The sequence below is a fragment of the Balaenoptera musculus genome, chromosome 3 (assembly GCF_009873245.2).
Source record: "Balaenoptera musculus isolate JJ_BM4_2016_0621 chromosome 3, mBalMus1.pri.v3, whole genome shotgun sequence".
Taxonomy (NCBI): Eukaryota; Metazoa; Chordata; class Mammalia; order Artiodactyla; family Balaenopteridae; genus Balaenoptera; species Balaenoptera musculus.
Window position 1 is genome coordinate 109442208 of NC_045787.1, and position 288358 is coordinate 109730565.

The 288358-nt window shown below is 39.7% G+C and overlaps 6 protein-coding genes, 2 non-coding genes and 1 pseudogene across 15 annotated transcripts; 4 read left to right on the top strand and 5 right to left on the bottom strand.

Annotated features, from left to right (window-relative positions):
• Window positions 1–12938: 12938 nt before the first annotated feature.
• GDF9 (growth differentiation factor 9) lies at window positions 12939–16182 on the bottom strand. Its single transcript, XM_036847515.1, has 2 exons — window positions 15444–16182; window positions 12939–14305 (listed from the first exon to the last, which is right to left on the bottom strand). The coding sequence occupies exons 1-2, from the start codon at window positions 15838–15840 to the stop codon at window positions 13344–13346; spliced, it is 1359 nt and encodes a 452-aa protein (XP_036703410.1). The 5' UTR covers window positions 15841–16182; the 3' UTR covers window positions 12939–13343.
• A 1952-nt stretch (window positions 16183–18134) lies between these two features.
• LOC118891728 (cytochrome b-c1 complex subunit 8) lies at window positions 18135–19690 on the top strand. Of its 2 annotated transcripts, none has more exons than XM_036845390.1 (3): window positions 18135–18238; window positions 18405–18572; window positions 19212–19690. In XM_036845390.1, exons 2-3 carry the CDS (start codon window positions 18419–18421, stop codon window positions 19304–19306), a joined length of 249 nt encoding a protein of 82 aa, XP_036701285.1. In that variant the 5' UTR covers window positions 18135–18238; window positions 18405–18418; the 3' UTR covers window positions 19307–19690. The 2 variants fall into 2 exon arrangements, with proteins under 2 accessions (XP_036701285.1, XP_036701286.1); XM_036845391.1 differs by having other exon boundaries at window positions 18140–18247.
• A 4520-nt stretch (window positions 19691–24210) lies between these two features.
• Window positions 24211–25534, top strand: LEAP2 (liver enriched antimicrobial peptide 2). The gene is made up of 3 exons (XM_036847670.1): window positions 24211–24589; window positions 24799–24938; window positions 25247–25534. The coding sequence occupies exons 1-3, from the start codon at window positions 24533–24535 to the stop codon at window positions 25281–25283; spliced, it is 234 nt and encodes a 77-aa protein (XP_036703565.1). The 5' UTR covers window positions 24211–24532; the 3' UTR covers window positions 25284–25534.
• Window positions 25535–26124: 590 nt separating this feature from the next.
• AFF4 (AF4/FMR2 family member 4) lies at window positions 26125–123763 on the bottom strand. Of its 6 annotated transcripts, XM_036848448.1 has the most exons (23): window positions 122739–123763; window positions 108465–108518; window positions 91089–91180; window positions 90493–90619; window positions 87547–88341; window positions 85466–85510; window positions 81296–81382; window positions 62651–62687; window positions 60937–60985; window positions 58647–58701; window positions 58155–58192; window positions 57570–57732; window positions 55998–56915; window positions 52894–52982; window positions 52048–52288; window positions 47425–47519; window positions 46747–46810; window positions 46497–46633; window positions 45434–45505; window positions 37028–37121; window positions 36125–36168; window positions 34680–34900; window positions 26125–31963 (listed from the first exon to the last, which is right to left on the bottom strand). In XM_036848448.1, exons 4-23 carry the CDS (start codon window positions 90613–90615, stop codon window positions 31836–31838), a joined length of 3495 nt encoding a protein of 1164 aa, XP_036704343.1. In that variant the 5' UTR covers window positions 90616–90619; window positions 91089–91180; window positions 108465–108518; window positions 122739–123763; the 3' UTR covers window positions 26125–31835. The 6 variants fall into 6 exon arrangements, with proteins under 6 accessions (XP_036704343.1, XP_036704340.1, XP_036704342.1 ...); XM_036848445.1 differs by lacking the exon at window positions 108465–108518; XM_036848447.1 differs by lacking the exon at window positions 108465–108518 and having other exon boundaries at window positions 90493–90638.
• TRNAK-UUU lies at window positions 54224–54295 on the top strand. The gene has a single exon. It is a non-coding gene; the product is annotated as a tRNA-Lys (tRNA).
• Window positions 123764–142779: 19016 nt separating the features above from the next.
• Window positions 142780–162057, bottom strand: ZCCHC10 (zinc finger CCHC-type containing 10). 2 transcript variants are annotated; one of them, XM_036848403.1, is made up of 4 exons: window positions 161977–162057; window positions 148785–148946; window positions 145097–145138; window positions 142780–144441 (listed from the first exon to the last, which is right to left on the bottom strand). In XM_036848403.1, exons 1-4 carry the CDS (start codon window positions 162015–162017, stop codon window positions 144174–144176), a joined length of 513 nt encoding a protein of 170 aa, XP_036704298.1. In that variant the 5' UTR covers window positions 162018–162057; the 3' UTR covers window positions 142780–144173. The 2 variants fall into 2 exon arrangements, with proteins under 2 accessions (XP_036704298.1, XP_036704299.1); XM_036848404.1 differs by lacking the exon at window positions 145097–145138 and having other exon boundaries at window positions 161977–162039.
• Window positions 162058–175349: 13292 nt separating this feature from the next.
• On the bottom strand, window positions 175350–175422 carry TRNAW-CCA. The gene has a single exon. It is a non-coding gene; the product is annotated as a tRNA-Trp (tRNA).
• Window positions 175423–183689: 8267 nt separating this feature from the next.
• On the top strand, window positions 183690–226022 carry HSPA4 (heat shock protein family A (Hsp70) member 4). Its single transcript, XM_036846292.1, has 19 exons — window positions 183690–184037; window positions 194403–194460; window positions 196326–196466; window positions 198329–198451; window positions 203494–203593; window positions 204253–204386; window positions 207065–207309; window positions 211330–211406; window positions 212899–213050; window positions 213547–213653; window positions 214070–214203; window positions 215436–215617; window positions 216655–216744; window positions 218730–218882; window positions 219769–219894; window positions 220690–220797; window positions 222274–222393; window positions 223470–223631; window positions 223820–226022. Exons 1-19 carry the CDS (start codon window positions 183931–183933, stop codon window positions 224021–224023), a joined length of 2523 nt encoding a protein of 840 aa, XP_036702187.1. The 5' UTR covers window positions 183690–183930; the 3' UTR covers window positions 224024–226022.
• On the bottom strand, window positions 201569–203170 carry LOC118891940 (annotated as a pseudogene).
• Window positions 226023–288358: the final 62336 nt, after the last annotated feature.

Below are 288358 nucleotides of genomic sequence, written 5' to 3' on the forward strand. Positions count from 1 at the left end.
CACATGCTGCAACTAAAGATCTCATGTGCCACAACTAAGACCCAGGGCAGCCAAATTAAAAACACAAAAAACCATTAAAAACCATTAAAAAATGTCTAGAAGAGGCAAATCCATAGAGACAGAAAACAGATTGGTGGCTGCTAGAGGAGGAGTGGGTGTGGGGAGTGTGTATTAATTGGTATGAAGTTCTGTTTGGGGACCATGAAAATATTCTGGAATTATTATAGATATCAGTGATAGTTGCGCCACCTTGTGAGTATACTAAAAATCACTAAAGTGTACGCTTTGAAGTGATAAATTTTAGGGTATGTGAATTTTTCTCTCTGTATGTGTATGTACTACGGCTGCACAGTGCACGCATAGAGTTAACAGTTGTTGCTGACATTGGCCCATTCTTGCTCAAGATCTTCATATATAAGCAAGAAATGGTCTTTACTAAGGGCTGTAACCTCTCTGACATTTTAAGTGTGTGTCCCTAAATGCAGAAAGAAAGCTCGTGTATTCTTGCACTAATTTACCCACTAGCTCAGAGCACCATCTGCTCACAGACCTAAAACCATCTTGCATGCCAGGAGATCTCGGGTTTATCTGTGGGCCACAAGTCTCAATATTCACATGCATGGATGTCATATGACTTAAATTACTATTGAGGATGAATTAAAGTCTGCTAGTTATTTTTTTAAAAAAAGAGTCTTTAGCAGCAATACAAAAGGAGTCTGATCAAAAGTATATAGCCTAGGGACTTCCCTGGTGGTCCAGTGGGTAAGACTCCATGCTCCCAATGCAGGGGGCCCAGGTTCAATCCCTAGTCGGGGAACTAGATCCCTCATACCTCAACTAAGAGTTTGCATGCTGCAGCTAAGAAGTCCACATGTCGAAGCTAAAGATCCCACATGCCGCAACTAAGACCCGGGGCAGCCAAAATAAATAAATAAATATTTTTAAAAAAAAGTATATAGCCTAGTGCTACCTGTTAACAAATTTTGATCTGACGTGAAAATATAATCAGAATACCTAAATTATTGTCAGGACCTATTAAGTGAAGGCATATTCCAATCCTGACACCATATGTGTATCTACATGGTAGTTCTCAGCTTCACACATGTGGTTTCTTCGAAGAAAAAGAACGTCAGCAGAACTAGGTCCAGGGTCTTTCTGGTGGACAGAGTTTATCAGTTCCTCTGACTTGGATGGGGCAGATAATCAGACAGCCCCTGAGAACTATACTCCAAAGGTAGCTACAGAAAATTAATGCAAGCTTCCATACATATTAATCTGTGCCTCTCTCAAGTTGTTGTCACTGTTCTCATCAGTGAGAGCTGTGACTCATCTTTTACCAACAGTGATTCTACCAGGCTTGGGCAGTTCCATAGTGGGAAAGAAGTACATTCGAGTATCATTGGTCGAAAGACAGCTAGGAGGAGTAACTGTATCAGATTAAGTGATAAATATATAGTCGTCCCTTGGTATCGAGGGGATTGGTTCCAGGACCCCCTGCAGATACCAAACTCCATGATGTTCAAGTCCCTTATATAAAGCAGTGTAGTACAGTCAGCCCTCCCTATCCACAGTTTGCACGTCCTGAGGTGGGTTGAATCCAGGTGCAGAACGCCGTCCATACTAAGGGTTGACTGAATAATGTGTGTATAAGTGTCAGGAACTCTACCTTGGGGTGGGGGCAATAGCAGGGTGGAGTTTAGAGTGAAATCACATGAGGAAGAGGCTGTTGTGAAGTCCAAGAGAAATAGAATGAGCCACAAACGTAGTCTTAAGTTATCTAATAGCCACATGAAAAAGTAAAAGAGAAACAGGTAAAATAAATGTTAATATATATTAAATATATATATATACATATTTAATATATGCAAATATATTCAACATGTAACTAATATAACAAAATTAGGTGTTTTACATTTTTTCATACTAAGTCTTTGAGATCTGGTGTGTATTTTACCTTCACAGCTCACCTCAGTTTTGATAAGCCACATTTTAAATGCTCAATAGCCACACGTAGCAAGGGACTACTGTATTGGACAGCACAGCTTCGGAGCATCTTAGTTATGGTGGTATTAATAAAAGCAGCACTTAGTGAGAATCTATTTGCATGACATTGTTCTAAGCCCTTTAGATGTATTAACTTAGTTAATCCACACGACAACCCTATGAAATAGGTACTATTTTTTCCCTGTTTTACAAATGAGGAAACTGGGTTCACAGAGGTTAACTCACTTGCCTGAAGTTACAGCCAGGGTGGTTCCAGAACTCATGCTTTTAGTTACTCTGTTCCCTGGGGCGTGCCTACTATGCTCTCTGGAATATGATCTGATGAGTAGTAATAAACCAAGTACTGCTCTCTTGGGGATTCTTTTTACCTCATCTGCCTATAGTTTTGATGGAGAAGGAGCTGGATAAGATGAAGCCATGAATTCCAGGAAGTGCTCAATGTGTGACATCAACTCAGAAAATCCCCCGGATTCCTTAATCTCCACAACCCTGCTTTAGCCCTTTACAAATATTTCACAAACTGGTAATGGTCAAGGGTATGAACACAACGAAAACTTATGATCCTGATTACTTTCTTCTCCAATCATGCAATGATTTGCAAGGTTTGAAGTACAAATTTTCCTGGCAAATGATGCAATGGAAGCTAGGCACATTCACCTTTATTTCAACTTTATTAAACTCTTAAGCTTGTTTTTCCGTTTTCTACAGGTACAATTGAACTCAGTTTTCCTACGTTTAGACAAAACTTCAGATTATTTATTGGCAGGCAGTTAATACTAGTCCTGCTAGTCAATAGTATCTAATGAAGTACTTTTTATGTTAAACATGGTATGCATCCCAAATATTGGATGTTCTCCTGTTTAAGACATACTTCCACTTTCCTTAACCAAAACTGACTAGACCAGGATTAGATGGTGAAGTTTACAGAAACCACCAAATAGAGAACATGTGGAAAGTTCTTTTCAGGTCACAAAGGGATTACAATTTGCAATAGACTTTTTCTTACCCACTTTCTCTAAGCAGAGGTTTGAACAAGGACTTTACATGCTGCTTAAAGATGTACCCATTTTTGATTTGGAGAGCTGAGCACATGCACTGGTCTCTAGTCCCTCCCACTAACATTAGAAGTGATTATCAAATATACCCATAGGGCAAAGAACAGGTAAGGAGAGCACAGCAGGTGTGTGAAAAAAGTTTTGGAATGAAAATTGTCTGGAAGAGTGAGCAGAACTAATTAAAAAAGAAACCTAAACCTGCAGGGGGTGGGGATGTCATTGAGAAGCTAGGTGAGCCACAGCAGAGAATGCTGGGAAGCTCAGGAAATGAAGATGCCATGGGCTATGGAAGGCAGCCGTGCCAGATACAACTAAGTGGGTATTGCCCGAGTCTGTAGATGGAACAGTTGGACCCAGTGTGTACTCTCCCACCCCAAGCAGCTAGGGGATCACCTGCCACCAGCGAGGAGACTAGTGGTTTACTTTGTGGAAGAGTTTGAATCAAAGATGCTCCATACAGAAGAGTTGAAGCAAAGAGGCATGGTGGAGGTTGGGGGAAGAGATGCAATATTGGGATAAAAAGGGATTAGGTAAAATCGTATAGCCCTTTGCACTGCTGGGCTCTAAGAAGACCAGCAGCTAAGTGTACATCTTTGCCCCATCTTCCTCCCACAAGAAGACTGGATTATTCTTTTGTGGAAAAACTTAAAGAAACAGAGGAGCCTCAAACTAAAGAGCCCATTAATTAACACATCCCACCCTCTCATACAGAGCTTCCAACAGCTTTCTAAAGCCTTACACTTATAAATGGACAACAAAAGACACTTGAGAAAAGCCTCCAACATGAAAGGCAAAGACTGAAACAAACAGAAACAAAACAAAACTCAAGAAATAATGCAAGAACAAACAGAACAAAGAAAAACTATAATTAAGAGGCAGCTCATGTGGATGGGAATATGAAGCCAGGGAATGGGATAAGTTTTATCCTCTGATTTCACCATAAGATCCTAAGTGTCTTCTCTTAGTAGAAGGTTGCCATCCTACAACCTTAGAGAAATAGGCCAAGCAACAAACGGAGAAGCCACAAAAATAAATTCCAAGTTTCTTCACGTCTCTGCATCCCCATCTCCACTGCCATACTCCAAGGCAGCATAATCTCTCCCCTGGACCATGATAATAGCCCCCTAAAACCCAGAAGTTCTCTCTGCTTCAGACTCATCTCTGCCAAACAACACATAGAACACTGAGATGATATTAAAAAAAATGAATCTAACCATTTCAGGTCCCCAATTAAACACTCTCAAGGGCTTCCTATTGAACCTAGCATAAAAATCCAATCCCCTTGTGCTGGCCAACAAGGTCTTGTATCATCTGGTCTGTCTGCTTCTTCAGTCTCATCTCCTCCCACTCCACTTGCCCTTCCACCCATTCTTTCTCCTTTCCCACTTGCAGTCACGCGCAGTTCTTCCTGTTCTTTGAACACAAGTTTCTTCTCACATCCATTTGCTCTGCCTAGAAGTTCCTGTATATGGCTACTTGTGTTGTTTAATTGTTTTGTCTGTCTCTTCCCCACTGTAATAGACGCTCCATGAGATCAAGTGCCACGACTATATTGTTTACCACTCTCATATCAGCATCTAGAAGAGTCCCTTACATGTAGTATATGCCCAATAAATATTGAATAAGTAAAATTGTAGTTTAAAATTCTCCAAGTTTCTGATGAATATAGACACAAAAATCTTCAACAAAATATTAGCAAACCAAATCCAACAATACATTAAAAGGATCAAACATCATGATCAAGTGGGATCTATCCAGGGATGCAAGGATTTTTCAGTACCTGCAAATCAATGTGATACACCACATTAACAAATTGAATAAAAACCATGTGATCGATTCTATACATAGAGTATCCTAAAGATGCTACCAGAAAACTACTAGAGCTAATCAATGAATTTGGTAAAGTAGCAGGGTACAAAATTAATACACAGGAATCTCTTGCATTCCTATACACTAATGATGAAAAATCTGAAAGAGAAATTAAGGAAACACTCCCATTTACCATTGCAACAAAAAGAATAAAATACCTAGGAATAAACCTGGCTAAGGAGGCAAAAAACTTGTACTCAGAAAACTATAAAACACTGATGTAAGAAATCAAAGATGACATAAACAGATGCAGAAAATATAACCATGTTCTTGGATTGGAAGATCAATATTGTGAAAATGATTTATACTACCCAAAGCAATCTACAGATTCAGTGCAGGTCCTTATCAAACTACCAATGGCATTCTTCACAGAATTAGAACAAAAAAATCTTACAATTCCTATGGAAACACAAAAGACCCTGAATAGCCAAAGCAATCTTGAGAAAGAAAAACGGAGTTGGAGGAATCAAGCTCCACCGACTTCAAACTATACCATAAAGCTAACAGTAATCAAGATAGTACGGAACTGGCACAAAAAACAGAAGTATAGATCAATGGTACAGGACAGAAAGCCCAGAGATAAACCCATGCACATATGGTCACCTAATTTACGACAAAGGAGGCAAGAACATATAATGGAGAAAAGACAAGCCTCTTCAATAAGTGGTGCTGGGAAAAACTGTACAGGCTACATGTAAAAGAATGAAATTAGAACCCTCCCTAACACCATACACAAAAATAAACTCAAAACGGATTAAAGACCTAAATGTAAGGCCAGACACTATAAAACTCTTAGAGGAAAACATAGGCAGAACACTCTATGACATAAATCACAGTCAGATCTTTTTTGACACATCTCCTAGAGAAATGGAAATAAAATAAACAAATGGACCTAATGAAACTTAAATACTTTTGCACAGCAAAGGAAACCATAAACAAGATGAAAGACAACCCTCAGAATGGGAGAAAGTATTTGCAAATGAAGCAACTGACAAAGGATTAATCTTCAAAATTTACAAGCAGCTCATGCAGCTCAATATCAAAAAAAACAAACAACCCAATCCAAAAATGGGCAGAAGACCTAAATAGACATTTCTCCAAAGAAGATATACAGATTGCCAACAAACACATGAAAGGATGGCTCAACATCACTAATCATTAGAGAATTGCAAATCAAAACTACAATGAGGTATCACCTCACACCAGTCAGAATGGCCATCATCAAAAAATCTACAAACAAAAAATGCTGGAGAGGGTATGGAGAAAAGGGAACCCTCTTGCACTGTTGGTGGGAATGTAAATTGATACAGCCACTATGGAGAATAGTATGGAGGTTCCTTAAAAAACTGAAAATTGAACTACCATACGACCCAGCAATCCCACTACTGGGCATATACCCTGAGAGAACCATAATTCAAAAAGAGTCATGTACCACAATGTTCACTGCAGCTCTATTTACAATAGCCAGGACATGGAAGCAACCTAAGTGTCCATCGACAGATGAATGGATAAAGAAGATGTGGCACATATATACAATGGAATATTACTCAGCCATAAAAAGAAATGAAATTGAGTTGTCTGTAGTGAGGTGGATGGACCTAGAGTCTGTCATACAGAGTGAAGTAAGTCAGAAAGAGAAAAACAAATACCATATGCTAACACATATATATGGAATCTAAAAAAAAAAAATCGTTCTGAAGAACCTAGGGGCAGGACAGGAATAAAGATGCAGACGTAGAGAATGGACTTGAGGACATGGGGAGTGGGAAGGGTAAGCTGAGACGAAGTGAGAGAGTGGCATTGACATATATACGCTACCAAATGTAAAATAGATAGCTAGTGGGAAGCAGCTGCATAGCACAGGGAGATCAGCTTGGTGCTTTGTGACCACCTAGAAGGGTGGGACAGGGAGGGTGGGAGGGAGATGCAAGAGGGAGGGGATATAGGGATATATGTATGCGTATAGCTGATTCACTTTGTTATACAGCAGAAACTAACATAACAATGTAAAGCAATTATACCTCAATAAAGATGTTTTAAAAAAAAAAAACCCATATGATCATCTCATTAAATGCAGGAAAAGCTTTTGACAAAACTCAGTATCCATTTATGATAAATAAAAAAAGCTCTCTAGAAAGTAGGTATAGAGAAACATACCTCAAAATATAATAAAGGCCATATATGACAAACCCAAAGCTACCATCATTCTCAACAGTGAAAAGCTGAAAGCATTTCCACTAAGATCAGGAACAAGACAAGGATGTCCAATCTCGCCACTCTTATTGAACATAGTTTTGGAAGTCCTAGCCACAGCAATCAGAGAAGAAAAAGAAATAAAAGGAATCCAAATTGGAATGGAAGAAGTAAAACTGTCACTGTTTGCAGATGACATACATAGAAAATATACATACTATACATGGAAAGTAAACATACGATACATAGGAAATCCTAAAGATGCCACCAGAAAACTACTAGAGCTCATCCAAGAATTCAGTAAAGTTGCAGGACACAAAATTAATGCACAGAAATCCCTTGCATTCCTATACACTAACAACGAAAGATCAGAAAAGGAAATTAAGGGAACAATCCCATTTACTATTGCATCAAAAAGAGTAAAATACCTAGGAATAAACTTACCTAAGGAGGTAAAACATCTGTACTCAGAAAACCGTAAGACACAGATGAAAGAAATTGAAGACAACATAAACAGATGGAAATATGTACCATGTTCTTGGATTGGAAGAATTAATATTATTAAGATGACCATACTACCCAAGGCAATCTACAGATTTACTGCAATCCCTATTAAACTACCAATGGCATTTTTCACAGAACTAGAACAAATAATTTTAAAATTTGTGTGGAAACACAAAAGACCATGAATAGCCAATACAACCTTGATAAAGAAGAACAGAGCTGGAGCAATCACACTTCTTGACTTCAAACTATACTACAAACCTACAGTAATCAAAGCTTTGGAACAGAACAGGGAGCCCATAAATGAAACCACACATGTATAGTCAATTAACCTATGACAAAGGAGGCAAGCATATACAATGGAGAGAAAACAGTCTCCTCAAAAAGTGGTGCTGGGAAAACTGGACAGCTACATGTAAAAGAATGAAATTAGAACATTCTCTAACACCATATACAAAAGTAAACTCAAAATGGATTAAAGACCTAAATGTAAGACCAGATACCATAAAATTCCAAGAGGCAAACATAGGCAGAACACTCTTTGCCATAAATCTTTGTAATATTTTTTTGGATCTGTCTCCTAAAGCAAAGGAAATAAAAGCAAAAATAAACAAATGGGACCTGATTAAACTTAAAAGCTTCTGCAGAGCAAAGGAAATCATTGAGAAAATAAAAAGACAACCTATGGAATGGGAAAAAATAATTGCAAATGATATGGCCAATAAGGAGTTAATATCCAAAACATATAAAGAGCTCATACAACTCAAAGAAACAAACTCAATTAAAAAATGGGCAGAAGACTTGACTAGACATTTTTCAAAAGAGGACACGCAGATGGCCAACTGGTACATGAAAAGATGCTCAACATCGCTAATCATCAGGGAAATGCAAATTAAAACCACAATGAGGTATCACCTCACACCTGTCAGAATGGCTATCATCAAAAAGAACACAAATAACAAATGTTGAGGATGTGGAGAAAAGAGAACCCTCATACACTGTTGGCGGGAATGTAAACTGGTGCAGCCACTGTGGAAAACAGTATGGAGGTTTTAAAAAAAACTAAACATAGAATTACCATATGACCCAATGATTCTGCTCCTGGGTATATATCCACAAGAAACAAAAACACTAATTTGAAAAGATAAATGCACCCCAGTGTTCATAGCAGCATTATTTACAATTGCCAAGAAAGTAAAGTAAGTGCCCATCAACAGATGAGTGGATAAAGAAAATGTGGCATATATATATATATACGTATATATACATACACACATGCATATATACACACACATACACACACAATGGAATACTACTCAGTCATAAAAAAGAATGAAATTTTGCCATTTGCCATAACATGGATGAGCTTGGAGGGTATTATGCTAAGTGAAATAAGTCAGACAAAGACAAATACTGTATATCATTCACATGTGGAATCAAAAATGCAACAAACTAGTGAATAAAAAAAAAAAAAAGAAACAGACTCACAGTTATAGAGAATAAACTAGTGGTTACCAGTGGGGAGAGGGAAATGGGGAGGGGCAAGATAGGGGTAGGGGATTAAGAGGTACAAAAAATTATGTATAAAATAAGCTACAAGGATGTACTGTACAACACAGAATATAGCCAATATTTTATAGTAACTAGAAATGGAGTATAACTTAAAAACTGTAACCTACTATATTGTACACCTGTAACTTACATAATATTGTACATCAACTATACTTCAATTAAAAAAAGCTCAAAGTTTCAAAGGTAGATATGAAATGGTGTAAGACAAAAAAATATCGAACCATTATTTCCACCCAGAGATATCAAACTTTCCTGATGTTAGGGTCAACATTTCTCTTGACCAAAGTAGGTTTCAACGTGTGAAAAATTCTAACCTATTGTATCAGTGTCAATATCCCGGTTGTGACATTGTTACAGTTTTGCAAGATGTTATTGAGGGGAACTGGATAAAGGATACATGTGATCTCTCTATTATTTCTTACAATAACATGTGAATCTATAATTATCTTTAAAAAGTTTAATTAAAAAATTCTAAAGGTAAGTTAATTTAGTATTCATTCAGCCTGCTTAGGTAGTACCACCCCAAAATGTATTCCTCCACAGAACGTTCTGTGGTGCTGAACGCTCACTGATGGAACTTAGGGTAATAAAGGAAGTCTCCATTTCTGGTAGGTGATATATTTTTCCCGGAGCTGAGGACATCAGACTCTGTTCTTAAGCACACACAGCACCTGCCCATAGTCAGTGTTCAATAAATATTTATTCAATGAGCTAATTATTTCTGAGAATGCCAAAATGACATCCAGGCACAGGCTATGAACTCCTAACACTGCCTGTCACAGCACTTCAATGTGGAAAGACACCAGCACCACAGACAAGTCTGTAAATGACTCAGAACTGTTCACAAAGCACTTATTCTTAATAAGATGTCCAAAATGTACAGCTGACTCTTATCCACATTTATCTAGTTACTCAATTCTTCCATACAAGTTGTATTACGTAGTAAGGTAGAACGAAGAAATTACTGTCAGGCCATCTATAAAATCCTGTTCTTTAAATGGATATTGAAATAGTCCTAGTCTTACTGACAAATCAAGGCCCTTTCCAAAAATTGACTAGTATAAATGGAGTTTGGGAAGGACATCTCCATCAGGAAGTAATTAACCACATGAAGAGAACCTACTTGGCTTGTCAATTCTGGTAAAGGATGAAGTGTCTAAATCTCCAGGTTGTGTTTATTTTTCCATCTATTTAGAGAACAGTTAATGTATAAAATAGCATACTTTTCTACTCTATCATAATCCATTCAGCCAATCTCTATACTTAAGAAATGTTTTGGGGACTTACATCCTCTAAATATTCTAAAGAGTATTTTAAGTGTTTTCATTTCAATTATCATTTTATAAGTTACAATCTCTCCAAAGTTGCAAATTGAAATCAACTACTTAAAATTGATATAAACCAAGTTCTTCTGAGCATTTTTCTTTTATCTCTTATATAGTCAGGAATACTTCCTCCTTTACCTCGTGAAAGAGCAACTTAATTTTTCCCACAGGCTGTCTAAATTGAGTTCTAAACCAACTCGAGCAGCTGCTGCTCCTGAAGCTGATTAGTAAAACAAAGTATTCAGCGTAACACAGGAGTTGATTTATACTGATAAAGAACAGGAAACTCAGAGCTGAAGGAGAGCCCAGCTCCTGACATGGCCCATTGTTCCTTGGTACACTAAGGCACTCATCATGTTAGGTGACCCCGTATCTCATCTGGACTAAATACCAAAGCTGAATGCACCTATTTAAGGCAGATGAAGCCTCATCCTTGAATTTCCAGATCTAAATCACTGTGGTCCTTTCTTATTTATTTTCTAAATTGGCTGCTTTTATAAGAGTAACTGAAGAAACACAGGTTTCGAACGGAGGCGGCAGTTGGGAGACTAGTGTATCCTCCTCGATTGTGTAGAAGAGAATCTTTGAAGTTTAAATTTAGCAGATATAGAAGCCCTGCATATTAACGCTGTCCTCTGAATGAAAGAGACTAGATTTACAAATAAAGCCTAAAGGGATGGGGGAAGCCAAGCTTACGGTTTTCAAGCTATCGTTACACAGCTATAGCATCAAAACACTGTGCAAAAGTGTTTTAAGTCAGTCAATTTTAGAACTTACCTAGACGGGTGAACTATAATATTTACCTACTCCTAATTTTGGCATTGACCCTAATACTTAACTTCCATCAAAACTACCCCACCATTTTCTTCTTTTCAAAACCTCTGATTGCAGACCATATTCCATACTCAGCCACAGAACTAGGCCATGAAAAAAAAAAACCACCCCAAAACAATAAAGCAAAACAAATTCCCCTTTTTAAGGGAAAAAAATGTCAGTTTAGGCATTTGGGGAACTATGAGGAATCCTTAAAGTTGATGTAAATTTCATGTGGTCCATTTGAAAACAGCCATATTTAAGGGAGATTTACCTTTAAATAAGCTCAGTTGTACCTTGCCACCATCACTAGTGCCCTGGCCATTCCAAGTATTTTTTTACTCCTAAGAATGACAGAGAATGATACAAAACCCTGAAACACCATTTATCTCTTATATTTGCAGCTTCATTTACCCAAGAGTAATGGTACAAGTTACACAACAAGATGGCAAAGTTATTTGGAAACTAGGCCACCTAAAACTTTTCAGTCCTATTTTTTGGAAAAAATGTTTTTTAGAGGGAAAAAAATCATGAGCAGATAAATAGAGCATTTAGGACAGTGTGTGCAGGTTTGTAAGGTGTATGCAAGACAGCACCAGGAAACAATTCAAAAATAAAGCTAAGAAAACAATTTAATTCCCAACAGCATCAAAAGAGAATACTTAGAAATAAATTTAACAATGTAAAGTGCAAAACATACTCAAAAACTACAAAATATTTTCTAAAGAAATGAAAGATCTAAATAAATGGAAAAACTTCTCACACCTGTGGATTGGAAGACTTAACGTTAAGATGGCGGTACACCCCAAACTAATCTATAGATTCAACACAATCCCTATCAAAATCCCAGCTGACTTCTTTAGACACTAAGCACCAAGCAAAAATCATTTAAAGAATGAGAAGTACTTGCACCTTGGAGTTACTTTTGGTTTGCAGGTGAGGGTTTTACAAACTCTGAAACAAAAAATCACTGCATCAGCCCCGGACTCTGCGCCTCCAGGGCTTTCTCAAGGTAGGTTTACTGAAAACCCACATAAAAGCCCTCATATGCAAACAAGGCCTGCGCTGTAATATAACCTAGTCACTGCCAGCTTAATTTAGTGCAAACAGTGCTATATCCACCTGGGAAAAAAACCTGTGCGGGTGGAGTGATAGGAGCTGAGGGAAAGCAGCAAAAACAAACCAACCAGTCAAGAAAAAACGCTTCTTGACCTCCTTGCAACAGGTCAGAGTTTTAAAATATATAAAGGAGAAAATACGTTTTAAAAACCTTGAACTCTGCATTTTCTTGGGAGAATTTGCAAGGCTATTTCCTTTAAATAAATGGGACAAATGTTATTGTTTGACATGAGTCAACCAATCTACACAAGCCATCTAAGGAGCAGAGTTAGTACCAATCACTAATACAACAGAAATGGGTTATATTGCATACTCTCTAGTGTAATGACTCTCACTTCGTCAGGATATGGAGAAGTTAGTCTCTCTCACTCCGAAAAAGGGATAGTAAGTGGAGCTGAGACTACCTTTTAGACACATTTCCCTCTCCCTCTCAAATGACCATTTAAAAGCAAATCTTTAATTAAAACCACACACAGAAAATTTATGCCACTCACAGCAATTTATTGTTCCATTAAATAAGACTACAGCAATCTGAATTGCCTATTTAGAGCTGCAGTTCCATCCAAGATTTATGCTAATTAAGCTTTTTTTCTTACATCAAAAACAAGACTCCTGCAAAAGAAAAAAAATAATCACTCAGGGGAAAAAAATGTAAAGCTTTCCAAAAGAAGTACATTTCATTTACATTTGGCAATGAGAAAGGCAGCTGTTATCCCTTTACCGTGATAGATGCCACAGAATGTGCTCATCTACCCAGGCTCCTCCTCACACAACACACTGCATTACATTTAGAGACTTGATACATGAAACTTTCTCCCAAAGGCACAGACAGGCGCACGGCATTTACTTTGGCCAGGAGACTCACGGTTTTACTTGAGAGGAGCCTATGTTAACGACAGGTGCACTTAGTGGCTATCATATCTTCATATTCTTTGTAAGCGATTGAGCCATCAGGCTCAATTGCCAAAACACTCAGAGGGCTGTACTTGGCAGGTACACAGGATGGTCTCGGCACTGAGGAATCGAGCTTCTCATGGATGATGTTCTGCACCATGGTGTGAACCGGAGAGCCATACCGATGTCCGAGCGCCCTGGGACAGTCCCCTTTACAGTATCGAGGGTTGTATTTGCGTGGAGCCACAATCCAGTTGTCCCACTTCAGCTGACTAAAGCTAAGTCTAAAGTCATGGAGCTCACACTCATTTTGGGGAAAAAGAAACTGTTTGAAGTATTCACTCAGATTGAATGAAGCTGGAACCAGAGGCTTCTTCAATTCAGAGCCGACAGTTTCCTGATCTCTCCGGTGACGGGACACACCCTCAGCAGCCTCTTCTCCCATGGGATAGGCAGACAGCTCTCTCTTCTGGTCAGGACCCTGTGAAGGCCTCGTTTTATAGTGGAGGGAATACCACCTGTGATAAGCCTGAGCACTTGTGTCATTCAGATATAAAAGCAGTGAGGGGGCTGCCAGAAGAGTCACGTTAAGTGGACTGTCCTGCACTGAAGGATGCTGCAGCTGGTCTTTCACACACGTGACGCTTACAGACATGTGAATACTCCTCTTGTTGGAGGCCACTAGAGGCTGAAGGAGAGCCGTCACATCAATCTCAATCCATCTGTATTTCTTTCTAAGTTCAAACTGTGAGTGAAAGGTAAATGAGTATGGAACTCTTGGGAGAGTCTTGCTAGAAAACTCTGGCTCTTTTATCACCAGGTTGCATACACATTTAACAGGAGAGGGAAAAGAAACGGAGTTGTTGAAAGTGTATAGCAAGACTGACTTGAGTAAATGTTCAACAGCAGTAACACGATCCAGGTTAAACAGCAGGTCCACTGATGATGGAAGGGTACCTGAGGAGAAAAACAAGCCACCAGTAATGCTCAATACAAATCGAAAGCAACGTAAAGTCAGATCAAGGAATTAGTACCTCAGGATGTGCTTCCACCCTTCTTTTCCCACTTTCTCAAGTCTCAAAACAGAAGTTGGGGTGGGATGCGGGTTATAAAAAAAAAAAAAGCAGGTAACCAGTACCATGACTAAGTCCCAGCACTTACAGCTGGATACTTAATCACCAGCAATTCAGAACAGCTCTGGTGGTGAATTAAAACGGGGAATCACTACATTCTGAAGTTTCAGAATCTTAATAACTTGCTTCAAACATAGAGGAAGCTAAGAAGGAGAGCAGTATTTTTCTCTTGAAGAGTCTCTAAGGGGAAAAATATAATAACGACACTTGCCAGGCTTGTTAAGAAAACATTCAAGTCCTTATGGACAGACTCAATAAAGAAAACATAATTGTCTAAGTTAATTTGGAACACTTGAGACCGACAGCAAATGGAGGCTCTAAACCCACTATAAACAAAACAGGACATCAAGGAAGGAGGAAAGGTTTTAAATAGCCACAAAGGACCTGCTGAGTTAGAAGGGTTTTCTGTAAGTTATGAGCTAGTGAATATAGATTCTGTTAATAGTGCTGCTTTCCTTCTCTCACACACACAAGATTGTTGACTAATGCTTTAGTTCTTATAAGGATCTACTGTTCCACATAGGTACTTAAGCTTTCCTCTCACAGAAAGCAACAAACATGGGGAAATATCCTGTTTAATAAAACACACCAACAGCTGAAAGAGATTCTTTAGGCACATATCCAGGCCAGAATTGGTAGCATGAGAAGAATATGCAACTGGAAGTCAAAATACCTCTTTTCCAGTCTTGATTTTGTGACCTTGGACAAGACGCTAACTTCCAGCAGCACTTTCCCAGCCTTTAGGGCCATTAAGTCTCTTCTATCATACCAGGCCAGCTTAACCCATGAGGGCATTAGGAAGAAACAATAAGATCAAGTACCAGATTTGTTTGGAATTTGATATTGAGTATCATGCAAAGTAAAATGTAAGTCAAGGAGCAAGGGCCAGATCCTTTCGGTAACTGAAATGCAGAAGGTCTATCTTCTTCCCTCCACCCATTAACCAGTCTGCTCCTACACACCTGTCACCTGGTCCCCAGAAGCCTGCTTGTGCTGGGCACAGGGGGCGAAGAGCCGAACAGTGTTGTAGAGGTGACTTCTGTTGGATTTCGGGATCCCCTCCTTGGTAGCACAGGCCTTATAGAGCCTCTTCATGTAGTGCAAAGCTCTGTCATCTGGCTGCAGCCTGGGGGCCTCCGTTTGCCCATCGTACAGAACCTTAAAGAGAGGAGAAAGGAGGCCAGGTCTGTGTCTCCCATCTAGAGGCTGCAGAAAGGACCGAGGCTCAGCCTCAGATTCCAGTGGAGCACTAGCTGCAATCTGAGCTTCTCCCCTAGAAGCCTGAGAACCAAGGCTAATAGGAAAACAGAGCCAGGCAAAGCAGCAAAAACAAAGGAAGAATTTGCTGGGAAGTGCCATAGCTTGGAAGAATTACCAAGAAACACGTTTCCCCATACCAGTCTTCTTCCTAAAAGCCAGGAAGAGCCTCTGTTGGTCTCTTAAATAAATTTTAGGTGTGTGCGTGGGCTAGGTTCACTTCCGTAATCAGACATCAAGGATACCTAGCTGAAGGTAATTTTTATCAGCTGTATGTCAAACAGCTGATAACACCCTATTTATCCAATTTCTCCTAATTAGATACAGATTTACTTGGTTATGTAGCTTTCCTTTTCCTTTTCCCTGGCATTTATTTAAAATCTCTTAAGTTAATGGACTAGCTATGTAGCTGAAAGGCTAAGAGGAATTGAGGAATGATCTTAAAACAAAACCACCCATTTTTTGAGAGAGATTAGTATTCTTAAAGTGTTCCTTAGGTGCTTGCTGAAACTTCCAAGGGACATGGAAAGGCTAACTAATTATTCATGATGATACACAGATCTGTTGGTATGCAACTTACGGTATTCGGTTTACTCCCCCTCTCCATCCTCATCACATCTCCCACTTCCAGGTGCTTAGAATATTTATTTACTGCATGTTGATTTGGAGGGTGAGAGAAAGTCACAATTGGCATTGAAATTCCAGAGAGCAGAGAACTATTAAGTTGCCTAGTTCTCTCAGGTAGCTTAGTAAGGATATGTACTTGGAATACTGCAATATGCTTTTAAAAAGGGGGACATCGCCTTTAATCCTGACTCATTTTTAAATATAATTATCTTGATGCCTTTACTTTGGTCTGCACATTCATCTATACATACTTTAGTTGAAAGGTTTAGAGATGTTTTCAGGTGCTAGAAAATAAACGAAAGTTTTATTTTTTATTAATCACTCAAATGGTGGTAGAATTTGCTAGGATATTTTTGTTCTTAACTGTTATAAGTATTTATGTTCTTGCCTCTGAGCTAAAATCAGGTTAGAGATGATGTGTTAGAAAAAATGAGACGGGTGCACAATGAAGAGCTGAATATACTCATGGTATAAGATACAGACCAGTCTATGCAGTACCCAGGCTGATAAAACCGAGGTATATTTGTAAATATTTTTAAAATAAATTTATTTATTTATTGTTTATTTTTGGCTGCATTGGGTCTTCATTGCTGCACGCGAGCTTTCTCTAGTTGCTGCGAGCGGGGGCTGCTTTTCCTTGTGGTGCACTGGCTTCTCTTGTTACAGAGCACGGGCTCTAGGCGTGCTGGCTTCAGTAGTTGTGGCACGTGGGGTCAGTAGTTGTGGCTCGCGGGCTCTAGAGCGCAGGCTCAGTAGTTGTGGCACATGAGCTTAGTTGCTCTGTGGCATGTGGGATCTTCCTGGACCAGGGCTCGAACCCGTGTCCCCTGCATTGGCAGGTGGATTCTTAGCCACTGCGCCACCAGGGAGGTCCCTATTTGTAAATTTTAAGTTCATTGTCGGCCAAGCCTCCCTGGCCCGTGGCTGGTAAGCAGGGTTATAAAACACAGCCAAACTGTTGAACGAGAACTTAGTCCTAGATTACACATGGCCAGCAATTCCATGAACAAAACATTTACAGACATGCTGCATCAAGTGGAAAAGTCAGTCAGCTGTACAGGACAGCGGCATCCTTAAGCAGACAGCACTTTTCCGAAAATGGAATCGCCTCCCTCCTGGGAAGTGGAGTGAACTGTGGGCAACGTGACATCCCGCCCCAGGCAGAACCCCGTCCGAGGGAAGCCGGCTGCTGTGGAGGTCGCCTCTTTCTTCCCTCCTACCACCACTAACAGCTGTTCATCAGTTGCTGGACTATTACTTGAGGACTCCTGTGGCTAAATTTGAGGAAACATTTTTATTCTCTCTTGGGAAAGTCTACACCCTGCCAGTGGATTCTAATCCGGTGGGTGCCAAGAGAAGTCCCAGATCCGTGTCCCTGATTCGGGGTCTGGGGTCGCTGAGGGCTTGAACATAACCGATTCCTGTTCCAGCTACTGGACAAGACCCTACAAAACCTCGCGTCGGCTGCCGGGCGCCGGCCTCAGGGGCGCTCTCCACCGCGGGAGAACACCCGACCCTAAGCGCGCGGCCAGCGCGGCCCTCGAGGTCGGCGGGCCCCTGGCTCTTCAACTCTTAGTCCGTGCGGCTCCCGGGAAAGGCGGGAACCGAGGAGAAGCCTGAGAGGCTCGCGGGGAAGCCGCCGTGCCCCAACGCCCACTCAGTCGCGCTTGGCCCGACCCCCAAGCAGGCACCGCCCACCTTACGTCACTCGACCGGGGCGCTCCTCCCCGGCCCAGGGGAGGATGGCGCCTTCCCCCGGAGACAGCCGGGAACTGATCCTCCCGGAAGTGACCTCACTGCCTCCTAGCGCGGCATCCGATCCTACCGGAAGTGGCGGACGGAGGCCGGTGGATTCTGCGCTGCGGAGGGCGAGGTGACCTCGGTGCGGGAGTGGGGTCCGGTAGTGCGGTCTCGGTGGCCCCGGGGGGGTGGGGGCGCCGTCTAGGCTGGAAGGAGTGAGGAGCGCCGGGGAGAGCCTCGGGTTGGGGGCGGCATGTACGAGGCCTGAGCCCAGCGCCTTTCCACCCTCCGTCCTGCAGGCGCCGCCGCGACCATGGGCCGCGAGTTTGGGCATCTGATGCGGATGCGGCATGTGATCACCTACAGCTTGTCACCCTTCGAGCAGCGCGCCTTCCCGCACTACTTCAGCAAGGGCATCCCCAACATGCTGCGCCGCACTCGGGCGCGCATCCTTCGCGTCGCGCCGCGTGAGTGCTCTGGCCGGGCGGGGGGCTGGACTCCCATCCACAGTGGGCACTGCGGGTCCCTCACTGAGCACTCCACAGCTCGCCATACACACGTTTTCTCATTGAATAGTCCTGAATGCCGTTGAACTGGTCATATCCTCCCCATCTTATAGATGAGGGAGGTGAGTCACAGCTTAAATGACTGGCCCAAGGTCAGTTGTGTGACTCCAGCGTCTCCCTCTGAGGTCATCTTTACCCACTTCTTAGCGATGAACTGTTTTGTGTTAAAGGTGCAGCAGATAGTGATGATAGTTGCACAACATTGTGACTTTGCTAAAACCCACGGAAGTGTACGTTTCAAAATGGTTAAATGATGAAGCTTATGTGAATTTGATCTCAGTTATCTCATTAAAATACTTTAAAATGTGCAACAGGGGAGCAATAGGGAAGAGTTGGTCACAAATTTTCCTGGGTAAACCCCTTTCTTTTACACACCTGTAAAAATGGGTTTGTAATGTAACCTTTCTTGATCGTCTCGTTTAAGAGTGGTTTCTTAAAATCTAGAGACAGGAAGGCAGAATATGTTGAGTCAGAAAAGAGGACTGAGATCCATGTGTCTTGTAAGTGCTCACTGCTTATTTTCATTTATTATTTTTATAGCATTCGTAGTGTTTTATCTTGTCTACACATGGGGAACACAGGAGTTTGAGAAATCCAAGAGGAAGAATCCAGCTGCGTATGAAAATGACAAATGAGCAACTCATCTGGATAATAGTTTCTTGTCTCTGAAAGACCCTTCTCTGGGAGAGGAGTCTACATTTAGTGTCTTGAAGACACAATAAACTTATTATAGGCTGCACTGTTGTGATTTTGCGTTTTGTGTGAGCAGAGTCCTTGGATGTGACTGCTACTTTTCAAGTTCATGAATTCCCCTTCCCAGCATGAGTCCTGAACCGTTTTGGCTAGTTTGAGTTTGGTGAAGGATTGTAGCTCGCTCCTTGTTCTATAACCTACAAGAATGTAGCTGCAGCTACTCCTGTAGTTGAACAGTTGTGGATGGCGTCGACTGTGGGTAATGTTGGCTCCCTGCTTCCATGCTTCCACTGCTTCCATACTGACAATAAAATCTAGTAATTACAGTGTGTCAGGTACTCTTCTTAGCCCTTTACACAAATAAGTTCTTTTAAACCTCACAACTACCTTTGGTTTTTCGGGGTTTTTTCCTTCAAAACTACCTTTGAAGTATCACCATTACACTCATTTTGCAGATGAGGACACAGGCACAGAGAGGTCAAGTAATTTGCCTCAAATTATACAGCTAGTGAGTGGTAGAGCACTAAAGTTTGTGCTCTTAAAGCTGTGCTGTACCACATGATAGGAAGTCAGCTATGAAAGGAAAGAGTGAGGTGACCCCTTTGCCTCTAGAGCTGGGGTCAGCAAGCTGGCTGTGTTTGTACCAGGTTGCTAACAGTGCTTTTTAGCCGTGTGTGGCCCATAAAGCCTAAAATATTTACTCTCTGACCCTTTATAGAAAATGTTTACCCCTGTCTTAGAGCCTCTGAATTATCTTTCTAGTGGAAAAGACCCTTTTCCCTTCACCAGGAGATGGTGCAGGTAGGTGTTGGCAGTTTTATGCTTCTGGTTCCCCTGCTCCATTTCTAGAAACTTCCTCTCTTCTAAGGAGATTTCCTGCTGGTCCAGAGCAGCAACTTTCACAGGGCAGCTCAGCATCTGGCCCAGGATGTGTCTTTCCTTCTTATTCTAATGATTGTTCCTGCCTTTCAGGAACCAAAACTACCTTAAAGCAAAACAAAAATCAGTAAGATGGCACTGATTGTGAGGCAGGAGAAGGAGGTACAGCTGAGACTGACAGACTTGGGCCCATATCCTTTAACTCTTGCTTCCTCAATGTGTGATAAAGGCAAGAAACCCTCATTCCTTAGCTGTGAGCTTCGCATCCGTAAAATAGATGTATTAAGACAAAGCCATAGGCCTGAGGTAACAGTGAAATGAGTGGCATGTAAGAGTCTGGCAGGGTGGTACAGGCTTAACAAAGGACAGCGGTGTGATGAAAACTCTTGTCTCACCAAACATAGTCTAATTTTCCTGTTTGGCTTTTTGTCCAAGTTTATTCCCAGAGCTTGCTGCCTGATCTGCAACGTATATGGGTTATAGATTCCTTTGAGAATCTGGTGAAAGCTGTGGACCTGAAGAAGGTGTAAATGCATCCTTAACCTTCCATAGTTTGAACAGGTTCACCTGCCAGGGGAGGATCGATCACTGCCTTGACAGGCCATTGATATCTGTTTTTTTTTCCCTCCACTTTTAGCCCCAAGCTTCCTAGGGACTATGGCCACCCTTCCTTGTCCCATATCTTGGCTTCATTTTACCCTTAGACTTTTATTCTGGTTCTTTTGAGTCCTTTGGAGATACCAGCCCGAAATCAAACCGGACCCCTCTTAGCCCAGACCAGGCACTGAGCCTCTTGGTCTGAAACCTTTTATCCCAGGAGTGCTCTACTGAGAAGACTGTCCTATAAGCCCTTGCACGTGCTAAGCTTCTGCTTTTGGATAAAACTGTTAAAGGCTGCTTTAAGCCTGTCCCTCACCAAGGGGCTCCCCTCTCTACGCTTGGAGACCCAGAGCTCTGTGTAGCAGGGTCCTGTGGGGGGGTGGCGTGGGGCTGGTGGATGGTGTGGAATGTGAGTTATAGCTCAGTGCTCCTATACATGATATGGGATCTGGGATCATTTTATGGTTTATCTGTAGAAATCCATAAAGAAAAGGAAAATGGGTGAAGTCTCTTAAGAGGGATCACTGTTGTGGGCCTCTATGCCTATAACCCACCCACCTGGAGCCTCCAGCCAGGGTGTGGCTCCTTCACCTGCTGCTGGGGCACAATCACGTGTTCATTTGGCCCTTCTTTTTCCCAGCAGTGCACCTGCTCCCACAAGGACTTTTATCTCTGGTCTGCAGAATGCAGCAAAGGGGATTCTTCCGTCGGCCAATACAGTCCCAGAGATGCAGGCCCAGAAGTCCGTGCCAGTTCTAGCCAGCGATTGAGCAAATACACTTTGACCCTTCGTTGAAGTTTTACCTGGAAAAGTCTTTCCATTTCAGAGACTTTCATTTTTCATTAGGCATCTCCTGCTCAGGGACGGCAAAAAAGTTTCCAATTACTGTCAAGCCCATCATGATCTCCCCTCTACCTGTTTCAAATAGCTGCTCATGTAGCTACACACTCTGTCTCCCATTTCACCCTAGGCACTTACCTCAGAAACAGAAAATCCCTCAGAGTTGTATTCAGAGTTTCCAAGCTGTAAGCTATCAAACATGCTTCAGTCTCACTTTCTTCTTCTAAATTAATTATTTGAACCCCCAAATGTCAGTGCCTGAGGGGCCTCAGAGATATGCTCCCATCTCATTGACAGAACAAGAAACTAAAGCCCAAAGAGGGGCAGGGCTGGCATCTGGTCAGCTACCCTACCTGGGCCCCCGGCTCCTGCCTCCCAGCCAAGCATTTCTCCTTATGGCCGCCTAGACCTTTCTGCTGGAGGAAGGAACATGTACTTTGGGTTGACTCATTCAGCAAAATACTTGATTGTAGAGAGCCCCTGGACTTTTACAATTTTTATTTTTTAATGTTAGGAATAGGCCTTCACAGCTACTCAAGGGATGTGGGATGGCTGTGGGCAACTTCTGTCACTTCAGTTTAATGCTGTTTGGATGCTGCTTGCTTTTAAAGTTTGATTTTGCTCCATATTTAAACAAAAACAACTACAGAGTTTGTAGACACATGAAATACTCTCCCTCACAGTGATTCCTTCCACAGGCAGTAACTAATGGATCTTTTCTTTTGGGAGGAGGGATGGCATACAAGATAGAGGCTTAAGGGACTTCCCGGACGGTCCAGTCGTTGAGACTCTGCGCTTCCACCGCAGGGGGCGCGAGTTCCATCCCTGGTGGAGGAACTAAGATCCTGCAAACCTTGCGGTGAGGCCAAAAAAAAAAAGAGAGAGAGGCTTGAGCTACAAAGGCTTCTGCAGTGTTGTCACACCCATGACGATGAATAGTCCTTCTTCTCCCCATGCACAGAGAGGGCCCAGAGCCTCAGGCCCTTATCCTTGGCTGTGGTATTGGCTTTATAAGTTAATACAAAAGGCTACTTTGATTTTCCTTGAAATACAGGAAGGCAGAAATGGAGGATTAGGAGAAAGTATCCATCTTTGGAATCAGCACTTTCCAAATCCCATTTGGCACATCAGTCTAGGCTCATTAACGGGAGGCTGGCACTCAGTCCACAGACCCAACTGGCTCTAGGATATCATGCTGTTCAGTCTTTCACTTATGTAATCAGATTTGTGTTCTAACCCAGTGTTCACTAGGTCACCACACAGCCTCTTCCCCACCCCACAAAAGTTCTAGTTAAGCCCCTACTTGGGGTCATTCTGTATCAAAGCTCAGGAGTAAAGGCAAGGAACAGCTAACTAGTCTCAAAATTGCAGGATTGCTTAGGTGAGTTTGGCATAGTTCTGCTTCTCCATGTTCCTTAAGTGCAAGCAGTGGTATCTCCCTCCAGGCCTTGCCTGGTCCTGAGAGGACTGGAACCAGGCAGACACATGTGTGGAGTCACACCCCGCCCAATCCCAGCTCTGAGGCCCACCATACCACCCTCTTCTCCCTTGGCAAGAGGATTCGTGACTGTCCTGTCCCACCTTCAGCTGTGCCACATCTCCTCCACTTTTCCTTGGGGAACAGGCAGGCCCTCACCACATATCCAACCTGTGAAGATGAGAAGGGCTTTGGGAAGAGGTATCAGCCAGGTGTTCAGGGAGACACAAGGCAGAAAAAAAAATCTTGTTGCATTTGTCTTCTTGGCTTTTCCTTCCAGGTTATAGGAAAATCTGAAGTCCTATATATCTCCTTACTCAGAATTCACACCTTTCCCCACAAATTTATTAAAATGTCTATGTCATTATGAGTACCCATAACTACTCATGGTTTAGGTACATGCTCTTTCTTGGTCTAGAAACTTGTGTTGGTTCCTACTTAAGGTGACAATGTTTTGGGCTTTGGAGAGATCTCAGCCCTGTGCCTGCTTCCCTGAGGCTGCTGGAAGGATGTGCTCTGTAAAAGGCCCAGTCAGCTACTGGCAAGAAAGCTAGTAATTCAAGGTTGACAATGTTTATCACCACCATCAAGCTCTCTCACTGATTTAGGGGCCCCTGCTATCTCCTCATTCACATTTTAAAAAAGGAAACAAAGTCAACCTATACTTATTCATTCAATTCACCCATGACTGAAACACCACCAGTCAGTCCTGATCGCCCTTCCCCTGGGAGATGGCAGGTAGGCCAGACTTTGAACTTCCTGCAGCTGGGTTTCCATTCTTTACAGAGATGATGTGGAACAAATAATTAGGGTGATAGTCCATCTATACAAATGGGGATCTGGGGCACTTGTAGACCATGCTTGCTGAAGTATCCTCCCACAGAAGGGAGATAAGGGCCTTATCCAAGTGCCTGTAACAAAATAGATCAGTGCTTCTTTCCTAGACAAGGCTGAAAGGGGTCAACACTATTTCTGAAGACCTCATTATTAGAATTCTGTTTTGACTAGAGTGATCTCACTGAGCTATTTTGGAATCAAAACGTGGCCAGATGCCTGGTCTCCCTCAATGGCTTCACGTGGCTATTCAAAGGGGAGGAGGTAGTGCTGACTTTTGGCAAAATGGGTGAAAAGGTCCATGCCAGCAACACGATCACTCAAAGTCCAGATGAGGGATCAGTAAATACTACGTGCCTGAAAGGCAGGCCTTGAGCACATTCCTCTCTGGTAGACATTAACTTATTAAATTGACCCTGACTGCAAATATAAACTTTGCCCCCATCTCACTTGGCAACCATAGAAGAGGCAGATCTATCTATAAAAGGAAGTGGGAACTGTCCCCAGCCTTCAGGATCCAATATCCCATCTACTGAGATGTGGCACCTCAAACTCTTTGCAGTACTCCTGGTCTGCCTGTTTCTGTTAGGCCAGGTAAGAAGAGAAGGATACATACGCGGGTAGCTGGGGATGGTAGTGGTGGTGGAAGAACTGTAAGCAGACCTTGAGCACCAGCCTCAGTCCTGAGGAATGGGCCCTCTGCTCTGAGTCTACAGCATCTGGGGGAGGTGATCATTATTCCAAGTTGTACAGCAAGGTTTCAACTCTTCCGTACCTGAGGTGAATCTGTCTTTGTCCTACAGGTACATGACTCCCCAGTACCAGAACTGAGTTCAGCAAAGAGAAGGCTGAGGAGAATGACCCCATTTTGGAGAGGGGTTTCCCTCAGGCCCATTGGAGCCTCCTGTCGGGATGATTCTGAATGTATCACAAGGCTATGCAGGTACTCCACAAACCTGGGCCCAAGAGGCCTGGGAAGCTGCGCAAAGGAGATATCAGCACATACACAGACCTGAAAATAAAATTGGGGTGGAAGAGTGCCTGGGTTGAGGTGGGAGCTCCACGGGGGAGAATCCCTCAAGAGTTAAGAGCCAAGAACGGCTCCACACAGGTACCATGAAAAGAGTAGTGCCTTTCCTTTCTTTGCTCTACCCTGAGACTGGATATCAAGCAGAGGAAGGAAATGCAGTAGAGGTGGCTCTGGGCACTGCTAGACCTCTGTCTTAAAAATCACCTTTTCTTTTCCCTTAGAAAAAGACGCTGTTCCCTAAGTGTGGCCCAGGAATGATGTATACACCAGGGGAAAAGAGGACAGCACTTACCTACAACAATGCTCCGTTCTATGGAATATTGATTAACTGCATTTGGTTGGAGGCACTTAAGTGAAGCAATGTTGTGTTTTTAAATGTTTAAAGACAGGTGTATGCTTTAAATTGGTCTCCGTTTCTTCTTGGAATGTTGATATGCAGATAAGCATAACTAAACTTGTCAACTTAAGAGTTTATTTTTCTATGTATACTATTAAATGTCTCAAACTGAGATTCTGGCAGCCTGGAATTCATGCTTTTGAGGGGAAGAAGGATTTATTTTGTATACTATAGAAAACCCAGCATTGCCTAATAATAACGTGTTAACTTCTCAATCCGGAAAGCGCAGTGAGAGTTAACATTTCTTGAAGAAATAACACAATGGCAGGCTAAAGGCAAAAGTTTACTAATAGCTAGTGATTAACCTCGGCAAGTTCATAAACTATGGCCCTGGATCCTAACCCTTCACTCCATGTAAAGAACATTTCAGTGAGGTGTCAAAAGATAGGCGATATTGGCACTCAGTACCTGACGATGTGCCCTAGTTTGTCTATGAACAGAGAACTGGAAGAAAATGAAACGATAAAAGCCCAAGCCACCAAGAATAACAAAAAGGATGTGTATGAGATTTCTGCTGGAGCAGGGTGAATTCTGATCTATGCAGAAGGACCCATGGCCAGCCAGTTCAGAATTTCTATAATCAGAAATTAAGACCTGGACTGATGGGACCAGACTTTTAAAGAAGAGTAGCACTGGACCCTAAAATACAAAACAGAAATTACACGAAAAGGGCAAAGTAGGAGTTGAAGAAGTGTAGAGAGCAGTGTTTATAAACTTTAATACAGAAAATCTATTTGATATTTATTAAACTTCGTTTCTCCAGCTATGGTTTGGCATTATACAAAGCATCTTAATGACACAGTAGAGTTAAAAAGATCTTTACAAATTGAAATGTGATACCCTTGTCTCCAAATATTTTAATTGCCATAAATTTGTTTAAAAATACACATTAAACGCATGTTTGACACTCTAAACTTTCTATAATCTCAATACCACAAAATACATATAATATACTATACAGATGTGGAAAAATCTAGTTAGTATATAATACTTTGCTCACCATTAACAGCTTTGTTATGTGAAATGCACATACTGACTTAGAAATCCTAGCTTTTGAGCCCCAAAGTACCTCTGAAATTTTATTACAACAAATAAAAATCACAGTATATAATTGAAATTTTGGTTGAAAATGTCAGATGCCTAAATTATTTTGGATAAAAGAAATGTAAAACAAAGATTTGGATCATGTACAAAACAAAGGCATTCTATCAGACACTAACAGTACCTTTCTGCAGAATCAACAAGGCTTTTATCAGCGGCATTACCTCCCCTCCAAAACCCTCCCCAAATATCAAACCATTATTCACCAAATAATTTTAATTTCAAATAAAAGAATTTTCAATAAATATATAAGTATTTCCATCCTCCATATACAAAATTTCCTAAAACCATTCAAAACGGAGGCTAGATAGAAATTTTCATAACTGTGCTTACCAACCCTACATCTGGTCTTCAAGGGTGATGCCTTTTTAGGCACTACCACCTGGGCCAGCTCTGTTGGTGAGCCCCGTCCCGCCCCACCCCGCCCCGACCCCAGTACTGCTGAATGCTCATGTCAATGATTTGCCAGGTGTGTGCATAAAGTTGTAAAATGGGGACACTTCTTGAACAGCAACAACAAACTCAACAGTATGGATAATCATGGCATTGATTTGAAAGGCAGCATTTCCAAATAGATATTTTCCAGAGAGGAACACAGCAGGTAGAAAATTCCAATGGATAAAAGCTGAAAAGAAACCCTATGTGGAAGCAGTAAGAGGTCAAAACTGAATATTACTAGAATTTCTGGGTGAGAGCTTTTTTCCCCATGCTCATTTAGAGAGCTTTTTAGCTGTTTCTTTTTAAAAATGGGAATTTATGCTTAGCTGAGCAATGGTGGCAAGGAGAGGTCCAAGCTGACATTCCTGAAAGTCAACTTCATTATATGACAATTACTTAGGTTGCTATTTTAGGTTGCTTAAAGATTATAAGACTTGGTTTAGACTTAACTCTAATGCCTTATTCTGTGACCAAATTCTATCAAACAGAAGAGACTGAGATATTCTTTCTATTCGCTTTTGTGGAGACTGTAAGTTCTTTTTAATTAACCATATGGTTCGAGTAAATAGAATCTGTATCTGCTTTACCAACTGTTAATAACTTACTTCCTATCACTTGCCGGCTTAGTTACAGGGTCTAGGGGTCTAAAATGAATTTCTCTATTAGTAAATATGTGAAAGATATGCTCACAAACATGAACAATTTGGCCTCTTGTCACTACATATTCTAAGTCATTCAATACTTTTCTATTTATTTTACTGAAGAGCAACCTTAGATGTGCAATATTATTTATTATTGGAAAAAAGTCTGCCTCTCCAACACATAGATACATGAAATTGAAATGAAATCTGTGTTCCACATAATTAGGGAATATGAGTTATAGGAATCTACATGGATTTGAAATGTTTTGCTTCCCAATTTATTTAGGAAAAATAAAAAATCATCACAATCTGCCTAAAACATCATTCCCAGTAGATGTTCGTGGGACCCAGAGGCAAACTTCTATAATTCAAAATACATTATGAGGCCCTTTTGTTCAATTAGCAACTGGAAAATTAAAATCCTTCCCACCCTGTAAGAGCCCTACTATACTACGGAAGGGCTCAAATATATTTTAAAAGTTAATTTACTACAAATCATAGTAATTAAGCTTTAACAATCTAAAAGGAATATACATTGCACCCTTGAACATTAATATTCAAGGTGTCAACAAGAAAGTGTCTTAGATCAATTTAATAAATAATGTGGAAATAGTTGCACTAAGCTAAAATACTAAACACACACATTTTTGACAAACTAACTTCATGTTTTCATACATACATACATACATATATATAAAGTGTGTATGTGTACATAATTTTAAAATCCAAAGTCGCATACCCTCACACTTACAAGAGTGCACAGCGTACCTCTCCCCTGCACAACTAGGCATCACTGGCTGGAGCGATCACGGGCTGTGCTGAAACTCCGCAGAGTGCTGCTGGCCTCCAGAGCCAGAAATTTCACTTAGAACAGGTGTGTTTTGCAGGCTCTTGCTTCACAATGCAAGCTTATTCAATAAGGTAATTTCTCGAGGTTACTGTCATTAAATATAAAAACGGTGCTGTCTGATCTAGCTGATTAAACCTTTCTTTAATGAAAAGAAACAAACAATTAAAAAACAACAACAGCAGCGAACCTAATAAAGCCATAAGTGTGTCGTTCAAAGTGCAACCCAGATGCCTGTGGATCCACCAGCGTGAGAGCCCCACAGAGCACAGGCATGTGTGGGCACGTGCACACGTTACTCTAGACAGCTTTTACACTGGAGAGTTACACTAGTGATGCTCAACCTTCTCTACTCTTCAGCAACTACAGCTGTAAATTTATCTGAAGTACTCGTTGCTTATAAAGTCAATTCTTAACTACTTGCCTAGAAAAAGGTGGCACTGAGGCAAGAAATGGGCTGAATGCTCCCCAGCCAGACTGGACCTAGGCTGGACTGAGGAAGCTTGAATCACCTGGAGGGGAGTGCTCCCCACAGCCCAGCCTAGGCCGGGCAAGACTATACCATGTGACAACTTCATCCACCGTAATATGTTCGTTGGTTGCCTGTAAAGAGTCCAGTGGGGTAGGCTGCTGCCTCCTGGCATACAAGTGTGGTCTTAGAGCAGTCAACAGAGTAATTTTTAAAATGGCTGCTATTTTTATAATTAACTATATTAAATATAAGTCTCAGACTAAGTAAGTTTTTAGCTATTTGTCAAAATCAGTTGTAAATAGTTAGAGAACACTGAAGACACCTACTGAGGAAGAAGGAATGGTCGCCTGTGAAGGAGTGCAAAGTATGTGCTGGAACAGATGAAGACAGACAGAACTTCTGAGGAGATGGACACAGAGGAGAGGGAGTGGTGTTTCCAGAGACTATTACACTGAAAATTCAATTATTTAGAAAAGGATTTTGATCCACTGCCCATTACCACCTGGTGGGAAAAACCCTCAACAATGAAAAGCTTGTAAAAATTCATTTTCCAAGAATTAACACAGTTTTAGAGAGAGAGTACTTTAGCACAGCACCAAAAAACATGCAGGAAATTCTGCTTTAACAAATTATCACTGTGATCTGGGAAGTGCTCCTGCTACCTCTCAGGACCCACAAGAGACTAGAACACACTGGAACTCAGAAGTGCCCCACTGGCTGCTGTTGCTGGAAGTCTAAAAGCTCAGAGGATCCTTTATCCATTTCTAAGAAATCACGGAAAATTAAGGAATCAGAGTCAGAGAAATCAGAGAAGAACAGGACAAACATCTACTTGATTAACTGTGGCAAGTTTCTTACTGAATAACGATCACTGAAAAGCTGTCCTCTTAACGAAAACTGTTCCTAAAACACACTAAGATTAAGTTAGCAAGGTATCAGAGGCAATTTCTCCAAGGGAAAATTGTTAAATTCAGCATAATTTGGAGATCTGAATCTTCAGTGATATGCAAAAACAACTTGAGGTACAAAACCATTAAGAAGCTCTATATGAGGCCACAGGACAATGAAAGTTCACTAGCTTCATAAATAAGTGTAGACTCAGACACAGAGGAGTCATTATACCACTGGGCTTGGAGATTTTCTATCCCTTCTTTCCCATTTCAAGCCTTAGCAATCATCTATAAATAGCAGGGCAATCCTTTTTTCTGATTGGATGGATTCATTTTTGGAACTGGGAGAAGGACAAACTATTTTTTGAAGCAGCATTACCCAATAGGTTAGACTAAGTCATGTACCAAAGCATTAGCTTTTCTGAAAGAATTAATCTTTATGTGACCCTAAAGGACGATTGAAAAGGAAAGAGAATTTAACATTATTACTACAGAATACCAACCATATGGGTGAGCTGCAACTAGTGTAAAACTTCATCTGTAAACAATCCATAGACTCTTCATTTAAAGGTAAGATTTAAGGCACACCAGACATAATAGGGGCACTAAAAACAAAAGATAGAAGGTATATTTCTCACTTTTGACTCCTATATGCACCTTATAGGGAAAGGTACTTTGATATACAACTCTTACAGAGCTGGCTTCTCAAGCTCTACCGCTGCTTCCCTCCCCTTCCCAAGAGAACTCATACTGAACCAAGTTAGGTACTTTTCTAGTGTGAATTTTCTGATCCCATCAGAAACATACATCATTGATGAGGGCCTTCATAATACAAAGGTAGTAAACACAAGACAGGTTTAAAAGGAGAAATTGACCATCTCTACATCAGGCATTAGAACTCTTAAGTTGTATAGCAAGAGCACACACACCAAAGCTCCAGCCCATTCCTACATCAGTCACTGAATGCTCCTATCAGAGCATCACAATCTAGTGTGGGAAAAAAGTTTTAAGTTAGAATTCTGAAGAGAGATTTTACCCTACAAACATCATCAATGCAAGAGATATAGGCAGCAACGCTCAGGAGTTAGATCATCCTTTGTTCAACAGTAACTTATTCTGTTTCAGTTAAGTGTCAAATTATTAGTAACAAAAAACCCCAAAAAACAAAAAACATGGTTTTAATAAAATCCATAAGGTTCAAGATTGTCCTTTTATGAAACCCTTCACATGATATGCTTCTCCTAGAAAGTTTGCCTGCCCTCTTTTGTAATGCATTAAATGCAAGTTATAGTCACCTTGTGATTGCTATAGTGTTATTAACACATGTTCACAGTTCTTGAAATAATGCATACCAAATCAGACACATTTCATTTTACATCCATGTAGAACGCCATCTTCTCATAGTTAAGTGATTTTTCATGTGTAGAAGAATATCCTTAATACTAAGTATAAATTCTGCAATAATAAAATTGTACTTAAGATCTGAAGTAATATCAGGTAGTAGGTGTAGGAAGAACATGTCCACATTCTAGATGAACCAACTCTTACTCTTAGAAGAGTTACCACAAAAAGACATTATTTTTAGGTAACAAAGCTCCCAAAGTATATAAATAAAAATGCCTACATTAAATTTACACAAAATATTCAACAGAGTAAATTTATAGGCAGAAATAACTAAGTTTTAAACTAGCCCCAATCTGGGCACTTAAAAAAATTAAAATAAATAGAATTTCAACTGATTAGTTATGAATTGCAACCGAAATTTCAATCTTATTACAGATCATTGAAACCAGCTTATCATCGTGCTGCAGATTTAAAAGAATTTAAATAATTTTTCATATTGGGAATATTGAAGGGGTCAAACTACATGATGGCTTTGGGTTATAAAAAACAACACATGAACTAGGGAGGAGAAAACCATTCCTCATTCTTAGTGTCGACTAGGTGGTATGTTATGGCAGTTTTCCTTCGTGATGTGACACAGTGTTGTGGAGAAAATCAGAGGCAACAAGAATGTGTTCAGTTCAGGATATCAACTTGGCATCCTGGCGAAGCCAGTGCAGTCCCTGCCGGGTATAACGAACTAGGTCTGTCATGATGCTTGCGTTAAAGATGAGAGGACCCATTACTTTATCCAGTTCAGCAAAGAATTCTAGAAAACCAAAAACACTTATTAAATGATGCACACTCTTTTGAATCAGTGCTTTATAAAGTTTTTAGTCTAGACTGTAAAATACTATTCATATAAAGTAAAAAGCACTCCCTGCTGCACTAAAATAACTCTTCGTGTTTTAAAACAAATCATCCCATAGTCTCTCAAGTTATATTTTTTCCCTAAGTCACGAAACATTTTTAAAAGACCATATGGTCAGGAATTAAGAGTTATACATATAAACAAAATGTCACTGATGGAAATTGCTAGTATGCAGCAAACACTATTAAAATGGAGACCTAATTCTACAATGTACTATTACTCAAAACATTCTCTGTGTACTGTTTTTGTATAAGAAGCAAGTGGTACAAAAAAGGAGGATGTTATCTGCATGTTTCCCCATAAGAGCCACTGTGAGGTTAGACAACCCTTCTGCTATAATCACGTCATGCAACTTTGATACATTAAATCTCATGTTTTAGACAGTAGTTTAAAAATGTAAGAGACAGAAATGAAAGGATTCTTCCTATGTGAACAAATACAGACTGATGTGCATGTAAGGCAGGGTACAGAGAGGAGGAAGGAATGATAATATCCTGACATTTGAACCCAAAGCAATTTTGGAAGAAGACGGATGTAGGACTCAGTAAGGAGAGTTTTTACATGTGCAGTGATGACAAAGACCTCAGTATACTTAAACAAGATAAGAAGTAATCAAATAGTTGAGGAGAAAAGAATCTTCTTTATAGAATTCCAGTTAATAAATTCCTGATGAATTTTCTGTTTCCTAATGGAATAGCACATGTAGGTGATGACCATCAATGGATGCTAAAAGCCTAAGTTAAAGTTTAATAGGGAATCTTACATCAAACTGAGACAGGCCGACACCATCTGAATGAATCAATGGTCAAATCTTACTGACACTAAAAAAGGGATAACCATTAACATGCCTCGTAATATGATGTAATAGGAAATACAGAGTAACACCTATGAAAAGTTCTTATCTAAAATAATGAACTTGAATCTAATCAAGTCTCAAGATATAACTATCAGCATGAATGAAATGAGGGGGACAGAAGAGCAAGCTAAATGTACAATGAAGAAGTAATGAGCCGAATCTAGACTATGACACATTCTATGCTGCAGTTTCTCCTTGACATCAATGGCATGCCTGCCCCCCCACCCCCCAAAAAAAAAGAGGAGGAGAGGGAGATACTTGAGGCTGATTAATGAATGTTTGGATCCTGTTTGAAACAAACCCAACTGTTAAAAAAAAAAAAAAAAAAGGCATATTTGAGACAATAGGGAAATCTGATGGGAGACTATGTCTTAGATGACATAAAGAAGTTACTGTTAATTTTGGTGGCTGTGATAAAGGCATGGCGGTCATGTTTTTGAAAACTCCTTATCACCTAAGGATGCATACCAAAGTATGTTCAGGTGAAACGTCGTTATCTGATACATGCTTTAAAATACACCAGGTAAAGAAAAGTGGGACGAGGGGCGGTGGGGGGCAGTCGGGGGGAAAGATAAAACAGGATTAGCAAAACATGTTGTTGAAGCTGAACTTGAGTAAAAGGTACATGGGGTTCATTATACCATTCTCTTTCCTTTAGTCAATGTTTGCAAACTGCCATACAATAGGTAGGTAGGCAGGCAGGCAGGCAGGCAAGTAAGTGTGTAAGTAAGGAGCTGGGGAGAGAAGAAAGGAAGTGAGGGGGGAAGGGATGGAGGGAGGGAGGGAAAGGAAAGGAAGAATGATGCTAGAAAACTGGCATCAGGGAGAAGAATGTAAAGTAGGGATGACTTAAGAAGAATTCCAGCCTTGTAACCTTTCCTGAGTAGCACTGACAATATTTAAAATTTTAGAAACAAATTAGGTTTTCAAAAACACAACTTTTTATTGCATGTTGGGGTTCCCCTTCTACATTTCTCCCACCATTATCCCTCTTTAGGGATAGGAGTTTTTCATTTTCATCTGATTACCTGTTCATGCTATAAGTATTTAAATATACTCTGTGACAAAAGGACACTTGACTGATTGGCTACTTCAAGTGTTTCTCTACAAAGGAACTGCCTGAATAGATGCTACACACACATATTTACTAAAAGCATCTATTAAAATAAGATGGTGTTTATCTTGTACTTTTCCCAAGATCTTAATACTTTCTAATTCTCAGTGTTCTTAGTTTTGGAGATAACAAACAGGGTGCAAGGCCTCAAATGACCTAATATTAAAGAATGCTATAAGTCTATTCATTTTGTAGTCTCTTTTATCATATAAGTTTCTTCCAATATACCTAAAAATCCAATATGAACACGCTTTCTTATATATTAAACATCTCACATGTACAAGATGTCTGGATGTAATCCTATGCCCATAGCCAAATTTACTGTTAACCATCCCAGAGTAGAATATACATTTTATTACTTTTACAGTATAAGCTGTAATTAAATTTGCCTGAACAAAGGCATATTTTGTCTTAGACCAAAAACTATTTTTTGTTTAGTTTGTGTCCTCACTATAGTGCAAGGTATATTTTGACTGAATTCAGTATATTCACATGATTGATAAGCAATGGCAATCAGCAAACTGATTGTCATTAACTCTAGACTAGATAATAAACTAAATGCATACCAGAGACTTACTTAACTATATCATAAAAGCTCTTTTTAACAATTCCATCATTCAGAGTCTCTTCAGAGACCTCCCTACCTTTTTGCTCTTTGGAAAGCTGTTCAGCTTGGTCCCAAATTTCGGTGGCATAGAGGAAGTTGGATGTAACCTGAACATAGCTGGCTGCCATGTGGTGGATCCTCTGTGGAATGGTCACTGAAGAACCACTTGCTGAAGCACTACTGGCCCCAGAAGAATAATTTCCCGAATTGCCTGGTGACAGCTTTGGAGAAACAGGGGAAGGCATCCCAGCAGCTTTGCTACACACAGAGAAACAGGAAGTTTATTCATATGAATATGGTGAATGTGAGGAAATCGATGTACTACTGGCTCTTCCTACATGAAGACTTTTAAAATTTAAAGATTCTTTTAAACTAGAAGAGTTTCCAGAGAAGTACAATTTCTTTTAAATAAATACTTAGCTCACTGAAGACCACTGTGAATTATCATTTTATCTAGACTCTTTCCTTTAACAAACGGGAACAGAACAAAAGATGGGAAAGAAGTGAGGAAGTCATACACCTTAGTAGTAGCGGTTCCAAGACCTAGAAGCTACATCATCTCACTCCCAGCTCAACACACTTTCCACCTATTTGGGCAAATAATTAGGTACTTTCCAACTGTTTCATAGAAAGCTGGGTGTATTAACAATTAACACACAAAAAATGTGGTAGTAGATGGAAACATCTTATTTTGAACTCCATAATTTCTGGTACTTTCCTAGTTTAACCAACTTATTCAGAGCTGACAAAGAAGAACAGCTTTCTCAATCAACTGCAATCATCTCAAGCTTCCTGTCAATTAAGCATTTCCTAGAAAACACATGTTGAAATCTGGCAGGTTCATTTCAGCAGTACTAAAATTTCTGAAAAAGCCCAAGACCATAAAAAAAGGAAAATCAAACAGTAGTTGAGGGGAGAAAAGCTATTTGTTAAGAATATTTTTATCTGCACTTTTAGCACTTTAAATGTGCTTAAGAAAATACATAAAGGCAAAAGGCAGACTGTCGATTAGCATAAACACAATAATTGAACAAATAAACTTAGAAAAAAAAAGATTTCATGGTGTTTTTCCTCCTTTTTGTGGGTGGGTGGGCTGGGAGTGATGTGGGAATGGAGGAGAAACCATAATCATGCCACTGTTGTTAGATTTGTGTCAAAACATGAGTAAAGATAAGCTCAAGGTGATAAAAACCCAGCTAGCCATAGAAATCAAACTGTGAGAAGGGTTGAGGTGCTGTAAAAAACTTAGACTTCTGCAGGTGAAATGTCCCCTCTTTAATCTAAGATCATGTTCATGATATTTTCAACTTAAAAAAAAAAACCAGAAAAAAATACTTTAAAAAATACATTATTAGACATGGCCTTAATTTTTTTTTAAAGTTGTCATCTTTCCATTTTTGGAAAGTGGCCAAACCCATTCCACTTTTACATAAAAATAAATAAACTTGTCATATAATATTTTATAGAATAAAATTTACCCACCTTCCCAAGCCTGGTGATGGTGCTTGAGAATTATTATAAGAATTCTGTGGAGAAAAGAGAATGTACTTAATAAAAAACAAAAACAAAAACAAAAAACAAAAATACACTACTTATGAAGTACTAAATATATTCAAAAGCATTGGGCTAGTACTGATCTTAAGAAAGTTTACAAACTTAAGAAACCAAAACGTGTGTGTGTGTGTAAATGTGCAACAGAAGGAAGTTATTTAGATGGGAGCTGGGGTGTTCTGGAAGACTGAAAAGGAGAGACAAAGAATGAGTAACATTCAGATGGATAAAGAACAGGGGAGAAGGCAAAGAGAGGTAAGTCATACTATGTACAAAGGCTGCAGAAAAGAGAATGTATATGACCCATATAGTTTATCTACCGCAAAGGTTTAGAAAAGGAACGAGAGAACGACACAGAGAGAGAGAGAGATCTTGAGGGCCTTGCAGGTCAGGGTAAGAATCTTTGACTTGACTTGACCCTGCAGGGAATGATAAGCTACGAAAGGTTTCCAAGTCATAATCAGGGCAGAATTTTAGGAAGACTTATGTAGTGCTATCATGAAAAAACGTAAGAAGATATTTTAGGAAACTAAGAGAATAGTTTAAGGATGGATGGTAGTGAAAACAAAAGACCATTTAAAAAGTATAAATTAGGTTTTGTGATAAAAATAGGCTACATCTACTGAAATATTATTAAGAGTTACTGAATATGGCTACATAGGTTCTACAATCAGATAGGGGTGCAGTTTAAACATCAAACTATTTGAAAGTTCCCAAATAGTAGCTTCTCCCCTGCTCTGGTAGGGAAAACACGAGGGCACTTCTGGGGTGGAGATAGGAGACTTTATAAATTTTGTCCCCTGGGAAACAGATACTCCTCTTTTGCACACTTACCTTCAGGTGCTCTGTTAATGTCTTTGAATACTTCAGAGCAGTTTCTTTCTTCAGTTTGAATAGCCTCAGGTACAGCAAAGACTGGCATCGCAGGCTAGCCAATGGAAAAGGGCAGCTTATTTACCACCAGGACAACAGACTCTGGCCACATCTGTATAGACAACCTTTGCGTCGTGCCAGACTACATGACTGGCTCATGGAAGCAGAACATGGCATAAGGACAACAACACTAACTCTTAGGCAAAACCAAAAGATGTGATCTTCTTATGGTACATATGGTACCCTAGGGAGAGGAAGGAAGGGGAAGAGACCTAGGACTAGCCTCCTATTTGTTGACGTTCAAAAATCAAAACCTCACCCACAGGACACCAACATGTCATTATAACATATGGACTAAAAAAATCCCTGTGGGGGAATTGCCTGGCAGCCCAGTGGTTAGGACTCAGTGCTTTCACGGCCACGGTCTGGGTTCAATCCCTGGTCAGGAAACTAAGATCACGCAGGCCACATGGCGTGGCAAAAAAAAAAAAAAAAAAAAAAAAAAAATCTCTTCAGGGCAGAATCTCTACATCAAATTACAATATAAATAATGTAAAACAGTAAAACTAGGGACTCAACTATGAATATCACAATTCTTTCTTTTTTATACATCTTTATTGGAGTATAATTGCTTCATAATGATGTGTTAGCTTCTGTCGTACAACAAAGTGAATCAGCCATATGCATACACATGTCCCCGTATCCCCTCCCTCTTGAGCTTCCCTCCCACCCTCCCTATCCCACCCCTCTAGGTCGTCACAAAGCATCGAGCTGATCTCCCTGTGCTATGCAGCTGCTTCCCACTAGCTAAATATTTTATTCGGTACTGTATATATGGCAATGCTACTCTCACTTTGCCTCAGCTTCCCCTCTCCCCCGCCCCATGTCCTCAAGTCCATTCTCTATGTCTGCCTCTTTATTCCTGCCCTGCCACTAGGCTCATCAGTACCATTTTTTTTAGATTCCATATATATGCATTAGCATACAGTGTTTGTTTTTCTCTGACTTACTTCACTCTGTATGACAGACTCTAGGTCCATCCACCTCACTACAGATAACTCAATTTCATTTATTTTTATGGCGGAGTAATATTCCATTGTATATATGTGCCACATCTTTTTTATCCATTCACCTGTCGATGGACATTTAGGTTCCTTCCATGTCCTGGCTATTGTAAATAGTGCTGCAGTGAACATTGGGATACATGTCTCTTTTTGAATTATGCTTTCCTCAGTGTACATGCCCAGTGGTCGGATTGCTGGGTCATATGGTAGTACTATTTTTAGTTTTTAAAGGAACCTCCATACTGTTCTCCATAGTGGCTGTATCAATTTACATTCCCACCACCAGTGCAGGAGGGTTCCCTCTTCACCACACCCTCTCCAGCATTTACTGCTTCTAGATTTTTTGACAATGGTCATTCTGACCGGTGAGAGGTGATACATCATTGTAGTTTTGATTTACATTTCTCTAATAATTAGTGATGTTGAGCATCTTTTTATGTGCCTCTTGGCCATCCATCTTCTTTGGTAAAATGTCTGTTTAGGTCTTCTGCCCATTTTTTAATTGGGTTGTTTGTTCTTTTAATATTGGGCTACATGAGCTGTTTGTACATTTTGGAGATTAATCCTTTGTCCATTGTTTCATTTGCAAATATTTTCTCCCATTCTGAGGGTTGTCTTTTCGTCTTGTTTATGGTTTCCTTTGGTGTGCAAAAGCTTTTAAGTTTAATTAGGTCCCATTTGTTTATTTTTGTTTTTATTTTCATTACTATAGGAGGTGGGTCAAAAAAGATCTGTGGTTTATGTCAAAGAGTGTTTTTGCTATAAGAGTTTTATAGTGCCTGGTCTTTCATTTAGGTCTTTAATCCATCTGGAGTTTATTTTTGTGTATGGTGTTAGGGAGAGTTCTAATTTCATCCTTTTACATGTAGCTGTCCAGTTTTCCCAGCACCACTTATTGAAGAGGCTGTCTTTTCTCCATTATACGTTCTTGCCTCCTTTGTCGTAAATTAGGTGACCATATGTGCATGGGTTTATCTCTGGGCTTTCTGTCCTGTACCATTGATCTATACTTCTGTTTTTGTGCCAGTACCATACTGTCTTGATTACTGTAGCTTTATGGTATAGTTTGAAGTCGGGGAGCCTGATTCCTCCAGCTCCGTTTTTCTTTCTCAAGACTGCTTTGGCTATTCAGGGTCTTTTGTGTTTCCATAGGGATTGTAAGATTTTTTGTTCTAATTCTGTGAAGAATGCCATTGGTAGTTTGATAGGGACTGCACTGAATCTGTAGATTGCTTTGGGTAGTATAATCATTTTCACAATATTGATTCTTCCAATCCAAGAACATGGTATATTCCTGCATCTGCTTATGTCATCTTTGATATCTTACATCAGTGTTTTATAGTTTTCTGAGTACAAGTCTTTTGCCTCCTTAGCCAGGTTTATTCCTAGGTATTTTATTCTTTTTGTTGCAATGGTAAATGGGAGTGTTTCCTTAATTTCTCTGATTTTTCGTTGTTGGTGTATAGGAATGCCAGAGATTTCTGTGCATTAATTTTGTATCCTGCAACCTTACCAAATTCACTGAATAGTTCTAGTAGTTTTCTGGTGGCATCTTTAGGATTTTCTATGTATAGTATCTGCAAACAGTGACAGTTTTACTTCGTTTCCAATTTGTATTCTTTTTATTTCTTTTTCTTCTGATTGCCGTGGCTAGAACTTCCAAAACTATATTGAATAAGAGTGGCGAGAGTGGACATCCTTGTCTTCTTCCTGATCTTAGTGGAAATGCTTTCAGTTTTTCACCATTGAGTATGATGTTTGCTATGGGTTTGTCATATATGGCCTTTATTATGTTGAGGTAGGTTCCCTCTATGCCCACTTTCAGGAGAGTTTTTATCATAAATGGGCGTTGAATTTTGTCAAAAGCTTTTTCTGCATCTATTGAGATGATCATATGGTTTTTATTCTTCAGTTTGTTAATATGGTGTATCACATTGATTGATTTGCGTATATTGAAGAATCCTTGCATTCCTGGGATACATCCCACTTGATCATGGTGTATGATCCTTTTAATATGTTGTTGGATTCTGTTTGCTAGTATTTTGTTCAGGGTTTTTGTATCTATGTTCATCAGTGATATTGGTCTATCATTTTCTTTTCTTGTGATATCTTTTTCTGGTTTTGGTATCAGGGTGATGGTGGCTTCATAGAACGAATTTGGGAGTGTTCCTCCCTCTGCAATTTTTTGGAAGAGTTTGAGAAGGATCGACGTTAGCTCTTCTCTAAATGTTTGATACAACTCGCCTGTGAAGTCATCTGGTCCTGGACTTTTTTTGTTTGTTGGAAGATTTTTAATTACAGTTTCAATTTCATTACTTGTGATAGGTCTGTTTATATTTTCTAATTCTTCCTAGTTCAGTCTTGGAAAATAGTACCTTTCCAAGAATTTGTCCATTTCTTCGTGGTTGTCCATTTTTATTGGCATATAGTTGTTTGTAGTAGTCTCTTATAATCCTTTGTATTTCTGCAGTGTCAGTTGTGACTTCTTTCTCATTTCTAATTTTATTGATTTGCATCCTCTCCCTTTTTTTCTTGATGAGTCTGGCTAAGGGTTTATCAATTTTGTTTATATTCTCAAAGAACCAACTTTTAAGTTTTGTTTATTTGTTTATTTATTTATGGGCTGCATTGGGTCTTTGTTGCTGTGTGCAGGCTTTCTTTAGTTGTGGTGAGCGGGGGCTACTCTTCATTGTGGTATGTGGACTTCTCATCGTGGTGGCTTCTCCTGTTGCGGAGCATGGGCTCTAGGTGCGTGGGCTCTGTAGTTGTAGCTCGCAGGCTCTAGAGCATAGGCTCAGTAGTTGTGGCGCACAGGGCTTAGTTGCTCCGCAGCACATGGGATCTTCCTGGATCAGGGATCGAACCCATGTCTCCTGCATTGGCAGGCGGATTCTTAACCACCGCGCCACCAGGGAAGTCCCCAACTTTTAGTTTTACTGATCTTTGCTACTGTTTTCTTCATTTCTATTTCACTTATTTCTGCTCTGATCTTTATGATTTCTTTCCTTCTACTGACTTTGGGTTTTCTTTGTTCTTCTTTCTCCAGTTGCTTTAGGTATAGAGTTAGATTGTTTATTTGAGATTCTTCTTGTTACTTGAGGTGAGACTGAATTGCTATAAACTTCCCTCTTAGAACTGCTTTTGCTGAGTCCCATAGGTTTTGGGTTGTCACGTTTTCATTGTTATTTGTTTCCATGTATTTTTTTATTTCTTATTTGATTTCTTCAGTGATCTCTTGGTTACTGAGTAGCACACTGTTTACCCTCCATGTATTTGTGTTTTTTACAGTTTTTTTTCCTGTAACTGACTTCCAATCTCATAGCATTGTGGTCAGAAAAATGCTTGATATGATTGCAATTTTCTTAAATTTTCCCAGGCTTGATTTGTGACCCAAGATGTGATCTATCCTGGAGAATGTTCCATATCCACTTGAGAAGAAAGTGTATTCTGCCACTTTAGGGTGGAATGTTCTATAAATATCAATCAAACCTATCTGGTCTATTGTGTCATTTAAATCTTGTGTTTCCTTATTTATTTTCTGTTTCCTTATTTATTTTCTGTTTGGATGAGCTGTCCATTGATGTAAGTGGGGTGTTAAAGTCCCCTACAATTATTGTGTTACTGTTGATTTCCCCTTTCATGGTTGTTAGCATTTGCCTTATGTATTGAGGTGCTCCTATGTTGGGTACATAAACATTTATAATTGTTGTATCTTCTTCTTGGATTGATCCCTTGATCATCATGTAGTGTCCTTCCTTATCTCTTGTAATAGTCTTTATTTTAAAGTCTATTTTATCTGATATGAGTATTGCTACTCCAGCTTTCATTTGATTTCCATTTGCATGGAATATCTTTTTCCATCCCTTCACTTTGTCTGTATGTGTCCCTAGGTCTGAAGTGGGTCTCTTGTAGACAGCATACATACGGGTCTTGTTTTTGTATCCATTCAGCCAGTCTGTGTCTTTTGGTTGGAGCATTTAATCCATTTACATTCAAGGTTATTATTGATATGTATGTTCCTATTACCATTTTCTTAATTGTTTTGGGTTTGTTTTTGTGGGTCTTTTTCTTCTCTGTGTTTCCCACTTAGAGAAGTTCCTTTACCATTTGTTGTAAAGCTGGTTTGGTGGTGCTGAATTCTCTTAGCTTTTGCTTGTCTGAAAAGCTTTTGATTTCTCCGTTGAATCTGAATGAGACCCTTGGTAGGTAGAGTAATCTTGGTTGTAAGTTATTCTCTTTCATCACTTAAGTATATCCTGCCACTCCCTTCTGGCCTGCAGAGTTTCTGCTGAAAAATCAGCTGATAACCTTATGGGGATTCCTTTGTATGTTATTTTTTGCTTTTCCATTGCTGTTTTTAGTATTTTTTCTTTGAATTTAATTTTTCTTAGTTTGATTAATATGTGTCTTGGTGTGTTTCTCCTAGGGTCTATCCTGTATGGGACTCTCTGTGCTCCCTGAACTTGGGTTACTATTTCCTTTCCCATGTTAGGGAAGTTTTCCACTATAATCTCTTCAAATATTTTCTCAGACTCTTTCTATTTCTCTTCTGCTTCTGGGATCCCTATAATTCAAATGTTGGTGCATTTAGTGTTGTCCCAGAGGTCTCTGAGATTGTCTTCAATTCTTTTCATTCTTTTTTCTTTATTCTGCTCCTTGGCAGTTACTTTCACCATTCTGTCTTCCAGCTCACTTATTTGTTCTTCTGCCTCAACTATTCTGTTATTGATTCTGTATTTTTCATTTCAGTTATTGTGGTGTTCATCTCTGTTTGTTTGTTCTTTAGGTCTTCTAGATCTTTGTTGAACATTTCTTGTATTTTCTCAATCCGTGCCTCCATTCTATTTCCGAGATTCTGGATCATCTTTACCATCATTACTCTGAATTCTTTTTCAGGTAGATTGCCTATTTCCTCTTCATTTATTTGGTCTTGTAGGTTTTTACCTTGCTCCTTCATCTGTGACATATTTTTTTTGCTGTCTCTCTCTTTTTTTTTTTCTTTTGATGGTTGGGATTGTTTTCCTGTCTACTGGTTGTTTGGCCTGAGGCTTCCAGCACTGGAGTTTGTAGGCTGTTGGGTAGATCTGGGTCTTGGTGCTGAGACGAGGACCTTTGGGAGACCTCACTCTGATGAATATTCCCTGGGGTCTGAGGTTCTCTGTTAGTCCAGTGGTTTGGACTCGGAGCTCCCACAGTAGGAGCTTTGGCCCAATCCCCAGCTCGTGAACCAAGATCCTACAAGCCGTGCAGGGTGGCAAAAAAAGAAAAAGAAAAAGAGGGCTTCCCTGGTGGCGCAGTGGTTGAGAATCTGCCTGCTAATGCAGGGGACACGGGTTCGAGCCCTGGTCTGGGAAGATCCCACATGCCACGGAGCAGCTGGGCCCGTGAGCCACAACTACTGAGCCTGCGCGTCTGGAGCCTGTGCCCCGCAACGGGAGGGGCCGCGATAGTGAAAGGCCCGCGCACCGCGATGAAGAGCGGTCCCCGCACCGCGATGAAGAGTGGCCCCCACTTGCCGTTAACTAGAGAAAGCCCTCGCACGAACCGAAGACCCAACACAGCCAAAAATAAATAAATAAATAAATAAAGTAGCTAAAAAAAAAAAAAGAAAAAGAAAAAGAAAAAAATAGCAGAGCAATAACAAAGAGTGAAAAATAAAATTAGACTAGGAAACTAACAGATATGTTAGAAAGAATATAAAAATAAAAATATAGATGAAACAACAATTGGAAAGTAAAACAGAACCACAATAGTAAAAAAGAGAAGGGGGAAAAAAAAAAGGAGAAAAGGCCTTGGCTGTGTGGGTGGGGCTTAGGCAGGGGTGGGGTTTTTAGGCTGTGGGCAGGGCCTATGTTTAGGACCCACAGGGCTGGAAAAGGCCCTGGGGGGCGGGGGTCAGGCCTAGGCTCAACAAAACAGAAGGGGCCCAGGCGTGCCTCTGGTTTGCCCCGAGTGGGCGGGGCAAATGCCCTCCTCACCTCTCCTGCTCCTCAGGTCCTGGAAGGTCCCTCCCACTTGCCTCTCCTGTTCTCCCCCACCCTCCCTCCTACGCCCCCAGGACCAACACAGCCCGGAGCGGGCCTCTGAGGGCATAGGACCTGGCCTGAGAGCTGGGCAGGCTTCCTGGGCCAACTGGGCAGGGGAAACGCTAGGTGCACTCCCCCCGATCCGAGCCCCCGAGGGTCCCTCCGGGCGTGGGAACCCCTCCCCCATCCCAGCCACCCCTCAGCGGCACCGTCCTGTCCTGCCTCCACTTCTGCTCTCCCCTCAGTCCCCCCACGTCCTACCCGGTCGCTTGGGGGTTCCTCCCGTCTCCTTGGGTGTCAAGGTCTCCCACCAGCGTCCGGCAGGCGCCCTAGTTGTGGGGAGACGCTAACTCCGCGTCTTCCCATGCCGCCATCTTGACTCCTGGCTCTGAATATTACAATTCTGATGTAACATATATAAACCCAAAGCGGCTTACAAAGGCCCTGCATGATCATCACTGCCTACCTCTCCAGTTACTTTCACTTACTTCTCCCTGTCTTTTAGTTCCTTGACAGAAAGTTTCCAGTTTCTTTCCACTATCCAGCTGTGTACATGTTTCCTCTACCTAAGGATTAAGTATACCTACATTTTACCCTTATAGTTACATAAACTTTTCCTTCAAAGTACTTAATTCATATACTTGTGTGGTTATTTGATTAATTTCCGTTTTTTCACACTAGACACTAGACTCCATGACAAATAGGACCATGTCAGTTTTTCCCAAGACTGCACTCCCAGTTGTTAAACATGTGCCAGGTAAAGTATATACCCACAACAAATAAACTATCTCTCTGGGAACAAGCAAACAAACCATATTCTTTATCCTGAGCAAGCTAGATGTTTGCTCCCTAAGGTAAGGTATATGTATATGTAAATGGAGAGAGAGGCTACCAAAAGAAGAGCCTGGATTTTTTATAGTGTCCACCTTTACTTCAATACACAACAGAAGTCTGAGAGTAATAAAAATAAACTATAGTTAAATATTAAAAAAACCCCAAAAAACCAGAGCCTGAAAAAGTGACCACTTAAGACAACAGAAAGTTCTAATATCAGTCCCCCTCTACCAAGGCTTTTGCCAAGAGGGCAATGGATCAGACTCACAACAACTTAAATATTTCTGTAGGAATTCTGAGTTATTTTCTACTTTACCCATCAAGAACAGATTTATGACTGAGTTATGGAAGGAAGATTCAAGGATAACTTTCAGAAGAACATAGCACAATTCATTATGAAACTGCTTTGTCATCTAGCAGAGGCTAAAACACACAACACTTACCAAAGTACTGTGAGTCTTTTATCTGCAGCTGTAGCATCTGGTGCCAAGTAATTCTTTAGCTTCATGGTGTATCTGTGAGATAATATAAGAAACAAATGACACAAAATATAATACTTCATCTGTCTTATGACCTCTTTAGTCCTCTAAACATTAGAATCAAACCTAAATAAAGGCAAAAATACCCACTAAAGCAGAGGTCCCCAACCCCCGGGCCATGGACTGGTACTGATCTGTGGCCTGTTAGGAACTGGGCAGCACAGCAGGAGGTGAGCAGTGGGCGAGCGAGCGAAGCTTCATCTGTATTTACAGCTGCTCCCCATAATTCGCATTACCACCTGAGCTCCTCCTCCTGTCAGATCAGCAGCGGCATTAGATTCTCATAGGATCATGAACCCTACTGTGAACTACGCATATGCGGGATCTAGGTTGTGTGCTCCTTATGAGAATCTAATGCCTAATGATCTGAGGTAGAGCTGAGGTGGTGATGCTAGTGCTGGGGAGTGGCTGGAAATACAGATTATCATTAGCAGAGAGGTTTGACTGCACAGAGACCATAATAAATCAATTGCTTGCATACTCATATCAAAACCCTATCAGTGACTGGCAAGTGACAATTAAGCTGTATCTTACAGAGTAGACTGGACATAAGCAACACACTTTGGGTGTCACTGTCTCCCATCACCCCCAGATGGGACCATCTAGTTGCAGGAAAACAAGCTCAGGGCTCCCACTGATTCTGCATTATGATGAGTTCCATAATTATTTCATTATATATTACAATGTAATAATAATAGAAATAAAGTACACAATAAATGTAATGCGCTTGAATCATCCCAAAACCATCTCCCACCCCCGGTCTGTGGAAAAATTGTCTTCCACAAAACCAGTCCTTGGTGCCAAAAAGGTTGGAGACTGCTGCACTGAAGTGTCTAGTTCTCCTTATCCAAGGACAATAAAGGACTAAGGATCCTCTTTAGCTTTACTGTATATAATTATATTAGTCTTTTCCTAGAAGGACCAGAGAAATATTATTGCCAGTGATGTGGCAAGTCTTCCCACTTACTTGATGAGCTCCACCGTCTCTGAATACATAAGGAATGGGGATTTGGATTCCTGAGCATTTTTCTCTAATGCATTCCCACATTCAATGAAAGATACCACAGCATCAAGATAGTATACAGCTTTCTCAAACCTATCAGACTGAAGAAAGGAGAATAAAGGTAAATGAGAGCCACACTGATGTACTATGAGAACAAATGAAGATTTACGTTAATTTGATTAAATATATAAATGTGAGAAGAATATTTACATACCAATGCATCTGCATTGTGCTTTAGCTTTTTTGCTTCTTGTAAATAATGGTCTGCTGAATAATTTCTGCAATGTAAATTTTTATTATAAGTAAAATGGTAAATATTTTCATAATACTAGTTCACTTTAGTCTCTAATATTCCTCAGTTTTCATGTCCTCAAGTAAAGAAAATGAACTATTACTAAACATTCAATTCAGTTTTTTCTGATGAATGTTTATATTGGGTTAAGAGCATAAATCATTTTGGCCAACTTGGCAAATTTTCTACTAGGAAAACAGAAATCAAACTCCCTAGTATTAAATGCTAACTTACCCAAGTTGTTTGAAAGATTGAGAGTAAACAAAATGTGGGTATGAAAAATAACCTTTTATCAAAATGGAGGGGAAAAAAACCAACATTGCTCTTACTTATTTAAGAAAGCCCTTATTTTAAACAGTAAAGTCAGCAGCAGTAAGATTCTACTGGAAGGTACATTATTCACATTCCCCATGAGAATCATGGAGTTAATAAGTTAAAGGAGCAATACTTGGACTACTAGGTGCCTTTCAAATTAAAATCTGAATATTCTGTGATCACAACACAATCAATTCTTCTGGTTACTGACAGAAATTAAAATGAGTTTTTTATATGCTGACTGGAATGATTTCTTGAATGCATAAAAAATCATATTTATCTCACCTGTCATCAAAGGCAAGCTTCGTTCTCCGAGGCTTAGAAGCATCAGGAGTTGGTGTAGATGGAGGACAGTTAGAAGAGCTATTTGGAGCCTTTTCCTGACCAAAAAAATATATATAACTATGTTGAAAATTGTGAGATTAAAATTAAACTAAAAGTATTTGAGCCAGTGGTTAAAAAGCAAACAAAATTCCATTGTCTTTGGTAATTAATTTCCTTGTTATAAAATATTAAAATTTCAGAATGTAAATGTCCTTTTTATGGAATGAGCCCATTTTATTTTTATTTATTTATTTATTTTTGGCTGTGCTGGGTCTTCGGTTCGTGCGAGGGCTTTCTCTAGTTGCGGCAAGTGGGGGCCACTCTTCATCGCGGTGCGGGGACCGCTCTTCATCGCGGTGCGCGGGCCTTTCACTATCGCGGCCCCTCCCGTTGCGGGGCACAGGCTCCAGACGCGCAGGCTCAGTAGTTGTGGCTCACGGGCCCAGCCGCTCCGCGGCATGTGGGATCTTCCCAGACCAGGGCTCGAACCCGTGTCCCCTGCATTAGCAGGCAGATTCTCAACCACTGCGCCACCAGGGAAGCCCGAGCCCATTTTATATAACCAAAAATATTCTTTCTAATATCAGGGGTCTACTATGTGCCAGGCACTGACCCTGGCACTTGTAAAAACATAAGGAAGACACAAACCTATTATCAATATAGCAGTACTACTTAAGACAAAATTTACTGGTAATAACTGGTCGATGAAAACAACAATAATATCTAACATCTACTATGTGCCTACTACTTACTAGGCACTCAGTTAACCAAGTACTTAGCACAATCTTTAATCCTTCAACAACCCTATGAAATAGGTACTGCTATTAGGATAGAATAAAAAGTAGTCTCAAGGAGGCTGAGTAACTAGTCCAAGTTCAAACAGCTTTCAAGCAGTATTCCTGGAAATTGGGCTTTAAGTCCAGATCTGTCAGATTTCAAAAGCCTGGACAGGGACTTCCCTGGTGGTCCAGTGGCTAAGACTCCATGCTCCCAATGCAGGGGGCCTGGGTTTGATCCCTGGTCAGGGAACTAAGATCCCACATTCTGCAACTACTGAGCTCGAGTGCTGCAACGAAGACCCAGCACAGCCAAAAAAAGAGCCTGGACACTTTCTTAAATTTTATTCTGCCTCCTATCAACATGTCCATCCTGTCTCCTATCAACACAGACCTCTATGCAATGGCTATGACCCTGTCCTCCCAACTGCTTCCCCATCCAGCCCTATGACACAGTAATATATATTTTATTACTTCTGCTTAAAATCTATTTTAAAAAAACCATGTAACCACTTTTTTTTTCTTTTCTTGTAAAAGAGTCCTTCAGTTCCACCCATTACAGCTTCCTTCATCGGATGAATGGATAAAGAAGATGTGGCACATATATACAATGGAATATTACTCAGCCATAAAAAGAAATGAAATGGAGGTATTTGTAGTGAGGTGGATGGAGTTAGAGTCTGTCATACAGAGTGAAGTAAGTCAGAAAGAGAAAAACAAATACCGTATGCTAACACATATATATGGAATCTAAGGGAAAATAAAGGTCATGAAGAACCTAGTGGCAAGACGGGAATAAAGACACAGACCTACTAGAGAATGGACTTGAGGATATGGGGAGGGGGAGGGGTAAGATGTGACAGGGTGAGAGAGTGGCATAGACATATATACACTACCAAATGTAAAATAGATAGCTAGTGGGAAGCAGCCGCATAGCACAGGGAGATCAGCTCGGTGCTTTGTGACCACCTAGAGGGGTGGGATAGGGAGGGTGGGAGGGAGACGCAAGAGGGAGGAGATATGGGGATATATGTATATGTATAGCTGATTCAGTTTGTTATAAAGCAGAAACAAACACACCATTGTAAAGCAATTATACTCCAATAAAGATGTTTAAAAAAAAAAAAAAAAAGATGTTTAAAAAAAAAAAAAAGAATGAAAATAAAAGCCCTGAGATTTGAGAAAATGCTAAGCTCTTTACGCAGTCTGCATGTTTATGAAATGGCTTCCTAAATACTGTTGCAATCTAACATTACTTGGACAGCTTTCCCTCTGTGTTTTATAAACAGATCTACAAGTGCCTAAGTTTAAGTTTATTGATGGAAAACTGAAGTTTCTGAAAATAAAAAAAAATTACCACGTGTGGTAAGAGATGCTAACTAGTCTTACTGCGGTGATTGTTTTGCAATATATACATATACGTAATCATCATGTTGTACACCTGAAACTAATATAATGTTATATATCAACTATATCTCAATTTAAAAAAAACTGGAAGAACTTCTCTCAGTGAGCAATAGGACAAACTGACAAAATATCAGTCAGCATACAGAAGGTGTGAAAACATGATTAATCTAACTGAATTATATAGCTCCCTGTCCCCAATTCATGTGGAAGACACAGTCTTTTCAAACAAATATAGAACATTACAAAAATCTACCATATACTATGCTCTTTTATAAAGCAACTCTTAACAAATATCAAAAGATTGCTACACGGAGATCACTTTCCAGCCCCACTGCAACTAAGGTAGAAGTACTAACCAAAAGACAACTAGAAAATCTCTCTGTTTGGAAAGTGAGTAACACGTTTAAATAACTCTTGGATCCAAGATGAAATCAGAAAGGAAATTAAAATCACTTTTAAACTGAGTTATAAAAATATTATATACCAAATCTTGAAGATGCAGCTAAAGCAGTATTTAGAGGAAAATATATAGTCTAACTGCTTATATTAGAATATTAGAGAAAAAGGACTTAAAATTAATTTAAAAAAACTTGAGCTAGGTATCAATCTTTAAAAGTTAATAAACAGAGCAGCAAAACAAAAAGAAATTAAAAGGAAATTATAAAGCGTGTAAGTTAATGAAACAGAAAACAAAAATAAACTACAGAGAATAAAGACAAAGACAGGTTGTTTTTTTGAAAAGGCAAGTAAAAGTGATAAGGCTCTAATGAGACTGATCAAGGAAAAGAGAAAGATGGCACAGAAAACTAATACTAAAAATGAAAGAGGATCATAAGTAGCAATATTATAGATATTAAAAACATAAAAGACTATAATGAACAAAATTTATGCCAACATATTTCAAAAATTTGATATCAGCAAATATCTAGAAAAATCGAAAATAAAAATTATATGTAATTTTGGTTTTTCACGTTATCTAATTTTTCTTTAGTTGATATGGGAAAGAGCATATTTTCTAAGTTAGTTATAGAATTTTCTTTAATAAACCCATATATAATTGCCTAAACTGGAACTGCCAAGACTAACATTAACAATTTTAACAACTGTTAAGTGCCACAAGATCTTGAAATCAAAGGGGTCAGGGCCAATACATTTTATATTTTGTTGATAACAACAAAATACCAAATAACTACATCTGATCCAAATGTTTCCTCATTATCCAGTAAGTTAAGCACTGGATAAAACACAAAACAAGTAAGATACAAATCCCTGCTTTCAAGAACCTGACAAACCAATAAGGAAGAGACACAGAGAGTGTTACCTATGAGCTAACAGAAGCCAAATGAACAGGTGAGCTCACTTAATGAATGCACTTAAAGAGAGAGAGAGAGAGAGAGACAGAGAGAGAGAGAGAGAGAGAAGAGATTTAAAGAAAGAAGCACACAGTCCTGAAATCCTACAGTTCCAGGATGGGAAATGGAGAAAGAGCCAGTCAGGAGGTGGACAGAGAACTGGGACAGTGAAAGAGGCCAACAGAACAGGTTCCTCGAGGGCACTAGGACTAACTCTCGGGGGTCCAGCAGGAGAAAAAGTCTTCTGTATATCTCAACTGAGATGTTCACAATTTAAATTACCTCAAAATTTAAAAGATTTAATTACCACATTTAATAAGCACAACTAACTGCCTTTAACAGTCAATTTTTTTCAACTCTGAAGTCTTTGTTTATTTAAGTCACAAATAATTCAGTAAATTATATACTTAAAAATCTAGGTATTTTCTTAATTTTGTCAGGTAGTTTGCTCCTGATCAGAACACTTTAGAAAGCAATACAAATAACCTGGTAAACAAATTCAGGGTGAGAGCCTAAAGTATAGCCTTGAAAAAGCTTCTTTGATCTAACTACATACCCACAAACATTAACAGTATTCCCCTACATTATGATCATGCTCTAGAAATAATTCCAGTGGTAGCTCAGCTAAAGAAATATTTTCTTCTTCATGAAGCCAAATGGTTGCTTTATCACTTTATAAGTAGTATAACTTGCTTGTAAAAGCTAGTTCTAAAAAATCCAAAGTCCATTTAAAACCATAGATAAGAACCCAATCAGAACAACTGGAGCTATTTATAAATTTGATCATAATCAATTGTTTTTCCATAACCAACTTTTCCAATTATGGGTTTCTGTCCTAACTAATATGCATCTGGCCAGATGACTTCATTCCATTCATGGTCTCAGATCACTGCACAAGTTTATTAACAAGATTATGACATTTTGAGAGTAAAAATGCACAGGTCTATAAAATTAAGATGTTTACAAAATTTTCAAAGCACAGTGTCACCTTGGAGAAGTCACATGGCAAGGAGATTTTTTTCAAAAGGCTCAAGCCCCCGGTGCCTTACCTTGACCTCCTTAGAGCTACTGGAAGTCTTCCCTTCAGTCCTCTTCTGCTTTGACATGGAGGAACTGTTTTTGCTGCTGCTGCTATTTTCCTTGTTGCTATTATTACTTGACTTTAAGGAAGAAGACTGACTAATAGTCCTCTTCCGAGAGCCATGCTCTGTTTTTGGATCTTTTGAAGGAACAGGCCCAGCAGGAGAAGGCAACAAATCTTTTTCTTTAGCAGCACTCTGTTTAGATGACCTGCCAAACCAAACAAATGCCCTCATTTCTCCACACGGTCATACAGGAGTGATGGATTTTTTCCACTTGACTTTGCCTGCTTTCAAGACAAATTTGTTTTTCCCTATTTGATTACTAGAACACATGATTTCTGCAAAACAAAATAAAACTGTAAATTTCATGAGGGCAGACATCTTGTCTGGTGTTTCCCCCCATCATGGTTGTATACCCAGTGCCTAAACCTTGGCCTGCCACACAAGTATTCAATAAATAGTGGTTGAATAAATTAACAAAAAGATGAATGGTGAATGATGATATTAATGCTCATAAGCATCCTGCAAGTTATACCTAAGCTTGTCACCGAGCCTGAAAGTGGTAAAGCTTTACTTTCTTATCCTATAAATACCTCCTATTCCACTAAAAAAAGGAGAGAGGAAGATGTGACTGAATCTTAATTGCTTTTCATCCCAATTAGCTAAAAGCAAAACCTCCCACTATTTGGTATATGACTGTGTATAGATGTGTATGACATACACTTACTAAAAGGAACATTCTAAGAGCATGTTAGAAAGTACCCAATAGCAAATAACAGATTGACACACATGTAACATGTTTTGCAAACGTACTCTTTGTTGCTGGATGGCTTGTGGCCTGCCGAATTCTTGTCTTCCGTTTTGGGTTTCTTGCTCTCATTGGCTCTGTTATCATCTTCATTCTGCATGAAAAATAGAAAAAAAGCAGCTAGGTTTGATTTCTATTCATCAAATTTCAGTTTCCAGTACTAGTTACCCTCAAACAGTTTATCTCTGATAAACTTCAGAAAGAAGATAAATGTGAAGTGAAAGAATTCATTTAAACGATGCTCAATAAATTAGGTTTTAAGTCTGAGAAGGAGCCTCCTATTTTAGATAAGAAGAGCTGAAATGCTCCAACAGTCTTTTAGTGGCATCTTGCTAATGATTTGGGGAGGGCTGGGGATGAGATTATAATTAAGATATAATTCACATACCATAAAATTCCCTTTAGAAGTATGCAATTCAATGGCTTTTAGCATATTCACAAAGTTGTACAACCATCACCACAATCAATTTTACGATATTTTCATTATCTCAAAAAGCACCCTGTTCTCCATTGGCAGTCACTCCCCATTCCCTCCACCCCCAGATCTGGCAATCACTCATCTACACATTTTGTCTTTATGGATTTGCCTATTCTACACATTTCATAAAGTGTAATCATACAATATGTGTGGCCTTTGTGTCTGGCTCCCTTCACTTAGCATAATATTTTTAAGGTTCATCTACGTTGTAAGATTTGTCAGTACTTTATTTCTTTTTATGGCTGAATATATGGTGGTATGCATATACCACATTTTATTTATCCATTCATCAACTGAGTTGTTGCTACTTTTCAAGTACAGGTTTTTGTATGGACATGTTTTCACTGTTCTTTGGTATATACCTATGAGTGCAATTGCTGGGTCATAAGGTAATACTACATATTTACTTTGTGAGGAACTGCTAAGCTATGTTCCAAAGTTGCTACATCATTTTACATTCCCACCAGCACTGCAGTTCTCCGTATCTTCATCAATACTCGTTACTGTCCATCTTTTCGCTTATAGTCAAGCCTAATGATTTTTGAAAAACTTTTTTGGTGAAACAAAAGCTATGGGCCTGTCTATAATCCCCAAGCTACTTGCTTGATGAATTTAAGATTTCCTATTGACTTAAATATCAGGGCACGAATATTGCAAACTTTCTGCCATAACAAAAGAATTTGTTCCCATACACAAATGATTAAAGTTGGACATGTGAAAACATGAGAAAAAGGAACCCACATTCTTCATTATCCTTGGCTGGGTCTCTTCTCAGTACTATCTGCTTTACCTTCAGGAACTGCCCCTGACACTTAATTTTACCAAAGCAGCAAATCTCAAAAATCATCACTGGGAATTCCCTGGCAGTCTAGTGGTTAGGACTCGGCGCTTTTACTGCCGGGGCCCGGGTTCAATCCCTGGTCAGGGAACTAAGATCCCACAAGATGCGGGATCATCACCCAGTTTCCTGGTGATATACATACATTTTATAAAATCAAAATTTGACTTATAGTTATTAATATAAAAAACCCGTGAGGAATATATGCCAGTGAGATGGGGAGGGAAGGAGATATGGGCCACTTCTTTTAGAGGAAGGGGATTTTTTATTGTAAGTTATATATATTGTAAAATTTTAAACAAAAGAGTAAAAAAGACTCACTTTCTATATTATATTTTAAATGTTTGAAAATTTTACAAGAACATGTAGTATCTTTTAAAGACAAAAGGACCATTTTTTTTATTCCATAAGAAACACCTTAGTTTTTTAAAGAGCAGAACTATCATATACAAGCTCTTATTCATGTAATTCTATTAATTAAATCCCATAACCAAGTCCAGCAATCTGAGGCTGCGGGCTCTAGAGTCTAGCAGCTCTAAACAGCTTACTAGTTGAATAAAACATCCCTTTACTAAAATAATGGAAGCTCATTAGCTATAGCACTGAAAGTAGTAAGCTTCAGTTTTCTAGAAATTCAAATTTTAAAAAATCTTCAACTTCTGAAGGTGCAAATAAAAAAGAAGTATTATTCTCGTTTGTCCAAATACACATCAGCAGCAGCACACAGTACTGTGGTTTTAAGAAAAAAAGAGAGGACAAACCTCTGGCTCACTTCATTTTAAGAAAATGCTATATTCTTCCTATCCTCCTACATGAGATTCTCAAGGTCAACTGGGATTGGAGTTTTGTTCTGAGTCCACCTGGCACAGCCATTCTGGTATCTATTCTGTCCACCTGCTCATGTTTTCAGTCTTCTACAATCATATTCACACATATTTATCAGGGGAAATTATATTATTCTTCAATACAGATTATTAAAATATACTCTCCTGTAAACATGTCTCACTAGAGCTGAAAGATCAAGCTGTTTTTTCCAAAGAATCTCTATCTATATAGGTAAGTTTTTCAGCTCTTTTCATTATGTGTCTATTATCCTCCAATCACAGATATCCATGAGTTTTCACATTTCCTGGGTCTAAAAAAAGCTGACCTTAAAATATATACCAAGCTTTGTCTCTAAACCCAAATTATCTTGGAAGCATTTAGGGATGAGAGCTGGCAATGTGTCAGCAGATGTTTTTAGTTCTGAACTTGCAGAAATGGGCGTTTGAAAGGTAAAAAAGCTACGGCATAGCTATGTACAATGGATTGGTGAAATTCTTAAGGACATGTTAAAATTGGTGAGTCAATTCACTAGCTGGAATTAGTAATTTAAAAAGTGTGACTTGGTCTGGGTATACGAGAGAAAAAAGTGTTCGGGACTGTGACGACCTGAAGAGTAAATAATCCCAACTAAAGACATTGAAAACCAAAATTTGAAGAATGTTGTGAAGGCCAGTTTGCAATCTCTGCTTCACTCTCACCTCTATACTGGCCAGCACACATCATGAACAGAAGCACTGGCTCATTTCTTATTTGATTAGAAACTATAATTCTTTACTAAAGGAGACAGGAAGAGGCACAGTGGTCTTCAAGAGACTCTTGTGTCTGTAGCTTCTTTGAGGCTTTAGGCTCATCTCTATTTTCCCTCATAGCTGACTCAACTAGCTATTTTTTGGCTTACTGAGATTTCCATTGCATTCTAGATGCTGATGTTCAAAAAACAACAACAACAAAAAAAACCCTTTACAAACCTTATGTTTCCTTTTGCCTTTGTTGGAAACTTTTTCTGAGGCTTGTTTCTGAGCCTCTCTTGTGTGCTTTTCTGGAACATTTTTCTTTTCCCCCTTGGGTGTCTCTGTTTCTTTGTAAGGCTTTCCTGGTATTCTAGTCAAGAGATTCAGGTCAATCTTCACAATAAGTGGATACCTGTCATCAGGCTCACTGAGGGGTGAAAGAAGTTCCTTCTCTTCCATAGGAGAGAACATTCGTTGCCGAAAAAAGCTATCTTCTTCCTCCACTGAGGAGGGCTTAACGGGAGTCCTATTACTCTCAGGGTACTTAGGAGTTTGTGAGGAAGGAGGAAGGCTCTCGCTTTCATCCGAGTCTGAGGATGAGGTATCTGTTTCTATGATTTCCCTTGATTTCTGGGAAGATTTACTTGTTGACTTGTATTTCTTTTTCTCTGCTGAAGGTCGAGGGGAAGATTTGGACTCCTTTTTTATATTGGGTTTCCTTGAGCCTTTGGTAGCTGCTTTGTGTCTGCTGGAGGGCATGCTGGTAGCCATGTCTACAGGGGTTTCACTCTCTATCTTCAGGCCTCCGCGGGGCTCTTCAGCAGCTGCCTTCTCAGTCTTTTTGGGTTGTTTTTTGCCTACAGTTCTCCTCTGTGCTGTGCTGTCACTCTGTGCAGGAGACTTCTGCCTCCCACGCCCACTCTCTGATCCCTTTTGGACAGTTTTGGAGTCTCGTCCAGGAGTAGCAGAACTTGTTTCTTTAGGACCACCTGGATCAGTATAGCTATTCCCTGTGCCCTGTTCTCGGCCTTCCTTTTTATAGCCTTGAGATGATGGGATATTACTGTCCACAGAAGAAGCTGGTGACACTTTATGTGGGTTCACTTTATTCAGCCAATTATCAAGTTGCCATTTGTTTGTGGGAGGTGGTTCAGGCTGAAAAACAGAGAAAGAAGTATGCTTTTTCAGTACTGAAACTTTCTCCTTCCTTTAAAATCTCAAGGAAGAGGGAAAAACATAATGCCTAATGCCACAAAGGCATTTGTTTTTCATTGTTCTGACTGAACCAAAGCAAAAGGCTAAAAATACTAATAGCTTTAATCACTTGAATGAGAAGATAAGCTTAATGTTATATATAGCCTTTAATTACTGAATATCCCTGTCAGGAATCCAAATGACCACACAGTACATTTAATTCCAGAAAGTAAACAAATGATGTAGGTACCACAGAGATTTTTAACAACATTTTATCAACCTACAGTGAATTTATACTATTTAAGACTTTTTTTTCACCATAACTAAATAACATGAATTACCAGGTTGAAACAAAAATAAAACCCAAAGTAAATAAATCCAATATTTTAGTGATCTGAAATGTGACTGCAAATGTTCCCTAATCTAGACCAAATATGTTCCCATAACAAGGACACTGAAGTATCTAAATTTCCTCCAATATACACAGTTCAGTTTCTTTTTGTCAGAATATGTAATCTTCTTTTCTTCAGTTTTATATTTGAAACTAGTCTTAACTGGCCATCACCAGGGGCCTTCAGAGGGCCTATGGAAGGCATCCCCTTGCCCCCTTCTCACCTCAGGAGATGCACTCTGGGATGGCTCATTTGCCTCACTGTCACTGGAACTACTTTCACTCTCTGAGTCAGATCCAGAGCTGCTTTCAGATCCACTGTGGCTGCTAGAATCATCCCTGGAGTTATCTGCCCCTTCACTATTATGGTGTGAAGGTTCAGAGTTACTAAAAGAGATAAAACATATAAATGACCAAAAGCTTTTTTTTTTAAGAGGGACAACAGGTAAGCATTCAAATCTGACAATGAACTTTATTTAAAATGTTTACTATTTGTTAAGCTCTTACAATTCTATGAATCTAGAACTTCATTATAAATGAAATAAATACTTCCTTAAAAAATATCTGAAATGCGGCTCAGCCATTAGTACTTACCTTTAAAAACCAGTTTTACTGTGGTGTAAATTACACACCATAAAATTCACCCATTTTAAGTATACAATCCAATGATTTTTAGTTAATTTACAGAGTTGTAAAACCACCATCACAATCGATAATATTTACTTTATAAGGTCAATTACTCTATCACTACACTGTTATCAGATTGACCCTTCCACTCTAAATAAAACAAGAAATAAAAGGATGCCTACCTTCCAGGTGTACTCCTTGGCATTGTCTTATCACAATCCTAAAATTAAAACATGAGAGGAAATCTGTGAATGAATAAATAGTACTCTATCTGCTTGATGTGAACAATATCTGAAATCTTAATAGAAAAACTGGCTTCTCTAATGTATGCATCAATGGTCACTTAACACTTACAAAAATACTGTTTTTTACCTAAAGAATAATTGCCAGGATAAGATTAAAAGCTGTGTTACTAGTTCTTCTTGTCAACAATCTCATGCTTCACGAGTATATTCTGATATATGATAAGTATTAAGAAAAAGCCAGTTTTTTTAAATAAGAAAAAAATGGAGGTTTAAAAACAAAGCGGAAAACTATAACATTCTAGTGTCAGACAGCAGGAAGGAACTTATTTTAAATAACTGAATCATAAATGTATTATTCAATTATAATTCTTATAAAATACAATGAAAACACTGTATGAAACTGGCAAAATTATATAGTAGTAGACATACCTGTTCCCCATCACTGTCTTCACTGCTGCTTAGTTTTAAGTCATCTTTTAACATACTAAAAGGAAAAGGCAGAAAGGATTATTATTTTTGGAACTTCATCATGGCATACCAGAGTATTAAATATCTACCAATAATTCTAGGAATAATCACTGTGGTAGCCAAAGATTTACTTGAAAAATAAAGAAAACAACAAGTAAGTCTTACTCTATCTGGTTTGGTGCACATCTAGAGTAAAAAATTAAGAAAGGTGGAATTTAACAGTTTTGGAAGCTCACTTTTCCATAAGTACAATATTCATCTTTCTTTTCTAATTAAACAAAAGCTACCTTCCACAAACTCTTATACTCACTTCTGTTATCTCTAGCTTTTCTCTAATTGCATACACACAAACTCTTTCATTATTAAAACAAATGACCATACGCATACCCAACAGTCCACTAGAGAAATATAACTCCTAAAAGGAAGGAAGATAAAATGAAAGCATCAGCAATTCTCTTTCACTGTCCCCAGTGTTTCATGAAGAGATATGTACACTTGGGCGATTGTGAAAACCAGAACACACAGTCAAAGTTCTAGTTCATAAATGCCTTGCTATGAAAGACGACTGATCCTTGCAGATGTAACAATTTTGGGTAAGAACCTTGGTTATACAAGAGAAATAACCATGTATAAATTAAAAATAAACTCCAGTCTCCAAATCTTCCTTGATCAAAAAAACACAAATAAATACTATAAGTTGACAGTTCCTGGAATTAGTGTTTGAAAGTAAAATTACAGATTTAAATTTTCCTTAAGGCCATAAAATCAAAATCAAAATTAAAAACTGAGTAATGAACCACAAAACACTCCTTGCCTTTTTACAAGAAAGGAAAAATTAATACAAAGCTTAGGAAGAACTACAACTAGAAAATGTTTAATTTCTCATTACCACTAGCTCCATTTACCTTTCTTCTTAAAATTTCACAACAGTCTCCAATCAGTGGAAAGGAAATCTTCTTTCACTCCAACAACTACTTATACTCTCCCTTCAAAGCTTACCCTGAGTTTCTAAATCTGATCCCAAATTCAGAGTATCACATAAAAGATCACCTTGAAACAAAGTAACCACATGATTACACGAAAAGTGTTCTAAGGATGACCAATTAAGTGGGACAGAGAAAAAGAGTTTTTTCTTTTGGAAAAGGGCTTACTGCATCTTTATGACTGATTTCCTGTAAAGAAATGTACTTACTCTGAATTCTCTCAGCCCTTACGCTTTAATAATGGCAGCTCAATGAACCTGTTTACACATGTGAATATGTCAAAGCTTTTACCAGACCGCTCAAGGTCCTTCATGCTTTTTTTCTGTCAGCAACCAAAGTGATATGCACATACATGGTAAGCTCCCATCAGTTTTCTGCCCATGAATAAATATGATAAATAGGAATTTACATAATTTGAATTCTTCAGCAGTGAGGCTAAACTCCTTGCATTCATATATTTTCATTCTCAGTTCCCACTATGTTTAGCTGAAGAGGCTGAGGTTATCAGTATAGACTGTGGTTATGGTATAAAGCTAGCACTGTGGCCAGTTTCTTTAGAATTTTGTTTTAATCACTGGGTTAACTTGTGGTCTCAGGAATTCAGTAGTTAGTTCATTCTTTAAGCTCGGAATTTATTATCATCCAATATACCACCCTATCATATTTTGATTTATTGGGTTGGCCAAAAAGTTCATTCAGGTTTTTCATAAGATGTTATGGAAAAACCCGAATGAACTTTTTGGCCAACCCAATATATTCCTGGGTCTACCTACAAAATAAAAGTAGGAAAACTTAGACAGTATGAACTATGTTGCTTTCATATTCTACACTTAGTGGTCAAATGGAGGGCTCACTAAGAAGAATCCTATATTTTTTCATGTGTTTTTTTTTTTTTTTAAAAACGAACTATCAACACACACACTTCTGAAAGATGAGAAAAAAGTGTAATTGCAGAGCAGGGGTAGGCAAACTATGGTCCACAAGCGAAATCTAGACCTATTTTGTAAAGAAAGTTTTACTGGAACATAGCCACACCCATAGTCTATGGCTGCTTTCATGCTACAACTGCAGAACTGAGTAGTTGAGACAGAAACCATTTGGCCCCTAAAGCCTAAACTATTTCACTATCTGGCCCTTTACATAAAAGTTTGCCTACCCCGCCTTAAAAGATTAAGTACATATTTCTAAGTGTTGTTCTAAATATCGATACCACAGTTAGACTTTTAGCAAAAAAGACAAACATTAAACTTACTAAGCAATAAACTTACGATTTAGACTGGTGCCCATTGGAAGTTTTAGAAGAAGGATTATATCTTTCTGGAACAAAAAGGAATGCAGAAATCAGCAACTATAGTATGGCTACTTATATTTTAAAATATCTATCAATATAACCTCAAAGAAATATAAATCAAAAAATTGGGATAATTCTTCATCCATCAAGTTGGTAACACCTTAAAATGCAATAATATGAAATACTGGTGGAAATAGGCATATTCATATGTTATTTGTAGGGCTATAAACTCATACAATCTTTCTGGAGGGCAATCTGATAATATTATCTTACCAATACTGTAAATGCACATATCCACTGACCTAGCAATTATAAGGAAAGGAATTTACCTTACAGGTGTATCTAGAGGAATACATAAACACACAGACACACACACAGTTTATTATAGTATGGTTTGCAACAGCAAAAACTGGAAACCAGTGTCCATCTACAGGGGACTAGATAAACAAATTACGATACTTTCAACAATATAACACAGTTTTGTTTTTAAAAATAATGAACTAGAGCTTTATACTGATATAAAAACAGTTCTAAAATAAATTAAGTGAAAAATACAGGTAATAAAGAGTAGGTGCAGCTTATGAGCCTGGTTGCCAATAGGGAGCTTTGGGGAGGGAGAATGGGGGAAGGGGAGAAGTAAGGATGAGACATTCTTAAAAGATTTTAAGAGAAAATGTAAACTTTCTGGCCTACAGCTAGCTATTTACTGCATATCAACAATGTTGGGTCCTTTTTTTCCTGTAACTGCAGCTTTAAGGCAGAACGAAGAAATAGATACATAAAAAGTTTGTTAACCTTAAAATGGATATTCTTCTAGTTTTGTCTCTGCTTTAAGATCACTAAAGACAACTAAGGATTAAAATGCTCCACATATTAATCTCCCAAAATAGCTTATTACCAGAGTAAATCTATCTGAAAAGTTAATGCTCTTGGCAAAAGAACATTTGTTTTGTTAGACAGCTATATGGTGAAGCCCAGATATTTGCAAGGTTCCTGACCTTACCACTACCAATTCACACAGCCATCAACTCTTTAAATCACACTTGAATTCCCCAAGGCTATCTTCCCCTCAAGTTCTTTTGAGAGGCCAAGAGAGTGGAGGTGGAGGAGGGTTGTGTAGCAGACAGCAGACTTTCTTCCCAGCCAAAAACACCCAGGAAGAATAGATATAGATACAGGAAGAGAAGAGCCATGGTAAGCTACAATGACCCCTTCTTGCCTGGAGTTTTACCATAATAGAACCCAGTATCTTCATGAAGGAGATGGAAAGACAGAAGTATGGCTCTTGGGGTTATGAGGTGCCCATCAAATTGAATTCATGAACTCTGAACTACTAGTTCAAATACTTAGTAAAAATCGTTAATTTTCATCTCCAATGATCTTTAATTCTTCATCTTTCAAGCCAAGATTCAGTTCAATCCATTACTGATCATCAGATCATAAATATTGGGATACGGGACTTCCCTGGTGGTCCAGTGATTAAGACTCCACGCTCCCACTTCAGGGGATGCAGGTTCAATCACTGGTCGGGGAACTAAGATCCTACATGCCATGCGGTGTGGCCAAAAAAATTTTTTAAATTGAGATAAGACATACAAAAGAATTATTAAAGAAATACATGATGTGACCATGAGAAATGAATGCGCAACAAACAGCTTAATTTGAAAACCAAGAAGAAAAGAAATACTCACTTTGTTCTCCAGGGCCAAAATTGGACTGCTGAGACTCCTAAGAAAAAGGGACATAAAATTATATAGTGACATTAAGAGAAAAAGGTTCATTAGAGAAAAATGCTTCAAATTAAACTATTCAATTCCAGCTAATTCAATGAAAGATCCTGTTGAGTTCCTAAGAATGCATAAAAGAAAAAAACACCAAAAGAATTTAATGATTCCATCTGATCAGCCTCAGCAATTTTGTGGTCAGTAACAGAGTTTCCCAGAGCTTAATACAAAAAGCATCAAGCTATGTAAGTCTTTCTTTATCATTCATTTCTATTCAGCAGCATCCATGGTACTCATATCCTAATTTAATTCTTGGTCTTAAGAAAATGTTATTTTTAAAAAAGTAATACTAATAACCATATACTAGAGTGAAAATAGCTGTACAAATTATATAGACTCAAAATATACCACTTTTATGAACTAGCAACTCCTACTATGTTATTCCCATGTCATTTTACTTCCTCTCCCTGCTCCCAATATCTTACAGTTAGCAAACTGAGGAAGAGATTTTCCATACTCGTTTTATATACTTCTTTGTAAGCCCTATACTAGCACAGTGCCTGGCATTCAGGAAGCATCCGTAAAAAGAAAGCCAAAAAGAAAAGAAAAGAAAACCAAAATGTCACGGTCCATGAAAGAAACATGACTTTCCAAACTCAACTTTCAAGATCAGAACAGCTGTTTCACAAGTGCAAATTGTGCATTTTCCTAGGTTAAGTCTGTGGTACACAATGTAGTACTAAGATTACACAAACATCCCTAACATCCTTAACAGCTTACTTAAAAATAAGCACCATCTTCCTTTCATGACAGAATTATCTGTGAAAGAGAAATCCAAACAGTAGCTAAGCTAAAATATAGTTTTGGTGTTAAAAAAAACTGTAAACCTACATCAATTGTCAACTGATTTTCAACAAGGGTGTGAAGACCATCCAACAGGGAAAGAATTCTCTTTTCAACAAAAGGTTCTGGGACAAGTGAACAGCCATATGCAAAAGAATGAAGTCGGATGCTTACCACAGACAATATTAAAAAAAATTAACTTGAAATGGATCAAAGACCTAAATGTAAGAGATAAGAGATAAAACTACAAAACACTTAGAAGAAAATGTAGTGCCCAAATCTTAATGACCCTGGATTTGGCAAAGAATTCTTACATGACACCAAAAGCACAACACACAAAAGAAACAAACAGGTAAATTGGATTTCATCAATATTAAGAACTTTTGTGCTTCAAAGGACACCATCAAGAAAGTGAAAAGACACTACCATAAAATAATAATAATGCCAATAAAAACAAAAATATTCTAAGAAAAAAAAGTGAAAAGACAACACACAAATTGGGAGAAAATATTTGCAAATCATATATCTGATAAGAGACTGGTATCTACAATATATAAAGAGCTCCTACAACTCAATGATAAAAGTCAAGTAAACCAATGAAAAAGTGGGCAAAGGATCTGACTATACATTTCTCCAAGAAAGATATACAAATGGCCAGAAAGCACATGAAAAGATGATCAACATCATTTGTCACTGGGGGGAAATACAAATCAAACCCACAATGAGATAACCACTTCACACTCACTAGGATGACTAGAATCAAAAAGACAGATAATCACAAGCGTTGACAAGAATGTGGAGGAATTGAAAGCCTAATGGGAAATACAAAATGGTGTGGCTAGCTGCTTTGGAAAACATTCTGGCAGTTCCTCAGATGATTAAACATAGAGTTACCATATGACCCAGCAATTCTGCCCCCAGGTGTATAACTGAGTGAGACAAAAACATATGTCCACACAAAAACTTGCGTACAAAGGTTTACAGAAGTATTATTCATAGTAGCCAAAAGCTCAAAACAATCCAAATGTCCATCAGCTGATGAATTCAGAAACAAAATGATATACATCTATACAATGGAATATTATTTGGCCATAAAAAAGAATGAAGGAACTGATACATACTACAACTTGGAAGAACCTTGAACATTATGCCAAGTGAAAGAATCCAGTTGTAAAAGACCATATATGATATGATTCCATTTACATGAAATGTCCAGAAAAGGGAAATCTATAGAGAGAACAGATTAGTGGTTGGGTAGCACTGGGAGGGGAACAGAGGGGAAAAGGTTGATAGCTAAACAGTAGGGAGTTTCCTTTTGAGGTGATAATGTTCTAAAAAATTATTTATTTATTTGTTTGTTTATTTTTGGCTGTGTCATGAAGCTTGTGGGATCTTAGTTCCCCGACCAGGGACTGAACCCAAGCCCTTGGCAGTGAAAGCGCAGAGTCCTAACCACTGGACCACCACGAATTTCCCAAAATGTTCTAAAACTGACTGTTGTAATGGTTGCATATGTCTATAAATATACTCAAAACCATTTAATTGTACACTCTGAATGGATAATTTGCATGGTATGCGAATTATATCTCAATAAAGCTATTCTAAAAAACTCTTTAAATATAGCAGTGGCCAAGAGGTCACTCCTGTGATTCTTATTAAAAATGAAAAGAATTCTCCACCCCCCCTTGAAAGGCTAATTGTCTTATACTCATTTACCTAGTAAATGGCCTAAAAGTTGAATAGCCCAAGCTTTTAAGTAATCTCTGACTCCGTCCCCTCACCTCTGACAATAGTCAGTCAGCTAGTTACCAATGTGACTGGATTCTGTCTCCAGACCATCTACTACATGCAACACCTTCTCCTCTCCATCTACACTGCAAAGACTTTAGGTCCTTACCTTTCTTCATCTACGATGGCCATCTAATGGATCTTCCTGGCTCTAGTCTCTCTCTCCTTCACTCCGCTATAGCCTCTAGTTGACCTTTCTAAAGCCCAAGTCTTAGTATATGTCATCATTACTCTTATTTTTCACAGAGCCTCCAATGGCTCTTTGTTTTTCCTAGGGATGAAACCCAAACTCCTTGATAAAACATTCATTCACATATCTAAGTACTGGAAAAACAGAATTAAGCAAAAACTGACATGGGCCTTGTCCTCATGGAGCTTAATGTCAATGAATATCTTTGCAACTACTCATGCAAATCAAGGTAAAATAGCAATTGTGTTAAGTACAATGAAGGGCAAATGCTTACACAGCATTATAAAAGAGCTTACAATTGTGTGTGTGTGTGCACGTGAAACAGACACATACAGATACATACATACACGCACAAACACAAACACAAACACACACACACACACACCCCTGATCGGGAAAATGAACAAAGGCTTCCCTGAGTAGGTACTGTTCAGTATGAAATTTGACGGTTATGTAGGAAGTAAACTGGGAAATGAAGGGAAAGGTAAGTGTTTAGGGTAGAGAGAAAAGCATGTGTAAAGGCAAGAAAGAACAGGAGCACAGCTAGTATAAAGCACTTAAAGGCAGCCCATGGGAGGAAAAAGTACAGAAGGAAGAGGGTTAAGAAATTAGACTCAGGACCAGAGAGGCTAGATCACATAGTTTATAGACTTTATAGACCATATTAAAGATTTGTGTGTGTGTGCAATTTACTAAGCAGAAGAATTATAAAAGCACATCTGCATATTGTGATGATTACCTTGGCTATTAAGTAGAGAACAGCTTTGAGAAATCTAGAATGGAAGTAAAGATATTTGTTAGGAGATAACTGCAGTGGTACAAATAGGAGATGACAACAGCTTAAACAAACTGGTCGCCACGCTTTTTTGATCATGTACCCCCCCACCACTAAGAAATTTTTGCATTTGTATCTCCCAAATACGTATATTGTATGCATTATTATTTAACTAGTATATATTATGTAAAACCAAAATATTGAAATTTTAAAGGGCTCAGATAAAATAATATTCTAGAGTAATTTAAAAATTATATTTATCAATGACAACAACACTTTTCTTACACACACAAAAAAATATATAGTGCTTCAAAGGTCTGACACTAAAACTGGCTTGATATTTGGTTTCATTGGACATCACAAAGACACAGCTATCCAAATGGAAGTGCTATACTTACTAAATCATGATACCAAAATTTCAATCTTATACCTTAATTATGCAAAGGTTTCTGTTGAAATTGAGCTAATAGATTTCCAATGTTCAATGATACAAAACAGGTTTTCAAGAAAATAAATTAAAAGGTTGTGGTTTAATATTTTTAGGAAATAGGTTCAAAACCCACTGAAGTTAGAAAATTCTGTTTCTAAGTCTTTAAAGTTTGCACATATGACAATCATCATAGTTTCTGTCAACAATAAAAAATACATAGTAATGACATTATTTTTAAAATCTTGTTTTCCTAGCTTGAGGCAGTTACTTTTTCATTCATTAAGACATCACTTTTATTCTAAGAAGAGGGTTTAATTTATTATTATTATTTTAAATATGTTATGAAAAGATCTAATGTATTTGGGACTTGTGTGTGAAAGAGAGGGGAGAGGGGAGAGGGAGAAAGGAGTGAGGGAGGGAGGGAGGGAGGAGAGAAGAGGGAGGGAGAGAAAGGAAGGGAAGGAGGTGTCTAATTCATTTTTTTTTTAGCTTGAATTATGCATTTATATAATTCAAGATAGAGAGGTACAGATACTACATTTATTTTTGATGTGATTATTTTAAAATACTAACATTGTAGTGGTTTGGGGGACTAGGTCAGAGCCAGATAATTCTTCAGAATCATTATGGATTAAGCACTGCCTTTCGATGAATTATTTTCTTTTTTTTTTTTTTAATAAGTGAGCTAACTTCTTATGTCATTAAACAAATAATCAGTGAGCTTCTGCGTTAGTATAAAAGGTATATGGGAGTGCCACACAGGTTCTCCATGAAGGAAGGAGGAGGAAAAATTATTTATACTTTAGGATTTAACTTCTGTTATATCTTTCTTTGAGTGGTACACACACAAAAAATTGCTTTTCAAGTATTTTATAACTGAAAAAGAATCTAACAATATCTTAAACTGATACTACCAGAAGCACCTGCACTTTCATCAATCTATATATAGCTAACTTTGTGCAATACACGATTTATTCTAATATTTGTTTCCTGAATCTTTAGCTTTGCTTTCTAAGCCTGTTTCAATAGTGTTTCCTGACAAAGGAATGCATTTTAGTATGTTTTCTCTGTGTTCTCTCTGTACTGGATTTCAGTCATTTTCATTGGAGTAAAAAGACCGAGTTTTTAAACAAAGGTTATAGAACACTGGGAGAAACATCAAAAGAAGTTTTTAATAAAATTTTATTAGGCCTGATTTATGTTTAAGGACTGAACTGAATACCACATAATTCAAAATATCACTAAGTACAAATTATGATGCTTTCAGTTTCATCAGTTACTATCTCAAGGCACTTGCTATATACACTAAAAGCAAGGTTAATGATAAACATGCATGCTCAAACTACTGTTGATAATCTGGACTTTTTTTTTCTTTTTTCTGCTTATGGCATCTTTGTTTCTACTTTGTAGTGGCAGATGAAGAGCTCATAATACGAGAAGGACAATCTCAACTCTGCCATTTTCTTGTTTGGTCAGAAATGCATTTTAGTGTTATTTTCATTCAGTAGTTTCACTGCAGGTATGTCTTTTAAGCCATTTGTGCATTAGTGAAGATTAGTTGAATTAAAACCAGTTAATACAATCTGTAAATCATCTTAACCAAGCACACATAAAACTGTAATATGACACAGCTAGGAAGAACAAATGAATGAAAACAACTCTATCAATTTTCCATATTGAAAAGACCTAAACTTCTCTTGGGATACCTCACATACCAGACATAAAATGTGACCATCTGCCATTCGGGTCAAGAGACAGCAAAATGTACATATTTGATTTTTCTTTTAAAATTAAAAAGCAAATAAATTGGGATTTTTAGAACTAAAAAATAAGAATAAACTTTTCACCCCCCCCCCCCCCATTCTCCAATGCACACAACACTGGGGTATATGTTCTCCACTCTGGAGACCACTGACTTACCACAGCAGTAACAATAAAGATGGAGAAAAATGAATGAAATTGAAATGCATTAAAGGAATTAAAATCATTAGGACTTGGTGACAGTCTATGAGGTGTGATGAAGAGGAAAGTGCCAAACATAACTCCTATAAGGTTTTCTAGCTTCACTAAGATATGGAACAGTAGAAGAGAACCATGCTTGTTTTTCTCTTTGCTTTTTGATTGGGAGAATCATGACTTCTCCTCATGTTTAACTGTGCATCCAATTAAACACTAACATGTAATTCTTTTTTCTTTCTTTTGTATTATTTCATTTCTACAACCAAATGTTTGACACACTGGCAGAACACATTTCTTCTTTTGTATTCTCTTATAGTACTCAACACAATGCCCAGAAAACTTACTTTTAATGGTAGAGGGAGAGATAGAAGAGAAAAATGAGCAACTGAAGAAACAAAGTAAATCTGGATGAGCAGTGTATAGTGGGAGACAAGGAAGAAATAGGTTAAACAACATTCAGTGCTCATGAGAAGCTCAATGAAGATAGAAAATGAAAAACATTAATTGGAGTTGCCAAAATGGGCCCCTGGTGATCTTAATGGTTTTGGTGAGACACTGAGAGTGAAAGCAAGATCAGCTTGGACTGAGGATTAAATGGAGGAAAGTATACAGACAGCAAATATGAACCACTCTTGAATAAGATTAACTCTGAAGTGGAGGAGTAGCTGGAGAACAACATGGAACAGACTGGATTTTTTTGTTGTTGTTGTGTTGTTTTTAAATGGGACAGATAAAGAATGGTTAAGCAAATGATAGTGATTCACTAATAAACTAGCTCTCCAAATATGTTCTTAAACTCAACTTCTCACCCATGACTATGAACTGCTCTTTCAGATCTGTTAATGGGTAGGAAATCCTCTCTGTTGTGCTCCTCATCTTCCCACGTGCTTCTGGCACTCCTATACGTCCCCTTCTAATCCCGGTTGTCGTCATCTTCTCTAGGATGCCATCTCCAAACTCCCTGAGTATCAAAACTTTGTCCCTTCTCTGTCCGCTCATTAGACTTAGTCCATATGGTTAGTGCACAAGGAGAATAAATACCTATTAAAGCTTCATATAAAGCTTTAAGCTACATTATACGTGAAGCTGTATTCACTGAAAATTCACAGCATGAGACAAGCTATAAAAAGCAAAACCCTGTAAAAGCAACCCAACCAAAGCAATAATCATTAAGCAGCTAACTGAGCGGTTTCATAAATATCAAAAATCTAAACACAGTTACCTGAGTATATATACCCAAATTCAGTCAATAAACATTTACTGAATAGCTATTATGTGCCAGGAACTATTCTACACATTGACACCATCTAAATGGTTCAGTGCTGTATATACAGCACCTAGAACACTGCCAGGGATTGTTCAGAACATACAGTGAATCTGAGTAAAGGCAGTCAAAAGCTTTAGTTTGCTTGAAACTATCACTGGAAAATCTACCAACCTATCTCTAACTACACCCATTCACTCTGCTTTCCCTCCTGTGAAAAAGAATGACCTAATTGTGCTCTATTCTAAGGCCAATCTTCTCTACTTGGGCATGAATGTCAATCCCTCTTGTGGAGATTTCCTAAGGTTACCTTCTCTCTTTCCCATATATCACTTGTTTTTCCCTTTTTACAAAATCATTTTCATCAGCATATAAATACGATAAAATGTCCTCATCTTATAAAAAATACCCCCCTGGGGCTTCCCTGGTGGCGCAGTGGTTGAGAATCTGCCTGCCAATGCAGGGGATGCGGGTTCGAGCCCTGGTCTGGGAAGATCCCACATGCCGCGGAGCAACTCGGCCCGTGAGCCACAATTACTGAGCCTGCGCGTCTGGAGCCTGTGCTTGGCAATGAGAGGCCCGCGCACCGCGATGAAGAGTGGCCCCCGCACCGCTATGAAGAGTGGCCCCCGCTTGCCACAACTAGAGAAAGCCCTCGCACAGAAACGAAGACCCAACACAGCCATACATACATACATACATACATACATTAAAAAAAAAAAAAAAAAAAAAAAACCCTGATAATATCACCATACCCTTTTGGCACCACCACATTTCTCTGCTCCCTTTTACAGACAATGCCTCAAAAGAAAATCTCCATTTATATAATCATTGTCTCCAATACTTTTTGAGCCCACTGCAATCATTCTTTTGCCCTTACCATTCTAACTAAAAGTGTCACCAATAAAGAATACATTGTCAGGGACTTGCTGGTGGTCCAGTGGTTAAAAATCTGCCTTCCACTGCAGGGGATGCAGGTTCGATCCCAGGTTGGGGAACTAAGATCCTACATGCCGCGGAGCAACTAAGCCTACGTGCCACAACTACTGAGCCCTTGCGCTCTAGAGCCCGTGTGCCACAACTAGAGAGAAGCCTGTGTGCCACAACAAAGAGTCCGCACATCACAATGAAAGATCCCACATGCCACAGCTAAGACCCAATGTAGCCAAATAAATAAATAAATATTTTTTAAAAAAGAATACACTGTCAAATACCATATGATATCACTTGTATATGGAATCTAAAATATGACAAAAATGAACTTACCTATGAAACAGAAACAGACTCACAGACATAAAGAACAGCCTTGTGGTTGCCAAGGAGGAGGGGGTGGGAGAGGGATGGATTGGGAGTTTGGGATTAGCAGATGTAAACTATTATATACAGAATGGATAAACAACAAGGTCCTACTGTACAGCACAGGGAACTATATTCAATATCCCATGATAAACCATAATGGGAAAGAATATGAAAAAGAATGTATATGTATGTATAACTGAATCACTGCTATACAGCAGAAATTAACACAACATTGTAAATCAATTATACTTCAATAAAATTAAAAAAAATTTTTTTTAAAGCTGGAAAGAAAGAAAAAGCATTGCAATAAAAAATACATTCTTGGGAATTCCCTGGTCATCCAAGTGGTTAGGACTCCACACTCTCACTGCAGAGGGCTCAGGTTCAGTCCCTGGTCTTGGAAATAAGATCCCACTAGCCCTATAGTGTGACCAAAAAGACTGTAAATGAATAAAAATTTTTAAAAAATACATTGTCAAATTTAGTATCTGAAACATAGTAAGAACTTAGTATCTGTTTGATAAAACACATAAACATATCAGGTTTACAGAGATGAAAACTAAAATATCTGAGATTAAAAATATGTCAAACTGGATTAATAGCAAACTAGACAATGCAGAACAAAAGTTTACTGAACCTGAAGATACAGCAATAGAAACAACTCAAAATGAAACAACAAAAGATAAAAGATTGAGAAAAATGAAGAGCACATTACTACACTATTGAACAACTTCAAGAGGCCCACTGTACATGTAATTGGAGTCTCTAAAGAAGAGGGAAAAGGAAATAAGTGAGTACAGAAAAATATTTTGAGGTAGTAATAGCAAAATTTTCCCAAATATGATGAAAACTATGAACCCAAAGTTCCAAGAAGCTAAAAACAAACAAACCCAAGCACAAGAAAGATGAAGAGAATCACACCAAGACACATCATAAATGAACAACTTAAAATCAGTTGCAACCAGAATACTCTTAAAAGCAGCCAGAAAAAAAAAAAGACACATTATACACAGGTGAAGAAAGAACAACAATAAATTACTTATCAGAAACAATGCAAGCCAGAAGACAATGGATCAACATCTTCAACCTAGAGATCTATATTTAGTGACTGTATCTTAAAAACAAAAAAGAAAAGGTGAAATAAAAATTTATTTCAGACATACAAAAGCTAAAAGCATTTATCACCAGCAAATAAGCACTATAAAGAAAAGTTAAAGAAGTCCTCCAGGTAGGAGGAAAATGATACCAGAGAGGAATCTGGATTAACACAAAGGAAGAAAGAGCAAATGAAATGGTAACTATATGGGGAAATACAAAAGCCTTTTTTTCCTATTATTTAAATCTCTTTAAAAAATAATAGACTTTTGGGGCTTCCCTGGTGGTGCAGTGGTTGAGAATCTGCCTGCCAATGCAGGGGACACGGGTTCGAGCCCTGGTCTGGGAGGATCCCACATGCCGCGGAGCAACTGGGCCCGTGAGCCACAACTACTGAGCCTGCGCGTCTGGAGCCTGTGCTCCGCAACAGGAGAGGCCGTGATAGTGAGAGGCCTGCGCACCACGATGAAGAGTGGCCCCCGCTCGCCACAACTAGAGAAAGCCCTCGCACAGAAACGAAGACCCAACACAGCCAAAAATAAATAAATTAATTAATTAATTAAAAAAAATAGACTTTTAAAATGATTAACAATTTTGTGGGGTTTATAACTTACATGAAAAGTAAATGTATGCAACAACAGGATACGGAGAAGTGAAAAATGCAAGCATGATGTTGAGAAATTTTTATATAATAGAAAAGAATGGCTTAGTATTACTTGAGATAGATTTCAGTAAGTTAAAGATACATTCTACAAACCCTGAAGTAAACATTCAATGACCCAAGAATTACAGCTAATAAGCCAAAAATGAAATGTAATAATAAAAAATACTCAATCCAAAAAGAAGGCAAAAAAGACCAGATGGGGCAGGTAGATATCAAAAAGCAAGATGGCAGAGATAAACCCACCCATGTCAATAATCACATTAAATATAAATGGACTAAATACCCCCCCAAAAGAGGAGAGTGTCAGACTGAATACAAAAAAGCTCTAGATAAAATTATGCTACCTATAAGAAATGCATTTTAAATGTAAGAACACAGGTTAAATGTAAAGGATGGAAAAAGGTATACAACTTAACATTAATCAAAAGAAAGCTAAGTGGTTTTATTAATATCAGGCAAAGTAAATTTTATAGCAAAGAATAATATCAGGATTAAAGGGAGGTCATTTCATAACAATAAGGGGCCAATTCATCTAGAGCTAATAACAATCCCAAATGTTCAAGCACCTAAAAGCAGAACTTGAAAAAGTAGGAATGAATAAGTAAGGACAAAGAGACAAATTCAAAGTATAGTTGGAGATTAACTATAAATTAATAATTGGTAGAACAAGAATTAAAAAGAATAAAAACACAGAAAACTTGAATAACACCATAACTAACTTGATCTAATTGACATTTACAGGACACTCCACTTGACAACGGTACACTCTTTTCAAGGGTACACAAAACATTTACCAGAAGAGACAATATTCTGGGCCATAAAATAGTCTTAACAAATGTAAAAGGATTCAAGTCACACAAAATATGTTCTCTGACCACAACGGCATTAAACCACAAATCAATAACAGAAGATATATGAAAAAAATCTCCAAATATTTGGAAACTAAATGACACTTCAGAATAACCCACAGAACAAAGAAGAAATCAAAGAAATCAGAAGTTTATGTTGAGGGAATTCCCTGGCAGTCCAGTGGTTAGGACTCCGTGCTTCCACTGCAGGGGGCACAAGTTGGATCCCTAGTCAGGGAACTAAGATCCTGCATGCCATGCATGATGTGGCCAAAACAAAACAAAACACAACAACAACAACAAAAAAGTTATGTTGAACTGAATAAAAATGAAAACATAAAATATCAAAATCTCTGGGATGTAAATGAAACATTACTTAGAGGGTAATTTATAGCATTAAAATCCTATATTAGAAAGTGAGAAAGATCTCAAATCAACAACCTTAGCTTCCAGTTTAAGAATTTTTTTAAAAGAAGAGCAAAATAAAGCAAAACAAAGCAGAACAAAAAAGTAATAAAGATCAGTGTAGAAATCAATGCAACAAAATTGAAAACAATGGAGAGAGGGAAAAAAAGCAGTTTTTTAAAAATAAGATCAATAAAACTTACAAACCTCTAGACAGATGAAAAAGAGAGAGAAGAAACACATTACCAATAATAGGAATAAGAGAAGTGGCATCACAACAGATTTTTAAAAGTATAATAAAAGAAAATTATCAAAAACTTTACATCAATAAATTTGACAACATTTGATAATGAGTAGGTAAAATGGACAAATCCCTTGAAAGACACAACTGCCAAAGCAGACACAAGGAGAAATAGATAACATGATTATATAAATTCAATTTTTACAAAACTGTCCTACAAAGGAAACTCAATACTCACAGGGCTTCACTGGTTAATTCTAGCTAACATTTAGGAAGAAATAATACCAATTCTACACAAACTATTCCAGAAAATGGAGAAGAAGGAATTATGTGCCAACTCATTCTATGAGGTCAGCATTACTCTGATACCAAAGCCAGACAAAGACAGACAACAAGAAAAGAAAATTACAGACCAGTATCCCTCAGAAACACAGGTGCAAAAATTCTGAAAAAAAATATTTTTGAAAATCAAATTCAACACTATATAAAGCAGATAATACATAATGACTAAGTGGAGTTTTTACCAGGAAATGTAATGCTGATTTAAAAATTTAAAATTAACCAATGTAGTCACCATTTTACAGACAAAAAAAAGGAAAATCCTCTGACTATATCAATAAGTTGAAAGAACACATTCAAAAAATCCAAAATTCATTCCTGATAAGAACTCTCAGGTAAATAAAAATAGAAGGGAACTTCCTCAACTTAATAAATGACAGCAGGTTTCCCTGGTGGCGCAGTGGTTAATGCAGGGGACAGGGGTTCGATCCCTGGAATCTGCCTGCCAATGCAGGGGACACGGGTTCGATCCCTGGTCTGGGAAGATCCCACATGCTGCTGAGCAACTAAGCCCGTACACCACAACTACTGAGCCTGCGCTCTAGAGCCCGCGAGCCACAACTACTGAGCCTGCATGCCACAACTACCAGAGCCCACGTGTGTAGAGCCCATGCTCCGCAACAAGAGAAGCCACCGCAATGAGAAGCCTGCGCATCGCAACGAAGAGCAGCTCCCGCTTGCCGCAACCAGAGAAAGCCTGTGTGCAGGAACGAAGACCCGACGCAGCCAAAAAAACAAAAAACAAGAAGATCCAGTCACAAAAGACCACATGTTGCATGACTCTATTTATATGAAATGTCCAGAATAGGCAAATCTACAGAGATATAATGTAAGATCAGTGGTTGCCTAGAGGCTGGGGGGTGGGGAGTGGGGTTGGAGGAAATGGGAAGGTGACTGCTAAAGGGTACAAGGTTTCTTTCTGGGGTGATGAAAATGTTCTAAAATAATTGCGGTGATGGTTACACAACTCTAAATATACTAAAACCCAGTGAATTGTACATTTTAAATGGATGAACTGTATGGTATGTATATTACATCTCAATGAAATAGTTACCAAAAAAAAGGAAAAGTAGCTATTAGCCAGAATTATGAACTTATATCCAAAGTCTTCGGATAAACTCAAGCTTTAACTTACAATTAAAAAAGAGGTATACCTATTAAATAAGAGACAGAATACTAAAAAATAATTATTTAACCCAAAAGGATCTCAAGAAAGGGAACAAAGAAAGAAAGAGCTGATGGGACAAATAGAAAACAAGTAGCAAATGGAACACTTAAACCCTACAACACTAATGATTACATTAAAGGGAAATCTTTTGAATGTGCCAAGATTACACACTACATGGGCAGAGTAAATAAAAAATCAAGACCCAATTATATGCCACCTATAAGAAATTCACTTTAAATATAAAGGCACAAAAAGATTAAAAATAAAAGAATAGAAAATGTTAAACCATGTTAACCATAAATTCTTAAAAAGCTGGAGTGGCTTTTATATGAATATCAGAAAAAGGAGAGTTGATTGTCAAACGAAATAGTACAGCAAAAGGAACCATAAACAAAATGAAAAGACAACCTACAGAATGGGAGAAAATATTGCAAACAATGCGACCAACAAGGGCTTAATTTCCAAAATATACAAACAGCTCATATAACTCAATAACAAAAAAAAACAACCCAATCAAAACATGGACAGAAGACCTAAATAGGCATTTCTCCAAAGAAGACATACAGATGGCCAACAGGCACATGAAAAGATGCTCAACATTGCTAATTATTAGAGAAATGCAAATCAAAACTACAATGAGGTACCACCACACCCTGGTCAAAATGGCCATCATTAAACAGTCTACAAGTAGGGACTTCCCTGGTGGCACACTGGTTAAGAATCTGCCTGCCAATGCAGGGGACACGGGGTTGAGCCCTGGTCTTGGGAAGATCCCACATGCCGCGGAGCAACTAAGCCCGTGCGCCACAACTACTGAGCCTGTGCTCTAGAGCCCGTGAGCCACATCTACTGAGCCCGCATGCCACAACTACTGCAGCCCGTGTGCCTAGAGCCTGTGCTCTGCAACAAAGAGAAGTCACCGCAATGAGAAGCCCGCACACCACAACAAAGAGTAGCCCCCCCTTGCCGCAACCAGAGAAAGCCCATGCACAGCAACGAAGACGCAACACAGCCAAAAAATAAATAAATAAATTAATTAATTAATTTTTAAAAAGTCTGCAAATAACAAATGCTGTAGAGGGTGGGGAGAAAAGGGAACCCTCCTATACTGTTGGTGGGAATGTAAGTTGGTACAGCCACTATGAAAAACAGTGTGGAGGTTACTCAGAAAACTAAAAATAGAATTATCATATGATCAAACAAAATAAACTTCAGAACAAGCATTAATACCAGATACATAGAGGGAAATCTTATAATGAAAAAAAAGAGATCAATTCATCAGAAAGACACAGAAATCCTAAATGTATATGTACCTAAGGACAAAGCTCCAAAATACATGAGCCCAAAATGGACAAAACTGAAAGGAAACATACAGAACCACGAATACAGATGCAGGTGTCAACACTCTCCTTTCAGTAACTGAGAGGACAAGTTGATAGAAAGTCAGTAAAAATATAGATGACTTAAACACTCTCAACCAACCATATCTAATTGACACATATAGAACATATTGTGTCTGGTGCACATGGAAGAGTCACCAAGAGAGATCATTTACTAGGCCTGAAAACATTTGAATAAATTTAAAAGGACTGAAATTCTACAGCATATATTCTCTGACAAGAATATAAATAAATTAGAAATCAGTAATAGAATAATATCTGGAAAATCTTCAAATACTTGAAAATAAAACTACATACTTCTAAATAAAACAAAGAAGTCACACAGGGAATTAGGAAATATTCTACACAGAATGATAATAAAAACACAATATATCACCATTTGTGAGGTACATTTAAAACAGGGCTTAGAGGGAAATTGATAGTTTTATATACTTAAAACAAGAAATGTTTACAATCTATGATCTAAGCTTCCAACTTAAGAAATCAGGAGAAAAGCAAATGAAACCCAAAGTAAGTAGAAAGGGACTTCCCTGGTGGCACAGTGGTTAAGAATCTGCCTGCCAAGGCAGGGGACACGGGTTCGAGCCCTGGTCCGGGAAGATCCCACATGCCGCGGAGCAACTAAGCCTGTGCGCCCCAACTACTGAGCCTGCGCTCTAGAGCCCGCGAGCCACAACTACTGAGCCCATGCACGTAGAGCCTGTGCTCCGCAACAAAAGAAGCCACTGCAATGAGAAGCCCACGCACTGCAGTGAAGAGTACCCCCGGTCACTACAACTAGAGAAAGCCCACGTGCAGCAACAAAGACCCAATGCAGCCAAAAATAAATAAATAAATAAAAATTAAAAAAAAAAGAATCTTCAAAATAAGTAGAAAGAAGAAGACAATCACAGTAAAAGCAAAAAGCAAAGAAACAGAAAACTGAAAAAAACTAAAAGATGGTTCTTGGAAATGACCAACAAAACTGATAAACGTCTAGCTAGACAAATCAAGGAAAACAAAAAGAGACTACAAATCACCAATAGCAGGGAAAAAAGGACTTCACTATAGATCTTACAGACATTAAAGAGTAAGTATAGATTATAAATAACTGTGCCAATAAATTTGACTGAAACGAACAAAATTACTAAAACTGACATAAGAAGAAATAGAAAATCTGAATAGCTCTATATTTAATAAAGAAATTTAATCTGTAATTTAAAACCTTCCAATATAGAATACTAGGGGTACAGATAGCTTCACTGATGAATTATATTAAACATACAGGGAAGAATTAATACTAATATTTCACAAACTATTTCAGAAAATAGAGATGAAGGGAACATTTCTTTGCTCCTTTTAAGAAGCTAGCACTATCCTGATATCAAACCAAAGACATTATTAGAAAAAAACAAAACAAAACTACAATCATCACCCACCCAACTCTGGCATCACCACCACAACACACACACACACGACAAAGGCCAAAGTTTGAACTGATATTTCAAAGAGAAGGCAAAGGCAAATATTTGAACTGATATTTCAAAGAGAAGAATGGCCAATAAGCTCATAAAGAGGTTCAACATCATTAGTCATAAGGGAAATACAAATTAAAATCAATATGAGATACCTCTACATGCCCACTAAAATGGCTAAAACTAAACAGAATGACAATAGAAAATGTAGGCAAGGATGTAGAACAAATGAAACTATCATACACTACTGGGAAATGGGAGTGGGATAAGGTAGGAGTGTGATACAATCAATTTAACACACACTTAACACATGACCCAGCAATTCTACTTTTTTCCATATGACTCAGTATTTACCCATAAGAAAAGAAAATATAAACACACAAATGACTGTTAGTGAATGTTTATAAATACTTAATTCTTAATAGCCCAAATCTAGAAACAACCCAAATGTTCATCAACAGGTGAATGGATAAATAAATTTTGGTATTTTCATCCAACAGAAATAAAAATGAACTATGAATAAAAAGGAAAAAATTACTGATATATTCAAGAACATGGAAGAATTCCAGAAGTATATACTGAGCAAAAGAATGCAAATATATATGCCAAAAAAGTATACACTGTATGGAGTACATTTATATGAAATTCTAGAAAAAGCAAAACTTACCTATAGTAACATAAAACAGGTCAGCAATTGTGTGGGGCCAGTGGTGGGGGTGAGGGGGACTGGAAAGGAACTTGAGGGAACTTTGTGGGGTGACAGAAATGTTCTAATTCTTGATTAACGTGGTGGTTACACAGGTGCATATGTCTATCAAAACTGAGGCTGTACATTAAATATATGTGCATTTTTAATGTGTAAACAAAGTTGACTTAAAAAAGTAAAAGAGTGGTATGGCACACATACAGGCAGATGTGAGTGATATACCTCACATCACTCACAAAAATAAACTGGGCTAAATATAAACAAAGAAAACAAAACTGCAATCACACTAAACGAAAAATAAGAAGATATGTTTATGATCCTGGAGAAGGAAAAGCTTTCTTTAACAAGACATTAAAAAGCAAAAGCTTTATAGAAGAAAAAGATAAATTTATTCATCAAAATTAAAATCTTCTAGACCATAAAACTTAAAAGGGCTCTAACTGGGAGAAACATTTGCAGTATGTGGAATAAATAAATTACTTGAATCCAGAATTCAAACAACACAAAACAAAAAAAGAAATTCTCTCCTGAAACTTATTCAGTGAAAGATGTAGCCCAAAAGGCAGAGGAAATAGGCCAATTCATCCACATAGAAGTTAAATGGACTAAAGATGATGAACCTTACTAGCAATCTAGGAAATGGAATGCCATTTCCCACTCAAAAGACTGGTACTTAAAATAACAAATAGTGGTGTGCATGTAAGGAATAATAGAGAATACAAGTGGGAGTACTGACTAGTACAATCACTATGGAGGGGATTTGAGAGAATATATTAACTATATACTCTCAATATCCAACAATTATACTTCTTGCTCTTTACACAAAAGAAACTCATATGCACACAAGAAGGCATGAACAAAGTTATCCACTATAGCAATGTTTACAATTTAACTTGGCAACAAGTTAAATACCAACGGGAAATGGCTAAATAAAGTAAGATATACTTATAAAATGGATGCAGTTAAAAGAACTGAAATACCTCTATATGTAATATATTATCTATATATAATCTCTCTCTCTATATATATATATATAAAATAACATGAAAAAGTCTCTAAGATCTATTGCTGACTGATGAAAAATACAGTAGAATGTATCTGTACAGAAATTAAACATATGAGAAAATGCATGTATGTAACAATTACATTACATGTGTATGTAAATGCATATGAAAAGACTTGTAAACGTATGTATGAAGTAGCTCTGGTGAGATGTAGGAGACAGAATATGGGGAAGACTATTATTAGGGGTCCTGCCCAAACTTTCACAAGGAGAATATATTTTTGCATTATTTGTATAAGTATAAATTGATGTAAAAAAACCAAATCTGCTGATTTTAGACGAGCTTGGAACTGTTGTCTGAGGAACCTTTACCATATGACATAAGTATGGTTGTTGTGTCCTCTGGAAGGAGTTCCTCATACAAACGTTTGGGAAGCCCTTATCATCTGTGGCCTAGACTATCATAATAGTTTGCAACAAACATTGATGACTTCTAAGTCTCTTTCCCATGTTGCCTTCAAAGATTTTCCAAGTATCTCTCAATCCAAGTTAATCTCGATTCTATGTTCTAGTTTTATTTTCTTCATAGTAATATCACTATCCAAACTTACCTATTTATTCACTTATTTATTATCTATCTCCCACTAGAATGGGAATGGCAAGATAATTCTGAATTCACATGATTTTAGTCAAGCCATTTAGAGTTTTCTTACAGTATAAAGACACACTTCATTTACTTACCTTAGTTGGAAAAGGAAATTTGGAAGGTTCGGTTTTGCATGGTGTATGAATAGCCGTTAGAGGGGGAGGCCATGAATGCGTCATCTCCTGAAATGTAATTATTACAGTTTGTTTTCAAGCAGGTCAAGGATAAAAATTACACAGCTAAAACCAGATTCGTATATAAATGCTGGTTTCATGATTGCTCCTCCAAAAGTATACATATTTAATCAATCAATATTAATTAAGCACAGTGCGTGCAAGGCACTATGGGGTAGGTAATAGGAAGATAAATAGTTTACACTCTCTGGCTTCAAGGAGCTTAGAGTTAAGATGGTAAGACCTGTGAACAGTTACAGAAATCAGCCTGTAATCAAATACAAGGCTAGTAAAATGCTACTGAGGAAGAGCTTGCTGTGGGAGTGGGAGGAAGGGAATAACAGTAAGAAAAGCAGCCAGCATTTACTGCGTACCTTTAATGGGCCAGATACTGTTATTTTACATGTTTGTTACTCAACTGGTCGTCATAATGACATTATGAAGTAGATACCGTTATTATCCTGACTCTATGTAGGACAAAACTGAAGCACAGAGATTAAGTTATTTACTCCAGGTCACACACTTAGTAAGTAATGGACACAGAATTTGATCCTAGGTAGTCTGGCTACAGAGCCCATTCACTGATAGGAAATTTTGGTCAGGTGGAGGAAATAAGAAGAGAGCTATCAAAAGCACACAAGGAGGAAGACAGACAAGAAAGGCCATAGGTCTGATTTCATTCAATGCCTTCTGTCTAATCATATGCCAAGTATGTCCAAGTAGAGGTTTGGATACAATCACAATGTATATGTTAGAGAAGCAGGAGAGAGAGAGGTATCAGAATAAGGAGGGAGTGTTTTATCTCTGGCATTTAGTTCAAAGTAAGTCATCAAGTAGTCTGAGAAAATACAATAAATTAAAGGTGATATAACTTTTAGGAATTTACCCTATAGGTATACCCACACAGTTATGTAAAGATACATATTCAAGGGGTTCACGCTTTTAAAAATGAGAACAACCTAAATATCCAACAACAAAGGATCAGATTACCAGACATTCATACAATGGAACACCAAGCAGACAGAAAAATGAGAAAGTTACCTACTGAAATAAAATGATATCCACAGTTACTGTTAAGTGGCAAATACAAATCATAGTGTATATCCTCGTAAATGCTTATCGGTGAAAAAATCTCTGGAAGACATTTAACAATGGCTACCTCTGGACAACAGAATGACTGAAGGAGGAAGAGACAAGGGCACTTGATGCAGCTTCTCCCACTTGAATCTCCTGAAACAGCCACCTGCACTAAACTTGCTCTTTATCCTCTTACAAGGCTTTATTTTTTAATAGCATTTCACTTTCTGAAGTAATTGTATATAAGTGATTATTTCCTACATCCTGCTCGAGAATGTCAGCTCAAAGGGTGCAACACTATCACTATTATCACCACTATGTCCCTAGTGCTTGACACACAGTAGGTACTCAGTTAGCAAGCTTTGAATTAATACATCATTTTTTACAATAAACATATACTACTTTTAGATTAAAAAAACTTCTTTTCCTTTAAGTTCGTGATGGGGTTCCCAGAAACAATATGACTACAAATATCAAGAAAACACGAAGGGGGATTTCCCTGGTGGCACAGTGGTTAAGAATCCACCTGTCAATGCAGGGGACACGGGTTTGATCCCTGGTCTGGGAAGATCCCACATGCCGCGGAGCAACTAAGCCCGTGCACCACAACTACTGAGCCTGCGCTCTAGAGCCCATGCACTCTAGGGCCTGCGTGCTGCAACTACTGAAGCCTGAGCACCTAGAGCCTGTGCTCCGCAACAAGAGAAGCCACCACAATGAAAAGCCCGTGCACCACAACGAAGAGTAGCCCCTGCTCGCCAACTAGAGAACAGCCTGCGTACAGCAACAAGACCCAACACAGCCAAAAAAAAAAAGAAAGAAAAAAAAAGAAAACACGAAGGGAATGTGAACCTGAACTTCCTTGCACGCTGTACATAGGGAAGGGAAAAGAAACAGAACTCATATTGCCCCAGGTTTCAATGTTGGCATTTTTACACCTCAAATACCAAAATACTCTCAATAGAAAATCTATTTAACTCCCTACCATCCAAATGACTGAGCACCTATTACAACCCAAGGCTATGTGCCAAGTCCTGCATATACATAAAATGTAGAATAAATGGTCAGTAACATCAAGATACAATTAAATATAAGAAAATCTAAGATTTCTTCCAGGTATTAAGTGCCATGGCGTTTTTGAGGATTTAGGAGTAAAGATATATGCTCCCTTAAACTTGTACATGGCAACTGAAAAATGAATGCAGTATGAGTTATCACTGTGGTCTGATGGCCTGACACAGGGGGAATAAGGATTTCAGTGGGATTCTAAGAAAAAACAGAATCTATGTATAACTGAAGAGGAAGGAGAAACACATTCCATGAAAGTTTACTTTACAAAGATGAAAGAGCAAGAAAGTGTATGGCTTAGGGGAACCAGTTTGGCAAAAGTGGTCAATCAATAGTGTGAGAGGGTGAAACTGGCTTGTGGACAGCCTAACATTTAAAATGTTAAATTTGCACACTATTCTTTCTAGGGGCCTTAGAGAGCCACTGAAAACTTCTAAGAAGGATATCACTTTATGAAGACAAAGGATTAAAGCAAAGAATCTGGCAGCAATACAGAAGACAGATGAGCAGGGAGACTCTGGAGACAGAAAGGTAGAGTGAGGACTGTATATTACAATTACTGAAGCTCAAAGCGGCAGAAATGGAAATAAAGGAATGAACATTTTCAAGGAATTTTCAAAGTCTACATGAAGTTTTTGTGATTAAATAAAACATGAGAGAAAGAAGTGGAAAATAACTAGGATTCTACACTTATAAGCAAGGGAGAATGGTGATACTACTAACAGAAGTTAACTCTGATAAATACGGCTTTAGACATGTTGGGTCTGAAGAAGCAGGGAGAAATCCAAATGGAGACCCGGCTAAGAAGCAATTAAGAGACACAAAGCAAAACCCAAAGGAGGCCAAAGCAGGAAAGACTGAATAGTTGTCTAACAGATAAATCCCAAAGGATGGAGGAAAATCACATCAAAGAGGAGAAAGAAAAGAGGAGAGGCTAGACAATGCACCCGTATTTAAGAGATAAGAGAAGACACAAGTGTTGCCAAAGGACAGAGAATGTGAGACAAGAAAGGTGTGCGGAAAATAAAAACAGTGAAGCATAACAACAGTCAAGGAAGAAAGAATGATGTTTTCCGAAGAAAAAAATAAAAATTCTTTAAAACAGCAGAAAGAACTCAAATGAAGCCTCTGATGACATGGAAGATAATGACCTTGGAGAAACAAGTTCAGCAGAATGTAGAAGTAAAAGATTTTAGCAGGCTAAAGGAAGGAAGGAGAAAATAAAGTGGAAGGCAGCCAATGCAAGTAGTCTTTCAAAAGTATCCATAGTGAAATACAAGTACAGGACACAAAAATTCAAGAGTGTACACAAAAATACAATTAATATGTGACTGATGGTTTTTGTCTATTGAGCCAAAAGCAGTCGTTTGTCACTCACTTCACTGGACTTTCTCTTTTTCCAAAGGACAACGTTTTCTTTTCCCACAGAAGAATGTACTCTTTGGTCATGTGTCAAGTTTAAACATATTCCATTAAACACTCAAAATGTGTAGTATTCAGAGAAGATCTTTCATCGTAGGATTTGACCAGTATATACAGATGAACTACAAAGCAAGCTATTTCAACACAATGGTCTGACTGATAACTACTGAGATTTTTAGTACTTCAAATTATTACCGATAAACCTAAGAAGGTACAGTTATATTTGGTTTCTTCCTCTTTTCAAAGCAAGCTGTTAAGACTAGAGTTTGTTTTTACTTATAAAACAAAAAACAACAAAAAAAACCCAGCTTTTTGAGGGCAAATAGTAAACAAACCAAGTGATTTAGAATTTAAGTATGAATATAAGTAGAACAGAGTCAGTTATTTTGATGGCCATAATCAGGTTACGCATGTAAGCAATCTGCTGCAGTTTCAGATACTTTGTGAAACACAAGGGGAAGGAGGGTAAGAGGGTAGCAAAGCATCATAATTCAAGAGACTAAAACTATTTTTTAAAAAACTTACTTTAAGAATTTCATCCACACAGCTCACATCACCAGAAGCAGATGCCTAAAGAAAGAGGAAAAGAAACACACATTAGATCTGGAGTCATTTCTTATTAGATTTTTATCATTTGTTGCATGGCTTTAACATTATTAGAAATGAGATTAAAATTAAAGGCATATTTAGTATCCCACTACTATAAGTCAGAACACTAATTGGAATCTTTGGACTAATTTCCTTAAATATAGATTTTCAAGCACTAAAAAAATTTTAATCACCAAGCTGTACATGACTGGAAGAACTTTATATTTAAAAAAATTTTTTTTAATTAATTAATTTATCTTTGGCTGTGTTGGGTCTTCGCTGCTGAGCGCAGGCTTTCTCTAGTTGCGGCGAGCGGGGGCTGCTCTTCATTGCGGTGTGCAGGCTTCTCATTGTCGTGGCTTCTCTTGTTGCAGAGCACGGGCTTGAGGCACGCAGGCTTCAGTAGTTGTGGCAGGTGGGCTCAGTAGCTGTGGCACACGTGCTCTAGAGCGCAGGCTCAATAGTTGTGGCGCACGGGCTTAGTTGCTCCGCGGCATGTGGGATCTTCCCAAGACCAGGGCTCGACCCGTGTCCCCTGCATTGGCAGGCGGATTCTTAACCATTGCGCCACCAGGAAAGTCCCAAGATAAGATTTCTTAAAAAAAAATTTTAAGGACTTCCCTGGTGGCGCAGTGGTTAAGAGTCCGCCTGACAATGCAGGGGACATGGGTTCGAGCCCTGGTCCGGGAAGATCCCACATGCCGCAGAGCAACTAAGCCCGTGCGCCACAACTATTGAGCCTGCGCTCTAGAGCCCGTGTGCCACAACTACTGAGTCTACACGCCTAGAGCTCACGCTCCAAAACAAGAGAAGCCACCACAATGAGAAGCCCGTGCACCGCAACGAAGAGTAGTCCCGGCTTGCAGCAACAAAGACCCAACGCAGCCAAAAAAAGAAAAAGAAATCGTATCTTTCATACACTTGGATTAGAAATAATTTTTAAAATGTACTTTTTTCAGGTGAACAATTTGTCAAAAATTTAAAAGTTGGTTTATATACAAAATATACCATGGTGCTGAGATCATCATTTTACATAAATAACAAACAGAATAAAACCAGTATTATTGAAAGATTAGTTGTCTAGAACATGCTGGACATTTTACATAGTATTTCTTAAATCTCGAAAGTTAATTTTATTCTGAAGTACAAACAGGAACTGGAGAGCTACAGTGAAGTCTAACTCTAAGGATCATGTTATATAGTTTGAAGAAAGAACAAAGTTACCACTTTACTGTTCCCTTGAGAGGAGTAATTAGACGACAAATGCTACAAACAATGAGTTTCCCAAGGCCACAAGAAAGATTTTAAAATGTCCTTAAGACAGCATTTTGCCTGTTCCTGATCCCTTCCCCCACCGTTTTAAGCTATGATTTTCAGCTACTGATATTACTTAAAATATTTTTTATTGCAAAAACTAGATTAAAAGATAAAATTTCAGCTATTTCACAACAAATGCTCACTTCTTTGGTTATTCTGAATAGCATGTTTTGGTACATAGTTATAAATACTGTAAATTTCAAACCACCACTATGCCTGGAGCAGCTGCCTCAAACCTTTAAGTGTAACCAGAGATAAGGATCGTGGCATCCAAACCATAAAACATTACCATCTTCACGTACCCAAAAAAGTTCCAACATTCACCGCAACGAACCATGCCCACATCTCATTGATGAGTATCACAATGAGAACAGAAGTAATTTTTTTAAAACAAAAGAACACAAGATGTATTATTCCATAAAATCAAAACGAGGAAACCTAAGGTATTGATAGACCATGTTTTAATTCTATAACTGACTTGTCATTTTAATATTTGAGAACAATGAATGACATTTTCTCTACTGCTCAAGAGGGGTAGCTAAGAGCTCTATGGATACACCTGGGAGTCAATCACAAGTCTTTCCTTAAACTTTTACATTCCTTACTATTAAGACAAAGAGACAGTTCAACTTCAAACATAATTTCAGGGTGAATTGCTTCATATAGTTACAATGTTAAAAAGCTCTAAATGTGTGACTTACATCCAATGGTTGGGAAGGTATTTTCAGCTTGGTGAGATGAGCTTTGCTGCTGGGCTTTAGTTCAGTCATACTGTTGCCATGAGATTGGCTGCTGTAGTGTTCAGAGGACAGTTTTGGTTCCATGGATTCCTGTCCATCCATAGGCCGCACATAGGCAGTGGGTTTCTGTAACATTGAACTGGACTTTGACATCAATGAAGGTGGGAAAGACTGATTTGAGTGCTGCCCACTTGAAAACGGTACACGGGAAGGAGAATCCCAGTTTGCATCAGGGTCCCGAGGTGATTTGGAACGCTGATGTTCCTTGCTATGATGATCATTCCCATGAGACCTGGAATGACTGGAGCTTAATGAAGAAACAGCCTGGGGTTTTCCAGGGCTGGAAGAGCGTGATTTGGAGTGTTCTGATCCATGCTGGCCTTTTTTCCGGCTACTGCTCCCACCACTGCTGTATGAGTCACGGTCATGCCTCTGGCCACTGCTATTAGCGCCACTACTGGCACCTGCACTGGCCCGCTGGCTACTGTGTCCACTCTGTAAGCCTGAGGACCGTTTCTGAGACTGAGAAGTGCTGGGTGCAGGTCCTACTGGAGTCCATTTGCTACTCTGATGAGAGCTCCCATGTCTCTGTTCAAAGAAATTTGGGTTAGATTTTTCATCTGCTGTCGGCGGTACTGTAGGCTTGGGAATTGCAACAAGCTTTGGTATAGATCTGTCTCCTATGAAATCCTTCATTTCATCGTAGTTTCCAAGCATACTCTGAATACGACTTGAGAGCTTATCTTCTTTGCTAGTCTACAAAAAAAATTGTAAAATAAAATTATAAAATTAGCAAAACTAGAAATAAAAGATGCTTCTAAACTAACTTTACAAACTTCAAATGAAACGGGACTTTTCAAAAGGAAGTCTCATCTCATATTATAAGGTTAAAATCTCAAAACAAACTCCAAATATATATATTTTTTATAGTGAAAAAAATGAACTGAAAGTGAAAAACCTTCATGTTAAAACACAAATATCCTAGAGGACACTGAGGAATATACACAATAGACTACAGGAGATTTTTTAAAAATCCAAATTTCACCAATAAATATATTGGAACAGTAGTAAAATCTTTTGAACAGCAGGAAAATTATGCCTTTATGTAATTAAGTTCCAAGTCACAGATTAGTCAATATGCATATTTTGGTAGTCTAGGAAAACATCATATTCCTTATAATTCAATGTTATAGTTAGAGGCAGAAATAAAAACTTAGTTAAACAAGTTATACGCAAATGACTTTTTAGAATTCCTTCTGTTACTGTGACTCAACAAGTTAATAAAAATCAACAACAAATTAAGCATGGAAAATCCAGTAATAAAGTTTTAAATCTTGGCTATTAATTCTGACCATCAAATGCTCCAACTTTTGAAGTCAATAATACATACTTTAAGTTTCAAGAATTATTCTTGAATAATCAGGTCCAAGATGTCTACAAGCTTTAGGACTCTTGTATTCATATACATGAAAGAAAAAAAGTTGACTGATTACATTAAAAGGGAAATCAAGACTTTGAAACAAACAGAAAAGCCTGAACCACCACTATTTATTTTGAGGTGGGCAGGAATCAGTAATGACTTTAGATTATTTGAAAATCAGTCTGAGAGGTAAATCTACAGCAATTTATTGACAACATCAAGATCAGAAATCATATCCAATTCATTACAATGTAATTACAAAATAAATTGTAGTATGATTCAAAGATTCTGGACCAAACTCGTTATTTTTCAAAATGTCTTTAATCCCAAAGTTTTGTGTTACACTCATAAATGATGTCAGTGTAACTGCCCTTCATTGGACAATCCTTAAAAGCTCTGAATAAATGGTTTTTTATAGAGCTTCCAAACGGTTTCTACAAACACCAAATGTTATAAGGGTAAACCCAGGATATGTCGTTACATTCGTATTTCATCAGAAAAAAGTCTAACACACTCTCAATCTCATACTATAAAGCCAACAATGGTCACTAGTGCTGCAATACATAGTATTACAACTATTATACACAGTACAAGCCTTTAAATTATAATAATACTTCCAATGAAATCCAAAGCCAAATCAAGTATTAGAGAGACATTTGTGGCCACTACAGCTACAATAGAGTCATCAGATTCAGTGTTTTATGTAATCCCAAATCAAGTACAATGATAGTTAAAAAAAAAAAAAAAAAAAAGCAATTAGTTTAATTTATTGAACAGTCCGATAACATGCTTTAATCTCAATTTGATATTGTTAATTAAGCATTAAACATATAGAAAATCAGAGAATTTAGTACATGATAACAGAAAAAGAATCAGATTGATGCTGAGGACACATTTATTCAAACTTACTAATAATCACTGAAACTTAGTAAACTAAGTAAGCAAATGGCAAGAAATAGGGAGAAACAAAAGAATCTATGAAATATTTGTCTTTGATGTTATACCCAAATAGCCAAGGAAACAGCAGACAGTGCATAGTGATTCACAAACTTTTAATTTAATTCAAGGCTCAGAAAGGTGAAATGCCTGCTCAGGGTTAGCGGTAGAGCCAGGAATACAGATATGAATGTTTGAGCTACTCCAGACCATATTTCAAGAGTAGAGGGTAGCAATGGGGGTGGGGGGTTGTGAGGATGACTTTAGGGCACTAGTAATGCTGTAGTTCTTGATTTGGGTACTAATTATGTGAGGTTGCTCATGTGGTGAAAATTCTTTCATTTGTAACACTTACTTTGTGTACTTTTCTATATGTATGTTATACTGCAATGAAAAGTTTACACCAAAAAAGTATATTCTATTATAAGAAAAGGAAAAACTGTTAAAAGATGTAACATAATAACTCTTTCTAATATAAAAACTCAAGTTTAAAAATTTTAAAAGCAAAAAATGTTATGTTATGGGGAAAAAACATTCAACGGACAACTTACAACTTTGTATGGCTCAGCAAAGAGAGGAGAGCTAGGTGGGAAGGCGTCGTCCCCCTGCTGAATTTCTTGATTCCGCCTTTCCCGTTCTTTCATACGCAGCACATTCCGGTCTTCACGGTTCATGTTGCTATGAAGAGAAACACAACCTTTACATCACAAAAAGAAAAGGAAAAATTAAATGTTCTGTACTCATTTTGTCAGTTTAACGCTTCAATCGGAGATTCCCTTTCAACTTTCAAGTAACAACAGGCATTAGTACTGAAGTTGGGTTTTGGCAACGGTTTTATCAACTAAACCGACAGTGTCTTCCACAACTATCCAGACAGGAAACACTAGCCCAGAATATTAGGATCCACCCCACTGAAATACTTAACCTTATGAATTTTTAAGTGTTCTGCTAGCTAAAAGTCAACTGAAACTTCTATATTCAGAGGGAAAGTAGTACTTAAACCCATAATTCTTAATATTTCCTATAAGCCTTCTGTGGTTTCCTCTTCAGAAATCTAGCTATTCTTTGCCATTAGAGGCATACAACCCACTCCCACCTACCACCCTCTCCCCCCAGGGTCCAGTGCTTTTCTCTACTTTGCATCTACCTTATCTTGATTTCTTTTTGTCCCAAACACAGCTTCCTTGGTGTCCATCCTTATGGCAGTTTGACCTCAGCTTTGCTGTTGCTCTAGATTCCCTAAAAAACGACATTTCTGCTCTAAATACATTAATATTTCAATTAGCACCTCAATAAATGGCAAAACTGAGGCTTTCAGCAATAGAATCTAAAATTAACTTGGGTTAGTAACAGTAGTCGAAATTGTATGGAAAAAGAAAAAGTCTTTTGGGAGAAAGGGTAAATGAGGGTGTCATTTCTATAATCATGACAGTATGTTGTCATACTGTTGTCACTAAGAACAAACCAAGGAAAATAGTTTATTTATAGCAGCGGGAATTTTGGTTAAATAGATAATGAAAAATGTTGTCAACACACTCTTCCCAGGAGATAGATTTAATCATCTGTCCTGGTTATGTTTTGTTTTGTTTTGAAAGTCCTGTTGGAGGCCAAAGGGAAAAACCAGGTTATACTGTAGAGTACTTCCAGCCTTATGATTCATAAATCAAATCAAATCAGAAAATTAAAGTCAATCAAGACTGGGGGAAACTATAATCATAAAATGAGAATGGACAGCAAAACCAATATATTCTTGAGGACTTTTATAAGTACAAATAAACATTCAAAGATAAAACATCCTGATTTGCACAGTTTAATATCATACAAATAAAGCAATTTAGTGTTTAAAAAAATGTTCTAAGTGTCCAAATGTGTATTCAAGTTCTTTCTTATATGCACAATTTTCTAATAAATTTATAAAAGAATATAAACTATTTTGAGGTTATGGAAATAGTGTGTGCTTGCTTTGGTCTCCCATCAGAACCACAAAAAGTATTTGATTCTTTCTTTAATAAATACCATAAAACATCTACACTTTGGTACTCAAAAATAAAAACAAAGAACATTTATTATCCTCCAGCACACCTGAACCAACTAATAACTGTATATCACCAACAATCAAGTTTCAAATAGACCTCTAGAGCTATGGTGCTGCAACATACAAACTTATCTGTATCTGTTAGGGTCTATGTTAATGACCAATTTCCTTATGTTTCCCTAAATTTAATTCTTGAAAGATCAGAAAACAACAGAAATGCCTTATTTAAACTACGATTTAATTTTATGTATTCAACAGCACTAAAATAATCATGCAAGAAACACGTGAACATTTACTTCAAAAACAGATGATTCCCACAATAAAATTCCTCCTATAATTCAGTGATAAAAAATCTTTTCTTAAACAATAAGTCATCACACTGAATATTTCCTCTTTTAAACAAGGCTGCCAAGAAGCTCATAATGAAATTAAATGATTGCTTATAAGAACTAATATTCCAGTTGTAGCTCTTATTCTCTAATTTTTTTCTGATTTGACTTATTTTCACATCTAATACGTCAGTTCTATTTTTTTCTCCTGTGTCTTTCAACATCAGTATCTCTGCCTAAAATAAAGTTTTCCCCAAAGCAGTAATTCCAGTAATTCCACTTGAGCTGCCCTAAAATTATTATGAAATTTAAGTATGACTCAATTTGAAGTATATCTCTGTTTGTAGAGGCAAAACTATATTCCTCAGGACAACTGCAACTGTACTGAAACAGGACTCAGTAAAAACTAACAAATTGCTCTATCACAACAAAATCTGACTACTAGATAAAATAATTTCTAAAAGAAAATTAGCAAGTAGAAAGGAGGTTCTCCATCTAAGATTTTTAATTACTTAAGGTAAATTGTTTAAGTACCCATCCGGTACTTATTTTAAGTTGATATATTAATAACAAACAAATTTTTTCTTCCAGTTTTACTGAGATATAATTAATACACAGCACTGTACAAGTTTAAGGTGTACAGTATAATAATTTGATACGTCATGAAGTGATCATAACAGTAAGTTTAGTGAACATCCATCATCTCATATAGATACAGAATTAAAGAAATAGAAAAAATTATTTTTCTTGTGATAACTAATGATTTACTCTCAACTTTCATATAAAACATACAGCACTGTTAATTTTATTAATAATGTTGTACAGTACCTCCCTAGTACTTATTTATAACTGGAAGTTTGTACCTTTTGACTGCCTTCATCCAATTCCCCGGACCCCGACCCCAACCCCCCCAATCTCTGGTAACCACAAATCAGATCTCTTTTTCTGAGTTTGTTTTTGAAGTATAATTGACCTACAACACTATGCTAGTTCCTGTTACACAACATAGTGATTTGATATTTCTATACATTTGAAACTGATCACCACAATGAATCTATCTAAGATATGTCACCATACAAAGATATTACATAGTTATGATCATATTCTCCACACTGTATATTTCAAACCCTTGACTCATTTACTTTGCAGCTGGAGTTTGTACCTCTTAATCTCCCTCACCTGTTTCTTTCCTTCCCCCCCCCAATCCCTTCCCTCTGGCAACCACCTGTTTGTTCTCCGTATCTAAAACTCTGTTTCTGTTTTGTTGTTTAAGATTCCACATATAAGTGAAATCATACAGTATTTGTCTTTCTCTAATTTATTTCACTTAGCATAATACCTTCTAGGTCCATCCATTATTGTTGCAAATGGCACAATTTCATTCTTTGTTATGGCTGAGTAATTTTCCACTATAAATATTTATAGATCACATCTTCTTTATCCATTCATCTACTGATGGGAACTTCAGTTGCTTCCATATCTTGGCTATTGTAAATAATGCTGCAATGAACATAAGGGTGCACATATCTCAAGTGTTTTTGTTTTCTTCAGGTAAATACCCAGGAATGGAATTGCTGGATCATATGGTCGTTCTATTTTTAATTTTTTGAGGAATCTCCATATTGTTTTCCTTAGTGGCTGCACCAATTTACAATGCCACCAACAGTGCACAAGGGTTCTCTTTCCTCTACATTCTCCCCAACACTTTTTATTTGTTGTCTTTTGATAATGGCTATTATGTGTGAGGTGACATCTCATTGTGGTTTTGATGTGCATTTCCCTGATGATTAACGATGCTGAGCATCTCTCCTGTGCCTCTTGGCCATCTATATGTCTTCCTTGGAAAAATGTCTACAGATCCTCTGGCCATTTTTCAATTGGGCTGTTTGTGTTTTTTATGTTGAGCTGTATGAGTTCTTTTACATTTTGGATATTAACCACTTATCTGACAGAGCATTTGGAAATATCTTCTCCCACTCAGTAGGCGGCCTTTTCATTTTGTTGATCATTTCCTTCACTGTGCAAAAGCTTTCTAGTTTGACACAGTCCCATTCGTTTATTTTTGCTTTTGTTTCCCTTGCCTGAGGGAATATATCAAAAAATATTACTAAGACCAATGTCAAAGAGCATACTATGGGGCTTCCCTGGTGGCGCAGTGGTTGAGAATCTGCCTGCTAATGCAGGGGACACGGGTTTGAGCCCTGGTCTGGGAAGATCCCACATGCCACGGAGCAACTGGGCCCGTGAGCCACAACTACTGAGCCTGTGCGTCTGGAGCCTGTGCTCCGCAACAAGAGAGGCCGCGATAGTGAGAGGCCCGCGCACCGCGATGAAGAGTGGTCCCCGCTTGCCGCAACTAGAGGAAGTCCTCGCACAGAAACGAAGACCCAACACAGCCAAAATAAATAAATAAATAATAATTTTAAAAAAAAAAAGAGCATACTATGTTTTCTTCTAGGAGTTTTATGGTTTCAGGTCTTACATTTAAGTCTTTAATTCATTTTGAATTTATTTTTGTACATGGTGTTAGAGAGTAGTACAGTTTGACTCTTTTGCATATAGCTGTCCAGTTTTCTCAACACCATTTACTGAAGAGGCTGTATTTCCCTCATTGTATATTCTTGTCTCCTTTGTCATAGATCAATTGCTCATGTACGTATGAGTTCATTTCTGAGCTCTCTGTTCTGTTCCACTGATCTACGTGTCTGTTTTTGTGCCAGTACCATACTGTTTTGATAGCTGTAGATTTACAGTATGGTTTGAAATCGGGGGACATGATACCTACAGCTTTGTTCTTCTTTCTCAAGACTGTTTTGGCCATTCAAGGTCTTTTCTATTTCCATACAAATTTTAAAATTATTTGTTCTAGTTCTGTGAAAAGTGCCACTTGTATTTTGATAGAGATTGCATTGAATCTGTACATTGCCTTGGGTGGTATGGTCATTTTAATAACATTCTTTAATTCATGAACACGTTATCTCTTTCCATCTATTTGTATCATCTTCAATTTCTTTCATCAGTGTCTTATAGTTTTCCAAATACAGATCCTTTACCTCCTTAGTTTACACCTAGGTATTTTATTCTTTTCGATGCAATTGTAAATAGGATTATTTTCATAGTTCATTGTTAGTGTATAGAAATGCAACAGATTTCTGTATAATAATTTTTTATCCTGCACCTTTACCGAATTCACTGATGAGCTCTAGTAGTTTTTTGGTGATGTCTTTAGAATTTTCTATTTATAGTATCATGTCACCTGCAAACAGTGACAGTTTTTACTTCTTCTTTTCCAATTTGGATTCATTTCTTTTTCTTACCTGTTTGCTGTGGCTAGAACTTCCAATACTATGATGAATAAAAATGGCAAAAGTAGACATCCTTATCTTGTTCCTGATCTTAGAGGAAATGCTTTCAGCTTTTCACCATTATGTTGTTAGCTGCAGGCTTATCATATACGGCCTTTATTATGTTGAGGTATGTTCCCTCTAAACCCACTTTGTGGAGAGCTTTTTATCATAAATGGACATTGAATTCTGTCTGAGGCTTTTTCTACATCTATTGAAATGATCATATAATTTTTATTCTTCAATTTGTTAATGTGTATAACACTGATTGATTTGCAGATGTGGAACCACCCCCTTGAACCTCTGATATAAATCCCACTTGATCATGGTGTATTATTCTTTTAATGTATTCTTGAATTCAGTTTGCTAACATTTTGTTGAAGATTTTTGTATCTACATTCATCAGTGATACTGGTCTGTAATTTTCTTTTTTTGTGTTGTCTGTGTCTGTATCAAGGTAATGCTGGCCTCAAAGAATGAGTTTGGAAACACTCCTTCCTTTGCAATCTTTTGGAAAGGTTTGAGAATGATAGGTGTTAACTCTTCTCTAAATGTTTGGTAGGATTCTCCTGTGAAGCCATTTGGTCCTACACTTTTGTTCGTTGGGACTTTTTAAATTATTGATACAACTTCATTACTGGTAATCGGTCTGCTCATATTTTCTATTTCTTCCCAATTCAGTAAAATTCAGAACAGTTTTAAATGAAATCCTAGGGACAAAAAGAAATGCAAAGAAATATCTGCAACTTTAGTTAGGTTGGTTGCTGGTAAAGATAATGGTGTAGCAATTTTATTGCTACAAGACTGAACAAATAAGTAAATGTAAACATCCTGAAACTTTTAGGGAACCAAGGATCTTACTATGAGAAAACAGATACAAATATAGAGTGGAATAAGGAGAAAAAGAAACTTTGGGGATTAGGAAGTAGTACTATGAACTCATACTTATATTAAAAATAAAATAAATTATATCTAAGTATACATACACACATATACATATATACACACACACACACATATGGTGTCTCTAGCTCCATCCACTGAAAGAGTCTAGAAGCAGTGACAATCTGGTAGAAAGAAGCACCCTCAGCAACCAAATTTTGTTTTCTAATATCATTCCCTGCTAAAATGGAACAGGACTTCTTGGGGAAATAGCTAATTCCAGAGCTATAGCAAGGAAGGTAAAAAGTGAGCCTAAAATATCTTGTTGTAACAGTAAGAAAATGCTCAAAAACAGATGGAGATATATCAAAAGGACACGAGAACCAGCTTGAAGGGGCTCTCACTGGTCAAATTTTAAAACATGAGCTTCACAATGAACAAGCAATGGAATATAACAAATTGAATAAAAAAAGAATCCCTGAGAACTATACCCAATATCTTGTAAAAACCTATAATGGAATATAATCCTCAAAAAAGCCAGAATCACTATGCTGTACACCTGAAACTAACACAATATTGTAAATCAACTATACTTAAAAACAAAAGAAAAATCCCTGAATCCGCAGCAATAATAGCAAAGAATAAAATTAAAAGACAACTACCAAATGTAAAATAGATAACTAGTGGGAAGCAGCCGCATAGCACAGGGAGATCAGCTCAGTGCTTTGTGACCACCTAGAGGGGTGGGATGGGGAGGGTGGGAGGGAGGGAGATGCAAGAGGGAAGAGAAATGGGAACATATTGTATATGTATAACTGATTCACTTTGTTATAAAGCAGAAGCTAACACACCATTGTAAGGCAATTATACTTCAATAAAGATGTTTAAAAAAAAAAAATTAAAAGACAAATAAATCAGGGAGCAAATGTACTTCTTCATAGAAGAATGCCAACTAATAAATATAGAAGAAATGAAAGAATTAAAAAATCGCTTTTCTGCAGCCACTAAAGTAATAATTGAGGCAAAAAACATCAATGGATGCTAAAACCATTGGGTAAAAATTTGGGAGGCAATGGAATATTCAGTATCACCCCCACAGAATATCAAGTATAAAGAAAAAAATCTTTGAAGTAGAGAAGTAAACACTACCCATAATCAAGTGATCAGACTTAACATATCAATAATGGGGCAAACTGACATCATGTGCCTTCCAATGTGATGCCCGAAAGACATATCACCACCTCAGTATTCCACCTGCTAAAAATATTTAACCTGAATCTAATCACAAGTAAGCATACAAACCTAAACTGAGAAACATTCTTCAAAACTGGCCTGGACTCTTCAAACAATGTCAGAGAACAAAAGGAGAGACAAACAGACAGGGGCAGGCACTGGAGATTATGTCTATATTCTACATTCAAGATGACACAACAGGACTTCCCTGGTGGCACAGTGCTTAAGAATCCGCCTGCCAATGCAGCGACACGGGTTCAATTCCTGGTCCAAGAAGATCCCACATGCCGTGGAGCAACTAAGCCCATGAGCCACAACTACTGAGCCCACGTGCCACAACTACTGAAGCCTGTGCACCTAGAGCCCGTGCTCTGCAACAAGAGAAGCCACCGCAATGAGAAGCCTACACACTGCAACAAAGAGTAGCCCCCGCTCACCACAACTAGAGAAAGCCCGCACGCAGCAACGAAGACCCAACGCAGCCATAAATAAATAAATAAATAAGAAAGAAAGAAAGAGGACACAACTAAATGCAATGCATGATCCTTCATACCCCAGACCCTGGATCTGAGGAGGAAAAAATGGTTGTGAAGGTCATTAATGGGAAACTTGGGAAAATTTCCACATGAATGGTATTTCAGATAATCATAGCAATGTGATAACTGTATTTGTTTATGCAGGAGAAAATCTTTGATTCTTACTTAGGACATACACAACACACAGGCAAAATGTCATCATATTTGCCAACTCTCAAATGGTTCAATGACCACTGGAATATATATTTATTATGTATAGATAGCATGTATATAGATAGTATGTGTGCGGAGGGTGGGAGAGACAGAGAGACAGAGAGAGAGAGAGGGATGGATAAAGGAAGGAGGGAAAGACAGAGGGTGAGGGAGGGAAAGAGTCAGGAAGAGGAGAAGGAAGAGTAGCAGCAGCAGCAATTAAATGTTCGCAGTAAAAATGTTAACAATCTAGGTGAAGGATACACAGATGTATATTATACTTTTCTTATAGGTGTGAGATTTTTCAAAATAAAAGATGGAAGGATTGGGACTTCCCTGGTGGCACAGTGGTTAAGAATCCGCCTGCCAATGCAGGGGACACGGGTTTGAGCCCTGGTCTGGGAAGATCCCATATGCCATGGCGCAACTAAGTCTGTGTGCCACAACTACTGAGCCTGTGCTCTACAGCCCGCAAGCCACAACTACTGAGCCTGCGTGCCACAACTACTGAAGCCCGCGTGTCTAGAGCCCGTGCTCCCCAACAAGAGAAGCCACCGCAATGAGAAGCCTGCGCACTGCAACGAAGAGCAGCCCCCGCTCGCCACAACTAGAGAAAGCCTGTGTGCAGCAATGAAGACCCAATGCAGCCAAAAATAAATAAATTAATTTAAAAAAAATTGACCAAACTGTTGTATACCAAATATATAGAACATTGCACTCAACAACTACACACAGAACATTTACCAAAATTGACCTATGCTGAGCTATAAAGAATTTCAACAAATTTCAAATGAATTAAATCCTACAGAATACGGTTTATGACCATAACAGTATTAAACTATTAATTAAAAGCTTAAAAAAAAAGAGATAAAAATAGAAAATTAAAAAAAAAAAAGATGGAAGGATAAGAGTGATAAAATTTACACATTAGAGCACTATGGGCACTTTCCAACATTTTTCAGCCTTGGGATTTACCATCAAACTGTCTCTCCTCTAGGGCTTAAAGTATTTCTCTCATGACTAAGGTGCACCCCTGTCTCCAAATTCACTCCGATATCCAATTCTCCTCAACTCTTCCTCTGTGTTACAATTTATTACATGTCAGAAAGAAATTACATTTATTACACTGCTAGGAGGGGACAACATCCACATGCCAAGCTCAGCTCCCTAAAGTAAATGGGCATCCAAACTTTATCTAAAGCAAGATTTAATGTTTATTATTAAGTGTACTATTAACTTAATATGCAACAAGCATCTATTAAATATTTAGCATTGGGGAGAGAACAAGAAGAATTGGCCACACTAGATTAAAACTTACTATAAGCCATCACCATTATCAAAATAGCACGGTAGTGCACAGAAATGAACAAACTGATCAGTAAAACAGAGGGACGAAATAAACCCAAAGATATATGGGATTTTAATAGTTAACAAACCCAATTCAGTAATAAAATGTTTTGGGACTTCCCTGGTGGTCCAGTGGGTAAGACTCCTCGCTCCCAATGCAGGGGGTCAGGGTTCAATCCCTGGTCAGAGAACTAGATCCCACATAAATGCCGCAACTAAGAGCCAGCATGCTGCAACTAAAAGATCCTGCATGCCACAACTAAGACCCGGCCCAGCCTAAATAAATAAATAAATAATTTTAAATAAATAAATAAATAAAAATTTTAAATAAATGTTTTATTTAATAACAACAGTTAAAAACCACGTACTTTTCTAAGATGACAGTTATAAAATGGTGAAGACATTTCAAACTCAGCCAGAAAAAAGACAAATCCTTCAGCCCAGTAACCTCACTCGTGGGACTACATTCCACAGAATTAAAAGCACAGCCATAAGCTATGAAGATGTTTACTGCAGCACTGTTTTTAGTGGTAAAACAATTTAAAATAACTGAATGCCCAAGAACAAAGAAATGCTTAAATAAACCATTGTTTATTAAAACAAATGAGGTAGATCACTGCCAGTTACCTTGGAGGAATTTCCATAAATGCTGTGTTGTGAGGAAAAGTAGATGCAACACAATGTATGCCATATGACTGATGACCTCATTATTTCTTTAGGGTAAACTCAGAAGTAGAATTGTTAGGTGTTGAGTATACAGAAAGAATGAGATACAACTAACTCAACTAATAGCAAAATATGCCAACTACTATTCTCATAAGCTAAACACAAGAAAACTGAAATCTGAATATCCAGTTTTCACACATAATATGAAGGATGTCTCTCTATTTAGGTAAATCTTCTTTCTTGTCCCTAGTAAATATTTTGGCTGTTCCTGTAAATGTTAATAAGGAACAGTCTTCCTCTCCTTTTTTATTTTCCAACAGAGATAAACCTTTCTAAAAAAATTTTTTATTGAAATATAGTTATTTACAACATTGTGTTAGTTTCAGGTATACAGCAAAGGGATTCAGTTATACACATATATATGTATATATTCAGATTCCTTTCCATTATGGGTTACTACAAGATACTGAGTATACTTCCCTGTGCTATACAGTGGGTCCTTGCTGGTTACCTATTTTATATTATAGTAGTGTGTATATTTTAAACCCAAACTCCTAATTTATCCCTCCCCCCTTTCCCCTCTGTTAACCACAAGTTTGTTTCTATGTCTGTGAGTCTATTTCTGTTTTGTAAATAAATTCATTTGCATCATTTTTTTTTAATTTATTTATTTTTGGCTGTGTTGGGTCTTCGTTTCTGTGTGAGGGCTTTCTCTAGTTGCGGCGAGCGGGGACCACTCTTCATTGCGGTGCGCGGGCCTCTATCGCAGCCTCTCTTGTTGCAGAGCACAGGCTCCAGACGCGCAGGCTCAGTAGTTGTGGCTCACGGGCCTAGTTGCTCCGTGGCATGTGGGATCTTCCCAGACCAGGGCTCAAACCCGTGTCCCCTGCATTGGCAGGCAGATTCTCAACCACTGCGCCACCAGGGAAGCCCTGCATCATTTTTTTACATTCCACATATAAGCAATATCATATGGTATTTGTCTTTCTCTGATGACTTACTTTACTTAGTATGATAATCTCTAGGTCCATCCATGTTGCTGCAAATGGCATTATTTCATTCTTTCTGATGGCTGAGTAATAATTTCATTGTGTATATATACCACATCATCTTTATCCATTCATCTGTTGATGGACACTTAGGTTGCTTTCATGTCCTGGCTATTGTAAATAGCGCTGCTGTGAACACTGGGGTGTATGTATCTTTTTGAATTATAATTTTCTGCAGATATATGCCTAGGAGTGGGATCGCTGGATCATATAGTAACTCTATTTTTAGTTTTTTTAAGGAAACTCCATACTGTTCTTCATAGTGGCTACACCAATTTACATTCCCACCAACAGTGTAGAGGGTTCCTTTTTCAAAAGAGATAAACCTTGATGGGTCTGTTTTTCCAATTACACAAGTAATACTCGCTCTTTGCTCAAAAACTCTAATATGATTAACATAAAGTAGAAAGTAGAAGTCACCAATAGTTTCAGGGAAGTGAAACTTCCCTTTAATATTGCAAAGAGTCACACATTAGTCGTGTAGAAAACTGTTACACATACAGTTCTTATTTCATTTAATAAGTAATGAACATAGTTCCATACCAATACATACGAATTTTCATTCTTTGATTGACTGCATAGTATTCATTTAACCAGAAAGCCCCTGATAGTTAGGTTGTATCCGGAATTTAGTATGATAAACATTATAATGATTGTGTGTGTGTATGCACGTGCGCGCCCGCATACTATTTCAGTTTCAGATAAATTTCTCCACGTGAAATTGCTGAGTCAAAGGATATATGCTATACCATTTTAGCGTATATCACTAAACTGCTTTTCGAAAAGATTGTGCTAATTGACAGCGCCCCAATGGAGTATGAAACTGCCCTTTAACCATGCCATTTTCAATCCCAGGCATCATGAGTCTTTTTTAATCGTGCCACCAATCTAAGAAGTAAAAAAAAAATTATTCCAACGTTGTTTATTTCATTCATTCAACAAATACATGAGCCTGTCTACTATTTCTAGGTACTGTCCTAGGAACCAGAGATAAAACGGAGAATGACTCACGGTCTTTGACCTTATAAAGCTCATAGTCAACTGCTTTCTAGTCAATTTCTCCGATAGTTAAACCACATATCTTTTTCATGTCCTACTTAGCCATTCATATTTCTTCTCTTCTGAACTGCCTATTTACATCTTTTGCCCATTTTTCTATTAAAGTGATAGTCTTTTGATTATGTAATAACTATGCTTTCCCAACCTGCCCTATATCTTAGCTGAGGAATATAAGGTTAGGATTAAATCTTACGCTAAACTGCATCCTAATTCTACTGACCACCTCCTTCAAGTCGTCTGCCTCCTCTTTCAGGACCACTCCCAAACTACGGGAAGGCCATGCCTAAACTCTCCTCAATCTAAGATGCAAACTTCACACGTGGTTTTCAATACTCTCAAAGTTTGTCAATACTCTCTCCAAGTCTCTTGATTCGTTTCTGGCTGGTTTTTTTTTGTTTTTTTTTTAAATTTGTTTGGCTACACCTGGGTCTTAGTTGCGGCATGCGGGATGTTCAGTTGTGGTATGTGGGATCTAGTTCCCTGACCAGGGATCAAACTCAGGCCCCCTGCATTGAGACCATGGAGTCTTAGCCACTGGACCACGAGGGAAGTCCCTTTGGCTGCCTTTTTGACTTTCACCTTGATCTGCATCTGTTTAGCCTCTCTGGAGTCTTCCATTCTTTATTTCTGTGGTGTAACTAAAATCAATCTAAATAAATAACTTTAAATGTCTATACTACAGATAATGTGCTATCTGTATCTTTACTTCTCAGTTACCTAGTATCTGAAGAGACTAAAGTGAATTATACTATGGACTACATGGGATTGAGGTACTAAAGGAAGGAAAGGGCTGGCTTTGATAGGCAGCCTCTGCTACCGATTGCAGTTATTCTAAGTCTTATCCACCCACTACTAGCAACTCTGTCCAAGTGAAACTGCATTTATAGCGGAACTGGACAAATTTGAAAGAGGTTATTTCTCAGTCATTTATTTTTCTCTGAAGATCCTTAGGACCTCCTGGGGAGAAAACAGAAGGAAATGAGAGAGAGGTTAAGAATACCAATCTCAGGGAATTCCCTGGCAGTCCAGTGGTTAGCACTCGGCACTTTCACTGCCGGGGTCCAGGCTCAATCCCTGATCCGGGAAGACCCCACAAGCCGTGTGGCGAAGCCAAAAAAGAAAAGAAAAAAAGAGAATAGCAATCTCAGAAGAGCATCAAAAATACCTCAGAGCATATGGTACATGTGCAGTAATTATCTACTGGAAGAATATTTGGGGGAAAAAGGGATGTCCTCCCTTATTTCTCCATAATCAATATCAAAAAGGCTAAGGTATTAATTCGCAAGATGACCCTCTATTTCCTAATACACAGTTCTTCAAATCGTAGTGATTCAGGTGGTTTAGTTATAAGCAAAGACGATTGGATAATCTTGATGTAGAGTGGTATTCTTGCTAATAAAAACTCTCAAACATAAAACATCTAGTAACCAAAAACCAATACAGACAATTACCTCTTTATTAACTTCTTAAATACCTTAACAAAGTAACGTAACTTCCAGACTTCAATTGAGCTGTAAACAGCTGAGGCACCATGATTTTATAAATGGGACAATTAGGGATACCTGATGTTTAGTTGTGATTATATAACATACTAGACATATGACTTAGGCAAATAATCTCCCTAAACCTCAGTTTTGTCTTTTATAAAATGTCCATACTAATCTGATGGTAAGGATTAGATGAGAGAACTATTTGAATGTACTTGAGTATTTAACACTATACAAGAAAAAAGGGGGAACCTTCCCTGGTGGCACAGTGGTTAAGAATCTGCCTGCCAATGCAGGGGACACGGGTTCGATCCCTGGTCCAGGAAGATCCCACATGCCACAGAACAAATAAATGAAATGAAATGAAATAAAATAAAATGAATAAAGGGGCGGTCCAGGGCTTAGGACTTGGCGCTCTCACTGCCGGGGCCCCAGGTTCGATCCTTGGTCAGGGAACAAAGATCCCACAAGCCACGTGGTGCACCCACCCCTGCCGCCATAAAAAGAGTAAAGGGTAAAACAAAGAATGAAGAGTGACTGTAAATGGACACAACAGATCTTTTTAGGGTGATGAAAATGTTCTGCAAATACATTGTGGTGATAGTTGCACACTCATAAACTGATTAAAAATCAATGAATTGTACACTTAAAAACAAGTGAATTTTATGGAATGCAAATTATTCCTCAATAAAGCTGTTTTCGAAAAGAGAATAAAGAAACCTTATCTTTGTCAACTTTTCCTTTATCTTCATGACCTTATTAATGGGCTTCAGACTAGTGCATTCCTTTAAATAATTCAGGCTCCCAACCTTCTGCTTAAACTGCCTGTATCCCTATCAGAAACGACTGAGGTCTCATATCATTAAAACAATCTGGTGTTATTCAAGAGATAAAGGATATGAGTAGAACAAATATTACAGTCTCTCAGGTTTTGATACACTAAATTGAACAACACTGTAATAATTCAACTAGATCTAACAGATACAGAACACTCAACAAAAGCAGAATACACATTCTTCTCAAGTGCACACGGAACATTCTCCAGGATAGATTGTATGTAAGGCCGTAAAACAAGTCTAAATAAACCTAAAAGGACTGAAATCACACCAAGTATGTTTTTGGATCATAACGGGATGAAATTAGAAATCAAGAACAGAAGGAAAACTGAGAAATTCACAAATATATAGAAGTTAAACAATACACTCCTAAATAACCAGTTGGTCAAAGAAGGAATCACAAGAGGAAGGAAACCCTTTAAGATAATAAAAACAAAATCCCATACCAAAACTTATGAGATGCAGCTAAAGCTGTGCTTAAAGGGAAATGTATAACTACAAACACTGTTATTAAGCAAGGAGAAAGATCTCAAATCAGTCTTAAGAAACTAAAAAAATTAAAAGTCAACTAAACCAAATGCGAGCAGAAGGGAGGAAATAAATGAAGATTAGAGTAGAAATAAAATAGAAAAATAATACAGAAAACTAGCAAAGCCAAAAATTGGTTCTTTGAAAAGATTAAGAAAATTGAAAAACCTTTAGTTACAATGACAAAAAAAAAAAAAAAAGAGAGAGAGAGAACTCAAATTACTAAAAGCAGGAATGAAGAGGGAACAATATTACCAACCTTACAGAAATAAAACGGATTATAAGGGAATATGATGAAAAACTGTATGCAAAGTAGATAACCTAGATGGAATGGACAAAATTCCTAAAAAAACACCAAATTACATAATTCAAGAAGTAACAGGGGGACTTCCCTGGTGGCGCAGTGGTTAAGAATCCGCCAGCAGGGGACACGGGTTCAAACCCCGGTCCGGGAAGATCCCACACGCCGCGGAGCAACTAAGCCCATGTGCCACAACTACCGAAGCCTGCGTGCCTAGAGCCTATGCTTCGCAACAAGAGAAGCCACCACAATGAGAAGCCCGTGCACTGCAACAAAGAACAGCCCCTGCTCACCGCAACTAGAGAGAGCCCATGCGCAGCAACGAAGACCCAATCCAGCCATAAATAAATAAATAAATAATAAATTTATTTAGGGAAAAAAGAAAGAAGTAACAGGAAGCCTGAATAGACCCATAACAAGTGAAGAGACTGAATTAGTAGTCCAAAAACTGCCTATAAATAAAAGCTCAGAACTGCATGGCTTCATTGCTGAATTCTAACAAACGTTTAAAGAAGAATTAACACTAATCCTTCACAAACTCTTCCCAAACAATGGAAAGGAGGAAACTCCTTCCAATTCATTTTGTAAGGGCAATAGTACCCTGATATGAAAACCAGACAGACATTACAAGAAAAAAACCTACAGATCAATAAAAAACTTATTATATATACATAAATATCCTCAACAAAATATTAACAAACCAAATCCAGCAATATTACAAAGGATTATACACCATGACTAAGTGAGGAATGCAGGATTGGCTTAACATCCAAAAATCAATTAAAGTAATACACCATAACAATAGAATATAGGACAAAAACCAAATGACCATCTCAACGGACGGAGAAAATGCATCTGACAAGTTGCGACATCCCTTCTTGACAAAACACTCAGCAAACTATGAATAAAAGAGAAGGGAATTTCCTCAAGCTAATAAAGTGAATCTACAAGGAAAACACAGCTATCATATTTAATGGTGAGAGATTGAATACTTTTCCCCTAAGATCAAGAACAAGACAAGGATGTCCTTTCACCACTTCTATTCAATACTGTATGGAGGTTCTAGTCAGTCAATTAGGCAAGAAATAGAAATAAAAGGCATCTGAGCAGGAAAGGAAAAGTAAAATGATGATGTTGTACATAGAAAACCATGAAGAATCCACTGAAAATCTGTTAGAGCTAATAAACGAGTTCAACAAGGTTGCAGGATACAAGATCGATACACACACAAAAAAGGATTGTATTTCTGTACAGTAGCAATAAACAAACCAAAAATGAAATTAAGAAAACAATTCCATTTACGATATCTTCAAAAGGAATAAAATACTTAGAAAAAAATTTAACAGAAGAACAGCAAAACTTACACTCTGAAAACTACAAAACATTACTGAAAGAAATTAAAGACCTAAATAAATGGAAACAATCCTATTCATGGAATGGAAAATTTATTAAGATGAAAATACTCCCTTAATTGATCTACAGTTTCTACAGAATCCCTAACAATATCCCAGCTGACTTCTTCACAGAAATTGACAAATTGATACTAAACTTCACATGGAAATTCAAAGGATCCAGAACAGTCAAAACAACCTTGCAAAAGAACAAAGCTGGAAGACACACACTTCCCAATTTCAAAATTTACGACAAACCTATAGATCAAGAAAAGAGAACTGGGAATCCGGAAATATACCTCACTTTTTTTTTTTTTTCTGGCCACATCACGCCTCATGCGGCATTGTAGTTCCCTGACCAGGGGTCGAACCCACGCCCCCTGCAGTGGAAGCAGAGTCTTAACCACTAGACCACCAGGGAAGTCCCTATACCTCACATTTGTAACAGATTTTCCACAAGAATACCAAGACAAACAACTCAGTCAAAAAATGGGAAAAGGATTTGAATAAGTTTTTCTCCAAGGAAAATATACAAATGGCCGATAAACACATGAAAAGATGCTCAACATCATTAGTCATTAGGGAAATGCAAATCAAAACTAAGAGATACAACATCACATCCATCAGGATGGCTATTATCAACAAATTAAAATTTAAAAAAACAAACAAAAAACAAGTGTTGGCAAGAATATAGAGAAATTAGAACTCTTGTGCAGTGCTGGTAAAAATGTAAAATGGTGCAGCTGCTGTGGAAAACAGTTTGATGGTCACTCTAAGAGTATAACATAGAATTACCATATGATCCAGCTATTATACTCTTATGTATATATGACCAATGAAAGCAGGAACTCAAACAGGTAGTTGTACACACCATGTTCACAGCACCATTATCCACAACAGTCAAGAGGTGGAAGCAACTCAAGTGTTCACCAACAGATGAACGGACAAACAAAATGTGGTATACACATAAAAGAAATATAATTCAGCCTTTAAAAGGAATGAAATTCTGACACATGCTACCATGGATGAAGCAGTCACTTACAAGAGGTATGCAGAAAAGGCAAATTGACAGAGATAGAAAGTAGAATGGTGGTTGCAAGGGTCTGGGCATAAGAGGGAATAGGGAATTATCGTTTAATGGGTATGGTACTTCTGTTTAGGATGATGAAAAAGTTCCGGAAATAGACAATGGTGATGGTGGCACAACACTGTGAATGTAAATAATGCCACTGAACTGTACATTTAAAATGACTGAAATGATAAATTTTGTTATGCATATATTACAATAAAAAAAATTACAGTACTCACAGTTCAAAAAAAAGTGTGCATTCCCAATGAACCAGAAATTCATCTCCTATAATCCTTTTAATAAAAACATGTATTAGTTTTATAACCTTTTAAAATTTAAAACTTCAAAAATAGTTTAAAGAGTAAAATGTGACCTTTAACTTGCCCCTTTCAAGTGTTCAGAACCTGTTACAATGGTTTTTTTTCAGTTAGTATCTTAGAACTATCCTACTGAAAAATGAAGCCATTCAGCTACCAGATTATTAAATGATTTACACTCCAAAAGTCAAAATGAGACTTAAGCTAAGATTTCAATTATTTTAGAATCCAGTTTATTACAACTGCTATTAAACTGTAACTTTAAAATACACTATTTTAAAGCAAAAAGCCTTATAGGTAGAGAAATCTCTCTTGCCCTCATTTGGCAGGATTTCTCTACCCATGAGAGTCTGAAGAGGTCAGTTCCTACAAGGTAGGCAAACAGAGGTTGTACACCTGGAGATCAAAGCCAACAATAACAAAACATCAGGTCCCAAAATGGTACTTTGCATAAAAGGACCTTTCACCCAAAGTTAGTCATGAGATTTCTATAGCCTTCAGGTTTAAAATAACATAGTAAAGGGATTTCCCTGGCAGTCCAGCGGTTAGGGCTCTGTGCTTCCAGTGGCGGGGGTGGGGGGGGGGGGGTTGTGTGATCCCGGTTGGGGAACTAAGATCCCACGTGCTGTGTTGCGTGACCAAGAAAAAAAAAGGTAGTAAAAAACATGAAAACAAAGATAATTCCCTACCGTTTTTGCTATCTTCATCATATCTTTATACATTATCTAATTTCTCATAATCATGTTTCATGAATCACTTTCAACTAGGCCCTCAAAGTTTCCCAGAAATTTACTATCCTTCTCTGACGAATGCTCTTTCCTATTTCCTCACAATTATTTTCATGGAGTTCTATGACTCTTCCTCCTAGCTTCCATTCCACAAACGACCTTATCTTACTGGACAAAGATTACAAAGATTAAAGACCAGAGAGAAATCAACTATCAACTTTCAAACTACTAACATTGCATCCATTCTCTTCTTTCCTCTGGCTAAAAAAGAAAAAGCATCTCTCTATCAAAGAACAATTATGCCCATTTTGCTATCTTCTCCTAGACCTTTATCAGTTACTGCCTTCTCTCCAGCAACTTTAACTTTTCTCTCTTTAATGAATCCCTCCCATCATCATTCAAACATATTCTTCTTTAAAAGAAAAAAAGTCTTCCCTGATCCCATAGATCTCTCCAGCTATCACTCTATCTCTCCTCTATTCTCCTTCACAGCCAAAAGGACTCTTGGTGATTCCCCACTTTCTCTGCAACCATTTGTTTGATAAAGTGACCCAAAAAGGTGTAAGGAGCAATATAGTAAACACTTGTGTTACCCATGAACTGCCTTGGGAAATAAAGCATTGCCAATATAGTGGAAGGCTACTGTGTACCCCTCCTGGATCACATCTCCTGTGCTCCCTTCCCCTACAAGAGATAGCCACTATTCTGATTTTGGTGTTAATCATTCTCATAAATTTCTTTATACTTTTACTATATATGTATGTATCCCTAAATAAGACATTGAATTGTTCCGCATATTTTTCAACCTTTAAAAAGGGTACACTTTAAAGACTGTGAGCCTTTTAAATTCTCAGCATTATGTTGAGGTTAATCCATCATGATACATGTTGCTGTAGTTCATTTATTTTCACTACTGTGTATCCACACAATTTACTTATCCACTCTCCAGATGATGGATATTTAGGTAGTTTCCCCTTTCTCTGCCATTACAAACAATGCTGTAATGATTTTTTTTAATAAATTTATTTATTTATTTATTTAATTTACTTATGGCTGCACTGGGTCTTCGTTGCTGTGCGCGGGCTTTCTCTAGTTGTGGAGAGCGGGGGCTACTCTTTGTTGCAGTGCACGGGCTTCTCATCATGGTGGCTTCTCTTGTTGCAGAGCATGGACTCTAGGCATGTGGGCTTCAGTAGTTGTGGCACATGGGCTCAGTAGTTGTGGCTTCTGGGCTCTAGAGCGCAGACTCAGTAGTTGTGGTGCACGGGCTTAGTTGCTCCGCAGCATGTGGGATCTTCCCCGACCAGGGCTCGAACCCGTGTCCCCTGCATTGGCAGGCGGATTCTTAACCACTACGCCACCAGGGAAGTCCCTGTAATGATCATTTTCATACACTTCTCTTTGTACCAGTGAGTGAGAGTTTTCCTGGAAGAGACACCTACAAGCGGAATTGCTAGGTTGCAGGGAATGAGCATCTTCAATTTTAATTGATATACACAAACTGCTTTCCAAAATATATCCAATCACTATTCCACATTGTTTCCAACCTTCCAACATTGTTTCCAACCTTCCAACATTGTTTCCAACTTCCCACACTCCACTCCTTTGCCAAGATCACACTGATTTGCAAGTTGCTAAATTCAACAGACACTATCATTTTAGTTGACCTACTGTTCAACATATTTAGCCACTAATGGCTCCTTAATATACTTTTGGCTTCTATAACCCCAGCCCTCCCAGTTTTCCTAGCACCTCTGGCTTCTCCCATTCTATCTACCAGACTTCTTAAAAACTGGTGCTCCTCTGGACTCAGCTGTGGGTCTTATTCAGACTCCGATTAAGTCTTTATTCAGACTCTGATTAAGTCTACATTCTTCCCCTACATTCTCATGGCTTAAAATACCATCTATATGTCTATACTACAAATACCAAAATATACTCCACATCAAGCCTGTTTGATGTCCTTTGACTGAGGAATATCAATCTTAATACATCCAAAATTGATTTCTTGATCTCTTTTCCCTACCGCCAACAACTTCTGCTCCAGTGATCCTCATCCTACCAACCACCTGCTCCTGCTGAACCCTCCCTTCAACCTCTCTCCACATCCACTCCATAACCATGGCCTCTAAAATATATTTTGAATTTATCAGTTCACTTCCTTCTCCACTGCCACTGTTCAAAACAAGCCGTCATTTTACCTCAGACTTGGACAAATGCTACAGCCTTCGAATTGGGACTCCTAGTCCCCCTCATCTCTCTCTAATCCATATTTCATACAGCAGCTAAAGTGATCTTTTTTTAAAAAAATTAATTTATTTTATTTATTTATTTATTTTTGGCTGCGTTGGGTCTTCGTTGCTGCGCGTGGGCTTTCTCTAGTTGTGGCAAGCGGGGGCTACTCTTCGTTGTGGTGCGCAGGCTTCTCACTGCGGTGGCTTCTCTGGTTGCAGAGCACGGGCTCTAGGCGCATGGGCTTCAGTAGTTGTGGCGCACGGGCTTAGTTGCTCCGCGGCATGTGGGATCTTCCCAGATCAGGGCTCGAACCCGTGTCCCCTGCATTGGCAGGCGGATTCTTAACCACTACACCACCAGGGAAGCCCTAAAGTGATTTTTTTTTTAAGTGATCTTTTTAAAACACAAACCAGATCATTTCACTCAACCCCTGCTTTAAAAATTTTAGTAAGCTTTCCACTTGCCTTAGGATAAACTTTAAGGTACTTAACATGGCCTACAAAGCCAGGATTTGACTTTCTACTGATGTGACTCCTGCCTATCTCATTAGATTCATTTTTATCTCACTGCCCTCCCCTCCCAGCTCCCACCAAGGGCCTTTTTTAGGCTTCTTGAACTGTGGCGCTCTTTCCAGCTTAAGAAAATTCATGTAGACAATTCCTGTTTCCTTCAGAGTACCTGATCACAATTAAGTATATACTTATTTTGATGTTCATTAATATTTCCTCTCCCACTAGACAATAATCAGGGAATGTGCTTGTTTTTCAGCATTGCATACCTAGAACATAACCTAGTAGACAATCACTTAAGTAAACTAATGAACTTCACAACTTGGTTAGAAAGTAGAGGGTCTCTCATTTACTAGGGGTTATCTCATTTACTATCTCATTTCCTGCATTCAATATATTATCAACCCAATAAAGCATTAATATGGATACTAAATGAATTCGGTTGTTTTTAAAGCAATTTCTCTAAAAGAGTTTATCTAAAAGAAAAAAAACAACATATGTACAAGAAAAAAAAAACACTTGTACAGAAATGATCAATTTCTATTTTTACTTAAAACCTACACTCTCAAATGTTCACCAAATACAAGTGCTAGACTGTAAAATCTCATAATCATACTTGGCAAACTGAGATGGTATAAAAACTGAGTGTTTCAGTAACAACACCCAGAAAGAAATGATCTGTTCAAAAGAGTACTGCAAGACTGCTTTCATTTATAGTACCTGAGGAAGCCAAGAGAAAATAACACACGTCAAAAAGGCAAAATAAAGGCAATTTTATTACTTAAAAATGCATATAGCAAATTAAACAAAAGTTAAAAAGCATTACTCAGCAAAGGTTCTTTAGAGTTTACACTAAAAAGGAATTATTTCTGATTAATTTCATCTTCATCTGCATATGTGGAAGACAAGTGATAATAAAGTATCTGGGTTTCCTAAAATATATTTAGTGTCTTAGAATATTACAAAAAAGGTTAAGAGAGAAAACGCTAACGTACTAAAAGAAGAAGGCATATACTCAAGGCTTGTGAACTTAAATCAGCCCCTATCCTAATTACCCTAACTTCTTATTAATAAGGTCCTATTAAAATGTAAATAAGAATATTGCTTTAAAAGGTAGTTAAGGTCATTTAAGGCTATTGCTCTTTAATCACGGAATACAAATTTATATATTAAATGAGTTATTATGGCAGAGAGAATATTTACTTTGAAAAATCAATTTATAAAGTGATAAGAGTAAACCTATTGTCAAAATATTTTCTACTTCAGACTTGTAACATATTTAAACAGAACTCAGAAGGAATTCTGAAGGCTTTATAACTCTGATTTTAAAATCTGTCTCTTCAATATAGACCAATATTATATATACGGTACAACATTAATACTGTAGTTAACCAGGGCATATGTTGTGTCACACACTGCACTAAGGCTAAGGATATAAAAATAAAAATTACCCATCATCTCCAAGATTTGGTTGCAGCTAGACCAACTACAGAAAGGTGGCAGGAGGATAGGAGGAGGGAAGGCAAGGAAGAAGAGGAAGGGAGGGAAGTTAGTTCTGAGCAGAAAGAATACCATGTGGAACAGCCCTGAAGAGAGAACATAGCATACACCCAGAGGGAATAGAGATAGATCAAGAGTAGTTGGAAAATAGGGTTGGGGAAGTACAAAATGAAAGGTAAGGCTGGAGAAATACATGGGATCAGACTAGACCTGTGGGTTTGTTTCTGAAATCTGAAAGACATAAGGATACCTTTTCAGAGAAAATTAATATCTCCCAGATCTTGAGTGATGACTTCTTAAAAATTATATTAAGAATCTGGTACGGATATAAAATTAGGTATGAACTCATTACGTTATATAGCTCTTATGTAACCATAACACTAAAACAACTTTAAAAATTAAATACAAAACAAAAATTTAAATAACACTAATGTGGGACTTCCCTGGCGGTCCAGTGGTTGAGACTCCATGCTTCCACTGCAGGGGGCACGGGTTCGATCCCTGGTCAGGGAACTAGGATCCTGCATTCCACGCAGTGCAGCCAAAAAAAAAAAAAAAAAAAAAAAAAATGCTAATGTAATAGATTATGTTGTTTTACATAAACTATACCAATGATGTATTCAATCCTGGAAATATGTAGCCTTAGGTCTAGTTTTTTTTTTTTTTCTTTTTTTTTTTAGGTCTAGTTTTATACACACACACACTTTTTTTTTTCAGCTGTGCCACATGGCTTGTGGGATCTTAGTTCATCGACAAGGGATTGAACTCGGGCCCTTGTCAGTGAGAGCGCAGAGTCCTAACCACTGGACCACCAGGGAATTCTCATAGTTCTATATTTTTAAACCACTTCTGTAATTTGACTTCAATAACACTACTGCATAAAATGCTTATAAATATGTAAAACTAAACAGATTTAATAACTGCAAGTGTTTATTTGCTAATTTAGGGAAATACAACCTTATATATACTACCATACCAGCTAGTGGTCCTTAAATGTCAGTTTTTTTTTGTTTTTTTTTTTTAAAAGCACTTTTCTTTTTTATAGCTACTTTATTTATTTATTTTATTTTATTTTTGGCTGTGTTGGGTCTTCGGTTCATGCGAGGGCTTTCTCTAGTTGAGGCAAGTGGGGGCCACTCTTCATCGCGGTGCGGGGACCGCTCTTCATCGCGGTGCGCGGGCCTTTCACTATCGCAGCCCCTCCCGTTGCGGGGCACAGGCTCCAGACGCGCAGGCTCAGTAGTTGTGGCTCACGGGCCCAGCTGCTCCGCGGCATGTGGGATCTTCCCAGACCAGGGCTCGAACCCGTGTCCCCTGCATTAGCAGGCAGATTCCCAACCACTGCGCCACCAGGGAAGCCCTAAATGTCAGTTTTAAAGAGGCCCACTTGTTAATTCTGGCAATCTTTCTTGTTCATTTGTGGTTCAGTACCTTAATGAAAACTACATTAAATGTGTATCTAGTATAATCACTGCTGAAGTTTGGAATAAAACACTCACACTGCAAACAAACTGTTTCACGTTGATTAATTACAAGATGGGATCTACCAGATACATCTCACAGTGAAAATATGATACTAACTACTAAGCCGGGGTTTGGCCTGCCTATACTAACATATACCATGACACGATCCAATTTAACTCACCATCTTTCCCTGTCTGAGCATCATCAGTACAATGCTTTATAACTTGGCACAAACACAATAATAAACAAAATCTAAACACAGCAACAAACTCCCAAGGGATTACTTGGCTATAAAGCAGTCCTTTAGAAGTTACATAAAACTCATTAATGTACAAGAATGCCCAGTTAGAAAAATAATACAGAAAATACAACATTACTAAGGAGTTCTAAGAGAAATGAATTCACAGTTTAGAGGGAAAAAAAAATCACTTTGGTACAGGATGAAGTAGATTATAAGGAAACAAATGAGATAACTGTTGCAGTAACCCAGGTAAGAAATGAAAGCCTGGATTAAGGCAGTAATAGTAGGAGTGTTGATAATGTAGATAAAGGGTTTGGATTCAAAGATGTTAAGGAGGTAGAATCTTGGGGCCAGACAGATGTGAGATGTAAAATGGAGGAATCAAGGACAACTTGCAGGTTTCTAGGAAAAACAATGATAGTGATACATCCTCCAAGGCAAGGAAAATAGCAGAATTTAGGGGTGAGGGGATTGAGAAGTAGTAGAATAGTTAATTTGAACATGATCAACACTTATAGGGACTATCTGATCAGCTTCTAGGTTCACCTCACTCACCCCCAGCTTTTCTCAAAATTCTCTCCCCCATTCACATAGCTGTACTAAGAGCAACCATGTTACAATGTAACCTATAGTGTGATCCTACCTCCAGGGTACAGTTGACAGATAAAGTCTGAATCCTTAACTAAAGCTAGGCCAATATGCAGACCCCACCTGTTTTATTTGTATCTCTATATGTATATGTAAATGGGTATCTACACACACACATATGTATATACACATATATGTATACCCACATTTATACATACATACACACAGATATATATATATATACATATACATATATACACACACACACACACACACACACACACACACACACACACACACACACACACATACAATCAAACAAAAAATCCCCTAACAACCACCACAGTAAATAGGACCTTGTAACTAACTGCTCAACCCTAAGGCAATCCTCAGACTCAAATATCCACTAAGGGCCATTTGATCTGCTAAGACAAAAGTTGACAAACTTTTTTAAAGCCACACAGTAAATATTTTAGGCTTCACAGGCCATAAAGTTAGGACTACTCCACTCTGCCACTGTATCAGCAAAAGCACCTACATACAATACATAAACAAATGGGTGTGTTGTCTGTGCTCCAATAAAACTTTATTCATGGACACTGAATTTTGAGCTTCCTATAATTCTCACATACCACAAAATATTCTTTTGACTTCTTCCCACCATTTAAAAAAAATGTAAAAACCATTCTTAGCTCTCAGGCCATACAAAAGCAGGCAGTATTGGGCCTACTAACCGTAGTGTGTCAACCCTTGTGCTAAGGCAACACAGAACTGCCCTCTCCTATTTCAAATGTCCTCTAAGTGTCAGAAAAGCAAAATCTTTCTAGTGGACAGAATTGAAAATCTTCATTTGGCTGCCAAAGAACTCACTCCATTTGCAAGGAAGTAAGTCAACAAATGAAGGCCCATGCAATTTGCCGGTTCTATCATTTACCTTCTACTGTACCTGTCCAGCAAGATACCGTGTTAAGTTTCGGAACAATGATACCTTCCTCTCCCCTCCCCTCATGAGAGTTTTAGCTATTTTTTTTTTTCTACCACTGTGTATCAGTTATGCTGGGGATGGTTAAATTCAGTATTTAGTCCACAATTTTCAAACATGTGACAAAGTATATCTAGGCCTGATTAACAAAGAGTATCACCTTTAGAATCTGGACTCAGAGAACAATGACCTCTGGATGTGGTAAGTAGATATGAATTTGGGTTGTTTCCACAGAAGAGATGAGAGTGTTTGCTGGTATATAGAGATAGTGAGATTATGTTAAAGAAAATATTTAATATATATAAGAAAAGTAGGACTCTGTGTGTGTGTGCTAAATAGCCATGGAATGAATGAACTGGACAACTATGTTTTAGAGTGTCCTTTACTCCTCTTCTCTCTGGGATGTAGCCCACTAGCCACAGCTGTGGTCCAGAGCTGGACATATAACCTAACAAGTCCCTTTCCTGAGATTTGAGACTGAGAATCAGGTCAGTCTCTCTGATGGCAGAAGCTATAAGATTTAAAACTCAAAAGATATTAGTAAGTGTTAAAAACTGACCTGCAGCAAGAAAGAACTAACTGAACACACAAAGAGTATCTTGTGTGAAAAAAAAAAAAAAAAGAGTATCTTGTGAGACATAAAGAGATACTCCTGACCACATATGGAGCCCCTGGATCTAGCTGTTCCTGAGTTCTAGTTGTCCTCCTATGGATTGATTGCCTTTCTGAGAATTCATGGATACCCATATGTTTCCAAAAAATTCTTCTTTTTGCTTCAGTTAGGTATGTGTCACTCTCCTAACTAAAACAAAGTACCTATTGGACAATCTAAACAGGGATATTCAGTTGGATCAAAGAGTTCTGGTGAGTTTAAAACACTTAAAGATGGTAGCTACAACAACAAAAATGGAAAAAATCACCAGGAAGAGTGAAAAGAGAAGGTCAAGGTGGAAATTCATAAATATCAATATGATTAGCAGAGAATTAAGAGTCTGCAAAGAATCAGCTAGTAGTAAGAAAGGCAGGAAAGGGACAGAGTCATAAAAGTCAAGGAAAAAAAAAACAGTATCAAGGAGACAATGGTTAACAATGTCAAGTATAGAAAGAGGTAAAGGAGTAAGCAATGATTATACAATTTGTCAATGTAGAAGTCACAGGTGGCCCTGATAAGAGCAATTTCACTGGCATGCTAGGATGAGAAGCCAGGCTGAGGGTTTAAGAATACATAGGAAGTACACAACTCTACCTATGAAGTATTCTTCCCATTGAAAAAAAAAAAAAAATCCAAGCCTGAATCGGAGCAAGCTTCTAGATGTAATTACCAATTTACAGGAAAAACAGTGGACAGAAGAACATATTACATGAAACCACAGGGATGCAATCAGCAAAATCCAGACTGTGAGAAATCTCATAGGGCAAAGGCTTGGTTTCTTTAACAAACCAATTGTATAGGAACAAGAACAAAAAGACAGAAAGAAAAGAGGGTTGAGACACACATCAACACAATATAATGTATGAACCTTATTTGGATCCTAATTCAGACAAACTGTTAAAACAAAACAAAAACTGTAATTGGGGAAATTTCAACACCGAGTAGAATATGTGATGATATTAAGGAATTACTGTTAATTTTTTTAGTAAAATCTTAAATTGGATTATTGTTTTATTTCTTAGAGATATACAATAAAATAGTATAACACAGTCTTTATTCTACTAGTGAGTCTTCACTGATTGTCCTCAAAGTCATCCAGCCTGCTATAGTCCCATAGTTAGCTGCATAACAAATATTAAGAGAGATACAAAGCGATACAGGGATTCAAAGGAGATAAGTCACTACTGGGGTAGGGAATCAAGCAAAACTTAAGGCAATGGTATTTGCATTGTGCCTTAAAAGATGACGAAATGTTAAGAGATAGGGAACAAGACTGGAAAAGTGATATTCCAGATAGAAGAAATGATAGCAATTGGAAAGAGGTGGGAAGGCCTATCTATGAAGAGTATTGACTCTACTCACCTTTCCATTAAACTGTCCCTACCCTAGTGATGACAAGAAAAGGAAAAGTCAAAGTGAAATGTCATAACCCACTAGGCAGCTCCAAGCTGACAAAATCATGGGAGACCCATTCAGGCCCAAAGCAGACCGAGGAAGCCCAGTCCCAGGACAGATCACGACAGTATCTGGGTAGCCAAACCATACTGGCTTTCCAGAGCAATCCATTCATGTCAATCTCTGGGTGTGGGGCGTTACTGCAAGTAGGGGTGCTCTCCTTAAACCAAAGGGAAAAGTAGCAAGGTAACAGGTCAGGTTAGCTTTAAGCAATTTTTAGTCACTGACTACACCTTATTTCACAATTAACTGAGACTGGCAAACACCCTCCCAGAAATCAATATAATTGTTCCAACTTTTCAGAGGAAATAAAAAAGGAAATAGGAAAACCATAATGAAGACTGGGGGTTCAAAAGCTGGAAATCCTTTACATTATACAGGACAGTTTTTATAGTAACTTATCCGTAGAATAGAGCTGGAAATCCTTTACATTATACAGGAAAGTTTTTATAGTAAGTTATCTGTAGAATAGAGCTGAAATAAAAAATAAAATCTACCATATGACCCAGCAATCCCACTCTTGGGCATATATACGGACAAAACTATAATTCAAAAAGATACATGCACCCCCTATGTTCATAGCAGCACTATTCACAATAGCCAAGACATGGAAACAATCTAAATGTCCACTGACAGATGAATGGATAAAGAAGATGTGGTACATATATACAATGGAATACTACTCAGCCATAAAAAAGAACAAAATAATGCCGTTTGCAGCAACATGGATGCAACTAGAGATTATCATTCTAAGTAAGTCAGAAGGAGAAAGGCAAATACCATATGATATCACTTATATATGGAATCTAAAACATGGCACAAATGAACCTATCTACAAAACAGAAACAGACTCAAAAGACATAGAGAACAGACATGGGGGCAGGGGATGGACTGGGAGTTTGGGGTTAGTAGATGCAAACTATTACATACAGAATGGATAAACAACAAGGTCCCACTGCATAGCACAGGGAACTATATTCAATATCCTGGGATAAACCATAATGGAAAAGAATATAAAAAAGAATGCATATATGTATATAACTGAGTCGCTTTGTTATACAGCAGAAATTAACACAACACTGTAAATCAACTATCCTTCAATAAAAAATAAATTTAAAAAATAGTAAAATAAAATCAAATCTAAGTTATCCATTTTTATAATACACACTGCACTTCTGGGTCACTGTCCAGGTGTGCCTTCAATATTTAAGACTACTTCTTTGGGGACTTCCCTGGTGGCGCAGTGGTTAAGAATCTGCCTGCCAATGCAGGGGACACGGGTTCGAGCCCTGGCCCAGGACTATCCCACATGCCGTGAAGCAACTAAGCCCGTGCGCCACAACTACTGAGCCTGCGCTCTAGAGCCCACGAGCCACAGCTACTGAGCCCGTGTGCCACAACTACTGAAACCTGCGCGCCTAGAGCTGCAAGAGAAGCCACGGCAATGAGAAGCCTGGTACCACAACAAAGGGTAGCCCCCGCTAGCAGCAACTAGAGAAAGCCCACACACAGCAACGAAGACCCAACACAGACATACATACATACATAAATAAATAAATAAATAAATTTATATTAAAAAAAAGACTACTTCTTTGATTTTTATGAAAAATACTATGAAGAGAAGGCCTCATACATTTTGGACTCCATTCTAAACCAGTAGATGGCCACAAAAGAAGAAATACCTGTTTTCTTTGTTCCTCTCAGGTACACATAAAACCATGACATTTACCTTAACTCTTAAAAAAATGTAAGATACGTAATTTTAGAAGGCTTCACCTTCTGTCATCTTCTGTAGCTGATAGCTACTTTTTCCCCTACAAATAAATACTGATCACTTGCTCATACAGCTTTTTTTTTTTAAGAGTACCCTTTTGTGAAATCTTGGGTTGGATATCACATTCAAATTCAACCTAGTAATTGTATAAAATATTGGGGAGGACACAAAGAGGTATAAATATAGTTCTTGCTCTAAAGACATGACAGATCTATAAAAAAATTACAATACAAGCAGAATGCATCAACTGTCACAAAGGGGGTACAGTATCTCAAGAGCACAGAGAAGGGAATGTACATCATCTGACAAGCAGAAACTGAATCTGAATGAAAATATGCTATCTTTAAGAATGCTTAATTACACAGCTTCAAAGCACTGTAGAATCACCTTTACACCTCAAAACTGTAGACCATTTTCCAATAATCACAGCTAAGCTCTTTTTTTTAAAATCAAACAGTAAAAGTTTGGTCACTCACAAACATCCTATCTTGCCTCCACTTGACACAGAATTTTATTGAAAGCAAAATCTGCCTACTGTTCCTGTAGAGCTAACAAAAACCAAAGCCATCAGCCTGCAAGCCACCACAAACTGAATGAAAATGCTGGTGTTAAAAAAAAAAATTTCTTTTTATTGCCTCAGGTAAGTTAACGCTAAAAGATAATTTAAAATAACTTCTTAAGATTTTTTTTTAATGTTTGGAGACTGAAGGAGGCATTGATGAATAAGTAAAATAAACCTGAGCAATTTAAAGAAGCCAGCTTTGTTAAAAACCAGATGGCCACTTGCCAACACTTCTTCATGCACGTAAAACCAAAGATGATTCTAGGCAAGATTCACAGGCCACAGAGGCTCTTTATTAAATGTCAAATTAAGAAAGTTCTCATATTTCAATTTTGATAAGTTAAAGGACAGTTAAATAAAAGGAGCACTTCACAAAGCTTTGCAGAATCAATATGGAAACAAAGCTTTGCGCTTTTAACATTTGAACCCTCAAAAACAAGACATTTTAAACGTCACATTTACAAACATCCTATTCACAAGGAACTATAGCCTAGATTCTGTAAGGAAAAACAGTGGTAACTGGAAAAGGGACTGGCCTTAGTTTAAAATCTCCAACAGGCCAGCAGAAAAGAAATCGCACAATTCTTAATTGCAAGTGACTATGAGAACCCTAAATCGAACTCTTCGTCTTAGTTTAACTCCGTACAAAAGCATTTCAGATTTGTATCTTTGTACAAATTTGCACCTTTGTATCATTCCTACAAATGATACCGTTTGTGAAAGAAAAGGCAATAAGGATACTCCTCAAACTCCTATATCCCATGATCCATCCTCAAAGAGTGGAAGGAACAGCAAAGTGGAAGGAACAAAGCACTGACGTCAATTACGAGATTAACCCCGGGCACAGGCAGCTGGAGGAAAGGCCTACACATCAATATCCAAATGCAAGCTATCGGGGTAACTAGCTAACCGATTCAGAAGTTATGGGGGGGTATTCAAGTATTACACCCCCACATTCCCATTTTTAGTCAGCCCCCTTCGCCAGTCGAAGGCGGAAATTTTTTTTCCTTTTTTTTTTTTTGCGGGGGGGGGGGGGGAGGAGGAGGAGGAGGGGGGGGGAGGAGGAGGAGGAGGAGGTGGAGGAGGTGGAGGAGGACGTACGCAGGATCGCGAGAAGGAAAGCGAGAACTAGTTGGGTAATGATAGCCAGAACCTAGGCCTATTTTCTCTTTAACTAGAAATAACTTGAAATTGAGAAGGGTATTAAAAAGTAACAGATCAGTCGATGGAATTTCTGAGGGAAGGAATGGATTAATGGACGAAAGGGGAAAGGAGAAACAGTGAAAAGATTGATTTCTGGGAATTTTTGTTAGGACTGGGTTAGCCTTTTTAATTAATTTATATTTTTGAGGGTCGGGGGTGGAACGCGAAGACGAGGGAAGCCGGATCGAGCAGCCCTAGCCCGGAGGGTCTCTCCGAGCCCCCAAACGGACCCTGTCCTCCCCTCCCCCCAGCCCCTCCCCGCGGCCGGGCCCGGCCCTCAGTCCGTCTGTCTGCTCTTCTCACCTCCAGTCCCGGCTCCGCTAGGCCCGAACCATTTCCCGGCTGCGGCAGAGGCGGCGCCGGGCCTGCACCTTCACCGGACGCGCATTCGAACCCGCTCGGGGGGCGGCGACAGACTGCCAAGGGCGAGGAGCTCCGGGCGGCGGCGGGGGTTCGGCAGGTCTCGAAAAGCGCAGGCGGCGGCGGTGGCGACGCACCTCACACAGCACAGGCGGAGGTTCCGCCCCGCTCCATGACTGTCGAGCCCAGATCGGGACGACTGGCTGAGGAGGCAGGGGCGGGCTGACGAGGACCTGGCACCGGGATCCCCCGCCCCATCCGCTGGCGGCGGCAGCGACGGCGCTCGACTCCCGCAACCAGGACAGTGACTGACGCAGCGGCCGCGCCACCCATGTGACCAGGGCAGGGCGGGGACGAGGCGTCACGTGGCGACGCCGCGCCCCTCCCCGTCAGAAAAGCGGAGGCTGCGGATCCTACAGCGCCGGGAGGTGACGCTGGAGGTGGTGACGTGCGCGGCGGTCGGGTCCGACGACGACGAGCTGGCCGGGTACTGGCCCAGGTGGCCTAGGTCCGAGCCCCTGAGCCCGGCGGCCGCGTCTGACAGGGCGGGACAGGCAGGATCGGGCCTCCACACTTCGCGCGCGCACACTTCGGCGCGCACACCATCCAGCGCGTAGCCGCTAGCGAGGTTCAGAAGGGCGGGGTCGGGTGGAGCCGGATCTACTGGTTCTGGGGCTCAGGAGGTCAGGCAGTCCGCCCCTCCTGAGGGTGTGGCCGAAGCCCCCAGGCCCGTGGTGCGGAGCTGCTGTCGAAGCCCGGAGCCGGTGGGGCGGCCCTCGACAGGTCCGGCCGGAAAAGGAAGTCTGCTGGGAATTTCTCTGCAGGAGGCCGTCTAGAACCTCGCTTGAACTTCTCAGACGAAGCCAAGCCAGCCCTTTTTCTTGGTCATCTAAACAGCTTCTGCTGTTAATACTTTTTTTCAAGATATCATTCCGAACACTTTTCTTCAGTTCTTAACATCCTGCCAGTCAGGGCAAGCTATAATTTAATTGAGAGTAAAGCCATAGTTATAGATTAGACAGGATTTTCAAAGGGTCTCATAGAACCCAGTACGGTAACTGTCCAGAGAAACTACTTTGGGTTCATTATTTTGGAAAACACTTTATAATTTCCTGCTTCTTATCTGTTTTCTTTCCATGAAGGAGCCTCATGAAGGTGTTTTTTTCACTCTCTACTAATTTTGAAGCAAGCATTTTAAAGATTTTTTAAAATAAAATTCAAGGATTTTGAGGAGCTTTATGATAAACTATAAAGAGTGTGCATATGAAAATGTTTTTATTAGGCTTAAAAGCTGGTAATTCATCAGCAATAGTAGTATAATGTTTTTCTTTTTAAAATTCTGAAGTGACCACATATTCTTTTAAGCTAAACTCTTTATATAGATTTTATCTATCTATATAAATTAGGAAATGATTTCATGCAAAACTCAAAATGAACTGTGACAAAATATAGTGAAAAATAATTGGCAGTCCCATCCCTGCCCTTCAACTACTCCAGTTCCGGAGGCAATCACTTAGCATTTTCTAATGTAGCCTTCCCAAGATATGTTGTAAATATATATTAAAATACACTTATATGTACCTCTTTTATGCAAAAGATAACGTACTATATACACTGTTAAGTTCCTTCCTTTTTTCACTTAAAATATCCTGGATATCTTTCCATATCACTGTGTAAAGAAGTGTCTCATTCTTCCTAGGAGCAGTGTAATATTCCACTGTATGCAAATATCAATTTATTTTAACTAATCTCCTACAGGTGGACATTTAGGTTGTTGCCAAGCCATTACTAAATTACAAACTAAGCTGCAACTAATAGTCTCATAAAATGGATAATTATACCAATAACTCATTAGACCGCAATCTTTAAATCAAAAGGTATTTTCAGTTTGGATAGAGATTGCCAAATTGTCCTCCATAGATGTAGTGCCAATTTCACGTGTTTTCTTTTGTATTCTGCCTTGGAAGATTTACAAGCCTGTATAGGAAGGGAGTGAAGATGGAGACTGACAACAAGAAAGATCATCATTTTACACAATTAAAGAAGTATTAAAACATTGAATATATGTCATAAACTTTACAAGAAGATTACTTATTTTGGTGTAAATGTTACTTGGCTAACCAAAAGATAATATGCTTTTTGTTCCATAAATTATCACGATAATTTTTCAATATAAATGAGACCTTACGTAAAAACCAAAAGAGGGGACTTCCCTGGTGGCACAGTGGTTAAAAATCCGCCTGCCAGTGCAGGGGACACGGGTTCGATCCCTGGTCTGGGAAAATCCCACATGCAGAGCAAATAAGCCCGTGTGCCACAACTCCTGAGCCTGCGCTCTAGAGCCCACGAGCCACAACTACTAAAGCCCGTGCGCCTAGAGCCTGTGCTCCACGGCTAGAGAAGCCACCGCATTGAGAAGCCCGCGCACCGCAACTACTGAGTGCCTGTGCGCATCAACAAAGACCCAACACAGACAAAAAAAACCAAAAAACAAACAAAAGGGGGGCTGGGGTGGAAAAAATAGACTTTCCTTTGGAATTATTCTGCAAATCGGAATTTCTTTCCCTTTTAACAATGAGAGAAAAAATTCCTAATTATATATTTCTCAACTCGTAACATTTTAATACTCTGTCATTTTATTTAATCAGATGCATCCATTTTAACAAAGTGAATTTTCTGTCTCTAACTTCATGTTCTAGAACAATGTAAGTCAACTGCACGGTTTGGTGTAATATCAGAAAATACCAACCATAGAACTTTAAGAGAAAAAAAATCTCAAAGAAAAATATGACTTTTATTAACAGGCAATATTTGAACAAAGTATTCAGTATATATTGTTACAGCAGCAATTCTCAGTAGAGTTCTGGGGTGGTTTTTTTTGTTTGTTTTAAAAATTTTTACTTATTTATTTATTTATTTATTTATTTATGGCTGTGCTGGGTCTTCGTTTCTGTGAGAGGGCTTTCTCTAGTTGCAGCAAGTGGGGGCCACTCTTCATCGCGGTGCGCGGGCCTCTCATTATCGCGGCCTCTCTTGTTGCGGAGCACAGGCTCCAGACGCGCAGGCTCAGTAATTGTGGCTCACGGACTTAAGTCGCTCCGCGGCATGTGGGATCTTCCCAGACCAGGGCTCGAACCCGTGCCCCCTGCATTGGCAGGCAGAGTCTCAACCACTGCGCCACCAGGGAAGCCCCTGGGGTGTTTTTAAGTCAGATTTTTGTGGAGGTATAATTTACATACAGAGAATATATATATATATATATATATATATATATATATATATATATAAAACTGAGTCACTTTGCTGTACACCAGAAACTAACACAACATTGTAAATCCACTATAGTTCAAAAAAAAAAAAATTAAAAAGTAATAAAATTTACATACAGTAAAATTTATCCTTTTCAATGTATGGTTCTATGAGTTCTGACAAATGCATACAGCTATGTGACCACCACCCCAATCAAAATATAGAACATTTCCTTTACCCCCAAACATTCCCTCTTGCTCCTTTGTAATGAATGCCTCACCTCAACCCCAGTTCTTGGCAACCACTGATGTGCTTTCTGTCCCTATACTTTTACCTTTTCCAGAATATCACATGAATAGAATCATACAGTACGTAACCTTTTAAGTCTGCCTTTATTCACTTAGCATAATGCCTTTGAGATCCATCTATCGTTGTTGCATGTCTCAGTAATTTATCTCTTCTTATTGCTGAGTAGTATTCTATTACTATAACATAGCCTGTTTAGGCATTCATCAGTTGAAGGACATTTGGGTTGCTTCCAGTTTTTAATGATTATGAATAAAACATATAAACATCCACGTACAAGGTTTCACTCAGGCTTTAAAATGATTTTCTGAAAGTCACTTCTAGACATAGGAATTACTAAGTCATAAATATATCTACATAAATATTATTCCGTGTTATTTTAGAAACTCAGATAATTTATTCATTATGTATCAAATGTTTATTAAACATCTACTATATAGCAGGTACTGTTCTAGGCATATGGATAAAACAATGGTCAAATGCTGGCACCAAAAAAAATAGCACCAAAATGGTGTGTTGATAAGGCAAAGCTGAGTTTATTACTTACTGATAAAAGAGACCGGTGCCTTGATGTTTTCAGTAGCATTTCCAAGGGGAAATTGGAACACTTATAAGGTTTTGGGGTCTGTTCTAAGGGGGTTTTTCAGTTTAGGGGGCTTGATTAGGATTGGATAAGAATCATGGTATAATAGGTTAGGATTAGCACACACAGCAAGGTAAAGGTTTTAAAGCGTCTTGAGAGTGTATTAGTTTTTATTGCCGCTTTAACAAATTACCACAAACTTAGAGGCCTAAAATAACACAAATTTATCATCTTACAACTTTATAAATCAGAAGTCTGACGCAGGTCTCCCTATGTTAATATCAGAGTGTTGGCAAGACTGCTCCTTTCCGGAGGTTCTTTACCAGGGGCTCTTTTCCATCTTCTAGAGGCTGCCCACATTCCTTGGCTTGTGACCCCTTCATCCATCTTCACAGTCAGCAAGGGCTGGTTGACTCCTTCTTAAATCACATCACTCTGACCTTCTGTTCTGCTTTCCTCTTCTACTTTTGAGAGCCCTTGTGATTACTGTGAACCAACTCAAATAATTTAGGATAATCTCTCTATATTAAGGTCAGCTGAATTAGTAACCTTAATTCCATCTGCCACCTTAATTCCATTTTGCATGTAACATAGCATATTCAAAGGTTCCAGGGATTAGTACATAAACACCTTTGAAGGACCATTATTCTGCCCACCACACAGTGTAAACTGTCATTTAAAGTCATCTATTGAATGGGGAAGGGATGGGTTGGGAGTTTGGGGTTAGCAGATGCAAACTGTTGTCTATAGAATGGATAAACAACAAGGTCCTACTATATAGCACAGGGAGCTATATTCAGTGTCGCACAATAAACCATAATGGAAAAGAATATGAAAAAGAACATATACAAGTATATAAATATAACTGAATCATTTTGCTGTGCAGGAGAAACTACACAACAATGTAAATCAACTATACCTCAATAAAAATAAATAAATAGGGAATTCCCTGGCAGTCCAGTGGTTAGGACTCTGGTCTCCCACTGCAGGAGACCGGGGGTTCGATCCCTGGTTAGTTGGGGAACTAAGATTGTGCAAGCTGCGTGGTGCAGCCAAATAAATAAGTAAAATTAAGTCATCTATTGAAAAGTGGAGTAGTTTTGTGTTCATTTAAATGAGACTTTGAGAAGTTTCTGAAATGAAAAGTTGCAATTTTTCTGTTCCTGGTCAAATGTTCCTGGAATAGTAGTAATGTTGAAGATGACAATGAAATAATAAAATTATGTTAATGTTGACAGTAATCCATGTAGATATTTAATGTTGACAGTAATCCATGTGGATATAGACAGTTTCAATTCTCAGTGTCTGACTTTGCAGCCATTTTTCAGCATGAGTTGGAGAACATTAACATCTAGAGCCATGATCAGTCCAAATCTTCACTGTTACGTGAGGTGTCATGATTATGAATCAAATTTCTGGGGGATGGTTGTTTCAAATTGCACAAGTACCAGGTCTTCCCATTCGTAATCCTTCTGGGGAACACTGGAGAACACATATCTCAGTTACCACATCTGAGGGGCAAGGAAGCTGGAGTATTTTTTTAATTATTATTTATTTACTTATTCATTTATTTGTCTGCACTGGGTCTTAGCTGCAGCACGCGGGATCTTCCTTGCCGTGTGAGGGATCTTCCTTGCCATGTGCAGCATCTTCGTTGAGGCACGCGGGATCTTTTAGTTGCTGCATGCGGGCTCTTAGTTGCGGTATGCGGGATCTAGTTCCCTGACCAGGGGTTGAACCCGGACCCCCTGCACTGGGACTCCGGAGTCTTAACCACTGGACCACCAGGGAAGTCCCTGGAGTATTTATATAACTACTCCTGTTGATCACTGTTGAGGGCTTTCTAGCAACTCTGGCCTGTTGCATGTAAGCAGAGCAAACTACAGCAGCCAGAGACGTTTTTCAGGCAAATAAAATCAGGAACATCTGCATAATTCAAAGTTACACTGATATTCCTAAAATGGTAGAGGTGAGGGACATGGGCGAGCAACATCCATGTCTGCTTCAATGATAATTACTGTACATACTATGTGCCAGGCACAAAGCTAAACATTTTCAGGTGCATTATTTAATTTTTTAAACCTTTTCCTCTCTATCTTTTCCGCTACCACCATGCCACTGAAACTACTCACCAAGATCACCATCAGTTCCCACACTGTCAAATCCAAAAGTTGAGTCTTTGTATTTACCTTACTAATGTTTAACACAGTTAACCATTTTCTCTTGTTTGAGACACTTTCTTCTCTTGGTTTTTGAGATGCCACACTCTCCAAATTTCCCTCCTGGCTGCTGCTTTTCAGTCTCATTTGCAGGAGATCCTTTACCTTTCCCTGACTTCTGAATAGAGGTGTCTCAAGATTTGATCTTTAGCTCTTTTCTCTCTCTTTCTTTCTGGGATTGGCACTTTTTCTGTAAAGGCCAGATAGTAAATATTTTAGGCTTTACAGGCCAAGTGGCAAAAATCAAGGATTTCGTGTAGGTACATAATAGATTAAAATTTTTTTCTGTCAATTTTTCATTAAATTCAAAATGTAGTAATTAAGCTTTGTAATTCAAGTCTACTAATGAGAATAATAATTTTTCTTTTAATTTTACTTGGGATTCAAAGTTAATATTTCCTATCATCAAATGTGATTTCAGATATTCTTCTGTTAATGCTTATCTGTTGTAAAGTTTTATGTATTTCATTTTGAAAACATCTTTTCACACAGATAGGTACTGCCAAATACTGATATCAATCCACTGGCATGTGATATTAGTTAAGAATATTCATTGCTGGGAATTCCCTGGTGGTCCAGTGGTTAGGACTCCATGCTTTCACTGCCGCAAAGTCCAGAAACCTCCATAGGCACTGTAGTTCAAGCTTAGAAAAGATATATGCTGCAAATCTGTATGGTAATAGACATTTTACTTGTAACTTTGGACAGCACAGGAAGTATACAAAACAACTTGATATTGTGATTCAAAAAAAGTTGTTGCTGAAATGACTTGTCTGCAGTAAAATTTCACATATAAACAGTTTGCCTTGTAACTTAGGTTGAACTTGTTAATAAGCATTATTGAGTCTTCAGTTAAAGCTAATTTCCAAGCCATATAGTGTTCAACAGTGGTTGAGGGCACTTATTCACAAAAACTTCCATCTGACAACATTATTCCCAATAGCCAAAAGGTGGAAGCAACCCAAGTGTCCATTGATGGATGAATGAATAAGCAAAATGTGGTATATTCATTAACAAAATATTCTTCAACCTTTAAAAAGGAAGAAAAATTTGCACATGCTACAACATGAATGAACCTTGAGGATATTATGCTAGGTGAAATAAGCCAGTCACAAAAAGACAAACACTGTATGATTCCACTTATAAGAGATACCAAGAGTAGTTAAATTCATAGAGACAGATAGGAGAATGCAGTTGTCAGGGGCTGGGGTGGAGGAAATGCGGAATTATTGTTTAATGGGTATAGAGTTTCAGTTTTGCAAGATGAAACAAGTTTTGGAGATGGATAGTGGTGATGGTTGCACAATAATGTGCATGTGCTTAATACCACTGAACTGTACATTAAAAATTGGTTAAGACGTTAAATTTTATGTTATATGTATTCTACCACAATTTTAAAAATTTCTATCTCAGTCCAGAGCTCAAATAATCACAATAATACTTTACCATTACTAAGCATCAAACTGCTGTGTGGTACAGCAAGTCAGATATTCAGGTTTATTTCTAAAAAAATTCCTGGAACACATGGTGGTTACGTCCAGAAGAGCAAATGAAATTCACTGTTGATACTGTTGGTTTGATGACAGACACATGATAAATTCAAATATTGCAACAGGCTTTAACACCTTACATTTTCAAAAGCTTTGTAAATCTGTCCAACTAAGCTTTTTCTCCTCCACACTTATTGGTACCACCATCAATTATAACACATCTTATTCAGCTCAACTGCAGGTTATAATGAATTAGGGTTTCCTCAACTTCTTTGAAAATATTCTCATGTGTAGTTGTCCCACACAGACTACTCTTAGTGGTAATTCTTCAAACTCAACATTGATCCTTGAATAAACAACTGACTGGTATCAGTAACTTCTGTGTACTCATCAAGAGTCAAGTACATATATATGAATAGAATAGGATTGAAAGTCTAGACGTAAGTCCTCATATTTATGGTCAGCTGATTTTCAACAAGGATTCTAAGACAATTCAATGGGCAAACAATAGTCTTTTCAACAAATCGTGCTGGGACAACTGGATACCCATATGCAAAAGAATGACATTGGACTCCTACTTCACAACATACAAAAATCAGCTCAAAATGAATCCAAGCCCTAATTGTAAAAGCTAAAACTATAAAACTCTTAAAAGAAAACATAGGCATAAATCTTCAATGGTTTATTACATTAGATATGACACCAAAAGTACAAGCAACAAAAGAAAAACATAAACTGGACTTCAACAAAATTAAAAAGTTTTGTGCTTCAAAGGACAGCATCAATAAAGTGGAAAGACAAACACCCGGTTTTTGAAAAATGCACAGAGGTTTTGTTTTGTGTTTTTTTGGCTTTCCTCAAAAGGTTAAGCATAAAATTACCATATAACCCAGAGTCTTAAGAATACACCCAAGAGAATTTTAAAAAGTCCTCAGAAAACTTGCACATGAATGTCCATGGCAACATTATTCATAATAGCCAAAAGATGGAAAACAACGTCAATGTCCAACTAATGAATGGATAAACAACGTGGCATGTCCATACAATAGAATATTATTTGGCAATAAAAAGAAATGAAATACTGATATATGCTACACTATGATAAACCTTGAAAACTTTATGCTGACTGAAAGAAGTCAGCACAAAGGACAATACACAGTATGCTTCCATTTATATGAAATGTTCATAATAGGCAAATCTACAGAGACGAAACAGGTTAGTGTTACTAAGGCTGGGTGCTTGGGGGCGAAATGGGTAACGAGCTAATGGGTTACAAGGTCTCTTTTGAGGGTGATAAACATGTTCAACAATTGATTCTGGTGTGGTTGTACAACTCTGAATTGTATACTTTCCATGGGTGAATTGTATGGCATGTTCTTTCTATTTCAAGAAGCTATCACAAAAAAGTTACAGAGTCAAGGAAAACCAGTCGATATGACTACCTTGTGTCTTAATTGACTATTGATGTTGCTCTCAATGTCTTCAGCTCTGAGTAACTGTTCTCACGAAAGGCTAATAATCTTCAACAAGTTTATTTTCTCTGGATATATTTCTTTGGCTGCTACAATCAAACAGGATTTTTAATGCACCTGCCATCAGTAAATGGCTTTCCTTGCTTGCATAATGAGTCACTCAGAAACTTTGTTAAAGCTCTTTTCATTTTTTAAATTGTTTGAAGAAATCAGTTGTAATGAGATATTCCAGTTAAAATTTCCAAGTCTTTTATGATCAGAAGTCCCTTCATTTTGCAATATTCTATTGTTGCACAAGTCAGCCTATCCAGTGTGAGAGGGGACTGTACAAGGACATGAATACCAGGACTCAGAAGTCATTGGGAGCCATTTTAGAGGCTACCTACCACAATGCCTTGTTAAGAAAAGGGAATCAACAAAAAATGTTGCTGTAAAAATGATCCTAATGCAAACATTAAGAAAAGTAGTTAGTACAAATTCACACATAGCTCATAGTCTCTATACATATCTGCATCCTCGAAATAAAATCCAAGTATACTATTAAGGCAAATGAGAATATTAATGATTTTGTTATTATTAATTTATTCATTCTTTCAACAATTATTGGTAGAGTGCCTATGATATACCAGGTAGCATTCTAAGCACTCTCGGTCTTAGGGGCAGTAGTGAACAAATAGTCCTTGTTCTCATGGGGCTTCCATTTTAGTGGAGAAGAAAGACACACACACACACACACACCTCTAAATTTCTGGGTATAAATGTAAAGAAGAAAAAGCAGAGCAAAGGGATAGAATGAGTTCAGGTGTTATTTCAGCTAGGTTGTCTAGGAAAAACTTCTCAAAGGAGATGAGCAGAAGCTTGAATGTGGTCTTTGAATAAATGTTTACTTTAAAACATATGAGCATTAGGTTTTTAAAATTATTGCATAACAAATTGCTCAAAACTTAGTGGCTTAACACAACAATAACCATTTATTATCTCTCACAATTTCTGTGGGTCAGGAATTCAGGTGTGGCTTTGCTAGACAGTTCTGGCTTGGGTCTCTTAAGAGGTTGTAGTCATATGAAGACTTAACTCCGGATGGAGGACCTCCTTCCCAGGTGGCTCCTGGATGTGACTGGCAGGTTGCTGCTGGTTGTTGCTTAGAGGACTCAGTTCCTCTCCATACGGGTCTTTCTACAAGGTTGCTTGAGTATCCTCATACCACAGAGGCTGGTTCATCCTAGAGTGAATGTTTCAAGAGACAAGGCAGAAACTGTAATGCCTTTTATGACCTAGCCTCTGAAGTCACACACTGTCACTTTTGTACTGTTCTACTGGTCACAGAGGTTAGCCCTTACTCTTTTTTTTTTTTGGTTAGCCTTTATTCGGTGGGGGAAGGGACAATACAAGGGCATAAACAACAGGAAATAGGATCTTTGGGAACCATCTAGAAGGGTAGTTATACCAATCCAAACCATAGTTTTCCTTCATATGATTTCAAGCAATTTACACAGGAAAAAAAACTCACTAATGAACAGTAAAGTCTACATTTTTTTTATATTGGTTCAATTTCATTTCCAGTCCTTATCCACATGCATAACCTGTGTACATTAACACTTACAGAAGGACTCCACCCAACATAGCAGAATATACATTCTTTTCATAGTGCACTCAGAACATTTACTAAAGTGTATTTACTAAGGTAGTCCATATTCCAGATCGTAAAACAAGTCTCAATAAAGGTAAAGGATTCAAGTCATACAAGATATTTCCAGGTATTGTAGCTGACCACAGTGGAATTAAACTAGAAATCAATACAGAAACATCTCTAGAAAATCCCCCAATATATGGAAACTGAATAATACACTCTATATACCTATGGGTCAAGAAGAATTCCAAAGGAAAAATTAGACAATCTTTTCTATTTCATTTATAAATTTAAATGTTTATAAAAGTACAAAATCACATTTTGAAAATGTGAGTCTCTTTGTGGGAAGATTTTAACTAAAAATTCAATTCCTTTATAAATACAAGTAAATACAAGTATTTAGGTCATCTGCTTATTCTTGAGTGAACTTGTTAGTTCGGGTTTCAAGGAACTTTTCCATTTTACCTAATTTATTAAATGAGTAAAGTCTTACTATTCCCTTAGGTTCTTTTCAATATATGTGGAATCTGTAGTGATAGCATCTCCCTCATTTCTGATATTGGTAATTTGCCTCTTCTCTCTTTTTGTTCTGAGCTGTCTGGCTAGAGATTTATTGATTTATTAATCTTCTCTTAGAACTACCTTTTCTTTTCTTTATTTCATTTCATTTTATTTATTTGTTATTTATTTTATTTATTGGCCACACCGAGGGGCTTGTGGGATCTTATTTCCTGACTAGGGATCGAACCCAGGCCCTCGGCAGTGAGAGCGAGGAGTCCTACCACTGGACTGCCAGGGAATTCCCATAGAACTACTTTTAGATTCATTGACTTTCTCTATAGTTTGTTTTCTATTTCATTGATCTCTGCTCTTGATCTTTATTATTTCCTTTCTTCTGTTTGTTTCGGGATTTATTTGCTCTTCTTTTTCTAGTTTCTTAAGGTGCAAGCTGAAGTCGTTGTTTTGAGAACTTTCTTTTTCTCTAATATTTAGTGCTATTAATTTTCCCTAAGTATGCATCAGAAGCATCCCACAAATGTTCTGCTTTCATCTTTGGTTAGTTAAAAGTATTTTGTGGGAAAAAAAAGTATTTGGGGGACTTCCCTGGTGGTCCAGTGGTTAAGACTCTGTGCTTTCACTGCTGAGGTCCCAGGTTCGATCACTGGATGGGGAACTAGTATCTCACAAGCTGTGCGGTGTGGCCAAAAAATATATATATATATTTTGTAATATTCCTTTTGAGTTCATGAGTTCATTTTTTTTAATTAATTAATTTATTATTTATTTTTGGTTGCATTGGGTCTTCGTTGCTGCACACGGACTTTCTCTAGTTGCGGCGAGCGGGGGCTGCTCTTCATTGCGGTGCATTGGGTTAATTGCGGCGCGCGGGCTTCTCTTTGTGGTACGCAGGCTTCTCATTGCGGTGGCTTCTCTTGTGGCGGAGCACGGGCTCTAGGCACTTGGGCTTCAGTAGTTGCGGCACGAGGGCTCAGTAGTCGTGGCTTGTGGGCTCTAGAGCACAGGCTTAGTAGCTGTGGCGCACGGGCTTAGCTGCTCGGCAGCATGTGGGATCTTCCCAGACCAGGGGTCGAACCAGTCTGCCCTGCATTGGCAGGCAGATTCTTAACCACTGTGCCACCAGGGAAGTACGAATGAGTTCATTTTTGATCCGTGAGTTATATAGAAGTGTTGTTATTCAGTTTCCATATATTGGGGAATTTTCCAGAGATGTTTCTGATATTGATTTCTAGTTTAATTCCACTGTGGTCAGATATACCTTGCTGTACTGTAAACAAAGAAAAACAAAAGAGCATTTTTGCTCACCACCCAATTCTACAGGGATTAACCTGCTGCAGACACTCACAGACAGTGCAGTCCGTGCTTCAGACAGAGGAAATGACGATATCAGGATGCTCTGCGCTTTTGACAAGGAGGCCCCTTAGATGTTATCTCAGGAAGAATTTTAATGAACTCAGATTCTTGCATCTTCCCACACATAGGAAAGCACTAAAATCATATAGATATCATGAGATATCTATTCTTTGTGACTAGCAGTAATCTTTTACCAAGATGTATACTTGAGTGCCAAAAATATCACATATAAACTGGCTTCTCTCCCACCTCTTCGGAGCAGTTTACTCAGAGCTACTGGGCTATAGTCTGCTGGGCTATAGTCCTCAGTAAGACCTTGAATAACACTCACAACTCTGACTCACTTTGCTGTACAGCAGAAACTAACACAACATTGTAAATCAACTATACCCCAATAAAAGTTAATTAAAAAAAATTTCTTTCAGGGACCTCCCTGGTGGTCCAGGGGTTAAGAATCCACCTTCCAATGCAGGGAACGTGGGTTCGATCTCTTGTCAGGGAACTAGGATCCCACATGCCGTGGGGCAACTAAGCTCAAGAGCTCTAGAGAGCAGCAACTGGAGAGCCCTCATACCGCAACGAAAGATCCCACATGCCACAGCAAAGATGCCGCGTGCTGCAACTAAGACCCGACGCAGCCAAATAAATAAATATTCAAAAAAAATTCTTTCAGTTGACTTGAATCCTTTTAGCTTTATTGAGACTTGTTTTACTATCTGGAATATGGGCTACCTTGGTAAATATACCTTAGTAAATATTCTGGATGCACTTTCAAAAGAATGTGTATTCTGCTATTGTTGGGTGGAGTGTTCTATAAATGTTAATTATGTCAAACTGGTTGGTTGAATTGCTCAAGTCTTCTATACCCTTAGTGATTTTCTGTCTACTTGTTCTGCCAGTTACTGAGTATGGGTATTGAAATCTTTGACTATACTTGTGGATTTGTCTATTTCTCATTTTATTATTTCCATCAGTTTTACTTCACATATTTTAAAAATCTGTTATTATGTATAAATGTTTAGGATCATTATGTCCTCCTGATGAATTGACCACATTGTCATACACAGTGACTTTCTTTGGCCCTGGTAATATTCTTTCTTCTGAAATCTACTGGTCTGATATTAATATAGTCTCTCTAGTTTTCCTTTTATTAGTGTTAGTATACCTATGTGTGTGTTTATATTTAAGGTGCATTTCTGGTTGGCAGCGTGTCTTGCTCTTTTATCCAATCCGATAATCCCTAACTTTTAATTGGAGTGCTTAGATCATTTATATATAATGCGATTACAGACATGATTAGGTTTAAATCTGTCATGTTGATATTTATTGTCTATTTGTCCCATTTGAGTTTTTCTTTTCCTCTTTTACTTTCTTTTTTTTTGAATTCCATTTATTTCCTTTGTTGGGTTTTTAGCTATAGTGCTTCCTTTTGTTATTTTATTGGTTTATAGGGTTCAGAGTATATTTAATCATTCGCCACTAGGACTTTCCCCGAGAGAAATGAAAGCATATATCCACACAAAGACTTATACATGAATGTTCATAGCAGCTTTATTTGTAATAGCCAAAAACTGGAAACAGTCTAAATGTCCATCAATACATGAATGGATAAACAAATTTGGTATATCCATACAGTGGAATACTACTATCAATAAAAAGGAATGAACTGTTGACAGCCATAAGAACAAGAATGATTCCCAAAATAATTATGCTGAGAGAAAGAAGGCAGACCAAAAAAGTACATACTATATAATTCTATTTATATAAATACAAAAAATGCAAACTATTCTATAGTTAAATAAACTATATTTGTAGTTGTCTGGGGATCAGTGGGGGATAGGGTAAGCAAAGAGGAATGGGTGGGAAGGATTCCAAAAAGGCACATGGACGCTTTGTGGGGCAAGGTTTAATTATCTCGCTTGTGGTGATGATTTCATGAGTGTATACATATGTCAAAATCCATCAAATTATACACTTTACAATATGTGCAGATTATTGTAGGTCAAGTGCATCTCATAAAGTTTTAAAAAGAAATTGGAGGGAATTCTTCCCTGGCGGTCCAGTGGGTTTAGGACTCGTCACTGTTCACTGCCATGGCCAGGGTTCAGTCCCTCTTGGGGATCTGCAAGCACAAGGGCAGAAAAAGAATAGAGAAGGCAGGAAAGAAAGACGAAAGAAATAAATAAAGAAAAGAAACGAGAAAAATAAAGGAAAGAAAGAAAAGAAAGAAAGAAAGGAAGGACGGAATGAAGTACGGAGACTGAAGGACTGCATGAAGGAAGGGAAGTAAGGACAGTCAAGAGAAGGAAGGAAGGAAGGAAATAAAAAAGAGAAATTGGAAGTAAGGAAATAAAAAGTGTATTTATAATCTTACCACCCAAATATGATAACTATTAGCAATTTGGTCACTATCAAACTCTATAGACACATTTTCAGATACCCAAGTGGTATCTGAAAATTTTCACAAACTGTAGTATTCCATTATGTTAAAAATAGTTTGACATTTCTCCCATTGCTAGCGTCAGTTTATATTTGCCAAGGTAGTAGTTGCTATTATTGTTATAATTATACTGAAATGAATACTTTTATTACCCAGTCATCCAAACAACAGATCTTGAAACCTTCCTAGGTATACCTCTCTTACCACCAAAATCAACCGATCACTAAATTCTGTCATTTCTACCTTCTCAATAGCTCTCATATCTGTCACCTCCTTTGCACTCTCATCTTTAATGTGTTAAGTTAGTATAATTGTGTTGGGCTTGCATAAATTACAAACAAGAACACAAAAATCATACAACAGAGACTCTACTGTAAGGGGATGTGTTCCCTCTGGCCTTGCAGAGAGTGATGGGGATGAGTAGCTGTATCAAGGCTCTGAGGACCAACGTCCCCAGGAGTGACCCTCATTTTTCTTCTGAAAAATTGAAATAATATCTCTCATTCTTTTATCTTAATGCTAAAGATATTAAACCAATAAATCTAGTAAAATGTGAAAAAAAATTTTTCTTGGACATTTAAATGTTGATTACAAGCTGATCAATTAATTAAATAACTATATTTTATATATCTGAGTATTAATCACACATATATATTTGCATGGGCTCAACAACTCTTTCTCAGCCAAATACACCTCCCTTGAAAGGCTTTACCAAACTCTCCCTGCAATTGTCTACTCTAAGCTCTCTAGTGACTTAAGCTTGCACCACTTAAGACACGTCTATAAGTGTTTATTAATAGCCTATGAATCCTCAGAGGACAAAGACAGGTACTTAATACTAGCTGTTAAATTTTATGTGAATGAGTGTTTCCTCCTTTGTCCACATACTCACTGATTCCCCTCAAGGCAGCTAACTAGTTAGGAATGATTTTCTTTGTGCAAGTATCTAGTTGTATTGGCTTATATGTTTAGTGATCCTATGGATTTGCCTAGTACAGAACCAATCTTTTCAGAGTACCCTCAGGACTTCTTAAGGAAGGGAATTGTTTTATCAAGTGTATACCACAATGTCCATGTAAAAATGTTACCCAATAGTTCCATGGTATTTCATTCTTGATTTTGTCCAGAATTTTGGGGAGAGTAAGATCCAGTCCTGGGGATTTATCAATGAGGTTTAATAGCATTTATTATCTATAACCCAAGTGGCTTGTAGCATATGGCAACTTGTATAAATTAACATAGTATTCATTAATCATAGCAGGTTGAACCCAGGTGTATACTACTGTTAACTCACAATATGTCACATTCAAGTAATAAAAAATAATAATAATAAAAATAAACCCACTGAAACAGCACAAACAGGAGAGGAGTACACAGGGGCGCAGTTTCTTACATAAACTTAGCACCACTCTTTCTGTCTTCGAGCCCTCCCTGCACCTTGGCTGACGAGTGTATGGTACCATCAAGTTTGGAGCCTTTGCAAAGTTCTGTGGCACAAATTGGTTTGCTTCCTGTTGACTTTCCATCACTGTAGACTTATAATTTGCCCTTGTTTCGTTGTTTAAGTTGGCATTCAGGATTCTATCAACTTTCCAGCTTCCAAAAGAGTTGCAATTTCTCATGTTTCATCTCCTCTCCTTTTCTCTTTGCCTTATGGGTTTATGCTCTTTGTTTCTTTTCTACCATTTTAGTTAGGTGTGGGGAGGAATGGTAATAAACATGGGTTCAATTTGCTATGTTTCAGTGAAAGTCTTCTTTCCATTGTTCTCAATGTTTTTGTGTGTGTATCCCCAACGGATAGTGAACTCCAAGGAAATCACTGTTGAAGTGTTATTTATACATCATGGTACAGTACCTTCCAAATAGGAGTTATACTACTGTTTGTGTTTATTACTGATTACCTTGAATAGCATGCACAAGTGCCTTTGGGGGTACACAAAAGACTTTTCAAGGACATTGGCAATTTCCAGGTCCTCAACTTCCATCTGTAACCTCTCCTAAAATTCATCTGAGAATGTCTGCAACCCAGGTATTGTACTGGCTTTCCTTTCTCTCTTCCTCTCTCACACTGCCTTTCTCCCTCTTTCACACACACCACCACCACCACCAAGACCACCCCTACATCTTTTTATTTATTTATTTATGGCTGCCTTGGGTTTTCGCTGCTGCGCGCAGGCTTTCTCCACTTGCGGAGAGTGGGGGCTACTCTTCGTTGCTGTGCGCGGGTTTCTCATTGAAATGGCTTCTCCTGTTGCGGAGCACGGGCTCTAGATGCGTGGGCTTCAGTAGTTGTGGCACGTGGGCTCAGTAGTTGTGGCTCGCGGGCTCTAGAGTGCGGGCTCAGTAGTTGTGGCGCATGGGCTTAGTTGCTCCGCGGCACGTGGGAATCTTCCCAGACCAGGGATCAAACCCGTGTCCCCTGCACTGGCATGCGGATTCTTAACCACTACGCCACCAGGGAAGTCCCCACACCTAAATCTTTTTATGGCACAATTTTCCCAGGATGTATAAACCCACAGGACAGCATATAAAAATACAATTTGAAATATTGCTTTGGGCCAATTTCTTTCAATTAAGGCACCATAACCCAAGGTCTGAATATGGCATATATTTGGCCTGTGTCCTCACTTTAGATATACTGTAGCGTGGGGGATGGGAGGAAGTAATGACACTTTTTTTTTTTTTTTTTTGACTGCACGGCGCAGCATGTGGGATTTTAGTTCCCCGACCAGGGATCGAAACCTCGTCCTCTGTCCTCTGCATTGGTACCACGGAGTCTTAACCACTGGACCACCAGGGAAGTCTCTAATGGCAATTTTTAATTAAAGACTTTGTCTCTTCCACCTGTTGTCAAAGAGCTTTGCTGCTGAGGAAGAGTTCTGTGAAAGTAAAAAAAGCTAAGCTGAGAAATGTTGAATTAACTAATTTCTTCCTGCTAATGGCAGGTCTCCATGTCTTAACTACCTACCTTAGAACACTATTATACAAAATGTATAAGAAACCTACTAAGACAGCACCCAGATCATGGATTCTAAACACCATTCTCCAATTAAAATCAGGGTAGGCCCCTTGGAGAAGTGGTTGCTTCCAAAGATGGGGCAAGGAGTCACAAGATGAACCCGGAACATCTTGTGGTCCCAGAAAGTAAGGAAGTCCTAACAAAAAGATGAGGATTTGTTGAAAGAACGAAGGAGCCTACCTGAAGGAACTCTTCTAATAATAGCCAAAGGTGGAAGAATTTGAGCAACAAAGCAACACTATTATTGAATTTTAACCCACAGAACAAAATAAACATCCAGGAGTCCACAGTACCATTTATTAAATGAATGGGGGAGAAGAGGCAGCTCTTCCTTAAGAGTATAATTCCAATTAGTGTAGAAGTAAAGAAGGAAATGGAAAATCACCATTTGCAAAACATCACAGTAATAATTGTTTGAGACAAGATCCACTAAAAGTAGTGGCTGACTGTAAGGACAAACAATTTGCAAAGTCTCAAAGTATCTCCTCCAAGATATCTATCAACTAAAACGGGAAAAACAGTAACTTTGCAATGGAGAAACCTGATGAAGCCACCTTCACCAAGTAATCAAGGTCAACATCACCAATAATAAATGACTTATCGACATTGGGAATTCTTCATTTCTGTGATATTCTTCCAAAAAGCATAACATCAGTTCAGTCATGAGAAAACACTAGGCAAACCCAAATTGAGGGACATTAGACAAAATAACTGATCAATACTCTTCAAAAGTTACAAGGGCATGAAAGACAAGGAAAGACTAAGGAACTTAGCCTCAGACTTAGAAGTAACTAAATGTACTTTCTGGGTAATGTAATGGAACAGAAATAGAACATTACTGGGAAGGCTGATGAAATATGAGTAAGGCTTTTGATTTAATTAACAGTAGTTTATCAAATATTAATTTCTTGGTTCTGATCATTGTACTATGGTTATATAAGATGCTAACATTAGGGGACGCTAGGTGAGGTATACACGGAAATTGTAATATTTTTATAAATTTTCTGTAAATCTACAGTCAGTTCAAAATAGCAAGTTAAAAAAGTAAATAAAACCATGACTATAAAGTACACCTTCTCTGTACTTTTTTCCATTTCCAGTGCTAACTTGGCCTCATGCCGTATTTTGATACCAAGACAAATTTACTATATTATATAGTCATACTAACAAATGTTTGTGGAGTGAAAACCTATGATCTAATTATGTCTCCTTTTGATATGTTTGTGGTTGTGGTTGAGAAATAATACATTTATTACATTTGCCAGGGATTCAACATCCAGAGTTCTGCTTTTAGGCAGGATGGGGAGAAACTCTTTGGAAGTGACTCTCCACTTTGCCATTGATTCTGCTTTTTTGAGTAAACTGTGACTAGAATAAATTTCCTGTCCTCTGTACTTTTCCAGGTATACCTTTTAACATGTGTAATAGTAAAAATAATTAGAATTTAAATGCTCTTACCATGTAAATGGATAAGAAATGGCATTAAGTAAAACAGCAAAGAGATAAAAGCAGCTTATTAATAAGCTCGTCAGCACAAACTGAGCTTTATTTAATTGCAAGTGATGTAACCTATGTACACATTTGTTTCTCTTCCAAGTTTAACTGCTAAAATTGCCCTTACAGAGATTACATTGTAAATTGTATTTCATTAGTAATTTATTAAATTTGCCTGTCAATTGACACATTCTGTATGGAGCCTTAAAATGATGTTTTGAGAGTTTATTTACAATCATTGAAAACCAACGGTTCTGTAAAACAGGTAATACATCTTTAAACTCACAACATACATATATTTAAACATTTAAATAGAAGTCCATTCCTTCAAAAGTAATTTTCTACTGCTTTTTCATAAAAATATAAAAAAGACAACATCTGTAGTTTTAAAAACCTATATTTAACCCAAATCAAGATTTTTCTACAAATGATACCTCTTTCCAAAAAGTTTAAAAGACATCACAAAATAATGTGATGTTAAACCAAATAATTTCACCATGGCCTGGTACTTTACTTTTAAGAAATACTGTGCAGTATTTCTTTTTAAACTTTCATGCTAGATTTCAACTGTGTATATGCTATGTCAACACACCAGATTAATCCAAGTCATTCATATTTATGCAGTAGACTGTCATATACGACCAGATACCATATAAACTGTCATACCACAATTGCAAAATGGTAAAAGGCAATCTTTATGAAAACTTAAGAATATTTTAGTAAAAGGCAACCAACATCACTCTAATTTTCTAAAAATTACCTCTCTTCCTCTACCTTTTTCCCCCTTTGAATGGTACCTTTTATAGCATATCAACACACAAAGGTATTTATATCACTTTTACTTAAGTTAGCTTTTTAAATGACTGTTTTCTTTTCTGATACACTGAATTTCTCAAAAGGCACCAAGATTAGAGTCCTATGTAGTTTCAGAATTTTGTTCCTTTTTAAGTTCCTCTAGAATAATTTTTGTCATAAAAGGGTAACTCTAAGAACCAGAAGAAAATGAATGATACAACACAGTAACTTGAAACTTGTACCATCCAAAAGGTATAAATTTATTAACAGATTCCTTGAACTTTTCACTTAGGACAAGAAGTCAGAACAACTTTCTGAACATAAACATAAAAATAGAGCACACTTATTAACAGTAGGAAAACTCTAAGCTTATAGAGGTATTAAATCTTACATAATAACATACAGCCAAAAGCATTAGAAATTCACTGCCAGACAGATATTCTGATGCATTATCCTGAAAACATGTCTGATACATAGCACTAACATATAACAAAGTATGGCATTTATGTCACAGGGAGAAAAGATAGGTTTCATCACAAAAAGATTTACTAGATTTCAGCTTTGATTAATTTTAGAGATATATTTTAAAGGTAAAAAAAAAACAAGATTCACCCCTAAAATAAAAAAGTCTTTATATATATAATCCATTATTAATACTCTTTATGCTCTTACAATGTAAAACATTTAGAAACTTTTGAACTCTAAAAATTTTGATCAGTTAACCTATTTGGTCTTAACACATTCTAAATTCTCTTCTGAGAATCGCATTAATGTTTTTAGTCCATCAGTCCAACATGGATGGAACAATGCTATTTCTTTTTCTTCTTCTTTGGTGGTTCATCCTCAGAGCTACTATTTGTGCTGCTGCTGCTGCTACTGGAAGAGCTGGAATCTGAGTCTGAATCGGAGGACGAGGAAGAGCTTGTGGAGGAGGCTGAAGATGATGAACTGGAGGAGCTTTCATCAGAGTCACTGTCCTCTGAGGAGGATGAGGTAGAGGTCTCTTCACTCTCTGATGAAGAATCACTGGCTGAACTGTCACTGCTGTTGCTACTGGAACTGGTTACACTCTTAGACCTATTAGACAATTATATGCATGAGAAGCTGACATTAAATAGAATGTTTAAAAGCAATTTCACTTGAGTATTATGTATATATATATATACTGAAGCTTTGCTAGCATGTCATCTCTAGATTTGATGTTTCGAGGATTGCTTAACTGTAATAACCCCACTGTGCCCACCCTCTCCCCCCAACCACAAGGTCTTTTACTACAGCAATTTAACTCTCTTGGATGGAGTCTGAGATATGTGTACCTACTATACTATGCTCCAGAGTGAATGATGTTAGAATAAAGTTGCAGTTTAACAACTGGGTTTATTTAAACCTCATGTAGAGTGGTAAATGCTTCTTAACCTTAACTACTTTATACCAGATACAGCTGGTCAATAATTTCTTACCACTCTAATAACATTTCCTAATCTAAGACAAGAGAAATTACTTACTATTTCCAGGTACAAGGACTCTAGAAAGTTGGAGAAAAAGGATAAATGAAGGAAGAAACTCCAGATAGGTAAACAGAGGAACATATCAGAAAACAGGATGATATTTAATCATGAATTGCAAACAAGAGACTTCAGATCCAAATCTTTAACTATTATTTTAAAATCACACACCCCATTCCTCCAACTAGTATTATATATTATTTATATAATACTAAAGCCACACATACCTTTTTTTCTTGGTCTTTCTTTCTACATTAGTTTCTCCAATGCTGACAAATGTGAAGGGGGGAGAAAGCTCCTGTTAATACAGTGATTATAAACAGCTCAGACAAATGCTTCTGCTATCCCCAAAACTTTTTTCATTGGAGAAACTTTGTCTTTTATCACATGTACTGAGAGTCCAGTGTTTATTGCTATAACCAAGAGGAAAGTTTCCTGTTGCAGGTGTATATGGTACACGCAGTCAACTTAACCAGCACTTAAGCAAGACAAATGTTATCAACTGTACTTTAGAAGCCAGGTAAGTTAGTAGTTAAGATGACCAAACACACCAATTTGATTGTTTTTTAGTTTTTTCCCAACTCATCTATTTTATTTATTCATTCTTGGCTGCACTGGGTCTCCATTGCTGTGCACAGGCCCTCTCCAGTTGCAGCGAGCAGAGGCCACTCTTCTTTGTGGAGTGCAGGCCCCTCACCATGGTGGCCTCTCCTGTTGAGGAGCACGGGCTCTAGGTGCGTGGGCCCCAGCAGCCATAGCACACAGGCCCAGTAGTTGTGGCTCACGGGCTCCAGAGCGCAGGCTCAGCAGCTGTGGCGCACAGGCCCAGCTGCTCCGCGGCATGTGGGATCCTCCCAGACCAGGGCTCGAACCAGTGCCCCCTGCATTGGCAGGTGGACTTCCAACCACTGTGCCACCAGGGAAGCCCCTCTTTTTTAGTTTTGAACTTAGGTTGACATGGCTAAATTGACTATTTAGTGAACAACAGAACAAAGCAAGTAATAGCACAACAGCTGTAATTTATAATTTGGGTTTCTAGAATGGTATTATAAATGGCCATTTCATATAAAAAGAAAAGCAACCTTTAATTTAAAAAACCATTTCTTAATTGATTCACTTTGCTGTACACCTGAAAAGAACACAACATTGTAAATCAACTCTAATAAAAAATAAAAAGTAAAAATAAAACAAAAAAAATAAAAAACTATTTCTTGTGACTTCCTTGGCAGTCTAGTACTTAAGACTCTGTGCTTCCACTGCAGGGAGCCCAGGTTCGATCCCTGGTCTGGGAGCTAAGATCCTGCATGACGCGAGGAATGGCCAAAAAAATTTAAAAAACAAAAACAAACAAACAAACAAAATATTTCTTTTTCTGCATGTTCCCCAAACGTTCAGTTATTTACTGCTTAAGAACCAGAGACTTAATACTTCAAGACTGTGTTCCCTCACATTATTTATAAAGAACAAAGTCTGGAGATTTCTGAGTGAAATACACAAATGGCTTGCTGCTATACAGCTGCCAAACAACATGCATACTAAATCAGGCTTTAAAATTACAGATTTACTTCTATTACTATAAACTGTCCTGTAAATTTAACATTTGTATATTCTGAACTTCTCTATATTACCTAGATAACATTATATCCTTATTTCCTGAGTCCTCAAATATAAATATGTATTTATGTAAAGCTGTTTTACATGATGGAATTACTTACTGGAGAACTGTAATTTTTGCAGTAAAATAAGTGGTAGAAGTACATTTGTTAAGTCACATCACAAGAATGCAAGATCACTGAAATTCACACACTTCCATAATTTTATCATTGAACCAAAAATTCAGCAGTCTTTATGTAACAGAGCCAAAACTAAAATTCATGTAGTTCTATGTATTTTTAAGACCAAGATACTTGTGTAATACAACTAGAAAAACAAAAGTAAATATTGAAATGAAATTATTCATAACTCTTATATTTTATTCTTTAGGACAGAGGTCTTCAAACATTTTTTGCTTACATTCCTAATAAAAGAAGTTTGAAGAATTATGTTTTTCCCCTCAAAGGGTATAAAGTCTGGCATATTATATATTAAATATTGATATTTTAAAAAGAAAATCGTTACATCATTTTGGTAATTGTAAATACCACAAAATTTGATACGTATCATAATTAATTTTTAAAAAAAATGAACAAGCTTATCTTTAACAATTGGTACTTTTACACTGTCCCTTTTCCTCTTGGAACTTGAATTTTTATCCTCCTTTCCCCACAGAATGTATCCTAATATATTTTCATGGCTGAAAATTTTAGTGATCACTTACATTTCTCTGCAATAAAAATATAGACATAACTTGATATTATATCTTTTAATTACTTGTGATCATAAGGTTTTAAAAGTGTTTAAAAATTCTGAGTTGAATTACCATTATCATTACTACTATACAAATTGATTAAAACAATGTAAAATATATTATACATTTTAGTAACTATTATACATAAAAAAATTTCACTGGAACTGTACCTCTTAATGACATGGATTTTTTTTTTCTAGTTTATGTATCCATGGATCTTATTGCTTGACTATGACAGGGTTCAGTATCAATTTAATTCCTATATTTAACTTTTACAGATTTAACTCTGAGAAAGCTTGTTAACCTGAACAGGTAGATGGGAATAGAAAGAGTTTTGCTGTAACAATGTCACTCAGTTCTCTGAATTCCTCCCATGTTATATTCCACAAGTCACATAACGATGTATCATTAAAATATACTTTTAAATTGACAACTCAATTAGATCCTCCTTCAATTTTACTGGGAAAAATAATTACAAAAGAACTTGCTCCCAATAATTTGGGCCTTTCACTTTCTTACAACACCAGTATTTTGAAAAGTCTCTAGGATTTTATACATGAGCACAATATACCAAGGTAAGATTAGAGATAGGCGAGAGGTATGCCTTTCTTTTGTGAAATTAGAGAAGGGTAGGCAAGGTCTCATACAGATTTATTTTTGGAAGAAACATATATGAATATTGATAATCTACAAACTGGTTACCTGTCTATTCCTGTATAACCCTTGAAGAGCCTTCCTGTCCACAAACTGGAAGACTGCTGCCTGCAAAATCCAGATGTTTAAGACACTATTATATTGCTAACGGTCCCCATGAAGGTGCTACTTCTAATATGCAGCACTAAGTAGACCTGACACCTTCCTGTTTCAGTTTCTCTGAAACACATAAGCTTACTTATTTCATGGGAATTCAAAAAGCGTTATTCAAAGGGCATAAAAGGATAAATAACAATTTTTCCCTCCTACCCAGTTCTCCTTCTAGAAAAGAACCACTATTATCAACCATTTATATTCCCCCCCCCAAAAAAGCTCCATTATTCCTTTTGTCTCCCTTTTTAACATAAATGATAGTAGATTATATATATTGTTCTCTACCTTGTTTATATACTTAGTATAAGTATCTTGGGTACTTACTTTGGATATCTTTCCATATCAGTTCATATAATCTACCTCATAGTATTCTGCTGTCATTTCATTGGCAGTTGAGGCAAGAAAGCAAAGTGATTAAGAGCATGGACTCTGGAGACTGGATAGTTGATTTAACACTTAACTTTTCCACTTACTTGCTGTGTGACACTGAGCAAGTTACTGAATCTCTCCATGCCTCAGCTTCTTCATATGTAAAATGGGAATTATAATAGTACTTACCTTAACGGTATAGATGTGATGCTGAAATAAGCTAATAATTGTAAAGACCTTAGTACGGTGCCTGGCACACAGTAACACTCATTAAACATTAGCTAATATTACAATATAATCTAAATCTGGATAACCACCATAAGATATTTAGCCCCTTAATAAATTTTATAAATACAAATAAATATTCCTTTGGACACCATATGTAACCTTACCTTTGTTGTAATAATAATCGGCTTTCTTTTTCTTTTAAAGCTTTCTTTAGTTCTGCTGTTCTTGAAGGCCTATGTAGGTACTTTCTTTTTCCTGTGCATTCATAAGTCCAATGCCCAAATTCCAAGCATTTCTGACATCTTACATGTTGTTTATTTGCTTCACTACAGAGCAAAAAATAGAATACAGGCCTTAAATTTTTGACCTGACATTTTCTGTCGTGAGAAGCATAAACAATATAAGCATAAAATGATGCTTATATAAAGGTACAATTCAAAAAAAAGCATCATTTTACACTTTAAATTATTTGTTAGATTTAATCACAAAGCAATACAGTAAGTGGTTAAGAGCATGGACCTGGCAGTTAGACAGAACTGAGTTCAAATCTTCTTCCCTCAATTCCATTCCAGTAATGGCAGACTAGGTAACTCAGACAAACTCTTCAGCTCAGAACTAGAAAAGACAGTCAAAACATTTTTAACACTGTGCTCGAGGTACCAGAGAACTAACAAGAGATTAAAGAATAACCAAGCCAAGATATGGAAGAAGCTGGAAACCCAGAGTGGTCAGCCCTACATTTAAGTCAACTCTTGTGCTGGGGTTTTTTCCCAACTCAGGAGGGTAAGCAAGTATCACTTATAAGGAGCAAGGGAGACAAATTATGCATTCAGAGTTGGGACTCTGAAGGGCTTTACTCTAAGAATAAAGCAACTGCTTATCAAGTGCAGCCCAGCTTCTAGTCACCTAGGAGACTAAGAAAAATCTCAGTCCCTGAAATTGAATTAAGGTGTGGCAAGTGAAGAAAAATAGATAAAGGAATTGGAAAGGAAGAAATAAAATTGTCATTCCTTACTGATGATGTATCATGTAAATGGCAAATCCAACAGACTCTACAGATAAAAAAAATTTTTTTTGGCCCTGCCATGCGGCATGTGGGATCTTACTTCCCCAACCAGGGATCGAACCCTTGCCCCTTGCATTAGGAGCGTGAAGTCCTAATCACTGGATCGCCAGGGGAGTCCCAAAACATTTTTTAATAATTAGAATTCATAAGTGAGTTTAGAAAGGTTTTATATTGGGGTCAGTAAACTTTGTCTATAAAGTGTCAGAGAGTCAATATTTTAGGCTTTGCAGACCAAGAGGCAAAATTGAAGATATTACAAAGGTATTTATATCACAAGAGAGAAAACAAATTTCTACAAATATTTTATTAACGAAAATATTTCACATAAAAGAGGGTTATTAATGAGAAGAATGGAATTCTTTTCTATAAGATAACATTTCACTGAATTGAGGTTCAAAATTAGTGTTCTCTATCATCAAATTGATCATATATATACAAGCATATGTAAAAAGCATTCTTAGTTTGCAAGCCTACAACAGGCAGCAGGCAGGATTCAGTGGACTATCATTTGCCAAACTTTCTATTAGATATTAGGTCAACACATAAAAATCAATTGAGTTTCTACTTAACAAAAATAGTTAAAAATAAAATTTTAAAAGGTGGTATTTATAACATCCTGAAAAATAACAAGCACTTATAAATAAGTGAAAGAAAATATGTGCAAGAATTCTATGCAGAAAACAAACATTACTGAGAGAAATTAAACATCTAAATAAGTAGCTAAATAAAAGCATTACCATGTTCATAGACTGAAAGACTCAATATTGTAAAAAATGTCCATTCTCCCCAAACTGATCTATAGATTCGAAGCAATGCCAATCAGAATCTCAACAGGTGCTTGTTTGGTATGGAACTTAAACTTATTCCCTAAAATGTATATGGACATTCAAAAGGCCAAGAATAGCCAAAATACCCTTATAAAGGAACAAGTAGGGAAGACTTGGATTAAAAGAAATTGACTTGTGGTGATCATTTTGTAATGTACGGAAATATTGAATCTCTTTGTTGTACACCCAGAACTAACGTAGTGTTGTAGGTAAACGATATTTCAAAAACAAACAAAAAAATTATAAAAAAAAGAGTTCAGATTTGTGGTTAACAGAGGTGGGGGATAGGGGGAGCAGCAACTGGATGAAGGCAGTCAAAGGTACAAACTTCTAGTTATAAGATAAATAAGTACTAGGGATGTAATGTACAACATGATTAATGAAATTAACAGCTATATGTTATACATGAAAATTGTTAAGAGAGTAAATCTTAAGAGTTCTCATCACAAGAAAAAAACTTTTTTTCTTCTGTTTCTTTAATTTTATATCTCTATGAGATGATGGATGTTCACTAAACTTATTGTTAACAGTGACTTCATGACGTATGTAAATCAAATCATTATGCTTAAACTTATACAGTGCTGTACGTCAACTATATCTCAATAAAACTGAAAGAAAAAAATAAAAGACAGTGACTTATGATACAGCTATAATAACTAAGAATGTGAGATTGGAGCAAATATATACAAATATGCCAGTGGAACAGAACAGAATGTCCAGAAATAGACTAATGTATACATGAGCAATTTATGACAACCATGGCATTAAAGAGCAGTGGGGGGAAAGGTTAGATTATAAATGATGTAGGGACAACTGGTTATGCATATGGTAAAAATAAGACTTAACCATAAGCCAACAATGATTACAGACTTGGCCAAACAATAAGGTTTAAAAGACAGTATAAAAAAAGTGACATATTTGAGTTAGGAATTCTTAAGAAACAAAAACAAAGCACTAAGACTTCTCTGGTGGCACAGTGGTTAAGAATCCACCTACCAATGCAGGGGACACGGGTTCGAGCTCTGGTCCGGCAAGATCCCACATTCTGCGAAGCAACTAAGCCCATGTGTGACAACTACTGAGCCTGCGCTCTAGAGCCCGCAAGCCATAACTACTGAGCCCATGGGCCACAACTACTGAAGCCCGCGTGCCTAGAGCCCGTGCTCCGCAACAAGAGAAGCCACCGCAATGAGAAGCCCGTGTACCGCAAGGAAGAGTAGCCCCCACTCACCACAACTAGAGAAAGCCTGCGTGCAGCAACGAAGACCCAACACAGCCAAAAATAATAAATAAACACATTAATTTTTTTTAATACATTAATTTTTTAAAAAGCACTAATCATAAAAGATTGATAAATTAGAATTACTAAAATTAAGAATTTTCAAAAATTAAGAATTTCTGTTCATCAAAATATACTATAAAGAGAGTAAAAAGAGAAGCCAAAGAGTGGGAGAAGATATTTGTAACACATTTTGCCAACAGCTTCATCTTAAGTATACAAAGAACTCTTATGAATCATTAAGGAAAATGATGTATAATAGAAAAATAAGATAAAGTGGAAGATGGAAAAGCAGTACAAAAATGGGATTGGGAAACAAATTAATAAACACATGAAAAGGTGCTCATTACTAACCTAAGAAAAAGCAAAAACCACTATAGTTGAAGAAATGCATACTCTACAGTCCAGCAATTCCACTTGCAGGTACTTACACAATAGAAATCTACACAAAACTATACCAGATAACATGTATAATAATATTGGAATATTGCTTTCCTTTATGTAGCTTTTAAAAGTTTTGAAATAATCACAATCTTATAGAAAAGCTGTTAAGTACAGTTCAAAGAACTATTTTTGCTAAATCATTTGTGAACTGTTTTTGCTGAGCCATTTGTAAGTTGCCAACCTGATGCCTCATCAAACCAGAATACTTTACTGCATGTTTTCTATAAACTAGGACATTCTCATATACACAATGTAACCATCAAAATCAAGAAGTTAATGTTGATACCTTCAAGATCCCATTTAAGTTTAATCTTCAGACCCCATTTAAGTTTCATCAAATGTCCCAAAAACGTTCTCTATAGCAAAATCCAGTTCTGCATCAATGTTGCACATGTTGTCATGTCTCTTTAGTCTCCTTCTGTCTGGAAGAGTTCCTCAGTCCTGTGTCTTGCTTTACATGACCTTGACTCTTTTTGATGATTACAGCCAGTTATTTTGTAGAATGTGTTTCAATTTTGAGTTGGAGGATTTGCTTCCAAGTTCACTCATGTGGCTAATGGGAGGCTTCAGTTCCTTGCCTGCTGGCCTCTCCATAGGGCTGCTTACAACATGGCTTTACCCAGGGAGAGTAACCAAGATAACTCAAGAAAGAAGTCAGTCTTTTATCACCCAATCTTGGAAATGACATACCATTACTTTTGCTATATTCTACTGGTCATACAGACCAACTCTGGAGGAGAGTACACATGAAGCAGGGATCACTGGAGATCATCTTGGAGGCTGGCTACAACATCTGATATCTCTATATGATTAGATTCAAGCCATGTATTTTTGGCAGGAATATAACAGAAATGTGCCATGTTCTTCTCACTGTATTCCTGTCAGGTGACACAAGACTTCAATTTGTCTTGTTACTGATGATGTTCGTTTTGATCTCTTCATTAAGGAGGGTTGACCAGATTTTGCAATATAAAGTTATTTTTTGTCCTTTTGTAATTGAGGTGGTTTTAAATTATGTCCACAAGTTCGATGATATCCTTACTTCAAGGGCTGGAGCCTAACTACCCTCCCCGTAAGTGTGGCTAAGACTTAGTGACTTGCTTCTAACTAACAGAATAAAGCAGGGTGATGGAGCGTGACTTTAAAGATTAGCTCATGTAGCTGCCATGTCATGAAAACACTCAAGCAGCCTCTAGGGAGGCCCACGTGGTGAGGAACTGAGGCTTCCTGCCAACAGCCCTGTGAATAGCTATCTTGGAAGCAGATCCTCCAGCTGTGGTCAAGTCTTCAGATGACTGCAGCCCCTGGCAACATCCTGACCACAAACATATGGAGAGAACCTGAGTCAGAACCACTCAGCTGGGACTTCCCTGGTGGTCCAGTGGTAAAGAAGCCGCTTTACAACGCAGGGTACGCGGGTTTGATCCCTGGTTGGGGAACTAAGATCCCACATGCCGCAGGGCAACTAAGCCCGCGCACCACAACTACTGAGCTCCCGCGCCTCAACTAGAGTCCGCGAGCCGCAAACTACATAGCCCATGTGCTCTGGAACCCACGTGCCACACTACAGAGCCCATGTGCCCTGGAGCCTGCATGCCACAACTAGAAAAGAGAAAACCCACATGCCACTAGAGAGAAGCTCACACGCCACAACAAAAGATCATGCATGCCTCAATGAAGATCCCGCGTGCCACAACTAACACCTGAGGCAGCCAAAAAAAAAAAAAAGAAGAAGAAAGAAAAAAGAACTACTCAGCTAAGTCACTCCTGAATTCCTGACCACAGAACTGAGATGTTTATTGTTAGAAGTCACTAAATTCTGGGGTAATTTGTTATACAACTATAATTAATAACTAATAAAGCAATTAATAAGTATTTTGTGGGTTGGTATTTGAAAGTACATAAATATCCTGCTCATTAAATTTTTAGTTCATTTATTCATCTATCAGTATGAACTTATTTTTCTATTTTATTGAATGAGTTACTATCCGTTACCATGATTTATTCTGATGCTCAGATTGCCCTAGATTTGGTCAGTGGGAATCCTTCCAAGTTGGATTCTGTGTTCTTTTGACATGTTTCCTTCATTCTTTGAGCACTTCCTTGCTTTCTGGTACAACAAAAAATTCCAGGCTCATCTTATACTTTCCCTGTCCTGAAATCAGGCCTTTCCAGGCCTGAAATCAGCCTGATGGAACCCTGATGACATTCAGAGTCAAGATCAGGGCACACATGTGCTCACTGTAACTGGAATGTTGCTGCTCCCAGGTACCCTCAGTGGACAGAGCTAGGGAACAACACACACATTACTATCCATGTATCAAATACACACACTTACAGCTACACTTAACTACATATTTTGAAAACCATGAATTCATAGCGATCCCTTTAATTCCAATCCAACTTCACAGAATTTATTCTATTTTCTCCTTCCCCATACCTCCTCCTCCTTCAGTGAGAAATCTGGCTCCCATTACCCTTAACAGATTTACTTATTTGGTCAATTTGTCTTATGAAACCAATTGCCCATTGTTGCCCCCTCCCCCTGACAGATGCCCTCTTTACTCCACTTGGGCTCTGGCGCTCTGCCCTTTGCTGTCCTCCCACACGCACCATGTGAACATGCTCCTCATCCTGCTTGGGCTCTGACTTCCACTGCCAGGCCAGCCCACCTCACATGAACTCATTTCTCTTTCTATTTAGACTGTGCCACCCCATACCAAATTATACCTCCCCTCCCCCATGGAGACATTCTCCCCACTAGGGTGACAACTTGTGCTAAATGGCTCTCCCTGTGTGGAAACCCCCCTCACTCTGCTTGGGATCTGGTGCCCTGCATTGGACCTTCCCTCAACTGGATGCCCTCTGCACCCTGCTGGCACTGCAAGCCAGTTCACATCCCTATGTAGATGCCCTAGTTACTCCCCTTCAGCTCTGATACTCCAGTGCCAGGTCAGTCCTCTGCATGGATCCATACCACCTCACGGCTTTAGGACTAACTTGTTCAAGTAGGGAAGAGGAAGAGGAAGAACTATAATAATATTCTTAACAACAAGATTTGTAAAATCCTCAAAACTGGAAATAATATCAAAGAAGAATGTATGATCTGTGGTATAGAATACACTGGAATACTTCATAGTAATAAAAATGAACAAATTCCAGCTTAATTTAGCTCAGATGGAGCTTAGATATAAGAAGCTAAACTCAAAAGAATCTAAATTGTCTGATTCTGTGTAAAGGTTAAAGACAGGCAAAATTAAACTCTAGTGAATAGTTAGATGGTAAAAGCACAGAACAGAAGCAAGTAAGTAATTACCATAAATGTTAGGACAGTGGTTACTTTAGGAAGCAGGGAGGAGGTTGTGATTGGGAAAGCGCCTTGGTGGCATCTAGTATACTGGCAATTTTTTATTAAATACTTGATCTGGGTGGTAGTTACATGGGATGTCTCTTTATATTCCTATTAAGGACATATTTATGTTGTCTGAACTTTTTTGTAGATGTGTTATAGTTCACACACAATAAAAATTTTTAAAAATCTTGGCTCTTTCACTACAATAGCTTTAGGCTCGTTAGCAAGCCACTTTTGAACTTCAGTTTCTATTCTAAAAAATGGGATAATATCTACTTCACTAGGTTATTGTGAGAATTAGATAAGACCATAACCGTGGTTTATACTTACTGTGCCAGGAATTTAGCTAAGTACTATTATTACATACAATACAATCTAATCCCCATGACAACCCAATGAGTTGAGAACAATATCCCCATTCTACAGACTGGGATGTTTGTATAGAAAGCAGTAAGGAATCTGGCATAAAGTAATACAAATAAATGGGAGTTGTGAATATCATCCACACATTAGGCTAATCAATTATCTGGACTAAACGATACATGGCAATTTAAATTTTCTCAAAACATGGTTGCATGATGGATGGATGCTGGATTCTTAATTTCGACCTAGAGCAGTCACCTTTTTATCCCTGGGGAACACATAATTGGTGTTCAGTAAATGTTTGTAAAATGAATGACTGTTTAAATAGGCAAGGGTTTAAGAGGACATATACTGTTTATAGTATGCTTTTCATTAATGAATTCCCACATCGTCAGCCAGCTTCTGTAATTTTGACAGTCATTTATTTTTAGCATTTGTTCAAAAATTAAGCCAATCCTAATGTGAAGAACTAATGTTTCAAGCAAGGAAATACTACTCAGTAGTAGTTTTTTTTTTTTTTTTTTTAATAAATTTAATTATTTTTGGCTGCATTGGGTCTTCGTTGCTGAGCAGGGACTACTCTTCGTTGTGGTGCGTGGGCTTCTCTTTGAGGTGGCTTCTCTTGTTGCGAGCACGGGCTCTAGGCGCACAGGCTTCAATAGTTGTGGCACGTGAGCTCAAGTAGTTGTGGCTCGCGGGCTCTAGAGCGCAGGCTCAGTAGTTGTGGCGCACGGGCTTAGTTGCTCCGCGGCATGTGGTATCTTCCCGGACCAGGGCTCGAACCCGTGTCCCCTGCATTAGCAGGCGGATTCTTAACCACTGCGCCACCAGGGAAGTCCTGAGTGGTAGTATTGAAAGATAATAAAGAAGAGTCAGCTTTTTGCCTAGTAATAGTTCATAAATTGCAGTAAGCAACTGCCAGAACCATAACTATAACTTCAGAGCTTATCTGAATGTGTAATGTAGCAAATTGTTAAGGCTATCAATAATAAAACACTCTATGGACTTAATATTAAGTTACCCACTTTTCAGGCAAAAAGAACCACTAACACATTTAATATATACACAATTGTAATATGCATTCCAGAAATAATAAATTCAAAAACATTAAAGGATAATTAGTAAAAAATGTAAAATCATGACTCTCATATAAATATAAAATGAACACATGTCAAAGGTTTTATTTAATCATTAATTAATAAGGGAACCAGTAAGATGTTGCAGCTGGTTCAAAACAGAATCCACACAACACACATATATGGGCAATCAGGAATGCAGGAAACGAATTTACAAATAGTTAAAAACTGGTCAATAGACACAGGGCAAGAATCAGTTGTACTGCCTTTTCATGGGTAAGAATCTTTTCTACCAGCTTTCTACAATTTACAGAGTTATTTTAAAATAGCTCAAAGAGGGCTTCCCTGGTGGCGGAGCGGTAAAGAATTCGCCTGCCAATGCAAGGAACACGGATTCGAGCCCTGGTCCGGGAAGATCCCACATGCCGCGGAGCAACTAAGCCTGTGGGCCACAATTACTGAGCCTCCGCTCTAGAGCCCATGAGCCTCAACTACTGAAGCCCGCACGCTTAGAGCCCGTGCTCCACAACAAGAGAAGCCACCGCAATGAGAAGTCCGCACACCGCAACGAAGAGTAGCCCCTGCTCGTCACAGCTAGAGAAAACCCGTGCGCAGCAACAAAGACCCAACTCAGCCAAAAATAACTAAAAAAAAAACAACATATATATATATGAGCCATATGTGTATATATATATATATATATATATATATATATATATGAGCCATATATATATATATATGGCTCAAAGACAGTGAGGCACAGGCCCTCACAGAGTCACTAGCCAGGATAGGGAATTAGACAAATCAGTCAGTAATCTTTCTTTTTTTTTTAAATCCATTTCAAAGCCTTTCACAATATTTCCTAACAATGAAAATATGTAGGAGGGTGGAAGCCTCTCAGAATCAAGGAAATAAAGTCTTCTCCAACTCATAGTTTGTTTTCCCAATATTAAGAAACTTATAACCTGGGATCCCAGCCATTAAAAATATTATCTACCAGCACTGTGGAGTCTGCTTTTTGTTGTTATAAACAAAACGTTCACCAATATCTAAAGCCCACCTATGATGTTCTAAACATTAACACCCTTAAAAATACTTAAATCTTCCATATAGAATACTGAATGAGACACACCTATAATTTCAAAATGAACAAGATCAGCATTTATTTCTTTTCAAATGAATACCCTATTTAATAATATTCCATTTCTATATTCTAAGCTAAGGCTTAAGGAAGCGTTTTAATGGTACAGCCTTTTTGGGTGAAACCACCCTCTCTGATACCATTTCTGTCAGATTGGCAAAGCTGTTTTTTAAGCCTATTGTTGGCAAAGATGGAGGATGGGCACTCTAAATATAGTAAGATACACATTCTTAATTGCTGGTGAGAATGTAAGTTGCAGAGACTTTCTGAAGGGCTATTTGGTAATATGCAACAAAAATCTTAAAAATGTACATACCAAATAAACAAAAAATATAATATAAATGATGATTATCTATCTAGAAAATCCCTAAGAATACAAAATGGAGCTACTAGGACTAATGAGTTTAATAAGGTCACAGGATACAAGGTCAATACACAAAAGTCAATATACTAGGAACAAACAATTGGAAATTGAAATAAAAAAAATACTATTACAATACTTACTTGTACCCTTGTTAGACTCAACATAGAGTTCCAGCCTGTCAAGACCTTTCCGGATTGGGATTTCGTCATCCATTGTATTAGTTATCCCTCTCAGCTTTGTGTTAACTGCAGATTTGATAAACACGCACATGTGTCCTCATCCAAGTCATTTATAAAAATGTTGACAAGACCAAACTGAGGACCAAACTCTGCAGGCCACCATGGGATACCTCTATATATTTACTTAAACCCATTAAACAATACTCTTTGTCCATGATGTTCAATTGATGTACCTAATTGTTCTGTTTTCACAAGGATATTGTGAGAGACTTTTTAAGATGCCTTTTTGAAATCCAAATACCTAAAAGGCAAAAAGAGTATCAATCTGTAATGACTTGATACCTGATGATCTTGGCTTTTCTTTCTGAACGTATTTAATAAATCCAGCCAGAATTTTGGCTGGAATGGATATCAAGTTCACTGGTCTGGTGTGTGGAATCTACCATTCTCATTTTGAAAATCAAAACACAGCATTTGCCTACATCCAGTCCTTCAGCATCGCTCCTGTTTGCCAGGGGTTCTCAGATTACCAACAGCAGTACAGCCGTCTCACCTGGAAAATCTCTGTTATGTTGGGGAGCAATCACCTGGGTCAAGTGCCTTAAATACATTCAGAGTGGATTAGGGCTCTATAACTCACTCCTCAAGTATCTTGGGCTTCAGTTCCAGTCTTCTCATTCTGCATATAATTATATGTGGGTGAAATCTGATTCAAAGTTAAGTCCCTGAAAGATCTGCTGAATGAAAAGTTCAAATTTCCCCCTTTTCCTCCTTTAGTCCAAAGACTTTTAAAAACAACGTCAATAGTACTTTCTCACTTCTCATAACTTGTAGTTTAAGACTTGTTCTTATGGAAGTGCTATATGCTCTTTATAAATAAAATTAAATCTTTTTGATGAATATAAAATGAAAAGTAAAGGCTCCTCTTCTGCTTTCCCCCCAAATTCTCCTGGACTCCCCTTGCCTCTAAAGGCCCTCCCTCTCCAACTCCCTGGGAACTGTCCCGACAGTCTGCAAACCATGACAGGTTTCATTATACACCATGTTTTCTTTCCAGTAAGACTAGAAGCTCCTAAAGCTAAGATTGTCTTTTACTTCTGTGTAGCTCATGTACCAAATACAAGCATACTGCAGAAATGGACCAGCTGTTTAACTGTCTGATACTCCAAAACTTATGTTAAAAGCGCTAGAAGTGTTACTTTCACTTCATATTTAAGTGGACATTGGTTGGTTTTGTCAATCTAGCAATCATTACCTCCTCTGACCTACCCACCCATTCATTTATTTTTATTTTATTTTATGTTTTTTCCCACCCATTGGTTTATAAGGATCCATTCAATTATGCTGGGAAGAGAATGAGATCCAAGTCAATCAAAGCTTCATAATCCCATAGACATGGTTCAGGGTAGGGTATGTAACCCAATCTAGACAATGAGATGTTATCAACTTGAAGCTGAGAGGATATAAAGGACCCTAGATACTGCAGCCATCTTAGGACCAAAGGAGTGATCTAACCAAGTATGGAACCAACACCCAATAGGGCAAACCTGAGAGAGATTAGACTATGGTGATACCATTTAGTGCACATCTATTAAGTATTACTGTTACTCCATTCTTGATCTCAGAACCATATGACTTCAAAGCCTTCTTCCTCCACCAAGCATACTACTACTTCATTCTGATTCCTTAAGTCTTTATCCTTATGTTCAAGGAACCTCATCAGGCATGAGAGGTAGTCTGATGAAAGGGAGAAGAGAAGGATCAGGGCTCTTAGAATACAAAATATAAATATAAAAAGAAATACAGGGGCTTCCCTGGTGGAGCAGTGGTTAAGAACCCGCCTGCCAATGCAGGGGACATGGGTTTGAGCCCTGGTCTGGGAAGATCCCTCATGCCATGGAGCAACTAAGCCCGTGCACCAACAACTACCGAGCCTGCGCTCTAGAGCCCGCGAGCCACAACTACTGGGCCCGCATGCCACAACTACTGAAGCCCTCGCACCTATAGCCTGTGCTCTCCAACAAGACATGCCACTGCAATGAGAAGCCCGCGCACCGCAAGGAAGAGTAGCCCCCACTCGCCGCAACTAGAGAAAGCCCGCACGCAGCAACGAAGGCCCAATGCAGCCAAAATTAAATAAATTTATTAAAAAAGAAATATAAATATACACATTAGAGCAGACTGTGAGCGATATATTATTAACGGGCAAATGGTGATGCCGTGAAAAGCTAACAGAGTGAAAAAGTGTCAGACGTTGTTTGGGTATGCAGACTGGTAGAAGAAAAAAAAAGGTTTCACAAGAAAGGGGCATCTGGCACAAACTCCTGCATTATCTGTTCACAGCAAACCTCTTGTGCTATTCTCTCTCGCTCATTATCCACAATGGCCATCTTTTGTTTCTTAAAAACTAAGTTCTTTGCTGTCTCAAAACAATTATGCTAGTCTGGGTGCTCTTTCCCCAAATCCTGTCATGACTCGTTCCTTTCTCACATTTCCGATCTCTGTTCAAACGCCACCTCTTCAGAGATGCCTTTCCAGTCCAACCAACCTAACCTGGACCTTTTTCTCTTTCCATCACCTCTTATTTCCTTCAAAGCTCTTGTCATCAACTGTATTTACTTAAAATGTTTAGTTTATCGGCTCTTTCCACCAATAGAATGTAAGCTTCCTGAAAGCAGGGATTCTGTCTTGAACACCTCTTTTTACTTACACCCAAATACCGGCATAGAGCGATAGGTAATGCATAAATTAATATTTGTTGGAGAATGAATGGCAGAAAGTGAGACGAGAGCTTGGCAGAAAAGTCAGGCTGTTCCTAGGGAAGGCGATAGGAAGGGGCAGGAAAAGCCAGCTGGGCTGGAGGTTGCACAGGAAGCTGAAGGTTTACGTCGGCGAGACTAGGCGGTGTTGGACGAGGGCTACAGGCTTCGCCCGGTCACGCGTGGGGGTGGGCGGCCGGGTTGGCAAAGGGGCATAAAACTCTTAGCGAGACTTAACACGAGACTCTCTTCAGGCACCCCTAGGTCCCGCCCAGCGGTCTTACGCAGCCGTCTTCCACGAAATCGCTAATCCACATACATCAAACTTACCGCCCTGGCCCGAGCCCCTTGCGGGCAGGCGACGTGTGAGAAAAACGGCCAACCTCCGCCGGGCCACGCTGAGGATCCCACACCGACCCCGCATACCGGCACCCGCTCACTAGCCGGCTGACGCGCTTCTCCCCGCCCCCAGCCCGCCCCGCGGCCCGACTCCGGCCCTAACTTACGCTTGTCTCCGGGCTATGAGGCGATGCATGGGAGTCGCCATCTTAGCGCGGCTGAGGCCTGCCGCGCTGGGTTTTGGGAAACTCCTCAGAGGGGGCGGGGACTTAGAACTCCGGAGGCCGTAGGCGTGGGCGGGACCAGTCGGGCCTGGAGAGCTAACGGGGCAGCTCTGGGGGCAAGTAGTGGTTAGGGCCTGGTCTGTTGTGTTTCTTGTGTGCGTCTGTAGTTTGAGGGTTGACCGGTCTGAATGAGGGATTTTAAGGATGGGTCCACGTATATTGCGTGGAGAGGCAGGGAAGAACATTCTAGAATGAGGGATCCATCTAGCCATCTTTATATACAAATGAATTTATATATATATAAATGAATGAAACTGCAGTGTTCAGGACACTAGAAGTAGTTTGGATAGCAAAGTAAAAAGGAATGAGTTCAACAAGGTTGGGACCATCAATTGAAAAAGAATGACTTTAGCAAACTATAAAATGCAAATATATGTTAATTGTTTATATTTTTATGTTTTTCATAATGATGTTATAAGGCTATATAGGTAAAGCTGCTTTTTCAACTGGAAAAAGATTATACAAATATTAATTCTTTAAGGATATTTTAGTATTTAGTGTCAGTCGTGGAAATTTATTCTCTTAAATCCAGTCTTTGAAATATAAATAACTTTTTTTTTCAACATCTTTATTAGAGTATAATTGCTTTACAATGGTGTGTTAGTTTCTGCTTTATAACAAAGTGAATCAGTTATACATATACATACATCCCCATATCTCCTCCCTCTTGCGTCTCCCTCCCACCCTCCCTATCCCACCACTCTAGGTGGTCACAAAGCACTGAGCTGATCTCCCTGTGCTATGCGGCTGCTTCCTACCGGCTATCTGTTTTACATTTGGTAGTGTATATATGTCCATGCCACTCTCTCACTTTGTCCCAGCTTACCCTTCCCCCTCCCCGTGTCCTCAAGTCCATTCTCTAGTAGGTCTGCGTATAGATAACTTTTTGAAATATATATATGTATGTATGTTTCTGTGTCTCCATTTTTTTTAAATTTGTTTTTCAATTAAAATGTTAGAGGAACTGAAGGCAGAGCATTGAACAAATAAAGTCATTGTACACATGGAGCTTTCTACAGACAATAAACAAACGCAATGTCCAACGTGCGTGAATAGTCTAAAGAAAAATAATTTAGCTTAAGGGGTAAAGAGTGATTCAGCAATGGGAGTTAGAGAAGGTGACGTCATGCAACCTTTGTGCACATCTTGTTCCTTAAAAAGTGGAATCTTACTCTCTGTTCTGTTCCTCAGCTTGCTTTGTTCATTCCTCACTGTGTATATGGACATCTTTTCCCATATCAGCACATGCAGATACAATTCATTCTTTTCATGTATTATGTTATATGGATTACATGGATATTCTACAATTTATCCAACCAGTATCCTGTTGTTGAACAATTAGATCATTTAACACAAAGATGGAATGAACAGATTTTTAAGCACTCACCCATGTTTCTGTAACATGACTTCCTAGAAGTAAAAGTGCTGGGTCAAAGGATATGTGTATTTTTAATTTTGATAGATTATACATTTTGCTCTTTTTAAAAAATATTTATTTATTTATTTAGGTTGCCGCGGTCTTAGTTGCTGCATGCGGGATATTTTAGATGCAGCATGTGGACGCTTAGTTGCAACACGCGGACTTCCTAGTTGCGGCATGCATGCGGGATCTAGTTCCCCGACCAGGGATCGAACTCAGGCCCCCTGCATTGGGAGCGCAGAGTCTTAGCCACTGGACCACCAGGGAAGTTCCTATGGCTATATTTTTAATACTAATTTTTAGTTTTTGAAACACCATTTACTACATAATTTATCACTTCTTTATTGACTTGAAATGCCACTCCCTCATAACTAAATATGTACAAATTTAATTTGCTTGGACATTCTGTTTTCTTCCAAAGATCTGTTTGTGCCAGGATTTGTATTGCTTTAATTTGCATAATTTTATAGAATATTTTGATATCTGGTAGGGCAAATCCCTCCTAAATATTCTTCTTTTCCTCAGTTTTCTTTGTTGCTCCTAGGTATTTATTTTTCTAGATGAACTTTATTCACAAACTTTCAAGTTTTCCACAAAACGATATTAAGATGTATTTGTCAGGTAACTTTAAAAAAAATTTTTTTTTTTTTGGTCACACTGTGCGGCTTGCAGGATCTTAGTTCCCTGACCTGGGATCAAACCCTGACCCTTGGCAGTGAAAGCGCAGAGTCCCTGGACCGCCAGGGAATTCCCATTTGTCAGCTAATTTTAAAAGAAATTGCACTGCAGGGACTTCCCTGGTGGTCCAGTGGTTAAGACTCCCCACTCCCAATGCAGGGGGCCCGGGTTCAATCTCTGGTCGGGGAACTAAGATCCCACGTACCACAACTAAGCATGCATGCCGCAACTACTGAGCCCTTGCACTCTACAGCCCGTGCGCCACAACTAGAGAAGCCTGTGGGCTGCAGTGAAGAGCCCTCGTGCCACAACGAAGACCCAGAGCAGCTAAAATAAATTAATTAATTAATTTTAAAAAAAGGAAACAAATGGCTCAGGAAGAGCTTTAAAAAAAAAAGAAAGAAAGAAATTGTACTACAGCATATGTAAAATGGTAAGAGACAGAATAAGATATAACAAATAGAAGGGAGGAAGCAAATGACATTTTTTGTGATGATTTGGTTTGCACACCTGGAAAACCTACAAGAGTTAACTGAAAGCATCTAGATACAGGGGCCAGATACACACACACACACACACACACACACACACACACACACACACAAAATACAATAATATTTTGCTTTTTCGGGACTTCCCTGGTGGTCCAGTGGTTAAGAATCCGCCTTCCAATGCAGGGGACGAGGGTTCAATCCCTGGTCGGGGAACTAAGATCCCACATGCGGGGCAACTAAGCCCGTGTGCCACAACTACTGAGCCCATACGCTCTGGATCCCGTGTGCCACAACTAGAGAGAAGCCTGTGTGCCGCAACTAAGACCCGACACAGCCAAAAAAAAAAAAATCTTTTTTTTCAACGGCAAGACCAAGCCAATGTAGCTCTTTCCCGTTGAGGCCCGTGGACTTGAAGGACTCTCAACTTTGTCCAGAGGGCCCAGGCTAAAATTCAGACACTAAGTACTGTAAACTTTAATGGATAGAAGCTGAAAAAAATTTAAAACTCTTGTGAAAGCTGCAAGTAATTTCTAGCTGGCAAAAATGAACACTTTAGGAGGGAAGGGGGGAAGGGCAAGATAGAGGTAGGGGATTGAGAGGCACAAACAATTAGGTTTGCTACAAGGATATATTGTACGGGACTTCCCAGGTGGTCCAGTGGTTAAGAATCCACCTGCCAATGCAGGGGACATGGGTTCGATCCCTGGGCTGGAAAGATCCCACATGCCTTGGAGCAACTAAGCCCGTGCACTACAACTCCTGAGGCCGCGTGCTGCAACTACTGAAGCCCGCGCCTAGAGCCTGTGCTCCACAACAACAGAAGCCACTGCAATGAGAAGCCCGTGCACCGCAACGAAGAGTAGCCCCTACTCGGCACAACTAGAGAAAGCCTGTGTGCAGCAACAAAGACACAACGCAGCCAAAAAAAAAAAAAAAAGGATATATTGTACAACAGGAGGAATATAGCAAATACTTTATAATAAGTAAAAATGGAATATAACCTTTAAAATTTGTGAATCACTATACTGTACACCTGTAACATATAATATTGTATATCAACTATATGTCAATTAAAAAAAAGGAAAAAAATGAACACTTTACTAAGACTTAAGCAGACTATTCTTTTGTCCTAGGAAAGCTTCCACCAAGTGTCTTATAGTTATGTAAGATGTGGGGGGAAGAGGGGGTGGGATGAATTGGGAGATTGGGATTGACACATATACACTAATATGTATAAAACAGATAACTAATAAGAACTTGCTGTATAGCACAGGGAACTCTACTTCACATCGCTGAACAGTAGAAACTAACACAACATTGTAAAACAACTATATCCCAATAAAAAAAAATTTAAAAACAAGAAAAGAAAAAGAAACTGAAATTGAAAGACTGGCTTTGAGAATTAAACCTTACCTCAGCTAATGATTTTAATTGACACTATGTTGCTGTGAAACAAAGTTGATTTATTTCATAACTCAATGTTAGAAAACAGTAGGAGACACAGACAAAAGGCGCATTTTATTATGTGGTATTTATTTTCCATGATATATTCATTTTGGGACAATACACTTTTTTAAAGCTTTATTGAGGTTTGGTATACAATAACTTGCATATATTTATAGTGTATGAAGATGAGATTTGATATTTATAAAATATTTTATATATTATAAGCTTTTTATACGGCTGAAATTATCACAATTATGATCATGAACATATCTATCACCACCAAAAGTTTCTTAATGCAACACTGTAATTCCTGATTACCACCCCTCTGTCACCATCCTTCAGAAACCACTGATCAGCTTTTTGTCACTGTAGATACTTTGCAATGGGTTAAAATTTATATGAATGGAATAATACAGTGTTCTTTTTAACAATGTTTTTTTCACTCAATCATATTGAGATCCACCCAAGTTATTACAATTATAGATAGTTTAATTCTTAATGCTAACTTGTACTCAACTTTATTGCTATTTGACAACTTGCTTATCCATTAACTTGTTGATGTGCCATAGAGCATGCCCAGTTGTTGGTTGTTATAAATAAAGCTATGAACTTTTGACTAAAAAAAAAAAAAGACGTGGGGGAAAGGTGGGTGTAAAAGGATGGATGTGCTAGAGGGAGATTTGCATCTCTCTGAACTGGGCTGCTTTTGGTCAGGATTGTTGTTTCCTGCCCTGACCCTGACCGGTTCATGAGCATCTGTGGTTAGAGAGCTGAGCACAGAACATAGTTTGCCACCTCATGAGCAGGGAAACGATACACTCCACAGGGACCTGTGCTTAGAAAAGTCCCACACTTGGCTTAATGCTTTTCTATTGCTGTCTTGAAATTCTTAATAACTTTTGAACAGAGAGTCTCACACTTTAATTTTGTACTGGGCCCTATATATTATGTAGCTGATCCTGTTACCGAGTCCAAGCTCACTCTGCTCGCCGCACGGCATGCCGATAAATCGGGAGACCAGGTGTTGAGGCAAGGAACAGCGACTGGACTGTATTCGGAAAGCCGGCAGACCAAGAAGACTGCGGACTAGGGTCCCCCAAAAACCATCTTATCGGGGTCTGGATGCCAGTTTCTTTTATAGAACAGAGAGGGGGAGGAGGTGAGGAAGTGAAGTAAAAATGTCATTAGTTTTATCTGGCTTGGCCAGCATCGGGAAGGGGACGTGTTAATTTCTTCTTTTCTGCAGCCATTCACAGGTGGGCAGGGTCAGATTGTCTCCCAGTTACCTGAACAAAGGCACTTTAACATTCAGGCAGAGGGGCAGGGTTCCCTGTGGCAGGTCATTATGTATGATTATAATAACAAAAGCAACAGAGAGCAAAGGTTGAAGTCATAGAAACAGATCCAACATGGAGTCCAATTTAGTTCTTCCCTGTTACAATCCTGCACCAGAAGTTGGTGAATGTGTTTTCATAAGACTGTGAGACTAACCACAATGGAAACTAGCTCCACCAGGATCAGAAGAGGGGAGAGAACGGATCCACCAACTTTTAAGGTTTTTGCCCTTTCATTATGTTTTACAACTAGTTATTGCAACTATTCAGGAAAAAGTGCTGTAAAATTGGACCCTGGTGCAAAATCAAATGTGGGTTCTTCCTTCATATGCCTTTGCATACCACAAAAAGAGCTCTTCTCCTTCCAGTAGGATAAGAGAATTTGACTAACTTGTCTAAGTAAGGGAGAGGTTCAGAGCAGGGAGACCATTTGTTTTGTAAAGGGGAGTGGCCATGCAAGGGGACTGGTGGAAAGCCATTTGGGCCTCTGTGGATATGAGGCTGTGGTTCTCCAAATGAAAAAAGGATGGCCCTTCCATCCACCTCTGGGCTTGTGGGTGAGAGTGGTGCCTAAAGCTCCCTGGAGTGGGCTAAGAGCTGCCTTCCTCAATTATTTCCACTTTCCAACGGGGCTTGAAAACTAAATACTCAAAAATTGTATCGTATTCTCTCATCTTCAGACACAGCTTCTTGGGTCCTTGGGCCTTGATGACATGCCTTGCTATGATATAAAGCTGTGTGCTTGTGAGTCCAGGATTTGCTGGTTTAGGAGAAACGGAAGTTGACATGCTGAGAGAAGTAGAGAAGAGAGACAGAAAAAGACCTACCTTGACTTGATTGCCTTTTCCTTTGATTCTTTGGGTTATCACAGCCTTCTTTCAGTAAATCTCTTTTGTGATTAAGATGGTTCAAGTCAAGTTTCTGTACCTTGCCCCCAGAGGATCCCCATTTTACAAATTAAGGGACTGAGACTCAGACCTCTTTGTTAAGTGATTTATCCAAGGCCCACTGTCCTGAGCTTTTTCCATTACACAACTCTCCTTCCCCTCTAGCCAGTTTTGCTTATAGTCAGCCCTCCTTATCTGCAGGTTGGGTATCTATGGATTCAATCAACCATAGAACAAAGATATTTGGGAAAAAAATTCCAGAAAGTTCCAAAAAGCAAAACTTGAATTTGCACTGGCAATAGTATTTACATGTATTTACAACTATTTATATAGCATTTACATTGTATTAGGTATTACAAGTAATCTAGAAATGATTTAAAGTACACAGGAGGATGTGTGTAGGTTTTATGCAAATACTGCACTGGTTTGTATAAGGAACTTGAGCATCCACGGATTTTTTTGGGGGCATTGGGAAGTGTCCTGGAACCAATCCCCTGAGGATACTGAGGGATGACTGTATTTTGAGATAATATAAAACGAATTCCCTTATATCTTTTAGGATTCAATTGCAAGAAACACAAAACAAAACTTTGGCTAAAAAAACAAAGAATTTATTGGTTTTATTGGCTGGCTCATAATTTAGAAGGAGGAAGTACAGACTTGAGAAGCCCTTGAACCAGAAAAGTCCAGATCTTAGTCATAGGAACTTGTGTGCTACCTCTTTAGGCAATTGCCAGCAGATGATCAGGTCCAACCCGCTGTGGTACCTGTGTGCCTCATCTCAACAGTGAAGTTCCCTCGTAGGAGTTTGCTTGGCTTCTTAGTGAGATGTGCCCATCCCTCTGGTGGGGAGTGGGATCCCACAGTTAGCAAGCCACCAGAATGAAGAAGATCAGAGGAATACTTTAAGGAATGAACGCTGAGCAGAAAAAACAAAAGCTGTACATTATATCCTATAACAGGACCTCTTCATAAGATCTTTCCATGTAAAATTTTTCACAAGTAGACAACAGTGGGAGAGGTAACAGTGTTTTACAAAGGCCTACAGGTGGCCAAACATTTAGAAATGTCATACAGGCACTTCCTTTGTGGTCCAGTGGGTAAGACTCCGTGCTCCCAATGCAGGCGGCCCGGGTTCGACCCCTGGTCGGGGAACTAGATCCTGCATGCATGCCACAACTAAGAGTTCACATGTCACAATTAAAAGATCCTGTGTGCTACAACTAAGACTCAGAGCAGCAAAAATAAATAAATAAATAAATATTTTAAAAAAAAAGAAATGTCATATAGCAAAAGCAAAGGAAACTAGCTGAAATGAAAATACCCATCTCAGTTCTCTTTCTCTCTCCCTTTTCTGGTGAGGATGATAAACTTCTGTGCTCTAAATCCAAACATTTTAATTGCAAGGTCAGATATATGATGGTTGATTTATTAAAGTTCACGTGAAATTCGGAATGATGATCTAATATTTCTTCCAGACACACCCTCATTCATCAAATGTCTCTGGCTGCCCACCCCCTCTAGTGTACCTTTTCTGCGATGTGGCTCCTGAGGCAAAAATGACTTTATCCTGGTTTGAGCTCGAGTCTTGAAACCACACCCCTCCTGCCTTTATTAAAACACAAATAATCCATTTTCATTATGGAAAAACTTAAAATAGAGATTAAGAGAAAACAATGCATATTGCTTTCCACTATCTACAGATAGAGATGTTTGAGGGTTTCTTTTTTTAAAAAAATAAATTTATTTGTTTATTTTTGGCTGTGTTGGGTCTTCGTTGCTGTGCGCAGGCTTTCTCTAGTTGCGGCGAGCGGGGGCTACTCTTCGTTGCGGTGCATGGGCTTCTTATTGCGGTGGCTTTGTTGCAGAGCACGGGCTCTAGGTGCGTGGGCTTCAGTAATTGCGGCTCGTGGGCTCTAGAGCACAGGCTCAGTAGTTGTGGCACACGGGCTTAGCTGCTCCGCGACATGTGGGATCTTCCTGGACCAGGGCTCGAACCCGTGTCCCCTGCATTGGCAGGCAGATTCTTAACCACTGCACCACCAGGGAAGTCCCACAACTGAAACTTAACTAATTCTAACACATTTTAAAATATCATGGACAATGTTTCTGGAGAATTTTATTTATTTATTTATTTATTTATTTATTTATTTATTTATTTATTTAGCTGTGTCAGGTCTTAGCTGCAGCATGTGGGATTTAGTTGATGTGGCACACAAACTCTTAGTTGTGGCACAATTATTTCTAGACACAATTATTTCTTAAGTTTTTGACTTTTAAAGAAAAGTTTTACTTCTGGTAAATGTAAAAAATATGGAAAAACACAGAATTTACTTTTAGGTCCTTAGGTGTGTATAGATTAAACATTTGTAAAAATTTAGTATCGTCTATGAATGTATATCTTAAGGTTTAAAAAATATGAAGTGAGTAATATTTTACCATACCAAACACTGCTTTCTGTGATAGATAAAACAACTGATGAAAGCTTTTAAAATTTTTTTCCAGGTTACTAGTGCTACTAGTGAAAAAACCCAAACTGGCCAAAATACTTAAAAATAAATACCTCTAAACCATTTTTCATTAGAATGCTAATCAGAAAAATACTAAATCAAGATTCAGTTTATGTGGTGTCTAAAGCAAAAAAGAAAATAGTAATTACACTTTTTTTTATGAATAAGAGTGGCAAGATAGCCTCTTTCTAAAAAAAGCAGATACATCCTAAGAGCACTTACATTTTCTGTGAGAAGCACTTTGTATAGCACCAGTTCAAGTTCAAGACGGCTCTGGAGCTGTCAACAGATCCTTTTCTTGTACTTGCTATGGGTAAATTTGCTATAAAGATTTTCTTTTTGCACCATCTGGTTTTTAGCAATCTTTTGAGAATTTGGAAAATTTGAATCAACTCCAGACATTGTTAAGAGTTGCTTCAAATTTCCAAGTATTACCAGCATTTGTAAATCTTCTCCATTTTAGGTATTATACCTTTCCACTCATTACATGTTGAACCAGGATTATTTTTGTGACAAAACATTTATGCCCTGTCTCTGCATTTTAAAAATACTAACTGTTGGGAGTTCCCTGTGTTCTAGTGGTTAGGATTCAGCGCTTTCACTGCCATGGCCTGGGTTCAATCCCTGGCTGGGGAACTGAGATCCTGCAAGGTACATGTCGTGGTCAAACAAACAAACAAACAAAAAAACTATTCTGTTTCTTTTCCATTTCTTCAGTGAAGTTTCATGAATCCATTTAAAAATAGATGTCATAAAGGGCTTTTCTTGGGAGGTATAACTGACACATAACATATTACTTTCAGGTATACAACATAATGATTTGTATTTTTATATAGTGCTAAATGATCACCCCAGTAAGTCTGGTGAGCATCCATATGAAGGGCTTTTTATCATTGATAAATCCTCAAAGTGAATTTTTTTTTTCCTTTTTGGCTGCGCTGCGCAGCTTGCGGGATCTCAGTTCCCCGACCAGGGATTGAACCTGGGCAACAGCAGTGAAAGCCTGAAATCCTAACCACTAGGCCGCCGGGGAGCTCCCTCAAAGTGAATTTTAATCCCAAGAATTTTTACATGAAGATACTTATTGCATTTAGAAAGTGGGGTTGTTTTTAAATTATATCTCTGATTTTCTTCTTTTTTAAAAAAATTATTTTATTTTTGGCTGCGTTGGGTCTTCGTTGCTGCGCGAGGGCTTTCTCTAGTTGCAGCCAGTGGGGGCTGCTCTTTGTTGCGGTGCACGGGCTTCTCATTGCGGTGGCTTCTCTTGTTGCGGAGCACGGGCTCTAGGCATGCAGGCTTCAGTAGTTGTGGCTCGCGGGCTTCAGTAATTGTGGCAATTGGGGTTAGTTGCTCCGTGGCATATGGGATCTTCCTGCACCAGGGATCGAACCCATGTCCCCTGCATTGGCAGGCGGATTCTTAACCACTGCGCCACCAGGGAAGTCCCTTCATTCTGTTTTTGACAACTTTTTTCAAAGTACTTGCCACTTCTCCCATTCTCCCTCAAAGCCAAATTTGCCTTAATGTGGGCTAGAGGTCACAGAAATCCCTGCTCCCACCATCTAACAGCTTTAAGGCTTGAAGGTATATGAATCAGTATGGTAAGAAAATAGCCCATTGTAATAAAGTTCCCGGGAAATTTGATTCCAAAGAAGCAAATATAGACTAGAAGTCTTAGAGTCTAAAGAACATCTAAGAGTTTTGAAATTCCTCACTGCTCCATTTCACCAGGCCAACTGCAGATAAAGCACAGAAGCCCCATCCTGTGAAGGATCAGGATTCTAACTTGTATTGATAGTTAGCTAGATTTAATTTAATCACAGGTTATTTAATCACGCTGCTATTGGTGAAATCTTTTGTGGTTTCCTTCTTTTTCCTTGCCATTAAAATTGTAACCCAGTTTTCACCTAGAGGCTTCAGTGCACTTAGAGAATTGGGTAAACCTGGCTTCGATATCCAGGGTCTGGGGTAATTCAAAGACTACTCTACACTTTTAGTGGTTTAATTCCTCTTAGGTGCCTGCCCCAGGTCACAACTGGATATGAAGTTGCATTCCCCTTTCATGTGCCCACCAGAAATCCCATCACACCAAGCGGCTCATGATTTTACTGAAGATTTATGGGCTGCTGTAAAGGGTGGTCACATTGTAGATGACATGACCACTCTTTCTCTCTGTGGCATGACCACTCTCTCTCTCTGTGGCAATCAATGACCTCTCTCATTTCCTCTCAGATCCAGTTCCCTCTGCCCTTCCAAACTCCCACAGTCCCTACACATTACCTTGTGAAGCTCTCTGGAAAGTGAAGTATAGTAAATGCCCTCCCCTATATATATAATGTTTATTTCAAAGCCCACCCAAGACTATCTGGATTCCTCAGCGCTCTAGGATTCTGGGACAACATCTTCTTCCACTGCATCAACACTGTGAGACATCTTGTGCGGTGCCTTTCCAGCTCATGATGACAGTCTTCTGAGACTGGGATTAGTGACCCTGTATTCCCAGGTATACCTGACTGAACCAGCTTGACTGATCCAAGCTGGACCAATTAGGGTCTCTTACCTGGGAATTTTATAATAGAACAGAAGGTCTTCAGTTTTCATCTCTGCATAGGGCTGGACTTGAAACATGTACATTCGGAGCTGACAGGCAGCCAGTACATGAAGAGAGAGAAATTGGGTCTACAGAGAAAGAAGTATATTAAGATACCTTTAGCTTCAAATAATAGAAATCTGGAATCAAAAGGTTTTATACTTGCCTGAGTGTGTCTGTAAGGTTCTCTGTTGACTGTCCCTGTTTCTCTAGTCTATGCTGATGGGTTTCTGTGCTAATACCCACTGTGTGGCACATGTCCAGGATAGATGTACTTGGAGGGCCCCTCTGGTCCTCCTACTCCATAGTTCCCCGATGAGGGGATTCCAGCTCCAGCTTGACCATTCCTTCTCAACTGCTGCCTCCTGTTGCAAGGGTCTCCCCCAGCCAGCAGCTTCTTGGGTAGGGTCTGGTGAAACAGTCCAAGTTCAGCCACCTCTTCTAATGTGTGGTAGATCCAGGGGGAATACTTATTTCCTTGTCACACCATATTGCTTTCCTCTCTTGGTCCCTTCATATAGCTTGCTGTCTTCAGTTTTCTTTTCTTTTGTTCATATTTGCCCCTCCTTTGTTCAAAGGGGGAAACTGGCTAGCATACTGCCTCAGCAAATGGCCAACTAAGGCATGGAATGGAGGTCTCCCCTCCCTATGTACTTCTCTCCAGTCTTTACAAGAGCCTCCCTTCTCATTTGTTTTCCCTGGAGAGATAGCACCTTCTGCCCCTCTCCTACTGGGAAGAGAAAATCCCTTCTCATCATGAGGTAATTCTGCACTCCCCGCAAAGCAAATCACCAAGTGCCCTTCACTCCTCCTCACTTCTACAGAGACCTGGAAGGGTGGGGTGGTTGGAGTAGGGAGGAGGCTGGTAATGTCTAGCCTGTTTCTGCCTAGTCTCTTGGGGAGTTGCCTGGCTCCAATTACTGGCAATTTTCTTAAGGGTGTAGGTTAGTTTTCACTTCTTTGTTCTCACCTGTGGGCCCTAATCACCAATTCTGGGACAACTGGGAAAAATCTCACACAATATCCTATTAGAGCAACAACAGTAACGACCACCTCTAGTATTTCTTGAGCATTTGCTCTGTGTCAGGTAATGTACATTTTATAATAACTGTCTTATTTATGTGTCACATTAATCCTATGAGGTAGGTCCTATTATTTCCCCCATTTTGTAGGTGAGGAAACTGAGGCTTGTAGACTATAAGCCACTTGGAACTGGTATTCAAGCCCAGGCTGTAGGGTTAAGTAGTCTACTCCCTCTCTTGTATACACAGGGGAAGCATGCTTGCCCATCATTTTGTAAGGATATATTCCTTGAAGTAGAACTCTTGTCACAGAGTATGCACACTTTTCCCAAAATGCTCTCTAAAACGACAGAACCAGATCATATTTTCCCTGATACCTTTGCCAGTAAGGTGTATTGCAGTTTGTTTTATATCATACAATATTGTTTTTCCAATATGCTACAAAGAATAGAATATCACTGTTGTTTTAATTAACATTTAAAAAAAATCCCAGGTGAGGTTGAACATTTTATGTTTATTTGTCATTTGTACTTATTCTTTCCTCTAAACCATTTTATTATTTTATTTTATTTTTTTGGCTGCACCACGTGGCTTGTGGGACCTTACTTCTTATTATTTAGTGAACTTTGTCTTCTAATCTTTGTCTTCTAACTTTGGTCCATTTTTTATGATTGACTTACGACAAGTATGTATATATAAAGAATATTTGATGTCACATACCTTTTTTTAAAAAAAAATTTTATTTTGACTGCACTGAATCTTAGTTGCAGCACGTGGGATCTTTAGTGTGGCATGCAGGATCTTTTAGTTGTGGCATGCAGGCTCATAGTTGCAGCATGCGGGATTCTTAGTTGCAGCATGCATGTGGGATCTAGTTCCCCAACCAGGGATTAAACCTGGGCCCCCTGCATTTGGAGTGCAGAGTCTTACCCACTGGACCACCAGGGAAGTCCCTGATGTCACATATCTTAAGGATATTTCTTCCCAAGTTGTTGTCAAAGAATACATTTTTTATTGTGGGAAAGTATACAAAACATAAAATTCATCATTTTAACCATTTTTAAGTGTACAATTGAATGGCATTAAGTATAGTCACAATGTCAGGCAATCATTACCACTATCTATTTCCAAAACATTTTTTATCATCCCTAATAGAAACTGTGTACCTGGGAATTCCCTGGCAGTCCAGTGGTTAGGACTCGGCGCTTTCACTGCCGAGGACACACGTTCAATTCCTGATCAGGGAATTAAGATCCAGCAAGCTGGGACTTCCCTGGTGGCACAATGCTTAAGAATCCACCTGCCAATGCAGGGGACATGGGTTCGAGCCCTGGTCCGGGAAGATCCCACATGCCGTGGAGCAACTAAGCCTGTGCTCTAGAGTCTGTGCTCTAGAGCCCGTGAGCCACAACTGCTGAGCCCACATGCTACAACTACTGAAGCCCACATGCCTAGAGCCCGTGCTTGCAACAAGAGAAGCCACCGCAATAAGAAGCCTGTGCACCACAAGGAAGAGTAGTCCCCGCTCACCACAAATAGAGAAAGCCCCTGCGCAGCAATGAAGACCCAACACAGCCAAAAATAAATAAATAAATAAATTAAAAAAAAAAAAGATCAAGCAAGCCTCACAGGCGTGGACAAAAACAAACAAACAAAACAACAAAAAAAACCTACCCCCCCCAAAAAAAACCCCAAAACTGTGTACCCATTAAAAAACAACTCTGATTCACCCTTTCCCATAGCCTATGGTAACCTCCATTCTATATTCTATGAATTTGCTTATTCTAGGTACCTCATATATGAGGAACCATACATTTGTCCTTTTGTGCCTGGCTTATTTCAATTAGGATAATGCTCTCAAGGTTTATTCATATTGTACCATATATCAGAATTTCATCCCTTTTTATGGCTGAATAATATTCCATTGCATGTGTATACCACATTTTGTTTATCCATTCATCTGTTGGTGCACACTTAGCTTGTTTCCACACTTTGGCTATTGTGAATAATGCTGCTGTAAACATTGGTGTATGTGTATCTATTTGAGTCTTTGTTTACAATTGTTTTAGGTTTATACCTAGGAATGGAATTGCTGGATCATATGGTAATTCTATGTTTAACTTTTTCAGGACAAAGTATGTAATTTTTAAAAAGTTAAAAACATACAAATATATATAGTGAGGCTATGTCAGTGACTTACCTCAGTGAGGAGACCAGCAGGAGAGTAAAGCTGATTCAATGGAGAACTCAAGATCCTGAAGTGAAAGAAAGAATGCTGAAATTAGATTGCTAAGTTAAATACGAAACCTGTTATTGTTCTACAGGGCAATAAAAGCATAATCTTTGGGAGTATCTTTTCTACCAGATGGAAATCATTTGCATCTCTCCCAAACAAACACCATTTGTGATATCAATCTTCTACAAGTTAACAGCTAATTTTACAGAGTCTGGCGGTAATCTTTTTGAACTTTGTATTTATTGCTTTTCATTTTGTTTATGGTCTTTTCTGCATTCATTTTTCTATCTTTGCTTTTACTGTTTTTGTCTTTTGTTGTTGTCCTTACAAAAGATCATTATGTGTGTGTGTGTTTGCATAAATATATATAATGTATATATTCATCTTTATTTTCTGGTAATTATATGTTTTTATTTTTGAAACTTAATTTGTAAACCTTTAAGTATTTGACTTATCAGGAATATATTCTTGCATACAGTTTGAGGTAGGGATCTAAAATTTTTTTCCCAAATGGTTAGCTAATGTCCCAACACCACCTCTCCCTCACTAGTGTGAAATGCCAAGTATCATATACTGAATTCTCATACTTGGATATGTTTCTGGAATTTTATTTCTGTTTGTCCTTGTCTTTTCTGGTACCAGTATCACAGCTGTAATTATTACTGCTTCATTACACTGTGTTGCCTCTTATAGAGGGAACAGAATGTCTCTGCTACCAGCAACCACGCCTTTAGTCAAAGAGAGCTACTTCTCACAGAGGCAGGGCAAGTGCCCAGCCTTGCTTCACAAGCACCAGCAACTCTCAAATACTGCAGTGCTTTAGGAAATTCCACTGAAAATTCTAGAGAAAGGCACCCACCTAAGGGATCTGAAAGTAAAGGCTGAGTGCTGTGTGTGTGATTGAGAGGTGGGGGGCGGGGGAGGGGGGGTGAGGAGCTCATTCATGAACTTCCTCTCAATCACGTAGTTTTACTTTCTGTTCGTTTACATGGAGATGCCAGATTGTCACTGTGTCCTCTCTGCTTTAGAAGGGGATTTTACTTTTAGAGAAGAAGCCGTAAGAAAGAACATAAGAGAGAAGCCATAATGGAGGCATTTTCGTCACTACTGACATTCTAAATGACTGGAAGAGATCTTTTAGTGTGATGGGGCCTTCTTGGGGCCCTGGATCTCATCTCATTTAGGAGTAAGATGACACGCCAAAGACGAGTATACTACGCTTTCTTGACTTCTCATAACAAGTGCTAGTACTATTGGAATAAAAAAAGATATCCCAAGCTCTGTTCACTGGCACAAACTACTGAATCAAGTAAGGATATTCAGCTGGGATCTTTTCATTGCTCTTTTCAAAAATAACTTTTGCCTTCAGTGGAAATGGCACAAAATATAGCCATATTTAATAGACTAAATAGTATTCTTAAAGGGCCAGTCATCCATTTCTGAAGAATGACTTATTAACCACATTTCTACTCTTTGCTGAGTACCTTATTCTTTCAAAGCATTTCAAGAATACATAAAGTTCCTATCATGCTTTTTGTTTCACAGTATCTCCATAGTGGAAGTTTCTTCCAGCTACCTTTTTCAGGTTTGTCTTTGTCTTGTCTGGAAGAGAAACTCTAATGCTTCCAGTGAGCTCAAGTCATCCCCTCTGTTGTTTCAGCCTGCTGTCGCTGTTGCTGCTGCCTTTGGCCATGGGGATGGATTCCTGTGCCACTGCCAGGAAAACATGTTAGTCACTCTCCTCTGAGTTAGGGCTTGCACTGCTGGCGTTCAAGTGTCAAACTGTAATCGTCTGTGATATATTTAGATTTTGAACTCACTTTGCATTTGAACATTAACTACATGTCCACAAGAAAATAAATGGTCCTCCTGTGGTTGTGAAGCCATGCCTGGGCAGAATGCCACATGAAATTGTTCATAGTAACACTGTTCATAGTAACACTGATTCTTTATCAAATTACACATATTCATACTCCGGATTCCTCTTTAATCAGGAAACCTGAAAAGTGAATTATTATCGGAGGCCACAGGGCCTTTTAAAATCATTGCCCTTGAGTCTTAGAGCAAGAAGCAAAGAGCATTCTGACCTGAGACAAAGAAGCTGTATTTAGCTGAAGGGAAACCAGCACAGGATACACTGAGTCCTGATGAATTTGACACTTTAAACAAAAGATGGTACAAGAGTTTTGTAATTTGCAGACATGAGATGGCAGGATAGCTCCCTGGGGGGTCCCTCTGTACTCAGGAACAGGACAAGCCAGTGCAAAACCGGGCTGAGCAGGTGAGAGTCTGAGCAAGTGAGAGTCACGTTTCTGGTCTCAGGAGACCAGACCAAGAGGCTGGACTTTGGGGGTGGAGTTGGAATGTCAGCTGCTAGAGGTGGAAGAAGGCTGAGTCTGGGGCTGGTTGAGGAGAGGGTGGAGCTTATAGGTAAGGAGGCTATGAATCAGGTCAGGAAAATTATCAGTGATCAAGAGACCTAGATGAAGGGGTTAAAATTTCCTGATGGTATCAGTCTGTGTGGCCTGGAGAAATCTTTGCAAAGTTCACCCAGCATTTTAAGATTATAAAGAGGGAAAGGTTTGGGATACTGATGATACTGCAGGATTAATACACTGTATTAAGTGTAATCAGCCCGAATAAAGGCAAAAGAGTGAGGCTTTGGGAAAGGACCTCAGAATGAGATCATAGTGCTACTATGTAAGCAGACGGTATAATAGTGTGAGGAAGGACACTAGGATTTCAGCGAATTTGGAGTTAGGAGTGAACTGTAATGGTAGTTTCTATATCAGAAGAGTGTTAAGATTAGAAAAATGCTTGAGGGAAAAAAACAGGAGACTAAATTGTGCCCTACTACTTCTTATATTTATGCTTGTTATACTTGTACTTATAATTAAACAACGTTTAAACAGGTTTTCTTTAGACTTCTCAGAGTCTTTAAAATGACATTATTAACCTATTCATACCTCATAGAACACAGTTTGGGAAAGGCTGGTTTAACCTAATAAAAAAGGCACAACCAAATTCAACCGTCATATATACATAACAAAAACACTGAAAGTAAGGAAAGTATTCCAAAAGGTCTACAGTGAATGAGTAGTTGAATTAATTTCTCTTATTCTTTTGTTTCCCATATTTACTCTAATGAGCCTTTACAAGGAACATGAGCTTAAAGAAAGCAGTGGTGTAATTGTAGGAGGCCACTTTGAAATCGGAGTTTTAAAAGTTATACAACCTTGGACAAGCTCTTTAACCTCATTCAGGTCTGTTTTTTCATCTTCAAAATTGGAAAATAACACCCACCTAATGGGTTTGCTGTGAGGATTAAATGGATTATGATATCCAAATCACTCAGCACAATGTCTGGCACATACTGTAGGAGCTAGAGATGAAGTTATTACCATTATTATTGAGTTGTTAGAGTTTTAGAGTTTAAGAAAGGAGCGCTGGTTCAGCTAAGGGCGTTGGTCCACTCACTGTGATATCAGGGAAGCCAGAAAACACCATTATCTGAGTTTGTAGCTTACTTGTGAAGCAAATGATTCCAGAACCTGCTCCAGAATATAGGACAGGATTCCACTGGACACCTGGCAGGGAAGATTATGAATTCCCAACTGACTGAGAAACTTTTGTCTCTTGGTAGGCAGGCTATGAACACTGTATACTGAAAACAAACAAACAGAAACTTTGCTAATTGCTTACAACTAAATTTAATCATTGTATCAGAGAAAGGCATCTAACAACTTCCTTCTAAAATACTCAAGATGCTCTGCTAAATGAAAAGAACTTGTGCTACACCCATGGTGCCTTTAACATTAAATATTCTGGCAACTTTACTGCTTCACAATCGATTCCTGGAAACTTGTTCCTTTAGATTCTTTGGAATTCTTAAATAACCTTTTCTGACTTCATTTATTTAAATATCCCAGAATAGCCTCTTGAGCTATAAGTTTGATGATCAAGGACACTATTTTTAGCAGGATGAGTGCTCTCTGTGACTGATGTTATACTTTATTTTGAGAAGGACAAATTGTTCAAAAGATTGATAGAACCAATGGTATTTTAAACTGAAAGCAGTGCCAAGGCAAATAAGGCAGGTAGGTATGAAGTTGGAACACAAAAAGATAGGGATGTTTTTTGCCAGTTTAGCTAAAGGCTGGGGAGGCCTCCCACAAGATGGAAGGCAGAGACAGAGTCCACAGCCCAGGCATAGTGATCTTTTAGGTAGTTTAGGCACTTCAGCATAGGTCAGGCTTGTTACCCAAAAACTGGGTTCCCTTCTTGGTGGGTGTTGAGCCAAAAGACACAACCAAGCCAAAGATCGGGAGAAGGAAGGATTTATTACTTGCAGTTAGAAAGGAGAACACCGGGGATCTTTCCCAAAGCAGTGTCTCCCTGAACAGCAAAACTGGGGAAGTTTTAAGCCAAGAGTACGTGCATATCCATGAAAGGCCTTGTGTGGTATATGCATATTCATGAAGGGGCTTGAGCTGAGGAGATTTTAACATTGAACTGGGACAAAGCTTTAGGTGATTAAAGCCACAAGGGTCAGAAAAGATCAACATCATTCCATCCTCCATCTGGGTGGGGGCCTTAGCTCCTGTAGAACTTGAAGATGTGTATCATATTATGTACATCCCTTGAGGAGGAACTAGGACTCTGTTTTATTGCTGAACTACTGTTTCTTGACTGCTTTTCCTTTGTTCCTGCATTCCCTCACTTCCCTTACGATCATTAATTACTGAGACCTGTTCAACAGCAAGCATTGTGGCCAGGCTTAGATCAAAAAATGGCTTCGGCCAAATATGGCTTCTCTTATGTCAAGAAAGCCATGCCTGGTTCTCTTTCTCCGTGGACCCCCTACCCTATCTGTTTACAGACTGGCTTGTTTGCTCAGTGCTTAATAACCCAGAGTAGACAGATGGAGACAGGACTCTGTCATAGGTAAAGCCAGTAACATCTTTGGTGTTATTGATATCCTCCTAGGTGGGAGAAAAATAGGAGATAGAGGAAGGAAGGTCAAGTACAATTTTTCTTTACTTTTAAAACTGTGGTAAAATATACATAAGGAAACTTACCATTTTAACCATTTTAAAGTGTACAAATCAGTGGCATTATGTACATTCACACTGTTGTGCAACCATCACCACTATCCAACTCTAGAACTTTTTCATCATCCCAGACTGAAACTCTGTACCCATTAAACAGTAACTCTCCAATCCCTCCTACCAGCCAGCCCCTAGTGACCACTATTCTATTTTCTGTTTCTATGAATTTGCCTATTCTAGGGGCCTTGTGTAAATGGAATTAGTCAATATTTGTTTTTCTGTGTCTAGCTTCTTTGACTTAGCATGATGTTTTCAAGGTTCATCCATGTTGCATTGTGTTAGAATTTTGTTCCTTTTTAGGCTGCATAATATCCCATCATAGGTATATACCACATCTTAAAAACACATTCATGCATCAGTGGACATTTGGGTTGTTTCCACCTTTTGGCTATTGTGAATAATGCTGTGAATATGGGTGTACAAGCATCTGTTTGTCCTTGTTCTCTTTTTCAAAGGCTTTTTCTTCCTGCCTCCACACCTCCTATTACAGCCTCAGGGAGCACTCAGTACTTGTTTTTGAAGACAAAAACAGGTTTGATTTAGCCAAAATGTGAGAACCGTGTGGTGATTAGCAAGTTTAAAGGCACCCAACGTGGGCTTTGGGCATTGCTCCTGGAGACTGAGGTGTCTTCTTAGGCAGTAGGTGTCAAATAAAATTCGTATTTTATGGCAAGACTAGAAAAATTTAAACAAAAAATTTTCTCTGCCCTTTCCCCTCCGCTCCCCCATGATGTGTGGACCAAACTTGCCACCACGTACTGGGACCCCATTTACCTGTCTAGCTACTCTTGTACTGGATTCAAGTTTTGTGGGGTTGAAGCTTATACAATGCTGAAGTATTTACAAAGTAAATACTTAGAATAAGACATCACATCAAATTACTGGAGACATGGAGATTCAGATTCCCTGTTTTCTGAGGTATCTTTAAGCGATTTATCAGAAATGCTCATTACAAAGAGTTGCTTCCCGATTGACAGCTGGCTTCCCCTCCACAACTGGAAGCCACCGTAACTCTCAGCAACCCCTTGCTCTCCCAGGTGCCCATGCAAGTGAGGGGTCCTGATGATTCGCTAGCTTCATTTCATCCTGCCACTTACCAGCTGGTCTGAACGTACCGAGGAGCATGTCATCTACCTCAGTGTCTCTTGCATCCAGCTCAAGACATGTGCTTAGAATGGGTTGGAGCTTGAAAGGCTTTAGTGCCGTAGGCTCCTCAGTCTGACCTAAGGACAGGAGTGGTTTAGAAATCGGTGCGACGAGGCTGAACGAAAAAAACAAGGCGGTGGGCTTGAGGGTGGAATCCTCCCCTCCGCCGCAGAGGGCGCTGTCTTTGACTTTGACAGAGACCTACCTAAGACTGCTGAAGGCCGCGTTCCAACGGCGGCCTTCTCTACCCACCAACCTACCCCAAGGAGAGGAGATGAGAGACGCCTCTGGACTTTGAAGATTAGTTTGCGCTCCCATTTCCCAACACAAGGTGTGGCGTAGGAGGTGCCACAACCGGATCTTCCTTTGAGATAAAGAAAAAAGCGGAAGTAGGACAAAAGCGCTTCCTCAGTATTTTGCATTAAACCGGCTCTCCTACTTTCTTCTGGAAGGGGAGGTGCTCCACTGCTCTTTGCCGCCGCACTTAGCGCGGCAGCGGGGTCCATGTGCATGCTCAATGACCAACTCCACCTCCCAACTGTCTTTCGGCGGCCCTGCCCCTTCCCAGGTTCTTGGGCCTGGGAGTGACGTACACTTGTACGTAACTGGGGGGGGGGGGGCGAGGCCTCGGGAAGAAAAGCAGCTGAGCCGGAGTCTCGCGAGAACGTTCCCCCTCAGTTCTCGCGCTGCTTCTTTACTCTCGTCGCGACGAGACCTTTCGAGATCTTCTCCGCCCCCGCTACCGGCGCCCAGGCTGCGGCCGCTGAGCCGGAGCCGGCCTGAGTAGTGTCCTCCGCTGTGGCCCTCCTTCCAAGAACCTAGGCGCTTGCGTGGCCCTCCGCACGTCTCCCACTAGCCCCGGTTCCCTGGCCCACGCGGCCCGCTTTACGCACGCCAGCCCCGCCGGGGTCCGTGTCTTGTCTTGCCGGCCGGACCCGGGCTCGAGCCTGAGCTGTAGCCGGCGCCATGTCGGTGGTGGGCATAGATCTGGGGTTCCAGAGCTGCTACGTCGCTGTAGCCCGCGCCGGCGGCATCGAAACGATCGCTAATGAATACAGCGACCGCTGCACGCCGTGAGTGTGGGCCAGGGTAGCCGCGTGCACTGGGGGTGGGGGGGTGGGGTGGGGAGGTAGCGCTTGCTCCGGTCTGTGACCCTCGCGGCTTGGGGAACGCGGGCCGGGCAGTCACCTCCGTTCCGAGCCGAAACTCCGGTGGGTAGTGGACCCCCACTGCGTTTTAGGTCACTAGGGGCCGCGACCTCCCGTGTGGGTCTGCGCAGGGGCGAGGCCTTTTTTCTGTGGCCCGCCGGCCGAGCGAGGGCTCCGAGTGGGTACTTGGACCAGCGGAGGCTGTGGGTAGGAGCTGGAGCGAAGGCAGGCCCGGGATGTGGGATGGACCGAGATTCTCTTTTAGAGGGCACATAATAGGCCCAGGGCGTACTGACGTCTCTTCAGCCCAGCACAGAGTTGGGAGCTTTGCACACAGCAGGAGCTTAATAAAAGTTTAATTGAACCGGTCTGGCGTCTGCCGGCAGGCGGTAAGACAGTGCAGAGGCCAGAGTCCCACGTGAGTGGGGGGTGGGGTGGCGCCCGGAAGAGAGGGAGTCGGAGCACCGGAGATCTCCAGATAGGGTTGGCACGGAAAGATATAGAAAAGGATTTAATAAAATCGATGCCTTTTGGATACCTTTGCATTCACTTTGGTTTTTCACGTCGCTTCAGTATATTGAACTGAATGTTGGGTCATTCTCTGCTGTCATTCTTTGCGCACCTACCCCTAACAGCGTTCCGCTTTCACGGTAATACATTCCAACCAGGGTGTTGGCTGCAATTGTTAATGAATGACTCAGGGGCTCACTTTGACTTTTAGAACCTATGGTAAGTTATGGAGCCAGTATAGACACAGCGCTAAGAAATCATGACTCACCCAGGTCTTTCCTTGGATAGGGTAAGAGTCTTTTGTACATAGAGACACCTATGTACATTGTCTTCCTCTTGGCCAGAATCTTTTTAAGAAGTTTCTGTTATTTGCTAGGATCTCATTGTGTCTCATTAAGGGCCTCTGTTTTAAGGCTCGTTTTTCACCCTACCTTTTGTTACACTTCTTCAGCAATTTCTGGCCAACTCGATTGCTCCCTATACCAGACTGATCTTTGCTACCCAGAAGGCTGACAACATTTCCCTTAAACTTATCAAATTTCTATCCCTTATTTTAGACCTAACCCATGTGCTTCCCCCAAAACCCATCCCAGATCCAAAACTACAGTTTGATGTTCCTTTCTCAATTTTATTTATAGTTTTTTAAAAAAAAATTTATTTATTTATGGCTGTGTTGGGTCTTCGTTTCTGTGCGAGGGCACAGTGGGGGCCACTCTTCATCGTGGTGCGCGGGCCTCTCACCATCTCGGCCTCTCTTGTTGCGGAGCACAGGCTCCAGACGCGCAGGCTCAGTAATTGTGGCTCACGGGCCTAGTCGCTCCGCGGCATGTGGGATCTTCCCAGACCAGGACTTGAACCCGTGTCCCCTGCATTGGCAGGCAGATTCTCAACCACTGCGCCACCAGGGAAGCCCCTATTTATAGTTTTTAACTAATGAGATATAATTCACATACCATACAGTTAACCCTTTTAAAGTGTACAGTTTGTTTTTAGTGTAGACACAAAATTGTGCAACCATCAACACAATTTTAAAACATTTTCATCATCCCACAAGAGAAACCCTGTACTCATTAGCAGTCACAGCCCAATCCCCAACCCTCCCATCTTCATAGTTTTTAACAGTGGGTCTAATTTGTATTTCCAGGGAAGTGTATTGTACAATGAAGTTTTTAAATATTTAAGCATTAAGTTTCTATTTGTTACTGTTTTCCTCTCTGGATGCTAGTTTGCTTCATCTGTAGAGATAGTTTTCCTCAAATTAAGAGGGCTAGAGCACTGAGTTAGGCATGTAACTTTTTGGTCTTTTCCCAGCTAGAATTGAACATACTTTAGCTCCAAAAGTAAGAGAATTCCAGATATTGGAATGAAGTGTTCCTGTCCTTTCTTTTAGACTCTTATGCCCCCTTTTCTCCTTTAGACAAATAGTAACTACAACAGTTTTACAATGAATCTCATTATTTGGAACTGAAAGAGTTGTTTCAGAAAAGAATTTAATCTTCCCAGATCACAGTTAAATTTGTCCCAAAGACTGTTTGATGCGTGACCGGATACACCATGTAATTGTGATAAGAATATCTGTTTAAATACTTAAAAGTAATTTTCCTTACATGTTCCTATATTTCCCGGGAACTTAGAGGGATGCCATACATTCAAGTAGTTTTTGAACTATGATCTCGATTAGCTTAGATTTCTGTGTTGGAGTCTTTGGCTAAGTAGAACATGGGGGGCAGAAAGGTTGATTTTTTTTTTTTTTTTAAAGCAGTGATTATGGAAGAATGGGTTTATATCTCAGAGGTACACAGGGAGTGTGACATAGGTTTGTTTTAGTGTGAGAGTGGAATGAGATGCAGGTTCTGGAGGGTTGGGTATGGTGAAAGTAACTCATTTAAAATTGTGGGTGCAACAGCATTTGAATTCCATTTTTGAGGAGCCAGTTGAGTCTTACCTAGAAGAAACCCTTGCTTTCCCACCAAATTTAGGCTTCCTTTCATTTTAGCAGATAATGAGTGCTTCTAATATGCCAGCTGTTGTGCTAAGCACTGAAGGTACTCTGATAAACAAGTAAGATCCTGCCATCATGGACATGGCTAGTGGAGAAAACCAGATGCTAAACAAATATGTAATTGCTGACTGTGGTAAAGGCCCAGATGGGAAAGTACGGAAAACAATGATGGGGACCTAATTTAAATTGGATATGGGGTGGTGATGGAAGGTGCTTCTTAAAGAAGTGTCATTTAAGGTGAAACCCAGAGGATGAGTAGGGTTTTACCATGGAGGTTCGTGGTGGGAGCGAGGAAGAGTTGTTCCAGGCAGAAGGAATAGCAAGTGAGGAAGAACTGAGGTATACTTGACAGACTGAGAGGATTATAGTCACTTGAAAAAATGCTGTGAATTGAATCTGCAGAGGAGTTAGGCAAGGCAGGTTAGATTATAGCAGGGCTTTGTAAATCATGTTAAAGATTTTTATCTAGGTGCTGTGGGAGGTGATCCAATTGATATTTTAAAGATGTGATTGGCTTTTTTGTGGAGAACGGATTTATTTGAGAAGGGCAAGAGAAGAAGCCGGATGATGCTTAGGAGGATATTGCAATCATTTGGTCCACGTGGGAGTTTATGTTGCTCTCCACCAGTGTGGAAGCATGGGAGAAAAGTGTGGGCGGCTTAGAGATAAACTTTGGAGTTTTAAATTATGAGTGTCGTGTTGATATTTCATGACCATAGGCTTTGGAATAAGATGGAAAGCCTATTTTTATATTTAGTTGGATTATTACCGTAGAAAGAGTACAACCTTAAAGCTTCTTTGGAATAAAAATGTTAATGGACTGCCAAACGTTACAGGAGTTAGTTGGGCCGTACTGTACAAAATTTATAGGGTAGAGATGAGTTACCTAAGAAGATAATTCTGTGTATGAATAGTTTATGTTATCATTTTCATGGACTTAGTTCCTCATAAAACAGTATATTAGGAATTTGAAGAGATGAAATTGTCTGTTAATAACTGCCCTTGAGAGCAAAAGCTGAAAGTAAGGTGGGTTCTGGCTAACTGGCAGATTAATATCTGATACCTTATTTGTGCAAGAAAAGTGTTCCTCTATGGAGTGAATATCTTTACACGTTGTAGATCTAGGTAGAGTGTCAGGATGACTGGATCTTTTGGGTTCAGTGAATAGGAAAGCTGATTGGTTAACTAAAGCTTCAGACTGCTAACACTTCTCATGTCTAATTGAGGTTATCAAAGTAGTTTCTTAGACTCATTTAAGAACTAAAATACAACTTTGTATATAGAATTGGTAGGTGTAATCTACAGGAACTTTATGTCATCAGGTTCTAAATTGGGTTTCCTAAATTAAAACTTTTTCTGACTTAATAAAATACTTGTTTGCTTTAACAACAACAACAAAAATAAAGTGCTAAGTAAAATTGTTTCCTCTCTAATTATTTGCTGTTTGCTGTCTATCCTTGCATAACTTTTTCTAGACTTCTACAAATATATGTGGGGGCGTGTGTGCCCATATAAACAAATAGGATCATACTGTATTTTGTAACTATTTTCTTTCACTTATATTTTAGACATCCTTCAGAGTCAGTAAATATGAATTTACCTCCTTAAGTACATAATAGTCCACATTATGGCTTTAACATGCTTTCCTCAGATGTTCAGGTTGTTTCTAAATTTTTGCAATTAGAAATAGTCTTCAACAAGTCTTTTATTTTTATGTTTACATGTTAATACTTTTATTTTTGTTGGATAGATTTCAAGATGTGAAATTGGTGAAAGGATATATATGCTTAAAATTTCAGTACCTATTGCCAGAATACTTTACAAAAATTTAAGGGATTAATTTACACCAGGAACGTAAGTGATTTCTCTGTTTCACTGGGGTTTGTGAGGATTATGAGTTAAAATTATATAAAATATTTAGCATAGTGCCTGTTACATAGTAAATACTGCCCAATTATTTGCTCATATTGCTATTATTACCTTTTTGTATTTTTTATTAATTCTCTTTATTCATGGACCATATATTGGGACAGTAAAATGAAATCTATGGAAGTTTGCCTTTAGGGTTTATCAAATATGTAGCTTTTAATGTGTAAATCTTATTGACTCAGGAGTTTGTGGTTCTTAAGGAACTGCATATCTTGCTAGTATGAGTTGTTTGATCTGTTCGATATCAACTGTTTTGGGTATTTTCTAGTTCTGGGCTAAGGCAGTGACCATGGGGTACTCTGATTAACCTAATAACCATTTCCATGCCAGTTTTGCCTGCTTCTCTTATTTGATAGTCTAAATACTATTGTAGGTTCTCTGAAAAACTCATTTTCTTATATTGTATAAGAAATTAGAGTCACAGCTGTCTGAATATCCTGAGAGTGGTCCTACACACACTTATAAACATGAAACTGTACCTTTTAAGGATCTGTGCTGGTTGCAGCTGTTTATAACATCCTATCAGAATATGCATAAATGTTTGGTCAGTGGTATCTTTTACCCAGGAAAGAGAACAAAGGCTATTCTCTGGTTTAAAAAGATGATTATTTATAGGACTTAAAGATTAGAACAGAGAAGTCTTGAACTTGATTTAAATTAACTTTGTGTAATGTCAGCCTGTAATTTGGAATGGAGGAAAGGTAATATCAGTCAAGTAGCAAGTGTCTTGAGTACTGCCGTTTTTAGCAGCATTAACTTGACCTTGTGTAAAGTATAGAGGAAGTGTAAGATAGAGTCCTGCTGTGGAGATGTAATCATTCTAGTTGGAAATATGAATGACGTAAAGCAACAGTAAATAGAATAAGAATAGAGAGTACAATTATGCGCAAGGTTATTAAATATAGACCTTAATTGTACAAGTTCAGAGGACAGGTCACATCTGTGGGGGATGGAGTGATAAGGAAAGGCAAGAGTGGGACTTGAGCAAACAGGATTAGAAAACATGAAGAAAGGATTGGGACAGTCTGCGTGAAGGTATAGAAGTAGGAATAAATCTAGAGGGTTTGGTAGGCAGTACAAAAGTATGTATGGGGACTAACCTGGTGGTCCAGTGGTAAAGAGTCTGCCTTCCAGTGCAGGGGTTGCGGGTTCGATCCCTGGTCATGGAACTAAGATCCCACGTGCAGTGGGGCAACTAAGCCCACGCGCCACAACTACTGAGCTTGGGCGCCTCAACGACAGAGGCTGCGTGCTGCAAACTACAGAGCCCACGTGCTCTGGAGCCTGCATGCCACAACTAGAGAGAAACCTGCGCGCTGCAAGGAGAATGCAGCCAAAAAAAAAAAAAAAGTATGTATGTGTGGGACTTGGAGTTTGATAGTCCTGATTTTGAATCCTGAACTCTAGTACTAGTTATGTTTCTGGGCACATTAACTTGCCTTTATTCAGTTCTTCATTTACAAAATTGGGTCAGTAATAGTTCTTGTCTCAGAGTATTTGGGAGAATCAAGTGTAGAATGCTTAGCACACTGCCTGGCGTATGAAGGCTCAAAAATGAAAGCTGTGGGACAAGGGAGCTTGACCTGCTTGGATGAAAGAGAGGCTTCCTGCCATAGATAGGGATTGCATGCAGGCTATGTGAAATTTTGGAATTTCCTGGTGAGTGGCAAATAGTATCAATACATATTTCCTTTAAATATCTTGTTCCCTGTCCAAATCCTGACAGAATCATTCAGCCACTGAAGATTTTTTAGAGTGTTTGTTGAGGAGAAACAAACTTAATGGGGGTATTTAGCTTCTCTTTTTAAAAGAATTACTTAATTTAGGGGGGCTTCCCTGGTGGCGCAGTGGTTGAGAATCTGCCTGCCAATGCAGGGGACACGGGTTCGAGCCCTGGTCTGGGAAGATCCCACATGCCGCGGAGCAACTGAGCCCGTGAGCCACAATTACTGAGCCTGCGCGTCTGGAGCCTGTGCTCCGCAACAAGAGAGGCCGCGATAGTGAGAGGCCCGCGCACCGCGATGAAGAGTGGCCCCCACTTGCCGCAACTAGAGGAAACCCTCGCACAGAAACGAAGACCCAACACAGCCATAAATAAATAAATAAATAAATAAATAAATAATTACTTAATTTATTAGGATTGCATAACAGTATTTACCTAAATAGTAATGGCCATCTCTGGTGGGAGGGTGTTGGTTGTGGAGTTACTGATAATCCCTATTTTCTTTTTTATACTTTTCTAATTTTCTACGATGAGCTTGCACTGGGAAGCACTGAATAGGTTCTAGCGTTGGCCCTAAAATGACGTAATCTTTTTGGGCCTTTTTCACATTTAAGTATTAGATTTCTTTAAGTAAGGTTTTAGTTTAAAAACCCCTTCAATTTGTGCTGTTTAACATATCTACCCTCATTCAGTTGTCCTTTTGAAAAGGAAATGGTAGGACTTTTTATTCCTCATGATTTTAAAGATGGCTGAGTGGGTTTTAGTGGATAGTTTGAGAAGGTGAAGCACAATTTTCATAGCAAACTAGTTGGTATATTTTTGGTTTGTTCTGTTTTTTTTTTTTTTTTTTTTTTTTTTTTGTGGCTGTGCCATGTGTCTTGTGGGATCTCAGTTCCCCAACCACGGATTAGACCCAGGCTATGGCAGTGAAAGCTCAGAATCCTAACCACTAGGCCACCAGGGAACTCCCTAGTTGGTATATTTTTTTGTATGAAACTCAGACCAAGGTTTCATTGGAGGTTTAGTAATAGCTAATGTTATTTATGATGTGCCAGTCTCTGATAAAAGTCCTTTAAAAGTGGATCAACAAATTTAATCCTTATAACAACCATATTAGGTAGGTGTGGTAATTTCCCCCATTTCAGAGATGAACAAATTGAATTTCAGAGCAGTTAATTAACAGGTCACACAGCTAGAAAGGTAGAGAAGGGATTCAGACAGACCCATACTGTCTAATTCTAGAGCCTGAGCTCTTTTTACTGTACATGTGTTCAACTCAATCAAATTGACCATAAAGTGGAAAAGCTAAGGATTCCTTTCTTTAACGTACTAGTTGGCTTGTTATAGAACTTTTTTTAGAATGTAAGCATTATGTAATAATATATTAATGATTTTCTATAATATGATAAGAAAAGTGTGAATTCTGCCCATACTTTGTAAGAGTTATGCCTTGTTTGAGGTGTAATTGCTATATTATGTGGTGAAAATTGATGTTCCATTAGTGACATTTGATTGCTTTGTAAGTGGTTGGGAACTGTTTGTAGTGTGTGCATATGTAGACGAATAAAAGGATGAATAATTTGAACTGAGACAAATTTTTATTTAGCTTTTCAAGATATAAGAACCATTTCCTATCTATTACTTCTAAGGCAGATGTAGATTTTAAGAGTAAGTAAAAATGTTAACTGACTTCAAAGAGAATATTACCTAGAGTAGCTCTGTACAGTAGAACATTGTGTGATGATGGAAATGTTCTACATTCACATTGCCCAAAGTCCAGTAAGTTTTAAGCCAAGTCTAATAAGTTTTAAGAGGTAGAAACAATTTTTACTTGAGAGGGATTGGGAAGGCATCACAAGTGTGTGATATCTCTGGAGAATGAGTGAGATTTAGAAGGACCAGGGCATTTCAGGTGGCAAAAGTGGTAGAGCAAAGCAGGAGGATTGGAAGACTATTTGACTTGTGTTGGGGCACTGTGTGCTTGAGATTACACCTGGAAAATGGGGGTGGGGTTGGGATTGTGAGAGGCCTTAGGTTCTACATTAAGGAATCTGGACCCTATTTGCTGGTAATGTTTTTGTTTGGAAGGTAATTAGAAGCAAGACAGATTCAGAGTTACCAAGGTAGAATAGGAAATTAACCCTTCAACGGACATACAATAAAGTTGGGAACATTAATTTTTTCGTTCTTAGAGCTAGTATTGTTTTGAGGAGATGAAGGCTTGAAAACAGGGCTGCAGGAAACAATGGAAGATAAATAATGTTGGCTTTTAGTTATGTTGGGATTGAGGTATTGGTGGGATGCATCTTAGAAATTCAGATCTGGTGGCTTTTAGAAAGATGTAGGTTTGCATGCATAGGCTAGAAGGAGTGGACAGGGTGAATGGAGTAGGTAAGATTACGGTGGGCAATTTTCTAAAGGGCTGTATGGGCTGTAATAGGGGAGACATTTAAGTGGTACTTAGGAATTTTTTTTTTTTTTTAAAGTGATAGGTGGTATATTTGCAGAAAGGCTGAGCTTGACACCTGTGCTCTAGAGGGGCTACCCCCCAGCATGTTCTAGGCCCATAGAGCTTAGGGTTCATAGGAAATCTGATGAAATCCCAGGCTGTGTCATATTGATACAGGGCATAGCTGCCTGTAACTGCTCTGGGAGATTGGCTCACAGGGATTCTTGCACCATTGGTTGGAAAGGGCCACTGAGGCACAGAGAGGCTGAGCATTCTGCCAGTTTGTACAGGGCTGGTAAGTTTATCTAAGTAAAACAGTTCTACTTAATTAATAGGTCATCTAATGTGGTCAGATTTGGACCAAGGCAGTATGGCTGCAGAGCTCTTATTCTTACTCATTCCACTAAGTTCGAAGAATTAGGGGTCCAGGGAGGATAGAGAGAGGGTCAAAGCTAGCTATAGTGTAAAGTATGGAGAAACGATCTATAGTCCTGACTCCCATTGCTTTCAGATTGTATGACTGGGGACAAATTTACTTATTAATACCTTTTTGGACTCAGTTTCCTCTCCTATAAAGTGGGAATAAGATAGGGTGCTTATGAGGATTAAATGAGACAGTGCATATAGGCAATTTATGCAGTCATTATTATTAAGTAGGAGGAAGAGAAGGCTTTACTAACCTGAGGGAGAAATGGACTCTGGGAAGAGCTTTGTCTTTTGGATTTTTTGGGGGTGGCATGGGTGAATTTGATCTTATTTTAGCTTGAGAGAAATCAGCTACTGGAAAGGGAGGTGACAAATATATGCAAGGTTCCAGAGTGAAAAACAGGGGGAAGCATAGAGGCCATGGTAGCAAAAACATCAACTCCAAAATAACTGACTTTTTAAGCTTAAACAGTGTTTTAAAGTGTTTATACCTTTAAGCAAGTTTCAATTTTGCTTTCTAAAATAAGCAGCATATAGATCAAACCAGCAGGCAGTATATGAATTGATTTGGAAGAATGTGTTCAGAAGTGGGAATGAAGTTCCTTGTCAGAAATTGAGTCTTTAAAAAAAAAAAAAAGAAATTGAGTCCTTGGAAACTAGTTCTAGAAAAATAACTTTTTACGTATTCAGTATTTACAATAGGACAAGAGTTGTTTTCAGGGTTTATAGACCATTCTCTTAGGTGAAGTTATGAGCTGTTCTAAACACAAAGAACATTTTATTGATGTATTGATAGGGTATACTATTTTATATTGGAATTTTGAACACCAGACTTGAAGAATTAGAGGATAGTGGAGACTAGTTAGTCCACCTCTCTCCAGTATTTCAGACAGATGGTCATATCAAACTTGTACTTCAACATCTAAGTGACGAACTCCTATTATTCTAAGAAGCAGTGCATTCCATGGACAGTTTACTCAGTAGAAAGGTCAAAATCATAGACTTACTGTGTGCAGTTAAAAATAATAGGGCTTTTCGGCTAAGACTAAAAAATCTTGCCTGCTTTTTTTTTGCTGTGCTGTGAGGCTTGTGGGATCTTAGTTCCCTAAACATGGATCGAACCTTTCCCCCGCTGCAGTGGGAGCGTGGAGTCTTAACCACTGGACCGCCAGGGAAGTCCTTGCTTGCTTTGGTTTTGGATGTAATAATTACAGTAAGGTTTGATGCTTAAATGTTTGTTTTGTCTTCTAGGGCTTGCATTTCTTTTGGTCCTAAGAATCGTTCAATTGGAGCAGCAGCTAAAAGCCAGGTAGAATTTTGTTTTTCCCTAAAGTGACTTTTTTCTGTGGTTTGTCTATCCTTCCCATTCAGCAAGTATTTCAGTGCCCATTATGTGCCCAACACTGGGAGCCCCTGGGTGTACAATTGAGAGAGATGAACCTGATCCTTCTTATGTACTTGAGTGAGAAACAAATAGCTTTTTAAAATAGCATGAACATATATAATCTGTTTAATGCAAAGTGCTAGGATGTATTTATCCAGATATTGTTTAAGCAAGGTTTGCTTGTTCCTGGGTATTTTATTTTTTTAATTTTTTCCTGGGTATTTTAAATGCTCGTTAAAGTGTCTTGTTCTGTTTTCATCTTACTCATATTTAAGGTCAGTGTTGATCAAGGTTTTCAAGGAAGGAAAACATACTTGTAGAAGCACACTTATCATTAGTTTACTTTTAAACCAGGAACCTGACATATTTGCTGGTTCCTCTGTAACCAGAGCAGCAGAACCTGAAGAGTTCTATTTTCCTGAGTGTCTGAGGTTGCTATAAAATTAAGGAGTTGCATGTTAGATGTTTTAATAGTTCAATCTGGAGCAACGTATAGGATGAATAACTGTCTCTTTTTCTGGACCAGGCAGCACCTAAGATTTATAAGCCCGAGAAAATGGTGCTTGGCCAATTTAATTAAATTGGGTGTTTTATAATCTCATTTTCAGAAAGTTCAAGATGTTTTAGGAGACAGTAGATAGCAAGTACAGAGCTGTTTTGAAACGTCTTTCCTTCTAAAATTCCAGTGAATTCTTCCTGTTTTTAAACTTGCTTTCATTATTGAGAATAGTTATTGTACTAAACTGGCTGCCTAGTACTAGGTTGACGTAGTTATTGTGATACTGAGTTTCTACTTGGCAGCTTACTGAAACAGGGCCTGACTTTGGAACCCTCATATTGTTTTACAAAAGAACTTCTGTTTGTGCCTTTTGACATTCCTGATGCAGAGGAGCTCTGCTGTTTTTCCTTGGGACTTGTTGCACTTCTGCACTGGGAAGAGGAGCCTATAAGTCTTAAGCAGAAGTTCATTCTTAAATTTTTTGAATGTCCTTTGCCAGCATTTTTTCCCATAAATTATAATACTTTATTCTAGAGAAATTAGAAAATATAGATGTAAAAGTGTAAGGAATTTGGAAGTTAGCATACTACCATTATCCAAAAATCTTAATGTGTTAATATCTTAATGTGTAACCTTTTGTACTCTTTCTAAGCATATAAATGTTTTTCTCCCCACCCCAAGAAAGTGACATCATATCATATAGATACTTGTCTCCAGACTTCTAAAATAATCTTAACCATTGTATGGATATGCCATAATTTATTTACCCATTCCCCTGTCATTTACCCTCTAGGCTCTTTGCAGTTTTCTGCTGTGATAAATAATGCTCTGTCAGTTTATTTGCATTATCTTTGTGGGCTTAGTGTCATCTTTTTTTCCTTTATGGTAAGTTTTCTTCAGTAGAATAACTGAATTGATACATACTGCCAGATTGACCCATGGAAAGTTCCAATCACAAACTACGGGTAATTTTTAAAAGATAAAAATTATTTTATGTAAATGTTTGTTAGAAGTTTAAGAACAGAGAATACTTTTATAAGGGTAATGACCTGTCTTCATGAGGAAGTAAGGCAGTCTGGGCTCTGGTCCTAGCCCTGCATGTGACCTGTACAGGTCCCTCACTCCTCACCTCACAAGCTAGCAGGCATTGTTCAGAAAGGTTTAGTGCTGAAGAAAACTAACTCAGAAGGAAAATGATTCTAATTTAACCCTGAGATTGTTGAATTTTTTTTTTCATAATTTAATTGCTATTAGTCTTTCCACCCTTTGACTCTGATACTCTTTTTCTTAGGTAATTTCCAATGCAAAGAACACAGTCCAAGGATTTAAAAGATTCCATGGCCGAGCATTCTCTGATCCATTTGTGGAGGCAGAAAAACCTAAACTTGCATATGATATTGTGCAGTTGCCCACTGGGTTAACAGGTATAAAGGTAAGGTTTTCAAGATAATACCTTAATGATTGAAATACAGTATTTTATGTTATCAGGTCATTGTACATTATACCATTCTACTTTCAAGTTGTAATGAAAATGGTTACAAATGCTTTGGAAAGTCTTTTGCTAGTAAAGACCATTGGCATTTTTTGAATAATCTGGATTTTATTTGGGAGCCATAGGTGGCACTGTTAATAGGGGTTGGACAGATAGGTGGTAATGATGTGAAGTTAACTGCCATTGCTACTTGTCTTGTTGACTAATGCAGCAGTCTTGCTGGTATGATTTTAGTGAATGACTTCCAGAAGAGCAGGCAAAGAAATCAACGCTTTAAAGTCACTGCCAGATATGTGGTCATACTCTTGACAGTAGGATTGGAGAGGTGTTGTTCTTTTGGGGAAAAGGGAGTTTAGTCTTTGCTATCTCTGCAACATCTAGGAGAGTCTCTTTGTGAAGCATGCAGTGAACTGATCATGCAAAAAAGATTAGAGGCTGAGGGATGGGTACGGTGAACACATCTCTCTCTTGCACTCAGGTGATAAGAGGAATCCAGAAGGGTATTTGAGCTTTTCAGGCAACTGAGTTTAGAGAGAGGAAATGTGGTGTTTGAGACACCCCATTTGGAGAAATAAGGATCATGGGAACAGGTTCAAAATCCAAGAGATGATGAGAATTGTGGGGAAAAGGTAGTTAATTGTGCCGTTGTAGCTGAGAATTCACTTGAATTTGGAAGTGAAGATTTTTGATAACTGAAAAATGATCACTGGGTTTACTTATGGTATTTTCAGCAATAATTTTAGAACAGTTTGAATGGGCCTAATAATGGATAAATATGGAGTGCAGAGGAGGAAAAAAGGAAAGGGAGCTGAGGAAATGTGGGATACTTACAGTCAAGAAAGAAATAGGATGGGTATTGGCAGATTTAGTCAGAAGCGTTACAAGTGCCAAAGGAGAAAGAGACTAGGGAGAAGACCTGGGAACAAGTGGATCCAAGTATGAGCTTGGAGGAATTGATGAAGACTTAAATGAGGGAAGAAGGGGTAGCTTTGAAAGAGGCTCACTGGGAGGGTTATTCTCCCATCTTTATCATGCAATAAAGTGAGACACTGTTAAATTCTAAACCAGAATAAATTATGGTTGGGCTGGGGAGTGAGAAGGTGGTGTTCAAGTTGAGTTGGAGCAGGAACTAAAAGAAGAAAGTGACATTTTCTGGTCTGGGTTGTACTTGGAGAGTATGGGCATGTGGAATAGGACCTTACCTTACTTAGGCAGTCTTTTCAACAGTTAAAGTTTGTAACTGTTGTCAAAGTTGCATACCTTTATCCCGGTGTAGGATATCTTGAAGCTTTGTTTGTCGTTTATTCTTTAATTCAACAAGTATTTATTGTGTCAAGTTTGTCCTCCGTGTTGGGGCTATGACAGTGAACAAATCTGACAAAAACCATTGCGTTAGATTGGATCCTAATTGGGACGATGATCATAAAGTCAACACAGTAAACAAAGTAAAATACACACAGTACGTCAGATGGTAAAATAGTTTCCACCACCAGATCCCTTTATGGAGGAACAGTGTGGGTCATAGTGAGCTATACCAATTTGCTTCTGCCCAGGTAATTGTCTTCAAGTTTTGTTGGTGGTCACAACGTACCGTTTACATAGTGGTCCTCATCTCCAGGTATCATGCTTGACAAGCATGTTAAAAAGCTAAAAGTGACCTTCAAGTTATTTTCGCTTCTGAAACTAGCTTTCTTAATTCCTTCCTGAGTTAATGTTCCATTGATGATTTAGAGATTATTCATTTTAGGTTTTTAGGACATGAAGAAATATTAAGTTTAGATCCTTTTGTTTTTTTATTGCAGGTGAAATACATGGAGGAAGAGCGAAATTTTACCACGGAGCAAGTGACTGCCATGCTTTTGTCCAAACTGAAGGAGACAGCAGAAAGTGTTCTTAAGAAGCCTGTCGTGGACTGTGTTGTTTCGGTGAGTTTGATCCCTACACATTATTGGGGTCTTGCATGAAGAAGCAGAAAGAAGAAAGCTGTTAATTGAAAATAAAATTGCTTTTTGTCTTAGGTGGTAATGGTTATTTTAAGACTTTATCAAGCTAGTTCTCATATTCTTGAATATTTTTTTCTGCCCCTTAGTTTTTGCTCATGATTCTGTTATTCTGTCTGTTTAAAGGCTTATCTCTAAGCCCACTTCTTCCTGGATTCTTTCTAGCACCTAGCATAGTGCCTGGCACGTGGTAGCCACTTGTTTGTTGAATTAGTTGAATACTCTCAACTAGAAATACTGTTTTTTTCTTGATTTCTATCTCTGTATCTTCGCTGTTTTTGTATCCAGCGCTAAAGGCAAGGCAGCAGTAGACTTCATCTTGTCTTTTCCATTTCCCTCTTTAGACAGAAGCCTGGCTGTTTGTAGCTTTGTGCTTGTAGTATGGTGAAGTCCATAGGGACTGTTGAAATTTGGGTGGTTGTATTGGCCTTTCCAATGAATCTCCTCATTCTGCCGTTGTTATCTGATATTTTAGCTCTTTGGCCTCCTTTGCCTTTTTAAATTTTTATTTATTTTTAAAAAATTTTATTGAAGTATAGTTGATTTACAATGTTGTGTTAATTTCTTCTCTACAGCAAAGTGATTCAGTTACACATATATATGTTCTTTGCCATTATGGTTTGTCACAGGATATTGGATATAGTTCCCTGTGCTGTACAGTAGGACCTTGTTGTTTATTGGCATCTTTTGTCTTAATTTTGGTGCATTGGTTGGCAAAGCAAGGACTGTTAGGTGGCTTATTTCACCTCACAGTTTTTTGACTGATGGATTCCTTGGTTCTTGTCTATCTAGTAAAGTAGTACTGACATTTGTCAGGAAGAATTGGCTTATGGCTCATAACCCACATTTTGGGGATGCAAAGAATAAGAATGCTACTTCCCTTAAAGAGCTCAGATTCAGTACAGGCACTGTATTTCTTAGATGGTTTCTGCCTTCCCCCAGATGTCTGTTGGACTTTGAGATTTGTCCCCATTTCCCCCCATCTACTGCCCTAACTTTTTTTTTTTTTTTTTTTGGTTGCCACGGGAATTCATTATTTATTCTTTTTTTTCTTTTTTCACACACACACACACTGTATTTTATTTTTACAAGAGATAAATAGACTGACACCAAGCATTGTACATGGATGACCGCAACAAAAGCAACAATGATTGCAATTACCAAACATGAAACACACTCTTACTATGTCATAATATTGACATTCAGTCCAGTAATCCTCCACTGTAACAGCTCCTTTTACTGCCCTAACTTTGATTCTGAATTTTGCTCCATGTAGAAGTAAAATTTATGTAAAATGGCAAGACTGCCTGAGTGGCTTTTCCAGCTTTTGGGATCAAGTTAAAAGGTGATGAATTAAGTTATGTGTTGGGGGTCCTCAAGAGTTTTGGTGATTTGATAGGAGAATTTACAGGACTCAGAATAAAGCCATATTCACGGCTAAGATTTATTATAGTGAAAGGATGCAAAGCAAAATCAGTAAAGTGGAAAAGTACATGGACAATGTCTGGAGGAAAGCAGATACAAGCTTCCAAGAGTCACCTTCCATTGGAGTCAGACCAGAAGTGCTTAATTCCTCCAGCAGCAAGTTGTGACAGCACGTGTGAAATGTCATACACCAGCGAAGTTCTGCCTGAGCCTTGGAGTCCAGGATTTCTATTGGAGGTCATTCACATAAGCATGTTATGCCTTGCATGTACCAAAATTCCAGACTTGCAGAAGCAAATTAAGTGTAAAGCATAAACTACATTGTACAAACAGTTTAGGCACAGTGAGCCACTCTTATAATTTAGGGAAAATTTTCTGTTGATTTAGGGAACTATTTATCATTCAAATTCCTAGATGCAGAAAAGGGCCAACCTTGCCATTGGGCCTAAGGATAGTGGTCTCTGGCCTCTGTGTGAACTCTTTTCTGCACAGTCTTCTCTGCACAGTCACTGCTCTAGCTTTTGGTACTATGGTATATCTGATTGCTATGTAAATAAGGCCTGGGTGGATTTTGCTTTATTTATAAATTGATTATTGTTAAAATATAAGCTTTATTTTTGGGGGAAGGTAATAGTAGCCCTCATGTTCAAATCAAATCAAATGTGTAAAAGGGTATATGGGAAGCTTTAGCACATCTGTTACCTAGTAAGTAGATTTTCCTTCCTAGAGGTTACCAGTTTTACCACTTTGTTACAGATCTTTCCAGAGGTTTTTATGTACCCAGGCAAATATGTATAGGTCCTTTTTTACTTTCGTTTTTCTTTTAGTATATTTTGGACAATTTACCTTATATATGTTCCATAGCAGTAAAGAGGTGCTTCGTTCCTTTTAGTGCAGCAGAGTGTCGCAGTTTATGTGTACCATAATCTGTTTAACTAGTCTCTTTTTGTTGGACATCCAGGTTGCTTCCAGATTTTGTTTTTTTTTTTAATTGCGAAGAATACTACAATGAGTAAACTTGAACAAGTATCATTTTGCTCTTATGTGATAAGTCTGTAGGTTATAGGCTAAATTCCTAGAAGTGCAATTGCTGGGACAAAGGATATGTGTATTTTAAACTTTAACAGCTGTTGTTTAATTGCCCTTTAGAGAATTTGTGCTGATTTACACTTATATCAGCAATGCATGAGAGGGCTTGTTTGACCACAGCCTCACCAGCACAGCTTATTGGTGTATTAAATAATTCTGATAGCTAAATAATGGTAGCAAAGTGTGTGTGATTTTAATGCTGATATTTTACTCTTTAGGTAAACTAGAACATTTTAAAATTTATGAACCATTTTGTATTTCGCTTTTTGTGAAATGTTCCTATCCTTTCCTCATTTTATTTTGAGTGTATGGTCTTTGTTTTGATTTGTAGTTGTTCGAATATTAGAGAGATTAACTCTTTGCTGTTTTATGATGTGAGTTGCAAATATTTTTCCCCATTTGGTCATTAGAATTTTTTAATGAGTCAAATGTATCAACCCCCCTCCCCGCCTTTTTCTTTTCTTTTCTTCCCCAGCAAAACATTCTCTTATTTTTATCTCAGCAGATGTTCTCATTTGGCACCTGACATCAAACCAAAGACCTTAGTTCGGTGGGCTGAGACCATTTGTAAACTTAATATTTCTAAGTCTCAGTGCCTATGAGCATCAGAGCACCTGCCCTCCCTCTGATCCCTTAGGGGTGCCTAAATCTGTCTCAGGTGTGCTAACAGTGCTGGCCACAGGGTGGTGGAAAAGTCGTGGCACTGCCATCTGCTGGGATAGGAACCCAAGCTGCGCCTTGAAAGCAAGTTCTTTTCAGGTCTCCAGATAGGGTCCCAATTATGCTTATTCAACATACTCTTGTCTGCCTGGGCTGGAATGAAGAAAGGACCATTTTCCCCAGTGGCACAGGAGAGGATTCACAAGCTGGTTTACACTTTTTAGAGCTCAAGCATCTAAGGAAGTCTTGTCTTGGGGGCTGGAGCAGTGCGCTCCCAGGTCAGTGCTGCTACCCAGGGGAAACCCCAAGTCCAACTTGGCAGCCTTTGCACAATGGGTACTTTCCCAGGATCCATGAAAATATTCAGGGCTCATCAGAACATTTTACTTAAATGCAGTTTACAACTGTCAGAGGAGTTCAGGACTGTCTGGCCTGGGACTCTTATCAGGATCTCATTTTAGGATTAGTTATTCAAAGCATGAAATAAGGGGGAATACTTTTTTTTTTTTTTTGCCATACCATGTGGCATGTGGAACTTCCCTGACCAGGGATCGAGCCTGTGCCCCATGCAATGGAAGTGCGGAGTCTTAACCTCTGGACCACCAGGGAAGTCCAAGAGGGAATACATTTTAAGGATCGAGGCTGCTCTTTGTAGCCCTGCTGAGGCAACTATTTGACATGATCAGTACAGAGAAAAGTGGGTACTCAGCAGGGCACAGCTGGCTTTCAGACCCAGACTTCTTCAGTGGTGTGGTTGAAGAGGGACTTCAGCTTGGGCATTCTGTCAATAGCTTATCCTCTGCAAGGCTGGTTGACCCAGCAGGTGCAGATCAAGAGCAGCTTCAGGAGAATGAAGACCAGAGACTTGATCAGGTCAAAGGAGAGCTCATTTTATTTTGAGTGTATGTTCTGGCATAACAACATCTTGAAAATGAACTTGAGGCTAAGAACTCTAAGGACGCAGAAAAGGCTGAGCATGGCCAGCTGCTTCTCTCCGCCCTGGAAGAGACGCACGGAGATGATAGTGGGGAAGTAGGTGCTGAGCCTGTTAGCGGCGAAGAAGGGCACAGACACATTTCACCAGGAGAGGCTGGGAGCCAGGCTGTCCACACGCAGGGTCAGTAGCACAGAGAACACCAACAGGGCCAGCCAGGTGCTAGAAGATCTTGAAGGTAGTGAAGCCCAGCCACTGTTGGCGAGAAGAGCATCACGCAGGATGAGCGAGCCAGGGACAGCCGTACGTCCCACCCACCGGGCTGCGCCTCCAGTCCCCACGGGCCTCACTGATGTCTGCTGTTGTTGCTGCCAGGCGAGCGAGAGGCAGCGAGCAGCCCTGCCCGCTGCAGCCCTTGGCCCAGGTGTACCACTGATCTCCCGGCCCCGGCTTGGGACCCAGCACTGGCCACCAGTGGACTCCCACCTTGACCTGCCGGTTCTTTTGGGTTTTGTGTTATATTTAGAAAATCCCATCTTTTCTTTGACGGTAAAGATTCCCTTTTATTATGGTACTCATGATTTTTAAAAAACATTTAAATTTTTGATTTGAAATATATTTTGGTATTAGGTGTATAGTAAGGATACAACTTTATTATTTTTTCTGTATGGCTGTCCATTTGTCCCAAGACTACTGAATAGTCCAACTTTCTCCTACTGGTTTGAAATACTTCCTTGATCATATACAGAATAAATTACTGTAAGTATTTGAGGGCGTTTCTGGATTTTACTGTTGTTTGACAGGTATATTTTAAATGAGGGATCTCCATAATACAGTAAACTTTCAAATTTTTTTATAGGTTCCTTGTTTCTATACTGATGCAGAAAGACGGTCAGTGATGGATGCAACACAGATTGCTGGTCTCAATTGCCTTCGATTAATGAATGAAACTACTGCAGGTAAGAGACTATTAACTGAAATTTTTGACTTGCTCCATCTTGAAGGTTGTGAAATCTTAAAACCCTAGGTTTTCTTGTTCCCTGTTTTGCTTGGAGCACTTACCACCTGTGTGTCATAGTTTTTTTGGATACTCTGTCACATTCTATGAAGAGTTCACCTGAGAAGTGCTTTTTCTGTATCCTCATAGCACTTGCTTTGGTATTTAATTGCATGCTTGTTTGGAAAGGAACGCATTTATTGTGTGTTTGGAGCATTGCTTTGGTTTAAATATTGGGTTTTTCTCCAACTTGTGGATTGGTGGAGTTACAGGGGTGGGGTATAAAGCAACATCTCAAGGGGTGGAATATATGGGAATGTTGAGATGGCACAAGGATAGTAGAAACATGGGAAGAAATGTTTGGAGAAGTGGAGGAAGTGGTTTTGGGAAAAATTGCCAAAGTTGTTGGAATTGGAAATTGGAAACGTAAGGAAACCTAAGTGAATGTCGGCATTTAACTCTTTGAAGTTAGTGTTCTTCATGAATAAATCATTCAGAGCTTATAAAGATTTTGAGTCTTTCATGGATCTGTATACAGAGTCTGTTTTTTCCTTCTTAAATGAATTTTAAGTTTAATACTTAAATGGTAACATTATGTTGAATTTTTTTCTTATTGTGTAGTTGCTCTTGCATATGGAATCTATAAACAAGATCTTCCTGCCTTAGAAGAGAAACCAAGAAATGTAGTTTTTGTAGACATGGGGCATTCTTCTTATCAAGTTTCTGTATGTGCGTTTAATAGAGGAAAACTTAAAGTAAGTATATTTTTTCCAGAAGACTGTATTACAAGTGTATGGTAATTAGGAATTTATGAGAGACAACTTAAAATAATTGGTTAAAGAATTTTGTTTCACTAGTGGAAACTTGGTATGAGCTATCTGAACTAGAAATTAGGTAGGTAGGGGTTGGGTGGAAGTTGTAAGCGCAAAATAATTTATCAAGAGTTGACATGGTATGAAGCAAAGAGCATAGACCTTGAGGAAGAAACTCTTAGAGTCCTGAGCCTATTTTTCTTATCTATAATGTGGGGAAAATAATGCTTGCCTTGCAAGCTTACTAGGAGGAATCTTTAACATGTTCATATATCTTACGCTGAGGATTGAGGAAATGGTAAATGTATTCTCTTAAGGTTTTGAGTGGTCTGGGAACAGGATGGAGTGACTAGAACTTGGGTGGCCGAAAGAAACCAGACTAGGAGTGATATTCTAGATGTCTGGAGATGTTAGAGCTCTGGAGAAAGCAGTTTTGTACACAGAGAAGTCTAGCAGTGTTAATGGCAGAGATGGACCAGAGGGTGATCATGGTCGCAGTTGAAAAAATTTTTTAAAAATATGTATACACATTTCCTGTATTAGTCTCTTTATTAAGGTAAAATTTATATAGAGTGAAAGGTATAGATTTTAGGTGTTCAGTGAGGGTTTTTTTTTAATTTATTTTTTTAAATTGAAGTATAGTTGATTTACAGTGTTGTGTTAGTTTCAGGTATGTAGCATAGTGATTCAGTTATACATATATATTCTTTTTCAGATTCTTTTTTCCCTTACAGGTTTTTACAAAATATTGAGTATAGTTCCCTGTGCTATGCAGTAGGTCCTTGTTGGTTATCTATTTTATTTATAGTAGTGTTAATCCCATCCTCCTAATTTATCCCCCCTGCTTCCCCTTTGGTAACCTTAAGTTTGTTTTCTATGTCTGTGAGTCACAGTCGAATTTGATGGTATATGCTAGTTCCTCAGTGGGATATAAAATCAGTTCTCTAGCTTGGTGATTTTATCTAGAATTTGCTTAAAAACCAAGGATATTTTGAGTATTTAATTATTTGGGTTCTGTATCAAGGTTCTTAGTGCCAGGTCTAAACTGGTTTTCTGCCTCCAATTTAGGGGTTGGTCGAGTGGACTACCTATCCCAAAATAAGTACTTGTTAGGTTTGGAAGGCATTTTGAGTTTCTCTTTGTTACAATCCTGTTTCTTTGAAAACTGGACTTGCCTCTGCTTTATATTCTGATTTGTTTCTATGGTTTATGTTTTTGTTTTGTTTTTTTAATGCAAACAAATAAATCTTTGGGATGGTTGGGAAATAAGAGGTTCACGATTTTTACAGATATGAATGATGGACCAAGTGTTTTTCTCACTGTTTAAGCCTTACTTTTATCCATAATAGGATTATTTCTAAATTCCATTTTGTACTCTCACTTTTTAACTTTAATTTAATTATTTATTTTTTATTTTATTTATTTATTTTTGGCTGCATTGGATCTTTGTTGCTGTGCGCGGGCTTTTCTCTGGTTGCGGTGAGCGGGGGCTACTCTTCGTTGCAGTGCATGGGCTTCTCGTGGTGGCTTCTCTTGTTATGGAGCATGGGCTCCAGGTGCGCGGGCTTCAGTAGTTGCGCGGCATGCGGGCTTAGTTGCTCCATGGCATGTGGGAGCAACATTGGCATTGTTGCTCCCCTGCATTGGCAGGTGGATTCTTAACCACTGCGCCACCAGGGAAGCCCTCTCACCTTTTTGGACAGAAGATACTGGCCATAATTTAGCCTTGTCTTTGAGTCAAAGTGATGTGTATTAGTTTCTGCTTCATTATCAGCTGTTACTTGTCAGTTTTCCAATTATAATTAAAGCTTAGTTATCAAAATACTTATTATAAAATCAAATTTTGGAACATTTATGTATAAAGAAAAGACATTCATGATCTTATTACAGTTTGGTGTATTTCATTCTAGTCTTTTATGAAAACAAAATTGGAATTACACAGAACTGTGTCTGTTTTTTTTTTCCTCTCCTATGAGTTCACTTATTAAGAAAAACTTCCTGAGGACATTTAACATTCTTTGAAGAGATTGTTTTAAGGGTGTGGTTCATCACATATTTAGCCAGTCTTCTATTATTGGGTCTGATTAGATCTAGTTTGCTTCTAATCTGCCAGAGATTTGGAAAAGGATAACCTAACCTAATTAGTCTTCTATGTTGAATAGAAACAGATAGCTGTGAGTTCGGGCTTTAGCATATTTTCTGGTAGTAAATTGCATAGAACTAAATAAGCCTTTGGTATTATTCACAGTTTTGTGGTAGCAATAAGACTAGAACTGTACATGACATGTTAGTCTATTGGGCCTTGAATTATAATTGTTGCTTGGAGTCAGATTGGTGTAGTGGAGAAGGCATAGGTTTTGGAATTGAGGTTGGGTTTTGAATGCTACTTCTACCACTTAATATCTTTGTGACCTGCATGTTATCTGATCTATCTAGGTCTTTGTATCATCTGTAAATTGGGGATTACAATGTCTCTTTCCATAGTGGTTGTAACCATGATTAAATGACACACGCACATTGCCTTGTTTCAGCCTTTTTATGACAGTTTACCAGTTAAATATATATTGTGATAAAATTTTAAATTGGTTAGTTTTTGAATTAATTATCATCTTTTTTCAAAGGTTCTGGCCACTGCATTTGACACAACACTGGGAGGCAGAAAATTTGATGAGGTGCTAGTAAATCACTTCTGTGAGGAATTTGGGAAGAAATACAAGCTAGACATAAAGTCCAAAATCCGTGCATTATTACGACTGTCTCAGGAGTGTGAGAAACTCAAGAAATTGATGAGTGCAAATGCTTCAGACCTTCCTTTGAGCATCGAATGTTTTATGAATGATGTTGATGTATCTGGAACTATGAATAGGTAATCATATTAATATTTTGATGGTAAACTGAACTGTGATGTTTCTCTACTTATATTAGCCTTAATTAGCTAATTGTTGAAATTGTATGGATGTTATATGATAACTTCAGTTCTATAGGTAAAAATTAGAGGCCATTCAGGATCTTGCCTTTATTTTATTTAAAAAAAAATATTTATTTATTTTTATGTTTGGCTGCGCCTCATGGCACGTGGGATCTTAGTTCCCTGACCTGGGTTCGAACCTGCACCCCCTGCATTGGAAGTGCAGAGTCTTAACCACTGGACCGCCAGGGAAGTCCAGATATTGCCTTTGATGTGAAGGCTGGATTTGGTTAGTCTAATAATGTAGACTATTAGGTTTAGGTTTGTTCTGGTTATTTGAATATTCCAGGAAATTGGCAGTTCCTTTACTTGTGCATGTATTACACGTGAGTTACCAGTTTCCATAAATTCAGGGCAAAGTGCTTTAATGCAAGATTAAACTGAATTTGCTTTAGTCATTGATTCAGAAATTGGTGTTTTTGAGTAGTTCAGTATCACTTGAGGACAACGGGTCTTCTTGTATAATACTACAAGAATTCTGGGTAACTGACATTTCAGGGCTATCCTCAGAAATACCCAGAATGCTTCTGTTATCTGGTTAGGTTGCTTGGATGTTCTTCAGTATGTGAACTCTACTGGTAGAATTCAGGCAAGACTGATGGCTTGTTTGGAGAAGGGTGGCCTGAGCCATCTTCAGAAAATTGAGATGGAGTCAGAATTGCTTTTAATCTGCCAGAATTAGATTACTGTGCCTAGTAACCAGATTTGTAGTCACCTTTCTCTTCTACTTCAAAGTGATGGTTTTCTTTTTTTTTTTTTTTTTATTTTTTTATTTTTTTTTATTTTTTTTGGTTTTCATTTTTATTAAACAACTTTTTGTGTATCTATGATGTGTTGGGGGAATCATACAGTATGTGTTTGGCTTCTTTTGTGTCTGGCTTCTTTAACTTAATGTTTCCTAGGTTCATGTATTAGTACCTCATTGCTTTTTATGGCAAATAATACTACATTTGTGTGGGTATATCACATTTTATTTTTCCATTCATCAGTTGATGGACATTTGTGTTTCCACCTTTTAGCTATTGTGATGAGTGTTTCTATGAACATTCATGAACAAGTTGTTTGAGTATCTTGTTTTCAGTTCTTTTGGGTATATAGCTAGGAGGGGAATTGCTGGGTTACGTGGTAATCATATGTTTAGCTTTTTGAGGAATCACCAAGCTATTTTCAACGTGTCCAGTGCATCTCTAGTGGCAGTGCACACTTCCCTTCTAAAAGCTCGGAAGGGACTTCCCTGGTGATGCAGTGGTTAAGAATCCGCCTGCCAATGCAGGGTACAGGGGTTTGAGCCCTGGTCTGGGAAGATCTCACATGCCGCGGAGCAACTAAGCCCATGCACCACAACTACTGAGCCTGCGCCCTAGAGCCTGTGAGCCACAACTGAGCCCTCATGCCACAGCTACTGAAGGCTGTGCGCCTAGAGCCCATGCTCCGCAACAAGAAAAGCCACTGCAATGAGAAGCCCACTCACTGCAGCGAAAGGGTAGCCTCCGCTCCCTGCAACTAGAGAAAGCCTGTGTGCAACAACGAAGACCCAATGCAGCCAAAGATAAAAAATAAATAATAAATAAATAAATTTATTAAAAAAATAAAAGCTCAGAAATACTTATTTCACATAAAAATGAGTAAAATATAGAGTTACCATATGATTCAGCAGTTCCACTCCATACCCAAGAGAAATGAGAGCACATTTACACAAAAATTTATATATGAATGTTCATAGCAGCACTACTTATAATACCCCCAAAATGGAAACAACCCAAATGCCCATCAACTGATAAAATAAACAAAATGTGATATGTCCATACAATGGAATATCATTTGGCAATTAAAAAAAATGTTGTACAGATGTGTACTGTAGCATGGATGAACCTTGAAAAGTTTATGCTAGATGAAAGAAATCAGTTAAAATGGACTATATTTTGTCTAATTCTATTTATATGAAATGTCCAGAATGAGTGGTTGCCTAGGGCTGGAGGGTTGGTGGGGGAGTTGGGAGAATAATGTTAATGGTGATGAAAATACTCTTTTATAGGGTGATGAAAATGTTTTAAAATTGATAGTGGTGATGTTTGCACAATTCTGAATATACTAAAAGCCATTGAATTGTACACTTTAAATGTGTCAATTCTATGGTATGTGAATTAAATTTCAATAAAACTTTAAAAAATGGAACAACCTCTACTGCTGCTGCTGACATCTTTCTAGAATGCTCTCTGTACCTTCGCTTTTCATGTTTTTATTTTGGACATTTTCAAATATGCAGCGAAACTGAAAGAATTTTACAGTGAACATCCTTATCCTGCCACTTAGGGTCTACTGATAATATTAACTGTACTTGTTTTTTCCACATACCTATTGATCTATTCATCTATCCACCCTTCTATCTACCCATCAATTTATTTATTTATTTAGGCAAAGCTAAGAGTTTTAAAAAAATAATCATTCATTCATTCATTCATGCATTCTGCGCCAGGTCTTAGTTGCGGTATGTGGGATCTAGTTTCCCCACCAGGGATTGAACCCGGGCCCCGTGCATTGGGAGCGTGGAGTCTTAACCATTGGACCACCAAACCGTCATTTTAAACTGTTTCGGTTGCTACACATCCTCACCAAATATTGGTATTAGTGATCTTGAATTTTTGCCATTGTGGTGGGTGCATTCTATACCTCCACTATTTTTCTTTTTTTTTTTTTGAGATGTAATTCATAAAAGTCACGCGTTTAAAGTATATAATTCAGTGGGTTTTAATATATTCATGGAATTGTGCAGCCATTACCACAACCCAATTTAAGAATATTTTCATCACCTCATAAAGAAACTCTAAATGAGCTATCATTCTGTGAAGAGACATGGAGGAACCTTAAATGTATATTTCTAAGCAAAAGAAGTCAACCTGAAGAGGCTGTATGATTCCAACTATATGACATTCTAGAACTATGTGACATTCTATATGACAACTATATGACCTTCTAGAAAAGGCAAAACTATGGAGACAGTAAAAAGATCAGTGGTTAGCCAGGGTTCAGTGGAAGGGAGGGATGAATAGGTAGAGTACAGAGGATTTTTAGGGTAGTGAAACTATTCAGTATGATGCTGTAATGGTGAATACTTACACCATCTGTCAAATCATGTAGAACCCTAATTTATACTATCATGTATCAATATTGGCTCATCAGTTGTTAGAAATGTATCTCACTAATGCAAGATGTTAACAGGGGAACTGGGTGCGGGGGTAAGAGGTGTATGGGAATTCTCTGTACTTTTTGTTTATTTCTCTGTAAACCTAAAACCAGTCTAAAAAAATAAAGTGTATTAATTAAAGAGAAAAAAATATCTGTACCCAGTAGCTGTCTTTCCCCATCTGTTCTTCCTTCCCCAAGCCCTAGGCAGTGGTTAATCTACTTTCTGTCTCTTTGGAGTTGGCAGTTCTGAACATTGCATATAAATGGGGTCAGTCATATATAACGTGTTCTTTGTGATCAGCTTATTTCACCTAGCATAATGTTTTCAAAGTTCATCCATGTTCCAGCATGTATCCGTCACTTTTATTGTTTTTGTTCTTTTTTGCTGAATACACTTGATGGATAATAGGGTTTTTCACACTATTTTGCCTGTGAATAATGCTGTTGTGAACATTCATGTGCAAATTTTGTGTGGTCATATGTTTTCAATTGTCTTGGATAGATACCTAGAGTGGAATTGCTGGGTCATATGGGAGCACCATGTATAACATGCTGAGCAATTGCCAAACTCTTGCAAAGTGGCTACACCATTTTACATTCCCACCAGGAATGTATGTGAGATCCAGTTTCTCTCCATCCTTGCCAGTACTTGTTATCTGTCTTTTTGATTATAGAGATTTATTTTACATAAAAGTGGAATGTGATTTAACCTATTATTGTTCTTTTCCATAGAGGCAAATTTCTGGAGATGTGTGATGATCTCTTAGCTAGAGTGGAGCCACCACTCCGTAGTGTTTTGGAACAAGCCAGTAAGTATTATTGTGACTGTTCATCTTGGGCTCTTTGGAAAATGTTAATTACTTTTTTTTTTTTCCAGTTTTACAAATTTTCATTGTATGAACTACTTCAGTGCTATATGAAACTTCTTTTTATCAATATCGTCCCCCTGGAGGACCTCCAATAGTGTCTAGGGAAATCTGATAGTTTTCCCAGGAAATGTAATTCAGATTCAAAGATGGATTTAAAGTCTCAGGTATTTCATGGTGGTAAAAATTGTCTTTAGCAGTGTTGCTGTGGTAGTCTTGTAGGTTTTTTTTGTCAGTGAATCTTTTGTTGAAAAATAAGTAAAGGGAGGATATGATAATCACATACTTAATAGGATGCTTTAATTTTATCTTGGGCTAAAAGGTGGAAGTTTGATTTAGGAATGCATTACTAATGTTCCGCAAACCTTTGACAAACCTTTTCCTAGAGTCCACTCTTGTGTTGGTTGCTATTTCATGGTGTTGAGATGTACTCTAATCTTGACACAGGCTCAGCTCTTAAATCAGAATGATTATCACAGAGGGGCATGTTCTTTCCATACTGGGTCAGCCCATTTCTTTAAATAGCCCTTCTCAACAAATTGTCAGTGTTTGTTGCACGAAATGTGACCAGGAAACCAGGTGGGTTTTGTTTTTTTTTAATTTTTATTTTTGGCTGTGTTGGGTCTTTGTTGCTGCGCGTGGGCTTTCTCTAGTTGCGGCGATTGGGGGCTACTCTTGAGTTGCAGTGAGTGGGCTTCTCATTGTGGTGGCTTCTCTTGTTGCAGAGCATGGGCCCTAGGCATGCAGGCTTTAGTAGTTGTGGCGCACGGGCTTAGTTGCTCTGCGGCATGTGGGATCTTCCCAGACCAGGGATTGAACCCGTGTCGCCTGCATTGGCAGGTGGATTCTTAACCACTGCGCCACGAGGGAAGTCCCAACCAGGTGGTATTAAGAGGTGTTTTATGAGTGACAGCAGAGCCTTGGTGTGTACCTTCTCTCCTTCTGATATGAGGAGATTGTACCTGTGTTATAATCTGGGCTATGCTTATACTCTGGCTGGAGTGCTGGAGTGGCTAGATGTGCATCTGCATACTTTTTTTTTTTCACGCCATGTCAGGGATAGTCCAATATTTTGAGGCCCTTTTATTTTCCTTATGGCCAGCTTAATTATTGATGTTTTAACATTTATTTGTGTGAGACTGTTTCCAAGATTGTAGGACTTGTGCACTGTAGGACATAAAGTATTCCTGACTCTCACCTCTTAAGTCCCAATATTGTCGTGCCACTCTGCCCTCATTATTTTGAGCACACACCTGTGTGTTGTGTGCACGCTCACATGTTATTGTGGAGGGGATTAGGAGTGGTGGGGTTTTGTTATGCATTTGTGAATTATTTTGTTGTGATAAGACGTTATATTGCTCTTTTTATTTCACTGTAAAATACTAGTTAAAAGATTCTTTTAATATAAACGTCTATTCTAATTGTTTTTAAATAGAGTTAAAGAAAGAAGATATTTATGCAGTGGAGATAGTTGGTGGTGCAACACGAATCCCTGCAGTGAAAGAGAAGATCAGCAAATTTTTTGGTAAAGAACTTAGTACAACACTAAATGCCGATGAAGCTGTTACTAGAGGCTGTGCGTTGCAGGTGAGCTTGCTTTCTTTCACAGGTAGCCATTTATATAGGTCATTGTAAATACAGCAGTGGTTTTATGTATCCAGCTAGTCTGAGATTAGCTCAGTGATCTTAAGGTCTAAGATTCTAAAACTTCTGTTTTAAAATTGGTGTCAGAAGTGGTGTTCATAAATGTAATTGTTTGTACTATATAACATGTAATAAGATGAAATAAGTCACTAGAAACATACGTAAGCCTGAAATACCACTAGAATTTGGCATATTTGTTGCATGAAGTAGTGTTATACATCAGTTAAATAAAGGTTGAGGTTAATGGAAAAGTAATAAGGAATAGCTAGATTATATGGGTGGTTTGACAAATGATAGACATTTATAAAACCACTTAGTTTAGGTACTATTAAGTTATTAATGTAAATAGATGTCTTCTGAAGTCATTCTTTATAGGTATTGTAATAATTAGTTCGTATGTCTACTTGTCAAATGGAATTTTTAAAAATTATTATTCTAGTGTGCAATCTTATCGCCTGCTTTCAAAGTCAGAGAATTTTCTATCACTGATGTAGTACCATATCCAATATCTCTGAGATGGAATTCTCCAGCTGAAGAAGGGTCAAGGTAATAATGTTTTTAAATCATTTTTGTACTTAAGTGTTAAGTCTTAGAAAATACTCTCCATTTCAAGTTATACACATCTGTAATATTTTGCTGTAGTGCATGAAAAGCAAAGTGATTATTTAGTCATTCATCAGAATAAGTTTGTGTCCTTACTAGCTTCTTTTATTTGATCCTGCTGAAATAATTGGTGCCTTTTATGTGCTGATTGGAGTATATATATATATGTTTAAAACTGACACTAGACACACACACACACACATATACATATTTTTTTTCTTGGGAACTCTTAAAATCTGCAAACAGTGCCAGTTGAGAAGAGTAACTAGAGCTATACAGTAATTACAAACCTAGAATACATGGGTAAAAAGTGTTAGCAATGTCCTAAATTTGTGTTTTTGTCTTTTTCCTCTGTTCAGTGACTGTGAAGTCTTTTCAAAAAATCATGCTGCTCCTTTCTCTAAAGTACTCACATTTTATAGAAAGGAACCTTTCACTCTTGAGGCCTATTATAGCTCTCCTCAGGATTTACCCTATCCAGATCCTGCTATAGGTAAGTAAAGAGTTGAGAATTAAAAAAAAAGAAAAGAAAAATTATGTGTGCTTGGGAGAACTGGAATAGCAAAGCAAGTAGAGTATGCTGAAATTTAGGTATTTTAGATCACATGCACAAAAAAACCACTTTCAGTCGTATTACCAGGTTTAGAACCAGCAGGATGGTCATTATTTAATTGGATCTCCTATTGTGGGCTGTAGCTCTTGTTTTCTTTTTTTTTTTTAATTAAAATTTTTTTAGTTTAATTTTTATTTTTATTGATTGATTGATTGATTGATTGACTGATGCTCTGTGCGGCTTGCGGGAAGTTAGTTCCCCGACCAGGGATCGAACCCACGCCCTTGGCAGTGAAAGCGCAGAGGCCTAACCGCTGGACCGCCAGGGAATTCCCTGGGCTGTAGTTCTTGGTTAATGCACATTATTGTTATACCTTGTGCATAATGTGGTGCTAGTTACTGAAAGGAGTTGAAGAGGTTCAATTCTGACCCTAACATAGAGTTAGGTGTACACAGAAAATCATTAAGAAATTGTGATAATCAGTATCACAGGTTATGGAACCATGTTGGCTTGAGTCTTCATTGACTCTGAGAAACTTAGAATCTGGATATAATACCAGTCGAGGAGAGAGAAACTAGAGTTAACATGATAATTACAGAACTAGAATACATGGGTAAAGTATTAGGAATATTCTGAATGGCACTTAGAAGCTTGGAAAGTTAACCTACTCTGTTTTCCTCATTTTTAAAACAGGACTAGGTGTGATAATTCATACTTTACAGAGTTTTATGAATTAAAACACATAAACAAAACCCTGGTATAGTAACTGAATCTAGAAATGACAGTTTCTTGATAAGTGACAAGCAGTATGGAATCACTGGGGTTTTCAGTAGAGGAAAGTGGGACAAATCTATTCTAGGAATTTATCTGGCAGTAGCCTATAAAGATGAATTGGAATAAGGCACTGGAGGGAAGGACATGTTTGAAGAGTTAGGAGGTACTTGAGTCCTTAATTGAGACAAGATAAATAAGAGTTTGACTATATGTGAGAGAGGAAGGAGAAATCTGATGATTTAGTAAGATTCTAAGAGTGCCCACTTTGCTTATTTGAAGTATCATGTTACTGACCTTTCACTGAGAAATGGACATAACCTGGCAGTATGGGCATGTATTTGTGTTTGAATTCATCCTCTTAGGTTATGTGTTCTCTTTTGTCTTTCTTATGTCCTTAGCTCAGTTTTCAGTTCAGAAAGTCACCCCTCAGTCTGATGGCTCCAGTTCAAAAGTGAAAGTCAAAGTTCGAGTAAATGTCCATGGCATTTTCAGTGTGTCCAGTGCATCTCTAGTGGAAGTGCACAAGTTTGAAGAAAATGAGGAACCGATGGAAACAGATCAGAATGCAAAGGAGGAAGAGGTAATCTAGACAATCTTATACCATTTTAGGCCATTCGTAATGGCTCAGAGGTGACACTTGTCTAGAAATTCTAGCAAATAGACTGGGTGACAGAGCTGCTGAGAGTAGGTTTGCATGCATACCCCATCATATGTGAACTAACACAAAGTCTTTATACAGAATTTGTATAGAAATGGGACATAGTTGGCTTCCTCCTTCAGACCATGCACCTCTCAATTTGACTTATTCTTGGTTCTTTCTGATTACTGGGGAATGCTGAGTCTCAGTTGATTATTTCCACAAGTAGCATAGAATTCACACTTATTTGTTGGAATCATGCACTGGGTCTTGTACTTATTGTGTATAAAAATCAAGGCTTTATAAAACTGTAAATGTTTGGGGTCTCATCCCCACAGATTTTGTTTGACTTGGTCTGGGCTAGAGCCCAGGTGTCAGTTTTAAAAGCCTCCGAGGTCATTATAATGTGCTGCAGGCATTGAAAGCCAGTGTGGTTCAAGGTCTCTACAAACTTCTCCCTTCTTTGTCATTTCTGTCAGCCTTTGTTCTTTTAACACCTTTAACAGAATTTTCAAGGTGTCCACCTCCCCTAATGTACACAGTGGTTGTACTTTTGAGATGGAAAGGCTGATTTAAAAACTGCTAGAAAAAGTTAAGACTTTTGAGAGAAATGTATTCATGAGGAAGCTAGGAGAAACTCATGCTTTCTTCAGATTTTATTGTGTTAAATATTGCCACGCTGTGTGCTTATAAGTACTGCTATGGTTTTACAATGTAGTTCTATAGCCGCTCTTATTTATATAAGGGCAAGGCAAGAGTTATTTCCGTTGTACAGATGTAGTAACCGAGATCCAGAGAGGAAAACTTTCATGTTCTAAGTGTAACGTATGTGTTATAGCTGGAATTTGAGTCTGGGTTGTCTGATTGTTGGTAATTAGCAGGAATTGCACATCATGTGATTTTGCCAATGTGTCATGAAGGTTGCTTAGTCTTTCACTAGTATTTCCTAGTTTCAGGATTTGATGTGACCTGTTTTTCAGAAGATGCAAGTGGATCAGGAGGAACCACATGTTGAAGAGCAACAGCAGCAGACACCAGCAGAAAATAAGGCAGAGTCTGAAGAAATGGAGGTATGAATTGTGTTTTAGAGTATGATTTGCTGTCTTTTTACATAATGGTTTTGGCTGACATATGTCTTGGAAGGGAATTATATTAGAAATCTTCATTTATCTGAACAGTCTTTAAAGCAAGATTTTGTAGTATGGTTGGAAAGTATCTTTGGCAGAATGGTCTTTGAACTTTAGTCTGGATGGTTTGTGGGAAGAAAGCACTCAGAAGCCCTAGTTTTACTAGGCTAGTGATTGGTTCATGCTGGTTTCTGAATGGCTGTTACTAATAGTCATCCTACCCATAATTTATTCTTTACTAATAAACAATGAAAGATGGTTTTTTCAAATTTTGTCAACTCTCTGAAACTTGTCTTTTTGTTGAAATACACTGTTTTAAATAATAATGTTTTGAAATATATTTTGTAAATAATGTTAATATTTATCCCAAGTATTTAAATGAATATGTAGCATTTTTGGATCCTTTACAACCTGTTCTTTAACTTTCGAGTTTTCATGTTTAAATTTTGTCATCAGCATTGAAAACAGCTTTTCTTTCAAATTATTTATGACATTGCAGTGTATAATTTCACCTTCTAAGGTATTTCTGATTGTGGCATTTAAAAAAGTCTGGCAGAGCCTTTAGGAGGCTTAAGTCTGGTACCCATTTTCATGTCAGTTAACAAATTTTATTCCTTTAGCTGTGCAAATAATTGTAAAAAAAAAAATGGCAGAGGAAATCATCCTCATAGATGCTTCAGTGTACTGTAGGCCTTTTCCAAGGTGGAAGACCTGTTATAGCCTGGGTTGGGGGCAGCAGTGGGCAAGAGAAGTATGTATTTTTCTGTGTTTGGGAAGGTCGGGGAGGAGAAAGGAGAGAGGTGGACCCGCCTGCCTGCCCGGCCCCCCCCCCCCCCCCCCCAATGCCATGGAGCTGTGGCAAGTTTCATGGGGTTTGTTATTTATGTTGCTTCCCTGAGGTGGCTCGGGAACTGACGCCTTTCATAGTATTGTTTCTAAGGGAAATAAAATACAAATGATACATAAATCAGCCCTGATTTAAGATTTGGACAGGAGATGGGGAAATGACTTTGTATTCTAGATTACTTGAAAGTTACAAATAAAAAACAACTGGAATGGATATTTTTCTAATTTGTGGATCAGCAAGAGCTTTCAAAGCATAAAAGCAATGAAAGTAATCACAAAGGAAAAGGTGGATAGATTCAACAATAAAAGCTTGCATAGACAAATAATAGAAGATTAGAAAAAAACTAGAAGAGTCAATCACTTAAGGGGAAAAATCACAAAGATCCCAAGAGAACGCTGGATGAAATATGACTAGGCAATTTGAAGAAATAAGTATGCCTTATAACTGTGTGAAAAAAGGTTATTGACCCAACGAAAATAATAGATCATGGTAAATGAATTCCTTTTTTTGGCCAGGGTACAGTGGAATGGATTCTCTTACTCCTTGTGAGAATGTAAATAGGTGCAGATACTCTGGAAGTCATATTACTACTGTATTTCTGATCCTTAAAAATTTCATACCCTCTCCGCACTAATTTCCTCTGCATGTTCATATGTTTAGATAAGAGTGGAAGTAAATTAGAGAATATTTAATAGTGATTATATGTTGATAGTGGGATTATGGGAGGTTGTTTTTGTGTGTATATGTATGTAAATAAGTGTATGTGTGTGTACAGATCAGTAGTGTTAAGTATAATCACATTGTGCTACAGTCTTTTTCATTTTGCCAAACTAAAACTACCTATTAAGCAACAATTCCCCATTCCTCTATCCCTCCTCCCCCCGTCCCCTGGCAACCACCATTACTTTCTATCTCTATGGATTTGACTATTTATAGTCAAAAATATTTATATTTTTAACTTTCCAGATATTGTAAGAACACAAACTAAGTTAATAAAAAAGCAAAGCCAGCCTTTGAAACATGACTCATTTGGAAGTTTAAGAGTCTGTATAAGTGTTCTTAATGATTTCTGTTATTTTAGACTTCTCAAGCTGGATCAAAAGACAAAAAGATGGACCAGCCCCCTCAAGCCAAGAAGGCAAAAGTGAAGACCAGTACTGTGGACCTGCCAATTGAGAATCAGCTGTTATGGCAGATAGACAGAGAGATGCTCAACTTGTACATTGAAAATGAGGTGGTTATTTTAAGTCTTTTAGAACAATAAGCTAAAAAGTTAACGTGACCGTAGTGTTCAAACTCTGTGTCTAGTGACCTTCATGTGTTTTAGGTTGTATGGGGTTTGAGAACAATTTTAGATTTTGGGGTATTGGAGGACAAGTTTAATAGATCCCAAGACATAACATCAAAATTCTTTTATGGTGATATTATGTCTTTATTGCTAAAAACTCTGTTATGAGATCTTTGACATTTAGGGGAGGTATCATTCATGTTTGGGTGTGTGAGTTTGGTTGTTCACTAGCGATTGGGATGTTTGAGGCCAGGGTCAGGGAAGTTGATCAGCAGAAGAAATCACATTAGCCTTAATATTTTGTTTATTAGTTCCTTTCCCTGTTGCCAGTCAATATGTAACTGTAGTTATGGTGAGTGATGCAAGGTTTGGGACCCTGGAGCACAGTTATTCAATTAATTATTGTCTGTGAGGTTTCTCATCATATGTACATTGGATCTTAGAATAGTTTTGTTTCATAGACCCTTTAGCATCTATACTATATGAATAATTTGATTTTCCTGGGTATGTAATACAAGCAGAGTATACTCACCTTGTGACATTGAACTAATAGTTTCTTAAAGTTCTCTTGTCTTAAATTCTTTTCCTTATTTTTGCTTTTGAGTTTCAACATCTTGATATTTCTTCTATTGCTCTTTTTTTCTAAGCACACCCACAGAACTCTCACTTGATCTTCATAATGTACTAAGGACTGATGCTTCCAGCTCTCTTTCCGTGGATGATTCACAGAACTAAAAGGATTTGAGGAAGAAGGCTTCTCTACCTTTGTATTACTTAATAGTTAAGGGGAAATTGTCTCAGTTTTCTGAATGTCTGACTGTACTGTTCACAGGGTAAGATGATCATGCAGGATAAACTAGAGAAGGAGAGGAATGATGCTAAGAATGCAGTAGAAGAATACGTGTACGAAATGAGAGACAAGCTTAGTGGTGAATATGAGAAGTTTGTGAGTGAAGATGTAAGTATGTGCTGCAGTGTGCCTGCTTAGTGTGCGTCTTCCGGCAGGATCCTTAAATGTAGTTAACAAGGGAAGTATGTATCTGTAGGTATACAGAAAAATGATTAAAAATGCACTTTTTTGGGGAGAAGTTTTATATCGTTTTATTTTCTATTGATAGAGTGTTTCCCAAAGGTTAGACTTTGTGCATCACTCTTTTTTTGGTGTGTCACTTTTTGATACATTTTTGCATGCTATTTTTTACCTAGTATTTTTCTTTAAATCAGCTTACTTTTCCCTGATGTTTATTTTAACTCACTTCTTAAAACAAATTCAGTATAATTGACATGTAACTTTATATTAGTGTCAGGTGTACAACATAATGATTCGATGTTCGTATACATTGTGAAATGATTACCACAATAAGTCTAGTTAAACATCCATCACTACACGTACTTAAGAAATTTTTTTTCTTGTGACGAGAACTTTTAAGATTTATTCTCTTAGTAACTTTCATATATGCACTACAGTATTATTAACTATGTAACTCACTTAGTTTTAAATGTAGTTTTTAATTCTGAAATTTTCAAACATATCCATATGTCCCCTACAGCGGAGAAAATAGTGTAATAAACCCCCTTGTACCTATAAAACAAGATAACATTTTGTCAATCTTGTTTTCCATATCCCCATCTCTCCACTCCCCCGTATTTTAAAGAAAATCCGTATATATCTATCATAGTCTGTGCCTGTTTCTTCATTTGTGAATCAACTGATTTTTGACTGACTAAATTGCAATATTTCCTTCATCTTTAGGACCGTAACAATTTTACCTTAAAACTAGAAGATACTGAAAATTGGTTGTATGAGGATGGAGAAGACCAGCCAAAGCAAGTTTATGTTGATAAATTGGCTGAATTAAAAGTGAGTGACTCTTGAAAGCAGAAATGCTGTAGTTTCCATGGAGAGTATCTCAAAATTGAGAGTAATTCTCATGTTAAGTAATTGAAGGCAGGTTGAAAGTGACTGAAGAGCTATACTTTTTATCACTTAGGTTCACTATCTTTCTTTTAGAACTTTGTAATAGCAAAAGAATTTTTCTGGAAATTGAGTTTAGACCTAAACTCTTTCACTGAATTGGAGCTTGAGTATGTTCTTGGTGTCAAGAGATTGAAAGACTAGCAAGATGCATCCCTGTCCTAAAGGTATTTGCAATGCAGTTGGAGCAGGGCTGCGTGTATACAGCTTTGATTCTCAATAGAGCAGAAGCGTCTGGTTTTGTATATAAAGAAGCTGATAGTTACACCTTAGAGTTAAAAGCACAAAGAATTATTTAAAGTTGAGGGCTTTTGTTTGGAAAAAGATGCAAACACACAAGAAGAACTTTTTGCATTTCTCTGGATTACTTCGTTTCTTGTCAAACTGGGCCATTGTGACTAACCTCTGAAATGGAATTGCTGAAGGACAGTGCCTGCAGTTTCCTTTCATTCTGGCAAGAATATTAAGAGTCTCCAGTGACATCCTTCCCATTGAGGTTTTTGATTTACTCTTTATTATGGGAGATGTCCAGCACATGAAAGTAGACAGAATAATAGCTTCAACTGTTGTCAACTTATGTCCGGTTTTGTTTCATTTCTGCTCCTTTCCACTCCCAGTTATTTTAAGCAAGTCTCTCAGGTTATATTTAATCCAAAAATATTTCAATGTGTATTTAAAAGAAAATGTAGCCTTAAGCTCTACCATTATCACAGGCATAAAAATTCCTTAATACCACCATGTTTTCAGTCCGTTTTCAGGTTCCAGTTGCTTCATAAATTATTTTTTAGTTTGTTTGACTCAGGATCCAAACAGGGTCCATACATTCTGTTGATATGTCTCTTAAATCTGTGTCTGTAGTTCTCCTTCCATCATTTCTCCTCCCTTACTTAGTTGATGAAAAAACTTGATCATTCGTGCTGGAGGATTTATTCCTGGTCTGAATTTTGCTCCTTTTCAACTCTGGTGTTTAATCTTATCTGGTAAATTGATGGTTACAGCTGGAGGCTTTGTCAGATACAGGTTTAAAAAAAATTTTTGTTTTTATTTTTTCAAGTGTACTTCATATATGGTGTTGTATATCACTGTCTGGAGGCACCTAATTTTTGGTTGTCTCCCTAATGTATTTTGAGAACTAGGGTTCAAGTGACAAGTTGAAGTGGCTCCACTTGGAACAGTATTGAGGTATATTCTCATGTAGACTGAGGATATATTTCAATTGGCTGGGGAAAAATATTCAACTTCTTATATATAGAACATGGAGATTAAATGTATTTTAATTCATAATCAATCTTAGTAGAAAGATACTACTCTTACAGTTTAAACTCCCCTGTGAAGAATTTGTATATTCTCTCTTCTGTTAAGAATCTAGGTCAGCCTATTAAGATACGATTCCAGGAATCTGAAGAAAGACCAAAATTATTTGACGAACTAGGGAAACAAATCCAACAGTTTATGAAAGTAATCAGCTCTTTCAAAAACAAGGTATCTTTTTTTTTTTTTTTCTCCTCTTCCCTACTGTTGTTTCGGTAGAGTTAAGTTTTGAGACATTTACGTAGCAGTTCTTTGTCTTCTTTTTAACTGTTGTTTAATGATAGTATTTTCTTTTTGGATGTTAATGTAATGTATAATATTTTATATAATCTTACTAAGAACCCTGGGATTTGCTGCTTCTCTTTAATAAGGGGACTATGGAATTGAGCAATATTATTCAGCTTCCTTTTCTTGTTATGAAATGTTTGATCATTGACTTAACTTGCTCTATTTTGGTGTTAGAACACATTAGGCAAATAATTTAGTTTGTTATGCAGATGTAGGACTGTCTCAACAATAAACTACTTTCATTTTTTTTGAGCACTATATGATATATATTCCATAAGTATATTATCTGATTAAATTTTCGCAGTACCCTTATGAAGTAGGTGGTAGTATCAACATTTATAGATAATTTCTAACTTCTTTAATCCTCACCCAAGGTTACTATTGGGGGAGCTGGGATTTGGCCTGAGGTCTGATTCCAAAGTTTGGATTGCTCTCAAACTTTGGTAAATAGTTTGGTTAACTCCACTATTATACTCCAGGTTCTTGATGTATTGTCAGTGTAAGAAACTTTAAGACATAAATTGAGCTTTCTAAAAAAATTACTTTTAATTAAAAAATTTTGCTTCTGAAAGGCCTCTTTTAAAAAACTGTACTCATTATTATTTTGGTTCCTAACAAGGATGCCTAAACCTCAGGTCTCATACCTAATGACATGTAATTTTTTTTTTTGCATTGTGGAATTATAAGATTTTGTGTAAAGCATGTGCTATTTATACTGCTGAAGCATTTTAATTACCACCTTGTGTAATTTTGGCCTTTAAATGTATTTCCTCTGTTTCAAAAATTGGGGTTACTTTTCTGAATTTTTCGGGAATTGAATGTCTATGTAGTTTGTGAGGCTAGATGGGCTTCATTTTGGGAAAGATTGTAACTTTTTGAAAGATGGTAAAGAACTAGACAATATATGAGTAGGGACAGTATCATCCTTTGACACTTGTCTGGTTGGCTACTGGTTGCAGGAGGACCAGTATGACCATTTGGATGCTGTTGACTTGGTGAGGGTAGAAAAAAGCACGAATGAGGCCATGGAGTGGATGAATAACAAGCTGAATCTGCAGAACAAGCAGAGTCTGACCGTGGATCCAGTTGTCAAGGCAAAAGAGATTGAAGCTAAAATTAAAGTAACGTATGATTTTAAAGATTTAATAGTCTTTTCTAGTCAGTCTCATTATTTATTATTAATAGAGAATTTCATTATTGCATCTTTGCTTCTGGCTTGGGGATAGGGTCGGAGAGGGTGGACTTGGATTTTAGTATGCCATGTAAAATTTGTTACAAGAAACCACAGTTTTCTCTCCTATTGTTCTAGGAGCTGACGAGTATCTGTAGCCCTATAATTTCAAAGCCAAAACCCAAAGTGGAACCTCCAAAAGAGGAGCAAAAAAATGCAGAGCAGAATGGACCAGTGGATGGACAAGGAGACAGCCCAGGCCCTCAGGCTGCTGAGCAGGGTACAGACACAGCTCTGCCTTCGGATTCAGACAAGAAGCTTCCTGAAATGGACATTGATTGATTCCAACAATTGTTTATATTAAAACAGACTATTATAAAGCTTTAAGTTGTCAACTTTGTTCTAAATATCAACTAGAGCAATTAAATACTGGAGATTTCTTAGTTTTTAGGGGATTTGGGGGGGGGGGTATAGGTAATGTATGGAGCATTTTGACTTCGAAATAGTTAGATACAGAAATGAAGTGCATTGTATCTTTTTCATAATGGTACTATTTAGAAGCCCAGTTAGTCTTACTGAGCTTATGCTTCACTCCTTTTATGTTTAATCATGCTTATACAAAGAGAAGTTTGTTTTAGAAAGTTGAGCTATAGCACAAGCTATACCTAGCTATCAAGCAGACTTTTTGTTATGACATATATGGCAGGAACTCTAATTGTGCTTCACACATCTGCTGTGGAGATTGCCACAAAGGCTCCCTGCTTGGTGTGGGGATGGGGGAGGGGTCTCCCTCTGTTTCTGAGGACTAGAGAGCATGGCATGGATTAACAGAGAACAACAAAGGTATGCTCTGAGCTTCTTCACGTGTCAGTCAGCTCCGCTGGGACTCCCACCCCGTCTTCCTATCTTCCCATCTTCCCCCAGTTAAAGGAGCTCCTATTACAAATGCCGTGTGTTGCTCCTGGGAAAATAGATCCTTTCACGTGGAGCAAGTTATTAACTGAGGATTTTAGACCTGGAGGCTCTTCCTGAGAATGTATGTTCCTGAAAGTGTGTCCACTAATATCCCAAGTATCAAAGTCTAAATAATTTTCTCTTCAGAAGGTTAGAATTGGGTAGACGTACTGTTGGATATAGGCATGGTAAATTTAACTGAGGGATTGATTCTTGTTAATTATGGTGTGAAGATTTGTATCCTGGCCTGCTTATTCAGGTTAGAGATGTTCTGTGTAAATTTGAGGTATAGCTTGAAGTCTTACAAGAGTTAAAAGTTCTTTTTTGCTCATTCACAATCACTTACGTGTTGTGTTAATATCTGTCATGAATCTGCCAATTTGTATGTGTTAAACAGCGGACAGATCATACAAAAAACTAAGATGCACTGGATTGTACTGGATGAGTCTGAAATAAGTGTTAAAGAAGTGTGGTGCTGACTTTAGCAACACCTCATTCTTACTGTGCAGCCAGTGTCAGGAGCACCAAAGCATTCCCTGTGACTGCCCTTTGGGCCATGTTGATAGGAGTGAGGCATTTTGGAAACTAAGGGAAACCTGTAGTATTAGAGGCCAGAGCTGGTACCTGCCCTAGAAACTGTTAAAATCTTTGTTGGTTACTTTTTGGACCTTTGTAATTGTTAATCTGTATAACAGAGAGCTGCTCTGTTAATTTTGGCCTATGTTGTTAGAAATAAGATTATACCTTGCATATCTAGAATAAGTTTCTGTCCATCTCTGCACTAAAAAATTTAGAGTGTTACAAGCTCTACAGTGCTATAGAGAAACATCACTTAGAGGAGGAAGGTGGAAGTGTATTTATGTCGGAGTGTAAGCATGTGTGGAAGCCTCGCAGCACCAGGACTTGGCCCTGTTCTTAGAGCCTCCTCTATCCATTCTCTACTTGTCCTGCTTCAAGAGTTCCAGCTGGCCTGCTGTGAGGCCTAGAGCTACTTAGGAGTGCTGGCTGCAGGATTAAGCCAATTCTTAGGCAACTGACTCAGTTCCTAATGGCCATTTCTTCTAAAAATTTTCTTCTGTGTGTGGGGGCGGGTGTGGGTCTTGGGTTGGGGGTGAGTTTGAGGTTTAAAGTTTAAACTAGAAATAAGATGATGTGGTCTGCTTGCTCTCTGTTTAGATAGGCTTTAAGACCAATTGGATTTACACGGAGGCCAGGCCAGAGAATGGTAATCGATGACTTGTGTGCAGACAAGCATTTATCCAGGTTGCATTGTCCAAATTGGTTTGTTAAAGCTCCAGGTTACGTTCTTACACAAAGAAAAACATTCAGTAAACATGAGACAAGTTTTAGGAAAACTTAATAAAAAGAAACCTGTCTTACACTCAAAGGAATGGTTTTCTTAATTTCATAATGAAGGGTGTGTATGTGTGTATGTTTGTATGTTTTTGTGTTTTAAATAAAAACTCTTCTCTAGAGGTAAGAGTCCTCAAAGCTAAATTCCAAGTAGTTAACATTTGTCAGAGACCTCCATTCTGAAGAACGTTGGAGGCTTAGCACACTGGGTGGTAAGAAGTAGCTCTTTCCATACTTATTCTCCCATGCGGAGTCCTGGCCCAGTTCTCTGACTTAGAAATCCTTACCTTGCTCCTGTGACTGGGCCTTTGAGGGTTTTGATATTAGCAGGAGGTGGGTTACGGCCCTATAAAGGCCAGTGCCAGGACTGATGACTGCCCCTTCAAAGAACAGGACATGGCCCAGAATGTGCTAGTAACAGTTGTTACCAGTGACAGTTCCAACAGTGTGTGCATGCATGTGCGTCTTGGTGTGTATGTGGGGTGGTGTTGAGTGTTGAAAGGGGGTGAAGCCACCAGAAGAGACCCTAACTATACAAAGCATAGGGCCTAGATGGGAGGGGTCTGGGGCCTTCCTCCCTGTAGTCCTGCTACTTAATAGTCCCGGTGCCAGGCCTAGCAACAGGGCCTGTGCCCCGCCACCTTCAAGAAGTGTCTGGAGTAAAGTCTTTTTTTTTTTTCTGGGCCTCTGTCTTAGGGAGAAGAGTGGACACCTGGTAATATGAGTGGGAAGCCAGCTAGCTAGTGATTATCCAGAATGTAGCCATTTTATAGGGCTGTTGGAATCACCTGGAAAGAGTAGCATACCTGTTTACCCAGGAGAGATAACAGCATCCCTCGTGTCACTGGGGAAAAGGGTGTTGGAGGCAAGCCAGGGCTGGTGGGAGGGTTTTGCAATGGGGCAGCTTCAGCTTAATGTGAAGGACTTCTTTTATGGCTCCCATCGGGTTGGTGAGAATTCACACAGAGGCTTTAGAGCAGTGGCCTTTGAGATGCCTATCAAACATCTTGAGGGGTTTTTGTTGGGGCACTGTCAGAGGTGGTAGGGCTGAGAGACTGGAGTCCTGGTGTGGCGCACTGGGGCTTTTAGCCTGACCTGAGAGTGACAATGTTTTAGGGATGCTCATGTGACATGTGCAGAGTGAGTGGGGCCTGGGGGAAGTTGGAGGTAGTGGAACTTTTAAAATAATCCACGTTTTAGGGGGATGAGCCAAATGAAGGGGGAAATGGTAGGTCTTGGTACGGGAGGAAGGGGGAAGATGGAAAAGTGACTTTAAAACAAAACCATGCTGTTAGAAGCAGAGGAAGTAGTTAACCTTTATGGGGTAATGACAAGGCAACTCAGGCTAGGCTTCAGGGGCCTATTGACATTTTATATTGATCTGGCTTTTGGTAGTACACTTTGTATACTTGATTGATTTCAATCATTTTTCTTTAGCTTTAACAGATCATTTCTTATGTAAAATTATAATACAGGTTATAAAACAATACGCACAGCTTCCCATGTTTGGAAAGAACATGGAATGTGTTTGCATAAATATCAAAACTGGATAGGTGTTTCAAAATGAAATGGTTTTCTCCCAGTGTGGGATTGTGAGTGATTTCTGTTTGTAAGTTTTTGCTTGTTTGTATTTTCTAAGATTTCTGTAATAAGCATTTTGGAATTTTATAATGTTAAACAAATTAAAAGTATATTTCAAGAAGAATGGCTCCAAGGTTTCAAACCTGGAATAAAAGATGTAATAGACATGTGGAGCTTCCGGTCTGCAGGAGTCAGTGCAGATGTTTGTGAGAGTCTGGATAAGATTAGGAAATTGTACAGACATGGAATCGAGAGATCCTGAAGCTACAGTTGGATGCGGAAGGAAGCTTTGGGGGTCAGGGTTTGTTCTTTCTGCTTTAGAGAGTGAAGGATGGTGTTTGGCTGTGTCAGGAAGAGGAAGCGGAAGCTTTGAAGGAAACAAGCAGCTGCCAGAGGGGAATGATCATCCATGAGGCATGTTAGGGAGGAGGGAGATTTGAGAAGTGAGAGGTGGCAGTGGCCAGTGAGGTCAGATGCTGAGAGGATGCTTTAGAAGGCGGGTAGCTGGGCTTTGTGGGCGTGCAGTGAGGCCTCAGGTGGAGGAGAGTATCTGGTCAGGAAGCTTGGCCTAGTTGAAATGAGGGATCTACTTGGGGAGGAAGGAGGTTGGCAGCATCCTAGGCCTGCTGTCTTGTGTGCAAAAGGGGATAGTTTCCTCCAGTTACCCGGAGACCATGGCATTCCTTTCCTGGGTGGTGCTCCCTTGCCTCTGGCTGGAGCAGCCCTGGGATATGACCCTCAATGCCCTGGTCCTCTGAGCTGGATTACTGCAATTTGGAGCAGGTGCCATAACTGTAGAAATGAAGGAGGTGACCTCTTAAGCAGCAGGGTAGGAGGCAAAATGGAAAAACGGCCATGTTGTTGGGATAGGAGCAACATTTCCAGGATGGTAACGGAGGGAATACATTTCTGGGGGATCAGGGGAGGGAAGATCTCAGAGGATGTGAAAATACAGACTGCTTTCCAGATCAGTCCAATAGCCATGAGCAAGTGCCACGCTAATCTTGACCTTGTCACTCCAGTTTTGACACATGCTATAAGGGCAGGGAGGGAGAAAAGGGGAAATACTTCTAACCTGGGATTTGCCAGGTTCAAGGACAACAAGCAGAAAAAAAAAATGGAGCTATGTTTGGGGCCATTTCCATTAGTTGTGTCCGTGTGTACATCCTTCAAAGGCCAGGTAGACTGGTAAGATTTGGAGTCCTGGATCAATGGAGGGAGAGAGAGCACTTAAAATTCTTATCACAAGTAAGCAGGCCCTTCCCTAATGCATACATTGTTTTTTACACCTGCACATTATTTATTTTAATTAATTAATTTAGTTTTGGCTGTGTTGGGTCTTCGTTGCTGTGTGCGGGCTTTCTCTAGTTGCGGTGAGCGGGGGCTACTCTTCGTTGTGGTGCACGGGCTTCTCATTGCGGTGGCTTCTCTTGTTGCGGAGCACGGGCGCCTGGGCTCTAGGCGCACGGGCTTCAGGAGCTGTGGCTCGAGGGCTCTAAGCGCAGGCTCAGTAGTTGTGGCACACAGGTTTAGTCGCTCCACAGCATGTGGGTTCTTCCCGGCCCAGGGATCGAACCCGTGTTCCCTGCATTAGCAGACGGATTCTTAACCACTGCGCCACCAGGGAAGCTCCTCTACATGCACTTTAAAATTTAAAACAGACTGGTCTACTATTTGGTCAAGACTTGGCTAAATGCTTGGGGGAGAGAAAGCTGGAAACACTTGGGAAACCACCTCAATGCCTCAGCTTCCACGATGTAAATCCCAGCAGAGCATTTCTGAGGATGAGCTGGATCAGTAGATGTTCCAGAAAAGGATGACCCAAATGATAGGGTACCTTTCAGCAATGCCGGTAGGCAGTCTTCTAGAACTCATGTGAGACTGCCATGAAGACCAGGAGGGTGGTGTGTAATAGAACTCAGAAAATTGGGAGGGCTCATGCAGTCATAAACAAAGCCCCAGGCTGGGTGAGGGGCCTTTCCTCTGTGACTGGTCCTGTCCATGTTTCTTCTATATCCTTCAACTGAAGGATGGACTCTGCCTAGTTCACAACTGCCCCCTGCAGCCAGCATGAAGCACGGGATACTTGAATACACACGTGCAGTATTTTCAGTGAATGAAAAACTCAGAACATGAGAACTATTCTTGAAAACATATTCAACTCTCCACTTTGTGGATGAGGAAAAGGCCAAAGCAGGCGAAGCTGACAGAGCAGGTGGATGGCAGAGCCAGGAATCCCTATTCCAGCTATTTTGAAAAACGTTTATCTTCTGGAAAGGTGTGTGCCTAGAGTATGGGGCTTTTGTCCCCCAAAACAATTGCTCTGCATATGACATCATCTGGCTCCCTGAAAATCCGATGGCCCTCCTCCAGTCAGTTCTGATTTGGTGTTGTGTGAACTGCAGTGTTGAAGCTGCCACTTGAGGGCAGCATCGCTCTTCCTTTGCCTGGGGTCAGCCCCAGTAAAGGCTTTACTCCTTGAGGAGTCCCAGAGTTCAGAGAATGCAGACCTCCATCTCCTCTCCTTCAGGGTAGCTAAGAGCAAAACAAGTGTGGTTTAACAGAGGCCTCAGGCGAGAAAGCAGAGAACTTTTATGGACTTTTGCTAGTAAAGGGTCCTTATCACTCAAAGTGTGGCATCACTTGTTGTAAAAGAATATTGGGGACTTCCCTGGTGGCGCAGTGGTTAAGAGTCCGCCTGCCAATGCAGGGGACACAGGTTCGAGCCCTGGTCCAGGAAGATCCCACATGCCGCAGAGCAACTAAGCCCGTGTGCCACAACTACTGAGCCTGCGCTCTAGAGCCCGCAAGCCACAACTACTGAGCCCACGTGCCACAATTACTGAAGCCCACAGGCCCTAGAGCCCATGCTCCACAACAAGAAAAGCCACTGCAATGAGAAACCCACGCACTGCAACAAAGAGTAGCCCCGGCTAGCTGCAACTAGAGAAAGCCTGCGCACAGCAGTGAAGACCCAACACAGCCTAAATAAATAAATAAATTTATAAAAAATAAAATAAAATTAAAAAAATTAAAAAAAAAATAAAAGAATATTGGACTGACCCCAGATCTTGAGTAAGTACCCAGCCCAGTGCTTCTCAAATTCAGGTGGGGCTCTTGCTAAAAGGCAGATTCTGATTCGATAGGGGCTTGGGAGACTACAGTTCTAACAAGCTCCCAGGTGATGCTGATCATGGACCATATTTTGACTTGGAAAAAAACCTCTAGGAGCCTTAGTTTCTTCATCTGTGTAATTGTGATCACACCAGTTCTGCCCATCACATGAAATGATGGATGTGGAAGACATTCTAGACAAACAAGAGGGATAAAGGCATTGCAAGCACCAGGCATGTAATTTGCCTTTCTAAGCCCTATTAGCAGTGCAAGGAGCAGCTAACCCAGGTATAAGCAGTCCCAGGGCTGTGGAGGAAACTTCTTTCTTGCCCTTGTCCTGCCAGTAGCCCAGATTCCTAAGGAGCGTGGTTGATGGGCAGCCTAGGGAGCCGAGAGGCACTGACCTCCTTCTGGGGGGCATGGTCACTAGCCCCTGGGTTGGAGAGGGAGTGTTGCTTTCTGCCCCTGAGCTGCACATGCAGCCATCCTACCTAGTGCCAGAGGACACTACTTGTGACTTGAGCCTATCCTGTTGACTCGGTGTGATCCCACTGGTAGCCCCAGAAGGGGGCTGCTCCTGGCCTCTGTAGAGGTCAGGGTCTCCAGGTGTGCATAGAGATTCCCAGGAATCAGCTGTATGACTCTCTGAATCCTGGGCTCTGCTGCAGAGGATTAAGACCAGCTTCAGAAGAACTGGGGTAAATGTGAGCCTCCAGACACCTCCTTAGTGTATTTTGTATTTTAGTTAGTGTCCCCTCCTTGCCTCGTGGTAGATATCCCCGTGTGAGTGATATGAAAGACACAAGGTTCCCTGGTATATGAGGGTCCCCAGGCCTTCTCCTCCACCCCCATCCATTTAAAGAGGATTATCTCCTGCCATTGCCCACCCTCTGTGAGTTCTTTCTTGGCTACTTGTTTTCCAGATTTCTTTAATGCCAAATCAGGAGAACGGGTACAAGAGATTGAACTGAAACAGCAGGGGAGAGAGTCGTGGGGAGGATCCTCCCTGTGGATCAGCTCCTGGGCTCTCCTCTGAGGTAAAACAGTGGCTCAACTGTGCCTCTGAAAGCCTTGGAGAGCCTGTTAAAACCCAGGTTACTGGGCCCTACACTCAGAGTTTTTGAGTCGGAAGGACTGCCGTGGGGTCCGAAGATCTGCATTTCTAACAAGTTCCTGGTGATGCTGATGCTTTTGTTCTGGGAATAGAGAACCTCAGTAATGGGTAAAGGGGAAATGAATGAGGCTGTTGATTGACAATCAACAGCTGAGGGTGAAGGTGGTTGTGGGCTGGAGGTGGAAAGGGAGAGACCGGAGTAGAGTCGTGGGGAGCAGGAGGCGAGGAAGATGCAGTGTTCCTCTGGAAATGCCAAGTCAAATTTGGAATTTCTTTGACACTACTTGTGATGGCAGGGCGATGCGTCTCTTTGGACACAACATCTAGTTTACACTTGTCCCAGCGTGACAAGGGCACTAGCGTGTGGGGCTTCTCTTCTCCAGGACCAATGGCCTTCGGCCTATCTCCACGGTGCATCTTACTTCCCTGGCCCTCACAAGGTAGGTAAGTCTGTGATTTCTTACTCCGTGTGTGTCTTTCTCCTGGCTGTGCTAAGAGCTTCCCCAGGGTGCAGAAGCATTTGCTGGGTTGAGTTCCCTTCTCGAATTGGGCCCACAGGCTCCAGAGCCCAGCTTCATGTATGCACACCCCTGTCCACCCCCTCGTCAAACTGGAGGAGATATCTGTAGCTTGGAGGGGCCCTCACAGTTCAAGGGAAGAGCCTCGGCGTTCCGATGTTCTCAGGTGAGACATAATATCACGCGATTTCCATTAAATCAGACTCAGCTCTTCAGCCTGCTCCATATAGCTTTTAAGGACACTTTAAAAATAAGCCCTGAATTGGAATGAACTCATCAAGCAGCACTATCTGTTAGTGAAATTGCTTCCTGATAATTTGAGTTTACAAAATAAATGGTTCCCGACAATCTGGCATTGCTGTGATGGCGCCCACCTCTCAGAGTAGGCTGCCGCAGTGGCCACCAGAGGATAGCACCTGGGAGCCATGGCAACAACCCCAGGAAACCTGGAGGTTGCAACAAATGGGGAGCCTGGACCTCATTTGTTGGCTCATTGGTCCTTTCCACAAACATTCTCTGAGTAGCCTTGGGGCTCTGCCCTGTTCCAGGGATGTAAATACAACAGGGCCCAGAGCTGTCTTGCTGTAGCCCTTCCTTTGCTGGGGCCTACAAATAAACAGATAATTGACAATCATTCCCAGGGTGGGATTGGAGCTGAGAGGTAAAGGGTGAGTGGGCGGCAGCTACATAAGCAAGTAAAGAGAGAGGGGGTGGTGCAAGAGCCCTAGACAGAGGAGAGAGCGTGACCAAAGGTGTGTGGGGATCGACAAACAGCTCTGGGTGGAAAGTGCGGGCAGGGCAGGGAGTGGTCAAAGATGAGGGGCCGGGGGCCAGTGGGTGGAATCACATAAAACACCCCTCCCCACAACCCCTTTTTGCAGCCATTATTTTATATGGGGATTCGGGGCCTTTTGAAATTGAAGATGATATACACCACCAGAGATGGGGGTGGTGGTGAGCAAGGTCAGATTCTAGGAAAGGCCACAGGGTCTATAAAGCAACCAGGAATCCGGCCTGGTGATAGAGGAGGGAGGAGAAGCATATCCTCACCCTGCCCGCTGCAGCTTGAGGACACCTGGATGTGTGCGTGGAGACAGCTGGCCCCCAAGCCTGCAGTGCCTCGGCCCCAGGCACCTTTGCCTGAGTGTGGCTCTCTTGAACAGGCAAGACAAAGGGGTAGGTGGTTTAGTAGGTGTCTCACGTCTGGGGACTGTCTGTGGCTACAAGCACAGCTTCTGGGCCTGTGCTGATGCCTGGCACCCCTTGTAGGACGTGGCAGGTAAGTCACCCATGCAAGCAGCATCCTGGGGAAGTCCTAAGTACTTGGGGAGGGAATTCCTGGGGCTTGGATCTTTGTATATTTCATAAGAGACAAAAACGGCCTTGATTTTCTCCTGAGGGTGTTGATAAGCCCTGGTAGGTTTCTAAGCAAGGACACAGTTTGTGGGATTTGCACCGTAGAGAGGTCCCGCTGTTTGGGGGTAGGGGGGAGGAGGGGACGGACCGGCAGCAGGGAGGCTGGTGAGGTGCTGTGTGAGGCCGAGTGGTTGGCCGTGGGGTCATGGCAGAGGGCCTGTATCTCTGGGAGATAGTGATCCTACGGCTGGGTGGTTCCCTGTGGAGGAGGGTGGCCAGAGATCTGGCCAGGTTTCTGTGATTAGGCGGGGGCTCACGTGTGCTACGAGCAGAATCAGAGGGAATCAATCTGCTTTTTAGGAAACACACAGTTTCCATACGTTAAGAAAGGCACGGCACGTGTTCAGAGGGGGATCCCGTGAGCACAAGCAGGACAATCCGTTTGGGACGTGTCTTCTCTCCAGCCACCGCCTCCTCCAGCTCCTGGCCCTTCGGCGGGGGAAGTTGAGGGTGAAGGATGAGGGCTGGGGGGCTCTGCAGGAGGAGAGGCCTTGGTGAGGATGCAGGTGGCTTGGTGAAGATGGGCAGGCGGGGCTCAGGCCCCAGGGGTCTCTGGAAGTGCTCACTCAAGGACACGCTGGCCTTTTGCTGTCCTTGTTCAACCCGGCTCCTGAATTTCCAACGTTTAAAATGGGCTTGGCTGAGGTTTCTCCCCCCACTCATAATTGCAGTGATCAAGGTCATTCCCCAGCTCCCTGACAGCTGGGTGACCTCATCTGTTCTTGCAAGGGAGGGGGAAAGAGGAGCGCCTGCCCTGGATCTCGGAGAAAACGGCCCAGCGTGTGGCTGTCGGGCATCACAGTTGCCGTTCCCAGTTGGAGGTCACGTGGAAGTCATCTTTCGGGACAGTCATTTGTGTCTTTTCTGTTTGGCCCTCTCTCTCTCACGCAGTGACCTACGTGACTGACTATCAGTGGCAGTTTTCATCTCCTGGGGAAAAGGTAGATGGATGTTCCTGCCTTCTTTTCACACTGGGCTCTTGGGGAACAAGCTGGGCAGTGTCTGAGGGAGCTTCTGGGGAGGTTCTGGTGATGCCCCCTTCGTGCCATTTTCGAGCCTTTTCCTTCTTATTTCATAGGCCCACTGGCGGTGATGAAAATTCCTTTCTTTTCAGCCCTATTTGTGTTAAAATGGCCCAGTTAACAAGTTCACCAAAAACATGGGACCACGTGAACACCTCGGTAGGGCCTTTCACGGGGCCTGGAGGAGGCTCATGTTAGGGGGCCTGCCTCTGCCCCGTCGGCATCCCGCTGACAGTGGGGTGTTCGTTTGCGGGGGCTGCTGTAACCAAGTCCCTCACGCCAGGGACTTACACAACTGAATGATTCTCTCACAGTTCTGGGGGCCAGAAGTCTGAAATCGAGGTGTGGGCAGGGCAGGCTGTGATGGAGAATCTGCCCTTGACTCTCTCCTGGCTTCTGATGGCCTCAGGCATTCCTTACCTGTGGATGGCGTTCTTCCTGTGTCTTCTCATTGTCTTCCCTCTGTGTGGGTCTGTCTCTGTGTCCAAATTTCTCATTTTCATAAGGACACCAGTCACATTGAATTAGGGTTTACCCTAATGAGCTCATTTCACCTTGATTAACACTGTGAAGACCCTATTTCCAAATAAGGTCCCATTCTGAGGTACCGGGGTTCAGGACTTCACCCTATCTTTTTGTGGGGGACGCAATCAACCTGTAACTGGCCCCTTTATGTGTGGATTTCTCTGAGACTTCAGGGCACACATGCTCAGAGACGAGGGTGGGTTGGCTGAGTTTCTGAGATTGCCCTGTGAGCAGGTCCAGGGGCTGGTCTGTCAGGAAGGGCCTCCGGGTTTGAGCAAAATGTCAAGAAACTTTGCTATTGAGAATTCTGGGCAGGGAGTTCCACTTTCGCAGACTCCTTTTTCTGTGTCCATCCTGCATCCACTCCTCCCACGTCCTCTGTGGGCAGTTGTGTGAGGAGGCACGTGATGTAAGCAGTGCTGGTTGCAGGGCTGGCTTCCTGGAGTCCCTGCTGTGGGTGGCCCAGGGAAATTCCAGAGAACCAGGTATAACCCTAAACGCTAATCACACCCAAATGTGCAAGAACTCACCTTCCTAGTTGGCCCGTATAAATGTGCCGAGAATCAGGCTGATTTGGGTTCTGGAAGGGTGGTCTGCCGGACCAGGTTTGGGTCACCTAAAGTATAAACTCCAGAGGGCAGGGGCTGGTGACCCCATTGACCTGTATTCTGGGGTCATCAGAGGTGAGCCCTGGGGGCCTGTCCTCTGCTGCACTTTGTGCCAGTTTGTTTCTGTATGTTGTTCCTGGGGTTTCAGAGTAATTACCAGGACACCAACTCCAAATGTAGCCTTGGCTTCAGAAACATGGGACAAAATGGCAACAACTGAATTTCAGATGTAGGTCTTGCCGCATTTAACATTTATGTGTGGCAATAAAAGGGAAGGTTGGAATTGTATCTGCAGTTCTCAACCACAAGCCATAATTTTACACACTCCAACATCTGTTTTAAGATCATAGCAGAGAGTGTCGGGTAATTGGCTCCCTTTTGCCCTGGACCCGTCAGTTAAGCCCCATCAACTTTATTATACATTCTCAGGGATTTATTAGTAAACAACATTTGGGGAGTCTGATGCTGCCACACTGCAGTCAGGGAGTTCGAAGCATCTGAGCATGGGCCTGCCAATCAGTGCTTTCCTGGGTAGCCCAAGAGCTTCTAACCTGGGCAACCCCAGGACAGGAGGTGGGGAGAGAAGTTAGAAGGTACAGCTCCCTGGGAAAGAGGCAGTGTAAGCGCGGGCGGGGGTGGTGGTGGTTCCCACCGCCTGATGCACTCTGGGGTCTGGTGCATTGGAGATTTGGGTGCAGAGACATCTGATAGGGTTGGAGGCTGAGGGAAAAGGTGGAAGGCTTTGGAATTGGACAGGCCTGGCTTCAGTCCCAGCTCTACCATGCACCAGCTGGGTGACCCTGGCAAGGCATTTAAGTTTCCTCATCTATAAAATGGAGATGATGCTATAGTCCTGCCTGCGAGGATGAGGAGGAGGAGTAACAGGGCTGCGTGTGAGGGCTCAGCACCATTCTGGGCACACAGAGAGATCCCACAAAGTGGGATATTAGTACCGGGAAGTGAAGGGAGAGGGCTAAGCCAAAGAGCTGGGAGGGGTGGGCAGCTGGCTGTCCACAGGAGCAGTTGAGGGCGCTGGGTTTGGTGGGTTCTGTACGGCTGCCTTCCTTATGGCAGGTGTGGGCCTGTGCAGGAGAGGGAGAAGGTGCTGACCACATACTACCGCCTGGGCTGGGAGAGTGGGCAGCGTCTCTGTATTGCAGGGTCTTTCCTGGCTCATCTGGGCCTCCATCCTAGCTGTCACGTTGCTCCCTAGTCTTTTGGCCAGACCCTTCATCCACCTACGGGTCCACCCACCCTGCCTCAGCTCCTACGGGAGCAGAGGTGCCGAGCAAGGCCCAGTAGGAGCTGTGGTTGGGTGTAGGGGACCTGAGGTGGGGTGATCCTCAATGTCCTTTGTTTGGGGGTGGGGTTCTGGCTGAGCTTCCTCTCTGTGTCCACGTGGCGGGGCATTCCCAGGACACAGGGATGATGGGGACCTAACAGGTCTGCAGACCTGCCCCCCAGGGTTTGAGGTGCTGTAGGGCAGAGGGACTGGCTGGCTTGGGGCTTCTCTTTTGACCCAATGGCCTTGACGCAGCTCGTCTGGCTGACCTGCCTGGAAGAGCTGGAGCTGGGGCAATTTCTCTGGGGAGGGCATAGCCCAGGATAGCTGCTCCAGGCCTGGCCGCAGACAGGCTCAGCTTCCCTCATCATGACTGCAAGCTCCAGTCTGGCCTCCTTCGCGGCGGGCCGGGGAGTGGCAGTGATGGTGGTGACAAGTCCCTGACTCAGTCTGCTCCAGAGCACTCCAGGGTGACAGGTTCCCAGCAACGAACCCATGACTGGTCACGTAGCTCACACAGCCCTGAGCCCGAAGCCGTGCCCCTGCCACCCAGCCCTGGAGCCTGCAGTTAACCTCCTGATTTGTGAAATGGGGTCAGGACAGAATCTGTCTGCGGGGATTAAACAAGATAATATGTGTCAGTGCTTAGCGCCGCACCTGGCACCTAGTAAGTCCTAAATAAACGCTCACTCATCTTATTCCTCAGGGTACACGAATCATATAGGCATTCAGTGTGAGTTAAGCCCACCTGGGTCTCCGCTGTGACAATAATCCTCTTGGTGAGGCATAAACAATACAGACTCTGGAGTCAGGCAGGGCCCAGTTCAAATCCTGTCTCTGTCACCTGTGTGACCTTGGGAACGTTACTATCCTCTCTGAGGCTCCACTTCCTCATCCACAAAATGGGCATAAGAACATTGCCTACGTCATTGACTTGTTGTGAGGATTAGATGAAACATGCTCAGTAAGTGTCTGGCTCAGTGAATGTTGGTTTCATTGTTATGAACGTGTTTATTCACATTAAGGGAACAGTTTTTTTTTCTGAGCCCTGCTCTTCCTCCTCGCATCACCCTAGTTCAGGGCTCTGATGTACGTGGAGGTGGTGACAGAGGAGATAAACCCTGTCAGCATGTGGCACAGACAGGATGGGCTGGGGCCAAAAAATTCGCCCCGCTTTTCTCCATGTTCAGCATATATCCGTATTTTTCTCACCCTAACTCTAAACTATCAAAGAAAACCTTGGATCTCATGGCACAGGACTGTGGTTGTAATTAGTTTTCAGGTACTTGCAGATCTGGGAGGGAAAAAAAAGACTGTTTTTGCCCCAGATGGGAAATGAGTGGCAGGAGAGGCCAGCTTGGCAGGGAACTCATGGCCACATTGTCTGCCAGCTGGATTCTGAGGTGCCCTCATGGGCAGCTGGGGCTCTGGCCTTACCCAGGAAAGGAGCCTGCCCTCCCCATCCCTCACTCACCCTGGGGCGGCTCCATGCTACCCTCCGGAAGTTTGGCTCCCCAGGGGAGTGCATGAGATCTCCGCTTTCTATCAACGATAAGGCTTTATCTTATGTGATCTCCCCAAAGGCCCCAGAACGTGCAGGGCCCCCTGGCAGATGAGGAAATGGAACTCAGTGTCAGGGCCCTGCCCCGCCCCACCCCCGCCATCCAGTGGGAATCTGAGCCCTCACTCCACTGGCTCAGCGTGTGCTCACCATGGACTGGCTTTTCGTGCGCTTTGAATCAAAGCCTCCCTCTCTGCCGAGGAGATCTGGGTCTGGTCTCCTCTGTGGCCCCATCGGCGACCACTGCCCTCCTCCTGCTCTGCATCCAGCCTCAGCAGCCCTCCTTTCATTCCCTGATCACGCCCACACTTGGTTTTGCATCTGGAGTTTGTGGTGCAGTTTCTGCTGCCTGGCAGGCTGCTCCCCAGGTGCTCCCACCGTTCCTTGCTTGCTTCCTCAGGTCTCCATCCCTCCTCAGAGAGACCGTCCTGGGTTCCTGTAAGTAAAAATGTCTCCCCCGAGTTGCTCTTTCCCGTTACCCTGTTTGTCTCCTTTATGGTCTTATCACAAGAGACGCAGAGTGAGGGGGTTGAGAGAGAGGGCTTAGAACCAGACACATCTGTGTTTGTTGTTCCTGACCCTCCACTTCTGGGCCTGTGTGACCTTGGATGAGTTATCTAATCCCTTTGTGCCTCCTGTGTAAAATGGAGATAATAATAGAACTTTCCTCATAGGATTAGATGAGTTAGTACATGTAAAATACTGAAAATAGTGCCTGTCAGTAGAGTCAGGCTTAGGGAGTGGAAGCGTTTATGATTATTATCACAGTCTGTACTTGTCTTGTTTGCTGGTATCATAGCCACTAGACCGTAAGCTCAGTGGAGGAACCACTGAGCCATAGTCTTCAGACGAAGGCAGGAACCACGTCTCACCTGTTCACTGCTGCGCTCCAGTGCCTGTGACACACCCAGGACGTCATGGGTGATCCATAGATGCTCACTGAATAAACCAACAGTACCAAGGCCGTCTCAGTGGATGGCAGAGTTCAGGCCCTGGAACGGGCCTCAGGTGGGAGAGGGCCTGAACTTTGTTCCCTTTGTTTCCCCTACACTGACATTCCTAGGTAAAAACATTCTAAATTATTTAAACACAACTCTTTTGGTTCAGTTTTATGCCTTCCCTCAGGAAAGTAATTTGTAAAGGAAAATGAAAGGGTGTCCTTCATTGCCGGCTGGAGCTGTGCTGTAGCAGGAGAGTGGCTCGGTCACAGTGGTGTGGGTGAGATGGGAGCAGGGGGCAGGCTTGTCCTTGCCTTCCCTTCCCTTTGTTCATCACAACGGTCATCTGTCCCAACAAAAGACCCACAGCGATGCCGGGGTGGGGAGCGTGGGGTGTTGTCTGCCTCGTCCTCGCCCCTCTGGTGCTAGGATTCCCATGGGGGTCTGAAAAAGACCTGGCCTTTTTCTGGTGTCCACTCCAGCCCAGCCTGGCGCTTGAGTCTGGGAAGAGCAGTGGGGAAGGGGAAGAACAGTGGGGAGAAGGCACTTGGGCAAGGATGGAGGGGACTCTGGGGAGTGGTCCCATGTCCAGTTGCCCCCAGGGGCATGCCCTCAGGGTGTGCTTGGTCCATGTAGGGGGACATTAGGGGAGATGTTGACGTCTGCCACCTAGGCAGGAGGAGAGACAGGTGGCTGAGCCGACCCAGCTGCCTCATCTTGGATTATTCACGTAACTTCTGGGCGCCTTAGTGTGTAAAGTGGATAGAGGAATTCTGTCTTCTTCTCCCCCTCCCCTAGGCCACACTTCTAGGGCTGTAGTGCCACCAGGACTTGTGATTCCACAGCTCAGGAAACGTCTAGGGGGATGAGCTGGAATCTCCCTGCTGGCGGCACCCCCGAACTTTCCACACAGCCTTGGGGGCCGAGCATCCTCTCTGCTCCTCCTCTGGGAGGGGACCCTCCACAGTTTCTGGGCAGGAGGGGTGACAGGGTGTATAAGGGCCTGCTTGGCCATGTCTTAGTAAGTGGGCAGAGCTGTTCTCTTTGAAATGTGTGGGCCTTTCTTCATGGTGTCCTGAGCTTTGTGGCTCAATCCAAACTCCAACCCGGGAAAATCCCATCGACGTAATGTTCTCCTCTTCCCCAGGAGATCGGCCTGCTCCAGGAACAACTCCTTCCGGGGCTTGATCCTCCCCCTCTCCGGGCCTGGCTGGGCGCCTTCGTCATAGTTGGCAGCTATGAGGACTGCCTATTGCATCAGACCTTACTCTTTACTCAGCACCCACTAGGAACCAGATTGTTTCTGCCTCCCGAGCCTGAAGTCCAAGGGCCAAGGACTGAGGCGGGTCTGGTTGGGGTGAGGGGAGTGAAGCTCAGGCCTTGACCCTTCCCTGTCCCCCACCTGCTCTGAACCAGTGTCCCTGAGATTTAGGTGCTGCTGGCCCGTGTCCATGTCTCATTATAGATGGGGCTGCAGGCTTATTTGTCTGATTTATGTCTAATAGTCTCCTGGTTTATACCTTTTCTCATCAGTTTAATAATGATCCATAAACCTGTCTCCCTGGACTTAGATTTGGAAGGTCTGAGTCTCCGGGGACCATTTTGATTTTACACATTTTGTAAAGTAACTGGGGAATTTAAACTCTCTCCTGGCTGGCCCATCTTCACACACATTTCTTTGACTCTCAGCTCATCGGGAACCGCTTCCCATCATGGTCTCCCCATGTATTTTGTGTGAGGCAAACATGATAACCACTATACTACGGAAACTCGATATCCCCATGTATCTTGTGATTGCCCTTTATGTCCTTGAACAGGTGGAGTCCGGGTTCGTGGTGGTGTGTCTGGGTCGTGTTCTCCTTATTTGCTCCAGGTCCATCAGCTGGGCTCTGGTAGGTCCCTTGGGCCCTCCTGACTCTGGCTAGGTCCTCCTTGTTCTGAAGGTGCTGCCGTCTCTCCCTGGAGCCTGTTTCTTGGGTATTTCAGGTTCATGCATATAGCCCTGAGCTTATGCAGAAGTGAAGAGAAGGTACATCTTTCTCTTTCGTGTTTCTTCAGTTGGAGGGAGTGTAGTGCAGCCAGACTGTTGACATTCTGCAGCACTGCAGTGTTTGTAGGAGAGGGGCTGTTGGTTTTAATTTATAGCCCTCTTCTCTCTTACACCCAGGTTGAATCATCAGGGACAGAGCTGGTCACATCATCAGGCTTGGTCTCTGGGTTAAGTTCGTCAGACTTGGTCATTTTTCTCCCAGGACAAGTCCTCTCCTGGGAGATGCTTCAATGTCTTAGCAGATGGACACCCAGGAAGCTCATTTTACTCTGTTGTCAAGCTTGCTGGTCATGAGCCCAGCCTGGCTTAGCCTGAAGTGTCTCCCCATACACATGGTTTTTCCTGGGGATTGTTTAGGGATGATGTTTTTCTCTGAAGGATGTTGAGAGGCCTACAAGATGAGGACTGCATGTGGAGTGGGGACAGACAAGGGCAGATGGAACTGCCCACGGGGGAGTAGGTGGTTCCAGTTTAGTGGACCCCAAATTTCTGAGAGAGAAGCCTATTGCTTCTTCTTTTTAAATTTAAATTTTAATTAATTAATTAATTTTGGGAAGGGCTGATGCTTTTTATTATTTTATTTATTTTTTACTTTATTTTTTTATTGAGGTATAGTTGATTTACAGTATTGTGTTAATCACTGCTGTACAGTAAAATGATTCGGTTATACATATATATATATACACATCTATATCTGTGTGTGTGTGCATATATATATATATATATATATATACACATTCCTTTCTAAAAATATTCTTTTCCATATGGATAATCACAGGATATTGAATACAGTAGGACCTTGTTGTTATCCATTCTATATATAAAAGCTTATATCTGCTAACCCCAACCTCCCACTCCATCCCTCCCCCAACCCCCTCCCCCTTGGCAACCACCAGTCTGTTCTCTATGTCTGTGATTCTCTTTCATAGATAGGTACATTTGTGTCATATTTTAGATTCCACATGTAAGTGATATCATATGGTATTTGTCTTTCTCTTTTTGACTTACTTCACTTAGAATGATAATCTCTAGCTGCATCCATGTTGCTGCAAATGACATTATTTTGTTCTTTTTTATGGCTAAGTAGTATTCCATTGTATATTTGTACCACATCTTTATCCGTCCATTGATGGACATTTAGGTTGTTTCCATGTCTTGGCTATTGTGAATAGTGCTGCTATGAACATAGGGGTGCATGTATCTTTTTGAGTTATAGTTTTGTCCAGATATATGCCCAGGAGTGGTGTTGCTAGATCACATGGTGTTCTGACTAGTGTGAGGTGGTAACTCATCATAGTTTTGATTTGCATTTCTCTGATAATTTGCGATGTTGAGCATCTTTCATGTGCCTGTGGCCATCTGTATGTCTTCTTTGGAGAAATGTCTATTTTGGTCTTCTACCCATTTTTGGATAAGGTTGTTTGTTTTTTGTTGTTGTTGTTGAGTTGTATGAGCTTAATATTTTGGAAATTAAGCCCTTGTCTGTTGCATCATTTGCAAATATTTTCTCCCTTTCTTTTTTTTTTTTAATACATCTTTATTGGACTATAATTGCTTCACAATACCGTGTTAGTTTCTGTTGCACAACAAAGCGAATAAGCCATATGCATACACGTGTCCCCATATCCCCTCCCCCTTGAGCCTCCCTCCCACCCTCCCTATCCCACCTCTCTAGGTCATCGCAAAACACCGAGCCGATCTCCCTGTGCTACGCTGCTGCTTCCCACCAGCCAACTATTTTACATTCGGTAGTGTATATATGTCGATGCTACTCTCACGTCGCCCCAGCTTCGCCCTCCCACCCCATGTCATCAAGTGCATTCTCTATGTCTACCTCTTTATTCCTGCCCTGCACCTAGGTTCATCAGTACCATTTTTTTTTTTTTTTTAGATTCCATATATATGCGTTAGCATATGGTATTTGTTTTTCTCTTTCTGACTTCACTCTGTATGACAGGTGCATCCACCTAACTACAAATAACTCAATTTTGTTTCTTTTTATGGCTGAGTAATATTCCATTGTATATATGTGCCACATCTTCTTTATCCATTCATCTGTCGATGGGCATTTAGGTTGCTTCCATGACCTGGCTATTGTAACTAGTGCTGCAATGAACATTGGGGTGCATGTCACTTTTTGAATTATAGTTTTCTCAGGGTATATGCCCAGTAGTGGGATTGCTGGGTCATATGATAATTCTATTTTTAGTTTTTTAAGGAACCTCCATACTGTTTTCCATAATGGTTATATCTATTTACATTCCCATCAACAGTGTAGGAGGGTTCCCTTTTCATGACACCCTTTCCAGCATTTATTGTTTCTAGCTTTTTTGATAATGGCCATTCTGACTGGCATGAGGTGATACCTCATTGCAGTTTTGATTTGCATTTCTCTAATAATTAGTGATGTTGAACATCTTTTCATGTGCCTCTTGGCCATCTGTATGTCTTCCTTGGTGAAATGTCTACTTAGGTCTTCTGCCCATTTTTTAACTGGATTGTTTTTTTTTTTTTGATATTGGACTGTATGAGCTGCTTGTATATTTTGGAGATTAATCCTTTGTCTGTTGTTTCATTTGCAAATATTTTCTCCCATTCTGAGGGGTGTCTTTTTGTCTTGTTTACAGTTTCCTTTGCTGTGCAAAAGCTTTTAAGTTTAATTAAGCCCCATTTGTTTATTTTTGTTTTTATTTCTGTTACTCTAGGAGGTGGGTCAGAAAAGATCTTGCTGTGGTTTATGTCAAAGAGTGGTTTTCCTATGTTTTCCTCCAAAAGTTTTATAGTGTCTGGTCTTACATTTAAGTCTTTAATCCATTTGGAGTTTATTTTTGCGTATGGTGTTAGGGAGTGTTCTAATTTCATTCTTTTCCATGTAGCTGTCCAGTTTTCCCAGCACCACTTATTGAAGAGGCTGTCTTTTTTTCACTGCATGTTCTTGCCTCCTTTGTCGTAAATTAGGTGCCCATATGTGTGTGGGTTTATCTCCCATTCTTTAGGTTGTCTTTTTGTTTTATTTATGGTTTCCTTTGCTGTGCAAAAGCTTGTAAGTTTGATTAGGTCCCATTTGTTTATTTTTGCTTTTATTTCTACTGCCTTGGGAGACTGACCTAAGAACACATTGGTACAATTTATGTCAGGGAATGTTTTGCCTATGTTCTCTTCTAGGTGTTTTATGGTATCATGTCTTATGTTTGAGTCTTTAAGCCATTTTGAGTTTATTTTTGTGTATGCTGAGAGGGTGTGTTCTAGCTTCACTGATTCACATGTGGCTTCCAAATTTCTCAACACCACCTGCTGAAGAGACTTTTTCCCATTGTATGTTCTTGCCTCCTTTGTAGAAGATTAATTGACTATAGATGTGTGGGTTTATTTCTGGGCTCTCTATTCTGTTCCATTATACATATGTCTGTTTTTGTGCCAATACCACAGTGTTTTGATTACTGTAGCTTTGTAGTATTGTCGGAAATATGGGAGGGTTATGCCTCTTGCTTTGTCTTTTTTCTTCAGGATTGCTTTGGCAATTCTGGGTCTTTTATGGCTCCAAATGAATTTTAGGATTATTTGTTTTAGTTCTGTAAAAAATGTCATGGGAATTTGATAGAGATAGCATTAAATCTGTAGATTGCGTGGTTAGTATGGTCATTTTAACAATATTAATTCTTCCAATCCAAGAGTATGGGCTATCTTTCCATTTCTTTGAATCATTTTCAGTTTCCTTTATTAATGTTTTATAGTTCTCAGCATATAATTCTTTCATCTCCTTGGTCAGGTTTATTCCTAAGTATTTTATTTTTTATTTGGTATGATTTTAAAAGGTATTGTTTTTTACATTCCCTTTCTGATATTTCATTGTTGGTGTAAAGAAATGCGACTGATTTCTGTATGTTAATCTTGTATCCTGCTACCTTGCTGAATTTCTTTATCAGTTCTAGTAGTTTTTGTGTGGAGTCTTTAGGGTTTTCTATATATAGTATCATATCATCTGCATATAATGACAATTTTACCTCTTCCCTTCCAATTTGAACACCTTTTACTTCTTTTTCTTGTCTGATTGCTGTGACTAGGACTTCCAATACTGTGTTGAATAGAAGAGGTGACAGTGAGCATCCCAGACTTGTTCCAGATTTTAGCAGGAAGGTTTTCAGCTTTTCACCATTGAGTATTATACTGGCTGTGGGTTCGTCATAAGTAGCTTTTATGATGTTGAGATATGTTCCCTCTATACCGACTTTAGTAAGTGTTTTGTCTTGAATGGATGTTGAATTTTGTCAAATGCTTTTTCTGCATCTATTGAGATGATCATGTGGTTTTTGTATTTTGATAATGTGGTGTATCACATTGATTGATTTGTGTATGTTGAACCATCCTTGTGAACTTGGTCATGGTGTATGATCTTTTTTATGTATTGTTGGATTTGGTTTGCTAATACTTTGTTGAGAATTTTCACATCTATATTCATCAAGGATATTGGCCTATAATTTTCTTTTTTGGTGGTGTCTTTGTCTGGTTTTGGTATCAGCGTGTTGGTGGCTTCATAGAATGTCTTTGAGAATGTTCCCTCCTCTTCAAGTTTTGGAAGAGTTTGAGAAGGACTGATATAAGTTCTTCTTTGTATGTTGGTAGTGTTCACCTGTGAAGCCATCTAGTCCTGGACTTTTGTTTGTAGGGAGTTTTAAAATTACAGACTCTATTTCTCTTTTAGTGATCAAATTATCTTTCTTCTTGATTCAGTTTTGGTGGGCTGTATGTTTCTAGAAACTTGTCCGTTTCTTCTAGATTGTTGAATTTGTTGGCATATAATTGTTCATAGTATTCCTTTATGTTTTTTTTGTATTTCTGCAGTATCAGTTGTTAAGTCTCCTTTTTCAGTTCTTATTTTTTTTGTTTGGGTTTTCTCTCTTTTCTTCTTGGTGAGCCTGGCTAGAGGTTTATCAATCTTGTTTATCCTTTCAAAGAACCAGCTCTTGGTTTTATTGATTTTATTTTCTCTCTCTTTTTTTTTAATCTCTATTTTATTTATTTCCTCTCTGATCTTTATTGTTTCCTTCCTTCTGCTGACTTTGTTTTGTTTGTTCTTCTTTTTCTAATTCTTTTAAGTGGTAGGTTAAACTGTTTGAGATTTTTCTCAGTTTTTTGGGAAAAGCCTGTATCTCTATGAACATCCTTCTAAGAACTGCTTTTGCTGCATCCCATAGATTTTGTTTGGTTGTGTTTTCATTGTCATTTGGCTCAAGGTATTTTTAAATTTCCTCTTTGATTTCATCATTGACCCATTGGTTGTTTTTTTTTTAGTAGCATGTTGTTTAGTCTCCATGTAACCATTTTTTTTTTCTCATTTCTTTTTCTGTGGTTAATTTCTAGTTTCATGCTGTTGTGGTCAGGAAAGATGCTTGAGATAATTTCTATACTCTTAAATTTGTTGAGGCTTGTTTTGTGCCCTAGTATGTGGTCATCCTAGGGAATGTTCCACGTGAACTTGAAAAGAATGTGTATCCTGGTTTTTTTGGATGTAATGTCCTGAAAATATCAATAAGTCTAACTGTTCTATTGTTTCATTTAGGATCTCTGTTGCCTTATTGATTCTCTGTCTAGAAGATCTGTCCATTGATGTGAGTGGCGTGTTAAAGTCTCCTACTGTTATTGTATTCCTATCATTTTCTTCCTTTATGTCTGTTATTATTCATTTTATGTATTTGGGTGCTCCTATATTAGGTGCATATATGTTGATGAGTGTAAAATCCTCTTCTTGTATTGAACCTTTTATCATTATATAGTGTCCTTCTTTATCTTTCTTTTTTTTAAAACTTTATTTATTTATTTATTTATTTATGGCTGTGTTTGGTCTTCGTTTCTGTGCGAGGGCTTTCTCCAGTTGTGGCAAGCAGGGGCCACTCTTCATCGCGGTATGTGGGCCTCTCTTGCTGTGGAGCACAGGCTCCAGACGCGCAGGCTCAGCAATTGTGGCTCACGGGCCTAGTTGCTCCGCGGCATGTGGGATCTTCCCAGACCAGGGCTCGAACCCATGTCCCCTGCATTGGCAGGCAGATTCTCAACCACTGCTCCACCAGGGAAGCCCCTTTATCTTTCTTTATGGACTTTGTTTTAAAGTTATTTTTTCTGATATGAATATTGCAACCCCCACTTTCTTGTCATTTCTGTTAGCATGAAATATCTTTTTCCCTCACCTCACTTTCAATCTATGTGTGTCCTTTGCCCTAAAGTGGGTCTAGGCAGCATATTGTAGGCTCTTGTTTTTTTATCCAATCTGCCACTCTGTGTCATTTGATTGGAGCATTTAGTCCATTGACATTAAAAAAAAAATTAATTAATTAATTAATTAATTTTTGGCTGCTTTGGGTCTTTGTTGCTGTGTGTGGGCTTTTCTCTAGTTGTGGTGAGTGGGGGCTACTCTTCGTTGTGTTGCGTGGGCTTCTCATTGCGGTGGCTTCTCTCATTGCAGAGCATGGGCTCTAGGCACATGGGCTTCAGTAGTTGTGGTGTGTGGGCTCAGTAGTTGTGGCTCTCGGGCTCTAGAGCCCAGGCTCAGTAGTTGTGACACACGGGCTTTGTTGCTCCGCGGCATGTGGGCTCTTCCTCGACCAGGGATCAAACCTGTGTCCCCTGCGTTGGCAGGAGGATTCTTAACCACTGTACCACTAGGGAAGTCCCTAGTCCATTGACATTTAAGGTAATTATTGATAGATGTGTATTTATAACCATTTTAAACCTTGTTTTCCCATTGATTTTATATTTCTTCTTTGTACCTTTCTTTTTCTTTTTGTTTTTCCTTTTGTTGTTTGATGATTTTCTCTTGTATTATACTTATGTTCTCTTCTTTTTGTTTTTTGTGAATCTGTTGTATGTTTTTGATTTGTGGTTACTCTGTTTTTCAAGTATGCTAACTCCTTCCTATCTCTACTTACCTTAGACTGGTAGTCATATAGGCTCAAAAGCATTCTAGGAAAAAAAAAATCTACATTTTCTTACTCTCCTCCCCCACATTTTATGATTTTGATGTCCTCTTTTACATCTTCATGTTCATCCTTTAGCTGTTCATTATCATCACTTTCACAGAATTTTGTTGATTTTTTAATCTGTGTGCTGGCTTATTTAATGATTTACTTTCCTATTATGATTTTCTCTTTCCTATAGATTCTTCTTTTCTATTTAGAGAAGAACATTCAATGTTTCTTTTAGGATAGATTTAATATTGTATTCTTTTAGTTTTTGCTTGTCTGAGAAGTTCTTTATTTCTCCTTCTATTCTAAATGATAATCTTGCTGGGTATCCTAGGTTGCAGATTTTCCCCTTTCAGGACTTTGAATATATTTTACCACTCCCTTCTGGACTGCAACGTTTCCGTAGAGAAATCAGCTGATAGCCTTATGGAGGTTCCCTTATAATTAACTCTTTGTTTTTCTCTTGCTGCCTTTAGAATCCTCTCTTTATCTTTAACTTTTGCCATTTTTATTATAACATGTCTTGGTGTAGGTCTGTTTGGGTTTATCTTGTTTGGGACCCTCTGTGCTTCCTGTACCTGGATATCTGTTTCCTTCTTTAGATTTGGGAAGTTTTTAGCTATAATTTCTTCAAATACATTTTTGATCCCCTTCTGTCTTTTTTCCCCCTTCTGGAATCCCTATTATGCATAGATTGGCACACTATATATTATCCCATAGGTTCCTTATATTGCTTTCTTTTTTCTTTTTGGTTTGGCTTTCTGTCTGCTGTTCTGATTGGGTGATTTCCATTATTCTGTCTTCCAGGTCACTCATTTGTTCTTCTGCATTATTCATTCTGCTATTCATTGCCTTTAGCTCAGCTTTTGTCTCTGCAAATGAGTTTTATAATTTTCTTTGTTCCTTTTTATAGTTTCTAGTTCCTTGTTATAGTACTCTGCCTTTCTGTTTATAGCCTTTCTTAATTCCTTCAGTATTTTCATTACCTCCTTTTTGAAATTGTTGTCTAATAGGCTGAAGAGCTCTGTTTCATTGTTTGTTCTTTCAGGGGAATTCTCTTGGTCTTTTAACTGGGAGTGGTTCCTCTGCTTCTTCATTTTACTTATATTTCTCTTACTCTGTGAGTTTAGGAGAAACAATTATCGACTCTGGTCCTGGAGGGCTATTTATATGTATGGGTATCCCTGTGTAGCTTGCGTGGCTTTAATATATTTGGTGCGAGGGCTGTTTTTAGTATGGATGCCTGTCGTCTCTTTCCTCAGCATGTGCTGGTCATTATCCCCTTGATAGGGGGTGTGCAGATGTGGTGGCTGGTTCCCAGTCCTAGGGTTCTTGGCAGCGGTGGCAGCTCAGGCGTGCCCCTGGAGCACGTGATGGGAGCAGAGGTAGCTCCTGACCACTCCTGGAGTCTGCGAGGACAGTGGTGGTGGCTGGCGACCACTCCCAGGGTCCGGGATGGAGGCAGTGGGGGCTTGCAACCACTCCTGGTGTCTGGGAGGGAGATATCGGGGGTCTGTGACCACTCCTGGCTTCTGGCTGGGCGACTGCACTTGGAACCCGTACAGGTAGTGTCCTGCTCTCTGCAAGTGTGCACACAGGGAAAAAGGCTACAACCTGGGTTCCTCCTTTCACCTCATGCACTCCCCAAGCAATGGCGACTGGCCTCTAAGGTAGCCCAGACTTTCTCTGCTTATACCCTCAGTTGTGGTCACACTGGATTCCAGCCTCCTTAGGCTGTTTCCACACAGCCAGCCCCAGTCCTCTCTCTGGTTCTGATATCCGAAGCCTGAGTTCTAGCACCCAGCCCTCAGCCACAGTGGGGGTCCTGTGTCTAAGGCTGGAGAGTGCAGGGTGGCGGCACTGACTGTCTGGGTAGTTCTCCGTCTGCTCTGGCTGCCACAAACCAGCTGCTGTGTTCTCCTCCGAGGCTCTGAAGTCCCCTCTGTCCCTGCAAATCTCCCCACTGATGAGGGGGCTTCCTAGGGTGCAGGAACCTTTACTCTTTCACAGCTCCCTCCCAGGAGTGCAGGTCCCATCCTGATTCCTTGCTCACTTTCTTTTTTTTTCTTTTTTCTTTTTTCCTACGTGGTTACGTGGAGATTTTCTTGCCCTTTCAGCAGTCTGAGGTCTTCTGCCAGAGTTCAGTAGATATTCTGTGGGAATTGTTCCACATGTAGTTTTTTTTTTTTTTTAACATCTTATTGGATTATAATTGCTTTACAATGGTGTGTTAGTTTCTGCTTTATAACAAAGTGAATCAGCTATACATATACATATATCCCCATATCCCTTCCCTCTTGTGTCTCCCTCCCTCCCACCCTCCCTATCCCACTCCTCTAGGTGGTCACAGAGCACCGAGCTGATCTCCCTGTGCTATGCGGCTGCTTCCCACTAGCTATCGGTTTTACATTTGGTAGTGTATATATGTCCATGCCACTCTCTCACTTTGTCCCAGCTTACCCTTCCCCCTCCCCATGTCCTCAAGTCCATTCTCTAGTAGGTCTGTGTCTTTATTCCTGTCCTGCCCCTAGGTTCTTCATGACCACTTTTTTTTTTTAGATTCCATATATATGTGTTAGCATACGGTATTTGTTTTTCTCTTTCTGACTTACTTCACTCTGTATGACAGACTCTATGTGTAGATGTATTTTTGATGCATTTGTGGGAGAAGGTGAGCTTCATGTCCTACTACTCTGCCATCTTGATCACTCTCCGCCTATTGCTTCTTTTCCCATTGTGTCACTGGTGCCTACAGGGTGTGCCTGGGAGAACACTGAGGTGTATGTCTTCAAGTATGTGGACAAGTGGCCCTGAGCCATCCACGCACTCTCACTCAAGGGAGGAATAAATGAGGGGCTGGCTCCAGAGTCAGTTTGCTATTGGGGCCAAGGGTCAATCTAGGGCCATTGGGGGCTGACATTTGGGCTGAGTCATGTGGAGAGTATATTCTTCCTTTGAGAAAAGGCACTTGGGCCATGACAGAACCCTGATTTTGTCCTTATTCATTATTCATCTACATAATAATTACTCACTGGAGGCATGGTGATGAGCAAAATCTATGGTCCCTGCCCTCATGGAGCTTATATTCTAGAGGTGCCAGGTATTTAATAATCATACGTATGAAAGCATTATCGTAAACTGTGATGAGTGCTGTAAGGAAAATGTGTACATGGTAAGAAAGACTTCCTACCATGGGAAGGCATGTTTAAGCTGAGATCTGAAGGATAACCAGAGATAATTAAGCAAGAAAGGTAGGGTATGAATGGAGGGTAAGGGCCCTGTGATGGGATGGTCAAGGTGAGTTCAAGAGACCAAATGATAGCTGGAGTGCAGAGAGCAAGTGTCTGTAGTGGGAGGTGGAATGGGAGAGACAGGCTGGAGCCAGACCACACAGAGCCATGAAGGTTGGAGAGGAAATGTGGTCTTTACGTAAGAGCAGTGGGATAGTACTGAAGGTTTTAAGCAGAGGGTAAGTGACCCTGGCTCCTGATTGAGAATGGATTGTCCAGGAGCCAGAATGCAAGTAAGGAAGCCAGTTAGGGGATGAGTGCAGGTGTCCAGGTGAGAGACAGTGGTGGCTTGGACCAGGTGGTGGAGGTGGAGATGCAGAAAGGTACACTTATTCAAGAGGCAATAAAGAAGTGGAATCACCGGGACTTGGGAGGGTTGGGCATGTGGTGTGAGCAGAGGGGAGGTGCTGAGGGTGGCTTCCAGGTGTCTGGCTTGCCCTGTGGGATGGCTGGCTGGAGGAAGGTGCCAATCCCTTAAGTAGGGAAAGTCAGGTTTGGTGGAGAAAATCACTAGCCCAGATTTGGATGGTTGAGTTTTAAATGTCCGTAACTTTGTAATGATGTTGAAATGTCTGAGAGGAAATGTCAAGATGGCAGTTGGCTATTTTAGTCCAGCACGCGTAGTAGAAAGATGGCCAGAGATAGATATCTGAGAGTCACGTGGGAATAGAGTCCACAGGGGTGAGGGGGATAGCCTAAGTGGAGTGTCTAAATGAGGAAGGGTCACCCAGTACCCCACTTCCTTCCTGTCTCTCCATCCCAGGCTTTGTGGAGCTGCTCTCTTTGAGATTCGGGAACCCCAAAGTGCAGGAGGTAAGTTCCTTCAATGCAGGGCTGTGGCTGAAGAAGGCCAGTGGTCCTGCCTCCCTCTCTCAGTGACCGTCGCCAGCCTCTGTGTGGGTTGATGTCTAGATACTCCCAGAGTCCATCTGTACCTGGGAGCTGGTCCCCACCCCCTCCAGGAGCCCTTACCATAAATACCCCTGGACTTGAAGGCCAAAGATGCTGACCCCCAGAGTCCAAGGCTCTCTGGGAGTCTGCACGAGGAACACTGCCGTGCTGACTCATCTGGGCTGCTCCAGTGAGGGCCGTCCAGCCTTCAGTCCCAGCAAGAGGACTTGGTGGCTTTCTCTGGGGAGGAGGGAGGATGAAGCTGTTTGCACACACAGTGTGACCCTCGTCATTCCCACTCATCATCTTAGGTGGGCTGTGGCTACTCTGGAAATGACACCCAGTGCTTTTGCCTGGAGAAAATGGGGAAAATTTTTAGTGTTCAGAAAAATAAATTTCTTGGCTGGGTTGAAGATATTCTTTTTCCTATTCTTTATTCATTGTTATGAATTGCAATTGAAGACAGTTTAATGGTGAAATTGCTATAAAATGGTGGAGAAAATATTTCTTTTGGTATTAGTTTTGTTTCAGTAAACTACAAAGTAGTGATTTAACTTGCCACTTTCAGGATTATTTCTGCCTCTCAGTGGGGTAATATAATCAGCGAGATCTACTATGGCCTTTATTTTCTAGAGAACACAGATAAATAATCTCCCGATATGCTCTTGAGCAAACTAAATTACCTGTGACTTTTGATGTCTCCCATCTAGATCCAAGAGGATGTCACTTTCAGTGGGTGGGTAGGGAGGGGGAGAGGCTACAGATCCCTGGGAATTTTGCTGCCAAGGGGACAGACAGTTAAAGATGGAAGCTGGGACCCCAGGAGAGTCACTCCAGGAGGGGCTCTGCATGTGAACGTGTGTGCAGGGTTTTCCCAATGGCCCTGCTGCACCAAGGCTGGGGGGTCCACAGGCACATGGGCTTCTGGAGAAATGGGAGGAGGCTGAGATTAAGAGTGGGGACCCAGAATAAATCGGGAGGTTGGGATGAACATACACATACTACTGTATGTAAGATAGATAACCAACAAGGACCTACTGTGTAGCACAGGGAACTCTATTCAATATTCTGTGATAAGCTACGTGAGAAGAGAATCTAAAAAAGAATGAATATATGTGTATGTATAACTGAATCACTTTGCTGTACACCTGAAACTAACACAACATTGTAAATCAACTATACTCCAATAAAATTAAAATAGAAAAAGAATGGGGACCCAGACAGCCCATTGGTGACACAGGTTATTAATGCACCGTAAGCTTCCCTCCTGATTATTTATAAACATTTTCTGAGTCCTTACTGTGTGCCAGTCCCCTGCTTGTTGGGCACTGTTTTGGTTACGGGATCCATATCTGCTCTTTGTGCGGGTCAGAGGGTGGAGGGGCACCTGAACCAGCAAATGAATTGTTCACAGGGAAAAATGCAGGTGGAGCAGTCATTCTTCTTGGGACTGAGCTGAGCTCTGGTCAAGCCTCGAGGGCTGTAAGGACTTTTCTGAGCAGGAAAGGGAAAGGAGAACATTACAGGCAGAAGGAGCAGCATGGGCGGAGGCACGGAGGTGTGAAGTCCCTGAGCTTGTGGAAGGCACCTGCAGGTCATGCTCTCCAAGGAGTGCTGTCTTTGGGAGACAGGATGGGAGGAAGGTGGGACTGGTTGGTGAGGGCTCCTCTTCATGCGCCTGCCTTGGTGGTGGAGTGGCTCTGCGACCTTGGAGGAGACCCTCTGAGAGCCCTCTCCTCTGCCTGTTCTCTCTGTCTAGAGGGGCTGCCTGTGGGGAAGGGTGGGAGGGAAGAGGGCAGCGACGTAGACAGTGGGCAGCCTGCGGTCCAATCTGCTGCATCACTTTTATTGACACCCTGTATGACTTTGGGTAAGGCACTCAGCCTCTCTGAGCCTCAGTTTCTTCATCTCTAGAATGAGACAGGCTTCCGTACCCCGTAAGCTGCTGGGGGGTCTCAGAGAAACTATGAGATCTCCAAGTATGTAAGAACTGGGCAGTCTCTGTCCTGGGGACCAAGATTTCTATATTTCTCCAGCCTCATCGGCTGGTCCTGGAGAAGAGAGAATTCACTTGAACAGAGAAAATTGAATCTGAGCAGGGAGAAAGCTGGTTGAGAGGCGGGCTGGCTGAATAACATCCTGGAACCCCATCTCTCAGGGGAGCTAAGAGAACCCTGAACGTGGACAGAGCTGTGATGACAGGTCTCACTGCCTGTGGTTGGGAAGAATTCCCTTAGGGTCTTCTAAGAAGTGGGGACAGTCTTCCGGGAGGCACAGTTAAGTAACTCAAGGTGGTTAGACTGTGTTTGGAGGAGGCCAGTCTGGCGACTGCAGAGGCTGAGTTTTGCAGAGAGGGTGTGCCGGTCTGGGGCTGGACCTTAATTGCTCAGGACAGTGGAGGGGGGGCTGTGAGTATCATCTGCAGTGCCCTTTGTTTTCCTGTCCTTCCTGTCACATTGCTTAGCTAGTCCTCTGCTTAACTGCTTAGCAAACACTTAGCAAATATCAATTTGAAAAGGCCCCACATTATTAGGGTGGCCTCACGTCTGGGTCTGGCCTTAAAATATGGTAGCTGCGAGCTGCGTGTGGCTGTTGAGCACTTGAAATGTGGCTTGACTGAATTGAGATGTGCCGTAAGTATAAAATACACACTGGGTTTTGAAGACTTAGTACCAAAATACATGAACTATCTCAATAATTTTTATACTGAATACATGTGGAACTGATAATATTTTAGATATATTGTGTTAAGTAAAATATATTAAAATTAATTTCACCTTTTTAAAGACATTTTAAAATGTGGCCCCTAGAAAATTTAATATTCAATATGTAACTTGCATTTTATTTATTTATTTATTTATTAATTAACATCTTTATTGGAGTATAATTGCTTTACAATGGTGTGTTAGTTTCTGCTTTATAACAAAGTGAATCAGCTATACATATACATATATCCCCATATCTCTTCCCTCTTGCGTCTCTCTCCCACCCTCCCTATCCCACCCTTCTAGGTGGTCACAAAGCACCGAGCTGATCTCCCTGTGCTATGCGGCTGCTTCCCACTAGCTATCATTTTACATTTGGTAATGTATATATGTCCATGCCATTCTCTCACTTCGTCCCAGCTTACCCTTCCCCCTCCCCAGACTTGCATTACATTTTTCCTGGACAGCACTGATCTAGAGGCTGAAGGGAGGAAGTGGTGTAGATGAGGGGCCCTTCGTACCTTGAAAAGAGACCCCCCTCTACCCAGTCAGGGACTTGAGCGGCACTGCTCTGGGTGGCTGGGAGCTCACTTCTTGGCAGCTCCATATGGGATGTTGCTCCCCTTTTTTGCCTTCTGGGTCTGCTAGGAAAACGTCCCTGGGCCAGGCTGTGATGGAGCTGACGGGGTGGGAAACCAGAATGTGCTGCTTGAGGATCCCAGACAGAGAACACGTTCAGGTCTCCAGAGGAGCTAACTGCATGGGCTTTATTCATAAAGGACCCTCTTCACTGGACCGAGAGGTGTTTATGGGTGGGGAGCAGCTGGTACTCATTTCTGTAGCCATAGACCCTGGCATAGATCCTGCATGCAGTAGGCTGGTTGGATAGATGGGTGAGTGGATGTGTGGCAGGATGGTTTTTTGAGGACATAAATGAACCTAGAGATTGAAAACGTTGCAGTTGGATGAATGGTTGGCTGGATGGAGCTCAGAGAGATGGACAGATGGGTGGTTGGGTGGAAAGATAGATGAATAAAAGGGTGGATGAAAAAGAGGATGGTGAATCTGTGGATGGATAGCTGAAAGGAGGATGGGTGGATGGGAGGATGGATGGATGCATAAATAGATGGAGTGGGTAAAAGGAAGATGGATGATTAGGTGGATGGATAACTGGGTGGTGGTTGATGGAAGATGGAGAGGATGAAAGAGGGGCTTATTCCAACACAAGCATTGGTCAGGGCCTGTTGAGGACATCACATCTTATGGTCAGCATGTGGCACATTTCTCTCCCGTAACTGTTTTGCACAGACATGTCTCGAGATCCTCCAGGCTTTTGTTGCATTCTCCAGAGAGTTCTCATTGCTATGGCTATGCTAGTGAAGTCTCTCTGCCTAATTAGAACTGTCAGCTCCCTGGTGGGCCATGCTGTCCATTGTCGGGGTCAGGCTGGGACATGATGTGCATGGGGTGCAGGGGATGACGTGTTTGCTAGACTGTGTGGGGAATTCTTTATGACAGGTCAATCATCTTTCTATACAAACCTCATAGGTCTTTCCAAATAATCAAGGAATCAAGAATGTGACAGGAGAAGAAGGAGGAGAAAGGATTCTGAGTTAATGGAATGGGGGAGACAAGATAGAAATAAATTTCTTTTCAGGACATTATTCCTGACCCATGTGGGACTGTCCTCACATATGCAGACATGGACCTTCCAGAAAGTGCTTTCTCTGATAGCCCAATCTCCTTTCTCAGCAGTCCCAGGAGGCCACAGGGAAAGTCTGTCTCTTTTGGGGAAAATGAGCCTCAGAGAGAAGAAAGGATTGTCTCCTATCTCTGGATTTGACTTGTTTCTCTGGAGGTGGCAGGAATGGGTGCTGGAATGGGAAGCTCTTTGTCTCCCTAGTGATAGGGGCCCAGTGGGTGTGGAGGGGAGACCAGACTCCTCCATCCTGGTTGGACTGCATCACTGCCCAGGGGAATCGGGGGAGACATGCCAGCTCTGGTCCTGTCGAAGCTCCGGATTTTCTGCATCAGCAAAGGCTTTGATCATCCTGATCAGCAGTCAACTCATCACCATTAATTGAATTACATTTCAAGCAGGATTCCTGGAGAGGTTCTGTTGCAAATGGTGCAAAAGGACAATGGGGCTTTTCTGCACACCACGGCTCATCCTGCACTCTGGGAATTTGGGGGAATGTGCGCTCGCCGGTGGCGCTTTCCTCAGAAAATGCACAAACCTTCCTGTGCTCCCTTTCCTCTTATATTTAGGATCACAACCACCAGACCTCATCCTCCATACTCCATCCAAGTAGTGCATGGATCGTTTTTCCCCCCCTGTGAAATCAGAAAAAAAAAAACTGGACCTCTTTTCATTAAGACAGTCTCAGTACAGTTAAGCATCTAGAAGAAATGCACAAGTCTCTCAAAGCCTCGATGGGGATAATGAACAGATTTACTGAGATTTTCTCAATGGGATCACCAACGAGGATTTATTAGCAAACTTCCTAAATGTTCTCTTTTGTCCGTTTATGTCCTTGAAGACTGGATCTTCTAGCAACTGCTCAGATCTCTGCTTTCTTTTCAAAATGCCCAATCTCCAGACTGTCTTTCTTCCTTCACTATTCCTTCTGGCTCTGGCCAGGGCCTTTTAAGCAACTCCCATCTCCAACATTTTTATTTTCCTTCCAGTAAAGACAAGTCCATTTTTTTAAAATTAATTTTTTATTGGACTATAGTTGCTTTACAATGTTGTGTTAGTTTCTGTTGTACAGCAAAATGAATCAGCTATACGTTTACATATATCCCCTCTTTTTTGGATTACCTTCCCATTTAGGTCACCACAGATCACTGAGAAGAGTTCCCTGTGCTGTACAGTAGGGTCTCATTAGTTATCTAATAGTAGTGTCTATAGGTCCATCCCAATCTCCCAATTCATCCCACCCCCCCCCTTCCCCCCCTGGTATCCATACGTCCTTTCTCTACTTCTGTGTCTCTATGTCAGCTTTGCAAATAAGTTCATCTGTATCATTTTTCTAGATTCCACATATAAGTGATATTATACGATTTTTTTTCTTTCTAACTTACTTCACTCTGTATGACAGTCTCTAGATCCATCCCCGTCTCTGCAGATTGCACAGTTTTGTTCCTTTTTATGGCTGAGTAGTATTCCATAAGACAAATCCATTCTTATGTAGTTACCTTCTGGCTCTCCTCATTCTCATCCTTCTCTGGTTCCCCACTCTGACCAGTCCAATGAAGGGAGCTCGGTGTCCAAGCTGGTTTGGCCAAATTTGCCTGGAGTGACTTTGGCCGGGCTGCACAGGCTGAGGTACAAAGTTCAGCCTCTGGGAAGGTGAAGGTGGACAGAAAAGAAGTCAGGGATGCTGAGGGTGAGGTGCCCTCAGATTGTGTATGGCATCCTAAGGTTTCACCGTTAGAAATGTGCTAGTAAAACCATCTTTGTTTCTGAGGAACAGAAACCCACTCAAACTAGTTAGTGTCAAAAAATTATTACAAGGACATAGGAATTTCTTTCACAACCCAAAGAGAAGGAGGAAGCTGAGACTCAGGAATGGGCTGAGACTAGAATCTAGAAAGTGACCCACTCTCTCCCTGTTCCTCTCTCCCCTCCCTCAGTCCCCCCCTCATCTCCCCTCTCCCCATCTCTCTCACTTGGCACTCAGTTCCAGTCACATGAAGAAATTAACACTAACATTTTGAGTTCAAATACCTGGGGAAGATTCTCACTGACTCAGCTTGGCTCAAGTGGTCTCCCCAGGTCTGGTCAACTGTGGTCAGGGAGCAGGGATCATGAGACACAAACAGGGCTGCCAGGACCCACACTAGTGGTGTGGGAAGGCAAATTCTCAGGGAAATGGGATGACTCATGGGCTGTGCAGATACCCCTAAGGTGTTTACCATAGGAGGTACTTGTTGGATAAATAAAAGTGGGAGAAATGCTTATGAGACTCATTGCTATTAACATGGCTGTGATCAAACTATATAAGATTTTGTCCTGTTGCGTTCTTGTTTTAGTAGTTTTCCATATTATTATATTCATTTTATAGACTTCAACTGGATTAATTATAAATTACTTAATTTTCTCATTGTGGGACATTTAACTTGTTTAAAAATTTTTTCAACCATTATAAATAATACAGCAATAGTCATCTCTATGTATAAGGTGCTTTCTAGGTTTTGTATTATTTTCTTTGGAATAGATTGCTAGAGGTAGAATTAAAGTTTCAGGCTCTTGTTTGTAAATGAGAGAATCTACTGGGGATATTTAAGCAGAAAGGAATCTTTACACAAGATAATAGGTATCTCTGGGGGGTTGGGGTGGTGATGCAGAGAACTAGGCTTGGATATAACCAGGAACAGTGCAGCTAGAATCTGCTCCATCCCGTTGTGGGACTTTCTAGTGAAACACTCTTGCTGCCATTTCCTGATGCTTTGCTCTAATGACTCCTGGGTTTTGGGCTCCAGAAACTCTGCCACATATTCTCTAGGAGGACCAGTTGCCTCCAACAGCACACTACTAGAAAACTGAGCTCTTTGCACATGGCTGTCATTTCACCTCTCCCTTCTGAATCCAGGTCTCATGCGGGTGAGTCATACTGGCAGAACTTGGGACCCATGTCCTCAGTCTAGTAATAAGGAAGTCTGATAAGTGGATCTTTGGATTCCTAGCACAGGCAGGTAAGACTCATGTGAAACTACCAACATATCATGGGGTTATTAAAAAGATGTCAGACAGCCATGAATGATGGATGCCTAGTATGTGTTCAGATGCAAATTTAGAGGAAAGACTATACAGGCTGGAGGAGCGGCTCAGTGATATCATCAAGAGCACAGGTGCTTTCTGTTTTTCAGTGTATTGATAACGTATGCCCTCATGGTCTAAAATAGCTGCCATAGCTCCAAGCATCACATCATTATTTGATAGATCTCAAGGAGGAAGGAAGAAGGTAGGAGCAAAAGGGATTTCTTCTTAAGAGCTTTCTATTTGCAAAGATTAAAGTCTTGAGCAGACTTTCCTTTATGTGGTCTAAGTCAAATGTGTACTCCTACACCCATCACTGGCAAAAAGTAACAGGACTACCATGATTGCCTTAGATCTGGGCTGAGTACATTGTTCCCCAAAGTTCAGATTCTGTTAGTAGGAAAGAAGCAGGAATAGATTTTGGGAAAGCAAGAGTATCTGTCATAAGGCGAATTAACATTTATTTATTTATTTATTTGATTTATTTTTAAAATTTATTTATTTGGTTTTGCTGGGTCTTAGTTGTGGCAGGCAGGCTCCTTAGTTGTGGCTGGCGTCTCCTTAGTTGTGGCATGTGAACTCTTAGTTGAGGCATGCATGTGGGATCTAGTTTCCTGACCAGGGATCGAAACTGGGCCCCCTGCATTGGGAGCAAGGAGTCTTAACCACTGTGCCACCAGGGAAGTCCTGTCATTTATTTATTTTTATATGAATATTCTAAGATTTCTAATACCTATTGCCAAATTGTTTCCAAAAGGGTTGTACCAACTTAAATTCTTATGAACAACATATGAGTATGTCAGTTTTACCACACCCTTGCCCACTCAGGAGTTTTGCATATTTATTAGTAACACGGTACTGAGCTCTCTTATTATTTCTGATACTTTTTTAGATTAAATTGTCTTGAATTTTACAAGAATACAATCTTATCATGAATGAATGAATGAAAATGATAGTATAGTCTCATTTTTAATAGTTATAGTTTTAAATGCTGTTTCTTATTGTACTGATCAGGCCTTTCTGAACAGTCTTAGTTAATAATGGTGATAACAAGCCTCCCTGTCTTGTTCCTGGTTTTAACATCAAAACTTGAGTGTTACGTTGGTAGGTGTGAAGTGAATTATTCATTTGAGATATGTCTGATTTCCTCAGATTTAAGCTATTGGTTCTGAGATGCACCAAGTTAATGATAACTTGATGGGAAGGGGAGGGGAAGGAATTACTTAATATTAACCTTACACATTGATCGAAAGGTATTATTTCAACAATGTGAAAGAAATAGAATAAACAAGGAGAGTATATATTTTCTTCCCATTGATAGTGTCATATAATTAAATACACAATTATTTGAATATAACCAGGATCCTCATGGAAGATAAATTCTTTGTATAATATATACTTTATTATGTTTAGCAAGTATCATTCTATTCCCAGATTTTAGAATTTTCATGAGGTAAACATGTTGAATTTAACAAGAGTCTAAGCATAAGGCTGTCACTAAAAAATTGATGCCCTGATCTGGGAGATTATATGAGTAATTTCCTAACACTAAATCATTTTTGCAATCCTGGGGTGGATCCTACTTTATTGTTAAGCATTATTCTTTTAATATTCTATTGAATTCTATTTTCTGGTATTTTATTTAGGATTATTACACTTTTTTAAAAAATTTATTTTATTGAAGTACGGTTGATTTACAATGTTGTGTTAATTTCTGCTATACAGCAAAGTGATTCAGTTATACATATTTATACATTCTTTTTCATATTCTTTTCCATTATGGTTTATCACAGGATGTTGAATATAGTTCTCTGTGCAATACAGTAGGACTTTGTTGTTTATCCATTCTATATGTAATAGTTTATATATGTTAATCCCTACACTTATTTCTTTTCTTTTTTTAAAATTTTATTTATTTTTGGATGTGTTGGGTCTTCGTTGCTGTGTGCAGGCTTTCTCTAGTTGCGGTGAGCGGGGGCTGCTCTTCTTTGCAGTGCGCGGGCTTCTAATCATGGTGGCTTCTCTTGTTGCGGAGCACGGGCTCTAGGTGTGCGGGCTTCAGTAGTTGCAGCACACGGGCTCAGTAGTTGTGGCTCGTGGGCTCTAGAGCACAGGCTCAGTAGTTGTGGCGCACAGGCTTAGCTGCTCCTCGGCATGTGGGATCTTCCCAGACCAGGGATCAAACCCTTGTCCCCTGCACTGGCAGGCGGATTCTTATCCACTGTGCCACCGGGGAAGTCCCTCTACACTTATTCTTTAAGTGAGGAGAATCCATGTTGTTTACTATTTCTCTCAGATTTTGTTGTCAGAGTTAGGATAGATTCATAAAATAAATTAGATTGCTGTTCAACTTTTTTTCAGGTAGTAAAATTGTTCACATGACAAGAATTAGAGGTTTCTTAAAAGTTAAATTTGACATGTGGACATGCAGCCTTTTATGGAAGTAAATATTTGGTAACTTTTTCCTTGATTATTAATCTTAAAGAATTCTTAAAGGATTGATTTTTATAATTTCTATTTTCCCCAAACAATCATCCATATTGTTGAGATCTTCAAATTCATTAGTAAAAATTATTAATAGCTAAGTGCCTTACAGGTTTTTTTGCTGGGGGAGGGTGAAAGTTTTTTTTTAAATTAAAAAAATTTTTATTGAAGTATAGTTGATTTAGAATGTTGCTTTGTGCTGTACAGCAAAGTGACTCAGTTATATATATAACTTTGATATTTTTTTCCATTATGGTTTATCACAGGATATTTGATACAGTTCCCTGTGCTATAAAATAGGACCTTGTTGTTTATCCATTCTATATATAATAGAATAGTTTGCCTCTGCTAATCCCAAACTCCCAGTCCTTCCCTCTCCTCTCCCCTGCCCTTGGCAACCACAAGTCTGTTCTCTATCTCTCTGAGTCAGTTTTTGTTTTGTAGGTGTGTTGATTTGTGTTGTATTTTAGATTCCACATATAAGTGATATCATATGGTGTTTGTCTTTCTTTTTTTTCTTTTTAAAGATATATTTATTTATTTATTTTTGGTTGTGTTGGGTGTTTGTTGCTGCATGTGGGCTTTCTCTAGTTGTGGTGAGCAGGGGCTACTCTCCGTTGTGGTGCGCAGGCTTCTCATTGCAGTGGCTTCTTTAGTTGCAGAGCACAGTCTCTAGGTGTGCGGGCTTCAGTAGTTGTGGAACGTGGGCTCAGTAGTTGTGGCTTGCGGGCTCTAGAGCACAGGCTCAGTAGTTGTGGCACATGGGCTTAGTTGCTCCGTGGCATGTGGGATCTTCCTGGACCAGGGCTCGAACCCGTGTCCCCTGCATCGGCAGGCGGATTCTTAACCACTGAGCCACCAGGGAAGCCCCTGGGTTGTTTTTTTGTTGTTGAATTGTATGAGCTGTTGGTATATTTTGGAAATTAACCCTTGTCACTTGCATCATTTGCAAATATTTTCTCCTAGTCTGTAGGTTGTCTTTTCATTTTGTTTATGGTTTCCTTTGCTGTGCAAAAGCTTGTAAGTTTGATTAGGCCCCATTTGTTTATTTTTGTTTTTATTTCTATTGCTTTGGGAGACTGACCTAAGAAAACATTGGTATGATTTATGTCAGAGAATGTTTTGCCTATGTTCTCTTCTAGGAGTTTTACAGTGTCCTGTCTTATATTTAGATCTTTAAGCCACTTTGAGTTTATTTTTGTGTATGGTGTGGTGTGAGAGTGTGTTCTAACTTTGTTGATTTACATGTGGCTGTCCAGCTTTCCCAACACGACTTGCTGAAGAGACTGTCTTTTTCCTGTTGTATGTTCTTGCCTCCTTTGTTGAAGATTAATTGTCCATAGGTATGAGTGCCTTACACTTTTTAATTTTTTCCCTATATCTGCTTCATTTTTTATCATTTAGCATTTTATCTTTTTTGTTATTTGCCAGAGATTTGACTATTTTAACTCTGGTTTTCCCCAAAGAACAGTCTTAAATGTATTTATTAATGTTATTGTTTTATTATGTTTGAGTTTTCTCTGTTTTTCTTTAAATAATCTAATGTTTTCAGTCCAAGTCAGTGTTACCTGTTTTTCACACAGCTGATGAAAGTTTGACTTCCAGTTTGATCCATGACTGTTTTGTTGCTGAGTTTTGGCATTTCTGGATTGCTGTGTGAATCAGAGCTACAAGGCAGGGATCTCTGTTCTTTTTCTCTGTGATGTAAGCATCTAGAACATCTAGAACAAGCATCTAGAACAGTTCCTGGCCCATAGTCGGGTGCAATATGTATTTATTGGCCAAATGAAAGAATGAATCTAGGGAACTGGTTGGAAGCTGCCGGAAGCCTCCTCTCCTGGGAAGACCTCTTGGGGGACGGGGAGGAGGGGGAGACAGGTCACAGGCCTGACTGCACAGTAAGCTTTTGCTCCTGCTTCTCCTCCCTCCCCCACCCACAGCCGGCTCCCCACACATTACAAAGGAAACCCTTGGAACCTGTGGTAGCCAGTGTTAGGGACCAGGTCCTTTTGAGCTCCATCCTCCTAGGCCTGTGGCTTCTGGTGGTGAAGTCTCTTGTGGCCACAGCTAGAGATGCTGGCAAGAGTGTGAAGGTGTGGAGAAGGCTGTCTCCTGGAAGGCGAAGGTGAACTCTAGGTAAGAGATGAGTCAGCTGGATGGAGGAGCTGGACAGGAGCAGGGGCTGAGGCAAGAGCACACAGTTATTTTGATGAAAAAGACCTCCAGGTAAGGTTTCATTTGTGGCCCTGCAGAGTTTTGAGCCTGAGCCCAGGATACCTGATGTGTTCAGGATAGGAATGACCATGCAGCAGCTTGTGCCTTAGGAACAAGAGAGACTGCCTGGGCTGGCTGGGGAGGTGCCCATCTGGTGGACACCTGCAGCCATCTCATCTCCATCCAGAGATGCAGGATAAAATGCAGGATGCCCAGTTAAATTAGAATTTCAGATGAATGACAATTATTTTTAAAATATAAGCCCTACACATTTAAGGCCTCTTGATTTACCCAGCTCTGAGGCACGAGGCTTCCTAGAACCTGGAAGGACTACTCATTGGGAGGGCAGTAAGGCACGCCTCCCCTCCAACCCAAACACACCCTAAGATAGTCCCAGCAAAAAGTGAAGCCTTTGTTAGAAGTCTTTATTAGACTCGTCCCACTCAGTCTTGCTCCTCAAATGCAAGTGTGAACTAAGCAAGCTCTCTACACCTTCTTCCTCTTGGTGATGGCCTTTTGGGAGATGCAAGTTCTGTCTCACGGGCTCTGCTGGGTACAGGGATGAGTGAGGTGAGCGCTTGCCTTCCAGCAGGTCCCAGTCAGTCAGAGGAGGTGGGGCAAGGGGCCAGGAAATAGTATTTTGGGCGGGCTGGGGATTATATAAACTGAGTGCTGGGGCTTGGCCAGAAGGACAGACTGGAGGGGTGAGGTGGGCAAGGGGGCCATGCAGGAGATGACCAGAGGCTGAGGGGGAGCAGCCTGATGGCTACAGAGGGGAGGTGTGAATCCTGTAAGATCACGGGGACCCTCCCTCCCAGGCACTTCCTCAGTGCCATTTGCTTCCAGGGGCTCTGAAAAAGCTGAAGGATGACCTCTAAGTTTCTGGGCTACAAAACACACTTTGAGAAGTACTCTAGGTATTGCCACAAAGTTTGTGTTACTCTTTGACCAACCTCATTTATTTTAGGCAGAAGGTTAAAAACTATACAAATAATTTTAATGGACATAATTATGTTCTCATCACAAAATAATGTGACACAGTTTCATAATTACTCAGAAATGATCATTGTCTGAATAGCTATTAATTAGTGAATAGCTTTGGAAAAAAATTTCAATAGATTTGGGAAGCATTGTTAATAACCCATTACGTTATGTCTGGGAGCTCAAATCACCGTGTCATGTCAAAGCATAGATTTAGGGCTCTATTTTTAATCATTTCAAAATAATTAAGAATGTGCTGTGCATCTGACTGGACAGATTTGAGACACGAAAACCATATATCTGCATTAGGAAGGGAACGGATAATTTCCAGCCACAATGGAGATCAAAGCTCTTTCGACATCCATTTGGCAAGAGCATGCACATTTTATAGCTTCTCAAAAAGTATTAGTGATTTTAGATAAATAGCATTCATCTTTTCTTTTCCTCTCCCCATGGCCTTCTCTCAAGCCAAGAGAGGAAAATCACACATTGTCAGGAACTTCTGACCTTGACTTGGAACTCCGGGGAGTCCAGCCACACGTTGTTGCTAGTAGAGTGGGGGTATTTCTACATTACTCTTTGCCTTTATCCAGAGAGGGTCAGCGGGAAGCAGCCTTGCCCTCCTCTCTGAGGGAGACGCTCATGCTTTTAGGGGATGGGTGCTGGAATCCCTTTTAGGCCAGCACCCTTCCTGTCTCACTGGAGCCTGCAATATTAGGGTGTTTTGAGCCTTTGGGAGCAGCCCCACCTCCTGGACTTTCCTGGAATCCTTGTTGGGGAGGGGAGGGGAGTTGATGCTTACCGAGAGTCTCTGTGTGCCAGGTGCTGTACTGGACACATTTTTTAAAAAAAATTAATTAATTTATTTTTGGTTGTGTTGGGTCTTCGTTGCTGTGTGTGGGCTTTCTCTAGTTGTGGCGAGCGGGGGCTACTTTTCACTGGGGTGTGCGGGCTTCTCATGGCAGTGGCTTCTCTTGTTGCGGAGCACGGGCTCTAGGCGTGTGGGCTTCAGTAGTTGTGGCACACGGGCTTCAGTAGGTGTGGCTCACGGGCTCTAGAGCGCAGGCTCAGTAGTTGTGGCACATGGGCTTAGTTGCTCCACGGCGTGGGATCTTCCCGGACCAGGGCTCGAATCCGTGTCCCCTGCATTGGCAGGCGGATTGTTAACCACTGTGCCACCAGGGGAGTCCTGGACACTTTATGTACATTATCTCAAGCCTCCACTGGAGCAGGTACTGTCATCCCTGTCTTACCAGTGAGGGAACTGATGCTCAGAGAAGTGAGGGGATCCTACAAGATTGTTTACCTTGAGGAGGAAGTCTAAGGCTTGGAGAGAATCTTTGGGTCCAATATGCTATCTGATGTTTGACTCCTTTGGTGACTGACCCGTGTCACCAGAGGGCTGACCATTTGGTCCTCCAGTCCAGGGCCACCACCTCTTGTGGAGGGGTGCTTACTACCAAATGGCCTGTCCCATTCAGCATGAGTAATGAATGTATATACTCATTGTTTAAACCAAAAATGGATATAAAGTAGAAGATGATAGCTCTCTCATGTCCCTTCTAAATCTATTCATCAGAGGAAATCACCGTTAGCACTTGAGTGTCATTCCAAATACCTTCCTATGCATGTATAAATATGTCATTTTTTTAGTGTAAGTAGGATCATACGTACGGCTCTGATATGCTTCTCACTCAACCATAGACTGGGGATGTGCTTTCAGATACGTATACGCACCTACTTGATTCTATTGATGTATCATCTACCAGCTCTCCAGCTATCACCCGTCTATCAGTTATCAATCTCTATAACCATCTATCTTTATCTGTCTAGTTGGTTCTACCTTCAAAATACAATCTTCAAGGTGGATCTGACCATTTCTTACTTCTATCTTCCTGTATCTTAATTGGATTTTGATCATAGCCTCCTACCTGGAACCCCTGCTTCCACTCTAGCTCTGCCCTAGAGGCAATTCTGAACTCAGAAGTCAGTGCGTGCCTTTCAAAATGCAACTTGGGGCACATCACTTCTCTGCTCAAAACCCTCCCATCAGAGTAAAAGCCATAGCCTTGGCTTATATAAGCCGTGGCCTTGGAGTCTCTCCGTGGTCTGCCTCCTGCTGCCATCCTGATCCATTTCTTTGATTACCCCGCCCACCACTCTCCCCCTTGTTTACTCTGCTCCTGCTGTGCTGGCATCCTTGTTGTTCTTTGAACTTGCCTAGCATGCTACCGCCTCCAGGCCTTTGGATTTACTGTTTGTGCTGCTTGGAATGTTCTTCCCAGAAAACCTTGTGGTTCCTTGTCTTCCTTCCTTTCATTTTTTTTTTTTTTTTTTTTTTTTAAGAAACAATGGTGTGCATGTGCCGGAGGCCAGATTTGTGTGTCATGTTACACGGGACATATTCCTCAACTGCATGACTCTGTCAATGGCTACTGAGTTATCTGTCAGTTGTTTGCCAGTTAGCGTATTTATTTGTATTTTCTCAACAGATGTTAAGGTACAACTGTGTTTTTCTCAATGGTATCTAAAAACCATAGTACTTAATTCCGACAGTTGTGAAGATGTCTCTTAATTGTGTGAAGAATTGGTGTCGTTACAAACATTTGTGCTCAAATGTAGTAAAGACCTTTCCTGACCACCCCTCTATAGATTGATGTAATTTCTTAGGGTGATTTAAAAAAATCATGTGCACATACACCCCAAGTCTAAGCCAGCATTATAATTACTGACGAAATATAAAGGCGTTCAAATTTACACGAGGAAAAAGACAAACCTGTTGAATTGGTCTCTCTATTCATGCGCCTGCACTGCACTGCTGGATCGGGCAGACAAAGAAGGGATGGCAGACTGGAGGTCCTGGACTGGTCACAGAATGTCCAGAGAAGTAGTAGGCTAAAACAACTTGGGAAGAGGAGGGTGTGGTCAGAGTGTGATGTCTGAATTAATGATGGTAACAGGGGAGTACTGTTGGTAGATGACAAGGTCCAAGGTGTGACTCTTGGTGGCCGAGATGGAGTAGAGGAGGAGGGCACCGGAACGAGGTGGTCTAGGAAGTGGAGGTCAGGGCGCAGGATGGGTTATCCATGTGGATGTTGGTCACCCAGGAGGAGGGAAGGAGTGGGGGTGAAGGGGAAGATGGGTGCCAGGTGCACAAGTCTTAGACTAATGAGTTGCCAATCAATGGGTGACACGATAAGGAGGCTATTGAAGGTGGGGAAGTATTGATGTGACAGCAGAGAGGGAAAGGACTCCACTTCCCATCCCCGAGGGCCTGGGGAAGCGGCATCTTCCATGGAAAGTCAGGTTTCAGAGAAGGCAGGCTTTTGAATAGAGGCTGATGATATGGGAGAACTTTTTTTTTTTAGATTTGAGAGAATACTTTATTAACTGTAAAACACTATCCAAGTTGCAGTCACAGTTATTTCCTGTCCTTTTCAATATGGGAGAATTTTAAAATTATGGAGCTGTAGTTCTAGAAGGCCTAGTGGAAGGCTGAGGTATTAGAGGAGCTCTGTCCTAGAGAATTACAGATATTAAAATTCCTAATTGAAAATTTTAGACAGTCTTAATAATATAGTATATTTCTAGCATTTTATACTTATTTCCCTTCACAGTTTACCAATTTACGTATAATTAACATTTGGTTGAGGCCAAAGAAATGGCTGCTTTCTTTCTGTGTGCTTAACGATTCCTCCCTTGTCTCAACTGATGTGTCACCTCCCAAGTCGGAATGAAAAACACCTTTGGCTGTAATTGTGTCCCCTCTTTCCATAGCCTCTTACCTGAATCTGTGAGCCCAGTGGGACAGTTTCTGGCTGGATTCCCCCTGCCCCACCATCCTCTGAACAGCAGACAGAGCCTTGACACAAACATCAATAACGTCACAGAGACACTAAGGCAGGGTGAGGCCACCTTGCATGGTTTCTTGGCTGTGGACATCAATAAGACTCCTGGAGAGGGCTGTCTGAGTGCATGAGATCCAGTCTTTACTCCAGCTTCTGGGCAAATTCAGCTTACTCTAGGATTACATGAGAAAGAGCCTAGAAGAATGTCCAGCAGGTTTCCTGGTGCACAGTAGGTTGTTTTTTTGTTAGTCAAAAGGTATGTTGTTGGCAGCAGGTTGTCCAAGCGGTTTGTTCAGTCTCTGCGTTGCAGTAATGCTTCTGGCTGCAGTCCCATCCATCAGGACCGTGGCTGTCGTGGAGGAAGTTGCTGATGCACAGCCATGAATCACAGTGCGAGAACTGCTCATAATTGCCTAATGTGTGTTTTCACTTTTCAAATTTAAAACCGTTTACTGCTGGGAGCAGATGTTAAATTCAGGACGCTTGTCAAGTGTTGGCGCTATACACAAAAAAGATGCTTAAAATTAGAAGCCTGATTGAATTTTAAGTACAGTGATCACAGTGGTTGGAACTAAAATAATTGAAATGGTAAACAGCTTATTGTGGGAGATGGGAGGAAGCAATGGAAGGAGAAGCCAAACTTAAATTTGAAAACCCATGATGCAGAGTTATAATGGGAATTCTACAATGGTTGTTAAGTTAATTAATACTTAATTGTAATAGAAACTCTCTAGCAGGGATTAAAGAACATTCATTCTTAACTTACATGATTGCAAGAGAAGCCATATGGATTCAGTAATAATAGTGAGAATGATAACCATCATGTATTGGGCATCTGCTATGTGTCAAATATGGGATGCACAGCCAGACAGGCTGGCCTGAGACAAGTCTGGACCCCCTGCAGCAACACAAGGAGGGTGTGCTCAGAGGAGGCTGGGTCTTGGCCGCTGAGCTCTGGTGGACCGGCTCCTCATCCTTTTGGTGCTTGGGGTGAGCCCGTGCCGTACGTCAGCTGCAGCAGCAGCAGCAGCTTTTAGTTCTTTGGCCATATTGGTCCTTCTTTTAGGGACACCTCCCCTAGCTACCTCCCCTCCCCACCGCCCTCTCTGCTTTGCCAAGGTGACTTCTAATCCTTCAAGCCTCAGCTTAGAGGTTTCTCCAGGAAGCTTCCCTGATTCTGCCGTGACTCTCACCCTCTGCTGGGTCTAGTGACCGCCTGTCCTCCCAGAGTACCCTGCACATCCTGTATCACGGTTCTGATCACACTGGGCTGTCAGCAGCCGTTCACTGGCCCAGCTGCCCCGCTAGCTCATTGGTTGTGTGAGGGCAGCTCCAGCTCTCGCTGGGCTGCAGCCTCAACATCAGCGCTATGCCCAGTGTGTAGTAGGCATTTGGCAAGTGTGGGATGAAGCCCCTTCACAGCTTCCAGTCCTTGGGAAGAAGCACAGTGTGTGGCCCCTTTGCTGTCTGCTTTCACTGGCATCCACCCTGTGTTTGCGCGGGTTCCTGTGCTCCAAGGGCTGGCCGAGTGCACAGACTACTGGGAAGTGGCACGTGTGGAGGGAGGGTGGAGAAGCACCAGAAAGGTGAGATCCTAGCCCGGCCTCAGCTGCTGAAGCGCCCCACCCAGGGAACCGCCCTGACCCCTTGAGAGGGGGATGTGTTGTATGGAAATGGGTGCTTGTTGCAATTCAAGTGAGTTTAAGTCAGGGCTCAGTTTTCCGTTCTTTCTGAGGTTTGCTCTTTGATGCAAATTTCTGGCTGCGCTTGAGGGCTGTGTGCTTCACAGGCCTGCTTGTTCCCTGTTGCCATTGTTGGTGGGCTGTAAGCAAGTAGATTTTCACGTTCCTAAACTCACAAGCGTTGTTGCAATTTGAAATCCAACAGAGATACCCTATTTCTGCCTTGTTATGTGCTTCATGTGGTGGTCGAGATGCTCGCTATGTAAATACCGTGTTTTAGGCTTGGATCTTGCATGAGGAGCTCCATGCAAAGCACCAAGAGAGTGCCAGCTATCCTGGGAAAGTCCTTGGTGATGCTGCAAGGTCAGAGATCAAGTCTTAAGCCTGTGGGCCTTGATGAGGAAGAAGTGTGGCCAACAGTGTCCATCAGTATTAACAGAGTGACAACTTTTTAAAAAAAATTTATTTATTTTAATTTATTTATTTTTGGCTGTGTTGGGTCTTCGTTGCTGCGTGTGGGCTTTTGTCTAGTTGCGGCGAGTGAGGGCCACTCTTCGTTGCGGTGCGCGGGCTTCTTATCGCGGTGGCCTCTCTTTTCGCAGAGCACCGGCTCTAGGCATGTGGGTTTCAGTAGCTGCAGCACGTGGGCTCAGTAATTGTGGCTCGTGGGCTCCAGAGCACAGGCTCAGTAGTTGTGGCGCACGAACCTAGTTGCTCCGCGGCATGTGGGATCTTCCCAGACCAGGGCTCAAACCCGCGTCCCCTGCATTGGCAGGCAGATTCCTAACCACTGCACCACCAGGGAAGCCCCAGAGTGACAACTTTTGATAGCTTAGGAAAGTCATGGCCCTTGCATCGGTTTTCCTTTAATGTGTCCTCTCACAAGGCGTGTGTACATAATTTTTTAATTGCCAGAAGGCCCTTAGTTATTGAGACAGCAGATTTGAATCCAGATTCCATCACATACTAGCACTGTGACCTTGGGCACATCATTCTCCTCTTTGGGCCTGAGTTTTCTCATCTCTAAGTTGGGGATGACAACCACAGGTGGTTGTGACAATAAAATGAGACAAGCGCTCACCACTAGGCCTGGCACATCACAAATGTTAAATATAGGATAGGTATAGTGTTAGTTCAGTTCTTATTTAGAATCCCTAACTCATACCGAATTTAGATTTCAGCCTCTTGCAGAATTTAGATTACAGACTCTGGTGTCTGTAGTCTTTCTTCTTCCCAGAGTAGAGTCACATGGATTCTGATTCTGAGAGTAATTTACTCTGTGGTCCAATAAAAGGACTTTGGGAAGGGGATTCCAGCCAGCTCTATGCTTCCCTGCTTGGGGAAGACTCTCTTTTGTTTCAGGTTATCTCTGCCTAAAGTATAGACAGTGTGACCATGACAGAAAGATAAATGTTTGGTGTGCTTAAGGATTCTATGTGTGGTTGGAGCAGGTGAAAAAGACCTTCTTGTGGCAAGTCTGGGTGACCCTGTATTATCATCTGTCCACTCCTCAGCAGGAGAAGGCTGCTTGTGCTTGTGTGTGTGTGTGTGTGTGTGTGTGTGTGTGTGTGTGTGTGAATCTAAGAAAGCTTCTCTATGCTTGGTAGAGACTTGGGATTGGCCCAGCTGTCCAATGTTGACTAAAGCTGCTGCTGTGACAGATGTTCTTTTGTTTAGGGATTCATTTTGTGGTATTTAGTACAAAAACTTGAGGTAAACAGTTACTGCTCAAAGATTCATACTCTACATTAAAACCTCCTTATTAGCAATCTGATTCAATGGGCACATAACCCAGAGTCCTGAGATAGTTATCTGCCACCTACTGAACAGATAATGGTGTGAGAACCAGCTGGGCGGCAGCCCTGTGAGGTCTGAAGTTGCTTCCTGAGCTCCAAGGATCCATCGGAAGCTGATTATTAAAGTGTCAACCAGTACCCTCCCCTTGGCACTCCGTCTAAGGTCTGCTGGTTTCGACAGCACACAAGCAAAATCCCAGGCGAGAAGACCTAGAGGGAAAGCTAGCCCTGGAAGTTGGGCTCTGCTGTTTTTTTGCTTTGTGACCACTTTTTCTCTTTTCCTGCCCTTGTACCCATGCTACTAACTCTCACTGTACAGTCGACCCTTGAACAACATGGGTTTGAACTGCATGGCTCCACTTATACACAATTTTTTTCAGTAGTAGATACTACAGTACTACATGATCCATGGTTGATGGAATCCACGGATGCAGAGGAACTGCATATACAGAAGGCCAGCTATGAGTTATAGATGGATTTTTGATGGCACAGATGGTGGGCCCCCCTAATCCCTGTGATGTTCAAAGGTTAACGGTATATGTTATCAAAAGTTCCCTCAAGGCCCCTCAGATGTAGAGGCGTTCTGGTTCATGGAGGAGAATGGCTGATGTGCAGAGCTCTGAATTGCCCAAGGTGAAGGCTCTTTAAGCTCCAGAGGTTTTCTATTCATCATCCAAACACCCAGGGTTATAGATCCTGTGAGAAGGCTGCTGCACAGGTTCAGCTCTTCTGGGGTTAGGAAATTGTTAGTGGAAATAAGACACCATGTTTATCAAACTCCCCTCATGTCTTGCCTTCTGGGGCCTCACTCTCTGTCGCTGGTGTTTTGTCCCTAGCTTCAGAAGAGGTCTGAAGGATGGTTGGCAAATGCAGCTGGAATGCCCATCATTTCCACACGTATGTTCCCTCTGCAGGACAAGAGAAATGGATTTTCTGATTAGCCAGAGAATTCTTTGTCCTTTTGTCTTTTCCATTGTGCATCTGGAACAGTATTTCTTCTCCAAAGCCTCAGAAGCTAGTTTTCTAAAAACAATTGAGAAAAAGAAAGATAATTAAAATGAGCCAAAGTAGAGAACACATTGAAGGTTGAGATCTCCATCTAGCTTATCTAGCTTTGTAAAATGTTATTTGTCTTGACGAAAATTTCCATATTTCATCTCGTTCCTCCTTGTGTGTTCATACATCAAATCAACATGGTGTGACTTGCTCTAGTAAAGTGGAACTGAAGGTCAAGACATTCAATTGCCTAGTAGCCACAGGGACACTTTTTTTGTATAACACCTGACTGGTTAACAAATAGAATCCTGGTTATGGAATCTATTACGGCCCACAGTGGTCTTCACAGTAACTCTCCTAACGGAAGCATGGCTGTTCATCTGTAAAATTTATATTTGTCTTTACTGGTTCTCTCAGGAATATCCCTGGACTTGAGGAGCTGGTAGTAGATGTGGGCATCTGCCTTGCCAGTCCCCCGTGTCAGAGCCTTCTTCCTGTGCAAGAGCTACGTCTGGGTCCTCAGTGTGTGGAGTGGGCCTAGCATGGCAGTGTAGGCTCATTACAGGTAACCTTGCCAAAGCTCACAGAGTGTTGTTGGCTTGGAAAAAAGTTGTACCCAGTCACTGGACTTGCCCTTTTCACCTGGGCCCAAGTCTATAGGGATACACAGGCCCTGGTAGTGGGGTTTGCAAAGGCACCAGAAAGGTCTCCCGTTGCCTGGAAAGACTGCCCCCACCAACGTGCATTCATGTTAAGCTTCCTAGAGCTCTGCCCTTTTTGTGTTAAGCAGTCCCTTCTACCCGTAAAACTCTGAATGTGGCACTGGAGGACATTGGTGGTTAAATTCCTTCCTCTGAGGTCAGGACCAGGCCCTGGGGACAGAGGCAGAGGCTCCAGAGCCATACAGAACCTGGGAGCTTTGTTCTCCATCATCTTGTCTCGCAGTGAGGCAGCACTTGCTGTGCATTTTTTGGGGAAAAGATGTTTTTATTTTTTCTGATTTTGTTTTATTTTAAAATTTATTTTATTTAAAAAAATTTATTTTATATTGGGGTATAGTTGATTAACAATGTTATGTTAGTTTCAGGTGTACAGCAAAGTGATTCAGATATACAATACATATATCTATTCTTTTTCAATTCTTTTCCAATTTAGGTTATTACAGAACATTGGGCAGTGTTCCCTGTGCTATACAGTAGGTCCTTCTTGGTTATCTATTTTAAATATAGCAGTGTGTACATGTCAATCCCAAACTCCCAATCCATTTCTGCCCCCCCCGCCGCCCTGCTTTCCCCCTGGTAACCATAAGTCCGTTCTCCAAGTCTGTGGACCTCTTTCTGTTTTGTAAATAAGCTCATTTGTATGATTTTTTTTTAAGATTCTGCATATAAGTTATATCATGTAATATTTGTCTTTCTCTGTCTGACTTACTTCACTTAGTATGATAATCTCCAGGTCCATCCATGTTGCAGCAGATGGCATTATTTCATTCTTTAAAATGGCTGAGTAATATTCCATTGTGTATATGTACCACATCTTCTTTATCCATTCCTCTTTCGATGGACATTTAGGTTGCTTCCATGTCTTGGCTATTGTAAATAGTACTGCAGTGAACAATGGGGTTCATGTATCCTTTTGAACCATGGTTTTCTCCAGATATATGCCCAGGAGTGGAATTGCTGGATCATATGGTAGCTCTATTTTTTTTTTTTTTTGTTAGTTTCTGCTTTATAACAAAGTGAATCAGCTATACGTATACATATATCCCCATATCCCCTCCCTCTTGCATCTCCCTCGCACCCTCCCTATCCCACCCCTCTAGTTGGACACAAAGCACTGAGCTGATCTCCCTGTGCTATGCAGCTGCTTCCCACTAGCTATCTATTTTACATTTGGTAGTGTATATATGTTCATGCCACTCTCTCACTTCATCCCAGCTTACCCTTCCCCCTCCCTGTGTCCTCAAGTCCATCTCTATGTCTGCATCTTTATTCCTGTCCTGCCACTAGGTTCTTCAGAACCATTTTTTTTAGATTCCATATATATGTGTTAGCATATGGTATTTTTTTTTCTCTTTCTGACTTACTTCACTCTGTATGACAGTGTCTAGGTCCATCCACCTCACTACAAGTAACTCAATTTCGTTTCTTTTTATGGCTGAGTATTATTCCATTGTATATATGTGCCACATCTTCTTTATCCATTCATCTGTCAGTGGACACTTAGGTTGCTTCCATGTCCTGCTTATTGTAACTAGAGCTGCAATGAACATTGTGGTACATGACTCTTTTTGAATTATGGTTTTCTCAGGGTATATGCCCAGTAGTGGGATTGCTGGGTTGTATGGTAGTTCTTTTTTTAGTTTTTTAAGGAACCTCCATACCGTTCTCCATAGTGGTTATACCAATTTACATTACCACCAGCAGTGTAGGAGGGTTCCCTATTCTCCACACCCTCTCCAGAATTTATTGTTTGTAGAGTTTTTGATGATGGCCATTCTAACTGGTGTGAGGTGATATCTCATTGTAGTTTTGGTTTGCATTTCTCTAACAATTAACGATGTTGAGCATCTTTTCATGTGCCTTCTGGATATCTGTGTGTTTTCTTTGGAGAAATGGGTCTTCTGCCCATTTTATTTTATTTTTTTGGTTGTCAGTAAATATTTATTGATTTAATTTGATCTTTTACCTTCTGGCTTCATTTCTCAACTTCTATGTTTTCTCTTGTTTCCTGGGACATAAACATTTATACATTGCATATTATTATCTTTTATTTTATTTTACTTATTTTTATTTAATTTTCATTTTATATTGGAGCATAGTTGATTAACAATGATGTGTTAGTTACAGGTGTACAGCAAAGTGATTCAATAATACCTATACAGGTATCCATTCTTTTTCTTTTTCTTTTTCTTTTTTTAACTTTTTATTTTATATTGGAGTATAGTTGATTAACAATGTTATGTTAGTTTCAGGTGTACAGCAAAGTGATTCAGTTATACATATACATGTATCTATTCTTTTTCAAATTCATTTCCCATTTAGGTTATTACAGAATATTGAGCTGAGTTCCCTGTGCTATACAGTAGGTCCTTGTTTGTTATCTATTTTAAATAGTGTGGACGTGTCAATCCCAAACTCCTAATCTATTCCCCCCACCCCCCCACCACCCTTTCCCCCTGGTAACCGTAAGTTCGTTCTCTAAGTCTGAGTGTTTGTGTTTTGTAAATAAGTTCATTTGTATCATTTTTTTTAGATTCCACCTATAAGTGTTAGCATATAAATTTGACTTTCTCTGTCTGACTTAACATCACTTAGTATAATAATCTCCAGGTCCATCCATGTTGCTGCAAATGGCATTATTTTGTTCTTTTTAATGGCTGAGTAATATCCCATTGTATATATGTACCACATCTTCTTTATCCATTCGTCTGTCAGTGGGCATTAAGGTTGCTTCCATGACCTGGCTATTGTAAATAGTGCTGCAGTGAATATTGGGGTACTTGTGTCTTTTTGAATTATGGTTTTCTCAGGATATATGCCCAGTAGTGGGATTGCTGGGTCATATGGTAATTCTATTTTTAGTTTTTTAAGGAACCTCCATACTGTTCTCCATAGTGGCTGTATCAATTTATATTCCCACCAACAGTGCAAGAGGGTTCCCTTTTCTCCACACCCTCTCTAGCATTTATTGTTTGTGGATTTTTTCATGATGGCCGTTCTGACTGGTGTGAGGTGATACCTCATTGTAGTTTTGATTTGCATTTCTCTAATGATTAGTGATGTTGAGTATCTTTTCATATATTTGTTGACAATCTGTATATCTTCTTTGGAGAAATGTCTATTTAGGTCTTCTGCCCATTTTTGGATTGGGTTGTTTGTTTTTTTGATATTGAGCTGTTGAGCTGCTGTAAATTTTGGAGATTAATCCTTTGTCAGTTGCTTCGTTTGCAAATATTTTCTCCCATTCTGAGGGTTGTCTTTTTGTCTTGTTTATAGTTTCCTTTGCTGTGAAAAAGCTTTTAAGTTTCATTAGGTCCCATTTGTTTATTTTTGTTTTTATTTCCATTACTCTAGTAGGTGGGTCACAAAAGATCTTGCTGTGATTTTTTTCAGAGTGTTCTTCCTAAGTTTTCCTCTAAGAGTTTTATAGTGTCTGGTCTTACATTTAGGTCTTTAATACATTTTGAGTTTATTTTTGTGTTTGGTGTTAGGGAGTGTTATAATTTCATTCTTTTACATGTAGCTGTCCAGTTTTCCCAGCACCACTTATTGGAGAGACTGTCTTTTCTCCAATGTATAGTCTTGCCTCCTTTGTCATAGATTAGGTGACCATAGGTGCATGGGTTTATCTCTGGGCTTTCTATCCTGTTCCATTGATCTATATTTCTGTTTTTGTGCCAGTACCATATTGTATTGATTACTGTAGCTTTGTATTATAGTCTGAAGTCAGGGAGTCTGATTCCTCCAGCTCCGTTATTTTCCCTCAAGACTGCTTTGGCTATTTGGGGTCTTTTTTGTCTCCATACAAATTTTAAGACTTTTTGTTCTAGTTCTGTAAAAAATGCCACTGGTAATTTGATAGGGATTGCATTGAATCTGTAGATTGCTTTGGGTAGTATAGTCATTTTCACAATATTGATTCTTCCAATCCAAGAACATGGTATATCTCTCCATCTGTTTGTGTCATCTTTGATTTCTTTCATCAGTGTCTTATAGTTTTCTGAGTACACGTCTTTTAGCTCCTTAGGTAGGTTTATTCTTAGGTATTTTATTCTTTTTGTTGCAATGGTGAATGGGATTGTTTCCTTAATTTCTCTTTCTGATCTTTTGTTGTTAGTGTATAGGAATGCAAGAGATTTCTGTGTATTAATTTTATATCCTGCAACTTTACCAAATTCATTGATTAGCTCTAGTAGTTTTCTGGTGACATCTTTAGGATTCTCTATGTATAGTATCATGTCATCTGCAAACAGTGACAGTTTTACTTCTTCTTTTCCAATTTGTATTCCTTTTATTTCTTTTTCTTCTCTGATTGCCATGGCTAGGACTTTCATAACTATGTTGAATAATAGTGGTGAGAGTGGACATCCTTGTCTTGCTCCTCATCTTAGAAGAAATGCTTTCAGTTTTTCACCATTGAGAATGATGTTTGCTGTGGGTTGTCGTATATGGCCTTTATTATGTTGAGGTAGGTTCCCTCTATGCTCACTTTCTGGAGGGTTTTTATCATAAATGGGTGTTGAATTGTGTCAGAAGATTTTTCTGCATCTATTGAGATGATCATATGGTTTTTATTCTTCAATTTGTTAATATGGTGTATCACATTGATTGATTTGTATATATTGAAGAATCCTTGCATCCCTGGGATAAATCCCACTTGATCACAGTGTATGATCCTTTTAATGTGTTTTTGGATTCTGTTTGCTGGTATTTTGTTGAGGATTTTTGCATCTGTATTCATCAGTGATATTGGTTTGTATTTTTTTTCTTTTTTTAAAAGAATTAATTATTTTTTATTTTTGGCTGCGTTGGGTTTTCGTTGCTGCGTGCGGGCTTTCTCTAGTTGCCGCGAGTGGGGGCTAGTCATTGTTGTGGTGCACAGGCTTCTCGTTGCAGTGGCTTCTCTTGTTGCGGAGCACGGGCTCTAGGAGTGCGGGCTTCAGTAGTTGTGGCATGCGGATTCAGTAGTTGTGGCACGTGGGCTCAGTAGTTATGGCTCACAGGCTTTACAGCGCAGGCTCAGTTGTAATGCACAGATTTAGTTGCTCCGTGGTATGTGGGATCTTCCCGGGACAGGGTTCGAACCCATGTCCCCTGAATTGGCAGGTTGATTCTTAACCACTGAGCCACCAGGGAAGCCCTGTAATTTTCTTTTTTGTAGTATCTCTGTCTGGTTTTGGTATCAGGGTGATGGTGGCCTCGTACAATGAGTTTGGGAGTGTTTCTTCCTCTGCAATTATTTGGAAGAGTTTGAGAAGGATAGGTGTTAGCTCTTCTCTAAATATTTGATAGAATTCACCTGTGAAGCCATCTGGCCCTGGACTTTTGTTTGTTGGAAGATTTTTAATCACAGTTTCAATTTCATTACTTGTGATTGGTCTGTTCATATTTTCTCTTTCTTCCTGGTTGAGTATTGGAAGGTTATACCTTTCTGAGAATTTGTCCATTTCTTCCCGGTTGCCCATTTTATTGGCATAGAGTTGCTTGTAGTAGTCTCTTATGATGCTTTCCATTTCTGCAGTGTCCGTTGTAACTTTCCTTTTTTGTTTTTAATTTTATTGATTTGAGTCCTCTCCCTCTTTTTCTTGATGAGTCTGGCTAAAGGTTTATCAACTTTGTTTATCTTCTCAAAGAGCCAGCTTTTAGTTTCATTGATCTTTTCTATTATTTTCTTTGTCTCTATATCATTTATTTCTGCTCTGATCTTTATGATTTCTTTCCTTCTACTAACTTTGGGTTTTGTTTGTTCTTCTTTCTCTAGTTCCTTTAAGTGTAAGGTTAGATTGTTTATTTGAGATTTTTCTTGTTTTTTGAGGTAGGATTGTATTGCTATAAACTTCCCTATTAGAACTGCTTTTGCTGCATCCCATAGGTTTTGGATCTTTGTGTTTTCGTTGTAATATGTCTGTAGATATTTTTTGATTTCCTCTTTGATTTCTTCAGTGATCTCTTGGTTATTTAGTAACGTATTGTTTAGCCTCCATGTGTTTGTGTTTTTTACGTTTTTCCCCCTGTCACTGATTTCTAATCTCATAGCGTTGTGGTTGGAAAAGATATTTGATATGATTTCAATTTTCTTAAATTTACTGAGGCTTGATTTGTGACCCAAGATGTGATCTGTCCTGGAGAATGTTGTGCACTTGAGAAGAAAGTGTAATCTGCTGTTTTGGGATGGAATGTCCTATAAATATCAACTAAATCTATCTGGTGTATTGTATCATTTAAAGCTTCATTTCCTTATTTATTTTCATTTTGGATGATCTGTCCATTGGTGTAAGTGAGGTGTTAAAGTCCCCCAGTATTACTGTGTTACTGTTGATTTCCTCTTGTATAGCTGTTTGCAGTTGCCTTATGTATTGAGGTGCTCCTATGTTAGGTGCATATATATTTATAATTGTTATATCTTCTTCTTGGATTGATCCCTTGATCGTTATGTAGTGTCCTTCTTTGTCTCTTGTAACATTTCTTTATTTAAGTCTATTTTATCTGATATGAGTATAGCTACTCCAGCTTTCTTTTGATTTCCATTTGCATGGAATATCTTTTTCCATCCCCTTACTTTCAGTCTGTATGTGTCCCTAGGTCTGAAGTGGGTCTCTTGTAGACACCATATATATGGGTCTTGTTTTTGTACCCGTTCAGTGAGCCTGTGTCTTTTGGTTGGAGCATTTAATCCATTCACTTTTAAGGTAATTATCGATATGTATGTTCCTATGACCATTTTCTTAATTGTTATGGGTTTGTTTTTGTAGGTCCTTTTCTTCTCTTGTGTTTCCCACTGAGAGGAGTTCCTTTAGCATTTGTTGTAGAGCTGGTTTGGTGGTGCTGAATTCTCTTAGCTTTTGCTTCTCTGTAAAACTTTTGATTTCTTTGTTGAAACTGAATGAGATCCTTGCCGGGTAGAGTAATCTTTGTTATAGGTTCTTCCCTTTCATCACTTTAAATATATCATGCCTCTCCCTTCTGGCTTGTAGAGTTTCTGCTGAGAAATCAGCTGTTAACCTTATGGGAGTTCCCTTGTATGTTATTTTTCGTTTTTCCCTTGCTGCTTTCAATAATTTTTCTTTGTCTTTAATTTTTGTCCATTTGATTACTGTGTGTCTCAACGTGTTTCTCCTTGGGTTTATCCTGCCTGGGACTCTCTGCGCTTTCTGGACTTGGGTGGCTATTTCCTTTCCCATGTTAGGGAAGTTTTTGACTAATCTCTTCAAATATTTTCTTGGGTCCTTTCTCTCTCTTTTCTCTTTCTGGGGCCCCTACAATGTGAATGTTATTGCATTTAATGCTGTCCAGAGGTCTCTTAGGCTGTCTTCATTTCTTTTCATTCTTTTTTCTTTATTCTGTTCCACAGCAGTGAATTCCACCATTCTGTCTTCCAGGTCACTTAATCTGTTCTTCTGCCTCAGTTATTCTGCTATTGATTCCTTCTAGTGTATTTTTCATTTCAATTATTGTATTGTTCATCTCTGTTTGTTTGTTCTTTAATTCTTCTAGGTCTTTGTTAAACATTTCTGGCATCTTTTTGATCTTTGTCTCCATTCTTTTTCTGAGGTCGTGGATCATCTTCACTATCATTATTCTGCCTTCTTTTTCTGGATGGTTGCCTATCTCCACTTCCTTTAGTTGTTTTTCTGGGGTTTTATCTTGTTCCTTCATCTGGTACATAGTCCTCTGCCTTTTCATTCTGTCTATCTTTCTGTGAATGTGGTTTTCGCTCCACAGGTTGCAGAATTGTAGTTCTTCTTGCTTCTGCTGTCTGCCCTCTGGTGGATGAGGCTATCTCAGAGGCTTGTGTAAGTTTCCTGATGGGAGGGACTGGTGGTGGGTAGAACTGGGTGTTGCTCTGGTGGGCAGAGCTCAGTAAAACTTTAATTTGCTTGTCTGCTGATGGCTGGGGCTGGGTTCCCTCCCTGTTGGTTGTTTGGCCTGAGGCAACACAGCACTGGATCCTACCTGGCTCTTTGGTGGGGCTAATGGCAGACTCTGGGAGGGCTCACACCAAGGAGTATTTCCTAGAACTTCTGCTGCCAGTGTGCTTGTCCCCACGGTGAGCCACAGCCACTCCCCACCTCTGCAGGAGACCCTCCAACACTAGCAGATAGGTCTGGTTCAGTCTCCTATGGGGTTGCAGCTCTTTCCCCTGGGTCCTGATGCTCACACTACTTTGTGTGTGCCCTCCAAGAGTGGAGTCTCTGTTTCCCCCAGTCCTTTCAAAGTCCTGCAATCAAATCCTGCTAGCCTTCAAAGTCTGATTCTTTAGGAATTCCTCCACCCATTGTCGGACCCCCCAGGTTGGGAAGCCTGACGTGGGGCTCAGAGCCTTCACTCCAGGGGGTGGACTTCTGTGGTATAATTGTTCTCCAGTTTGTGAGTCACCCACCCAGCAGTTACGGGATTTGATTTTATTGTGATTGCGCCCCTCCTACCACCTCACTGTGGCTCCTCCTTTGTCTTTGGATGTGGGGTATCTTTTTTGGTCAGTTCCAGTGTCTTCCTGTCGATGATTGTTCAGCAGTTAATTGTGATGCTGGTGCTCTCACAAGAGGGAGTGAGTGCACATCCTTCTACTCTGCCCTCTTGAACCAATCTGTGGCTACTTCTTTGTGTTTGGATGTAGAATATCTTTTTTTGGTAGGTTCCAGCATTTAAAAAAAAATTTATTTATTTGTTTTTGACTGCACTGGGTCTTCGTTGTTGTGTGCGGGATTTTTTCTCCAGTTGCGGCGAGCGGGGCTACTCTTTGTTGCGGTGTGTGGTCTTCTCATTGCGGTGGCTTCTCTTGTTGTGGAGCACGGGATATAGGTGTGTGGACTCAGTAGTTGTGGCTCGTAGGCTCTAGAGTGCAGGCTCAGTGGTTTTGGCACACGGGTTTAGTTGCTCTGCAGCATGTGGAATCTTCCCAGACTAGGGTTTGAATCCGTTTCCCCTGTCTTGGCAGGCGGGTTCTTTTTTTTTTTTTTTTGGCAGGCGGGTTCTTAACCATTACCCTACCAGGGAAGTTCCCAGCATTCTTTTTTCACTGGTTGTTCAGTAGTTTGTTATGATTTTGGTGTTTTTGTAAAAAGAGGTGAGCTCACGTCCTTCTACTCCACCATCTTGCAAAGTGCTTCCCCAAATGTGCATCTTTATTCTAACCAGCGAATTATTTTTTCAATAGGCTTCATCAGAGAAAAAAATCATTAGAGTGCAAACAAGCTCAAGGAAAAAATTTTTTCCCTGAAAATTCAAATGAAAGAATATGGTAGAGCTGGGCAGCAAATTGTCAGTGAGCATCTCGATTGCAGAAAACTCATCCACATCAATCAGCTCTAGGAGTCCTATGAGAGAACTGTAAAATGAGGTCACTGGAATGGATGAGCTACTTCCACTTGGAGAGGCTATAATTCCAGTCCATAAGATGGGTCTTCAGTTACTTTTCCCAAAAAGGTGTAAAATGATCACCCCAAACCCAGGTAGTCTTTGTCCCCTCTGAAACAGAGTCATTCCAAGTACTCCTGCCAACATGAGCTGTGACTTGCATGGAGCATGCAGGGTGTGGTCTCAGCCTGTGCCTATTCTTCAACTTGGTAATGTGGTGTATCACACTGATTGATTCATGGACATTGGAAACTCCTTGCATCCCTGGATAAATCTCACTTGATCATGGTGTATGATCCTCTTTAGTATTGTTGGATTTGGTTTACTAGAATTTTGTTGAGGATTTTTGTGTCTATGTTCATCTGTGATATTGGCCTGTAATTTTTTTTTTGTGTGTGGTATCTTCGTCTGGTTTTGGTATCAGGGTGATGATGGCCTCATAGAATGAGTTTGGGAGTGTTCCTTCCTCTGAAGTTTTTTGGAATAGTTTCAGAAGGTTGGGTGTTAACTATTCTCTAAATGTTTGGTAGAATTCACCTGTGAAGGCTCTGGTCCTGGGCTTTTGCTTGTTGAGGGTTTTTTAATCACACGTTCAATTTCAGTACTTGTAGTTGGTCTGTTCATATCTTCTATTTCTTCCTGGTTCAGTCTTGGGAGATTGTGACGTACCTGTACATTTTGCTATAGCTGTACCACTCCATATTCCCACCAACAATGTATGTGAGATATAATTTCTTTTCATCCGTGTCAGCATTTGGCAATGTCACTATTATGTTACTGTTCTAATAGGTGTAGTGATAGCTCATTGTGGTCTTCATTTGCATTTCTCTCATGGCTAATGATGTTGAACATCTTTTCATGTGCTAGTTTGCCATCTGTATAATCCTTTTCAGTGAAATGTCTCTTCATGTCTATTGTTTTTTGTTTTGAGAGTTACTTATTATTCTGATGGGAGGAGTGGTAGGGAGGCATAATATTTTTTGGTGCTTTTTGGTTCTAAATGGATACTAAGAATTAAAATTTATGACCTTAGAATATTCAGACATGGACAAAGTGGCTATACTAGTTTGTACTTCCACCAGCTCTTTCTTGTGTGCTCATTTCCCCCATACCTTTGTAAATATTTAATCTTATTAAACTTGTTATTTTTTGCCAAGTGGATGAGCAAAAGTAGATTCCACTCTTTTAAGCTGCATTTGTCTGAGACTGAGTATATTTTCATAGGTTTTTGGATTTGTATTTACTCTTTTAAGAATTAATTGTTTGTAGCCTTTGCCACTTTAAAAAATCAATCTTTAATCACACAAATAATCTGTGTCTTATTCTTCATCATCTTTTTTTAAAAGGAAAATTATGAGTAAGGCTAAAGTTACCTTTGAATACCACCCTATTCCTTAACATATCAACCCAAACCTTAGTAGTTTAAAACAGCCACCATGAGTCTCTAGGTTGCCTGGGTAGTTCAGCTGATTGGGGCTGACCTAGCTATAAGCTGGCTGGATGACTGTGGTCTGGTTGTCCTGGATGGTCTGGAGTGGAATGACTTTCCTTTTCCCCACTTATGCTTCCATTAGGGCATTCTGGAAATGTTCTCATTATGATTCCAAGAAAGGAAATGGAAACATGTAAGCACTTTTTGAAGACTTTGCTTGTGTCCCATTTGCTACTATTCCACTGGCTAAAGCAAATTACGTGGTTAGGTCCAGAGACATTGTGAGGTCACAGCTAAAAATCATAGATACAGGGAGGTATGAAACAATGGGGCCATTGAAGCAGTCAGTCTACCATAGTCTACCCTTTGGCCATGATTAATCACATCCCTCCCATATGCAAAGTATGCTCACCCCCATTCCAGGATCCTCCAAAAACTTTCCAATCATGTCATTATGCTTGGAGTCTAGGACCTCATGATCAACATCAGATCTGCATATGGCTCCCTGGATGCAACTTCTCTTTATCTGGGGACCTGTGAACTAAAAAGACAAGTTACTGCTCTCTGCCCCCAAATACAATGGTGAGACAAGGACAGGACACCTGCAACAGACACTCCCATTTAAAGGGAAAGAATGGGGAGGGCATATTGAATCACTGTTCAAAGCAATTCTAAAATCAAGGTGGAAAAATAGTGCCAGGTTCCCCTATTTTTGGCAGGACTTCATTCCAGGTACCTCCTACTTCAGGGATGGCGAATGTCCTTCTTTTTTGGCTGCTCCTTGAGGCTTGTGGGATCTTAGTTCCCTCACCAGGGATTGAACGTGGGCCCACAGCAGTGAAAGTGCCAAGTCTTAACCACTGGACCACCAGGGAATTCCCAGATGGTGAATGTCCTTTGAATGGCACCTAATTCTGCTTAGCAGGAGTGGCTTTCTAGTCCATTATATTCCAAGGCCCTTGACATCACCCTCTGAGGTGTCATTAATTTTCCATTGCCCTCCTTTGGCCACTCCTGAAGAGAAAACATGCCCTTTGCACAATTTCTCAGCATTTTTCCTGTCCAGAGGCCTTTTTACATTTTGAACAGTTTCAGCCCAGTCTGGAGGCACTTATACAATATCCTCAAAAACTTTATGGATTTTCTTTGTATCTGATTCTATTCAACTCCATTTTCTAAAAGCTATACCCATAATTTTTAAAGAGCTTCATCTTTTCTACGCCTAATCACTGTTACTCTGGTCTTGTCAGGCAATGTTCTTAAGATTCCTGGGTTCAGCAGAGAGGGTCTGTAAGGCAAAACCTTAAGCTTTTGCTTATGTCAAGTTTTTTATTACCCCATTAGCCAAAGCAAGTCATATTGTTAAGCCCAGAGTCAGTATGAGCAGTCACTATAAAAGGGCATAGATGGGGGAAAAAAAAAAGGGCATAGATGAATGCCCATCTGTCCATTTCTCTATTGGGTTACCTTTTTCCTGGGAGTCTTTACATATGCTGGATACTTTGTTAGGTGTGTGATAATAAATGTACTTTTCAGTATACAGCATGACTTTTCATGTTGTTTATTTTGTTTTTACCTTTTATACTTTTACATTTTTATTTAGTTAAATTTAAAATTTTTAATTTATATTCATCTGTTCATTATTTGTTTCAAAGAACTTTTTAAGTTCCCATTTTCTTATAAAGCTTTGACTTTTTCGGGGAAGTTTAGATCTCTCTATCTTGAATTTCCTTTTTTTAAATTGAAGTATAGTTGATTTACAATATTGTGCTAGTTTCAAGGGTACAGCAAAGTGATTTTATATATATTCTTTTTCAAATTATTTTCCATTATAGTTTATTACAAGATATTGAATATAGTTGCCTGTGCTGTACAGTAAATCCTTGTTCATCTATTTTATATATAGTAGTGTGTATCTGCTAATCCCATACTCCTAATTTATGCCTCCCTAGAATTTACTTTAGAGAATAGTATGTAGGGACATAATTATTTTTTCCCCAAATGGAGAATCAATTGCCTCAATAACATTATTAAAAGGTCCAGTTTCCTCCCACTGATTTGTAATGCCTCTATATACACATGAATCCATTTCTGAGCTCTCAATTACATTCTTCTGGTCTATTTGCCTATCCTAACACTAATACAAACAATATTAATTTCTATAGTTTTATAATATGTTTTGATGTTTGGTAGGGCAAGCTCCACTCTTCTTTTTCAAACTTGTTTTTACTACATTTGTGTATGTATATTTTAAAAAATTAATTTATTTTTCTATTAAGACAAAATTTTTAGAGCAGTTTATGCTTCTTAGCAAAACTGAGGGAAAGGTATAGAGATTTCCCACATACTTCCTGCTCCCACACATACACAGCCTCCCCTTTTATCAACATCCCTCACTAGAGTGGTACATTCGTTACAATTGATGAGCCTATGTTGACATGTTACCCAAAATCCAATAGGTTACATTAGGGTTCATGCTTGGCGTTGTACATTCTATTGGTTTGCACAAACATGTAATGACA

Excerpts from the sequence above, each read along its gene's own strand:
- GDF9 (XM_036847515.1), bottom strand. The coding sequence starts at position 15,840 with ATGGCACTTCCCAGCAAATTCTTCCTTTGTTTTTGCTGCTTTGCCTGG. Across the intron at positions 14,306-15,443 it reads TTCTGGGGACCAGGTGACAG|GTACCCTTCCATCATCAGTG; the intron begins GTGTGTAGGAGC and ends TTTTCTCCTCAG.
- LOC118891728 (XM_036845390.1), top strand. The coding sequence starts at position 18,419 with ATGGGCCGCGAGTTTGGGCATCTGATGCGGATGCGGCATGTGATCACC. Across the intron at positions 18,573-19,211 it reads CATCCTTCGCGTCGCGCCGC|CATTCGTAGTGTTTTATCTT; the intron begins GTGAGTGCTCTG and ends TTATTTTTATAG.
- LEAP2 (XM_036847670.1), top strand. The coding sequence starts at position 24,533 with ATGTGGCACCTCAAACTCTTTGCAGTACTCCTGGTCTGCCTGTTTCTG. Across the intron at positions 24,590-24,798 it reads GCCTGTTTCTGTTAGGCCAG|GTACATGACTCCCCAGTACC; the intron begins GTAAGAAGAGAA and ends TTTGTCCTACAG. Across the intron at positions 24,939-25,246 it reads TGTATCACAAGGCTATGCAG|AAAAAGACGCTGTTCCCTAA; the intron begins GTACTCCACAAA and ends CTTTTCCCTTAG.
- AFF4 (XM_036848450.1), bottom strand. The coding sequence starts at position 90,615 with ATGAACCGTGAAGACCGGAATGTGCTGCGTATGAAAGAACGGGAAAGG. Across the intron at positions 88,342-90,492 it reads TTGCTGAGCCATACAAAGTT|ACTAGCAAAGAAGATAAGCT; the intron begins GTAAGTTGTCCG and ends TTTTTTTTGTAG. Across the intron at positions 52,983-55,997 it reads AAGGCAAAAGGAAACATAAG|AATGAAGATGATAACAGAGC; the intron begins GTTTGTAAAGGG and ends TTTTTCATGCAG.
- ZCCHC10 (XM_036848403.1), bottom strand. The coding sequence starts at position 162,017 with ATGGCGACTCCCATGCATCGCCTCATAGCCCGGAGACAAGC. Across the intron at positions 148,947-161,976 it reads CTCATAGCCCGGAGACAAGC|TGAAGCAAATAAACAACATG; the intron begins GTAAGTTAGGGC and ends TTTGCTCTGTAG. Across the intron at positions 144,442-145,096 it reads AGAAAGACCAAGAAAAAAAG|GTCTAAGAGTGTAACCAGTT; the intron begins GTATGTGTGGCT and ends ATTGTCTAATAG.
- HSPA4 (XM_036846292.1), top strand. The coding sequence starts at position 183,931 with ATGTCGGTGGTGGGCATAGATCTGGGGTTCCAGAGCTGCTACGTCGCT. Across the intron at positions 194,461-196,325 it reads GAGCAGCAGCTAAAAGCCAG|GTAATTTCCAATGCAAAGAA; the intron begins GTAGAATTTTGT and ends TCTTTTTCTTAG. Across the intron at positions 213,654-214,069 it reads CCAGCTGAAGAAGGGTCAAG|TGACTGTGAAGTCTTTTCAA; the intron begins GTAATAATGTTT and ends TCCTCTGTTCAG.